This window comes from Rousettus aegyptiacus, unplaced genomic scaffold, assembly GCF_014176215.1.
Source record: "Rousettus aegyptiacus isolate mRouAeg1 unplaced genomic scaffold, mRouAeg1.p scaffold_m13_p_4, whole genome shotgun sequence".
Lineage (NCBI taxonomy): Eukaryota > Metazoa > Chordata > Mammalia > Chiroptera > Pteropodidae > Rousettus > Rousettus aegyptiacus.
Window position 1 is genome coordinate 119,933,906 of NW_023416307.1, and position 252,256 is coordinate 120,186,161.

General features: G+C 41.7%; 13 protein-coding genes and 2 pseudogenes across 35 annotated transcripts; 10 read left to right on the plus strand and 5 right to left on the minus strand.

The window, feature by feature from the left end:
* Positions 1-4,275: 4,275 nt before the first annotated feature.
* On the minus strand, positions 4,276-16,014 carry CIDEC (cell death inducing DFFA like effector c). Of its 4 annotated transcripts, none has more exons than XM_016134456.2 (6): positions 15,968-16,014; positions 14,561-14,638; positions 13,519-13,672; positions 7,558-7,716; positions 7,285-7,472; positions 4,276-4,518 (listed from the first exon to the last, which is right to left on the minus strand). In XM_016134456.2, exons 2-6 carry the CDS (start codon positions 14,611-14,613, stop codon positions 4,356-4,358), a joined length of 717 nt encoding a protein of 238 aa, XP_015989942.2. In that variant the 5' UTR covers positions 14,614-14,638; positions 15,968-16,014; the 3' UTR covers positions 4,276-4,355. The 4 variants fall into 4 exon arrangements, with proteins under 4 accessions (XP_015989942.2, XP_015989944.2, XP_015989943.2 ...); XM_016134458.2 differs by having other exon boundaries at positions 15,918-15,981; XM_016134457.2 differs by lacking the exon at positions 15,968-16,014 and adding an exon at positions 14,890-14,938.
* On the plus strand, positions 5,036-5,154 carry LOC118602222 (annotated as a pseudogene).
* Positions 16,015-20,073: 4,059 nt separating the features above from the next.
* Positions 20,074-23,369, plus strand: JAGN1 (jagunal homolog 1). The gene is made up of 2 exons (XM_016134454.2): positions 20,074-20,269; positions 21,902-23,369. The coding sequence occupies exons 1-2, from the start codon at positions 20,181-20,183 to the stop codon at positions 22,362-22,364; spliced, it is 552 nt and encodes a 183-aa protein (XP_015989940.1). The 5' UTR covers positions 20,074-20,180; the 3' UTR covers positions 22,365-23,369.
* Positions 23,370-24,518: 1,149 nt separating this feature from the next.
* Positions 24,519-39,091, plus strand: IL17RE (interleukin 17 receptor E). 4 transcript variants are annotated; one of them, XM_036219993.1, is made up of 17 exons: positions 24,519-26,138; positions 27,941-28,056; positions 29,238-29,253; positions 29,817-29,939; positions 30,510-30,607; positions 30,864-31,023; positions 31,119-31,258; positions 32,142-32,210; positions 33,150-33,216; positions 34,196-34,371; positions 34,450-34,497; positions 34,580-34,625; positions 34,802-34,950; positions 36,678-36,746; positions 37,188-37,239; positions 37,317-37,415; positions 37,919-39,091. In XM_036219993.1, the coding sequence occupies exons 2-17, from the start codon at positions 27,991-27,993 to the stop codon at positions 38,551-38,553; spliced, it is 2,013 nt and encodes a 670-aa protein (XP_036075886.1). In that variant the 5' UTR covers positions 24,519-26,138; positions 27,941-27,990; the 3' UTR covers positions 38,554-39,091. The 4 variants fall into 4 exon arrangements, with proteins under 4 accessions (XP_036075886.1, XP_036075888.1, XP_015989939.2 ...); XM_016134453.2 differs by lacking the exons at positions 24,519-26,138; positions 27,941-28,056 and adding an exon at positions 28,719-28,976; XM_036219995.1 differs by lacking the exon at positions 30,510-30,607 and having other exon boundaries at positions 24,519-28,056.
* Positions 39,092-39,804: 713 nt separating this feature from the next.
* On the plus strand, positions 39,805-50,698 carry IL17RC (interleukin 17 receptor C). Of its 5 annotated transcripts, none has more exons than XM_016121385.2 (19): positions 39,805-40,151; positions 40,443-40,464; positions 40,643-40,795; positions 40,966-41,040; positions 41,132-41,241; positions 42,083-42,194; positions 42,527-42,571; positions 44,069-44,208; positions 44,434-44,493; positions 46,034-46,088; positions 46,173-46,354; positions 46,453-46,503; positions 47,436-47,481; positions 47,638-47,759; positions 48,045-48,104; positions 48,643-48,691; positions 49,700-49,795; positions 49,910-49,948; positions 50,047-50,698. In XM_016121385.2, exons 1-19 carry the CDS (start codon positions 40,047-40,049, stop codon positions 50,670-50,672), a joined length of 2,148 nt encoding a protein of 715 aa, XP_015976871.1. In that variant the 5' UTR covers positions 39,805-40,046; the 3' UTR covers positions 50,673-50,698. The 5 variants fall into 5 exon arrangements, with proteins under 5 accessions (XP_015976871.1, XP_036075891.1, XP_015976870.1 ...); XM_016121384.2 differs by having other exon boundaries at positions 39,806-40,151; positions 50,044-50,698; XM_016121386.2 differs by lacking the exon at positions 49,910-49,948 and having other exon boundaries at positions 39,806-40,151; positions 50,044-50,698.
* Positions 50,699-50,866: 168 nt separating this feature from the next.
* Positions 50,867-59,011, plus strand: CRELD1 (cysteine rich with EGF like domains 1). Of its 3 annotated transcripts, XM_016121388.2 has the most exons (11): positions 50,868-50,971; positions 51,449-51,641; positions 51,884-51,966; positions 54,442-54,552; positions 54,877-54,968; positions 55,605-55,781; positions 55,866-55,961; positions 56,853-56,936; positions 57,085-57,180; positions 57,402-57,536; positions 58,336-59,011. In XM_016121388.2, the coding sequence occupies exons 2-11, from the start codon at positions 51,468-51,470 to the stop codon at positions 58,548-58,550; spliced, it is 1,263 nt and encodes a 420-aa protein (XP_015976874.1). In that variant the 5' UTR covers positions 50,868-50,971; positions 51,449-51,467; the 3' UTR covers positions 58,551-59,011. The 3 variants fall into 3 exon arrangements, with proteins under 3 accessions (XP_036075893.1, XP_015976874.1, XP_036075892.1); XM_036220000.1 differs by lacking the exon at positions 55,605-55,781 and having other exon boundaries at positions 50,867-50,971; XM_036219999.1 differs by lacking the exon at positions 50,868-50,971 and having other exon boundaries at positions 50,994-51,641.
* An 839-nt stretch (positions 59,012-59,850) lies between these two features.
* On the minus strand, positions 59,851-66,496 carry PRRT3 (proline rich transmembrane protein 3). Of its 3 annotated transcripts, XM_036219996.1 has the most exons (5): positions 66,237-66,496; positions 65,742-65,911; positions 62,636-63,710; positions 62,269-62,424; positions 59,851-61,672 (listed from the first exon to the last, which is right to left on the minus strand). In XM_036219996.1, exons 3-5 carry the CDS (start codon positions 63,651-63,653, stop codon positions 59,922-59,924), a joined length of 2,925 nt encoding a protein of 974 aa, XP_036075889.1. In that variant the 5' UTR covers positions 63,654-63,710; positions 65,742-65,911; positions 66,237-66,496; the 3' UTR covers positions 59,851-59,921. The 3 variants fall into 3 exon arrangements, with proteins under 3 accessions (XP_036075889.1, XP_036075890.1, XP_015976868.2); XM_036219997.1 differs by lacking the exon at positions 65,742-65,911; XM_016121382.2 differs by lacking the exon at positions 66,237-66,496 and having other exon boundaries at positions 65,742-66,126.
* Positions 66,497-77,976: 11,480 nt separating this feature from the next.
* On the minus strand, positions 77,977-93,489 carry EMC3 (ER membrane protein complex subunit 3). Its single transcript, XM_016121377.2, has 8 exons — positions 93,182-93,489; positions 86,412-86,469; positions 85,985-86,078; positions 84,476-84,580; positions 83,468-83,549; positions 82,161-82,240; positions 81,288-81,370; positions 77,977-79,176 (listed from the first exon to the last, which is right to left on the minus strand). The coding sequence occupies exons 1-8, from the start codon at positions 93,334-93,336 to the stop codon at positions 79,048-79,050; spliced, it is 786 nt and encodes a 261-aa protein (XP_015976863.1). The 5' UTR covers positions 93,337-93,489; the 3' UTR covers positions 77,977-79,047.
* A 108-nt stretch (positions 93,490-93,597) lies between these two features.
* FANCD2 (FA complementation group D2) lies at positions 93,598-145,633 on the plus strand. 4 transcript variants are annotated; one of them, XM_016121371.2, is made up of 45 exons: positions 93,598-93,738; positions 94,673-94,894; positions 96,310-96,404; positions 101,372-101,512; positions 102,097-102,164; positions 102,339-102,442; positions 102,850-102,910; positions 103,768-103,820; positions 105,758-105,836; positions 107,252-107,376; positions 108,506-108,593; positions 109,119-109,223; positions 109,710-109,810; positions 110,225-110,333; positions 110,563-110,598; positions 113,328-113,471; positions 114,972-115,106; positions 116,314-116,445; positions 117,588-117,698; positions 120,505-120,614; positions 121,251-121,311; positions 121,964-122,083; positions 122,590-122,663; positions 122,951-123,097; positions 123,621-123,721; positions 124,121-124,236; positions 125,240-125,348; positions 126,324-126,434; positions 126,694-126,806; positions 128,057-128,197; positions 129,651-129,767; positions 130,552-130,680; positions 130,817-130,935; positions 134,253-134,363; positions 135,459-135,589; positions 136,080-136,173; positions 136,666-136,785; positions 137,625-137,718; positions 139,062-139,133; positions 139,865-139,903; positions 140,873-140,947; positions 141,722-141,796; positions 142,776-142,922; positions 143,990-144,085; positions 145,216-145,633. In XM_016121371.2, the coding sequence occupies exons 3-45, from the start codon at positions 96,341-96,343 to the stop codon at positions 145,288-145,290; spliced, it is 4,353 nt and encodes a 1,450-aa protein (XP_015976857.2). In that variant the 5' UTR covers positions 93,598-93,738; positions 94,673-94,894; positions 96,310-96,340; the 3' UTR covers positions 145,291-145,633. The 4 variants fall into 4 exon arrangements, with proteins under 4 accessions (XP_015976857.2, XP_015976860.2, XP_036075894.1 ...); XM_016121374.2 differs by having other exon boundaries at positions 121,254-121,311; XM_036220001.1 differs by having other exon boundaries at positions 93,602-93,721.
* Positions 94,305-94,612, minus strand: LOC107498357 (annotated as a pseudogene).
* A 573-nt stretch (positions 145,634-146,206) lies between the features above and the next one.
* FANCD2OS (FANCD2 opposite strand) lies at positions 146,207-149,696 on the minus strand. Of its 2 annotated transcripts, none has more exons than XM_036220002.1 (2): positions 149,638-149,696; positions 146,207-147,204 (listed from the first exon to the last, which is right to left on the minus strand). In XM_036220002.1, exons 1-2 carry the CDS (start codon positions 149,693-149,695, stop codon positions 146,660-146,662), a joined length of 603 nt encoding a protein of 200 aa, XP_036075895.1. In that variant the 5' UTR covers position 149,696; the 3' UTR covers positions 146,207-146,659. The 2 variants fall into 2 exon arrangements, with proteins under 2 accessions (XP_036075895.1, XP_015976838.1); XM_016121352.2 differs by having other exon boundaries at positions 149,403-149,696.
* Positions 149,697-151,807: 2,111 nt separating this feature from the next.
* On the plus strand, positions 151,808-159,819 carry BRK1 (BRICK1 subunit of SCAR/WAVE actin nucleating complex). The gene is made up of 3 exons (XM_016121389.2): positions 151,808-151,976; positions 158,571-158,653; positions 158,912-159,819. The coding sequence occupies exons 1-3, from the start codon at positions 151,859-151,861 to the stop codon at positions 158,936-158,938; spliced, it is 228 nt and encodes a 75-aa protein (XP_015976875.1). The 5' UTR covers positions 151,808-151,858; the 3' UTR covers positions 158,939-159,819.
* An 8,475-nt stretch (positions 159,820-168,294) lies between these two features.
* On the plus strand, positions 168,295-174,030 carry VHL (von Hippel-Lindau tumor suppressor). 2 transcript variants are annotated; one of them, XM_016121392.2, is made up of 3 exons: positions 168,297-168,719; positions 170,574-170,696; positions 171,967-174,030. In XM_016121392.2, exons 1-3 carry the CDS (start codon positions 168,380-168,382, stop codon positions 172,161-172,163), a joined length of 660 nt encoding a protein of 219 aa, XP_015976878.2. In that variant the 5' UTR covers positions 168,297-168,379; the 3' UTR covers positions 172,164-174,030. The 2 variants fall into 2 exon arrangements, with proteins under 2 accessions (XP_015976879.2, XP_015976878.2); XM_016121393.2 differs by lacking the exon at positions 170,574-170,696 and having other exon boundaries at positions 168,295-168,719.
* Positions 174,031-180,515: 6,485 nt separating this feature from the next.
* On the plus strand, positions 180,516-225,787 carry IRAK2 (interleukin 1 receptor associated kinase 2). 3 transcript variants are annotated; one of them, XM_016121379.2, is made up of 13 exons: positions 180,516-180,693; positions 187,675-187,857; positions 201,416-201,547; positions 207,160-207,251; positions 208,809-209,003; positions 209,087-209,151; positions 211,419-211,533; positions 213,211-213,320; positions 214,821-215,016; positions 218,076-218,138; positions 220,776-220,976; positions 224,308-224,578; positions 225,156-225,567. In XM_016121379.2, exons 1-13 carry the CDS (start codon positions 180,600-180,602, stop codon positions 225,185-225,187), a joined length of 1,749 nt encoding a protein of 582 aa, XP_015976865.2. In that variant the 5' UTR covers positions 180,516-180,599; the 3' UTR covers positions 225,188-225,567. The 3 variants fall into 3 exon arrangements, with proteins under 3 accessions (XP_015976865.2, XP_036074483.1, XP_015976864.2); XM_016121378.2 differs by lacking the exon at positions 225,156-225,567 and adding an exon at positions 225,591-225,787 and having other exon boundaries at positions 180,517-180,693; XM_036218590.1 differs by lacking the exons at positions 201,416-201,547; positions 225,156-225,567 and adding an exon at positions 225,591-225,787.
* Positions 225,788-229,665: 3,878 nt separating this feature from the next.
* On the plus strand, positions 229,666-251,608 carry TATDN2 (TatD DNase domain containing 2). 2 transcript variants are annotated; one of them, XR_001594045.2, is made up of 8 exons: positions 229,666-230,270; positions 230,403-230,810; positions 237,368-237,865; positions 242,452-243,330; positions 247,084-247,211; positions 248,722-248,905; positions 249,107-249,204; positions 249,329-249,456. XR_001594045.2 is itself a non-coding variant. In XM_016121364.2 (8 exons), the coding sequence occupies exons 2-7, from the start codon at positions 230,409-230,411 to the stop codon at positions 249,467-249,469; spliced, it is 2,232 nt and encodes a 743-aa protein (XP_015976850.2). In that variant the 5' UTR covers positions 229,667-230,270; positions 230,403-230,408; the 3' UTR covers positions 249,470-249,504; positions 249,663-251,608. The 2 variants fall into 2 exon arrangements, 1 of the variants encoding a protein (XP_015976850.2); XM_016121364.2 differs by lacking the exon at positions 249,107-249,204 and adding an exon at positions 249,663-251,608 and having other exon boundaries at positions 229,667-230,270; positions 249,329-249,504.
* Positions 251,609-252,256: the final 648 nt, after the last annotated feature.

Here is a 252,256-nt window from a genome sequence, read left to right on the forward strand (position 1 = left end):
GGAAGAGCGAGAAGGTGGGGCTTTAGAGCCGTGAGAAGGCGGAGCTATGACTTTGCCAGGGAGGAAATGTGCGTTTGCGCCTGTCGTTCTGGGGAATTTAAGAGACAGACTAGAGAAGGAATTTCTCAAGATCAGAGGACTAGCCTCAGGACAAAACCGGGACAAAAGATTAAGGTTTTTCTGATTACCATTTCAATTCTTAGGAGCTTTCTAACTTCAAAAGACCATTGTTGGGCACGATATCTTAAGGAAAATCGGGGTGGGGGGGGTGGGGATCCACACCCTTTGGTCCAGTAAACCTGTTTCCATGAACAGCCTGGCACATAATTCAAAGGGAGAAAAAGGCCAGAGGCAGAAATAGGTTCACTACAGCATTATTTATCAAAACAAAAACAAAACAAATCTCAGAACTAGAAACAAATTGTCCTGTGATTAGCTCTATAGGGAAAAAAGATCTAATACATCACCCATTAGACATCTTTTTTTAAAAATCCCTACAGCACTTGTTATTCGAAGGTGGTCTCCCACCCAAGCACTAACCAGTGTCAGACCCTGCTTAGCTTCCGAGATCAGGGATGTTCAGGATGGTGTGGCTGAAGACTCCACCCAACACTTTTTCAGTGCTAACTTCATGCCAAGCCCTGGTATCTGTGAACTGGAAATAGATCAACAAGACCCAGGTACTACCTACAAGAAGTTCAACCAACTGGACAGTAGTTTAGTTCACAGCATCACAACACATATTGGTAAACCCTGTGGAGGGTGGGAGGGAGGGAGGGAGAGGGAGAGAAGGGGAGAGGGAGAGAGGGGTGGGGGGTGGAGAGAGAGAGAGAAAGAGAAAGAGAGAGAGAGAGAGAGAGAGAGAGAGAGAGAGAGAGAGTCCAGATGAAATCAGAAAACGTGTTTCAGCATGGGTTGTGATTGAAAGGTTGTAAAGAACTAGTAGAAATTCGCTAGGAGGTAGAGGGAGGGAACAACAGGAGAAATGAGCTAAGTGGAAAAAAAGCAAAGAACAAAATGAATTCTGTCCTACAGAATTACAACTATAGAGAAGTTACATGCAACCTGGTGTTGTTTTATTTGTTTACAAATAGCACTATAACTTTCGATTCATTGTTTACATTAGCAAAAGACTTCAAATTAACCTAAGTCCATTAACAGAGGAATGGCTAAGTCAATTGCAGCACATCCATACTATGCAGCCATTAAGGAATGTGTAGGTCTATATGTGCTGATATGAATCAATGCCTAGAATATAAGTCGAAAAGGCAAAGTGAAGGACCATGTGACTAGAATATGTATGTACTGTATATATATATAGTCATATATGCATATAGACATTTCAGTCAACTATGGACCACATGTGTGATGGTGGTCCCTTGTGATTATCATAGAGCTGAAAAATTCTTATTACTTAGTGACACCGTTGCATCATAACATCATAGCACAATGCATTACTCACATGTTTGTGGTGATGCTGGTGTAAACAAACCTGTGCTGCCAGTTATATAAAAGCATAGTACATAATATTTGATAATGATAATAAAAGACTGTGTTACTGGTTTATGTATTTACTGTACTATACTTTTTGTCATTACTTTAGAGTGTCTTCTTTCTACTTATAAAAAACATTTGCTGTAAAATAGTATGTCATGTTTTATATTGTCAACAGCCTCATACATCTTGTGCTTACCAACTCTCTTGATTGCATCATTTTCTCTTGTACTTAATCTCATGTTGTTTTGTACATTAACATCCTATCCAGGCTTATAGCCTAAGAGCAATAGGCTATATCATATAGCCTAGGTGTGTAGTTGGTTATACCATCAAGGTTTGTGTAAGTTCACACTAGGATGCTCACACAACAACAAAAATCTCCTGATAATGCATTTCTTAGAACTGCCCTGTCATTAAGGGGTGCATGACTATATATATGTATGTGATTTATATATATTTATTATACTTATACTCCTGTGTTTCTAACAGGACACACAAAAATGAGATGGTGGTTGCTTCTGGAGAAGGAATCAAGTGAGAAGATGAATAACTAATTGTGTTTACCCTTTGGAACTGCTTAAGTTTTTTTATATCATTCATATAGTTACACACACACACACATACACACACACACACTTAGTTTAAAAATCTAAGCCAGATATAAAAGAATGTAAGAGTCATAAAATTTTTAAATAATAAAAATATTTTAAAATAAAATAGGTAGAAGCAAATTTTTAAAAAGCCTTTGTGATTCTATGTATATAACATTTTAGAAAACGCAAACTATATTGGCAGAAAACAGTCAGTGGTTGCCAGGGCCTCGAGGTGGGTGGAGAGATGGGCATTGACTAGAAAGGGGCATAAGGAGTTTTTGGCAGGCTGGAGGTGGTGATTATTTGCCAAAATTTAGTTTAAATATATAACTTTAGAAGGGTAAATTTTATTGTATGTAAGTTATACCTCAAGAAACTTTTTAAAAATTCAAATATTTAAATAATCAACTTTTAAATAGATATGTGCAAATATAGACGGGACTGGTAAGAAATGTGATTTTGTCTTGGTTTGGGCTCAGACATTATTTTGTTTTGTCATAAGGCACCACGGTATTTTACAATCCCTCTTCTGAAAGGTCTTCTGTGCATTCATAAGTAAGTCCCAGCTTGAGCAAGATGGAAAGACTAAGGTTGAGGGCTTGGGACACAGCCTGCCTTAAGTGCAACAGACCTCTCCTCCACTAGTGGTGCTTGGCCCCAGGAGGGGCTATCCCCTCACTTGGACTGGCCTCTGGCTCTGCTGAGGCTAGAGCTTCTTTGCTCTGGGAATTTTCTCTCTACACACCCCAGCCCCATCAAAGGCTGCCCTCTCCTGCTCATTGTCCACAGCTGATATGACTCCATTAGCCCCCAAGTTCCTGGACGAAAAGGAAGAACCTAATTTTTCCTGATCTTGGAAGGCTCAGTGCCAAGAGTTAGTCACTCAAGATTCACTTGTGAAACTCCAAATCTCAGGAGGAGGGGGAGTAGGGATAAATTCCAAGCTTCTGCCACCCCCAGCCCAACTCAATATATGACTAACTTTACAGGAGGAGCAGGAAGGCCACAGCTTCAGCAAGGGATGACCAGGAATAGCTCCGTGCTGATGTAAACATAATGTCAGAAGGACCACCCCATGGAGCCAGGATGGCACTAAGCCAGCTCTCCAGCCATAACTGCATGAACAGGAAAGCTCAGAATGGAAAGTGTTCTTTTGCTACCTCTGGCAGCTCCTCCCACACATGGCTGCAGGGTACAGGTTTCCTGCCAGCAATAACTCTCCAACCCTAGCTTTGGTAATACAGGTCTTTGCCTTTGTTTTTAATAAACCCATAAAGGCTTTATAGTAAGGGTCAGAAATGACACATTTGAATCTGAGAGTTACAGACTAAAGTATAGTCACCTATAAACCTAGCCTTTCATGCTTTTATTTGAGCTGCCCTATATTGTAAAATGCCAGCTTACACTGCTGAGAAATTCATTCTTTGTGGCTACCTAACAGCTCATTTTGAAATCCTGAGGTTGAAAGTTCTGAACTGTCTGGCAAGCTAGGGAAGGCATCAATGGAGAGCTGAATTACAGCTCGGTTAGTACTTTCCCACCTAAACATTTAAAAGGTTGTAATAAAATACAACAATTAGAAATTAGAAATGTGCCTTCTTCTCACTCTACCAATCAAAGCCCTTCTAATAGGCAAATTTATTTGGAAATTTTTATTTATTGCATGGATTATATGGTTTGCTCAAGTCTCTGATTAAGCAGACATTTATTTCTAGAATCAACTGAAAAATAATTTTTTTTGGCAGGAAAAGTGCTGTTTCCTGCAACCCCACATTTTGGAGAATGATTCAACAATAGAGTCCTCTCTTCCCGGCCTTCCAGATAGAACTCCACCTTCATTCCCAAAGAACACAGGCAAAGAAGGTACATCAGCATAAATCATTTATTGCAAACTCTCCGATATCATACACTAGTGAGCCTTATTATTTACTCAGGAGTAGTAGGAATGGGGGTCAGGAGGTAGGGAATGTGATGAAAGTAAAGACATGTAAAGACAGGTGTCTGAGGGGCAGACTTCGTGCCTAGCCTGGCAGTGACTAGTCTTGGTCAGCTAAACTACCTTAGGCAGTAAGGAACTGGACCAAGACAAGGACACTCATTTCTCCTTTGGCCAAGTTTCAAGCCCTTTCCCCTTTAAGGTCCTGTGGAGGTAAGGGAGGTGTGAGGAAGTAAGAAGCTCTCTAACTGCCAGGCTTGTGGGGGCAAACAGCTGAGCATAGATAGGTCTAGTCCTTGGCTGGGGAAGGCCTCTAAGGACTTCAGCCTTCATTGCAGCATCTTCAGACAGGTTGGGATGAGGGATGGAGCCTTGCTCTTGGGGGGCTCCCCTTCCTCTGTGGCATCCAGAAGCTGCTGCATGTAACAGGAGGTGCCAAGCAGAACATGCCCTGTGGCCTGCATGCTGTAGAGGGCCCAGCGAATAGCTTCCCTGGGTAGAATGAGAAGGTAGTAGAGTCAAAACACGAAGAAAAACCCTGCATGTATCCATTTAATACCTCCTTCCCCATGTTCCCTTCATAATTTCATGACTTTTAGAGCGATGTACAAACAGGAACAGATGCTGCCTTTTCTTAGCAAGTGGGAAAGGGTCCACAGGTATTATTTGCAATCGTACTTTAACTGAGATGTCCAAAACCTCTCTATTTTCTCATACAAAATTCAAGCTCATTTAACAAGGCCTTCGAAGATCATAAAATGAAAAGGTCATAACTCTTCCCTTCACAACGTCTGTTCTAGATTCTGATTCCTTTTCAAGTCATTTGACCAAATTTTCAGAGTGTTGGATAAGAAGATACCATTTTGATCCCAAACAGGGTTAGGAGGTTGAAATAACATAAATCACTTAACGCAGTGCCTGCTGTGTAAAAAGTAGAGGAAACATGGGGTAAAGAGTAGTTGTTTGAATGCTTGACTACTTTAAACAAGCTCTTATCCAAATCTGTTTAGTCTACGGCCATGCCACCCTAAACACGCCCGATCTCATCTGATCTCAGAAGCTAAGCAGAGTTGGGCCTGGTTAGTACTTAGATAGGAAACCACCTAGGAATACCAGGTGCTGTAGGCAATAAAAAAAGAAAAGAGAAAAAATAAAGAAAAAAAAGGAGTAAGTAAGAGTCATTAGGGGTAGTTAGTCCTAGTGGTGGTTGGGGAGGGGAAAACAAAAGGAAAGTAAATACTTCCTGGTTGATATTAAAACTTATCTTCTATTAATCTTCATTCAATAAATTATGGTTGAGGTGGAGGGGAGCACCTATACATGAAAATTAGACATCTATACATGAAAATTCTTTAAAAATGTGAAGGTTATACCTGAGAAGTATACCCATTTCTCAAGTTAGAGAACTAAGGATTAAAATCAGTTGTCTTGCCATAAATAGGAATGAAATTCTGACACATGCTACAACATGGATGAACCTTGAAAACATTATGCTAAGTGAAATAAGCCAGACACAGAGGGACAAGTCTTGTATGATTTCACTTCTGTGAGGTCCCTAGAATAGGTAAATTAACAGAGACAAAAAGTAGAACAGAGGTTACTGGGAGCTGAGGGGAGGGGGAGTGGAGAGTTAATGTTTAATGGGTATAGAGTTTCAGTTTGGGATGATAAAAAAATTCTGGAAATAGATAGTGGTGACGGTTACACACACTGTGAATGTCACCGAATTATACACCTAAAAGTGGTTAAAATGGTAAATTTTGTGTGATGCATATTTTAGCACAATTAAAAAAAAAACAAAACTAGCCAAAACCACTAAGTCACTACACAAACTCCAGCTTACAATTTTTTTTGACACCAAAACGTTTTCTATGTTTAGGTTTGAGAGTCCCACTTCCCCTAACTAGACCGAAACTTCTTGCTTTAGGTTTTGAAATGTGCAAACTACTTTCAGCAAGCACAGAACAAGGGGAGGCATGGTATGATATAAAAGAAAAATTGAACTTCTAGCCATAGAACCAGGCTCAAGCCTGCCATTGAGTATCATCTCTGGCAAGCAAAACCATGCATCTTCTGTTTCCTCATCTGCAGATTTGGTATGCAGAGAATAAATTCAGAAAGCCAAGAAGGTTTGATATGTTCTAGCTACACATGTCCTGGCAGAATTCTGGGGACCCTAAGCAAGAGTTCTCAGAAGCACCCTGAGAACAAGGATCATATGTGTCTGCATTCATTCTTTAATTATTTGAATTACTGCTATATGCCAGCATTCATCAAGGTACCGGAGGCAACAGAAATTCTTGCCCTCATGGAGCTTGTATTCACATCTTGTTCTCAGCTTATAGCATAGGGCCAGACACACAGTAAATACTAAATGAAGCAATTGGAAAGTAGTAGAATCTGTCGCAAGAAACTTGTAACAGGCCATATTCTGCTACTCCCTAGCTTTGTGGCTTGGACTAATTGGATGGCCTCTGCCTTAGTGGCTACGTCTATCTAATGGAGCTAAGAATGCTTTAGAACACCTCTGGAGCAGCTGAATTTGGGAAATACTACAATAACAGTACTTGTCTTATGATTTAACATATTCTCATGCTTCCTGTGTACTTGATTAGACTTTCAAAAGTAAAGTAAAAAGTTTTCAAATTCACTAGATAGTACAAATGACTATTGTCCATAGACATGCAAAGTAATTCTGTCCTATAAAGGGATAATAATTTAATTCCTTCTATCCCCATGGAAAAATCCAAATTTGTATTTATACGTTTATTTCAGCATTATTTTCCACTATTTTTTTTTTCTTTTTGCAGTTTATTTCAGCATTTTTGATAGACCAGTATATGGGTGGGATTTTGATTTCTCCTTTGAACTAATTGTAACTTCTTGAAGGTTCTCTCATTAATTAATGAGTTCAATAAAATCCTTGACACATGTTCATTTTTAAAAAGCTGACTAGAAGACTACTTAGGAAAACACTATTTTAAGTGAAAAAAAATGTTATAATGGAAGTTAATTAGAAAAGCTAGCTATATACCAGTTCTGCCTGGAGGAGTATGTGTACCCCTTTGGCATACACTAGTGAAATCTAATGCACTAGTTCAGCCATAAGTTCTAGACAAATGCTAACTATCATGCTTTGTCACCATCAATACCAGTCCCAGTCCCTAGAGGGCTGAAGTCCATGTGCGCAGATAGATAGGGGCTCTCCCATTGCTGCATATGCACCCCCCTGTCCCCAGCTAATCTCAACTCACTTACTTCATGAGACGCTTGGCCCCATAGCAGTCCAGATTGTAGGAAAGGGAATATGCACCGTAGAGAGTTGCCTTTACATTCAGGCAGCCAATGAAGTCCTGTGGGTTCAACTTATACAGGTCAAAGGTTACACGGGCCACATCAATCTTCTTGGCAGGCTTACGGGAGAGGGAGAGTTGGTACCTAGTGCCCTGCATCAAGACAAGCATGTGGTTGACACCCCTCACGGACATCTCCCAGGCTTCCACCCTTCTCCCTCCACAGGTTGTACCTCACCTGTTCTGACAGGGACTGCCATTTCTGCCCCTTCTGGAGGACCATGAACACTGTGTCATCTGCCAGGGTTTGGAAATACTCTTCCGTCTCTACAGTTGTGCCATCTTCCTCCAGCACCAGGAAGAAAGCCTTGTCTGCCAGCATTAGGATGTCCCGGACCTGGTGAATAAAGTTAGTGATGGCTCTGCAATCCCCATGCAATCACAGAGCTGGTATGGGGAAGACCCATATCATATCACCTCAGCTGTCAGGGAAGAACATATATGGGCAGGAGTCTATGAGATGGGCTCTTGCTGTGGTTCACCATCCAAAGACTCTATATTAAGGTACTTCTTGGTACCTAGGATCATGGCTAATATTCTAAAACAAAATAAAATGGAATGGGAGTCACGTATATAATTTTCTATTGAGCTGTAATTCATATGTCATAAAATTCACCCTTCCAGAGGATATACTTCAGTTTTTTTCAGTATATTCCCAAAGTTCTGCAACAACCACCACTATCTAATTTCATCACCACAAAGGAAATCTAATACCCATTAGTAGTCACTCTCCATTCCCCAACCCATGGCAACCTCTACTCAACTGTTTGTCTCTACGGATTTGCCTATTATGGACATTTTATATAAATAGAATCATACATCATATAGTCTTTTAGATGGACTTCTTTTACTTAATATGTTTTCAACTTTCATCTATATTGTAGAATGATTCACTCATTTTCATGGCTTAAAAATATTCTACCATATAGGTATACCACATTTTTAATTGATTCGTCATTTGGTAGACATTTGGTTGTTTTCATTTTTTGAGTATTATGAATAATACTGTTATGAACATTCATGTACAAGTTTTGGGGTCAACATATATTTTCAATTTTCCTAGGTATATACCTAGGAGTGACATTGCTGAATCATACAATTAATCTCATGTTTAACTTTTTGCGAAACTACCAAACCGTTTTTCAAAACAACCATATCATTTTATATTCCCACCAGCTATGTATGAGGATTCCAATTTCTCTGCAATCTCCCCAACACTTATTATTGTCTGTCTTTTATTTTAGCTCGTTTACTTGGTATAAAGTGATTCTGATTTTCATTTCCCTAATGATTAATGATGTTAAATATATGTTCATGTATTCTTATGCATTTGTATATCTTCTTTAGAGAAACGTCCACTCAAATCCTTTGCCTATTTTTAATTGGGTGTCTTTTTATTTTGAGTTATAAGAGTTCTTTATATACTCTTGATACTAGACCCTTATTAGACATGTGATTTGCAAATATTTTCCCCCATTCTGTGAGTTATCTTTTCATTTATTTTGGGAGTGTCCATTGATGCACAAAAGTTTTCAATGTGGATGAGGTCCAGTTTTTTCCTTTGGTTGTTTGTGTTTTGATGCCATAGCTAATAAACCAAGTCATGAAACTTATGCCTGTGGTTTCTTCTAAGAATTTTATGGTTTTAGCTCCACACTTAGCTCTTTAATCTATTTTAATTTAATTCTGTATATACTGTGATGCACGGATCCAATTTCATTCTTTTGCATGTGGCTGTCCCATTGTCCTAGCGCCGTTTGTTGAAAAGGCTATTCTTTCTCCATCAAATAGTCTTGGCACCTTGTCAAAAATCAATTGGCCATAGAAACATGGGTGTATTTCTGGACTTTCGATTCTATTCCATTGATTTGTATGTATTATGGGCTGAATTCTATTCCCCCGAAATTTGTATGTTGAAGTCCTAAGCTCTGGTATGTCAGAATGTGACTGTATTTGGCAGTAATTAAGTTAAAATTAGGTCATTAGGGTCAGCCCTAATCTAGAATAAGGTATTCTTATAAAAAGGGGAGATTTGGACCAAAAAATATACATAGAGAAAAGATCATGTAAACATGAAGACGGCCATCTCCAAGCCAAGGAGAGAAACCTCAGAAGAAAATAACACTGAAAACACCTTGATCTAGCCTCGAGATTCTGTTATATTTTGTTACGGCAGCCCTAGCCAATTAATACAGTGTGTCTATCCTTTCATCAATACCATAAAGTCTTGATTACCAACCATAGATTTGTAGTAAGTTTTGAAATCAGGAAGTGTAAGTGCTCCAGCTTACAAGATTGTTTTGGCTATTCTGGGTCCATTGAATTTCTATATACATTTTAGAATCAGTTTGTTAATACCTACAAAAACAGTAGCTGGGATTTTGATGGGAATTGCACTGAATCTGCTGATCAAATTGGAGAATATTACCATCTTAACAATATCAAGTCTTCCAATCCTGAGTATATTTATCTTTCCATTATTTAGGTCTTCTTTAGGTGTTCAATTTAATTTATTTCAACAATGTTAATTTTCAGTCTGTAAGTCTTATACATTAAATTTATTCTTAAATATTTTATTCTTATTGATGCCATTGTAGATGGAATTGTTTTCCTAATTTCATTTTCAGATTGTTTATTGCCAATGTATGGAAATAAAACTGATTTTTATGTGTTGATCTTACATCTTACAACCTTGCTGAACTCATTTATTAGCTGTGTGTGTGTGTGTGTGTGCGCGCGCGTGTGTGAGTGTGTATTCCTTAGGCTTTTCAATATACGAGATCATGTCATCTGCAAATAGAGATAGTTTCACTTCTTTCATTCTAATCAGGATGCTTTTTATTTTATTTTCTTGCCAAAGTACTCTGGCTAGAACCTCCAGTACAACGTTGAATAGAAGTTTCAAGAGCAGACATCTTATCTTATTCCTGATCTTACAAAGGAAAGCTATCAGAATTCCATTAAATATGTTAGCTGTCAGTTTTTCATAGATGCTCTTTATCACACATATGTAATTTAAAAATTTCTAATAGCCATATTAAAATGAAAACAGGTGAAATTACTTGTAATATATTTAATTCAATCTAAAATATAATTTCGGCATATAATAAAGATAAAAATATATAAGATTTTATATTTTTTATATTAAGTCTTCAAAATCCTATATGTACTTCATACTTAAGCACATCTTAATTTCAACTAGACACATTTCAAGAGTCCAATAACCTTATGTAACTAGCGGCTACCACATTGGATAGTGCAACTCTAGAGATAAACAGACTTAGGTTTGAATTCTAACTTCCCCATTTCATTGTTTGAACTTAATCAAGTTATCTTATATCTCTGAACTAGTTTCATCATCTAAAAAGTTGAGGCAAGTACAGTCTTAGAGTCCGCACAATGACTAAATGCAAAAGTATATGAAATGACAGCCTGGGTTTAAAACCCAGTAAATAAATTGGCCTCTGCCTCATGAAAATAGGAATAGTAGTAACTACTTCAAGGTTATGATTACAAGAAATACTGTAAGTCACCTAGTAGAGTACATGGTCCATAATGTGCATTTATTTACTAAATTTTATACTATACTAATTTAAATAGAAAGAGACCCATAACATGTCATAGAATGAAAAGTCAGGCTCCATAGGACATAATACCATTTAAGTAGGTTATATATGAAGATAGACTATATAGGACATTCACCATACCATTAATTACCTTGGAATAGTAGAATTCTCACTCTACTTTTCTTACTTGGATTCATTAGAAAACACAAAATCCTTTAATAAATGTTTGAGATCAGCAACACACCAATAGCAATGAACACACCTAGCTCCCAGATCTTGGTTTCTGAATACCATTCTCCACTAAAATAAAGCAGATCTCCTTAGGAAAAATAGACTAGGGCAGGGGAAGTACAAGACAAGCCTGCAATATCCTGTTGTGCCAGAAAGTCAGAAAGCACAACACGGAAGTAGGGCTAAAGGGAGTCTCACTGGCCAGTCTGGGACAATTTGAGTATCAATAAATAATCTGTTTACCATGCTTATATGCCATTTAAATAGAAATACTTGAGTCCTTTTTTATATAAGTAAATGAATAAATTGAAAGTTAGATGCAGAATGAAATGTTTACTTAGTACAAAGTACCTCCGTAGAAAATAATTAATATAAAGAGAAAAATAACAGCTTTACATAGAGAAACCTGACTGTACCTTCTTATTAAAATAATCAAAGTTAAACAGTAATGTGACAAATCAATATTGCATGCATTCAGACAATTCTAAACTGAAGAACAGTAAATAACAACAAAAAAACTGGTTTATAATCTTCAAAACAGTCAAGGCCATGAAAATCAGGAAAATTGAGGAACTGTTCCAGATTGAAGAAAATTAAAGAAATGTACGATTAAGAACACTGGATCCTGACCTGGGTCCTTCCACTACAAAGGACATTATTGGGATGATTGGCAACACTTGAATGGAGTTTCAGGATTAAATGGTAGTCACGTGACATTGTATTTTCCCTGATTGTGATGGTTGTATTGTGGTTGTATAGGAGACTATCTTTGGAGAAAACACACACCAAAGGATCCGAGAATGCTAGGCATCAAGTTGGCAATTTACTCTCAAGTGATTCAATGTGAAGTCTTGTATTGTTCTTGGAACTTTTGTTACTTTGAAACCGTTTCAAAATTAGTTTTTGTTTTTGTTTTTGTTTTTTTTTTTAATTTTCCAATGGCTTACTGTTATCTTTTAAAATGAAACCCAACTGTTTTCTGTCATGGCTAATAAGGGACTTCAGACTCTGGTCCCTGCCAAACATATCACCTTGCCCTCTTCTCTCTCATGCTCTCTGCTCCTTTCTTTCTATTGCCAAATTTGGAAAGGCAGTCTAGATAGGCTGACTTCCTCTCTGCTCTACTGGTAAGATTCACATTTGACCTGTGGTCTATCTTAGAAAACTGAACCCTCACTGCTTTTCCTCCCTGCAACCTCTGCACTTAGGACTCTGACTACTGATTCCCAAAGAACCTGCTAAAAATAACAATTCCTGGGCCTCACTTGTGACCCAACTAGTCTCAGTGGTGAAGTCTGGAAAGCCATGTGTTAACAAGGTTATTTTGATGCAGGAGGTGGTCCCAAGACCTGAGGGCGAAAAATAGTACGGAGTATAGACTCGGGTGCAAAAGAACACTTTTGAGTCAAAGCATAAGAAATGTAGCCTGGCAAAGCCAGAAGCCTCACAAGGGAGGGGAAATTGGCTCCCAGGAAAAACAGACTTAATGCAGAGAAATGGGGGAGGGAACCTAGAATATAGGGTTAGAATAGAGAGATGATTCCTGTATGTTAAACAGATTAGTGATTGGAAGCTTAACTCAAACATTTGATCTGTGAGGGAACCTGGCTTGCAGATGAGCAGAGTTCCACCCACTAGAGCTGATAAGTTAGGAGGACAATGAGGCACATGACTAATACCAAACCAGATTAGAAGTGTCTGTAGACCAGACAGTGGGAGTAGTCATTCCCAAGCAAGTGGAGAGGGAGCCTGGAGATGGGGAACGACGTCATTCTCGTCCACTGTGACTACCATCCACAAGAGTTGTGTATCCTTGGTTTCCTCCTCTGGAAGCTTACCTTATCAGTAGTTTGAAGAAAGTTTTCTACAGCTACTAATAATGCCTTACATGCAAGGCCAATGTAGGAGACAGACTGAAGGAGAATTGCCCTGGCTGAAGGGAGGAGATGGGGAAGGGAATGTCTAAAGTCTTTCCCGTTTTCCAAACTTTCAGGCACTTCTGTAAGTTTAAGAACTACTAGAAAAGGCATCCTAAGGGTTTTTCCAGAAAGAAAAATATGCTGTGAAAATACCACTGACCTAATGTTGGTATAGGATGACAATATACTACCCTTCCCTATCACTAGACAGACATAACTAATCAGTTGGACAGCACTCCAGGCCTACTCTACCAACCCATTAGAGCTGGCATCAGAAAGGAAATATTTTCACCATCTAAGCCATGAACTTCATCACTGCTGAACTCCCAGCTCGTGTTGTGGAGGACAGAGACAGTTGTCTGGGCCAACTCTTAGCCAAGGTCCCAGTGGTTGGGCTGTGCTAAGGGCAGGCCCGCCCCAAACCTTGTAGAGGAGGTCCTCGAGGCTGTGCGCCATGATGCCCTTCCGCACACTCCGGTCAGCAGTGCTCACTCTGTAGGGCCGAGCCCGGAAGGTCTCGGGGCTGGGTTCCGACAGCAGCTGCTGTGTCACCACTGAGGTGCTCACTGCCACATACCTGAGGGCAGTTTGGGGCATCAAAATTAGTATTCTGCTGTTTCCCAGCTCTCACCCCGTAGCAGGGTAACTCACTCCCCAACCCCTCTAGGCTGAGCTCATCATATTCCTCCTCCCCTACCACCTACCAAACCTTCTCTAGATAGCCTTACTTCAAAGCCTCCTAGATCAGAGTATCTCAAACTTTAATGGACATATAAGTCCTCTGGAGATCTTAATAAAATGCAGATTCCGATTCAATAGCTCTAGGTGGGGTCTGAAATTCTATATGTTTAACAAGTTTTCATTGATACTGACTGCTGGTTCTCAGTCCATAAGGAGAAACAAAGTGATAAAAGACCCACCCCATATTCCCTCAATTCCACTTTGCTTTCTTGGCTTCACTCTTCTCACCTGTAAAGTGAGGTGAAGTGGCGAAGCTGAGGTAAGTGCAAGGCATTTTGAATTCTGACATACATAATACAGAACCAAAGGAGAAGTGGAGGGAACTTGGGTTTTAGAGTCAGGCAAGCCCAAGTTCTACCTTGTCCAACAACCCATTTGCACCTACCCTGTGGTTCAGTTTCCCCATCTATTAATTTGGTATAATAATCCCCACTTCCCGAAGTCTTCGTGAAGTTTAATGAGATCAAAAATGAAAGCACCAGGAGTAGTGTCTACCTCTTCTTACCCAATGTGTAGTGGTAGTTGTGGGGTGCATACCAGCATTAACACCACCTGAAGGCTTGTTAGAAGTACAAAATCTTGGGTCCCACTCCAGATGTCCTGAATTAGAATCTGCATTTTATCGAGATGCCCCCGGTAACTTATGTGCCCACTGAAATTTGAGAAGCTTTGCCCTATAGTTCACCAGCATCTCCCCTTTCCTTCCACCCTTAGTTCTCCTTACCTGGAGAGGGACTTGGGGGAGAGAAGGCTGAGGGACTTCATGGCATATTCCATCCTTGTCAGCCGATCTGTGTTGGACCTGGAAAGGAAGAAGAAACAGCTCATTACAGTGGGCTGGGAGAGTTCCCTCTCTCTTTATTTGACATAGTACAACCACACACCCATCTGGCAAGCCTCCACTCTGGTCTTCCCTCTCAACTCACACACATCTTCCGCAGCCCTTCTCCTGTCCAACCCCATGCACACCAATTGTGACCAAGCTATAGAGCCCCTAAGTGCTCAGGTTCAGTTGCACTCAGCAGCTGCTCTGCTCTCCATAGTGCTACTCACTCCATGTTTCTCTGACCCTAGCTCAGGTCACACTGATCAGGGATCCTAGGTTGGGGCTAAAGAGGCCCAGCTTGGTTAATTCTTGCCCCTGAGGGCAGAGTCCACTTTCCGCTGGCAGGAAGTGAGTCACATCACCTCACACTCCTGGGGACTTTACTCTCTTACCTGTAGTCCAGAGACCTCACAGGTCAGGCCGTCACAGGCCAAGCAACCCAGTCTAAGCCTGTTCTCTCCCATGGGTCCTTGAGCAACCCTAACCCTTCTGAGGATTCCCACTGACCAAAGGATCTTTGAGATGGTGGAGACATTCTATATCTATTCCCTCCGTGTTCAGAGCTATTAGCCCAATGTAGCTATTGAGCACTTGAAATGTGGCTCAATATTTAATGTTATTTAATGTTAACTAATTAAAATTTAAATAGCCACTGTGACTTATGGTTGGCATCTATACTGGACAGCACAGCTCTACCTCGTAGGCCTGGGATCCCAGGTTGGATCACCGGCCACCACTTTCTCTACTGAACTTCTATGCTCTAGCTCTTGTATGTTCCAAGCCTTTGTGCAGTCAGTTCCCCGCACCTGCAATGCCTTCTTCGGACCCAGGACTGAATGTTTGTACCCTTGAAGCCCCAGTTGTACTGCTTTCCGCTTCCTGGAAAGCTGCCTTATGCAGCTCACAGAATTTCCCCTTCATCCTGCCTTTCCTACTTCCTAGCCATATGTCTCTTTCTGCCTTAGTTCTCTATTCCCTGGATGCCTGGCCCTGAGATCTGCTCCCTAATCCCTGCCCCCAGCACAGAGAGGGCCTGGTACAGAGCAAAGGATTCAAAGAGGGGTCATGGAAGGAAACACCCCTCCCCTCTTAGGCAAAATCACTCTTTCTTTCTAACAACATGGTATGGGGGGCCTCCCCAGGCCAGCCCTGTCTATGAAAGCCCTCTCCCCTAGTTTGCACTACCCAAGTCTGCTTCCTTTGGCCTCATTCCTCACTCCCCACCCATAGCAAAACTCCACGATCCCCACCTCACCTGCTCTCCAGGAGTCAGAAAACAGAACACCCCCAAACAAGAGTCCTTACCTCCCCCTCACAGCCGCCTAACCTCCTTACAATATTGCCTTGCTCAGCCCATCCTTCCCCCCATTTTATTGTCAGCTGCCCAGAGAAAGCCCCTCCCCTGGCCTTCAGCTCCAGCTAGGGAAAAGAGCAGGGAGACTGAGTGTGCAACTCCTACCCTTGGGATTTCAGGCTAGCCTAACTTCCAGAAAAGTACCAAAAGGAGAGGGTGAGGCATGTTTTGAAAGCTTTGGCCAGGGCATGGCCCAGGACATGATATCAGGCACAGAGGGCACAGAAAACAGGCAGATGTTAGTTGTGGCCCCAGCTCTACCCATGTCAGCTGTTTGATAAGCTACCTTACCTCCTGAGCCCCAATTTCTCTCACCGGGATAATAATGCCTGTGTTAAAGGATTGAGGGGAGGATTCATGATAATAAAAGGGCTTTGCGACAGAGACACTTAATTGATAGATAAACATTTGTCTTATTGATAATATAATTATTTAATAATAGCAGAGACTAAAACTAGCTGAAATGTGTAGTGGTTAAGAGGGTAAGATTTACAACCCAGCAATTCTAGTTCTAGGTAGGTAGGTAGGTAAATAGATAGATAGATGATAAATATAGATAGATAGATAGATAGATAGATAGATAGATAGATAGATAGATGCTTCTAGATATTGATACATATAGACATAAAACATATGTCCACACAAAAACTTATACACAAATGTTCATAGCATTAATAGTAATAGCCAAAAGATAGAAACAGCAAATCTTCATCAATTGATGAATGGATAAAAAATGTTCTATATCCATAAATGCAATATTATTTGTATAAAAAGCATACATGCCACTAAATGGATGAACTTTGAAAACATATGCAGAGTGAAAGAAGCCAGTCATAAAAGATCACATATATATATTTTTATAATTCCACGTGTGTGAAATGTCCAGAATAGGTAAAACTATAAAGGCAGAAAATGAATTAGTGGTTGCTTAGGGCTGGGGAGTTGGGGAGAGGGGTAGGGGAGTGAATACTAATGGGTACAGGGTTTCTTTTAGGGGGACCAATCTAATCACATTTATTTTGGCCATAGTTGCACAACCATGTAAATATTCTAAAAACAATTGAATCATACACATAAGTGGGAGAATTGTATAGTATGTGAATTATGTCTCAATAATGTGTCTTTTTTTTTTAAAAAAAAAAAAGGGTCCAAGCTCATTTTTTTTAGCACAAGGTGTTTCACACTAGTGCATCGTAATCACTTAAAGAGCATGTTAAAATTCAGATTGCTGGGCTGCACCTCAAAGTTCCTCACTAAGTATGTCTGGGTGGGGCCTAAGAAAGTGTATTATTAACAGATTCCTAGGTGATGCTGAAGCTGCAGCTCCTTAGGGACTCCATTTTGAAAAACAGCAGTCTAGCACTACCTGTGTGATGTAGCTCCTCTAAGCTTCAGCTATATCTGACAAATGGGGATTAAAAATAGGTCATCATGAAAATTAAATGAGATACTCCTGGAACGTACTTTCTAGAGGGCTTAGTACCTTCTTCAGGCTCAATAAATAGCTATTATTATTATTATTATTACCATTATTATTATTTAGATCTACATCCTTCCCTGGAGCAGCTTCCAAACAACCGTCACTCATTCATTCAGCAAATATGTATTAGTCACTATGTGCCAGTCCTCCTAGGGGTGCAGAATATAGCAGGAAAGAAAGACAAGTTTGCCCCATACATCAAGGAGCTGACATTCCTGGATGAGGGAGGAGTTCTGACCATGAACAAATTGCAAATAAACAAAATAATTTCAGATAATGATGTTCTGGGAAGAAAATAAGTGATGAAATAGAAAATGGCTAGAGAGCTAGATTGGCCTTGGGTTTAGGGGCTATCTGAGGGGAGGTGAACATTCAGCTAAATCCTGACTGGTGAAGCTCTGGAGTGTCTTGTTCAGGCTGCTATAATAGAAAACCAAAAGCTGGTGGTTTATAAACAACAGAAATTTATTTTTCATAGTTCTGGAGCTAACAAGTCCAAAATCAAGGCACCAGTAGATTTAGGGTCTGGTGAGGCCCTGCTTCCTAGTTCATAGACAGGGGTCTTCTTTCTGTGCCCTCCCATGGTGGAGGGGCAAGGGAGTCTCTTTTCTAAGGACACTAATCCCACTTCCCTAAAAGTCTACCTCTAAATACCTTCACATTGGGAATTAAGTTTCAAAACAAGAGATTTTTTGGGGGGTGGGGGGGGGGGGACACAAACATTCAGCCTATAGCATTTTGCCTGAGCCTGAAAGCTGGTCTTTTCAAGGCCTAGAGGGGAACACTCAAGACAAAGTAAACATCAGCGCAAAGGATTTAGAAGAGAATGAGCATAATGAGGAGACAGGAACACAAATCACTAAACTTTAAGGCAGAATAAGAGTCAGAAGAAAAGTATAAACGAATACTTCAAGGAGAAAGTTCTGGGGAAAGAATTGTGGCCCCTCTTGGACGTTCACGCCTCAAACATTTATTGAATGTTCAGCGTTCACTTGGTATTCCATGATAGGCAAATGGATGACTCAGAAGCAGTCTGGCCCCAATGAACACTTAGGAAATCATGAAACTTGGACACAGTAAAGACAAAGATAACCACAAGCCAAAGCCAGAGAATACCTCCCAGAGGCGTATAAGTGAAAAGTGAGGGTGGGGTGGGGGAGGAGGATGAAGGTTGAGGGAAAATGGTTCTACTAATCAGAGGATTCTTCACATTGCTTAGAAGAGAACAGCTTGGTTTAGTTTGAATCTGTTTATTCAACAAGCATTTCTTGAGCTTTTACACTATGCCAGTAGTTATAGTGAGCTGCCAGGGACACACATAATTTGGTTCTTATCCTTGTGTTTGAGGAGATCTCATTCTAGTTGGGAAGGCAGGTGTCTGAGCATGGTTCTCAAACTCTGAAGTGCAGAAAATCATTTGAGATACCTTGGAGTGGAGGACTCTAGCTACTATTCCAAATCATGAAGTCATAAAAGAAATGATTATACATTAAACTACATTAAAAAATTATTCTGTATGTTAAACTTGTAATACCACAAGTCAAAAGACATACAATAGGAAAAATATATCGCAACTAATATTATAGACAAGAAGCCAATCTTCTCTCTCCATCTTCTCCCTCTTCTATCTATATATAAATTTAAAAGACCAATAACATAGTAGAAAAATGGCAAAGAATATAAACACAGTTCAGAGAAATGAAATACAAATGACCCTTAAACATATAAAGATAATTTCTTTCAAATAACAATTTTAAATGTTCATGTATTTTTTTATTGTGGTAAAATGTACATACACAGAAAATTAACCATTTTTAAGTGTACAGTTTAGTAACATTAAGTAAGTACTTTCATTGTTGTGCAACCATCACCACATTCATCTTCAGAACTTTTTTCACCTTCCTTTTCATTTCTGTACCTATTAAACAACTCCACATTCCCTCCTCCCCAGCCCCTGGTAACCACCATTCAACTTGCTGCTTCTACACAATTAATTTTTTTCATGACCTTGACATTTTTGAAAAATAGTCCAGTTATCTTGTAGAATGTCCCACAATTTGAATTTATCTATTAGCTCATGATTAGAACCAGGTTAAGTGTCTTTGGCCGGAATATCACAGAACTGATGTGTCCTCCTCAGTCTATAGGGGACACGAGGTGTCATTAGTAGTCAAGTTAACCTTGATTACTTGATTAAGGGGGTTTTTCTTCTGTAAAGTACCGGGTTCTCTTTGCAACGATTACGTAATCCATGGGGAGATACTTTGAGACTGTGATATGTACTCTTGAGAAAGTTACAGAACCCTTCCAAGCATTAGTTTCCCCATCTGTGACGTGGGGACACGGTCGTCTTAAATTCGTGAAAGCGCTCCGGAGGCTGGAAGCGAAAGCGATATCAAGGCTGAGGTAGCGGGGCGTTAACTTCCTGTGCAGTTCCCTACAGCACAGGCGGTCCGGGCGGTGCCGGGAGAAACTGCGCGCGCGTAAACGTGCCCGTGCGCGGGGCGGGCCGGGGGCGGGGCTGGGAAGGTGATCACAGAGTCGGTCCTCCGGGGACAGAGAGGCCGGAAGTTGTCCTCACGGAACTGTGCGGCTATTGGGGTGGCAGAGCTGGTGCCGCACCCGGCGGGTTTGCGGGCGGCAGAGGGTCGGCGCGGCGGCCTCCGGGGTCCTGGGCAGGGCAAATGGCGTCTCGCGCAGGCCCGCGAGCTGCTGGCACCGACGGCAGCGACTTTCAGCATCGGGAGCGCGTTGCCATGCACTACCAGATGAGGTATGAAGTGAGGCGGGAGCATGGAGGCCTTCTGCAGGGCCTGGGAATCGAGGCCCTCCCACTCCCCAACCTCAGGCTCGTACTCCTCAGCCAATTCCCACTCACCTGCCCAGTCCCCTCCTCCCGTGAAGGCCCTGGGCCTGACCCCAATCCTGGGAAGCCTTGACGCTCTCTCGAGCTCCACCCCATGCTACGCCCTGTGGTTTGAGGGGTTCCAGACGCGTCTGGCCTCTAGTCCTGGCTATGCTGTGCGACCTCGGGAACCTAATTTCTAATTGAGCGTCAGTTTCCTCATCTGCAAATGGAAAAAAGTAATGTAACCACCCCCCTTTAGGTCTGAGTGAAGAATGAGTGAGCTAATAATTCATATAAAGGACTTAGCATAAGATCTAGCACATAATACGAGTCTGCCCAATACACGGTAACCTGTTAATATTTGAGGCCCTCTTGGGAAATGTGGACTGTAAGAGCCAGCTTTTCCCTACCTAAAATGAATTTTGTAAACTCACGTAAAGGGTATTTCTACAGTAGTAGTTTATTCATTCAACAGATATTCTACCTATCATGCAGTTTGTGCTAGGCACTAAATGCCCAGCATATATAGAGGATATAATAGTGACCAAAAGCAGACCTGGTCTTTGAATGCATATTATACCTTCAATAAAAAAGCTTGTTAACAAAACACAAAACTACTCACTGCCTTCATAAATCTTGAAGTCTAGAGGTGACTGATTTCCCCCCCTACCTTTCCACAATTTCCATAATGAATATTTTAAAAATAAAAAAATTTTTTAAAGATTTTCTTTCCTTAAATCTATTGAACTCTTCCAGAATGTTTTTTTTGCATCCTTCTCTCCAGAGTTTTAAAGAATGACAAGCTCTTTGGACCCTCACTTTATCCTTATCATTAAGATCTCTGCCTAAGGACACCTCACAACCTAAGCAAGTTGTTTTCTTGTCTGCCCAGAGCAGAAACTGCCTGCTGGGATCTGAGGAGGATACCCTGAGCGCCTAAGAGAGTTAGAAGAATAAGAAATGTGTACTTCCTTTAGATGAATAGTTTACTCTAGGTGGAGATATGAGCATCTTGAGCTGGTTTACGTGGTGCCAGTATTTCCTTCCTCTAGGCTGTCAGTGCAGTCAGTTAACTTTCTAAGCACAGCTCTGAGTTACTCTTCTTTAAATCGACTCTTCATAGTCTTTGCCACTTCATGTTCTGCCCTCCCCTCCCCCCATGATGTATTCCTGTCATACCCAACCACTGGCTCTCCTGGAACACAAATGCCTATGCCTTTTTGCCTGCATGCAATTAACTCTGCTTGGAATGCCCATCTCCACCCACCCCTCAGAGCCTAGCTCAATTATCACCCTCCTCTAGACAGCCTTCTCAGACATCCTATCCCAAGCAGAATTGATTACTGCTTCCTGTGAAACATGTATTTACTAGAGCTCTTTCAGTTTGTTTTCTAATTATTTTTCTTCTTCTTTTTTTTTTTTTTTATCTCAGCCTCTAGGCAGGAACTATATTTTATTCACATTTGTATCCCATTGTCTAGGAGTATACTTTCCTGACATATAATTGGTCGGAAAATTTTGAATGAAAGGTACTTCTCCCTCTGCTCTACCCCACAGTGTGACCCTCAAGTATGAAATCAAGAAGCTGATCTATGTGCATCTGGTCTTATGGCTGCTGCTGGTTGCCAAGATGACCGTGGGACACCTAAGGCTCTTATCACATGATCAGGTGGCCATGCCCTATCAGTGGGAGTACCCGTATTTGCTGAGCATTGTGCCCTCTCTCTTGGGCCTCCTCTCCTTCCCCCGCAACAACATTAGCTACCTGGTGCTCTCCATGATCAGCATGGGGCTCTTTTCCATTGCTCCCCTCATTTATGGAAGTATGGAGATGTTCCCTGCTGCCCAGCAGCTCTACCGCCATGGCAAGACCTACCGCTTCCTTTTTGGTTTTTCTGCTGTCTCTGTCATGTACCTGGTGTTGGTGCTGGCGGTCCAGGTGCATGCCTGGCAATTATACTACAGCAAGAAGCTCCTGGACTCCTGGTTTACCAGCACACAGGAGAAGAAGCGTAAATGAAGACTGCCTGAGGGACTGATTTCTGGAGTGAAGCCTGGGCCTCCCATTGAGTGGAGTGAGAGGGTAGAGGAGCTGTTCTAAAATCTCCTTTGGTGATTTTGGCAGCTGTGATGTTGGCAAGTAGTGCAAAGTAGTCCCAAATTCTGGAAAGTTCCTCCTGTTGTCATCAGCTGAGGTGGGAGAACTATATTTAATTTATTCCTGGTTGGCTGGAACTAGGTGTTGAATAGTTGTAAGACAAACTTCAGCTAGTTGCGGTTAAGGCCCTTCAGGTTTTTCTTTTAAGAGACTCCTCGCCTCTTCTTGGTCATTCTCTCACCTTCCATCCATTACCCTTTAGACACTGAGACTAAAGGAGATACGGAATGAACCATATTCTACTTCGATCTATGGGTTATTGGGCAGGAAACACTTCAGAGGCTGCTTACCCTGTAGGCTGTGGTCTCTACTGTGAAGCATTTTAATTAAAAAGAACCTCAATAAAGTTATAACTGCCCTGTCCACCTTGTGCCTTGTGTTTTGGGCTTTGACAGAGTGTGAATGGTGCATTTCTTGAGTGGCCTTAGACACTAGAAGATAGGTCCAAGCTCCCAGAGAAACCTGGAAATGGCCATAAGGAAATGAACTGGATGTAAGCAACTTAGGTCTTAGTTGCCATTCTGTAGCTAATTGGCAGGGACTATTAGCCATACATTTAATCTCTCCACTTGTAAAATGGTCCATTCTCATTTATCTAGCTTGGGTTATGGAGTCTTCTTTCAATTGGATATTCATGTTTATCATTCAAGTGTTAACAGAGTGTCAGTTATGTGTCTGATATAGTTGTACCCTTTATCTGTGGGGGATATGTTCCAAGACCTCCAGTGGAGGCCTGAAACTGGATACTGCCAAACCCTATATATACTATGTTTTTTCCTATACATACCCATGATAAAGTTTAGTTAATAAATTATGCACAGCAAGAGATTAACAACAACAATAATAAAATGGAATAATTTATGACAATATGCTGTAATAAAAGTTTCGTGAATGTGGTCTCTGTGAGATTTCATCACACTACTCAGAATGACATGCAATTTCTACTTATGAATTGTTTACTTCTGGAATTTTTCATTTAATATTTTTGTGCCATAGTTGTCTGTGGGTAACTAAAACCACAGAAAATGAAACTGCAGATATAGTATTATGGTATCCAAAAGAATTTAAAAGTATCCCTGCATGCAAGGAATGTGCAATCTAGGTGAAACATGATATAAATGTGAAACAAATGAACACAGTATTTAATGGTGTGGAGCAGATAAGTTAGAAATAGACATGAGAAAGAGATCTGTGAACTAAAGACCCTTTCACATCCAGAAATCTGACATGCAAATTGTATAAAAGATGTATGTACCTTTGCTTTTATCCACTTGATTTTATTGTCTCTGGATGATGCCCAGATGTCTAACTGCAGATCTCTGCCTTCCAGAGTTATAGTCATTCTTCTGTTCTATAAACATTAGGTATGTATGCAGTCACTATTAGGCACTGGCAGTACTTCTAACTGCAAAACTTCTTCCTCTAGATGTCCTGATTATCTCAAACTTAGTGTGTCCCAAACTTAACTCTGGCTTCTACCTTATATTTATTGCTCTTTTTGTATTCCTGTGTGCAAGTGAGTATACCAAGAGCCTAGCTCTGGATCATCATTAAGTCCCTACTATGTGCCATTATTTTTTGAACAACCAAAAAGTCTAATCTCATTCAGAGATTCCCAAAGTGTGGTCTCAATGCAGTAGTCCTGTATTATCTCCCAATACTCTCTCCTCAGAGCTCTAATAAATCCCCATGTTGATTCCATGTTTTCCCAGTTTCCTTTGCTTAAAAATTTCCCCTTTTGAAGTAATAGTTCATATATACAATGGAGTATTACTCAGCCATATAAAATGAAATCCTACCATTTGCAATGATATGGATGGACCTAGAGGGTATTATACTGAGTGAAATAAGCCAGACAGAGGAAGATAAATACCACATGATTTCACTTATATGCAGAATCTAAGGAACGAAAAGAACCAACTAATGGAAAACAGACACAAATATAGAGGACAATCTGGTGATGGGCAGACGGGAAGGGGGATGGGGGACTGGGAGAAAGGGGAGAAGGGTTAAAGAAGTACAAATTAGTAGTTGATAGATGGTTACAGGGATGGGGAGCATGGCATAGAGAATGCAGTCAGCAGTAATGTAATTGCTATGTGTAGAGGCAAAGGGGTGCTGGAGTAATTGGGTGGTATCTTCATAAACTAAATGTCAAACCAATGTACTGTATACTTGAAACTAAAAATGCTAGAAAAAATTTCCCATTTCTACTTTTCTATTTTATTACTTATCCTTCAGGACCCAGTTTATATGGTAATTCTGAGTACTTCTAGTTCTTTCAATTCAAAGAGTGAGAGTTCTTTTTTGAATTCATATGGCATTTTTATTTACCTCTTTTACTGACAAAATTATTAGTTTACATGTCTTCTCCTGACCCCTTTCCAGTACCTAACACAGTGTGTACTCTGAAATTATTGAATGAAGTAACTTGCTCTACCATAGGCTAAAGTCAGAATGTATCTCACAGAGGGAAGAACTAGACTAAAGCAAGGGTAGAATTGGGAGAACAGAGAGGAGCAGATGGAAATTTGGGTAATAGGGTTATGTGTACCAGGTACAAATTGCTAACTTTGAAATTGGAATGCAAATAATTATTAGTAAAAAAAAGAAAGAAATTTCATTAGTTATTAGAATGGCACTTTACAGTTTTGGAGTTCTTTTGGAGACCTATTATGAAAATTGTCTGCCAATTAAAAAAAAGTCGTTTGCTTTATTTTAGTTTTCTGCTTGTTGGGTTGTTAGGATTCTGCTTTTCTGGGATTTTCCATTCTTCCTGCCTCTGGGTTGTAGTGTTCCCAGAAGCAAATAAGATCCCCTTTGAAAGGAATCATGATTTAGTGGGAAGAGCACTGCATTTAGATGAGAAGACTGGGTTTCAAGGACCAACACACCTAGTAATTATACGGCTAAGATCAACCTGCCTATTTCACAGGATTAATTTGAAGATCAAATAGGTGAAGTACTGTGAAAGTGCTTTGTGAACTGTGTGACACTATAAATGTGAGAATTGGTTATTATTCCCTGATATTTACAGAACTAAAGAGGAGGTGTTGGAGGGACCCTTAGAAAGCATGAAGTTCATGAGAAAGGCAGTTTGGTGTAGTGGAATGAACAGTTTCTGATATTAGACTGACATCAATTGGAATTCTAGCCAGGCATTTTACTACCTTTTGCCTTGAGCAAAATAATTGAGCCTCTGTTTTTGATCTGACATATGAGGATCATAGTAGCTATCTCCCAGGATTGTTGTGCGATACATACATACATACATACATACATACATACATACGTATATGAAATATAATAATAATATATATGAATAGTCTAATATATAGTAGGTGCTTAATAAATATCACAATCTCTTCCCTTGATAAGCAATGTTGGCTTCCCCTTGCCAGAATGGGTGTTCCTACCTCTTCTTTTAACCGTGATTTCTTGCCTCAGAATTCTGGAGGTTGATCTCTTCAGGAAGAGCAGTAGTGAGGAAGGGACTTTTGTCCACTCTTGGTGTACATTGGTCTAATTGGACCTTCCTATCCAGTAGGCACAGTTGCCCCACCAGACGCTAGGAACTGCCATTACAGGAAGTGCCTGAAGATGCTGCTGCATGGTTTGACCGGAGTCCATGCATAGGTAAAGCTCTGTCAAGAAAAATGGCTGCCTAAGGCCCCCTACAGTGTACCCTACACCTAAACATGCACAGGGGCCTGCCAAGACGACCTGAACTTATGGCTTAGTCACCAAGTAAAGGTTATTAAAAGCAGGTTATTAGAATATGAAGCCTAAGTCAGCTCATTCAGACACAAACCTAAGGCGAGACAGGCCTCAGCCACCTTCCATCCAGGACAAGACCTCTGTGTTGCAGGCCTACTACACACTGTTGTTGCTTTTACTCCAGTTGGCTACCTATTCCAGTCACAGAGTTACTCCTCCCTTGTTGACACTAGCCAAACAATTCCTACTTCCCTAGAAGTCTGACCACTGATACCAAACTATTATAAAGATCTACTTTGTTCTTTCCAACTATTCCGATTTCCTCCACATTGCTAACCCAACTACATCACACTGCTAAATCTAATACTTCTGTGGATTACAGGGCCCCCAAACCCTCTCACGTCCCACAGTTCTCCCCAAGATCTGTGTTCTGGCTGAAAGAGCCTGAAAGACATGGTAGTGAGTCCCAGCTCTTCGTTTTGGGTTTGACAAGTTACTTAATTTTCCTAGTGTTGCCTAGTCTATTAAAATGGTTTTAATAAGACTGACCTCAAGGGTAGTAGTACTAATAAAATGAGATAATGTGGGGAAAACACGGGGCCCAGAGCCTGATAGTAGGAGTTTTGCAAATGTCGATCTGATCCCCTCCCCTTCCTCAGGATGTGCTGGAATTCATCCACTGTGCCTTTTACCTTAAATCCTTTTTGAAAAAGGCTTCACAATAAATAAGCAAACCAGCAAGACAATGAATAAAACGCAGACTTCCTTTTCTCTCTTCTTTCCTTTTTCATCTTTATTCCTTTTCTATGTGCTCTTTTTCTATTTTTCTTTTTTTTCTTTGGTGTGTATGTACATGTGTCTCTTTTTTTTTTTTTCTTGCTTCTCTTACCATATCTTAGCCAGGGTCTGGGAGAAATTAATCAAATATTTTTACTATTAGATCAGAAGATATAAGGGATCAAGAAAGAAGTATTCTAGAACAGAATCAAGTTTCTCACTTCATGCTCCCAGCATAGGAAAATGAGTATAGATTTAAACCACTGAAGACTCCCTAACCTATCCTCAGTAGGACCAGACCACCCTTTTCTTCCTTCACATTTACTGATTTGTTTGCAGTGGTGGACTCCAATGCCCAAAGATAGAACTGTGTCAGGCAGACCCTTTGGGGTTCCAGAAGAGGGAGATAAGGCAGTAGAAGTAGAGACCATGAGAGAATTGAAGTGTGACAGGCTTGCAGAAGTAGAGCTCCCTAAGCTGAAGGCTTTAACTTTGACCGAATCATCTTCCTTCTGCTTATTTCTCTTTATGAAATGAAAACGATAATTCCCACCAGTCTTACAAGGTGGTTATGAGGATCAAATATGAAAGTACTTTGTGAAAATATGAAACGGGTAAACTGATACATGGATGAAATGTATCGTAATTGACATTTATACAATTACAGAGCACCTATTTCATGATATACCCTCCTAGGCATGGGAGAAACATAAAAAATAAGAAGGAGTCATTATCTTGTAAGGAACTCAAAAGATAGAGGGTAGTTTTAGGATAATGGGTAGGATGGGATCTTCAGACAGAAGACCTGAAGACTTAGAAACTAGAATTGACAAAAGAAGGCCACGGTCAGGCTACTGAAAGGTGCAGAGGGACAATAACAATTTCAAGATACTTTCACTCAGTAGGCGTGCCCCAAATTTCTTTCCATTGTATGTGTCACCAAGGTGAAGGCTGAAGCAGATCAGATGCTCCATGAGCAGGAGGAAGCTGTGGGATGATGGGGAGGGTCCCCACAAAGACTGGAGCCTCGTCAGCATCATCGGAAACCACAGGAAACCAGGTCAGTGCATGGGGCCCAGTCCCTCAGCTCCAGCGTTCTGCTATGAGCTCTGGGGTTTTCTGAGCAGACAGTACTGATTAATGGATCCTTGAAGCCAATAGGCCCTTTTGGCATGGAATCCTTTGCCCAGAAAAGCTGGAACTGGCCAATGGGTAGAGAGAGAAAGCTGGACTGTAGTCCTGAGAGCTAGCCAGGTTAGCCAGTGGAGAGCCAGGAGGCTTATGGGGGCATGTGAGGCTTATCTACTTCTTATAGTGCTTTCTTGTTGTTCTAGGTGCCTCAGTCACCTCTGTCTCTATCACTTAATACAAGTAGTGCCTAATAGCTCTATGAATTCTCTAAGTGAGTCAACGATGCATGTGTCCACGGGAGATCCAAGTCCAAGATAGCAATGTTAATGGGTGGGCGGGTCAGATCAAGAGGGTGCTGCAGGAGTAGGAGGGGTTAAAAATGGGTGCAGCCGGCCTCCCCCTAACCCTGTCCTGGCTTCTTTCCTGTTATTTCTTTGCCAGAGCAGGAGCCCCTTGTGCTCCAGTTGGGGGCAGTAAGGTTTTCCGGGGGACAACCATCCCTCAGTACCTCTGCTTGGAGGAGAAGGAATGTGGTCTGGCCTGCTGGTTAGGATTAAGGAGGAGCTTTGGGGCTGGGCGGGGCGGGGCAGGGGCAGGGGCAGGCTGAGACGAGGGCTCCTGCTGGCATTGTGCTCCCTGCTGCTGCACAGCAAAACCTTGCCGCCCGCCTTCGGGCCATGCAGCCATGTTCTGGGTGCCCTGACCGCACGGAAACCCATGGGGAGCCTCAGACTGGCAGCCTTGCTCCTGCCTCTCTGCCTGCTGTTCATTGGCCTCTCTGCTTCCTCTGGGATTAGCTGCCCCTGTCTGCCCCGCTGGAACACCCGCTGTCTGCTGGCCTCCCACATGGTAAGGTGGCTGGCACAGGCTGGCAAAGCTCCCCACTCTCCTGCCTGCACTTTTCTATCTCTTCAAGTCCCTCTGCTCTGGTGGCAGCCTGAGTGTGCCCTCTATACAGTCTTGGAGGGGTGGTAGCCAAGGGCCTAGCTTCTGGGCCTCAGAATTAGATGATTTGAGGCAAAGACCCCAGGGAGAGTGTTCCTTATGGGAATCCCTACTAATTATACTTCTCTCCTTTTTTTACCCTATTGGGCCCTGTGCCTTCTTCAGGATGACAGTTTCACTGGTAAGTCTCATTTGCTGCCCTGCTCCTCTTCCCCACATCCCTTTTGTTCTAGATCCCCAGCAAGCCTTCCATTCTAATTTTTGGTTCCCAGCCTGGAAAGTAGCATAGTATCAAGGAAAGAGCACAGGGTTTACAATTAGGGCAAGCATGGATTTGCATTACAATTCTGCCACACATTTCACTTGTGGCTGCAGGCAGTGCACTTAACCCCTGCGGATCTTCAGTTTCTGAGGGGTATATCAGCGTAGTAGAAATGGTTATAAAATGTTGTCCCTGAGCTGTGGGGAGGATTAAATGAGAAACATGTGCAAACCTCCAGGCACTCCCCTTAACTGTCAGTAATACAATGATCTTCATATTTTCCCACACATTATCTTACTTACTTGATCATGATAATAGCTCCACTTTATGAATGAAGAAGTTGAGTCTTAGAGAGGTCCATAACTTACCCAAGGTCACGCGGCCAGGATTAAGTGGCAGAGCTCAGCCTCAAGTCCAACTCCTCTGAGGCAGGAGGGATCTCCTTGGACCCTACCACTTGATTTCCTGTTCATCTTTCACAGGAAGGTCTGCTCATATTCTTTGCCATAGCCGGCTGGCCCTCCCCACCTCCACAAAACCTTGGTGTGCTCCGCTCTGGCACTGCCCCTACTGTTTGTACCTGCACCTGGTGTCAGCTCCTTCAGGTATGAGAAACAGCCCTTGGGCCATTCTAAGTGGGTATGTGAATTAGGGCCATGTTGAGGAGGGGGGAGCAGGTTGAGGCAAATGAGACATACTAGATCACGTTTGTCTTGTTGTCCCCCTCAACAGAGACTAAGGTCATCCTAAAACAGCACACCATGACTGATACTAGTGAGTTTGTTTGTATCATTTTGTGAAGGTGTTTCTCCTTTCAGCTGGTACCAATTCTTGCAATTAAAATGTTGTAGTTCTATTTATTGTTATTACCTTCCATTTCAAAAGTAAGATTGTTCTTATTCAACTCTGTTTTCATTGCCTAGCTCAGCACCTGATACATACTAAATGTCCATACCTTGCTTAAGAATCTGCAGTTTGTAATTTTTCACTGTCATAAATATGCTACCATGAACATTTTAATTCTTTTTTGATTGTATCATAACTTTCATGACCAAAGTTTTGATTTCATTACCTTCCTTGATCTAAAATGACTTAGGATCCAACATTGGGCCACATCTCCAGGGAGAGGAGGGGCACTGAAGGGCTGGATATGAAACATGTCTTTTCCTGCACAGGCCTTCCATGGGGCTGGTACCGCTGCCTGGTGCAGAAATCTAAAAAGTCTTACATGTTCCAGTTCTGTAGGAGACACAAGATGCCAGCATCTGCTCAGGTACTCTCTCTGTCAGTTCCAGCTCTGCCCGAAGCCTCACAGCCCTTTCCTTTCTGGCCTCTCATTTTGTTCTCCAGTCACATGAGAGAGATAGGAGGTATGAAGATAAAGTAGACTATTCTGCCCATTATACAGTTGGGGAAACTGAGGCCTAATGGTTGATCAATTTGCCTGTGTGCCCCAGGTTCCAGAGGAAGAAATAGAAGCCAGGGATCATGATTCTTGACCTCAGTCCTACCTTGCTCTCTACTTACAGAGGAAACTGCTGAGTAGCCGTTGCTTGTCTGAGAAGGACCATCACATCTCCATCCCCTCCCCACACATCTCCCACAAGGGGCTACGCTCCAAAAGAACCCAACCTTTGGATCCAGTGACAGTGAAAGGCCTTCTGAGACAGAGCTCACAAAGGGATAAAGGTAGCCATGGGGTGTGACTAGAGATGGATCCAGTCAAACAGTGGTGTCTTTGCTAAAGCCAAGAGACAAGGCCACCAAGATCCCCTTCTCCCCAGGGCCTGAGTTCTCCTTTGACTTGCTGCCTGAGGCACGGGCTATTCGAGTGAGCATTCCCCCAGGCCCTGAGGTCAGCGTGCGTCTTTGTCACCAGTGGGCATTAGAGTGCGAAGAGCTGAGCAGTCCCTTTGATGCTCAGGTATGGAGTGCCATTTCTCTGTAAAAAGCCAGACCACACAGTGCTGCAACATAACGGCCTACCCATTGTACATACAGGAAGACTGAGGCCCAGAGAGCGAAGATAATTCTCCAAGACCCATAAGTCTGAAGTGCCTAGCATTAAGACTTCTTTGGACTAGACAGAAAATGCAGGGGGCTTGTCACCTGAGAGCTGAGGAAAGGAAAAGGGATGGAGCAACCTTGAATGACTAGCAGAGAAATGAATATGGTATTTACTCCCAATGAGATGACCCTCCATGAGATTCAGGTTACATTAAGAAGTCTTTGCAGTTTCTTCAAGAAGTTGTTTTCCTTAAGAAAATAACAAAGTGGTCACATCTGTCCTAGTACCTTTCCATTTCCCTCCCTTTGTTGCTACCCCTCAGAGAATGAGATGTCCCCTATTCTCCCAGTCCAGGCCTCCTGACACCTCACCTCAACTCCGGTTTTCAAGGAGGCCTTTGTGTACAGCTAGTATCATTTGCAGGGACTGATGTTACACCCCTCAGGCCCTCAGCTCTCTTCATTTATAAAATGGTGATGATGCCTCCCAAGATCTCTGTGATGTTAGCATTTAATTAAGTTACTGTTTTAGCGCCTAGCAACCTTTCTGGCATACAGTGGGGCTCATTAAATGTATATTCTTTTCCCCGTCTCCTCCTTCCTCCCCCAACTCTATGTATTGAGATGCCTAGAGAAAATGGTCAGTGTACAGAACAGAGACCCCTTGGGAGGAAATTTTTTGGTGGAAGAATTAAGTCTCATATAAGAAAAAGGGGATGTTGGCCAAGTTCCCAGCTTTTCCAGGGTGTCTATGCTCTTTCTCAGGCATCTCTTCTCTCTCTTCGTTGCTTTATCAACAGAAAATTGTGTCTTGGGGCCACACTGTAGACCTGCTTTATGAATTCCTTCTGCCCTGTCTGTGCATAGAGGTGAGCAGAGGTAAAGGTGTGGGTTGTCCATGGCCCTGCTCTGAGGCCCCCAGGTAGCGCAGTTGGTCAAACTTATCTTCAGTAACCTATCTACATTTTAAAAGGACTAGGTATTAATAGGTGCTAGGGAAGACTGGTGCCAGCTTGACTGTGAGCTACACACTAGGTCAGAGGTGGCAGTGTCTTGCTGAACATGGGATATTCTTTGAGGGTGATTCCAACCTCAGCCCCACCCAAATCCAGGTTTCCTTGGTCCACACCTAGCCTTGGCCCACAGAGGAGGAATAGACAGCTGCTGTCACTATGTGTTCTTAGCAGGAACAATGGGAGCACATGGCCATTGCAAGGTTCCATATAGCCCCAAAAGTCTTGTCCCCACTTACCCTTCATTGCATTCCTCCTCCTCTTCATAATTCTGAAGTGCCTAGCACTAAGACCCCTTTGGACTAGACAGAAAAGGCAGGGGGCCTTGTCACCCAGGAGGAAACCAAAGGGAGCGTGTAAGCAGAGACTTAGAGCACCAAGCACCTGCCAGGTTGGACAATCTTGTTGAGTAAAGTTTGGGCAGCCCAGAGGGAGGAGCCTACACAAGGCACAAGACACCTTGGGAACCACTGAGAGTAGAATCCAAGGAAGCCAAAAGTTGAGGATTGTGGAGCCCACAATCTGCCTCTTTCTGGCAATAGGTTTTCCTCTCCAGGGAGAAAAGAACTCATCCACTCGCTAACTGTTTTCACTCCCATACTCCGGAGTTCTTCCCCCAGTGTCCAGCACCACCTACCCTTGCTGACATCTTGCACTGCTCCCTGTCCTCAGTGCCCTGCCAGCTCAGGTAGTTTGTACTAGGGCAAGGTCAAGTCAGAATGAATTTTAGGTCTGAGTGCTGCTATAGGAAAAGTCCTTCCTCTGACCTTCCCTGCCTTTCCCCTGTTCCCCCAGGCATCCTACCTGCAAGAGGACACTGTGAGGCGCAAAAAATGTCCCTTCCAGAACTGGCCTGAAGCCTGTGAGTGCTGCTAAATGCACTCTTGTGCATGCACAGTCTCTCTGTCTTCCACACATACACACATACCCCACTCACACATTTCACACTTGTGTTGGAAGAAGCCACCAGAAGGCATGCAGGCACTTTCCCTAGAGTCAGAGCGGGGTAAGGGCTACAATGGCTACAGATCAGCCTGCAATAAATGAGATTACCCAATATTGTACTAGATACTGTGGGTGGTTCAGAAATGTGAGACGCAGGAGGTAGTGTCCTGAGGATGAACCAGAAGAGCTGGGCTCACTCAGATCCCAGCTCTGCCACTTATTCTTCTCTGTGCCTCAGGTTCCTCATCTGCAAAATAATGACACTTGCCCTGCAGTACTTTCCAATTGTTTAAAAGGCTTGAATCCAATATGATAAGCGAAGGTGTTTGGTGACGTGGGAAGTGCTATATGCACATCGTTGTCTCCAAGCTGAAGAGACAGGACACTCAGACAGGACACTCAGACATGACAAATGAATAGCACAAAGCATCCTACATTCCAGGGCAGGGTTGCACGTGAGGACTAGGCTGTGGGGCGTGAACTCAGGAAAGGGAAAAGCCAGTGGCTGTCACTAGCAAGAAAAGGTCTCTTAGAGGAAGTGACCCCTGACCTGACCTACTGAGAAAATGAACAGGATTTAGGAGAGAAGGGAGAGGAAGGCATTCCTAGTTCTGAAAGGAACCTAAGCTAAGATGTAAAGATTTTGAGTTTGGGGAGCAGCAAAGAGCTAGCTAGAATGGAGGTACAGGGAGGAGAGGAGACAGCTAAATAGAAAAGCTAATAAAAGGGGGATGGAGGAGACATGCTCATGTTTTAGGTTCCTAGACAGGACAGGAACTGTGCCGGGCACATTCACAAACTGTCTCCTGATGCCCTGGGGACGGGGTTGGCAAAATGAGGCTAAAGCGGGCTCGGGTCTCCCTAGGCCTCACTCTTTGCCCCTGCTGCTTGCCCAGATGGCTCTGACTTCTGGAGGTCAGTGAACTTTACTGACTACAGCCAGCACAGTCAGATGGTCATGGCCCTGACACTCCGCTGCCCACTGAAGCTGGCGGCCTCCCTCTGCCAGAGGCAGGGCTGGCACACCATCTGTGAAGACTTCCCCAACGCCACGGCTCAAGAATCAGATGGGGTGAGTCGGGCCTCCCTAGGACATGGGTGGGCAGGACTGGGGCCCAGGGCCCTGACTAACTCCCTTCTCCCACCACAGTGGTATGTTTTGGAGAAAGTGGACTTGCACCCCCAGCTTTGCTTCAAGGTATAAGCGTGGGTGAGAGGGGATGGGTAGGGATATGGATGATGCCTAGAGCTTGCTGACCTGCCATTCTTGGATTTCTCAGTTCTCTTTTGGAAACAGCAGCCACGTTGAATGTCCCCACCGGACTGGTGAGCGAATAAGTGACTCTGACTGGGAACCCCTCCCACCATTTCACCCTCACCTAACTGTGACAAAGCCAAACTCTAGTCTTGCCCTGACTTCTCTGTCAACTGCAGCCCAGCTCCTATTGCCTCCTGCAGACTGGGTCTCTCATATCACACCCTTTGTTCCCACTCCCTGGCAGCTCCATCCTGGCACGTGAGCATGGACACTCAGGCCCAACAGCTGATTCTTCACTTCTCCACGAGGATGCATGCCACATTCAGTGCTGCCTGGAGTCACCCAGGCTTGGGCCAAGATGGCCTGGTGCCCCCTGTGTACAGCATTAGCCAGGTATGGCCTAGCCAGGATTTGACCCCCACTAGGTTCATGGCTCAGAGCACAGCAGGTGGAGGAAGTAAGCACATCTCTAACTTGTCATCTGGTTATTTATCTACTTGATCAGCCTTTGTTCATCTGGTCAGTAGGGTCTTCCAAGGAGCAGTGTCTAATCCTTTCAGTTTCTGAACTTACAAAGATAAACAGAGGCAAGACTGGCTTTCCTATATCCAGCTGTTTTCTGGTCCACTCAAACTGCTGCCACATTTTGTACTGATGCTCTGTTGAACCCAGCTGTCTTCTACCACCATGCTCCTGCCTGCCTCCTACAGGCAGCTAGCAGAATTTCTGTCACTATCTCCCAATCTAAAATCTAGGGAAACAGAGCCCCCAGAAGCTGATGTGCTCTTTGCAGAATACTGTAAACTACTGACAGATTTAACTTTACTATGTAAACTAAGAACAGTTTGACTAGCAGACTCTCTTCTATGTATCTGATATAAAAACCGCAATCAAATATATCTGCAAAACCACAGTCCCAAGCTGACTAACCATGACAAGCTCCTCCCAGTTCTTTCTTAAATGCTTACTTGCAGCTTGTTTGTCTGTTTTGTATTCTCTGAGAGCTCCCAAGCAGACAGATGGTAGCAAATGCTCAAGATTTAAGACCAAGCCATGCTAAGGATTTAAGACAGAGTCATTTGGGAAAACCTAAAATTGAGAGTTAAATCCACAGACTTATTTGTTTCTGTGATCTGGGAAAAGACTGCCTTCACTGAATTCAGCCATGATTTGAGAGCTACCACATCAGTACTTGGCTCACAGCTGACTGGAGAATGGGATCTGGATCAGGTGGGGTAGGAGGCAAAGAGTGTTCCCAAAGGGTGGAGATTCTGATCAGCTCCCTACCCAGAACCCAGAGCATAGGGCAGAGCCACATCCTAACTGTAGACAGATGGCAATCAATTATGTCCAATTCAACATTCAGTTATTGAGTGCCTACTCTGTGCCTACCCTGTCTTAGGCCCTGGAAGATACAAGAAAAGTATATAACAGAGTCTCTGCCCCTAGGAGTCTACAACATAATAATAGCCACTACTACTCCACGAATAAACACTGCTCTATATATTATAAAGAGTGCTTACATGAATATTCTCTTGTGATACTCTCAATAACCCAGTAAAACAAGGATTATTACCCTTCACAGACAAATGAAGAAACTGAGGCTCAGGGAGGGAGGTAACCTATCTCCCCACAAAAAAACACATAGCTAGGAACCACAAGGGCAAGAGTTAAGCCTGACTTTAATAATTATGGTCTCCTGAATCCGCAATTTATGTTCCTTCCAATGGTCAGCCTGCTCTTTCAGGTGTGCAGGACGGGGGGCGGGGCAGGCAGCATATTATTAGCCTCCCTGTTTTGTGAGCTGCTAGAAGACAGAGACAACATCTGGGGCCGACTTCTTTCCTCAGGGCTTGGCATGGAGTTGGCACCCAGAGTATGTCTATTGATGAGTGCCCAATGCCTGAATAATGTGTATCTGTGCAGCAGATCTGATCTGGGAATGATTGTGGGATCTGGGAATGAAGCTAGGAAGGCTTCTTTTCAGGGGTGGCTTTGGGGAGGATTTGGGTGAGGCTGGGGGGTAGAAAGGAGGAGCAGCATGGGCAAAGACTCAGAGAGGCTGGACAGAGCCAAATTTGCCTCTATGGGAACAGCCATTTTGATCTTTTTTCCAACAGACTCAGGGCTCAAGCCCGGTGACACTAGACCTCATCATTCCCTTCCTGAGGCCAGGGGGCTGTGTCTTGGTAAGGAATCCTGTCCCTCTCCCCTTTGCATATACTCCCCCAGCATCTACTCCACAGGTGGCACATTGGGCAAATCTAGTCTGCAGAAATGTTTCATTTGGTATTTGAAATTGGAATTTGTTGCCACCATTTAAATATTGGGAGATGTGGTATTTTAAAAAGCTGATTTCTGGCTTATCTTGAAAAAGTCAGAAAACCTGATGCTCTGTGTCTACTTTAAGGCCTGGTGACAACTGGCTGGTGCCTGAATACTTCAGGGCCTGTGCCCTCTAGGGCTTAAGGATACCCTAGCCAACTTTGAGTTCTTTGGGTTTGCAACTCTTTACCTATTCTGTGCAGGAGGAATTCCCTATCTAGGGGGCCTCCCTTTCTCCATCCTCATGCTTCCCCTGGAGAAGGCACTACCTTGGCTCATGGGGTGGGGGAACTCTGTGCCCTCAGGTGTGGAGGTCAGATGTCCAGTTTGCCTGGAAGCACCTCTTGTGTCCAGATGGTGAGTTCTTCTGGGTAGGGGTAGGAGGGAGGTTGGGCACTGAGGAGCTCATCTTGGCCTCATCCTACTTGACTCAGTGTCTCATAGACACCTGGGACTCTTGATCCTGGCACTGCTGGCCCTCACTACCTTGTTGGGCGTTATTCTGGTCCTCACCCGCCGGCGCCTACTGCCAGGTAAACTCATTCAAAAGTAACCTGGGAATTTAGACCTGCCCAGCTCCTAGGCTAGTTGTCCCTACCCTTTCCCTGTCCTGGCTCCCTTCCCCAAGAGCCATGTCCCTGTCAGGGCATCCAGTTCACTGTTACTCTAGGGGATGAGCCTCAGATCCCTAAAGGACAGGAATGGTTAAGGCAGGGCAAAGGTCCCTCTGTGCCAGGTGGTTCACTATACCAAGTTTCTAGGCAAGAGGCAAGTGAAGAGTAAATCCAGCCTGCTCTGCACCTGCTAAACCTGGCGCCCTATGCCTTGCCCCTTCCGGGGCACTTTTATCTAATTAGCCCACAGACACCCCATAGACTAAAGCTGCCTTAGGTACCCACCCCCAGTGCAAATAAGGAACCGGGAGGGGACACCCTATGATGTAGCTCCCCACCCCACCGCCCCGAGGCAGGGGAGGAGAGGGACGAGCTGTCGTCCCTTAACTGGGATCCTGTTAATCTGTTGCTCTCGTCCCCAGGCCCTGGCGGAGCACGACCCGTGCTCCTCCTGCATGCGGCAGACTCCGAGGAGCAGCGGCGCCTGGTGGGGGCACTGGCTGAACTGCTGCGGGCCGCGCTGGGCAGCGGGCGCGACGTGATCGTAGACCTGTGGGAGGGGACGCGCGTGGCGCGTGTGGGCCCGCTGCCCTGGCTGTGGGCGGCGCGAGCGCGTGTGGCTAGGGAGCAGGGCACCGTGTTGCTGCTGTGGAGCAGTGCCGGCCCCAGCCCTGCCCGCGACCGCGACTCCTGCGCGGCGCCCCTGCGTACCCTGCTGCGCGCCGCCCCGCGGCCACTTCTGCTGCTCGCTTACTTCAGTCACCTCTGCGCCAAAGGCGACATTCCTCCGCCGCTGCGCGCCCTGCCGCGCTACCGTCTGCTGCGCGACCTGCCTCGCTTGCTGCGGGCTCTGGACGCGAGGCCTTCCACCAAAGCTACCGGCTGGGGCCGCCTCAGCGGTCGGCGGTGCCTGCGCAGTCGTTTGGAGCTATGCCGCAGGCTGGAACTCCAGGCAGCCAAACTTGCCCATCAAGACCGAGCAGAGCTCCTCCACAATCCAGATGTCTTAGCCGCAGGTGTAGGGGCACTGGCTGGCACGCCAGAAAGAGGCTTCTAGCCTGGAATCCTCGGGGTGCCTCCTGAGGACTACTACCTGAAAAGCCTCAGTCCCTGCCTCCCTGGCAAGGAGCAGAACACTTGACTCACTCCCAGCCCCTCCACATGTGTGTCCATCTGGCTTCTTCCTGATGCTTCTCTGCCTCGCAGCACCCCCACGAAGAGTATCTCTTTACTGAGAGCTCCTCTGCCCCCAGTCCTGATGGGGGGGAGGGGGAGAGGGATCTTCTGACTTCCTCTCACCAAAATTCCAGAGGGTAGTCTGCACAGGCTGGAGAGTTTGGGATAGGGGTAGGGAAGGAAGGAAGGAGCTATGGCAGTTTTGAAGGGGGGTGACTCCAGGGAAGTGGGAGAAAACTCCCTTGGAGGCCAGGGAACCCCCTTTCCCAAACCCAGGCCTTGCCCAGATGGGGAGGGAGGGAGGACACTGGACTCAAAGAAAATGGCTTTGGCCCTGGGTGGCCAGGACAAAGGTGGGACAGTAGAGACCAAGATGGACAAAGATGAATAAAGACAAACATGATGGATAAATTAAAAAACAAGTGTGTCTTTAGTGTGTTCAGGATACTGAGTTGGGGGAAGTGTCTGCGTGACCCTGCCTGGGATTGTTATCCATCAATTTATCACCCAAGTCCTCCATGTCCACACCCACACCCGATCCTTCATCCAAAGGAGGACCTGGAAATCTCGATCCTCACTGCAATTCTTCAGTGAGAAGAGGGGAAGAAACAAGTTAAAATTGTGTCTGTCCTTAAGCACATAGCCAGCCCATGGCAAAAGCACAAATGGGACTCTCGTCTGCCTGGCGCTGGGTCCTGGGTTCCTTCCTCAACTCCCACCACACTTAAGCACATGCCAGGAAGTGGTGAAAAGCCTACTACATGGTACCCTTTATCCCTGCCCTTAGAGCTCCTGACCCACAAAGGGTCACTGAGGTCCAGGGAGTCTATGTGTGAAGGGACATGGGGTGCCCAGTAAGGGGTCCCAGTGGCACTAGGAACTCAGAATCACGCGGGAAGCAAAAATGTCCCAGGATTGCCCAAGCCCTCCTTAGGGACTGCTGGGGTGAGTAAGAGCTTCCTTACTCAGCCATGAGTATGCTGCTGCCCTCTCCAGAGGCCCGCCCAGCCAGGTGTCAGCAGTGGAGGAGGAGGAAAGGAGGGGAAAAAAGGAGGGGAGGCTACCGCCCTAGTCCAAGGCTGCAGGCTCCCAGGCCTGGCGCTGGTGGGAGGGACAGGGTGGGGCGGGAACAGCTGGCTGGCTGCCTAGAGCCAAAACGAAAGCACTCTGGCTAGGACTGAGCCTGGAATCAGAACTTCCAGGGGAGAGAGTACACAAGCTAGCCAGAGCTGGGACCCTGGAGGCTGGAGAGAGATTCTCACCCCTCCTGCCCAAAGGCAAGGGGCTGAGTGAGAGCAGAGGTGAGGTGTCTGCCCCCCCATTTGGGGGGGCAGGACTGGGCCTCGGGCCTGGGTGCTGTCTACCACCTGGAAGATGCCTGTGCCCTGGTTCCTGCTGTCCTTGGCACTTGGTCGAAGCCCCGTAGTCCTCTCTCTGGAGAGACTCGCGGGGCCTCAGGATACTGTTCGCTGCTCTCCGGTGAGTCTGGGGCCCCAGGGAGGTCGAGGAAGGCTCAGGGTTCAGTCTGGGGCCCATTAGGGCCCTAGTCTGGCTCCTGTCACTGCCACTACCACCAGAACTGCCCTGGCTGGTCTTTCTGGTACTGATGGGGTAAGGGAAGAATGGGGAGGGGGTAAGAGCTGGGTCTGTCTCCTTCTGGGAGGGTCTTGAAATAGAGAGCACTGGAAGGAGGTAGACAGGGATTGCAGGCAGGGAAAGATGGTTAGATTTGGGAGCATAAACTCTGACTCTTCTTTACCTCCTTCCCAGGGCCTCTCCTGCCACCTCTGGGGTGAGTAGCCCTACTTCCCAGGTTGGTAGAAGGGAAAGGAGCTGTCCCAGTCCCATGCCTTCACGGTCCACCCTCAGCCCAAGAAGAGCCTAAAGTTCCTTGGCCCTTTGGGAGTGTCAGGTGCAATCAAATTCTGGGTTCAAAACAGCTTCAGCTCCACCCTGCCCTTCATGCACAGATGGTGACGTGCTCTGCCTCCCTGGGAGTATCGTGTCTGCCCCAGAACCTGTGCTGGTGCCCACACACCTACAGACAGAGCTAGTGCTGAGGTGCCATCAGGAGACTGACTGTGAACTCTGTGTGCGTGTGGTCATCCACTTAACTGTGCACGGTGAGCATGTCATCCATGTGTACATGTGAATGTGTCTGGGATGGGCATGATAATTGGGAGTCTCCCCACCACAGGCCCCAGGCCTGGCCGCTGCTTCCCCAAACTGCACTTTCTGGAAGGAAGCCCAGAGCAAGGGGCCTGACATGGTCTTTATTCTTGGGTACTTCCAGGGCACTGGGAAAAGCCTGAAGATGAGGAACAATTTGAAAGAGCAGCTGACCTAGAGTTTGAGGAGCCTAGGAATGGTGAGGAGAACGCAGCTGGCCCAACTGCCCCTCACTAGAGCTTTGCCTGTGGCCCCTGGGTCTGACCAACCCTCTGCCCTGTTGCTTACAGCTTCTCTCCAGGCCCAAGTCATGCTCTCCTTCCAGGCCTACCCTACAGCCCGCTGTGTCTTGCTGGAGGTGCAAGTGCCTGCTGCCCTTGTGCAGCCTGGTCAGTCTGTGGTATGCAAAATAATAATAATAACAATCACCTTCTAAATATGAAATCTATAAAATGCTTTCACATTCATTATTTCTTTAAGTTCTAACTCTGATCGGGGCTGTAGGCAAGTCCTTTTAGTGCTTTATGCCTCAGTTTTCCTATCTGTAAAGTAGGGCTAGAAATAGTCCTAAATTGTATGGATGTTGTGAGAATTAAATGAGGTGATAATGTCACGAACTAGGCATTATTATTATCCTCATTTTCCATATAGAGAAACTGAGACTTGGAGAGGGAGAATCTGTGGGCTGGATCCTCTGGACTTCCTGCCATACCATGACTGCCTGATGTATATGCCGTGGTACAGGGTGCTGGGCTACCTCAGGAGGTCACACGTGGTTGGGAGGTGTATCTTTACTTTGATTTCCCCTCCTTCCCCCAGCCCCCAGCCAATATCCTCTGATCTGAAAAATTGTAGAGTGAGATAACATCTGTTGGCCCACCTCATAGGGCAATCGTGAGGTCCACTGAAGCACTGGTTGTGAAAACCACTTCTGTGGGGAGGGGTGTCTGATCAGCTTAGCTTTGGACGTGTGATCCAGGACAGCCAGAGTTGGGGCAAGGACTCAGGTAGCTTGCGCCCTTATCCCTGTCCTGCTGACACCCTATGGAGGGTGTGTGCTTTAGAATTGGGGGCCCTTGTGGGGAAATTTCAATGGCAGAATTTCAGGCCATATAGAATGAATATAGTCATCAGCTGGGCAAGAGAGGAGGAAGTGAGTAGTCTATGCAGAGAAGCCCACAGCCCTTTGCCTGGATTCTGAGCCCTATACCACCAGCCTTCTGCCACCCCTCTCCTCACAGGGCTCTGTAGTATTTGACTGCTTCGAGGCTGCTCTGGGGGCTGAGGTGCGAATCTGGTCATACACTCAGCCCAGGTACCAGAAGGAACTCAATTTCACACAGCAGCTGCCTGGTAAGTGGCCCCAGAGTCTCAGGGGCCCCAAATCCTGGCCTCTCTAATCTCTCTTCCCTCCAGCCACACCTCTTCTGCTTTCATCCCCTTTCTAGTCCTATCTATTCTCAGGCAGTGGCGTGGGCTCTCATTCTCTCCAGAGTCAGTCTCTTGTGCCTCCTATCCCCAGGTGATGACTTTCCTGCCTCTGGAGAATGTTTTGGGCACTGGATAGATGTGGGTGGTATTTAGAGGACAGAGAGCCCTTTCAAGGGATCCCTGTGAGTTGGGTTGTCCCCTTTCTTTCCTTGGTCCTCAGCTCCATCAGAGGTTTTTCTGTGATCTCTCCCCAGACTGCAGGGGGCTTGAAGTCCGGGACAGCATCCAGAGCTGCCAGGGTAGGGGCTAGGGCCAGTGGTGCTGGGAGGAGGGAGGGCCAGGGTCTGGAATATGAGGAACCTTGAAGTTGGCTCCAGGTCTGGGCTCACAGAAGCTCACAGACTTCATTCATTCATTCATTCATTCATTCATTCATTCATTCATTCATCATATATGATCTGCAATAGCTCCTACTTTGTACCAGGCACCGGAAATGTAAAGATGAATCTCTTACTTCCTATAATAAATACATATAGAGTCCCAAAGCATTGTCAAGATTATGGTTCGCCCTCCATGTATCAAATAAAAGTAATATTAAACCAAAAAATAAGAGCTAAGGAAGTCAAGATTCTGAGGGGTTTTCCCATGCACTATTTAGATTTTTTTTGTTTTGTATTTTCTTTTTTATTGTGGTATAACATACATACAGAAGAGTGTGTAAAGTGCACTAGTTTTGATGTCCAGTCCCATTAATTTCTACATTTGTATACACTTGCATAACTACCATACAGATCAAGATATAAAGACAGTGTTGTGCTTTGAACTCTTAAATTATTTCAACTTCATTTTCTTTTTGGTTTCCTTTATCTTAAACTTGGCCTGCCTGCCTCTGGTAATCCATTGAAGACTACTCAGCACCAGAGCTTTGAGGACACAGATACACGTCATGCATTCCATGTCATTATCCATTCAGTTACACATTGGTTCACTTATTCAACAGATATTTATTGAATAATTACTCTGCCCAAGTCATAGCACTAGGTACTGGAGATACATCAATAAACAAAACTGACAAAAACCTGTGCCCTTAAAGAACTGACATTCTAGCTGAAAGTTAGAGTCAGAGTCAAGGTAAGGGTGAGAGAGGACACAATAAACATATGGGGATGTGAAATATGCAAGAATTAGGTGGTGATTGGTGCTAGGGAGAAAATGCAGGGAAAGGGGACAGGGAGGTTGGGAGCTGCAGCTGTTAGGAATGGCCTCATTCTAAAAGGTTCCATTCACTGAGAACAGCCAGTGCAAAGAGCTGAGGCAGGAGTGGATCTGGTGTGTTTCAGTGTTAGTAATGAAGCTAGTGTGTCTGCAGCAAATTAATTAGTGCTGACAGATAAGATTAGAATAGTCAGGAAGCCAGACTGGGCAGGGCCTTGCAAGCCATTAATTGTATGGACTCCATCTTCTATTCTAGGAGTAATATGGGGCAGCAGGATCAGAGCGCTCTGAGCAGGGGAGAATTATTTATTTTACAGTGGTTACAGTATCCTTCTGGCTGCAGAGAGTGAATTGGGGAGAAGGGTGGTCTCCAGACAACATACTGGGGCCTACGTGGGCTTGGTCCCTAGCTGCTGGAACCCTATGCTCTAGTCTGAGATAGGGATATAGGCTCTGCCCTGGTCCAGGAGCCTCCAGCCTTAGGAGTTTGAAGGGAACTCTAAAGGTCAGTTGGTAGGCATGAACCAGGCTTGGGTGAACTGAAGAGGTAATGGAAGTCTCTCTTTTTGGCTCCCCCACAGCCCTGCCCTGGCCCAATGTGTCTGCAGATGGTGATGATGTGCGCCTGGTGCTGGAAGTCTCTGAAGAGCGGCACTTTGGCCTCTCCTTGTACTGGAACCAGGTCCAGGGCCCTATGAAACCCTGGTGGCACAGAAACTTGGTAAGGCCTCTCCCTCCCCAAATTTATTCCCACTCTAGGCAAATGCCCATGCTAAGGACATGAATGTATTATCAAAGGGGACTCTTGAAGAGGACACAGAGACCCACACCCAAAGCAAGAAACATTGGTGGAGAAACTGCTGCCTGCCTGGTTTCCTCAACTTTGGCTTCCAGCCTTCCCCTCTTCCTTATCTTCTACAACTTCTCCCTTTTGCTTACCCCACAGACAGGGCCGCAGACCATTACCTTGAACCACACAGACCTGGTTCCCTGTCTCTGTATTCAGGTAGGAGCAGAGTCCAGCTGGGTGCCAGGGGAATGGGACTGGGGAATTGGTGAGAGGGGTGGCCCTCACTATCTTGGTCTCACCATCCTTTACTGTCCTCTTTGACTGGCCCTTCCTGACCTTGGCTGTCTTATGCCTTCTGCCTGTTGTGTGCTCCGAATGCTCTTCCTGATCCTCTATACACAGGACTCCTACTTATGCTTCATTGCCATTCAGATGTCAACACCTCCTTGAAGCCTTCCTCTACTTCTTCAATTCCTTCTTTGTGCTCCCCTGGAGGGTAGAGCATGTGCTATGAACTCAGACTGGTTTGAAACCTGAATCTCACTATTTGTGTGATCTTGGGCAAGTCACTTCACCTCTTTGAGCCTCTTTCCTATCCGTAAAATAGGAAGAATAACAGTAGCACCTTCATAGGACTGTTATAAGGATGTGTGCCACATCTAGTCCTAAATATTGGCTCTTTCCTCTCCCTCTGATTACACATTTAATTTGCCATCACATTAATGTCTCTCATTCTTTTTCTCTCTCTCCATAACAGCCTAGTTTGGGCTTCTATCATCTCTTCTAGACTGTTTCAATAAGTTCCCGCCCGACCTCATTTCCCAGAGCTTCCCTGGCATTCTGGGCCCTATATTCTGACCCCTGACTAAACCTTTTCCACTGTGTGTTTCCCATAATTCCCTTTCACGGGGATTTTGTTCAGTCTAGATGGAGCTATTTATCAAGATATGCCCACATCCGTGCTTTTGCTTAGGTAGTTCCCACAACATGAAATGCCCTCATTTCTTTTCCAAAAGCTTTCCCCCAACTTCCTGCCCTCTCTTATTTACATATCTCCTTGCACTTCTTTCCTTCCTTGTCCATTTAGCACCTCCATTTTTAATTTGGGCACCTGTCTCATTTCTTCTTACATAAACAGATGTTCAATAAGTTATCAATTTATTAATTTATATACATGTTTTATCCTTACTGCAACTGTAAATTTGTCATTTCCTTAAAAGCAAGGAAATAATATGTAATTAAAATTTAGCAATCTCCCCAGAGACTTACCTAATGCCTGGAACCTAGTAGCTTCTCTTAATTAAATGTTTGCTAAATAAATTAACATGTTATCTTTAGTACTTAGCACAGGGCTAAGTACATAGTAGGTGTATTTTAAAAGTCTATTGAAAAAATAAATGAATGTGCCCTTAACGCCTAGGACAGTACATGGTATATAGTAGGTTCTCACAAAATGATTGTGGATTTAATTATTGAATATCTCTAGTGCCTTCCCTGGTGCTAAGACACATAGCAGGTACTCGTTAAAAGTTTGTTAAATAAAGATGTTGCCAGATGTTGGCATAGGATTTATTGAAAGAGTAAATGTGTGCATCTCTAGGGCCTTCAAAGGGTGAAAACACCAAGTGAGTAATTGTGAAATATCAGCCTAATGAATGTGTCCCCTAATGAATGAAGCGGTACCTAGTTGAGGGCCTGGCACATGCTCCTGGTTGGGTGGGTTGAACTAACCTGTGGAGCCCTGTTTCCTTTCCAGGTGTGGCCTCTGGAGCTAGACTCTGTCAGGACGAGCATCTGCCCCTTTAGGAAGGGTGAGCAGACACACAGGGACCAGGGTGGGAGCGGTGCAGGTGGTAGTGTTCGGGGTAAGCAGTGACCTCGCCCTCTCCCTACAGACCCCCGCGCACATCGCAACCTCTGGCGTGCCACCCGGCTACAGCTGCTGCATCCGCTGGGCTGGCAGCTGGAAGCGCCGTGCTCGCTGACTGCTGAGGCCACACTGTGTTGGCAGGCACTCGGCGGGGGCCCCTGCCAATCGCTGGTTCCACCGCTGCCCCGAGAGAATGTCACTGTGAACGTAAGTAAGAGAGGTGTTGGGCAGGGCCCAGAGTTGGGAGAGAAAGCGGAGCCCAGGGAGCCACCTTTCGTGACTCACCCACACCCTTCTTTCCACAGAAGGCCCATGACTTCCCTTTGCTAAAAGGCCACCCCAACCTTTGTGTTCAGGTAAGAAGGGGGCGCCGGAGCACTGTGTTGGGGGGCAGGACCCCGCACACCCCACGCCAACCACAGACAAGGCACTGTCTTCTGGACCCACTTTATTCTTGGAACAAAGTGGTTATGGGCTTCCTCTTTAGGAGTTCTAGTATTTATTTTAGTAGTGCATGGGACCCTGGGCAAGTCACTTAACCTCTTTGAAGGTCAGTCTCATTTGTTTAATGGGGATGATAATAGTAACTACTTCATAGAGTGGCTATGAAGTGCTTCAACTTAGGGACTGGCACAGATTAAATGCTCAACAAATGTTAGATGCTTTTATTATATCTATCATTATCCTATTTCCCTACCTGTATAATTGGTTGCTCTACAACTTCAAAAGGTGATTATAAACATATTCATTCAAGATTTATTGAGCATCTGCTATGTACCAGATACTGTTTTAGGCATGTGGGATAGAAATCAGTGAATAAAACAAATAAATGTTCCCACCCTTATAGAGCTTATGTTTGGAGAAAGGCAGATAATAGATATAACAAGAAAATTCTCATACTAAGTTAAAATTATATACAAATATTATGGGGAAAGGTGGGGAAGGGCAAGAGAGGATTGGGGTTGCAATTTTGAGTGGACTGGTCAGGCGAGGGCTCTTTGAGAAGGTGGTTAGATGAGAAGGGAATGTATGTGTTTGGTCAGATGTGAAAAGAGCTAATTTAGAGTCATAAGGCCTGTTAGCACAGATGACCTCACCAGGCTGAGGCTGAGAAAAGTGGAATGACTCCTGATCACCTAGCCTGAAACCCAGATATGCCTAAGGTCAGGTCCAGAGTGCAGACCTCCCCACCCAACAGTCCTCCCTTTACCTATCCTTTCTCTTCTGGTCTTTCTGGCCTTGGCTCTTGCCTTTCTTCATGCCCTTAACCCTGGCCCCTTCCAAGCAGGTGAGCAGCTGGGAGAAGGTTCAGCTGCAAGAATGCTTGTGGTCTGGTGAGTGGGGCCTGGAGGAAGCTGGGACAGGGCTATTGCAATAGGGGCGAACCCTGGAAGTACTAGCTCCTGACAGTGGAGGTCAGGCATGGAGGGGCACATGGCAGCCCCCAGAAAGGTAGGGTCTCATTCAGAGTGGGCTCTCACCCCTTTTAGACTCTCTGGGGCCCCTCAAGGATGATATGCTGCTGATGGAGACACGAGGCCCCCAGGACAACCGATCACTCTGTGCCTTGGAACCCAGTGGCTGCACCCCACTGCTCAGCAGGGCCTCCACGGTGAGGACTGGGTAACCCTACTCCATGTATCTCTCCAGCTTCATTTCAAACTTGTCCTCAAACTTTCTCTCTATTCAATTTTCCCCTCCTGTGTGCCAAGCTTTGTGCTGGTCTCTGGGAACATGGAGGTGATTCAGACCTGGGCACTGTTCTCAGTGGCCTCTTAGAAGAACTCCCAACTCCTGGTGCCTCCCCCTCCCCACCACTATCCTGCCTAGCTGCAGCCTAGTGGTCTCCTAAGTGCTGTGTCCCTAGGTGACAGATCCCTACCTCTTGGCTTGACAGAGGGCAGCTCGTCTTGGAGAGCAGTTACTACAAGACCTGCAGTCAGGCCAGTGTCTGCAGGTGAGTAGGTGGCAGAAGGACCCTGCCCCGATGCCCAAGGGCAACAGCCCCAACACTCTGTCTTCAGCTTCTTCTACCTCTTTCTGTGTCTAGCAGAGGTCATCATGCAAACTCTCATTCTTCCTAGGCAGAGACCTCCTCACTGTCCTCTTAGCACCTACCCACTATCTATTTGTGCTTATTTTGTGTCCAGTCTTGGGAAAGCTAAGACTTAAAGTATAGTTCTTATCCCCAAGTTGCTCGCTGGTGGCTAAAAACCAGTAAACAGATAACAACATTCACATATGCTACGGATTGATTTTCAGGGAGGGCTTCAAGGAAGGGTCTCTTTAGGTGGACTAATTCTGGCAATGGAGGAAGGCACAGGGCAGACAGTAGGCACAGCATAAACAAAGGCAGAGCAGCTTGTGGGATCCTGCTGTGAGTCGGGGGGGAATATGAATACTTGAGACTGAAAATTTGTAGCTCAGGCTGGCTAGAACTTGGTGATTGCTGAACACCAAGCTGACAGCTTTGGATTTGATTTTGTCTCTTACAGCTGTGGAATGATGACCTAGGAGCATTATGGGCCTGCCCCATGGACAAGTGTGAGTATTACAAGAACTGCCCTTCCTCTTCTCAGCTCTCCAGGATCTAGAATCTTGACAGAGACCACTCCTGGAGGCAGCTCATGCAATGTCCTTGTCCTTCTCTGGCTCAGATAAGTCAGATGTTCATTCCTTCATTTATTCAGAAACTATGATGAGAGCTTGCAGGGCATCCTGATGTCACCAATAAGACACAATCTCTGGCTTCTACCCCTGCCACAGGAGGCTAGGAAGACATTAGCCACAGATCACTTACATTTAGTGTGAGTTGCAGAACCACTCTCTATAGTGTCCAAAGCCATGAATGCATATAATGGGGACCTGACTTAGGTGGAGTGAGTTCAGGCAAAAGGTTCCAGCTGAACTCTGAAGGCTGACCTGCCTGAAGGAGGTAGATATGCAGTTTTGTGAAGACGGTGGGATGTTTTTTTGAGGAACTCCAAGGTAGTCAGTGTGGCTGGAATGAGATGAGGATACAAGGGCCATATAGGGCCTTGGAAGCCAAGGAATTTTGAATTTACATCAAGAGCAGCAGAAGCTTCCTGAAAGGCTATAATCACAGTTGTATTTTTAAAAGATCTCTGGGGGCTTCCACCTGGTGAATGAATAGGAGGCAAAAAGACATCAGGGACACCAGTTAGAAGGCTTTTGCGATCATTCAGGAGAGTGAAGTCAAGGACTCAGCCACTCTAGGCTTAGGGGACATTAATATTACTGACATTTGAGCACTTACTGCAGCTTTATGTGTATTAATACATGTAGTTCTCACAACAGTCCTTACCAGTAGGCACTATTGTTTTCCCAGTTTTACAGAGGTGAAAACCGAGGCAGAAAGTTAAGTCACTTATCAGTAGATGGATCTATGTTCATGTATATACTGGCTCTGCTATGTGCTGTGAACTTTAGGCAAATCACTTCATTTCTCTGAGCTTCAGTTTTTCTCCTTCGTGAAGTGGGGCAAAAGTGTATAGTCTTTAACCAGACTATCTCTTCCCCTGGACCTCCCAGATATCCACCGGCGCTGGGCCTTGGTGTGGATGGCTTGCCTACTCTTCGCTGCTGTGCTTTTCCTTCTCCTCCTTCTCAAAAAGGACCATGTGAAAGGTGAGTGATTCCCAGCTCCATTCCCCAGGGTCAGGACTGGAGAGGGTCTGGGAGTTCGCCAAGAGGAGGCGACGGCTGTGCTTACCCGCCGCCTACACCCCTCTTCCCTAACAGTGTGGCTGAGGCTCTTGAAAGAGGATGTCCGCGCGGGGGGTGAGTGTGAGCAAGCGCTGGGCGGGGGGCCGCCCCCCGCGGGCCTGGCCTCTGGCAGTCTCACGTCTTCCCTCTCCCTCCGTTCTCTCCCGCAGCAGCCTCCAGAGGCCGCGCGGCTCTGCTCCTCTACTCCGCCGACGACGCGGACTTTGAGCTCCTGGTGGGTGCCCTGGCGTCAGCGCTGTGCCAGCTGCCTCTACGCGTGGCCGTGGACCTGTGGAGCCGTCGTGAATTGAGTGCGCAGGGGCCCCTGGCCTGGTTCCACGCACAGCGGCGCCAGACCCTGCAGGAGGGCGGAGTGGTGGTCCTGCTCTTCTCGCCAGGGGCTGTGGCGCTGTGCCACGAGTGGCTGCAGGACGGTGCGTCGGCGACCCGGGCGCACGGTCCGCATGACGCCTTCGCCGCCTCACTCAACTGTGTGCTGCCCGACTTCATGCAGGGCCGGGCGCCCGGCCGCTACGTCGGAGCCTACTTCGATAGTCTGCTCCGCCGGGACGCAGTGCCCTCCCTGTTCCTTGCCGTGCCGGTCCTCGCTCTGCCCTCCCAGCTGCCCGACTTCCTGCGGGCTTTGCAAGGACCCGGCGTACCCCACCCAGGTCGTCTCGCGGACAGGGCAGAGCAAGTGTCCCAGGCCCTTCAGCCCGCCCTGGACTGCTGCGTCCGTCCCCTGGGAACCCCAGAGACAGGACGCGAGATGGGACCTGAAGCAGGGGACGGGACTTGAATAAAGGCAAACGCCATTTTTCTATCCACGTCTCTCCAATGTGTCTCTCTGCCGGAATGGCAAGCCTGGCACGCTGCTCGCTGTCTACGTCCCCGCGACCCTTTCACAATCGGACAGGTGCAGCCTGGTGCTGCTTCTGGTTGGCTGTCACGGGATGACGCAATGGCACATGGCTCGCTACCATTGGCTGTAGCAGGGGCCCCGCCTCCAGGCTACGGAGCTGGCGGAGGTTGGACGTCTTACGCAGGCGGCGGCAGAGACGGCGCTGGGAGGTAGAGGCGTCAGCGCCCGCAGGCTGGGTGGGTCATCTCTTCCTCCTCCGCAATCTTTCCGGATCTTGATCCTCCCCTGCCCACTGGTGGGGAGTGGCTTTGCCGTGTGCGGCTCGCGAACGACCCCTTCTCTTCATATCCGGATCCGGGCTCCTCCCCCCAAGACCCCCCATTCGGCCTCTTCTCCCCCAATACTTGGAATCTGACCCATTCTCCCTAGTTCTGCTGATCTGGCCCCTAATAACTCATATTGAGACTCTAAAACAATGGACTGACTCCTCCTGTCCCCTTGCCAAGGATCCAAGCTACCTTCCCAACTGTAACGAGGATAACTTATTCCGTCCTGGAATTGCAGAATAGGCTCATTTCCCCGTCATCTCCCCTGCCATGACCTTACCCCAGTCTAGCCTCCTTTTCTTTTAATAACGCAGATCTGGGCTCCCAGGCCGACCCTTTTCTTCCCTGGTTCTTCTAGCGAACCCTCTTCATACCCTCTATCTACAGGTCCCCAGCCTGGGAAAAGATGGCCCCTCCACCCCCAAGGGGCCTGGTCCCAGCACTGCTCTGGGGCCTGAGCTTCATCGTCAGCCTCCCAGGCCCAGTTAGGCTCCAGCCCTCTCCAATTCCCCAGCCTTCTCCCCCAACTGAGCCCCATCCATGTCATACGTGCCGGGGACTGGTCGACAGCTTCAACAAGGTGGGTGCACCAGCAGCTTGGTGGGAGGGGCCCAACTATTATAGCAACAGTGGTTGAAAGTGGGGAGATTTGGGATACAACAAGTCTGTATGCACTCTGTCTTGGTTACTTAGTAGGTGTATGGCCTTGGGCAGGTTGCCTTTCTGTGCCTCAGTTTCTTGGTCAGTGAAATACTGAAGTGTTAGAATGTGCCAGGCTCTGTACTTCTATACTTAGGCATTACTAATTTTCTCCATTTCTAGGGCCTGGAGAGAACTATCCGGGACAACTTTGGAGGTGGAAACACTGCCTGGGAGGAAGAGAAGTTGTCCAAATACAAAGACAGGTGAGGGTCTGGAGAGGTGGGTTTGTATACCTTACCACCTAATCTCTGCTATACTACTGGAGAGGGCTTAGAGCCTCTTGGGTAGTGCTTATTCATTCAACGTATATCACTGAACATGTATAGTATAGCAGTAAGCAAGGCAAGTAAGATCTCATCTTTAAGGAGCTTACATTCTTGTAGGGGAGACAGATGGTAAATAAGGAAATAAATAATGTCATATTAGATGGAGAACAGTAAACTACAGAATGGTGAGAGGCGTATTCAAGATGTGGCATTTGAACAGAGAGTTGAAGAAGCAAGCTATGTGACAGGGAAAAGATGTGAACAGAGTAGGACTGAGCTTGACGTATTTGATACGTGGCTGAAATGGAGTGAGCCGCAGGGAGAGTGGTAGAGGTTGAAGGCAGAAGCCCAGCCTCAAAGGCCACAGAAAGGAGTTTAGATTTCATTCTGAGTGTAGAGGGAAGCCATTGGAATGTTTAGGGCAGAGAAGTGATGTGGTCTCATTTTAAAAGATCACTCGTACAACTGTGTAGCAAACAGACTATAGGGGGCCAGGTAGTGGAAGCAGGGAGACCAGCTGGGAGGCTAATGCATAGTCTAAGCATGAAGGCAGCATGAACTAGTATGGTGTTTAGTGGTAGACATGTGAGAAGGGGTCAAATTCTGGGTATATTTTGCATATAGACTGATAGGATTCGATGATGGATTCATTATGGGGTATGAGAGAAAAAGGATAAAAGATGCTTACTAGCTTTTGGGCCTGAGCAACTGGGTTAATTGTGGGGCTGTTTTCTGAGATGGGTATAACTGGGGAAGGAGAAGATTTAGGGGCAGGGTGCAATCAGGTATCCTCTTTGAACATGCTGGCCTGAGACGTCCATTAAACAGTCAAGTTGAGTTAGATTTAGGAGTACTGAGTTTGGGAAGAAGTGGGAGTTGGAAACATGAAGTTGTGAATCATCAGCATATAGTAAGTATGTAAAGCCATGGGACAATATGTGATTATGTTAAGAGGAAAGGCTTGAGCCATAGGCCCTCCAGCTTTTCAAAGTCAAATTGAGAAGAAGGAATCAGCAAAGACTGGGAGTTGGACAGACCTGGTTGTCAGTTCTGACCTTTGGTGGTACCCTAAGGGAAGGTCTCTTAACCTCTGAGCCTCAGTTTCCTCATCTGTAAATAGTAATATCTGCTTTGCCTATTTCATAAGTTTGTGGTAAAGATTAAACTGTCGTGCCCACTAGAAATAAAGGTTTTATTGTGTAATATTAGCAACTTTTTTTCCCCTCAATAGGTCTCAGTTTTCTTATTTGAAAATGAGAGGACTGGGCAAGATAACCCTAAGGGCACTTCCAGCTCTATAATGGTTCCTGTTTTTGTGTTGTTTTTTAAATTACCCCCTTTTTATGCCAGGCACTGTGTCAGATCCTTTAAATACATAATATAATACATTATATATGTATGTGTGTGTGTATGTGTGTGAGTGTTTTAATTTTTGTATTGAGGTAGAATGTATGAAACAAAATTTAGCATGATAGACATTTTGTACATTCACAGTGTTGGGCGACCATTACCACTATCTAGTTCCAGAACATTTTCATCATCCCAAAAAGAAACGTTACATCCAGTAAACAGTCACTCCTCATTCTCCGCTTCCCCCAGCCCTTGACAACCACTAATCTAGTTTCTTTCTCTATAGGTTTGCTAATTCTATTGGAATCCTGATAATATGTGGCCTTTTATGTCTGGCTTCTTTTACTTAGCATAATGTTATCAAAGCTCATCCATATCATAGCACATATCTGTACATCATTCCTTTTTACGGCTGAATATTCTGTTGTATGGATATAGCTCATTTTGTTTATCCATTTATCAGTCAATATATATTAGGTTGTTTCTACCTTTTGACTGTTGTGTAGAGTATTGCTGTGAACATTTGTTTACAAGTGTTTGTTTGAATACTTGTTTTCCATTTCTTTGGGTATAAACCCAGGAGTGCAATTACTGAGTTTATGGCGATTCTGCGTTTAACTTATCGAGGAACTACCAGACTGTTTTCCACAGTGGCTGCGCCATTTTTCATTCCCACTTGCAATGTAGAAGGGTTCCAATATCTCCACATCCTCACCAATACTTGTTACATGATATATTTTTAATTACATCTACCCAGCAAGAGTAGATATTCTGTTGTGCAGATGCAGGAACTGCAGAGGAAGTAAATCTGTAGGGGAGGAATTATCCCCATTTTACAGATGAGAAAACAGGTTTGTGAGAGGTTAAATGACTTGCCCAAGGTCGCACAACTAGATTCAAACCCAGGTCTTTCTGATTCCAAAAACAAATACTTCTTCCAATAAGCCTTATGGCCTTTCCTTTGACACTGTCATGGCATGAGGAGTGGTGGGAGAGGAGACCTTAAGGAGGGTGGTGGGTGGAATGGAACTTATTCCACCACCCCCCACCTTGTTTGGCCAGTGAAACCCGCCTGGTAGAGGTGCTTGAGAGCGTGTGCAGCAAGTCAGACTACGAGTGCCACCGCCTGCTGGAGCTGAGTGAGGAGCTGGTGGAGAGTTGGTGGTTTCACAAGTGAGTTGTGTTAGAGCCTTCCCAGGGAGGGGGCCACAGGCAGGGCCTGGTAGTAAAGCATGGGGGTTGCATGCTAGGGGCTAAGTTCTGGTTTGGCTACTTCTTCCAAACCCAGATCTGCTAAGGACCTGTTGGGGTACCCAAATTCTCACTGTGAGCTTTACTTTATCCCTCTGCCAAATGGGGAAAGGGCACTGGCCAGGTCTTATGCCCAAGATGGGTTGTATCGCAGATTCTGTGGGATACAGAATCGGGGGGTGCGGGGGACAGCACCTCTGACACTATCTCAGGCCCCCTTGCTTTCATACCACCTCCCTGCCTCAGGCAGCAGGAAGCCCCAGACCTCTTCCAATGGCTCTGCTCAGATTCCCTGAAGCTCTGCTGCCCCTCAGGCACCTTCGGGCCCTCCTGCCTTCGTGAGTTATTCAAATTCCTCTTGGGAGATGGGAGGGGACTGCTGAGGCCAGAGATCTGGTCCTGGCTCTGCCTCTAGCTGGTTGTGAAAGCTTAGGCTCCTCAGATAACTTCTCTGGACCTCAGTTTTCACCTGCTGCATAGGGCTGGTGAGATGAGGAAATCAATGGGGAATGGCTCTGAAAAAAGCAGCTACGCTAAATCAGATGCATGTATATGAGAAATGCCCCCACCCTACCCCTCATTTCCCATGCCTGGATCAGACCAGGTCTTAGCCCTTGGACTAAAGGGACCTTTCTAGGGATGAGAGGTGATGTCCTGGAGCCTACATTGTCACCACCTTTTTCTACACACAGTCCTGAGTCAGAAGCTGAACTTACTAACAGCCCCTTTTAGAAAAATCTTTCCAGAAGCTGCAGATAAAGAGTTAGTGACAAAGATGATGAATTCAGTCTTAATGAAAGAAAAGATCCGTAAATAACCTAATTGTTTTACAGTGGGGTAGTGGTTAAGTAAATCTCATAGTTTTATGACAAAATATATGTTGCCATTAAAATTGTTTTCTTTTCAAAAATGTTAATATTTTCTGTATACAAAATTGTATTTACAATCTTACCCGGTTTGGTGTCTGCCCACAGCCTGTCCTGGGGGCACAGAGAAGCCCTGCGGTGGCTATGGGCAGTGTGAAGGGGAAGGGACTCGAGGGGGCAGCGGGCACTGTGACTGCCAAGCCGGCTATGGGGGTGAGGCCTGTGGCCAGTGTGGCCTCGGCTACTTTGAGGCGGAACGCAACACCAGTCATCTGGTATGTTCGGGTAGGTAGCCAAAAGGCAGGGCACTGGGCAGGGGCAGATGGGGTGCCTGCCTGCTTATCCTCATACTTCCCTCATTCTACCCAGCTTGTTTTGGCCCCTGTGCCCGCTGTTCGGGACCTGAGGAATCAAACTGTTTACAGTGCAAGAAGGGTTGGGCCCTGCATCACCTCAAGTGTGTAGGTGAGTGAGGCCCTGCCCTAGCTCTGGAGAGGTGGGCAGGGGCCTGGGGTTGGTTCCCCATCTTGGCTAGACCACCACAGTCTATGTCTTCATGGAGATCTCAGCATGGTTGGGAAGGCAGAAAAGTAACCAGGCACTTAACAGTACAGATTGATCTTTGTACAATGAGAGATGTCCCTGGTCCAGCTTGGTGGTGATGGGGAATCAGCAAAGCCTTCTTAGAGGAGATATCAATTAGGCCAAATTTGGAAAATTGAATTGTTAGCTAGAGGAATGAGGATACTGAACTTGGGTCAGGAAACCTGGGTTTGAGATTTGCTTTGGTCTCAAACCTAGCGATTTATATAGATAAGAGTAAAGGCTAAGCTGCTATAATAAAAAGATCTCCAACAATTGTAGCTTAAAAGAATATAGAGGGTTATATTTATCTCATATCATAGTCTCAAAGCAAGTGGTCCAGGCTGGCAGAGAAGCTCTGCTTGTCATAATTATTCAAGGACCCAGATTCATTCTTTCTTCCTGTGCAGTGTCCCGTTGGGTGTTGTCTTTGTGGTTGAGGCCAGGTTACTGGCACCTCTGTTCTATGACCTGGCACTCAGGAAGTAAGAAAGGGAAGGAAGTGTTGGAAGAGTCCAAACCCACTTGACCTTGTTTTAAGGCCAAGCTAAAAGTGGAGCACATCACTTCTGTTTATATCCTGGTGGCCAGAACTCAACTCACAAGGCCATAATACTGAGCTGCAGAGCAGGTTAGAAAACGTAGTTTCTACCTGGGCAGCTGCAGTCTCTGCCACATCATTTGAGCCTGGGAAGTCCATTCCCCTATCCTGGCCTCCGCTCCCCTGTTAGTTAACTAGGGATTGAAATCCCAACCCTGCTGGCCTCTCTGTAGATATTGATGAGTGTGGCACAGAGCAAGCCAGTTGTGGAGCTGACCAATTCTGCGTGAATACAGAGGGCTCCTATGAGTGCCGAGGTGAGTGTCCACTCCTGCAGAGGACGGGATGCGGGAAGGATAGGAGGAGCTACTTCCCCCTAAACTTGTCTTCTCAGGCATTGGAATTCCTGAGCCTAGGATCCTCTTTTCTTTACTCTCACCCTTTTCTTTCCTCTCCCTTCTCTAGACTGTGCCAAGGCCTGCTTGGGCTGCATGGGGGCAGGGCCAGGCCGCTGTAAGAAGTGTAGCTCTGGCTACCAGCAGGTGGGCTCCAAGTGTCTCGGTGAGTCTCCTGCCAATGGTATACAGGCACTTGGAGGGCCTTGCCACCTCAAATTGAGAGGGGTTAGAATATGGACAGAGCAGGGGAAAGAAGGGTGGAATGTTACCTGGGCAAGGGCAGAAGGGAGTTGTCATGATTTGAGCAACACTGAGTCAGGGGTACTGCATGTAGGGTGCTGCCCTGGCAGTCAGGGCTCTGATCCCTCTTTGCCCTCCCTCAAGATGTGGACGAGTGTGAGACAGAGGTGTGTCCAGGAGAGAACGAGCAGTGCAAGAACACCGAGGGCAGTTACCGTTGTGTCTGTGCTGAGGGCTACAAACAGATTGAGGGCATCTGTGTGAAGGAGCAGATCCCAGGTGAGCAAACCTGGGGAGGGGAGGTCTTGCAGGGGGAGGGTCAGCAAATCCTTTCTCTAGGAAATTATAGGTCCTGTCCCACCCACCTCTTAGATGCCAGCCCCCATGAGGCTGCATTGAGACCAGAAGCCTACATCTGATCTCCAGGGTGGCTTTTGGTGGCCTCATACCTCCTCGGTGTAGAAAGAAAGTCAGACTTGGCATTAAATCACTTTGTCTTCGCAAGCCTCTTTCCTCATCGGTCCAATGGGTCCAGTCCTAGCCCTGGCTTGTCAAGAGCTGTTATAGGCCACAGTGTAGTGAGATGGACAATCACAGTGATGACAATAGTGACCACTTCCACACCTCTTACCATTTGTCAGCTTCTGTTCTAAAAATGTTGCATATATTAACTTATTTCACCCCTAAAACAAATCCAGTGCTGTATCTTTCTCATCCCATTTTCATAGTGAAAACTAGGATGTAGAGAGATGAAGCACCTTGCCCAGGGCCACATAGTAAGCAGGTTGCAGAGCCGACAGTCAAAACCAGGTAGTCTGGCTCTGGAGCTGGGCTAGTACATGTAACACATGCTCTGTCACAACTTACTCACCATGTGGCCTTGAGCAAACCTCATCACTTCTCTGAGTCTGGTTGCTACTTAATGAGACAGGGATAATAACAGCCCCTTTCAGAGTTGTTCTCAGCAATAAATGACGTGTGCTGGCATGCCAGAGAGGCAGGTGGCAGCACTTGTCGGGTGTGTGGGAGACTCCAGGAATGGGGTAGGAGTGACAGGTGCTTCTCTGGCTCCTTGAAGAGTCAGCAGGCTTCTTCTCGGAGATGACGGAAGACGAGCTGGTGGTGCTGCAGCAGATGTTCTTTGGTGTCATCATCTGTGCACTGGCCACACTGGCAGCAAAGGGCGACTTGGTCTTCACCGCCATATTCATTGGGGCTGTGGCAGCCATGACTGGCTACTGGTTGTCAGAGCGCAGTGACCGTGTGCTGGAAGGCTTCATCAAAGGCAGATAATCTCTGCCACACCTGTAGGATCTCCTCTCACCCCGGCTGCCCCCAGAGGTCAGGCCTTTCCTGCCTGGACACTCAAGGTAGCTTGCTTTATTTTCGAGAGTGGGGTAAGCACCCCCTACCCACCTGGGAAGCAGCCCAGGCACCTAGGACTGGGCAGGTGAGGCCCCTGGAGTGAGAAAGTAGCCCTAAAGGTGGATACATTGAGATCTTGGCTTTGGGGGTACTGGGCAGTCTTCACAATGTGTGTGGACTTTTAAAGAAAAGGTGTCTCCTTGTAGAGGCTGTTGGTGAGCTTTGACTCCTGCCTAGGATAAGGGGGGATCTTTGCAGGAAGGTCCACCACAGCCTCCGCCTGCCAGCTGCATGCTGCCAGCTCCTGTTTTGTATTCACCCCCCACCCCCACCCCACCCCTCAGCCACTGACTTATTTATTCATCTCAGGAAATAAAGGTCTTGGAAAATGGAAAAGCTTCAGTCTTACTACCTGTCCTCCATGAGTTGGCCTAAGCTACTGAGAGCCCCCCATCCTTGGGAAAGTTTTCTAAAACCCTGAGAAATTGAGAGCTACACTGCTGAAGAAATAGAGAGGGAGGAGAGAGGAAAGGCTTGGCCCTGAAGCAGTGTTAGAAGGGGAATGGAGGAACCAGCCTTAGGACTGGACTTTCTGGATTCAGTACCAGCTATCATTTGGGCCAAAGTCCCTGGGCAAATGATTTTCATCTCTGAACTTCACTCTTCTCGTCTATAAAATAGGCATGATAAAGCTTTCCACTCAGGCTTATTATGAGAATAAGGTGATAAATGAGAAGAGCTGAATACAGTGCACAGCAATAGTATATGTTCAGTAAAATATTATTAGCCATTACTTCTAAGGTTGCTAAGGGTCCAGTGCCCTTTCCTTTGGGAGTCCTCCCATCCCCAACACACAGAGGACTTGGAACGACTGGGAGGGCGGAGCCTCTGAACAGGATCCTGGGGTAGCCAGAGGAAGGCATGAGCCAAGTCCTAAGGGTTTATTTCTTTGGCACAAAGAGGACAGTCAATCTGGATAATCAAGCCTCTTCCCTCCACAGTGGGGAGTCTGGAAGAGTGTTTGGGGAGGCACCTCGACTCCGTTCCCCATACCTAAATCCATGCATATCCACCCTGTATTTTGCATAAGTCACAGCCTCTGTGCAATTTACCCGTTGGGGGAAAAAAACACTAGATATAAAAAAAAAAAAAAAAATGGGAGGGTGGGTTCACTCCCAGCTGTCTCTGGGAGCTGCCATCAGGTTGAGGCCCGGGAATGTTAGTGTTTCAAATACTCGACTGTCCCAGTAGGCCATGACATAAGCGCAGGACCTGGTTCAGTAGCAGTGGAGGACTGGCTCAGAGCTCGATGGTGTCACTGGAGGCGCTGCGGGAGTCCCCGGGCTTGCAGCGAGGCTGGACCTCACTCGGTTGCCCGGGCCCAGCGGGAGCAGGGGCTGGGGCAGGCAGTAGCTGCACGGTGCTAGGCAGCTCATCTAGGGGTAGACTGTCCACTGACGACAGCCCGTGGCGCCACGGGTTCCAGCTGATCTTGAGGGAACCTCGGGAGAAGCTGTCCACGGAGCTGCCAGAAACCGCCGGGTCAGGCTCGTCCACTACATGTGGTGGGACCGACCGACGCACGCGCACGTCGCTAAGCGACCGGCAGCGGCCACGGAGGAGCGAAGAGCCGGTGCCGTCGAGATCCGCGTCGGGGTGGCTGCCCCGGCGAGGCCGCAGCGCGCCCTCAGGCGGTGGGGAGGAGAGGCCGCGCAGGCCGCAGCGCCGAAACACGCTGTCTCGTACCAAGTGCTCCCGGAAGAGCGCGGCATCGATACTGCGACTCAAGTTGATGGGCGACGGCGGCCGCAGGTCTAGCTCGCTCATCGACGGTGCTGGCCCCACGCTGCTGCAGGACAGCCCCGGGCCACCCTGGGGACCATGGCCCAAGGACGTAGCCGAGCCCCAGGCCCCTGAACTGGGCGTGACAGGCGGCCCCACCTCCGCGGGGTTGCAAATAAGGCTCTTGCGGATGTTCAGGCTGCCTGCGCCGATGCCACTGGGCCCTCCAAAACAATTGTTGGCTCGCTCGGGCACCTCGCTTTTGCCGGAGGGCGCGGGGCAGGCCAGGCGCAGCAGCTTACCCCAGCACGCATGCTCCGTGGGTGGCCTGGGCCGTGCTGCGGCCACAGCCGCCAGCGCCAGGGTGAGTGCCCAAGTCAGCTCCAGCAGGCGCAGCCAGAAGTGGACTCCCCACCAGGCCCACGAGAAGCGGCCCACGTGGCCTGGGCCCGGGTACAGCCAGAGCGCGGCCGCCAGCTGTAAGCCACTGGCCAGCAGTCCCAGCGCACCTGCTACTGCCAGCAACCGCGGTCCAGGGCTAACATTCCAGCCCCGCGGCCCGTCCAGTAGGCGGCGACGGCACAGGCAGAGCGTGCCCAGAGCCACGGTCGCGCCCCAAGCACAGGAGAAGCCTTGAACTAGGAGGTTGAGCACTGGCCTCGCCGACAGCAGATCTGTAGCGAGTAACCCCACGCCGTGCCCCAATGCCACTGCTCCTAGTAGAAGTGGGTTCTGCAGCTGCTGTGGCAGCCCTGCACCCAGGCCGAGCAGGGTCAGGGCTGCCAGGGCAGTGAGCAGTAAGGGGAAAGGTAGGTTGTAGAGCACCAGGCCCGCGCGTAAACCCAGCCGCGCCTGAGAGCCATATGGATCAGTGAGCATGTAAGCAGATCGCAGTCCTGATGCTACGAGCACCAGCACCGCTGCCACCAGTGCCAGCCGGGGCCCCGCAGGGGCGGCTGTCAGAGAGGCCAGTGCCAGCAATGCAGGCAGCAGAAAGAGCACACCCACTCCGTAGACGTGCAGCTCCCAGGAAAAGCTCAGCACCCTCCGCAGTGGACCCCAGCGCAGGGGGGGTGCAGTGGTGTTGGCCGGGGGACTGGAGGCTGGTGCTGATGCCATGAGGCTGGCTGAGGGCTCCGGAGGGGGTGGCTGGCCCAGGGCACGCTGCGTGGTGACCCGAATGAGGCCCCGGCGTGATGTGGAGGGGGCCTGGACTGGGGGTGCTGGGGGATGGCTTTGGGGGCGCCCCGGCCACTCCTTGGTTTCATCTGCAATAATAACAATATTAAAATAGCCCTTTGAAAACTGCTTTTGATTTTCCATTATTCCCTAATGTGGTAGGCAAGTTATTTAACTTTTCCAAGCACATCTGTAAAATAGGGATAGTAGCCTCACTGACCTCATTGGGTTGTGTTGAGGACTGAATGCTAAGCATAGTGCCAATAAGTATTAAATGGATGTGAGCTATTGTTTTTATTACTAATATACCAAGATTTCACAACCTGGGCTGCATATTAGAATTACCTGGAGACCAAATGAATCAGAACTCATTAGGATGGGGCCTGGCACTGGAATTTTTAAAAAGCTCCTTGGATGATTTGCTGGAGTTAGAGAATCACTGCACTAAATGTACCCATGTTACTTTTAAGAACATTCTAGCTCCAAAAGGGCAAATGACTTCTCCCAAAGTACCCAGTGGGTATTAGTTTATTATCCCAAGTCGTTTGAAGGAGGTCCTAGACAATTCCTTTAGGGAGGTGATTGTCTCCATTTACTCCCCACCCTGCCCCATATAGACCTCACACAGGTTCTTAGTTATTAGACAGAGTACCCACTCTCCCCAAAACCCAAGCCATGCCCTCACCTGGCTGTAGGGCCCTCACAGGGCTCTCTGTTCTGTTTGTAGCTGGGCCAGTGTCCAAGGGGCCAGGGATGAGGGACTTGGGGGTACCCAGGGCCTCCACTGCTCCTCTCACCCGCTGGGGAGAGATGGGATCTGTTTCATTCATTGCTGCTATCTCTGAAATGACAAAAGCAGTCATCACTTTTCTCGACCCTCCAGTGGTTCCCAAAGTCTAATTCCCCAGGAGAGAGCCACAATCACCCTCATTTGCTAGAATGAGGAAAATGGGACCCATGGGGATCAGAAGGCACACAGAAACTGGGGCAGCCAGCTGCCATTGAACACTGGCCCTCCCTGCCCTGCTCAACACTCTCACTTTGGTACCCACCTGGCTTAGGCTGCTGATCAGGAGTCTCTGAAGCTGGGGGACCTGAGGGCTGGGGTCCTGGTGAGCCCTGAACATTAGGGAGGTCAACCTGCTTGGGTGAGGGACTTGGAAAACTGTCTTCCCAGGTCTCCTCACCTCCAGCCTTCTTGGGGGGCTCAACTGGCAGCTCCTCAGTAGGAGGAAGGCTTCTGGCCAATGCCAGGTCTGGCTGGGCCCCAGGCTCCTGAGTGGATGCCACCTCAACTGGGGATACCAAGCCAGCCTCAGGGGCTACTGGATCCTGCTGTGTGAAAAGGGGGCTTTGAGCTGTCTCCTGGAAGTCCTCCTCACCCCTACCCTGTTCTTCCAGCACTTGCCTCCTGATAGTGCCCAAGTGGGGCGCAAGAGTATGGGGATGACCCTGGTGGGTTAAAGAGGATGTCTCTGAGACCCTGTTCTTGGCTTTGGCCCCCACAGCCTCATCTCTAAGTGGTTGTTGTCCCACTTGGTCCCCAGGCTCCCCTGGGGAGAGAGGAACTGTGGCTACCCTGAGTTGGAGTTTTGGAGTTGTGGTGATGAAAGTGAGATGGGGAGGGCCCACTGGGTGGGGCACTGGTGCTTCTTGCTCCAGAGGCTCCAGAGAGTCGGGAGACCCTGTCCAGCCCTGAGAACTTGGCCCTCGAGCCACCTGGAGGTCATCAGTTACTAGGAGTCCTCTCTGAGCATCCTGAGCTGCTTTAGGTCCAAGCAGGGCTGGGCCAAAGGGAGAGTCTGTGAGCCTCTCAGGCACCTCTTCGGCAGGGACCTGAGGGATATTGGAGTTCCAGGGGCTCTTATCTATGGGTTTTTCCCAGAGGAAGTCAAAGTCTTGGGGCTCTGTGCCAATAGGGCCCTTGGGGTGGGCTCCTGGAATCAGGTGTGGTTCCGAGTCCTCATATGGCCCAAGATGGCCTTGGCCCAGGGCAGGGCCAGCTCCCAGAGATGGCAGCAGCAATAGCAGCAGGAGGCCACACACATGGCCCCATGGACTGGAGGCCATGGTCCACTCTGATGCCTGGGCCCAGAGGCCTCAAATTCCAATCTTCACTGGATAAACCTAAAAAGAGAGAGGGGATGACATGTGAAGGTTGAGGTCTCCCATGGCTGCTTCAAGGGGGCTGATGGGAAAGAGAGAAGAGCAACATGAGGCAGGACCCCTTTTCCCCCAGTCCCTTCTTGGCCAACCTCTTCATGCTGCCCAGAGTGACCTTTTAAAACCGCATCTCTGGTCATGCCATTTGCCCTGCTTCAAAACCTTCAGTGACTCCCCATCGCCCTCAGAAGAGAATTAAGCTCCTCTCCTGGCCTTCCAAGTCCACACCAGGTTGCTCACCTATCCTTCAACGTCCACTGGACTGTCTGACACCCCATGCCTTTGCTTCTGCATTCCCTCTACCTGGAATGCCCTCTCCCTTCTCCTTCACTTGCTGAGATCTTATTCTTGAAGACCTAGTTCAAATATCAGAGAGGTGGAAAGGGAGAACAGGCCCCCACCTTTGAGGAGGGACCTAGGTTTGAATCCCAGCTTTGCCAGTTCCTGGGTGACTTACTTTACCTCTCTGCATCATGGTTTTCCCATCTGTAAAATGGATATAACAAGAATACCTAATTCTAAGGGACTCTTGTAAGACTTATAAGACAAAACACATAATGGGTCAGGCCTACGATAGGAACTTAGAAAGCATTAGAGCCCTTTTACTTTTCCCTTTCTTTCCCACCAGCCCTCTTAACTATTTCAACAAATAATTGGAACATATACTATGTGCCAGGCCCTGGATATAAAATAGTGAACAGGACTGACATTCAGCAGTGGAGCTGGCATTCTAGGTAAGGAACAGACAATGAATGATGTTAAATAAGGTACGCTATGGAGAAAAGAAAACAGTTAAGAGATAGCGGGATGGGAGGCTACTTTACACAGGGGGTGCCAGGAAGGCCTCTCTGAGATGACATTTAAGCTAAATGATGAATGAGAAGAAGGAGACAGCCATTCGAAGATATGGTGGGGAAAGCATTTGGCAGAGGGAACAGAAAGTACAAAGGCCCTGATGCAAGAATGAGCTAGGTGAGTACAAGAAATGAGGCTAGAGGGACTGGAGCTCAGCAGATGAAGGAGAAAGTGGCAGAGGGAGATGAAATCAGGAACGCAAGGCTAGATCACAAGGGGCCTGGGAAGTCACAATAAGGCACCTGGATTTTATTCAAAGTGTCACAGGAAGCCAATGGAGATTTTAAGCATGGGAGTGACACAATCTGAGAGATTGAGAGAGAGACCAGTGCAGAAATCTAGATAAGATGTTGGCTTGTTTCAGCACAGACATTTCTTTCCCTGACACCCCCTCCACTCCTTCCTGTCACCCTGGTCACATAGTGTAATAATCTCCTGTCTCCCCCGCTGGCTTGGGGCTTCTCAAGGGCTGCGTCTGCACCTTCCATTTCTTGTCTCTAGCCCTTCAGCATACGACTGACCCCAGGTGAATATTCCCTAAAGTTTCCTCTTTCTGAGAGTCCCTAGCTGAGCCAGGGAGGCAGGAAGGGCCCCCATGGCCAGGTGAGGGAAGGCAGTGGCTGTGAGAGTCCGGGCCTAGGTGTATTGAGGGACAGAGGATCTGCTCCCTTCCTTTCTGGGAAGCAGCTGTGTCCAAAGCTCCCTGGCTCCTAACCCTTGGTGGCCCACAGACACCCAGTGCTCTCCCTAGGAAAATGCCCAGGCTCACCAAAGACTGCACAATTTCAGGGGGTTCCAAGACCCCTTAAACCCATCCTCTAAACTGGGTTTAGACTCTGCCTTAAAGCCTTACTGGTTCATTTTTCAGACATTCACCAATCCCCATGCTCTGCTCCTGCCCAGGTTAGGTGCTGGGGACCCAAAGAGAAGCCTCAGTTCTAGTGTCAGGAGTGGGGTGATATGAAAGGTCCCTAACACAGGTACAGGTTAATAACAGTATTCCTGTGTTGAGCTCTTACCCAGTTAGGCTCCTATGCTAAGCTTAGTTGCATGTCCTCCATCTCCCTCCCACACAAGCAGGTGTGGGTATACGTGTTACAGAAGAGAAGAAACCGAGGTTCAGAGAAGTTGACAACTCACCCAAGGTCACACAGCCAATGAATAGCCATACTAGGGGCTGTGAAACCCGCAGTGGCACATTTTGCACAGGCGGTCCGAAAAGCTTTGCAGAGGAGGAGACAGTTGAGTTGGGCCTTCAATGACAAGCATATGCCATCTGCTCACCACCCCAATCCAAGAGATGTAGGCATCTGCGGACAAGGAGGGGGCTGCCCAGCACTGGGTTCCAGCTGCTGGAGAAATTTTTGGTGGGGGCGGTATCTCCCAGTCCCGGGGACAGGGGAGAGGCCAGCCGGACTGCAGAGCGCGGGCCGCCGCAGGGCAGCCTTCGGGAGCTGCTCCATCTCGGGTTACCTCTCCTCAGTCTCCTCTCCCCTGGCTCCGCGCCTTCCCGCAGTGTCCTGGGTTGGGGTGGGCGCTGGTGCAGGCCCTCTGGCTCGTTCCCGAGACGGGGGCTGCAGACCATGCTCCCTGCCTGGGGCCCTCCATCGCCCCCTCCCTCGGCCAGCTCCTCACCTGGTCGCAGCACCGGCATTCCCCGCGTTCACCTTGCGCGCGTCCCAGCAGCCGCTCGCCGCGCCGCATCCTCCGAGATGCTCAGACTTGGCTAACAGAGCCCGGCGCTGCCGATCTCGAGCCCGCCCACAGGAGCGCCATCTCCACTTAACCCTTTCTCTTTAGAGGTGGATTCTTCTGCCAGTCCTGACCTCCCCATTCTCTGAGATTCTTAGGACTAAGAGGGGACAGAGGTCACCTCGGAGGGATGTGGAAATCATTTCCACAACATCCCTCAAAACGAGGCAGCCAATCTCTGCATACCTCAGGAGATGGAGAGCTCACTTCCTTTATATCTCTATTCTTACATCCTTTTAGGGTTATATACATACCTATAGGTATATCCTATCTCCAGCTAGATGTGTATCCTTCAGGTTTTTTTTCAATGCAATCACATATACAATTTAAATAGAAATGAGATCATACTGTTCATATCGTTCTGTAACTTGCCTTTTTTTCCCCTTCACTTTACAATATATCCTGACACATTTTCCATGTAAATTTCTACAGCTCCATCACATTTCTTATATCTGCTGTTGAGAACTGCAGCATATTAGTCAGCCTGTAATTTTTATTTATCCAGTCCCTGAGGTTGGACATACAGGTTGTTTCCAGTCTTTTGCTAACAGGAATAACGAGTCAGGGACCAATTCTCAGATAGACATTTTTGTGTATATGCACTAGTGTATCTATCAGATAATTTCCTACCTGAGGCATGGTTAGATCTGTATGGGTCTGCTTCTGACAGACACTATCGAAATGCTCCAGTCCCTCTTCTGACAGCTCCTGACATCCAACATTACATTCACCACGTCAAGAGAAATCCACATAAGGAATACATTAACTATGATGTAGAAGCTTTAATGGCATGGAGAAACATCCAGGATAGAATGCTGATTATTTATTTAATTTCAGTCATTTGAATTATAAAAATAATGTATGCCAATTGTCTCAATTCAAGCAATGCAGAAATGTTCAGAGAACATGTTAACTGTCTCACCCTTAGCCTCTCCAACTCTGCCCCCACTCTGTGTACCTACTGTTAATACCACAGGGTTTCCTTTGTTTATAAAAACACATATGTGCATGCCTCTTTTTACAAAAATGGGATCATGCTATGCTTGCTATTCTATAACTTTGTTTTGCCTTAAGTAATACATGTTGGAAACATTTTGAAGGCAATACATATTAGTTCTACCTTTTTTAAAAAACGAGCTGCACAGTATTTCATTGTGTAGATACACTGTCATTTACTCAGACATTCCCCATATTCCCCTACTGATGGGTAATCAGGAGGTTTTACAGGTTTTTTTTCTACTAGAAACAATACGGCACTAAAGATTCTTACATACCGATACATACATCTTTACATGCTGATACTCTAAATCTCTCAGATAATTATTTGTATGATCTCAATTTTGTTAATATCTGTCTATCAATGTATCTTGTCCCTAAATATTAGAAATTAAATAAGAGTTGATGTGATTTTTATCTAACTTTGCTTTTCCTTGTATCAATATTCTATACAATCATGTATTTCTTTTGTGATCAGAGATAAGAATAAATACCACTTAAAAATAAAAAAGAAACTTCTTACTAAGGTTGAGCTGGAATCTCTCTCCCAGTGTTTTCCTACCTTTGATTCTCACAGAAAAGCAATATTCAGCGTTCAGTTGTGTATGACAGGCATGTTGCAGTTTGAAGAGTATTCAGTCTCTAATAGCTGGTAAATGGTAGACTCTGAATCCAGGTTTTTTACTCTAGGAGAGAGTTCCAGCTTTTCCCACTTAATCATATCATCTGACCAGCTCTACTGTTTTCCTTGTGGAAACTCCTTTGGAATTGTAAAGACATCTCTCAGTTCCCTAAAATCTTCTTCCTGCAGGCCAAACATTACCTGTTCTTTCAGCCTTTCTTCCAACGACAGGATTCTGGGCTCTCACTATTGTGACATCTCTCTTTCTTCTTACCAGATCAACAATGTCTCCTTTAAATTATGACTCTTGTAACTGAACCCAGTTGAGAATAAAGTTGAACTTTCACCTCACCTTTCCTAGATTCTACTCCTTCATTAATATGACCTTATGCTGAATTAATGTTTCTGGCAGCCGATAATTGAACTTCTAGGTCTTCTCCATCTCTTTGTGTGCAGTCGGTTTCTTAACCCTAATGTAAGAGTCTACATTTGTTTGCTGTTGATCTTGTTAGCTCTATCCAGTTGTTTTGAGCTTGTGGGGTTATCTGGCTCCTGGTTCTGTATATCAAATAGATAAGTGGCATTTTAGGCCATTGTTCAAGATCCTTTCTCTTCCTAACAGTATCCTAATTTCCTCTGGGGGAACTACATCTTCCCCCCCCATGGACAGTCTTGATGGGATGGCAGTTCTAGGGGCCCACTACACAAGCTGATGGATACAGATGCCTCCTCTCAGTGCCTTTTGTGAACTCTTTGGTGAGCCTTCTTTGGAGATGTTGAGATTTCCTCAGCAAGTTCAGAGCTGGCCTGGTTGTTTTCCTTCATTTCTCCTGAGGAGGGTGAGATGTGTGTACTAGGACCACCCATTCATGCCCTCGCAAAGATTCATTGGTTTGACAGTGCCCAACCCTACAGTTCAAGCAGCATCATTCAATTGTTCCCTGGCTGCCCTCTTTGGAGCCCAGAACCCAAATCCTATTATGTTCCTAAACTATCAATTGATAGCGGTTTTGAGATTCCAGACAAAGGCAAGAGAGATTATGATCCCTTTGGCCAGAAGCCAAGATGAAAGCTGATCCCATGGAAAGAAGAAACTGGCTGGAGCGAAGGTGAATGTTAGTAAGAAACACAGAGTGCCAGGTATAGGCAGGAAGCATCCCGGCTGCAAAAGGAGCTCCCGGCATTTTCCTGGAGACTCTGAGATGACTGGGAGATGATTTCAAGTATATAGGGAATGGTCAATAGCTCTTTTTACCAATCAGTCTTCCAGGAGCTATGCTACACACCTGACATGCATTATTCTTTTTAAGTCCTTACAACAACCCTATATATTATTATTCTCTCCTTTTTACAAGCCAAAGCTCAGAGAGGGTAAGGAATTTGTTCAAGATCACACAGGAAATAAGAGGCCAAGCTATAAGTCTGACTTCAGAGCCAGTACCCTTAACAACGATGACATCATCCTGCCCCTCTGGAAGAACCTCAGAGAAGGGAGAAGGGAGATGAAAACCTCAGGCTCCAGGTGGCCCCTGCTTTGTTAGAAGTTTGAGTCTATAAAAATAGGCCTCCAACTTGCAACTCTGCTGAAGGGACTTCAACAGTGTTGGGAGTTGTTGGGACCTCCCTCCCAAAAGTACCTTGGAAGCTCCCAAAGAAAGGGAGAGAAAAGAAAAAAGCAAAGGCGATGTGGCTGGCAGTGATAAAGTCTCTGGCTTAGACAATGCCCAGGACAGTTGGCTGACACTTTCATTCTGGCTGGTTGCTCTGGTGTGAACAAAGAAACAAAAGACAGAACAGGTAGGAGATGGTGCAGCCCGGAGAACCTTTTCTGTGTTGTGCCCATTGTCCTGAACTCTGAAGGCATAGAGAGTTACATTTTTTCACCAAACTGGCCAAATTAAGACTCAAGGGTCCCTGGAGTCTTAACTCATTCTTTCACGGATTTTAGCCACCACAGATGCCAGCTAAACAAACCTAATCTTTTAAAAAAGATATTTTTTGTTAATAAATATCATAATCTGGTAATACTTAAAAATCAGCTGTTTCATATTCTTAGAGGAAAAACTTTCAGCTTTTTTTTTTGAGCATATTAGCTGTGGGTTTGTCATATATAGCTTCTATTAGGTTGAGATATGTTCCTTCTATGCCCACTTTGTTGGGAGTTTTTATCATAAAAAGATGATGAATTTTGTCAAATATTTTTTCTACATCTATTGAGATAACCATAGGGTTTTTTATTCCTCATTTTGTTGTCGTGATGTATCATGTTGATTGCTTAATGGATGTATCCTTGCATCCTTGGGGATAAATCTACTTGTCATGGTGTATAATCCTTTTAATGTATTGTTGAATTTGGTTTGCTAATATTTTGTTGAGAATTTTTGCATCAATGTTCAAGGATATTGGCCTATAATTTTCTTTTTTTTGTAATGTCTTCGTCTGGTTTTGGTACCAGGGTAATGCTGGCTTTGTAAAAGGAGTTTGGAAGTATTTCTTCCTCTTCAATTTTTTTGAAGTAGTTAAAGAAGGATAAGTATTAATTCTTATTTGAGTATTTGGTAGAATTCTGTGAAGCCATCTGGTCCTGAGCTTTTATTTGTTGGGAGTTTTTTTTTTATTATTATTACTACTTCAATTTCATTGCTAGTAATTAGCCTGTTTAGATTTTGTATTTCTTTCTGATTCAATCTTGGGAAGTTACAAGCTTATAGAAGTCTAACAATTTCTTCTAGATTGTCAAATTTGTTGGCATATAATTGTTCATAGTATTCTTTAATGATTCTTTGTATTTTTGTGGTATCGGTTGTCGCTTCTCTTTCATTTATGATTTTTTTAATTTGGGATCTCTCTCTTTATCTCGATGAGCTTGGCTGAAGGTTTGTCAATTTTATCTTTCCAAAGAACTAGCTCTTAGTTTTATTGATCTTCTCTATCGTTTTTTTTAAGTTTCTATTTCATTTATTTCCACTCTGATCTTAACTATTTCTCTTTCTGTTTACTTGGGTTTTGTATGTTCGTCTTTTGCTACTTCCTTTAGGTGTAAGGTTAGATTGTTTATTTGAGATTTTTCTTGTATCTTGAGGTAGGCCTGTATACCTATGAACTTCCCTCTTAGAATCGCTTTTGATGCATTCCATAAATTTGAAAAGCTGTGTTTTCATTTCCATTTGTTTCAAGCTAGTTTTTGATTTCCTATTTCACTTCCTCTTTGAGTCATTGGTTGTTTAATAGTATGTCATTTAGTCTCTATTTATTTGTATTTTTATAGCTTTTTTTAGTTAATATAGTTTCATGCCATTGTGATCGGAAAAGATGCTTGATATAATTTCAATCTTCTTGAATTTATTGAGGCTTATTTTGTGACCTAACTAACATGTGATCTATTCTGGAGACTGTTCCATGGTCACTTGAAAAAAGTGTATTCTGAAGTTTCAAGATGAAATTTTCTATAAATGTCTATCAAGTCAGTCTGGTCTAATGTGACGTTTAAGGCCATTATTCCGTTATTAATTTTGTCTTGATGATCTATCCATTGATGTGTTGTATTAAAATCTCCTATTATTGTTTTACTGTGGATTTCTCTGTGTTCATTCATAATTGTTTTATATATTTAGGTGCTCCTATGTTGAGTGCATAGATATTTACCCTTGTTATAACCTCTTCTTGGATTGACCCCCTTTATAACCAACCGTGTAATGTCTTTCTTTGCCTTTATTTATTTATTTATTTATTTATTTATTTATTTATTTATTTTTAAAGTCTATTTTGTCTGAGTATTGCCACCCCAGCTTCCTCTTTCATTTTTATTTGCATGGAATATCTTTTTTCATCCCTTTACTTTCAGTCTGTATGTGTCTTTCAATTTGAAGTGAATCTCTTGTAAGCAGCATATAGATGGGTCATGTTTTTAAATCCGTTCTGCCACCTTATGTCTTTTTATTGGAACATTTAATTCATTTACATTTAAACTGATTATTGATAAGTATGTACTTATTGCCATTTTGCTAATTTTTTTTTGGTTGTTTTCATAGTTCTCCTCTGTTCCCTTCTTCTCTCTTCCCTTTTGGGCAAAGAGACTATCACGTAGAAAAGCACAAGGTTTATTGAAGCAGAAGTACACACTTAAGAGGAAAGTGTGGGTGAATTCGGCAACCCAGCTGCTCTGAGGATGTCTGTATTATGGGCTTTTGTTCTTCTTTGGGGCAGGCCCCAGAGATGTGGTACTGATGTAACCCTGTTGTCTCCTCCCAGTGGGCAGGGAGCTTGATTTCCAGCTTTTTCTTCCTTCTTTGGTGTTTCTGGAACTGTCATGGTATCATGTGCATGATGGGAGCCATGGAAATTGCAATGCAGATGAGATTATAATGATACTCTAATTAGCCAAAGGTCAGGTCTCAGTCAAAGATGGCAGCCAGACTGGCTAGGACCAGTTTTGGTTTGTCTCCCCTTGCAGGAGTAAAAAAGGGAAAGGGCTGAAAAGAGCCCAGAGCCACATCTTGGAGGGGAAGGGTACATCCCTAAGCTACCTGTCTTGCCTCACTTTTGAGATCCCTGTAACGCGAATGTTTGAGCGCTTGATGTTATTCTAGAGGTCCCTTAAACTATCCTTGTTTTTTTTTTTTTTAAATTCTATTTTCTTTTTGCTATTCTAACTGGTTGATTTCCATTAGGCTCCTTCAAGGTCACTGATCTATTCTTCTGTATTAGCTAATTTGCCGTTGATTTCTTCTAATGTATTTTTCATTTCAGTTATTGTATTCTTTGGGTCTGCTTAGTTCTTTACTTTCTCTTTGTTGAAGTTTTCCCTGAGTTCCTCTATTCCACTCTCAAGTTTGGTGAGCATCCCTCATGATTTTTTCTTTGAATTATCGGGCAAATTACTTCTGTTTTCTTAGGATTTTTTGTTTTGTTTTGTTTTCTGGAGATTTTCTTGTTTCTTCATTCATTTGAGAGATGATCTTCTGTCTTTTCATTTTGTTTGACTTTCTAGGTTTGTTTATATTAATTAGACAAAATAGGTATCTCTGCCAGACTTGAAAAAGTGGCCTTATGTAGAAGCAGTCTCTGCATAGGCTGTGTGTGCCTGGCTTGCTGGGTGTTTTTGGCAGGCCAATAGGAGCCAAGGTGGTGTCGAGGGCACTGGGCTCCCGAGCCAGAGGAGCTCCCTGGGTGCAGAGGCCAGGTGCGTGTAGTAATGCCCTGTTGATCTTGCTTGCCCTCTTTGTTTGGGGCCAAAAGGGCTCCATGGATGTGTCTGGGAATGTGCTGCAGTAACCTTGCAGGTAAGCCAGAACCCCTGAATAGAGCTCCTAGCCACCCTATGGAGATGGAGGGGTAAACAAGGGGACCCACCAGAGAGCTTCCGCAGCATCCCAGCTTTCTCTATATAGTCTCTTTCTTGTTTATTGTAGAGAAAGGGTTTTATATACAAGGGACCTCTCTGTAGGCCGTATGTGCCTGGTAGTTTTGGGAAGCTAATTGGAGCCAGGCAGGTGCTCAGGGAGCCTGGGGCACTATCCTTCTGGGCTGAAACAGCTCCTGGCAGGGATGCCAGGGGTGTGTGGTGACACCTTGTTTTTCCTGCTTGCTCCCTTTGTTTGGAGGCAGAAAGCTCCAGGTAGTGTAGCTGGGCACTCACTTCTCTGAGGTGATCTATTTGGGTGATCTGAAGCACCCAAATAGAGCTTCAACCTCCCTATCAAAGTGGAAGGAAATGTAAATACTGACACCAGTTTCTCTTGGCCCAAAGGAGTTCCCACAGCTCCTGGAGGGTTCCCAAGGCTTCCCAGCCTTCTCTTAGCAATCTCTCCCATTTGTTGTCCAAAAACTGTTCATTCAGACCTCAGTTGTCTCGCAGGAGGAATTTTTCTGTGCGGACTTGTATACCTGAGTTTGGTCATAGGAGGTTTTGAGTTCAGTGTCCTCCTATGCCACTGCCATCTTGAACCTCCTACTAGTGTTTATTATTTGCTTCATTTTCTATGCATCTATCATTAATTCATCTTTAATCTTTCTTTGAAGTGAAAAACAATCTGAAGATTTGATTTCCCATTCAGATAAGAATACTTTAACAAAGATTCATAGAAATCTACAGAACAAGCACATTGTTTTCCAACAAATAAATAGCTTGAAAAAAGGGGTGGAGCGGGGAAACTTATAAAAGAGACTTAAGAAACAGCAGTGGGGGCCTTGGTTGAGGTTGTCATTCAAATAAACAGACTGTGAAGCCATTTTTAGATAATGTAGGAAATTTGAACATGGATTGGGCCTTAGAACATACTAAGGAATGTCTAATTAGGTGAGATAATGGCATTGTGGGTTATGTTTCTTAAAATCTTTATCTGTTAGAGGTACTTATGAAAATATTTATATGTGAAATGATATTGTATCTGGAATTTACTTTTAAAACATTCCAGAAAAAAAAGGGATTTGGGAAATACATGAAAGATTGGCAAATATTGATAATTATTAAAGCAGGGTGATGGGTACACCATCATATTATTCTCTCTAGTCTTGTGTATGTTTGAAATTTCCATAATAAAAAATTTAAAAGGAAAAAGAAATTCACAAAAAAAATGGGAGAAAGAAAAATGTTACACGGCGCTGGCTGTGCATTTTGTAAGCTGATTGCAGAAATAAGACATTTTATTTATTGGGTACTAGCCTATCATGGAGGGTCACAGATATATAACCCAGGTTTCTGAACTATGATTTTCCCAGGTTGTCTTCAGTGAGGCAGTCAAAAGATCTGAAAGGAAGGTGGGGAGGTGGGACCAAGGTGAAAACAGGGTTAGCATAAGGGGCGGCAGGGCCTGGGGGTTAAAGCACATAAGAGGCTGGCTGACCCCTAAGGCCCCTCTGCACCCAGCTGTCTCCTTGATGCCCTCCACCTTCAGTCTGGCTAGCCTACAAGAGCCTCTCATACCCATGATCATGAGAGCTTGTTGTCAGCTGCCATGGACTTATGATCCTCCCCAACCTTAATAGCTTTAATGAGATTTAATTCACATACATAAAAGTCACCTCCTTAAGATGTACTATTCAGTGATTTTTAGTATATTCACAAAGTTGTACAACTATCACATTTAATTTTAGAACATTTTCATTGCCCCAAAAAGAAACGTATACCCCATGAGCAATCACTCCTCCCCCTAAGCCCTGGCAACCACTAATCTATTGTTTCTGCCTCTACAGATTTGCCTATTCTGAACATTTCCTAAAAAATAAGATTGTATACTATTTTTGTGATTGGTTTTCATTTAGTGTGTTCCTTAGGTTTACCCATGTTGTAGGTTGTGTCAGCATTTCATTCTTTTTCATTGCTGAATAATATTGCATTATATGGATGTACCATATCTTATTTGACATTTATCAGTTGATGGACATTTGGAGTATTTCTGCTTTGGCTATTATGAATAATGCTCAATGAACATGTGTGTACAAGTTTTTGTGTGGATAGATGTTTTCATTTTTTTTGGTGTATATCTATCTAGGAGTGGAATTACTGGATCATAAGGAAACTTTATGTTTTAACTTTTTGAAGAACTGCTAGACTGTTTTCCAAAGTGGCTGCGTCATATGATCTCCTTTTCACAAATGGGAAGACTGAGTTAGTGCAAGAAAGCAGGAGCTAATCATCTTAATGATCTCAACACAACCCCTACTCTGCTGACCTTAATATCATCTGTCACCCCAACACTCCCATGCCCACTTTATCCCCTCATTCTTTTCCCCACCCAGCAGCAAATCTCTTCACATCAGTACCTCCCAAGGGCTCCTCACTGCCATGTCAGGATCAAGTTCCCCTCTGAGGGATGATCTACAAGGTCTCTGCCCTCTAGCCTTGCTCATGGTATCTTTTCCTTTTTCTTTTTAAGCAGCTTTTCTGAGATATAGTCAACATACCAACTACTCATCCACTTATATTGTACAACTCAATGCTCATCACATCTTTTTTATTCTCTGCACTTCAGGGTCACTCATATCTTATTTCGGTTTCATGAAAACCCCACTGCCTTTGCTTTTGGGGCCTTGCACACACTGTCACCTCTGCTTGGAATACTCTTTCCTTATGTATTTCCTTGGCTCTGTATATATTTCCCTGTGATCCTTCATATCTTGAGATGATACTTCTATTAGGAAGCCTTCTCTGACCACCCAGGCTGGTTGGATGACCTGTAGGGCATTCCCACAGCCTTCCTCAGATCACACCTGTCATGGCATGTGACATAGCAGTCTTAGCCTTTAAAGTCTGGGAGTGTAACTTGTTCATGTACAGTGTCTGGCAGATAGTCAATAAATATTTGTTGAGTGAATAGAAAAATCCGAAGATATCTAGCATGGTACTTGGCATATTGTAGAAATCCAATAAATGTTTGCAGACTCCATTGCCTCCTGGGACAGGGGCAGTACCTCCTTTTGGGAACATTCCAAACAGTTTGGGTGATTAAAGGGTAAAACATTATTGTTTTTTCTTGTCTGCTACCTAAGCCACTTTCTTTTGACAACTGCACCCATTTTCCTTTAGGGAATTACCCCTATCCCACCTTTAGTCCTTGTAGTCTAGGTGGGGCTAAGTAGTTCCTGAATTTGCTCGTAAACCAAATCATATCAATTGTCCTGACTTTTACTGAAAATTTTCAGAAAGGGGTGTTTTCACTGGAATTATTAAGCTGGTATGTCCATGAGAAGACAGACTGCCTGAGAATAAAAAAAGTAGACTTGAGAAAAATGAATCCCAATGACATCTGAGGCCCTGCCTCCAGCTGTACCTGAAGCCAACAGACCATTGGACATTTTAGTTATTGAATCAATTTACATTTCTTTTTAAGGAAATTGCTTAAGCTAGATTGAGTTTAGTTTCTGTCACTTGGAACTGCAATATTCCTCACATAGTTAATAATCTTCCGTGTCTTTCACAAATAAGCATATTCAAAATACTCCTTATAGACCAGAGGAACCACACTGACTTTTACCCCTAAGCAAAAGTTTATCTACTGTCCTCAAATCTGTGGTCATTACTTTTCTGAGTTGTGTTGTACAATCAACTGTCAATATTTAGCCTTCTATGTAAGGTACCTTCCACATTATGATCACTAAGTGTACATTTCAGATTATCTTAAATGGTTTTTGGTGATAAGTCCAGGTTGATGGAAAAAGTAAAATGCTCATTTGGTAGTATGTCCCTAATTGAACTCTAGAAAATACCCACGCTAAGCACTGTTCCCTGAATTTGTGTGGTTCTGGGAAGAACCTGCTGAAAACAAACGGCTTTTCCCTTTGACTTGCTGGTGCCAAGGACATGTGCATTCACCACCAATTGTGATGGGTTAGAAAAATCTCACATTTTACCTACCCAACTTTGCTACAGGGAATGACAAATTGTGTGGGTGAAAGGCAGAATGAAATGCTCTGAGGATGTCTTGTAGGAACTAGGGTGACATCACTCAATCACCAGTTACTTATTGCATTCCAGTTTAACCTGGACCTGTCTATACATATCACACCACTCCCCACATTCCTGCAGTGCAGGATTAGCTTTTGCTAATCCTGTTCCCTCTGTCTGGGATGCCCTTCTGTACTAGAGAACTCTCTCAAGGCCCAGCTCTAAGGTTAGCTCTCCTGTGAACCCTTAGTCCTTTAATATTTTGTTGAAGCAGCTATTTTAAATATTAGTGTTTCTTACCTTGGGTCCGTGGGTCACTATGAATAGGTTTTGGAAGATCTATCAATGCCTCTCAGGTTACCTGACACATCTGTGTGTCTATGGCCATGTATACTACTCTGGAGGAGAGGGTCAGAGCTTCCTCTAGATTCTCAAAGAGATTTTGTGGCCCAAGAAAAGAATAAGAACCATCAGTTTCTTAAATGCCTCTCTTATGAGTACATTGAAGGCAAGGATCACATCATTTTCACCTTAGCTCTCCAGCACTGTTCCATACAGACACTCATAACTGTTGTCAAAGACTGTTAGTGACCTACAGAAGCAACACTTTTACAGGCAAAGAAGAGAAAACAGGATGGTTTAATTTATAGAGTCAAGAGTCGTTTGTTCTTGATTACAGTGTTCAACATGCAAATTACATTCATCTCTTAGTACAGAAATGGCACCATGCCACTTCCCTTGGAGTTAATCCAGACAGAATTATTCCTGGGCAACCCTTAATTATGTGTCTGCCAGCAATTGCCCTCTCTCCCTTATTACAATGATATGTAAACTCTCTCTTATGTAGAATAAGTGTGAAATGAGGTCTTTCGTTCAACTGAGTAGCCATTTACAGTACAGCACCATTGATTTGTCAATGGATTTGATATATCTACACTCCAGATCAAGACCTCACATTATTTAACCTGTCTCTGATGATCCCAAAGGCACTTGAGAATCCGGCAGTGTCTCAAGGTCACGTATTTTTGCTGGACAGTATTATAAGATAGAGAAGATTTGCTAAATCTGTCCTGGCCCTGGGTATTCACTCTGAAAAGAGTTTATTTGAATAGGTTTTGACACTTTTGCTCTTTATGTCATTCTGTAGGTTCCAAATGAACAACACAGGAGCTTTACTTTGCTCACTCTAGTTCCTAAATTTTCAGTAATGAAAATGTATTACCTGTGTAAAGAGAGTTATAAAAATACTAACAAAAATTTAAAGGTAAAATGCAGGGTGTTTGGATACCAAGAAAACAGGAATCTACTGTGGTTAGAAGTCAGGCTGATTACACAAAATAATTAGGTATAACTGACAACGCCTTTTCCAAAGACTGCATTTTTGCTAAGTTTTATATATTATCACTAGCTTGAGTTTTCCCCCTTTCTCTGGCTTTCATTATTATTCACCAGATGGAAAATTTTAAATATTTTAAAAATAGCTGTTTCTGGGTAAGTTACCCAGCAGACATTCCTCGTATTTCCTCTAGTTTCAAACATAAATGGGAACCGGCTCAGACAAGAATGATCCTTGCTGTACACCCGCCAGCTCATGCATCCTCCTTTTTATTCCAAGAGGCTTTTTGCTCAAATGAAAGTTACAAGGTTAAGCACTACTCTGAGTTCCTGACACAGCTATCCCTGCTTGGTCTTCAAAAAATAGAGGTCTGTAATTCCTTTTTGAACATGCCTTCGAAGTGGAGGTCTTTGGCCATGAGTTCCTCTTCAACATCATCTAGTGCCCACTGGTGATCTGTCAGCTCCAATGCTTCCCACTCTGTCTGCAAAGGAAAAGAATACCAGGGCGGGGAGAGAAGGGCTGTTACTAAGAGCAGTGCTGACCTTTCATGAGCACCTACTCTGGGCCAGAAGTTGGGTTAAGCTATTTACATGTATAAACTCATTCAGTCCTATGAGATAGGTACTGCTATTTACCCTGTCCACAAGGAGTTTTACTTTGCTCACTCTAGTTCCTAAATTTTCAGTAATGAAAATGTATTACCTATGTAAAGAGAGTTATAAAAATACTAACAAAAAATTAAAGGTAAAATGCAGACAAGGAGACTAAAGCTAAGAAAAGGTAAAATAGTTGTTCAAGGTCACTGGAGCAAGTAACTAATTACATTTCTCAAACAGTCTATTAATGCTGAGTACCTTGCCTTTAATGAATGGGCTGTGAAATGTGCTTTAAGAAATTTAACATGTAATATTAATGTTAGCTCATGGGTATTTTTTTAAATATAATCAATGGCATAAAATTCACTTTTAATATATGCAATTTAGTGGTTTTTAGTATATTCACAAAGATGTACAACCATTACCACTACCTAATTCTAGAACATTTTGATCACCAGAAAAAGAAACTCCGCATCAAATAGCAGACACTCCCCATTTTCCTCCTCCTCCAGCCCCTGGCAACTACTATTTTACTATCTGTATCTTTGGATTTATCTATTTTGAACATAAATGTGACCTTTTGTTATTGGTTTCTTTCACTAGAACGTATTCAAGGTTCCTCCCTATTGTAGCATGATTCAGTACTCATCACTTTTTATGGCTGAATAATATTCTGTTGTGTATATTTCATTGTCCATACATTATACATATATACCAAAATGTTCCATTTTGTTTATCTGTTTATAAAATGATAAACATTTGGATTGTTTGTACTTTTCTGACTATTACAGTGCTCTGAACATTCTTGTGTAAATTTTTGTGTGGAAATACATTTTTAATTCTCTTGGTTATTTACTTAAAAGTGGAATTGCTGGCCATATGGTAACTATTTTTAATTTTTTGAAGAAAGGCAAAATACTGCTTTCCAAAATGGCTTCACCATTATCAGTGAAGGATTCTAGTTTATGAGGATTCCAATTTCTCTACTTCCTTTCCAACACTTGTTATTGTCTACCTTTTTTATTTTAACTATGAGGAGTGGATGTGAAACAGTATCTCACTGTGGTTCTCATTTGTGTCTCCCTAATGGTGTTGAGCATCTTGCACCTTTTTGTGAGCTTATTGGATATTTATTTGTCTTATTCAGAGAAATGTTTATTCAAAACCTTTGTCCATTTTTTACTTGGGTTGTCTTTTTATTGTTGAGTTCAAAGAGTTCTTTTATCTGAATATTTGATCCTTATCAGATACATGACTGCAAACTTATTTTCTGATTCTGAGGGTGTCTTTTCACTTTCTTGATGGTGTCCTTTAAAGCACAAAAGTTTCTGTTTTGACGAAGTCCCACTTATCTAATTTTCCTTTCATTGCTTGTACTTTTAATGTTATATATAAGAAGTCATTGCCTAACCCAAAGTCACAAACATTTGCACCTAAGTTTCCTTCTAAGAGTTTTATAGTTTAGTTCTTATATTAAGGTCTTTGACCCATTTAAAATTTTATTATTAAAGAAGATTCTTTTTGTCATGGTAAGATATATACATAATTTTATATATCACATAAAATTTGCCACTTTTAACGACTGTATGTATAAAATTTTGTGGCATTAATTACATTCACAATGAGGTGCAACTATCACCACTATCTATGTCTAAATTTTTTTCTCTCTGGAAACTAAAACTCTGTGCCCAATAAGCAGGAAGACTATTCTTTCTCTCACTGAATATTAAAAAATATTCCGTGCCTCTGATCACACTTTTTACAACTTTGTTTACAGTACTTAAATTTGAGTAAGCCTTTAAAAACTAGTAAAAGTACCAAGAATCTCCAATTTACTAACAGAATATTCTCTTAGGAATAAGAGAATATTTTTGCTAAATTTAAATTTAAATGATGGAACCATACATACTACACTCACATTAGGGAGCCCATCTTTAAAGTAACTCTCTAGTATTGCCTTTCTGAGCTTCAGTGAAGCTAGAAGAAGCGAGTGTACCTTGAAAGCTTTGTTGGTGTCTGCGGGCATGGCCATGGCCGCTCCAGTCATCTGCTCCTGCATCATCCGTGACTGGTCGGCGGCTGCAAAGTAAGACGCACCTACGTGAGTGCTAGGGCTCAAAAAGCACCCAGTACCCTTGGGGAAAAATGGTCCTGACACAAAACTTACAGATGCTCAATAGTGAATTAGAGAACCATATGACAGATGCACTGCCTTGCACTGGCTATGCGACCCCAGGAAAGTCACATTACCTTTCCTGAGGAATGGGATGATATTAGCAGGAAAAGAAAGATAACTAAAAGAAGTACTAAACTTTATTTTGAATTTAAACCATAACAATAGCCACCAGTTACTGAGAAACTACTATATGTTAAGTCTTACACTAAGTGCTTTACATATTCTACCTCATCCACTTCTAACAACAAACCCCGAAGTTAATTATTAAAGCCCCTAATTTACAAACAGAGGATTAGAGTGGTTAAGTAACTTGCTTAAGGTCCCAGCCATTAAATAAGATAGGTAGAACTGATACTGCCGATAACTCCACTCAATGAACTAACTGATCAGACCAGGCCTTCTTTTAGCTTCAGGTTTAAAGCATTACATTCCTGATGCTGAATCCCTCACATGAGGGTATAAGACTTTGGGAGGCTACATATTTCCCCCCCGACTGCCAGGGAGAATTCAGATCTCGGTTTAACCCTGAAATTTTTAAGACTGTTCAGAATATCTCAGAAACGTAAGAACAAGTTTAAAAATAAAGTATTGTATTTAACTATACTAACAGTATAGCCTACATGATTTTTCTGACCCTGGCATGGATGATTCATCTATTGAAGTATTGCTTTTTAAACCTGACATGCTCCTTACCATTATCTTGGCCCAGAATCAGAGAGTAAATGCTCCGAAGCCCAAAGACATTGAGGAAGTACCAGGATGCAGAACTCACCCTAGCAAAGCAAAAGTAAAATAACGTAGAAAGTTAAGTCAGAATTAAGGTAGTGCACACTTCTCTACCACCCAAAGTTGTTCAGAATATGTAAAGAATCACCTGCAGTAAGCTATATGTATTCAAAGCACAACCACAGAAGAAATACAAGTTGTGAAGGCAACCTTACAAATAGTTGTAGCTCACTGCAGGCAATCTGCTACTTATAGCTGTGTAATAAATTCTTCTGCCTTCAGTAGCAGAAACTGAACTCACAACTGGTGTACTTCTATTTAAGCTTTGTTTCATTTAATTTTCCTTTCTACGTAACAGGTTTTCAAACTATTTATTACTTTTAGTTATAAAAACAACACACACTTGTTATATATAATAAATGCAAAAAACACAGAAGTACATAAAATAAAAATTAAAAGAGACCTCCTGTCCTGAATTCCATTCTTTATTGGAAACTACGAGTGTAGGTGGGTTTCATACTTACGAGAAAGGATTAGAGTTGGTTTTCAGAAAATACTTGAAATATTGAAGACTATAGCTACTGGGAAAGCCATTCCAAGTTTTGAACTTTATCACAAAAGCTTAGGTTTCCCACCTTGCCCCCATAAAACAAAATAGTCTGGAGAGACCACATGAAGAAGCACTACTAGGTTCTAGATGCTATAAGAACTTTTCAGATTTTGGGTTTTATTACTCTGCTATAAAAAATAGAGTGGTAAATAAGACATGAATGCTAGGTTTGGACAGACTTTGTGGTCAAATCTCAATTCCTATACTTAATTCATAGGGTTGTTACGAAGATAAAATAAAATAATATATGGAAAATACCTATCACAGTGATTGGTACCAATGAAAATGATTAATGTTATTAGCACTAATGTATTTTGGAGAAAAAAAATACAAATATCCATTCCTATAAGTTCCAGGGTATTGCTGAAAGGTTTGCCTGGCCAATGTTCTTAGCTTTATCTTTTAACTTTTTGGGGTGGACACATCTATTATTGTACTCCTAAGTCTGAAGCACCTAGAGAAAAGAGGCTGACACATTCTTTCCTATTGCAAGACTCATGTAAAAGTTGCCATAATCCACCTGTGGCATTCTGAGTGGAGATTCAATGAGAAAAACTCCAAAACCTAATTCCAGTGAAGTATGCAAACTGGAAATCTGGTTCTTTAAGACGTACCGGTTCTAGATTTTGGGTTGCGTTTTTATTAAATAAAAGAAAGTTCTTACCAGGACGCATCTAATGTGAGTAGTTCAATTCCTTGCTGTAGCATAGGCTTAAAACGGAGTGTCAGTGGAAACGGGACCTTGGCTGTAGAGAAGAAAGAAAAAGTTCATAATCACTTCTAGCTTCCTTATATTTAGAATAGTTTAAGTGTGAATGTATATATTCTTTCCCTGAGGTAGGAACTCTTGTTGCCATACAGAGTTTGGCAAAAGATTTCTACGGGGGCATTTGTGTCACTTTCTGAAGAAATAACAGTCAAATGTCACTCTGCTATAATACCTTGAACAACGCCAACTTCTCTATTGCTTAAGAAGCAGGGACTTAAACTGAGCTGTGACCTAAATTCTCAAAGGAAACTTGCACTAATCCATTCAACCTGAAGTGGAATATATACACGGAGAGATCTATATTACTAAGAAACTAAATTAATTTAAATCAAATCAAAACAATTTATAAACAAATAAACACCTAGAAAATGAAGTCAAAATAGAAATGGGCTTCCCTTCATCTGACTCCAGTAGAACACTAAATTAGTTTCAGATATAAACTAGCAAGCCATTTATTTGAATCCCTATTAGTAAAAAAGCATCCACATTAACTTATAATCAGTTTGCAATAAGAGCCATAAAATCATAGCATATTAATTTTTTTGTTCAAAGATTATTATCAATTTCCACTAGAGCAGTAGTCTTCAACCTTTTTGTCACTGGTGCTCCTATGAGAATCTAACACCTGAGGTTCTGAGGTGGAGCTGAGACATAATGCTAGCACTGGGGAGTGGCTGTAATTACAGATGTAATTGTTGACTTGCTCACCACTCACTTCCTGCTGTGAGGCCTGGTTCCTAACAGGCCATAGACCAGTACCAGTCCAAAGCCTGGGGGTTGGGGACCACTGCAGTAGAGAACATAGGACCCACAATGTTAGTGTCTCAGCAGCACTTGAATCTCTCTGAATAGGGACAAGGGAAAGGTGAAGTAAATCTCAAGTCTTCTAGGTCTGTAACTTACTTGTGACAAAGCCTGAAAATGTCATGTTGATCCATCCACCAATAAGAATCATAGGGAGAACATTTGTTACATTGCCTTTCATCATGTCTGTAAGCATAGTGGGATCTAAGACAAAAACACAAGAGACCACTACATTTTACTGCTGTTGGTGAGGATTTCCTCCTGATTTTCTATAAATATTTAATTTATTTGACAATTAGAGTAATACAAGTTCATTGTAAAAATTCAAAGGACATACAAACAGGATGTACAGTTCTGTGAGCCCACTCTCTAAACAATTTTTACTATTTTTTGCATATCCTTCCATCTTTTTATTTATACACCCACACAAAGACACACATTACACACACACAAGTTTCTCTCTAGATATACAATAGAGGGATACTATGTTTACTGTTCTGCTTAATTTAAAATGTTAATATATTGTGAATGATATCTTAACATTGGTATAATATCTCCACTATTTCCAATGTCTGCATAGGAATCCACAATGTGGTCATAGTCAGTCATCACTATTATGTAGAACTATAGATTGTTTACAATTTTTGGGGGGCCCAATAAACAATGCTGCCAATGACTACCCTGTATGTAAATCTTCATGATTATGTGTTTCTGTAAGAGAAACTCTTAAAATTTCTAAGTCAAGGGATTTGAACACTTAAAATAACGGATATTGTTAGATTGTCCTCCAACAACAGTGAGAGGGCCTAACTTCCCATGATCTTGACAGTAGCAGCTTTGGTCAAGCTTTTTAATGGGCTAGAAAAAGATATTTGTTTTAATTTGCATTCCATGTATTTTAGTGAGGTCAAGTATCTTTCCATTTATTTACTGGTGTTTTGTTTCTTGTAGGTCTTCCAAAAAGACTTCTTAAAATCAATCCTAGTGCCTTCTGTCGGGTTTAAAATTGCTGGTTATCTTACCTCGAGAAATGGGTACTAAAATGAGAGAGCACTCAACAAAGAATAATACATATTTTGTTTTACTTTAATGATGCTGTATTTTTCACATGACTGAGATCAGTATAAGTAAGAAATCCGGTAGAACAAAAATTGTAAGGTGGGCCAAGCAATCATATCTGACAAAGAAATGGCTGGTCTGGGGAAGTAGTAAGTCATGCAGCAGAAGCTAGGTGGCCATCTGTCAGCATAAGGAGCCAGGCACTGGGTGGGAGCTGGGACTGGAATGCTTTTCCTACTGTTCCACAGAGCCCTGGGTCCTGAGGAACAGTAAAGAGGAGAGACCCGGGGACAATGACTCTAGCCTCCCCAAACCCTCAGCCAAGAGCTCTTTTTTAAAAATCCACTTTATACACTGTAGTTCCCAGAAGATTTATTTGAAAAAGAAAACTCCACCTCTGTAGATCCCTGTACTAAACGATCTTTAAGGTCCCTTAGATTACTATGTTCTACAATTTAACATTTAAATCAAATGACGTCCTTCCTGCCTCCCTCACTCCCACTCATTTAAAAAATCTTTCTTAAAGATGAGAGAAGGTAATGAACATACCAGTCATAGGAGAAGGAGGCACTACCTTCCTTTTAGTTTTTTTGAAAAATCCATCCTCCGGGTTGTTGAAGTAATATTTTCGTGTCAAGAAAGACTAGTAGAAAAAAGAGCTTTTTAAGTTTTAGAACTGCGACAGCAAATTGTCAAATTAGTCCCCAGAGATTTAGTCAGAAGGCCCCTGGAATATGCTGTTATACTGAGCTGGCAGCCTACTTGGCAGCTGAGCTGACATTTTAGCTGAGTCACATTTAAAAACAATTTCCTAAGAAGGGCGAGGTCACAATGACAGCAAACACCACCAGGCCACAGCTTAATTCCTGACTTGCCAGCCTTCAGTTTTCCCCGAAGAGTCTCCTTATAAAACATTCAGATATCTACTGCCCTCAACAGTGAATCGTGAAGCTTTTAATAAAAGATAAATGAGTACCTGTTTGGGAATGTATTTTCCATTTTCCCTGAGGACTCTGCTTCGAATTAGGACTTGACTGAAAAATACAACCAAGACAAGGAGATTTTAAAAAGTGAAACACTAGAACAAAATGAGAGAATGAAGCAGAAGACCTATTTAAACACAAGAAAGGGCCTATTTGGCAACAGTCCTGTGCAGAAACTTTTCAAACTACAAGTACCCTTAAAACCAATCTAATGTATTTAACCCTAAAATCAGGTCTTTCAAAAGAGTATTTTTCGGAAGCGATGGTGTTTTCTAAACAAAGATTTCTGAAGAAGGCACATTTGAAACACACAGCTTTTCACTTTAGAATGAGCTAAGAAAGAACTTTCTCTGAGTGAACAGAGCAGCAGTTGGATGCTACTCAGAAGATTTAGGTGTAGGAGGAGACAGGAAGGGTGAGGATTGAAGCAGGAACTTTTCAAACCTCACAGAGAAGTAAATACAGGACTTGACAGGGTTATCTGTCAGACAAATAGAAATCCCACCCATGATTCATACTGTTAGTAAGCTCTCAGTAAACATTATTGAATTAATAAATAAAATTATTTGGTGCTATTTGAACATAATTGATCATTACAGATAACAGAGTGCAATACCATAATCGGGTGGTGCTAAGATACCACAACAGTGATCAAAATACTAATTTTTTCTAGGTTTTCAAAAGTTGTTTTAATGATGGGGGAAAAAAGCCTCCTTAGGTTAATGGAAATTCTTCTTAAAAAGTGAAAAAGATTGTAGACAGAAATGAACACGCAAAAAACTGTGCTTGGTTTTCTTTGTACTCCAGTATAAACCACCCACTCTAAGCAGTCTGTCAGTACCCTTAGGGTCTCCTTGTCACCTTATGTATATTCTAGCTTCTCCATATGCTGGGAATTCTCTAGTGTTCCTCTCCTTAACCAATTCTATCCCATCATGACTTAGCCACCTTCTTCAAGCCCCACCTTCTCCATGAAAATCTTCCCGATGCCTGGTGCCTTCATGGAATGCTCTCTGATCTTCCTCCTGGCCTTGTTATACTGTACAATTGACTGCTCCATACACAGACTTATATTCTGTTCTCTAGAAGCTTGTCTAAAGCTATTCAAAATGTGACCTATGTACCAATACTGATCTGTGATGAATTAAGTACAGACATTGACGGTAAGAGTTTAGAAACTTTTATAGTAATTTGACATTGTCACGACATCCAAATACATGATCAAAATACTTTATGAAAGCATCAGCCTGTGATAGACTGGAAATTAAAAAACAAACAAACAAAAAAACTGGTACTTTACCACCAACAGTTTAAGCAGCATTGGGTCTAGAGTAATGGGTAAAAATTTAAGCTCTGTGGTTGGACAAATGGGTTAAAATCTTGGCTGGCTCTGTCACTTATTAGCTATGTGATCTTGGGTGAATCATTTGAATTCCCTATGCCCCCATTCATATTCTGTATAATAACAGATTTATCTTCATTAAATAAATACTTAAGCTTCTAGTGCCAAAAACCAAGTATCTCATGAAGTTTAAAGTCTTGTCGGGAGGGAGAAAGACATTAATTGAATAACTATAGGAATAAATGTGAAATTCACCTGTTATGTACTATGAAGGAGAAATGAATGGTATGATGAGAATGTACAACAGGAGTATTTGACAGAATCTGAGAAGATAAGGTCTTGGAGAAAGCTTTGCTGAGCTTGTATGATTAAGTTGGAATCTTAAGGATGAGTAGAGATTACCTACGCAAAGTGCTAGAGGGAACAGCATGGGCAAAAGTCCTGTGGCAGTAATAAGCACTATATCTCTGAGGACCTGAGAAGAGTCCATATGATTGGAAAAAAGAAAACTATGGAAAATGTGATGAAACAAGGCTCGAGAAGTAGGCAAGAGCTAGGATAAACAAGGCCATATGGTTCCCACTGTATTTTCTTTTTAATTGTGGCAAAAAAAAAAAATAACAAAATTTACCATCTTAATCATGTTAAACTGCACAGTTTAGTATTGCTAAGTATATTCTCATTGTTGTAAAATAGATCTCTGGAACTTTTTCATCTTGTAATCCTGAAACTCTATACCTTGAACAATTACTCCTTTTTTTCTCCCTCTCTTAGCCCCCAGTAACCACTATTCTACTTTCTGTTTCTATGAATTTGACTACTTTAGATAGTTCACATAAGTGAAATCACAGTTATTATCTTTTTGTGCCTGGTTTATTTCACTTAGTATAATGTCCTTAAGGTTCATTGATGTTGTAGCATGTGACAAGATTTCCTTCCTTTTTAAGGGTCCCACTGTATTTTAATCTTTATCTTAAGAGCAAAAGGGGGAGAAATGGGAACCCATTGGTGGGAATGTAAATTGGTACAGCCATTATAGAAGCAGTATGGAGGTTCCTCAAAAAAATAAAAATAGAACTACCATATGACCCATCAATTCCACTTCTGGGTATTTATCTGCAGGAAACAAAATCACTAACTCGAAAAGATGTCTTCACTCTCATGTCCACTGCATCATTATTCACAAATAGCCAAGATGAATGGATAAGGATTATGTGGTGTGTGTATGTATATAATGAAATATTATATATATATAGATAGCTGAAGAGATACAGATATATATAGATATAATGAAATATAATTCAGCCATGTGAAAGAAAGAAATCCTGCCATTTGCAATGACATGGATAAACCTAGAGGACATTATGCTAAATGAAATTAGCCAAAGACAAATTCTGTATAATCTCATTTATATGGAGAATAAAAAAAAAGTTGAACTCATAGAAACAAAGTAGAATGGTGGTTACTGGGGATACAGGAGATGAGGAGATGCTAGTCAAAGGGTAAAAGCCTTCAATTATAAGATGAATAAGCTCTGGGGTTTAACATTCAGCATGGTGACTATAGTTAAAACTGCGTAGTGTACTGGAAATTTGCTTAGAAAGTAGGCCTCAAGTGTTCTCACTACCAAAAAAAAAAAGGTAAATATGTGAGGTGATGTACATATAATTACTTGGATTGTGGTAATCAATTTGCAAAGTACACATGTTAAATTGTCATGTTATATACTTCATTTAGCTGTAAAATGGGCTGAAATTATGACACATGCTACAACATGGATAAACCCTGAAAACGTTATACTAAGTGAAATGTGCAAGACACAAAAGGACAAATATTGTGATTCTACTCAAATGAGATAGCTAGAACAGTTGAATTCATAGAGACAGAGAGTAGAATAGTGGTTACTAGGGGCTGAGGGGAGGAGAGAATGAGGAGTTATTATTAACAGGTTTAGAGTTTCTGTTTGGAATGATGAAAATATTGTGGAATTGGATGGTGGTAACAGTTGCGCAACAATGTGAATGAACTTAATGCCACTGAATTATACATTTAAAAACTTACAATGGTAAATTTTATGTTATGTATATTTTACCAAAATTAAAAAAAATAAAAGAGCAAATGGGAAATAGTGAAGTATTTTAAGCTGAATTCGTCATATATATTATCTCATTTAAACTGATTACCACTGTACTTGGCACAAGATAATGGTATCTATTATTTTCCTTTTGCATGTTTTATCACTTGAACTGAAACTTCCTGAGAGGGTCTTGACCTTGTCTTATTTTGTACCCACTGCACAGTGCAGGGCACATGGTTAAGTCAATAAAAATTTGTTCACCATAGATAATTCAGGACTTCTACTGGCACTGTGATCAATGGAAATTCAGCTAGATCTCCTATATGCTGCTGAGCAATTTTGTAGAACTGGGATTGAGAATCATGAGCTTGAGGCATTTAAGGCAAGCTTAAATTATCCTGTATATTCTGAACTCTGAAGCCTGCAAATTCTGTAAGAAAATTTTAATTTTGCATTTCGTTTCCATTAATATCTAAAAATAAGTCCTTGTACTGGTTCTAAAGATAGAGCTTCTCTTTGCAAGCAGTATTTTGCAACTGGAAGACATTACTTAAAATAAAACTTCAGTTTTCAAAGTCAGTATTTCTCAAACTGGAGTTCTATATACTTAAAAGATGCATTTTTTTTTTTCCTTTCCAGAGTCAGTGTATTCTTCAAGCTTGAGAACCATTTTTTACATACATATTATCCACAAATATGGTCTAATATATTTTATGTATTTTTCAGTTTGGGTTTATTTTAGAAAAATTTTAGTAAGATTTGAGGCAATACAAGCTTAACCAAAATACCCGTTTTGTGATCATTCAAGGTCCTGGAAACTTATACTGTACTTGGAGGGATGTTTCGTGACTAAAAAACATCCTTTGCCTTGACCTTTGGTCAGTTCAGAATCATGTGCTCAGTATTCTACCCAAGCTCAAATGATGTCTGGTGGGATACAGTCATACTATGTCCTAGCTGGTATGATCAAACCACCTCACTTAAGAAATGGAGCAATTATGACCTGAGAGATGTTGCGTTTTCTCTAAAGCAGTGGTTCTTCATGGAAGTTGTACTGCCCTCTAGGGGGCCTTATGGAAATCTGTGGAACTTTTTTGAGTGTCAAAATGATGGGGGTGGAGAAGAAAGAGTACAAAACTGTTATTTGTTAGGGGTAAGGGATGTTAAGTATCCCCCAGTGCCAGGGACAGTTGTGAAATACAAAGAACTATCCCAGTCTCACAGTACTTTTGATCTCTCATGGAATTGTTTTTAATTATCTGAGCTTCATACCTAATTCCATTTTTCTGTAGCAGTTTGGGGATTGGGGAGGTGATTTTTATATATACTGAATTTCTAGATATGCAACCATTGAGTAAATATAGGGACAACTGCACTGTTTTGTTTAGAACTTTAACAAGAGTAGTTCACCATTTAGAAAAATCACATCCAGGACAGCACTGTCTTCAGTGAGGTCTAAGTAGCTAACATATTCTATCAGTCTAAAATTGGATATGTCCCAATTATGGTAATTTTACCGCCATGATTGCATCTGACTTCATTATACCTTCTAGTATTTATTTATGAAATAGAAATTAAATTATTTTCCTTTTATTTCTCATTTCTCCTGATTGTTACATTACAGCATTATGTTACTTTAAAAAAATGTTCTTATATGTAGAGTGCATCGATTATGAATTTACTTTAGGGTTAGAAAAGGGAGCTTTGAGTCTGATATCATTCAGAATCATCACTCTGAAATCACAGTGAAGCAGGAGCAAAAAATTGTGGCAGAGAATCTATGAGAGCAGGAATTGTCAAGAGAATTTAACTTCGGAGTGGGACTGAACTGAGTTCAACTATAGGCACGATATTTACTATTTTGGTTATTCTGGGATGGCTACTCAACTTTTCTAGGCTTTCTTTTCTTCAACTGTAAAAATGGACTCATGATTATCTATTTCAGGGTTATTTTGAGGATAAAATGAGAACAATTTATTGGCATCAATAAATAATTGAACACTGTCTGAACTCTCTCCACTTGGCATCTTTCTATAGCCTTCCTTTCTGTGGTGAACTGACTTCTTAAGATTATCTTCTGGAGGTTGGTTCGGATAAGTTCTAAAACTCATGTCACAGAAAAATAATTGAGTGGCTGACTTGGGAACCAGAAGACCTGGTTTCAAGTCTTGAATGTCACCACGTGTGACCATGGAACCTCTTAAGCTTCAGATTCTATAAAATGAAACAGCTCTGAATTTTAAATAAGTTAATGAATGTAAGTGCTTAGTGTAATGCCTGGCATAGAATAAGTGCTTAATAAGTATATTAATATTCTCAGCATAATTGGGAAGCACAACTGAAAATGACAAAGTGGTGCTTGCCAGCCTTAAGTCATTCTCATTCCATGGTTATGATTTTTATCTTATTCATTTAGCACTTGTACTATTAAAAACTTAATATTATTTTATATATAATATATATAATCAACTTACATATATATATAATCAACTTTTCTACTTATACAGGTTTTAAAAGAAATCTTTACCAGCAAATGGAACATCAGTATTATTTTCCACAGATAGAAAGTAACTATTAAATAAAATAAAACAAAAACATTATTAAATTTTAGCTAGATACTGTTGCTTGTGGCAAGTTCTGAGCCTGGGACTTGCTCTTTGTTAAAATGGGAGATTAATAAGAGATAGGGAAGTGTTAAAGACATAATAACATCTATCTGAGATAGTCTCTGAAAATAATCAGAACGATTAGCTGAAAGTGTTTTTTAATATAGAGGGGGGCACATGTCTAGATACCACCTAAAATTATCTCAAATTATCTCTCTCCACAGATAAATACTGTAATGAAACACATGAGGAAGAGGTTGCCTCCACTCCAGTAGGAGAAATTATAATTACAACCCCTCACATCTCTAAGGCAGTTTAACATTTGTCAAGCACTTGGTTACTTGGTATATCGGCTCCCCACCATAGTAGTTTGGTAAAACCAGTATAATCAATCACACCAACCTTATCTATATAATTCATAGATAAGCCCACCGTGCGTTGTCGACTAGCCTAACAATATTAACAGCAACATTTTAATGAGCCCTTAATTCGTCCCAAGCCTTGTGCTAAAGGCTTTACAGACATTATCTAAAATTTAATCCTCATGCCTGCTCTATGAAGCATGTTCTGTTATCACCCCTATTTTACAGATGACGAAAATGAACACAGAAGTAACTCAGCTCAGGTCACCCAGCCGGTGGGGACGCGATGTGAACCGGGGCAAACTGACAGAACCGCTGCACTTTCTCGTCCAAGGTCACGGGGGAGTGAAGTTGCCGGATCCGGGAGGGCGCTGACCTGTCGGAGACTTGTTCCTGGGTGAGCTTCTTGTCGCTCTGCAGCAGGATGGACACGTAGTGGCGGATCATGCCCACGAAGAAGGTGATGATCACGATGGGCAGGACCACCCAGAGGCGGATGTTGGAATCGAGCAGCAGCTCTGGTCCCGCCATCTTCACAGCGCGCTGGCTCCCGGAGAGGTGTACCTGGGTTTCTCTTACCCGGAGCGCAGGACTTCCGTTTCGAGTTTGCCTCCCGGCTCTCTCAAGCCTTCAGCCTGGCTGGCCGGGACCCTCCGCAGCCTCTGGCCTGGCGATCTGCCCCCAGTAGGGCCGCCCGGCCGCCTACTTCCGGCGCAGAAGTTTGAAGTCCCGGCGCGGCGCGCCTCGGTGACGTCAAGGTAGCGTCAAGCCGCGCGGGAAAGTCGAAAACTAAGGGCGACGACGGCTTGTCCGCGGGTTACTGGATCGCGGTTGTCCTCTCTCTTGGCGCGGTGGACCTCGGCCTTTACCTCCAGAGCTCCGTGCCCTTAACCTCGGCTTCTTCATCTGGCCTACGGTGGGATAGCCCCCCAGGTACCTCCCTGCGTCGTTAAAGTGATGAAATTAGAAGGGTTTTTTATCCCCAATCACTTCTCTAATGGCCTGGCTGAGGCAGCCGGCCCCATCTCCCTGACCTGTAGGCATCTCTGTAAACGGGAAGGTAGAGCACTGTTAAGGGCGTTCCCAGAAGTCAGTGGGCCCTAACTTGCCTTAGTTTTTCCGCCCGCAAAATGGCTATAACTATTAAACGGGGCAACAGGCCAAGAAAACGCTTAGCATGGTGCCTGCTGCATAGTAAAAGTTAATTGTTATTGGAAGCCATTATTATAATTAAGAGTTATAATAATGGTGGTAGTTAAGAGGGAAGATTCTGGAGCAAGGATTCCTGAGTTAGAATCCCAGATCTGCCACTGATTATGAGAATAGTAATGGTACCTACCTCAAAAAGTTTTGTGAGGAATAATTGAAGTATTAAGTATAAAGCACTTAAATATTTCTTATTAGCTGTCAGGATTTACCTGCCTGCCTACCATTCTCATTTAACAAATCTCAGAATTTTTTTTTTTTTTTTTAATATTTCATTACAGATGGCATGGGGCTCAGTCCTTTGGTGCTGCCTTCCTTATGGTTGCAAGGATATTGCTCAACCCTTCTCTCCTTGGTGGAATGTGTGTTCCCACCCTTTTCTTGATGAACTTTAGGGCGTGCTTGTTTTTAGAGCTTGAGAGGCACCATGGCCCACCACTAATAGTGGGGCAAAACTGCACACCTCTTGGATCATGTCTTGCATGAACTTGGTGTGCTTGGTGAGGCACTCGCGGCGGTAGCTATGCCTTGGCTTGCTCACTTTCTCGGTCACTTTGTGGCCCTTGTTGAGGCCCGCTGCCATGAGGTAACACAGAGCCATGGCTGCTGCTCTTCAATGGCTGCTTTCAGAAACTTTTTATTTTTATTTTTTTTATTGCAGGTACTGTGCTGGACACTAGGGATACTGAGATAAATGAGACTGGGTCCCTGCTCTCAAGGAGCCTCCTCCCCTCCACTGTAGTGTGATGTAGTAAGGGGCTCCTAGAAAGACCCAGTGGAGCAGAGAAGCTGGAGTAGTAAAGTCCCTTGGGGATAGGAGGAACATTTTTTTCAAGGAAAAGGACATTTGACTGAGTCTTTAAGGATGAGTAGTAGTTTCCAGGTATGTAACAGTGTTTTGGGTGGAAAGAACACCTTATGCAGAAGCACTGAGATCAGGAATATTCTGGTTTACAAGATAGACAAGAAGGCCCTGTGGTTCAGGCCCTTCCCTAACTCTGCAGTTTTATTTCTAACTCAATAAGCTGCTTTCTGTTTCAGTGTTGAGTTTTTCTCTGCCTGGGCTATTCATAGCTCTTCTACTGACTATAACTCCTATTTTAATCTTCAGGTCCCTGCTTAGAATCACTTTCTTAAAGAGATTATCCGTGAGAAATTGTCCCTGCATTTTTTCATCATGCCCACCCCAACTAGGCTAAATTTCCTTGTAAGCCCTTATAGCACCCTGTGCTTTTATGGCACTCAACTATATAGTAATGTGCCAGTTAACGACAGGAATGCATTCTGAGAAATGCATCCTTACGTAATTTCATCATTGTGTGAACATCATAGAGTGTACTTATACAAACCTAGATGATATAGCCTACTGCACACCTAGGCCATATGGTATAGCCTATTGCTTCTAGGCTATGAGCCTGTACAGCATTTTACTGTGCAAAACAAAATGAGATTAAGTGCAAGAGAAAATGATGAAATCGGGAGTTGCCGTAAACATGAGATGTGTGAGGCTGCTGGTGTACAGGACTTTTACAGCAAACTTTGTAAGTGATATACTCTAAATAATGATAAAAAGTATAATATAGTAAATACATAAACCAGTAACGTAGTCATTTATTGTCATCAGGTATGTAGTGTACATAATTGTATGGGCTATACTTTTATATGACTGGCAGCACAGTAGGTTTATTTATACTAGTATCACCACAAACACAGGAATAATGTGTTGAGCTACAATGTTAGAATGGCTATTATGTCATTAGGTGATAAGAATTTTCCATTATAATCTTATGGGTCCACTGTGGTGGTATATGTGGTCCATCATCTGAAACATCCTTATGTGGGGCATGACTGTGATTAAATAACTACATCAAGACTACTCATTACTATACTGTAAACCCCCTGAGGGCAAGCATCACGTCTGGTTCACAGTTGTAACCCCAGCACCTAGCACAGTCCCTAATATATAGTATTGGATTAATAAAGGAGAGGTATAGTTTGAGACTAGATGATGAAGGATGGATCTTGAATGTCAGATAGAGAACTGTGGGCTTTATCCTTCAGTAAGAGAGAAGTGGTCTGGCTAGAAAGACAAATAGGTAAACAAGTCTTGAAAGCATGGGAGCATTGCCCAGCTATAGGATTTGAAATTTTCTCCACACCTGGATTTAGATAGTAGTAGTGTAAACGCTAGAACCACTGGTTTTGGCTAGAGTAGTTTTCTTTGAGCTATAGCTTTAACTTGTCAGAATTTCAGAATTTAGCTTCTCGAGGGTAACTGGTTCTCTGATTTTGCTGTAGAAAGTAATTTAACTGCAGACAACTCGTCAAAATGGTTTCCAAAAGAAGACTGTCAAAATCCGAGGATAAAGAGAGCCCTACAGAAGATGCCTCTAGTAAGTGTTGCTTTTTTTCCTGTAGCAAATGTGTGAGGCAGTATTTCTTTTCTTATGGCTGAGTAGTATTCCATTATATATATATATATATGTACCACATCTTCTTTATTCAGTCATAATGGAATATTACTCGGCCATAAGAAAGGATGAAATACTACATTTTTGACAACATGAATGGATCTTGAGAGTATCATGCTAAGTGAAATAAGTCAGATGGAAAAGGAAAAGAACCATGTGATTTCACTCATGTGGGATGTGAAACAGAAAGCAAAAATGAACAAACAAAACATACAAATGTAACTCTTAGATGCAGACAACAGTGTGGTAGATACCAGAGGGGAAACAGGTAGGAGGAGGCTGAAGAGGGTAAAGGGGTTCAAATATATGGTGCCAGAGTAGACTTGACTTTGAGTAGTGAGAACACAATGTGATATATAGGTGTTTTATAGAATTGTAGACTTGAAGCTTATGTAATATTAACCAATGTCACCCCAATAAATTTGTTATTTTTAAAAATTAACAATTTTTTTCAGTTAAAATTGGCAATATTAGTTTCAGGTATACAACATAATGATTAGACATTTACATAACTTATGAAGTGATCACCCTGATTAAATCTAGTACCCATCTGACCATACATTGTTATTACAGTATTGACCATATTCCTCATGCTATATTATAACCCCATGACTGTTTCATAACTACTAATTTTTACTTTTTCCTCTTTTTTCACCCACCCTCCCCAACACCCCTCCCATTTGGCAACCATTAAAATGTTCTCTGTATCTATGAGTTTCTGTTTTGTTTATTTATTTTGTTCTTTTATTCCATATGTAAGTGAAATCATATGACATTTGTCTTTCTCTGTCTGACTTACTCTACTCAGCACAATACCATCTAGGTCCATCCATGTTGTTGCAGATGGCAAAGTTACATTTTTTATGGCTGAGTAATATTCCATTGTATATATGTATCGTTTTTTTATTCATTCATCTGTTGATGGATACTTAGATTGCTTTTATATCTTGGCTATTGTAAATAATGCTGCAGGGAACATATGCATTCACATATCCCTTTGAACTAGTGTTTTGGGTTTCTTCAGAATAATATCCAGAGGTGGATTTACTGGGTCCTTATTTGTCTCTTGTTATAGACTTTTAAAGTCTGTTTTGTCTAGTATAGGTATTGCTACCCCAGCTGTTTATTTTAAATTTCCATTTTCATGAAGTATTTTCTTCATCCCTTTACTTTCAATCAGTGTGTGTCTTTAAATCTGAAGTGAGTCTCTTGTAGGCACCATATGTCTTGTTTCCTTATCTATTCAGCCACCTTATGTATTTTGATTGCAGTGTTTAATCCATTTGCATTTAAAGTAATTGTTGCTAGACATGTAGTTATTGCTATTTTATTATTCATGGTTTTGATCCTTTTTTCTTAAGGAAGTCCCTCTAACATTTTTTGTAATACTGGTTTGGTGTTGATGAACTCCTTTAGGTTATTTTCTGAGAAACTCTTTATCTGTCCTTTGATTCTAAATGATAGCTCTACTGGATAGAGTAAGCCTGATTGTAGGCCCTTGCTTTTCATCACTTTGAATATTTTCTGGCCTGCAAAGTTTCTGTTGAGAAATCAGCTGATAGTCTTAAGGGAACTCCCTTGTAGGTAACTAACTTCTTTTCTCTTTCTGCTTTTAAGATTCTATCTTTAATCTTTGCCATTTTAAGTATGATGTGTCTTGGTGTGGGCCTCTTCGGGTTCATCTTGCTGGGGACTCTGCGTTTCCTGGTCTTGTATGTCTATTTCCTTTACCAGGGTAGGGCAGTTTTTAGCCATTATTTCTTCAAATGGGTTTTCAATTCCTTCCTGTCTCTTTCCTTCCGTTACCACTATAATGCGAATATTGGTATGCTTGATGTTGTCCCAGAGGCCCCTTAAACTATCCTTTTTTTATTTTTATTTTTTGTATTCTTTTTTCTTGTTGCTGTTCTGATTGGTGTTTTCTGCTACCTTATCTTCTAAATTGCTGATTTGATCCTCTGCTTCATCTCATCTATTGTTATTTTCCTCTAATGTATTCTTCATTTCAGTCATTGCATTCTTCATATCCGACTGGTTCCTTTTGTTTTGTTTTCTATCTCTACTTTTATGTTTCCTATCTCTTTGTTAAAGTTCTCCCTGAGTTCATCTACTCTTCCCCTAAGTTCACGGAGCATCCTTATAACCAGTGTTTTGAATTCTGCATCTGGTACATTGCTTGTCTCCATTTTGTTTAGTTCTTTTTCTGGAGCTTTGTTCTCTTCTTTCATTTGGGACACGTTTCTTTGTCTCCCCATTATGGGTGCCTCCTTTATTTGTTTTTCTGTAGCAGGTATCCTGTGGAGCCTAGCGGTGCAGTCTCCGTGATTGCCTGAGTTGTTGAGCACCCAGCTCTCCTTTGTATGAGTTGTGTGTGCCCTCTTGTTGTAGTTGAGCCTTGGTTGCTGTTTGCTCATCAGTGGGAGAGAATGACCCATGGGATGATTGGTTGTGAGGACTGGCTGGTGACTATGGGGGGCGGGGGGGTGGTGTTGGGGGGTGGGTGGGGAAGGGAGCTGTTGTGCAGGGGCTGACCCTATGGAGCAGGATTCACTTTAGCAAGGCTCTGATGCCTGCCCAGTTTTCCTTTGGGGTAAGTCGTTTTTGGATGTGGCTGGGGTGGTGCTCCAGCTCATTAGAAGCTGACCCCAGGGTCTCCTGGGAGAGGCCCTGCCACAGCCCAGTTCAACACAGCCTGTGCCCTGCCAGGGACCACCTGGCATGATCCATGAAACAATCCATGGGTGGTCACCACTGCGCTGGGCTTGAAGGTACCTTGAGAGGCCAAGATATGAACTAAGACTGGCCACCGCTAGTGCCAGGCTTGGGGCTGCTCAACAAGAGGTTCTGAGCATACCAAGGCCAGATGCTCCTTGTTTGGGTTTTGTGAACCTTTGAGAAATTTTAGCAAAGTCCATAGTGTGGGCCTAGACAGGTCATTTGTATGGAAAAGCCACTGGAAATGGCTTGGGTGAGCCTACAAGTTGGGTAGGGTGGGGTCCCAGGGAATCACTAGGATAGAGCAACCAATTAGCCAGGTTGGTGAAGACTAAGATATGGGGTGGCGCCTGTGTCTGCATGCCAGGAGTGGGGAGGGCTCAACAAAGAAATAATAGATACTTCCAGCACTTCTGTTTGGGAGAAAGCTGCCCTTCTAACCTTTGCTCTGAGGCCATACAATTTCTTCACCATATTTCCCTGGTGCCTTTCAAGCTCCTACCCCAGATCCAGAGCTCAGAGGAAGTGAGTCCGTCAGTGAGTAAGTTCTTGTGTGGGCTCTTTAAGAGGAATGCCTGGGACTCCAGTTGCCCTCCATCTCACTCAACCACAATCTCTGCTGGTTTTCACAGCCAGAGTTTGTGGAGACTTCTCTTCCGGCACTGGAACCCTGGGCTGGGAAGCCCGGTGTGAGGATGGTGTCTCTCCCTTCTCTGGGGTGGACCTCCACAGCCAAAATACCTCTCCTGATTTTTAACTGACACATGCAGGAGTGGGACCAGCCTATTTGCATCTCTACCCCTCCTACCTGTCTTGATGTGGCTTATTCTGTATGTACTTAATTATAGGACTTCTGTTCAGCTAGACTTCAGGTGATTCTCAATGATGGTTGTTCCATAGTTTAGTTGTAATTTTGATGTCATTGTGAAAGGATGCAAGCACAGCATTTACCTACTCTATCATCTTAACCGTAAATCTCCCAATAAATTTAATAAAACAAAAAATAGGTGAGGCACTTAAAGAGTTATGAAGTTCCTACTTTCAGGTGCTGGTAGTCATCAAGACTAAATGGGTAGAGCACACAGAATCTGTATCAGGATATTTGGGGTTGAGTTTCTGCCTCTGATTCCATGTATTACTTTGGGCATGCCTATAGTTTCTGAGTGTCAGTCTCCACATCCATAAGAGGAGTTAGTTTTAGAGCTTATCTATTGTACATCATCTGGATACTGAAACACAAAGGTACAGCACACTCCCTACTCTTTTAAAAAAAAAACCTTATGGTTCCCTTTCCTTCTTTAAAAAAATTATGGTCTAGATAAATGCTATGATAGTGATGTATAAAGAAAAGTCATCATATCAAAGCAAGCACATCGGAGGCAAAGAAACAGTGCAGAATCTGTCCATATGAGAATATGGTTAACAAAGGCCCTAAGAGTTCCAACAAGAGGTTGATAGTCTTTTTCATTTATTACATTCATCTACTCTGTTAAGGCAATTCTAACTTGTTGCATCATTAAGAGAGAAAAGTTGATAATATTTAACTTCAAGTATCTTGTTTGTTTTTGTTTGTTAATTATGTTTCATTACTTCTCATGGATTGAAAGCCATGGGATGAGACCAATGAGGGCTTTGTACTCAAAGATACGATGCAGGAGAAGCTGCCTTATTCTTTCTTTCCCTGCATCTAGATCATTGATTCTCAAACTTTGGTGTGCATCAGATTATTACCTGGAGAGCTTGTTAAAAATTCAGATTCCCAGGCCATATCCCTGAAATTTTGATTTCATAGCTCTGGGATGTGACCTAAGAGTATGCTTTTAATAAGCTTCCCAGTGATTCTAGTGTAATGGTTTGCACACAGCAGCTTGAGAGACCCTGACTGCTTTATAATTTGGGTGGAAAACATTTCCATGGTTATTCTTATTAGAAGTGGCACATTTTGAATTTTTCAAATGAAAACTCAAGAACTGAAAATAATTCTATTTGTTGATTGTTTTGTTTGGCAGCCACTATTGCTGACCATTGTTAAAGATAAAATTTCATTGTAGCATCAACTCCAGTAATTTTTTAGAAACCTATCAGCTTTCTTCTTAGGGTTATTATTCTAGGTTTTACATTTTTATCTTTGCTTTACTATTTGTCACATTTCTGAAAAATTTCTCTATTTTCAGATGCCAGGAAGCCACCACTTTCCAAAAAGACAAAGAAATCTCATATTCATAATGAAGTTGATGAAAACAACAGTGTATTCATACAGCTTCTTAAGACCTCAGGAATTGTTCTTAAAACAGGAGAGAATCAGAATCAACTAGGTGATAATTTAATCTAAATCTTTTCTCGATGTAGTGAAAGCGTTCAGAACTGAATCATGGAGTTTCTAAATAGAAAGGTAATGAAGATTAGAAATGGGAGCCCCTTTCATCTTGAGACAAGGATGAAAAGAAAATTGGTTTTTAGAGAATATCATTATGGTCTTCAGTCCTATAAATGCATGTTAAGTAAAGTACTTCTAATCCTTTTTTTTTTTTTAATTTTATATACTAGTATTGTTTTTTGTTTTCTTGTGAAAAAATAAATACCCAGAGAGTAGTTAGGTCTGTGTCACAATAATTTAGAAGGAAATTTATAAAGCCATCTAAGACATAAAGAAGGCCCTGCTTTTGGGACATAGATTATTCTGTCCTGCTAAAGTTATGGCATGTCTTTTTTAGAACACTTAGTAGCTATCCTCTGTCAAAACTAAGTCTGTTTTACCATGTGGTTAGAAGATTTAGCTCTGAATTAGATTGAAAATATCCTTATTTGTTCCATCAGATAGGAAACTTACATTTTAAGGAATAAAAACTATGATAGGAGATGTTAAAGACTCTGGTGACCAACTATTCTTTCTTCACAGCTGTGGATCAAATTGTTTTCCAAAAGAAGCTCTTTCAGACTCTGAGGAAACATCCTTCTTATCCCAGAGTATGTAATTTTTCCCTGGTACTTTTACTTTTGCCAGCAGTATTCTGGAATTGGGATTTTAAGATACTGGCATAAAAGTCAAATGAGCTAGAATGATTTTTAGCTACCCCACAGTGTGTTAAAATAAAAATCTTACTCTTACCCTTTTTTTTTTTTTTTTTAAATGCCATTAAGATAATAGAAGAATTTGTTAGTGGCCTGGAGTCGTACATTGAGGACCAAGACAGTTTCAGGAACTGCCTTTTGTCTTGTGAACGTCTGCAGGATGAAGAAGCCAGGTGTGGAGAGGAGGCATGGAGACTTAATGAAATTTTGTCTCTTATACTAACTGTTGGCTGGAGGAGTGGATGGGCAGGGCAGAATGTAATTTTTTTGGAATTTCACTTTTTATTTATAGCCCTCTTTCCTGTAGTTTTATCCTAACCTGTAAATTATTAAGTTTATAGTTATGAGACTAGAAACCAGAGTGTTTTCTAGATTGCGTCTCACCTGTGTTGACAGAATTTCAATTATTTACTTTTCCCTGTCTTACAAGCCATCTTCTCATGTTCTGTATTTCTTATCTACCAGTTAATTTCTTTTTAAAGATTATATATTTAACCAATTTTATAGAATAAGAAAAACATTAAAACAAGGAAAACAAAATAGAAAACAAATCTTTGTTTTTGTTTTTGTTTTTTTACAGCATGGGCACACCTTACTCTAAGAGCCTCATTAAATTGCTTCTGGGGATTGACATATTACAGGTGAGACTGCCACTTTTTCTGTAAACATTTGTTAGATGCGATTCGTGGTGTATGCCCAAGTATAAGTGGCTGGAGTACAGGGTAGAGGAAAGTTTGGGTTTGCAACAGTTTACTGTAGCCCTATTGCAGAAATGTATCTGGTAGGGCAATATCTGGGTTTTTGGATTGAGCTGATTAGCCCACTACATCTTGAAATATCATTTTATTCCCTCAGCCTCTGATTCCTGTTTTGAAAAGCTTTATCCTCTGTGTTCTTAGTACCTTGTGTATCTCCGCCATGTTCACATCTGTGTTATCTCCCGTTTAGCTTTTTATTTACTTATTAACTTGATTTTGCCCTTTTCTTCTCCTTTCTCTTTTAATTTATTGAGTAGACACTACATTGACATGTTTTAAACATCTCAAATTATAAAATCAAATATACAGTGAAAAGTCTCATACCCTGTCCTCTATTTTTTCTCTTTTCTTTTTTCCCACTGTTAATCTTCCCATACTATTTATCACTTTTTTTCCTCTGGAAATCTTGAATATGATTTAGTTAACTTAACTCTAAGAGCCCTCTTGTTCCTCTGAAGAGAAATCTTTTGTTTAATGATGTTTTTGATTATCTGATTATTTTAATATTGCTTTGATAGACATTTTGCAGTTTTTCAGAGACAAATTATTGATAAGTCTTTGTATTCTAACAGCTTATATTCAAAGTATAGGCAGCATATGGACATTCTTATAATAAGAGGATTGCTATTATAGCAAGGTTTTTCGTCCAAGAGTACTTGTTGGAGAGAATTATGGCTAATTATACATTTCTGTTGTATATTTTGAGACCATTTCCTAATTCCTTATATCTGCTTTTTCAGCCTGCTATTATCAAAACCTTATTTGAAAAGTTGCCAGAATTTCTTTTTGAAAGGTATGTGGAGTTACTCTGAAATGCTTAAAGTACCCTGGTGTACTTGTTTCTCTCTGAAAAGATTAAAGAATCATTGATTTCTCCGAAGGTCATATTTATGATGATGCCAGATTCTTAAGTGACTACTAAAATTTTATTGGAGTGTTTTTCTTTGAAATTTCATGTATTTATATGAATACATATTCCCAGAAAGATACACAATAAACTGATAATAGTAGTTGTCGCCAAGGAAGGGAACCAATTGGTTGGAGTCAGATATTCTCTAAATATTGTTGTTTACCTTTTCAATTTTATATTGTACCGTTTTTTAAAAATTTACTTACCACTTTTTTAAAAAAATTACTTTAAAAAATGACAAGAAATGAACAGTTTAATAGAAAAGTAGATAAAGATAATGGACAGACAATTCACAAAGAAGAAATACAAGAGCATCAAACATTTTTTAAAAATGCTCCATTTCATTAATAATCAAAGACAAATTCAAAACAATAAATATATTTTTCCACTCTCAAAGAATGTCCTGTGTTGAGTGTAATGAACAGGCATGTCTACATCTTGCCAATGAACATATAAATTGGATCAGTCATTCTGAAGAGTAGTAAGTTACGTATATCAAAACTTTAGATTTCGCATACCCTTTAATGCTCATCCATGTCTCCTAATTCTGTGCTAAGGTAATAATTGTGAATGAAAATAGTAATGAATAAGATTGCTGTTTAAAATAACAAAAAATTGTTGAGAACTGAGATGTTCAACTATAGGAGATTGGTTAAGTAAATTAAGTACATCTACACTGGAATATCATGTGTTTATTAAAAATTTTAAAGAGAACTATTTAACACCAAGCATTAATTGGAAAAAAAAGTTAGGTTACAAATCACCGTTTACAGTACAGCCTAGTATTTTGTTTTAAAAAAAGATAAATCCATACACACATACACATAGATATATATGTATATTAATAGTGAACATCCTGGATGACAGGATTATAGATTACTTTTATTTTCTCCTTCATATGTCTTTTCAGGGTCTATTATACAATAATAATAAACTTGAAGATTTACCTTTAAAATTTTGTGCTTTGTCTGAATGGCTTACTAGATGCTTTATGTTCTGGCTAAGACTTTTTCAGCAGTTAAATTTGACTGCAGTGGAGGCTAAGCAGGGTCGGGCCTGGTTAGTACTTCAATGGGAGATGACCTTGGAATACCAGGTGCTGTAGACACTTGATAGATAGATAGATAGATAGATAGATAGATAGATAGATAGATAGATAGACAGACAGACAAGATAAGATAAATAGAAAATTTGACTGTAGTAAACAAAGACCGAGAACACTGTCACAAAAAGGAACTGTATGGGGTCCAAAACTTTAGATGTAGTAAGTTGGGAGGAAGACAGAGACTGTCATTTTGGGGAAATAATAATAACTGAACCAACATTTTTTTTATCCATAAATGGTTTTTAATACTTTCACAAACATAATTTAATTTGACCTGCTGTGTTTCCATAGCCGTAGATGCTTACCTTTTTCAGTACTTATCACATTGATGGAATTTGTTTTTTACCCTTTTAAAATATTCATGTTATTCAATTATTTAAAGTTTATTTTTTTTATGTTTTTTAAATTGCTTACATTATTTTAAGAAGTACTCTCCAGACCTTTCTTCCTCTCTGTGTAAACATTCCCCAGATGTGCCATAATTAACAGTTTAGTGTGTCTTCTTCCAGACATCATCTTTCTCAACATATATAAACATAATATCTCATACTTTTTTAAAAAACCACCTATGTATCTCTCACAGTGCACAATGCATAGTAAGTATTCAGTAAATGTTAATTTAATGGCTGAAAAGTTTTGTTCAGTATTAATGCTTTCTGTTTGTTTTATAAGTCAGAAAGGCTAAGTTCCCTGTCTTCTCATCCTAACATTTTAGAGTGAACAGTAATGGAATAAGCATGCCTCGACTCATCATCAGTCAACTGAAATGGCTTGACAGAGTTGTGGATGGCAAGGTAGACTTTGGGACTTTTTCTTTCACTTAGATTTATACTGTGTTTTCCACACTTAACCAAACTTGGAATTTGCAAGGGTTTTGTTTTGTTTTTTCATTTCTAAACAGAAAAATTCACATTTTTAAATTCATTCATTAACTTTTCAGCTTTAAAATTTTGAGATTTAAATTTCTCCAGAAAAAAGAAATTTACCTAATTATGATAACTAGATATTATTTATTAAATAAATTAAATATTTGGAAAGATTTAGTCTTCAAAGTACAGAAATTACTGTTTTATTTCTCAAGCAATGAGATCCTAAGCTACCCTTCTTTACTGCAGATGTTTTAATTTGATTATATACAGTAGTCTCCCATTTTCTTCAGTTTTGCTTTTCATAGTTTCAGTCAGAAGCTATTAAATATTCCCAATCATTAACATTTTCTGCTCCCGACTTCCAACCAGTAACATTGTCATGACTTGATGGTCTAGGATCACCTGAAGCAGATGATCCTCCTTCTGACATATTTTCAGAAGGTCAACAGTAATCTAATATTACATCACAAAGTCTGTGTCATTCACCTCACTACATCTCATCATGTAAGCATTTTATTATCTCACATTATCATAAGAAAAGGTGAGTACAATACAATAAGATATTTTGAAACAGACCATAATCACATAACTTTTATTATAGCATATCATTGTAATTGTTCTATTTTATTATTAATTATTGTTAATCTCTTACTGGGCCTAATTTATAAATTAAACTTTATCATAAGTATGTATATATTGGAAAAATTATAGTATATGTAGGGTTTGATACTATCCATGGTTTCAGGCATTCACTGGCTGTCTGGGAATGTATGCCCCTCAGATGAGTGGGGACTACTATATTGAGGAATATTTCAGGAAGTCTTTATAACTGTGTTACTTGTTATCAAGCACCTTGGTGAAGTAGAATCTGTTTTGAGCCTAGTGCTTAAGGCCTATTTCTTTTCAACGTTCTTAAAATTATTCTACTAATTTTTGTCAGATATTCCAAGGCTAAATAATTACTTAGAAGAACAAGAGTTTTGGAGTCTCATTGGGGCTGGAACTTTGAGTCTGCCATTTATTATTTGTGTGTCCTCAACAGTACATATCCCACATTTTAAAAACAGGAATTGAAACTCCATAGAGTTGTGAAGATTAAATGAAATAAAATATATAACAGACTGATTAGATGATATACCATCCACACTACTTTTTTGCCTATATACCATCTCACATATGAAATTTTTTGGGTCGCTTACCTCTGAATTTAGGTTTTGTATTTGCATATGTATACTTATTATATTGTACACAAAATAATTTTAGCTTTACATTTCATGAGTAGGAGCTCTTTCTCTATTCTGGGTAATGTACTGCAATTCTAATAGTCTCATTCACCACAGGATCTCACCACCAAGATTATGCAGCTGATCAGTATTGCTCCAGTGCACCTTCAGCATGACTTCATTACTAGCCTACCTGAGATCCTAGGGGATTCCCAACATGCTGATGTGGGGCAAGAACTCAGGTAAGTAAGCACCTTGTTTTCATCCTTAAGCAAATCTCCACTGTGGTAGCTTTATCACTGCAGTATGAAAAGAGTAGTAGTAATGGGTTCCTTTTTATGTAAAAGAGGGTAATGCCTCCCTTCCATGAGTAGGGTATTGGATTTGACTTGTTTTTCTAATAATGAGTATATATTTGAGTAGATCAGTCTACCTACTTTTAAAGGTGTATATATTTGTTGTGTATATGAAGTCTGGCTTAGGATTAGGTGTATAAATTTGGCCTTATGAAGACTTAAACACGATCTCTTTGTTTCATTAGCTTTTCTGCTCTCCAAGGGGTCCTCAGTCATGACTGCATATCCAAATCATTTGTGGAGCTTATTAAATATCTACATTCTTTGATCCCTAAATGATTCATTCTGATGCACATTGCTGCATCAGATCTGTTGCTATGAGTTACTGCTTACTGTCATTTACATGAAAAATAGTAATTGGTAGGGTAGTAATTAAGGAGAGGAGAACAGTATCCCTGCATAATAGTGTTTCTGTTTTAATGCAACTTCTTGCTTATCCTAGAAGTTGTAGCTTAACATTTTTTAGTTTGTAGTACTTCCTTTTCTATAGCCGTCTGCACAGCTACTTCCAGAAATGTTCAGTGAGTTCTTGCCTTTGAACTTTTAGGCAGGATGCTCCCTCTGGGTGTAGCTCTGTTCCATCTTTTTTGCCTGCTAAATTCCAGTTTGTCCTTTTGTATAGCCTTCTCTTGGAATCTATCACTGTCCTTCTCTATCCTGTGGTCCTATAGTGTCCTGCACGTACATCTATCATATTTCTCACCATTCATTATAATTTTATGTTTTCTTTTTCCTTTTCTCAGGAAGGATATGTACCAAACAAACTCAGTAGTGTGTTACCTCTGAATAGTGGGATTGATGAGGGAAGGTTTCTTATTTTTACTCTGTTGTTTGAATTTTTTTATAATGAGCATTTTTTAAAATCAAAACAATTTTTGAATGAAACATACTATAAACAGACATTTAATAATAACTAAGTATATCATTTCTTCTCATACTCTGAGTGATTTTTTGAGATCATTATCTACCCAGCTCTGTTAAAAGTTGCACAACTTTTCTCTTCTACCATTCACAGTGACCTTCTAACAGAGAACACACCACTCACTGTTCCGATCCTGGATGTCCTTTCCAGCCTCCGACTTGACCCAGAGCTCCTGTCTAAGGTAGGAAAGACTTTGCTCTCTGTAAGCAGAACTAGCTTTCTCATTTCCTACAACCAGTGCCAGTCATTCATTTTCTTGGAGTAATCGTACGTAATAAAAATTTCCTTCCGAAACAATATTGAATGACACTTGATCTCTTTTTTCTTTTCAGTAAATTTTATATGTCGTACTATGATAAATTCACTGCTCTGTTTTAAGCAGTAAGTTTTAATGGAAATCTTCTATATTGCCTGAATATTTATTAACTGCTCCTTTAAGAGTAACAATTTTTTATGCCTTCCTGGGCTAATAGAAAATTCAGTTTCAAAATGTAAGATAATAACACCCATTTAAACTGTAATAACACTTTAAAAAAAATTAAAGCAAGTATTTTAGAGTAAAATAAAAGAAGGAGTTTTTCTTCTTAAATTACATGTGAGGAAACTGAGTAAGAGAAGTAATTCTTCTAATGTTACCTACCAAGTCAATACTAGGTTGAGGTATTAACATGAAAATATCTAAGTTTTTTGTGTTTTTTATGTTTAGATCCGCCAATTGATGATAAGTAAGTTGTCATCTGTCAGACTGGACGATTTACCTGTGATAATCAAGTTCATTCTTCATTCTGTAACAACCACGGATGCACTTGAGGTACCCTATTATTTCTCCACAAATACCAATAGGATGTTAGATCCACAGAATAAAGCAATGATACCCTTGTGAAACTCAACAATCAAAAAAAGACTAACCTAGATGTAGATAAATTATTTAAATTAATGGGTTCTAATTGCTATTTTCTGTCTCCAAGCTAATTGATAATGCTGATTAATCCAGATGGTATTCAGGGGAGAGAATAGAGCTACTAGCCAGATTTATTGTTCTGTATAAACTGCTACAGGTTATATTTGCTATTTCAGTTAATATCTTAAGGAGTTCTGGAATTTTGAAGGGCATGACATACTAGGCTTGCATTAGCTATTTCACTAGCTCTCTTTTTCAAAATGCCTTATCTAACATTTAATAATTCTATTTCTTCAGGCTTTTAGGAAACTGTTGTGGTTTTCCTAAATTGAGAGAGTGGACTATGCCTATTCAGTTTGCACAAACAGAACATGTAGCTAATATTTATTTCCGCAGGTAATTTCTGAACTTCGGGAGAAGTTGGATCTGCAGCAATGTATTTTGCCTTCACGGTTACATGCTTCCCAAAGCAAGATGAAAAATAAAGGACAAACAAGGTATAAGCTTATCAACAGTTATCACCCTGTTTCTCATGTAGGCAAAGAAAGTTTTCTGACATTTCTCTTGACTCCAGGATAGTAGATCCTAACACAACTATAAATAATGGTAGTAATATTACACTTATGTAATACTGTACACTTTTTCAAATCATATATGGGTACATATGTGTGTGCGTATGTACATACATACATACATACATACATACATACATACATACATACATATATTGTGTCTTTGTTCTCTTGGCTATTCACATCAGTCCCAGATGGACTGCAGTACAACTTAGCCATTTTACACATGAAGTTGTGAACTTGTTCCGAGACACATGACTAGTAAATAGGAACCTAACTCTTACAGCTTTCTCTCTGCTAAGTGGAAGAATGATATTTTTCCTCTTCTGCTACTTGTAGTTCTTCAGGAAATCAAGAAAACAGTGGTCAGGACTGTGTTTTTCTTCTCTTTGATGTGATAAAGTCAGCTGTTAGATATGAGAAAACCATTTCAGAAGCCTGGATTAAGGTGAGTGAGATCTTTGGAACTTTAAACATTAAAGAGGAAATGAGTGGCAATCAGTGACAGATGTATAAGTAGGGTGAAATGAAAGTCTTAAAAGTTATTCAAGTAGAATTGATAGATGGGTTGCCATATGGGCGGATTGGTTCTCAAGTAAGAGAATAGGGTATGCTGAATAGGGCTAGAAGTGTTCTACTAATGTGTTGTAATATATTTGTGACCCTTGATTTCCCAGGCAATTGAACGCACTGCTCCAATGTCTGAACACAAGGTAATGTCCACGTACTGTGAATTTTAAATATTGCAGACTTAAAATTAGTGAAATTGCCTAGTGTTTTTTTCCTGCTTGCTTTCTTTTGCTCCCTCAAGTCATCCTTTCTGTGCCTTCTGTAGTTGCTCTAATAAACATTACCTGTCTGGTAAAGATGATATGAGGGGGTAATTTGCCAGAAGATCTTCCCTACACATTTATTCTGGCGATAAAATAAGTGTTAAATATTCATAAGGGGAAATATTAACATTCCAAGCAAACATAGTGAGTTACAGTCAAAGAAGCCCAGTCTTTGATGAGGAGGTGAAGACTAGAGTCCCCCATGTCATGAGTCAGTTCCTTGTATCTGTCCGATTGCCCTTCCTCCCACCAAATAGAATTGTCAACATAATGATGTTCCACATTTCTTTGCCCATGTAGACCTGATCAGAGTGAATCCATCCACTGTCAGGGTGATGGGACTGAATCTGTCTTAATTCCTGAAATATTTTCTTCTGTCAAGAAGCCAAATTATTAAGTTTCTTATGTACTGATTGATTCCCTTTAAGGGTTTTTTTTTTTTTTTAATTGGAATCTGTTTTGTGGGGTTTTTGTTAGTTGGATTATTTAATTTTTGATGATTATCTTAAAATCTTTTATGATACTGAATAAAACTATGAAAAAGTCAATAATTTTTCTTGGGAGGTGGAATCAAAATACCCTAATACAACCATTTTTATTTTTGCATGACGCCTAGACACCTGCATACCTATTTTTACAGATTTCTAATCACTATAAATATAATTCTGTATTCTGATTTTTTTCTCCTGATATTATGTCATAAATATTTTGCATGCGTCTACATTTGTCTTTATTGTCATTTTTCATTGCTATGTTCTGTTCTGTTATAATAATTCTCAGTTTTGGTGTCTAAATGAATAGGACCTTCAGTGAAAGGATGTCCTAAATAATTTGTTTTTGTTTTTTAAGTTAGAACATCTAAACCTTTATTAAAATATCTTCTTTTAGTTGAGATATAATTGACATATTAGTTTCAGTTGTATGACATAATGGTGTAGTATTTGTATGTACTGCAAAACGATCACCACAATATGTCTAGTTAATATCAATCACCACACAATTGCAAATATATTTTCTTGTGATATACCTTCTTAACTTTCAAATATATAATACAATATTATTAACTATAGTCACCATGTTGCACATTGCATCCCCATGACTTATTTATTTTATTACTAGAAGTTTGAACCTTTTGACCTCCTTTGCCCATTTCACCCATTCCACACCCCCTGCTTCTGGCAAACACCAATTTGTTCTCTGTATCTATCAGCTTGTTATTTTGTTTTTTGAGTTTTTTTTAGGTTCCACATATGAGATCCTGTGGTATTTGTCTTTCTCTATCTGATTTACTTCATTTCGCATAATGCTCTCAAGGTCCATCCATGTTGTTGCAAGTGGTGAAATATATATTATACCACATTTTCTTTATCCATTTATCCATTGGTGGATGTTTAGACTGTTCTCATGTCTTGGCAATTGTAAATAATGCTGCAATGAACATGGGGGTGCACATATCTTTTCGAATTAGTGTTTTTGTTTTCTTCAAATACGCAGAAGTGGCATTGCTGAATCATAAGGTAGTTCTATTTTTAATTTTTTGAGGAACCTCCATGCTGTTTTCATAGTAGCTGCACCAATTTACATTCCCACCAGCAGTGCACAGGGTTCCCTTTTCTCCATTTATTATTTCTTGTCTTTTTGATAATAGCCATTCTAACAGTTGTGAGGTGACATCTCTTTGTGACTTTTATTTACATTTCCCTGATGACTAGTGATGTTGAGCATTTTTCATGTACCTGTTGGCCATATCTTTGTCTTTGGGAAAATGTCTGTTCAGCTTCTCTCCCCATTTTTAATTGGATTGTTTGTTTTTTGCCTTTAAGTTATGTGAGTTACAAGTAATTTCTTTTTTCTTTTTTGTCCTGTTTGACTTTTGAACCTTAAAAAAAAAACCCAAAAACAGTTAATATAAGCTAAGTGGGGAGGGAAAAACCTCACAATGAATCTAAAAATGTTAAAAATAGTTTCCCTTCATTCCCTGTCCCATTTTTCAAGGATAATCATTCCTCCAGATTTTTTTTCTATTCACACACAGGTATATGTGTATGTGAGTGTAAGCATGCCCACTGTTACACATATATGTACTTGTACATTGTTTTTACAAATATTATTATTATCATCTTGCAAGTTTTTTATTTTTACCTCACAATATGTTATGAATGTCTCTGTCAAAAAATATAGTCTCATTCTTTGTAATGGCTATATAATATTCTGAAAGTGACTATCACATGTTTATATTCACAGACGTTTACAATCAACGTTTCACAAAGTAATTTTCCTAATAATGAAAATATACTGAAGTTGGCAAGTGATTTAATCTTTTTTCTCTAACATGAAGATATTAAAGTTATTTCTATAATAATGTGACTTCCACTTTTATTTTAGTGTTTTCTTAAAAGATACCAGTGACTAATAGTTGTGGCACTTTATTTCTCTGAAAAATATTTCTGTTTTGTGATAATTTAGGTACTTCCATGTGGTATGTTGAGCAAATGAGTATCATCCATTTTGTGTTTTAATGGGAACAACTTGAGAGCTGTTATTTCATTATAGTAAATGTACTGATTTATTAAACTATTTTCCTGTTGTTGCATATTTACTGACAATAGATATTTGACCTGACGATGCTTCTCATCATCTATAGCACCAACACTCAGACAAAGAAGTGCATTGAGAGGGTGCTAAGAAATAAGATTCGATCAGGCTGCTTTCAAGAAGAGCTGCTTCAGAGTACATTCTATATTCATTACTTTGTAAGTGTCAGAGAATTGGACAACATTACTGTGAAAGGTACAGAGGTTATTTTAACCTTTCCTACCTGGTGTGGGAATCTTGACACCACCACCTTTGCTGGTTGTTGATCTTTGACAGGGAGTTCAGTGTATTTCAAAACATGGAAGGATTTTTACTTACCTCATTTGAGACATTATGATGTTGATAAAACCAACCTAAGGTTGTTTTTCATCTTTTTAACAAAAGGGTCACAAAATTAGTTTATGTTAAGCTTATTAGACTTAAACTCCCAATTTTTTTATAGGAAGTATTTTAATTTCAGTCTTCTAATTACATACTTATGTAACTTGATTTTTAACCTAAAATGGAAAGTTTAACAGCTCCCATGCAAAATTTCATCCTGTTAATTTCAGTTCATTGAAACCCATTGAGACTCAAATCTTAAGTTTGTATTAATCATTTTAATTGTCTATCTCTTTACGATGTGCAACTTTGACAGACTTGCCTTCTGTGTCTGTTAAGTAGTTTTTAAAAACTCTGAGCACAGCAAGACTAGAGGAATGCTAGTAGAGACATAATTATGCATCTCTGAACCATAACTATTTGGTCATTCAGTACTGACTGAGACCTTAGGTAATCATTCTTGTTGAAATAGAAACCATTCAAATTAGAATTTTGTCAGCGAGGAATGGTGTTTGCAGGTGAATATTTAAGATTTTAACAGTGTATACCTTCTTAGAAAACTGGTAGACCCGTGGTTTGGGGCTTGGCTTAGGAATTAATGAAAATATGTAGTTGGGTCTTATATTTAGCAGTGGATTGAACTGTTATGTCTTACAGTTCTTTCTGTGCTTATTTCTGGCAATGATATGTGTTTTGCGCTGTAATTTTCCAGAGGACAGTAACCATATATAATTTTTTACTTCATTTTTACTAAGTAAAACATTATAACCAATTTAATGCTTAATTTAAGATTTTATTGTGATGATATCAGTAAAGAAGCTGGACTTAATAACTTTTTTTTTTTTACTCTGGCTCCATTAAGATATCTTAACATCTTAAAAACATTATCAGTATCAGTTTTCTTCTTGATCTTCTTTAAATGAAATCAGCTTAATTAGCTTTGAACTTTATAGACTGATTTCACATTGTAACCAACGCAAAGCAGGCCTAGTATATCCTCAAGGGAGCGATATGACTGAATGAGGAGACTGGGATTTAGAAGATCTGGATTCTAGTCCCAAATTGGGCAGATAGGGACAGTACTATTATGCTTGTAATTTAACTTATTTGAGCTTCAGGGTCAATTGTTATTAATATGTTGATTCCTATTAATTCTGAGAGAAGACTCAGAGTGGTGAATGATTATTCTGAGTAAAACAAAGATTTTTGAGGTTCCTTAAGTTAAAATGAGAGCTGGCGAGGAGAAATCTCACGTTCCAAGAAGGTAAGCAACTCTTAGTGCTGCAATAACTAAGTTTCTCCCATAGCTTTTTTCTCTTTTCTTTTCTCTCCTTAAGGTTCTTAAGGATCTTTGTCCATCCATTCTGTCGCTGGCTCAGAATTTGTTGCACTCCCTAGACCAGAGTATAATTTTGTTTGGCAGTCTGCTATACAAATATGCATTTAAGTTTTTTGACGCTTACTGCCAGCAGGTATGTTGAAATATTTATTTTGGAAAGGAGAGAACCGGGAAAAGGGAAGAAATGCAATTCCAAGTTACTTGCCTGTGATCTCATGTTTATTTCCTGTTGGTTGACAATATTGAAGGAGAAGAAACTCTGAACTGGGAATTGCGAAAACTTAGTCCTAGTCTTTGTCTCAATAAAATGAAGAGACTGGACTGGAGAATCTAATTCTGTGTTTTGAACTCTAAAATTCTCTGAGTCTAAAATGAAGATCTGGATTCACTGTACCTCAAATAAACCATGGCTTAAAGGGTTGGGGTTGTCAGGCAATTTTCACAGTATAGGGATTGTAGTTTTAAAATTTAGCTGCAAATAATCAACTGTCATTTGATTCTTGAGTTTTCTAGGAAAAAATGTAGCAGAAAACAAGTGGAGAAAGCCTGAGGGCCTAACCCTCTTCCCATGAATACGAGACACAAAACCTAATAGCACACATGGAGGAAGATGAGGGATAAAAAATGTGCTGTAGTTGTGGAAAATGATTATGAAAACAAAGAACAAAGTGTCTTATTCTACATTTGTTATACCTATTATTAATGATGTTAAAACATTTGAATGCAACTTTTTAAAATGAAGACAAAATATTAAAAATTTAAAGCAGGGCAACAGACTCAGCTGGCATGAAGTAGCTATTGCAAATGAGAAAGCCATATATGACTCACTATGGAGCAGTAGTATAAAGGAGAATGGCATCTAAGCCATTTTTTTGGAACCATCTTAATGTCTTAAAAAAAAAAACTATTATAACGGATGTTTGCTTGAAACATCCAAGTCTTACTGATAAAAACTTTCAAAACCCTTAGCTTCTTAAGTGTCATCTTTTCAATAAATTTCAGTAGATTAAGTACAACCACAACTTAAAAGGTAATATTTAACCTATATAAGAAAGAGAAAGATGATGCCAAGGAGCAAAATCAGGAGGGTTTAGATAGTGCTCACTGATTAATTATGAGAAATAAATTATGGGTGACTGAATGGTAGCATAGTTAGACTGGCATAATCCTAAACCTCCTGAATCCAGTATTAATGAAAACTAGATAATAAAATTAGATGACGGGATAGGGTAGGTTAAGATTTTAACCAAGTTGAGATTGGAATGGCCTCAGGCATGAACTTTAAGAGGACCATACCATATTTTTGCTTCACACTCTTCATTTGACTCTTTTCCGTATAGGAAGTGATTGGTGCCCTAGTGACCCATATCTGCAGTGGGAATGAAGCTGAAGTTGATATTGCATTGGATGTTCTCCTAGAGTTGGCAGTTCTAAACCTATCTGCTATGAGGATGAATGCTGTCTTTGTGAAGGTATCTAGTCCCTCCGTTGACATATGGAATCATTTTTCTTTCTAGCATATATCTGAGGGATAGCTGCTGTCAGCTATCTTGTACTCTAAATATTGAGAACTATTATTGGTAGGAGGGGTAAGAAGGAGGTGAGGTGATGGGCAAGTAATAGAAGAAATAACTCATCTATCTGTGTTAATTCCTTCAGCAAATACTTCTTTATACTTAACTATGTGCCAGCCTCTATTCTGGGTGTTATGGATACAAAAGTCAGTCCTTGCTTTTGATGATAGAAAGTAAGATACATAAGCAAGTCATTTTAAATTCAACATGATGAATTCTCTAATAAAGATAAAGTGCTATAGATGTACCAGAGCAGGAATAATTTGGCCTTGGAAACTGGAGAGGTCTTCAAAGATGAAATATCATCAATGATCCGATGAGAGAAAGTAAGGGAAGTATATCCAGGCAGAGGACAGTTTGAACAGAAGCCCATTGGCACCCAAGTCCATGCTGTGTCCAAGGAATGACAAGTTCACTAGCATGATTGGCAAATAAGATACATGGTGAGAGGTGGTAGGAGGTAAGGCTAAGAAGATACAGCCTTACGAAGGGTTTCAAATACCATGATTATGAAGGGTTTCAAATACCATGCTAAAGAGTTTCAACTTTATTTTATAGACAATAGGGAGCTATTCCATGTTTTTAACAGGGAGTTGACATAATCAAGTCTGGGCTTCGAAACATAACTGTAGGCCATGTTATCCCCATATTAGGGATGAGAAAGCTGAGGCTTTGCCCAAGGTCAAAAAGTAAGTAGTTCCCTTGTGACTCCTTCAGAATGAATAAGTAATTCATGGAGTAGAAACTGAGGGGGAATGATATGATAAGAAATAAGGTCAGAGATAAACCTTTTAGTGGAATATTTTCACCAAGAAAAGGGGAAGGGGGAGAAAAAGAATAGGGAGAACTAGTAGATATGTTAGGAAGACTAAGCAGAATGTCAATCCTCTGTGCTCTGAGCATAGCTTTAGAGAACTTGAGCTTTTGTGGATCAAATGCCTGGCTATCTATGTGTATACCTCTTATAAGGATTTAATTTGTTTAATTTAAAGGGAAAAATATTGGTTGCTCACCATATCTTTGGCATTTTTTTCTCACAGGGCATTTTAGATTATCTGGATAAAATGTCCCCTCGGCAAATACGAAAACTCTTCTATATTCTCAGCACACTGGCGTTTAGCAATCAGCATGAAGGCAGCAGTCATATCCAGGTAAGAAGCAATGCATTGAAAAAGAATCTTACTCCTCTTTAATTGAAATTTACTGCAAAAAGTCACTCCAGCCTGTGTAGTAGTAGAAACAGAGTAACCATAGTCCAAGCATTTGTTTTATTATTTTATTGCCACAAACATTAAGTGCCTACTGCATGGCAAGCCCTGAGGTGTTAGGTATATTAGACCTGCCTTCAAGGAGCTTAGTCTTTGAGAGTAGAAATGGAACTGTAATTAGCTATGAAACTGAGTAAGAAAAGCCTTTCAGGTTCTGTTCTTAATGCCTTGGGAGTACAGAGAATTCCCTTATTCTCTAAGGAACATCTGTATCTAATGTGAACTTCGTCTGGGCTTGAGTTCATTTGTGGACATCATTCATTAAAAAAGTCAGACAGAGGACTATAATAAGAGAAGAAATTAGGTTGGAATCATAACCCAGCTCTTTATATCTTTGTTGCCACCCTATGGCATTAATCCATACTAAACTATGACTTTGAGCAACCAACACCCTTTTTTAATTTAAAAGAAAATTGACTTGGTAATATGCACATGGTACAAAATTAAAAGGTATAGAAAGGATTTTTTGTTTGTTTGTTTGTTTTTGGAGGCATTGCTGGGGTCTGTGAAACTGCCCCAGGAGCTGGGGCTGTAGTATCCCCTCCTTTTCCACTTCTCGTTGTGACCAATAAAGGCTGTTTGTACTGTTAAAAAAAAATTGGTATAGAAAATTGATAAAAAATAAAATAAGTCTCCCTTTTAGTTCTCTAGGCATTTGATTCTCTAAAAGTAATCACTGTTACTAGTTCACAGCTTCCTGAGATGTTCTGAGCATTTATATATTTGTATTTACCTATATTCTACTCTTTACCCTCTTGTTCTACATCTTGAATTTCACTTAGCAGTGTATTTTGAGGATTGCTTCACATCATTAATATAGTGCTGTGCAATTATTTTATTTTTTAATTGTGATAAGTTATATATAACAAAATTTGCTATTTAAAACTTTTTAAATATACAATTCACCGGCATTAAGTACACTCACAATATCGTACAACAGTCATCATTACCTGAATCCAGAATTTTTTCATCATCTCAAACAAAAATTCTGTATCTTTTAAGCAATAGCTCCCCATTTCTCTTCGCCCAGCCCCTGGTAACCTCTAATCTACTTTCTGAATTTGCCTAATCTAGGTACCTCATTTAAATAGAATCATACAATATTTGTTCTTTTGTGTCTGGCTTATTTCACTTACCATAGTGTGTTTAAGGTTCATCCATGTTGAAGGATATATTAGAACTTCATTTCTTTTTATGGCTGAATAATATTCCATTATATGTATATACTTACTTAGTTTATTCATTCATCTATTTATGGATACCGACTTTTTTCCACGTTTTGGCTATTGTAAAGCTGCTATGAACATTAGTGTACAAGTATCTCATTGAGTACCTGTTTTCATTTCTTTTGGGTATATACCTAGGAGTGGAATTGCTGGGTCTTATGGTGATTCTGTGTTTAACATTTTGAGGAACCACCACACTATTTTCCACATCCTCACCAACACTCATTTTTCATTTTTTAATTATAATCATCCTATTGGGTATGAACTGGTATTTCACTGTGGTTTTGATTTGCATTTCCCTAATGACTAATGATGAGTATCTTATCAAGACCTTATTGGTCATTTGTATATCTTTGGAAAAGCATCTGTTCAAGTCCTTTGCTCATTTTTTAAGTGGGTCGTTTTTTATTGTTGATGTGTAAGAATTCTTGACATATTTTGGATATTAATCCCTTATCAGATATATGGTTTACAAATATTTTCTTCCATTCTGTGGATTATCTTTTCACTCTTGATAGTGTCCTTTGATGCAGTTTTGATGAAGTCTAATCTATCTGGTTTTCACTTGTGTTTTTGGTGTCATAATTAAGAAAAACCATTGCCAAATCCAAAGCTATGAAGATTTTCCCCTGTGTTTTCTCTCAGGAGTTTTATATTTTTGGCTCTTAAACTTAGATCTTGGATTCACTTTGAGTTAATTTTTGTATATATATGAGGTAAGGTTCAACTTTATTTTTAGTGTGTGAGTATCTGGTGTTTTCAGCATCTTTTGTTGAAAAGATTGTTCTTCCCCCATTGAATGGTCCCGGCCCTTTGTGGAAGATAAGTTGGCTATCTGTGGATTTACTTCTGGATTCTGCCCATCAATCTTATGTTAGTATCACACTGTTCTGATTATTACAGCTTCATAGTAATGTCAAAATTTAGAAGTGTGAGCCCTCCATATTTGTTCTTTTTCAAGATCATTTTGGCTATTTGGGATTCCTAGAAATTCCATATAAATTTTAGTGGGATTTTTCTATTGCTGAAAAAAATGCTGTTGGGATTTTAGTAAGAATTACATTGAATGTGCATATCACTTTGAGTGGTGTCATTATCTTAAGAATAAATCCTAAGTATTTTTTTCTATTTCATTATTTTAGCTGAGCAGCCAACACATGATAATTCATATATGCTTATTGAGCAGCTATCACAATAGTAACAATAATAACTGTTGTTATTGAATGTCTACCATGTGCCAGGCACTGTTCTGGGATTTTTCATAATTTGTCTCTGATCCTTTCAAAACCTTCCGCATTTTTATAGATGAAAAATAATGAGACTCAGAGAGATGAAATGATTTGCCAAAGGACACAGTTAGTAAATGATAGAAACTTGCTATTCTAGGTTTTGCTACTCCAATATTTATAGGCTCTTTTGTCATTCCAACATCTTCATTTTTCTCTATCTTTGTCTTCTTGCAGGATGACATGCACTTGGTGGTACGGAAGCAGCTCTCCAGCACCATATTCAAGTACAAACTCATTGGTATCATTGGTGCTGTCACCATGGCTGGTATCATGGCAGCAGACAGGTATGCAAGGAAATTCAGACTTCTGTGGCTCCAGGTCAATTAATCAAGTTGCTTTCTTGGTGTTCTTCCTGTCTGCAACATCATGTTTGATACAAATAAAGTCTTCCCATGGATTCTTTGCCCCTTGCACTTTGATGCCATAATGGTAGCATCTCAAGAAACATCAGATTTGGGGCTTAATAACACATCGTATTGCAGAGCGACATTGGAATTCAGTATAAGCACATTGGAAATGATTCGTCAGGAATTCCTGAGGCCCCAGGAGACATCTGTAGAATTAGTATTGTGGTTGCATAGTGTGCAAGTTACTCTGCCTCTCTGTGCCTTTGTATTCTCACATCTGTAAAATGAAAATAATAATAATATTTACTTTATGGGGTTGTTGAGCATTAAATGGTTAGAGCAATGCCCCATGCTTGCTTTTATGATTGTTACTAATTTTAGTTTACCATTCAAAAAAAAATCTAAGAGGGCCATTGTTTGCTTTAATCCACATTTTAATGGCCTAAATAAATACTCTTCTCTGCCTTTATGTACTTTTATCCCTACTCCCATTCCAGGGAAGGCAGGATTCTTTAACTTATTGCCAGTTGTTAAAAATATTACAAAAGTAAAACTAAAATTCCTTGTTTTTAGAAGTAGATCTTCCAGTTTGACCCAGAGGAAAGCAGACCTGAGCAATGAACAGTACACACAGGTGAGTTCTTATAATGTAGTTGGATACATTTAGGAGTAATTGAGGAATTGATTCTGATTACTGTCAGTTTACCAGAAAGTGTGCTTCTTTTTTAAAAATATGTTTTCCTGAATTCATAGCTTTTGTGATTTGTACCACTTTTATGGCAGTTATAATCTACTGGCTTGGGTCGCATTTATTTCTGTATCTGTCTGATCTCCCTAATTATGCTGTAAATTCCTAGAGAGCAAGAAAAGTGAGCCATGTTCGAAGAATAGCAAATTGAGTAGAGCATAGGGACAAGTAAGTGTATAATTGGAGAGTTGGAGATAAAGCTAGTTTGGAGATAGAAAACAGAGGGTCTTGAATGTGAATCGAGACGTTTGATTTAATTTTTTATGCATAGGTAGTCTTTAAAGATTTCTCAGCATATAAATGGCATAATCCAAGCTTTGCTTTAGAAAAATTAATTTGAGTGCCTGTGTTTGGTGGATTGGAAAAGAGATGAGACTAGAAAGAGAGACTGGAGGGTCAGGAAAACCTCAAGTGAGAGGTAGTAAGAGCTTTGCCAGTGAAATTAGAAAGAGAAGAACCCGTTACGCAATGGGGTGAATGGTGTTTAGGAAGCATTGGCAGCCCAAGGGCTGAACTATTTTTCTCTTTGCTGCTCCAGGTGACCTCCTTGCTGCAGTTGGTTCATTCCTGCAGTGAGCAGTCTCCTAGGGCCTCTGCACTTTATTATGATGAATTTGCCAACCTGATCCAAGGAGGAAAGCTGGCTCCAAAAGCCCTGGTAAAGCCAAGTATCTTCCTAAAGCAATGAAGCATGAGAGCTGCTTTACTACACATTCTTCAAGGCCTTATCTTCCTAAAGCAATGAAGCATGAGAGCTGTTTTACTACACATTCTTCAAGGCCTTCTTCTCTCTGTTGCACTACAAAAGGAGATCATCCTATGAGCTCTTCCATATTCTATTTGGGAAGGCTGTTCTGACTTACCCTGCCCTGGCCTCTCCACTGAAGCCTCCTTCACATAATAACAGTAGTAATAATAGTAGTAATGATGAGGTGCTGATAACATTGATGATGCCGTTGAAAGCCAACATCTACTCTGTGCCAGGCACTGTGTTAGCATTTTTCATGCATTATATCTTTTCTTCTTCATAATAAGAGGTATATGTTATTACTTTCCTTTTTAGAAATGAAGAAACTGAGACTTAAGGTTGATAGTTTGTCTAGGGCTCCACAGCAAATACATGTGGTGCTACATAGTCTTTTTTTATTTGTTTGCTTTTTGAAGGAATGGGTTGGGCAGACCATCTTTAATGATTTCCAAGATGCTTTTGTGGTGGACTTGCATGTTGTTCCAGAAGGGTAAGTACTGTTAACCCACTGACTTAATTGTGCTGGTGAAGAAATTGTGTCAATAGCTGGTACAGACATCAGAATGCCCTTTACCTCAGCCAAGTCTAGCCCATTCCCACAGCTTCTTTCCTCAACCTCAGCACCCCCAGCTCCAGAATTGCTAAAAGGTCCCCACTGTTCTTTCTCCTGTTTCTCATTTCTCCTCATAGAAGGGAAGATTGATTCGTTCTAGTGGTTTCCCCCATAGACTTATATACCATTGAGTTGAAGCATCAGATTCTGGTTTCTCTCCACAGTGAATATCCGTTTCCTGTGAAAGCTCTGTATGGACTAGAAGAATACAGTAGTGTTGATGGAATTGCCATCAACCTCCTGCCACTGTTGTTCTATCAGGACTTTGCAACTGATGGGGGTAGAACAACTTCACAGGAATCAGACCACAAGTCAGTATACTTTCTCTTTTCTAAAACATCTGCTGGTGTTTTGAATATTCACAGGGAATTCCATAGTTCTTGCAATCTGTGAGGAATTTGATTGAAAAGCGTTTCTCCCAAGACAGGTTGTATTTGGATAGGTTAGGGAGATTGGGCAGATGCATATTTTCTTGGACCCTGGGGTTGGGATTTGCATCGCTTCATGACAGCCAGCAGGTTTCTGTGAGGCTATTTTTGTTTCTGTTCTTTTTCCCCTCCCATGGACATAATTGTCAATCTTTGCCACTCTTACTCCCTCCTTCCATTTTACCTCCACTTCTCCTACCACATGGGCATTCATTCTGTTCACCTCTGCCTTCCTTCAGTTCAACTCATTATTTATTTGCTGAGCATTCATTAAGTTCCTTGTCATATGTTCCTAAATGTAGACATTTATTTTGTGCAAACTACTTTAATTGTAAGATTAGGCTTTCTATAAATGTGGACTAATATGCCTTTAAAGTGGGTCTAAAGATGGATTTTTCCTTCCCAGATTGGTGTCTCCGTTGTGCCTGCCTCCCTATTTCCGATTGCTGAGATTTTGTGTGGCGGGACAACATAATGGAAACTTGGAGGAGATCGATGGTTTATTAGGTATAAGACAACGTTATCACATCTTATTCTTTTTCTAACCTTTTTTTGTAAACTTAGAGAAGGGGCAGGGATTTTCTAACTTCACAGAGTAGTATAACAGTAATAATGGAGTTCCAAAGACGAAATAATACACGCAGAATCCTATCATGTTAATAAATCAGTTATCATAGTTCCATGTTGCTTTCTGGTCATTGTCCCTGTAATTGTTGCAAAGACTTCTTAATTATATTTGTTGACCCCTGCATAATGTGGAAGTATTTTCGAGCCTTATCAAAACTTGACCATCACGTACAAGTTAAAAGGGAAAGTACATAGTAGGAGAGCTAGCTCTAGGGGTAGCATCCAGGTTCTGTTGACTTGAGCTAAAGGGAGTTAGAAATGTTTGTTCTTCTCTTTCAGATTGTCCTATATTCCTTACTGACCTGGAGCCTGGAGAGAAGCTGGAGTCCATGTCTGTTAAAGAGCGCTCATTCATGTGTTCACTCATATATCTTACTCTCAACTGGTTCCGAGAGGTGAGTAGAGTTACTGGACCATTTCACCTATTTTCTGTAGTTCTTCTCAAAAAGAAACTATTTTTTTGGTTCTCACAGGACTCCCCACCAAGCACTAAGCCCTGTGTGTTTCTCCAACTGTTATGTCCCACCCCTCGCTAATAATATATACCATCCGATATAGCCAAATCAGAATACTAGAATTCACTTCATGTTGTCATACTTTACTACCTCCAAGCCTTCTTACAGTATACTTACTTCTGCCTAGAATAACTTCACCTTCTGCACTGCGAAAATACTGTTCTTCCTTGCATAGTTACACACTTAATGTTTCAATTCAGTGAGATCAATTGAATGATAGTTTTCCCTTTCCTTTAGAACATATTTGTGCACAATAATATGAAATATAAGAAAAATGAAATGAAAGTAACTTTTATAAAGTTACTTTGCTTTTTCATGCATATTATTTCTGAGAATATATTTGCTTAAATTATCTCTTATCCTCACAATTGTGTTATGATGTAGACAAGAATGGATATTATCCTTTTTTTTAGTTCCATGTTGGAATTGCATGTACAGAGAATTCAAAGTCATTAAAATTTATGAATCATTAATACTATGCCAATTGCTGGGCTAATTTCTTTATTTACACTATTTAATTCATATAATAACTGTGTTCCCATTTTATAGTTGAAGAAATAAAAGCTCAGAAAGGTTAAAGGTTTCGGCCAAGGCCACACAACTAGTAAGTAGTAGAATAAGACTCGTTTCACCAAAGTGTGTGCTCTCTAGCCACTATACTATTCCACTCTGTTACTTAACTTGTAATAAATAAAACTAAGATTAAAAGTCAGATCTCCTGTATTGGCCTGGGGCTTTTTCTTCTCCAGCACCTTGCTGAGAACACTCTTACATTACAGACTAAACTGACAGCTCCTGCTGCTTGATGGCATCTTTAGCTCTGGATAAATAATGTTAAATCTGAACTTTTCTAAGTATAAGAATATACTTTGTACTTTTGCAGGTTGTAAATGCCTTCTGCTGGCAAATGTCACCTGAGATTAAGGGGAAGGTGCTCACCCGGTTAAAGCACATCGTAGAACTTCAGAAAATTCTGGAAAAGTATTTGGCAGGTAAGGGAAGTGTCCTGATAGCCCTACTTGGACAGCACTAAGGAGATAAAGAACTTAGCCAGGCTCAGTGATAGCTGTCCCCTACTGATCTGTGACAAGAAAATGAATGCTCAACAAAATTTTTTTAAATGAGTGTATCCATTTCCTCCCCCCCCCCCCTTTTACTCCCAAGAGCTCTTCCTGCTTAAGAAAATATACAACATTGGTTAGGCTTTTATAAAGTTACTTTGCTTCTTTAGAGGTCAAAATTCCAGTGCCCTTTGCCTTCCTGAACATAGTTATGAACCAGTAGTAAAGCTGAAAGCTCTTAATACCTTCTGACCTTTAAGTAAACTTTCCTTTTTTAAAGCGTTAGCTTGGGGGTGACTCCATAGTGTAGTGGTTAGCATGTCTGCTTTACACGCAGTAGGTCCTGGGTTCATGCCCTAGGTGGAGCCACAGACCATACCTCAGGTGCGCCAGGCCCCAGGTGTGCCAGGTGCACGCTGCAAGCATGTGGGAAGAGACGCCCCGACTTCAGAGATCCAGTTCTTAGGGGGTGGAGGGGGGGGACGGAATTAAAGCGAGAAAATAAATAAATAAAGTGCTAGCTTGATTCTCTGGGGAAAAAATGGAACATCCCTGCGGCCCTCATCTAAATAATTGTGTGTAAAACAAACCATTATGTGACCAACTATTGTTAATATCTTTAGATTATAAATGTAATTTAGTTTACTTTTAGTCCTTATCTGCTTGGATATTTTATATCATTATTTAGAATGGATTTATGTTCATCATAATTGATCAATATATTCTCATAAGTTGTCTCTGGCCATTTTCCTATGCCAAAACAATTAATGTCATATGACTTGAATGCCTCTTTCAGGCAGTCAGCCATGCTTGGTAGTTCTTTAGTCAACTGAGTAATTAGCATTCCCAGTCTAATGGTGGTATATGGTCGTTATATGTAGAGCTTCTGCCTGCTATCTGTTTCAGTCACCCCAGACTATGTTCCTCCCCTTGCAACCTTTGACTTGGAAACTGTCGATGTAATACCTCAAACCAGTACTGCTGTTTCAACAAAAATCAGAAAACAAGGAACGATAGGTAAATATGTTTTAATCTTACTCTGTATCTCCATATTGAATTGACCTAAGAGGTTACATAGACTGAGGCATTAGTAATTGGAGAGATTTATGTAATCGAATCCTTTCTTTGGCATAATTATAAATAACTGTAATTTGGGATTATGAAATTACCTCCTCTATCTCTGGGTAGTGTTTAGCAGGTTGTTTCCTAAAGGCAGCGATATTTAGCAAACATGATTATTGATTCCTTGAATACTTTTCTCTTTTCGGAACATAAGGAGGAAGGAAATGTAAAGCAGGTGGCAACAAAACATCTTCCTGTGACACATTTTCAAAGGAGGATGGTTCAGAATGTGACCCTACACCATCTGATAGAGGCCACCTGGAAAAGGTATTGAAATGAAAGTGTGTCAGCCTGGTGAAATTAACAGAGGGCCAGCTTTATTCTCTTGCATTTTACAGAGAGAGAAATTAGGGAAAGGAGAAGCAAATGAATTCTTTTAGTCCTAGCAGTACCTTCTCAGTAGCAGAGTTCAGGTTAGGCTCTATGTCCTTCTCACTACTATATACTTTTTTCTAATTTATCTTGAATATTTTACTCTTTTTTTGTTTGTACCCTAGCAGTGCTTTGAATTCTCTCTTGTTGGAATTATCAAATTCTGTCTTCGTAGTTGACATAGTTGTAGATATACTTCTTTTAGTCTCTTTAACCTTCTGATCCCAGATTATTAATTTCTTGATGAATTGAGATAGCATAAAATGCTTTGTACAGTTTTTGATACTTAATAAACAGTTCTCTTTTACAATAACTGCACCACTCACAGAGTAGGTTTCATATATTCGTGATATTGCCTGAACACATGGATCCCAATTTTTCTGTTTTTTAGCTACGTTCACTGAGTATTTATTATGTATAGCTCTTTTAATCCTCCTAAAAACCCAAGTTTAGTAGTCATCCACATTTAATAGATGAGGAAACTGAGACCCAGAGAGGGTAAGTGACTTGGCCAAGGTCACGTGGTTAATAAGTGCTTTAGCAAGGACTTGGAGCCAAATCTTTCTTGTTTTTTAATTAATTTATTTTCTAATTACAGTTGGCCTATAATTTTATATTAGTGTCAGGTGTTCAAAATAGTAATTAGACATTTATATACCTTATGCAGTGATCACTCCAGTAAATCTAGTATTTATCTGACACCATACATAGTTATTACAACATTACTGACTATATTCCCTATGCTGTACTTTATATCCCTGTGACTATTTTTATAACTGGGAGATTATACTTTTTATTTCCTTTCACCTTTTTTATCTACCCTCCCACAATTCTTCCCTCCCATCTGGTGACCATCAGTTTGAAGAAGCCAAATCTTTCTGGCCCCTAAGCTCATAGTTTTCTGTACCATACCATAATGGCTTGATTTGTCTAATATTTCATCCCTAAGGAGAAAACAACCAAGAACCTTCATGTGTAACCTGTATCCCAATATTAAATTAGATTCTTTGGTAAAAGTTGGTGATGTGATGAAAATATAATTTTTGCAAAAGATGAATGCATAATTGCACTTTGAAATCTTCATTAAAAATTTTACCAAATAGAATTCTTTTTTATTTTGTTGGTTGCTGCCACTATCTCCCCAGGAGTTCAAAAAAAAAGAAGAAAAGACAGTGTCGCTACAGAATTATCATGCTTTTTTCCGAGAGCTGGACATGGAGGTCTTCTCTATTCTGCATTGTGGGCTTGTGACCAAGTTCATCTTAGACTCTGAAATGCACACTAAAGTAAGTGACAGAGATGAGATCCCAGAACATAATCTTTGAGAAAGTGCCTCACCTCTATTTTTATTTCAAAAAGAATACCATGATATTGAGAGAAGTTGGGCTCTGGCTTCAAAAGCTTTCATGTGTGAAAATAATGATGAATAATCATCCTCATCATCTTAATATTTATAAGTCTAAGTTTTTTATATTGTGTTAGACATTATAAAAGATTGTGCTAATGAGATGGTCCTCACCTTCATTACTAACAATAAGTTATTTTTTTCTTTTTTTTCTTTTTTTTAAATTCTTTAATGTCACCACATATTTGCTAACAATAAATTATTTAGATTACTCTTATAGAGCAGCTCTGTTCCAGATTATAGAGGTCAGTGCTATTAATTTTCACTTTTTCGTGGCACGTGTTCAGCGTCTATCAGATGCTTATTGAGACCTTTATTGTGTTTATCACTAATCTAGACATTGACATTTCAGTAGTACATACAGAATGATGCTTGCCTTTAAATAGTTAATAATATATTAAAAGAAGTAGACATAACTATCTGTGCATGCTGTGTTGGTGGGTCTGAACCAAGTACCAGTGAAACTCAGAAGAGAGAATGGTATTTATAAGGAAGTTAGAAATAGAGAACATTTTCACAGAAAAGATAACTTTTGATATGGGATTTTATCAGAGAGTAGAGTTTCTCCTGTTTAAAAAAAAAATTGAGAAATAGCATGAATTTTTACTGTATTTTTTTATAAGAATGTAAGGTCCTTCAGAATAGATGGTATTTTTTTTTTCAGTCTTTTTATATCAGCCTGTACTTGGAGATTCTCCATAAATGTATACTGAAGTGAATAGTTTGAAATAATACTGTTCCATTCTCTTTCTGTTAGTATAATACACTTATAAGGATCCCACCAAGAGTTAACAGTAGCAAAACATTAGGAGAAAGAAAATATGAAAGGATTATTTAATGAACACAGAAAAGTGAAATTCCCTTGAATTAGTCATTTTTTTTTTTTATCCTGGGTATTTAGGAAATGGACCTTGGGTCCACAGCTGGAAAGATACACAGAGACTTTTTAAATTTATTATTTAATTAATTTTTTAGGGTGACATTGGTTAATGAAATCCAATGAGTTTCATTTGTATACTTTAACAGTAGGGCATATATATATAGTTACACTGTGTGTTCATAGAGACATTTATTTCTAGAGAAAAAGTGTGTTTTCTAAAACTATACTGCCTATTAAAATTCTATTTTAATAATTTGAAATTTTGTTTTACTTTAGGAATGCTTAACTTCTTGATTTGTTGACAGAGTATAACAGCTACAAGGTGGGGGAAATTTCCCCCTTTTGGTAATGGTCAGATTCTTCACCCATGGGGAAGATAAAACATGAAATTGTGCTCCCTAAAATAGATGCTAGGACATGCTTGAAATTATTCTTTTCTTCTTCTTTGTAACAGGCTACAGAAATTGTGCAACTTCAGCCCCCCGAGCTGCTTTTCTTACTGGAAGATCTCTCCAACAAGGTGGAGAATATGCTGACACCTTCTATTGCCAGGAGAGTCCCCTTCCTCAAGGTTAATATTGGCAGAAGTACATGCCCTGGCCTTAATGGATTTAGAAAAAGGAGGTCTTATTAGTGAATAAGTTATCACTTCTCCGGCATTGTGTTTAGGCCACTGGGTAACATGGTGGCAGCCTCACTGCAAGACCATATTCATACTGCTTTAGAAAGGAATTCTGAAACAGAAAATGAAAAAGCTACCCCAAGCAGGAAATGTATTTCTAAATGCCCTGAACATTCTTGAGTCCTATTCTGTCTTCAGGTTTTTATTTTAAAAGCTTCCCAAACTAAGCCCGTACCCAAGCTTCAGTGTAGTAGTTGTCTGTCTAGAGAAGGCCAGAACCTTGAATGTGTATATGGCGTACAAATATGCCATAGCATCTGTTGAAGTGGTTGGATGATGCAAACAACAAAATGTGAAAAATTTTAGGTGTAAACATGTAAGCAATATATCCAGTTACTTGATTCTTCTTTGCATTCACTATTTGTTTTACATTCTTATCAACCTAAATGATTTGTATATGAGATTACTAATGAGATAAATTTGTGAGCTTTATCTCATTAGTAATTATGGGTCTATACTTCTCAAACTCTGGTCATAGTCTACAGAAGCCAATCTCTTTGTTATTTGGTGATGGAGCAAGATCTCTCTGTCAGAATAGAGTGTTAAGCAAGCAGTTTATTTGTTTATCCGCCCCTACCTGGTAGCACAGGTTTGACTAAACCCCATAATAAACTCTTAGTTTCAGAGAAGCTATCTAGCAGTTTTTTCCCCAGTAACTCTGAATTTATTATAGAATAAAGGAAACCAGAATATTGGATTCTCACATCTCCATCAGAGATCTGCCCAAGAAATTGCCCGTTGTATTGTTCAACTGATGACCCCAATGTGTAACCATCTGGAGAATATTCACAACTATTTTCAGGTCAGATGCCTATCTTATTATTATAGACACTTAGAAATCACTAAGTGAACAAGATATTTAATTTTGGCTGAGAAATATTGAAAGAAAATGAAGGCAATTGCTGAAGAAACTATCTTTAAGCATTTTTTCCATTTAGTGCTTAGCTGCTGAGAATCATGGTATGGTTGATGGACCGGGAATGCAAGATAGGGAGTACCACCTAATGTCTTCTTGCTATCAGAGGCTACTGCAGATTTTTCATGGGCTTTTTGCTTGGTGAGTATGTGACAAGTTCAGCAGGTAGAGATAATCCAGTATGTACTTGCTTTTACTTGACAATCACCAGGCATTGAGGTATATAGAAAAGGAGGAAAAGCCTCCAAAGCCTTATGTAAATATCATGCTTATTCTTTTTGAAGAGTTTTTGTCTGCATCATTTCATTTGATTTTGCACCCTCTGTGTCTTAAAGAGTCGCTGTTAACTCATTTGAATATTAGATGACCTGCTTTTGGCTAGTGTTTAACAAACCTGGCCATCTGATTCTTAGCGGAGTTTGCCATGGCAAGCTTTCCGTAATAACAGGGGAGAGAAGGTTACTTAAGTTGTTACTAAACAAGTTCTGGATAAATTACAGATTACATGGTAAATAACTCTGGATAAATTACAGAGTTTAGCACAATTGGAGCTGTAGTATCTGGGGACACCTTCAGGGAAGCAATGGAACTTCATCAGGCCCGTGAAGAGTAGATGGCCTTTTGGGAGGTAAAGGAAGCGGCTGGAAGGCATAACAGGAAAGACACAGGATAAAAGTAGAAATGAAGGATGTGTGTCCCTTAAATGCTTTTGTTCCTCAGGGCTGAGCCCTGGCCCCTCTGTTCTCATTATATGAGTTTCCTGGGCAATTGCTCTCAAGCTTAAGTTTGTGCTAAAATTTGTCTTCTGAACTACTGGTATTTATATCTAGCTTCCTACTAAACACCCTCTTAGATGTGTCATTTACACCTCAGACTCATCACATCTAAAATGGAGTGTATCATTCTTACCACCACTTCTTCAGCTTTGCCTGGCTAGGTAAATGGCACCATCAACTCTCTGAGCCAGAAACCAGGAGTTATTCTTTGTTCCTTCCTCTACTTTACTTTTTTTCTCTCCCACATCGGATCTCAAAATCCTGTTGATTTTATCTTCTGGATCAGGGGTCCCCAACCCCCGGACCATGGACTGGTACTGGTCCATGGCCTGTTAGGAACCAGGTTGCACAGCAGAAGGTGAGCAGCGGGCAAGCGAGCAAAGCTTCATCTGTATTTGCAGCTGCTCCCCAGCGTTAGCATCACCACCTCAGCTCCACCTCAGATCATTAGGCATTAGATTCTCATAGGAGCACTGGCCCCTATGAGATCTAACTAGCCACCTGTTCCCCTCCTTCCCTACTGCTTCCAGATTCCTGTCATTTCTCACCTGGCCTAGATTATTTTTACAGTTGTTCTCTCTGCCTCTCAGTTGCCCTCCCTCGGTCCGTCCTTCACACAGCAGTCAGAGTGATCTTCCCAATGCAAACTCCATCTTCTCCTATCCCAGCTTTGGTTTCTGATTGCCCTTGGCTTTTTCTTGAGTTTCAACTCTTTTACTTAGCTGCTAAGACCTTTTATTATCTGACTCCTGCTATCCCACTCATTGTCTTATACTCTGCCCTCCAGCTCTACTGAATTAATTCAGCACCCTATATAGCTTTCACTTGAAACGTATCACACATACTCATCCTACCAGAATCTCCATCCTTCTTTTTCCCCAGTCTTTTCTAACTCAGTCTTGAAGTCTGGATTTAAACTTCACTTCCTCAGAGGTGTCTTCTCTGATCCCTAGGGCAGATTAGCTCCCTTTCTGCCTCTTTGATACTTACTTCTTCCTTAATACTCTGGTATTCTCTTATAATAAGGCTTGTTACATGTTATTATATGTACTTACTTGTTTATCTGTCTTCCCTGCTGGACTGTGGGCTCTATAAGGGCTGATACCAGTCATGGTTGTATTCTCAGTACTTAAGAACAGTGCCTGACAAAAGATTTGGACAGATGCTTCATCAAGGAGATATATGGATGGCAGATAAATACATGCAAAGATGTTCAGTAGTATTAGTTATTTAGGAAATGCAAAATAAAAATAATAGCATGGCTAAATTAAAAAGATTTACTTGGCAAGTGTTGCCAAGGACATAGAGCAACTGGAACTCTCACATGCTGCTGGTGGGTCTATAAAATGGTACACCCACTTATTAAAATATTTTTGCATTTCCATCAAAAGTTAGACATACACTTACCATATGACCCAGCCATTCCACTCCTAGGTACTTACCTAAGAGAAACGAAAACATATGTCTAACACAAAATCTTGTGCATGAATCTTTATAGCATCTTTATTTGTAATAACCTCAGACTGGCAACAACTCCATGTCCATTAGCCAACAAACAGATAAATTGTGGTATGTCCATATGGTGGAATACTACATGCAACAACATGGATGAAAAAAGAATTATATTGAATAAAAAGTGAGATCCCAAGAGTATGTAGTATTTTATTTCATTTATATGAAATTCTAGAAAAAGCGTGTAATCTTGCAGTTACACAAAACAGATCAGTGGTTGCCTAGCGTTCGGCAGGAGGATGTAGGGAGGGAGGGATTACAAAGAAATACAAGGAAACTTGGTGGTAATGGATATGTTCATTATTTCATTATCATGGTGGCTTCATGGGTTTATATGTAAGTCAACTGATCAAATTCAACGTTTTAAATACATGCAGTTTATTGTACATCAGTTTTACCTCAAAGCTGTCCAAAGAAAAGAACCCGATCCACAATAGGTCCTTGAAATACGCTTGTTGAAAGGAAGAAAGACTACTCGTGGTGATGTGGAAATGTTTCTAGAGGAGTAGATCTAGGGGGTCAGATTGTGCTAGGCCTTGAAGGTCAGGCAGAAGAATTTGAATGTTGTCTGGGGAAGCAATTTTGGAATTTTTGATCACAGCCATAATGTAATGAAAGCAGTGTTTTAGGAAAACCCCTTTGGCAGCAGTGTGCAGGAGAAATTAGAAAGGAATGCAAAGACCAGTCAAAAGGTGTTGACATGATCGACACATGTGATGATCAGGGCCTGGCCTAGACTGATGGCCTTGGCTTGAAAAGGAATTGTCAAGACTCGACTTATTAATATAGAAAAGAATAAGTTCTTTATTGAGCACCTACTATGGATTAGACATTGATTTAGCAATTTGACAAAATAATTCCTGTTTTTTTGGAGAAGACTGTGACTTAGCTCTAAAATATAGGGAATGAAAGAGATTTTTTTTCCCTTGAAATGAAATCTAGGCGGTTTGTTAGGTGTTTAAGGAAAGACTGTTTTGGGTATACTTCAGCTTCTAATCCAATACTGAGAACTGTGACCGAACTTGGCACTTGAGTACTTTCAGTATTTCAGTTCTCCTTTTTCCTCTCTTGACTTATTGATGGGACAGATTGGAGGCTAGGACCCTCAAATGCTCTCCAAGCAATCTTCCTGAAACTAAACTAAACCATCTTACCTTGACTTTCTCTTAGGAGTGGATTTTTTCAACCTGAAAATCATAATTTACTATACTTAGCCCTCGAGGTCCTTACTAACCGACTGAAGCAGAGAGAGCTTGACCAGCCCTTGGAGGAACTGCTCAGGTAGGTCTAACTACATATCCTGAGGAACTCCTAGTAATAAGATTGGCAAGATTTCTTAGAAACAACTTGAATGTCTCTTAGTAGTTGTGAGAAAAATGTTTTCAGCTGCTTTTCCTTAGTTATGTGAGCTTTTTCACCTATGAATTGAGATAAATCCTGAAGCATCAGAAACTGTTGAACAAATACTAAGTCTTTATGCATCTTTCATCTTGTAAAGTTTGCCTTTTCAGGTAATGATGATGACAACACTGAACATCTATATTGTCAACTCTGGATTTTCCAAGGACCCACTCTGTCTCCCAGTAGAGTTGGGTAATTAGGTAGCAGCTGGTTATCACTGATTACCTGTATCTTTCTCCTAATCTTGGAAGAAGAGGAGCCTAGGTCAAGGGCTAGGCAGTGGAGGAGGGAGCTGAGGAGATCTACAGGGCTTGGCTCCCAATCTCCTACTCCAGCTTCAACCAGAGTAGTTGGTCTTTCTCTCACCTCCTCTGATGGCCTCAGCTATCACAGGGTGTGCAATCAATGCTTATTATCTCTACCTTTACGGCAGGACCTTATTTCATTTTAAATACAGTACTTTTAAATTGGTTTGACTTTCTTCCCACCAGTCAATCAGGAGTTGACTCTAGTTTTATTTCAACTATGATTTTGGATTAATTTTGACTCCCATCTCCCATTACTTCAGTGTATTAAAAGCTGACGAACTATATGGTACATTTATTAAAAGCTCTGCTTCCTCTGCCTTATAATTTCCTTTCATTTTGTTTCTATGAAGTCAGAATTTAAACATTTTCTCAGTGTGTTGCCTAAGGCCTTGATCTAGGGTTGCACATTTAAGCATGGCCTAGACTAGTAATTGGGGATCTTGGCATACACGACCCCTTCAAGACATGAATTTCACCCACTGGACTCTGTTCTGCTCTAGCTTTCTCCATACAGTTATAGTTCTCTATTAAGGTCTTGAAAGAAGATTGCTACTAAAGCACCTAAAAATAAGGATTCTAATTAGGCCATAAAGTGGACTTGAGCAATTCATGGATTTAGATATATCTGTATTACTTGTGATGCTTCTTTTTTTTTGTCTCCTTACAGCCAGAGCTTCCATTACCTGCAGAATTTTCATTGCAGCGTTCCCAGTTTCCAGTCTGCTCTTTATCTCCTCAGACTTTTGATGGTCATTTTGGAGAAATCTACAGCTCCTGCCCAGAAAAAAGAAAAAATTGGTGATGGGCCCAGAGTCTCTTTTTTTCCCTTCATAAATAGGATTAATAACTCAAGCTTGTAAACTTGGGGCTTTCTAGGACCTTGTATGTTTTACCTGTAAATCTCCCCCATAACTATGGGTGTGCAGATCACTGATTTATACAACCTAATGGCAGCACAGACAGTAGGAAGAAAATACAAAACAAACCTTTCTTGTTCATATGTCTGAATCTGTGGGGTGGCCACTGCTTATTGGCCTGCCCAGGAGGAACAAGATTGGCTTTCCCACTGCCTAGCAGCATTCCTTTCCTCTGTGTGTGTCAAAGTGGAGTGAGAGGGTGGGCCATCTTGGGTCTTGGAGCAGGAACCAATTTGTCTGTTAGACCAGGAACTTTATAGTAAATATAAAAGAATAATTCTTTTGATCAATAATTATCCCCAAAAGCCTGAAAAACAGGAGTGAGTTTTATTTTCCACGCATGAGATGACTTTGTCTTGTTTTTCCAACAGCTTCCCTGGCCAGACAGTTCCTCTGTCGGTTGTGGCCAAATGGGGAGAAAGAGAAGAGCAGCATCCCTAATGACGAGCTGCATGCTTTGCTTGGGTGAGGTGCTCGGTTCCTTTCTATGAGCCAAAGGGCCTTTGCCAGCGTTTGGGTTCTTCATCTGGTCAAAGAGAAATTACTTTGGTTAAGGAGAACTTGGAAGCAATGAAATAGGTTTGAAATTAACAGGATTTTGAATACGTGGATCGTAAGATCCTCTAGTTCTGTTTTCTGTTGTCAGCCTGTTTCTTATCATTATAGAGGAAGTTAAGGAGTCTGCAGTTGTATCCTATCTTTTTATCCCATGAGTCAGATATTTCTTTATTACCTACCATATTCAAGACAAATTCATCACTTCCAAGGTGTCTTAACTATATTTCCAATTGAGACATCATTTTTTTTTTTACCTCCTGCCAAGTATCTGGAATCTTTATTTTTCTTTTAAATATCAGTAGTTATTTTAAAGCTTAGTACCTCGTAATATCTCAAGAAAGAAAGTTTGATTTAAGAATTCTATAACATGTGTTCATACTCCTGTGGCTCTCAATGCAGCATCTACCTGGAGCACACAGACAGTGTTCTGAAGGCCATAGAGGAGATTGCTGGTGTTGGTGTCCCAGAACTGATCAGCTCTTCTAAAGATGCATCTTCCACATTCCCTACTCTGACCAGGTGAGGAAGTTCTCTCCTCTGGTTCTTTCCCTAAGTTAGAATCACACCGTCCAATATGTGTAGTTTCTAAAATAACTACCTCACTCTTCATCTGATTCTGATACAGATGGTAGATATAATCATTTGTTTACCACATAGAATGTCTACTATGCATTTTTTCCAAGGGGCTCTCAGCCAACTCATGTGAAAGGACCTTACTGAAGAATGAATTTTCAGTAGTTAGTCTTCAAAGACAATGATATTTAGTCACCAAACTTCTATTAGTACTTTCATCCTTTAAACGTGAGATTATTTTTTTCAATATTTTAACCACCTTTAGAAGGATAAAGTGATTATTGTATCTAATCACGTTTATCTCACTTAATGGGTTTTGTGTCTCATAATATTAATGGTCATCTTACATTTGTATGGTATTTACAGTTTATAAAACACCTTTACATTCTTTATCTCATTTGATCTTTTTGAGGATTATGTGAAGTAGGTATTAATAACCCTATTTTACTGATGAGGCAAATGAAAGTTAGGGAACTTGCTCAAGCTTTTACAGGCAGTAAAGTAAATGTGGAGCTAGGAACCTAAAGTCAGATCTTACCACCACTTCACTGCTCTTTCCATTCCAGCACACTGTATGCCTTTATAAAGTTAATGCCATTGTTTCACATGCCATCTTGGGCTTATTTCTAAATCCTTCCCACTCTCCCATCCTTTTACAGTGGATCTTAGTGAAAGGACATTCAGAGTGATGGGCAAGAAAATGACTTTTGGTTCCTTGGCTTCTAAGAAGTTCTTTCTAACCAGTGCATCACTGTATGGGTGTACATGCTCTTCCCCTCTTCTAGGCAGACCTTTGTCATTTTTTTCCGTGTGATGATGGGTGAACTAGAGAAGACAGTGAAAACTATTCAGGCTGGCACAGCAGCAGACTCGCAGCAGGTGAGTCAAATACTCCCACCCCAAGAAGTAGACTTTGGATTACAGTAAGTCCTCACTTAATGATGTCCACAGGTTCTTGGAAACAGTGACTTTAAGTGAAACTTTGACTTTAAGTGAAACTTTGTATATAATGAAACCAATTTACCATAGACTAATTGATGTAAACAAGAGTTAAGTTCCTATGGCATAATTCTGGTCATGAAAACATCATTAAACTTATAAATAACAACCCCAAACACTCTTAATATTAAACATTGAAATGTGAGCCATATACATATTTAAGAAAGATTAATGAAAACAAGTAAGATGATTATTTGCTAACCCACTTATATTAGGTCATGGTCACAGTTGGCCAGAGCCTATCCCCGCAGCTCGGGATACAGAACCCACCGTGGGCAGGACGCCATTCCATCTCCTGGTGTGCGCGCGTGCACACACACACACACACACACACTCTCTCTCTCTCTCTCTCTCTCTCTTTCTCTCTCACTCACTCAGACTGCAACATTAGACACTCCAATTAACCTAACATGCACATCTTTGGGATGTGGGGGGAAACCGGAGTACCTGGAAAAAACCTGCTCATACATGGGGAGAACATACAAACTCCACACAGACAGTGGCCCTGGCCGTGAATAGTTTTTATTTTTTATTTTTTTGGCTCATTATAACAAAACAACACTAAATGAAATGTTGTTATTTGAAGACTTGCTGTACTTGGAAGCTTTTGACTCTTCTATTCCTTGGGTCTAGGATTTCTCCTAAGCTATTTCCTTTGATTTACTGAGATCCAGGATTTTTTCAAAGAGCTCTTGGCTTAATTGTCTTTTCTTCTATTGGAGGAAAGATTGGACTCTGTTTTCCCTGGCTATTCCCCAGGGAAAAGCTTGGCCTGCTACACAGCCCTAGCTCTGGAAAAAATGTCCTTGGTTGCAACTTCACATGCCCAGTAGGGTAATGCTTGTGATCTGGCATGAGATGAGCAAGCCTGTTTGAGATGTGGTGGTATTGCTAACCAGAACTCAGCTAGACTGCTAAGAGCATAAGCTAGCATAGAGGATCAAAGAAGCCACACGTGTGTTGCAGAGGCTTTTTCCTACTTGGAAATTACTGAAGAGGAGCCATCTTACTAGAAAGTCTTCATAAGGTACCCTAATGTTTTCATATATATACAGGCCTCAGAACTATCTTGTGGGTACACTAGTTGCCACATCTCTTTAGGAGGATAAGTGGCTTAAATTTCTGAATTGCTGTGTTATTCAAGAACTAGGTATTAGTAGGAGTACTGTGAAAGATGTATTTGTCTGTGATTCGGAAGTGCTTGTGTATTTGTCTGTCCCCAGATTCATGAAGAGAAGCTTCTCTACTGGAATATGGCTGTTCGAGACTTTAGTATCCTCATCAACCTGATAAAGGTGAGTATGGAGGCCCCTTGACCCATCTCACTGGCTAACTGTAGAAACCAACAGGTGTCGCGGTTTCCAAAATGATCTCTCTCAGCTCCTCTCCCCACCCTTTCTTGGGGACCTGCTTTCCTTTTCTTCCCTTGTGCCCTACCCATCTTGGATTACTCCTTCTCTTCCTAAGTAATTTCTTTTTCCTTCTCTCTCTTTCTCCTTTTCATCCATGCCACAGTATTTACTATTTAATGGCTCCTTCCATTTGTCATTCCCCTACCTTCCCTCACCTCACCTTAGGTCCTCTGTGATCTGGGCACATGCCCCACTATCTCCCTCTTCCAACCCTGAATGCCTTCTTTATCCTTCAGGCATACTCTGTGTTCTCACCTACTCCATGATTTTGCTTATGCTATTCCCCAGCTTAGAAGGTCATTCTCTTCTCTTCTTTCCGCCTCTCACCCACTCTTTCTTAAAGCTTTGATCAAGATCTTAGACCTTTACAATGCTATCTTCTTAACATCCCCATTTGGAATCAATTTCTTGTTCCTTACTGCTCCCCTCTTCCTTTTCTTGAACTTTAATTATGATGAATTCTTAATTATGCTTTGTAATTAATTTAACTGTTGACAGGCATTCTTCATTTTAGAATTCTCTACATCGAGAGCTGTGCTTTGTACAATGGGAAAGAGGCTGGGTGCTCAAGGGAGCATACCTCAGCTTTGGTTTTTTGTCTTACATCTCTCCAGGTTTTTGATAGTCGTCCTGTTCTACATATATGTTTGAAGGTGAGAGATCAACTGAGCCTTATTTAGTATTTATTCTTCCCATGGGTCTCTAGAGAGGGCCTCAGCGGGGAGGAATTGTTTAATACCTTGCCCACAAGCCAGAGTCTGGAATCTATGCTAACAAGTGGTAGTTTAGAAAAGACAGTGGATACATTTTTCTATAACAGTTGGATAACTAAAGAAGCCAATTTTCCAAGAATGAAAAACTTTTGGTTTTGGTCTTAGAACTAGGAGGAGTGGCTTCAGGGCAACTGACTTCAGGAGCAGTAGTCACTCCCTGTCATTCCTTCTCAGGTAACAGGGAGAAATGTGGAATGTGTGGTTCTTTTTTAAGGCCCAGGGGTGGCCTCATAAATGTGGGAGCTGATATCCTCATAACTGCTGAACTCTCCTCCCATGGGAATAGCCCTGATTAGCCCTAGATTTGATGGTATACCTAATGGGTTAAAAGCTAGTGAATGTTATGAGGAGAATGCTTCTTCCCCACTTCTTATGGTTCCTTCTGAGTTGATGTCACCTCATTCTTCTGGCCTCTGTCTTCCTTTGTACTCCCTCCACCCTGGTGCCAGTGTGGGAGATGGGTGAGTAGGAGGAGTAATTTATGTGGTTGGTAAATCTGATAATTCGGCATGTGCTTTCTCAGCTCTACCCAATTTTTTCCTCTTGACAGTACGTTGTCCTTAGGAAAATATGGTTCCCATCTGTTCATCTATGCCCTCACTCTTAAGCTGAGCAAGGCTCCTATCTATTGACTGTGTATAGGATAGGTAAATCTGCCTAATTCTAGGTTCAGTTAGTAGGCCCATTTAGTTTTCGCCTTATCCAAATTAACCATTTGGACCCCTCCTAATTTATCTTTTATGTCCAAAAATAAGAAAATATAACCCTGGGCTGAGTGATGCTATGCTGCCTTTTAGGTGAAAAACCTCAGCCAGAGGTCATCACCAGTATATCTCTTCTCTTCTTCAGTATGGGCGTCTCTTTGTGGAAGCATTTCTGAAGCAGTGTATGCCGCTCCTAGACTTCAGTTTTAGAAAACACCGGGTAAGAACTGAGAGCAGAAAGCAAAGACATGCTCTGTATAGTTATTCAGAAGATATGTTTATGGTGACTCCTGGGCTAGGCGTGGGGGCAAGTCCTCTTGCCTCGTCTAGGCCACAGTCCTACTTGGGCATTTTTTGTCCACTTCAGCTATCACTGGAGATACCCATTTGGGACTGAATATTCCAAAGTGAGCTGAACTCAGACCCGCTCTGAATGAAACCCACCTTTCTACTCCTATTTCAGATCTAGGGGGTGGTTTTTCCTTTTAGTTTGATTTTCTTGTGTTGCTACACTCCCAGGACCTCATATGTTAATGTGTTGTTTGCTTATTCTTTTGTGCTTCTCTAGGTCTACTCTCAGGAATAATTAAAAAATAAGAACTGATTTTTGTCTTAAACTCTTTGCTATTATAATGGACTATCTTGAGAGGTGGTGTTTTTTTTTTGGGGGGGGGGGTAGGGGGCAACTGGGTTCCAGGGCTAAAGTAGTTAAATAAGGGTAGAAACAGAGATGATTCCTTACACATATTTAGCAAGTTGAACATTGCTCAACATTCTCACAATATTTGGTTGATCCCTCATAACCCATAAAAAGAAGGGGGTGGACAGCTAGCCATCACTTCTGCTGTTTGAGGGCCAAATTAAGATGATTATTGATGTACAGCCAGAATCTGTAGGTTTTATTCTCTTTGGAGCCCTTGGTTGCAAGGATATCTTGCATCTAAAATGAAATGAGAGTAATTTGTATGGCAATTATGAATTTTATTTGTTATAGGAAGATGTTCTGAGTTTACTGGAAACCTTCCAGTTGGACACAAGGCTGCTTCATCACCTGTGTGGGCATTCCAAGGTAAGAGGGAAAGGAGGTCATCATATCACCATCCCACCTTTTGGCTTAATCAACAGTTGAGATTAGGAGATATACAGGCCTCAGTTCCTTCTCTCTCTTTTTTTTTTTTTTATCCTTCTTGAGCCTTTATTTTTGGGACTGTTCTGTCTAAAGGCAGTTTATTCAAAGTGGTCAGATCCTTAGGTTCTGGTTAAGATCAGGCAGTCATCTAGAGGGAAGTTTCTGCACCTGAAATTTGGCTCAAACTCCATAGCCCCATTTTCTTCTTTGGAGAGAGATATGGAATGTTGGTGCATGTGTTACTGCTACCAAAGTACACTGGGTAGGTGGAATATTATGTAAGTAATGACTCTGTTGGAGACAAGAGGTGGTTCTAAAAGTAGCTTTAACTTTTTAGCTGTACTGCTTACTTGTCAAGGAACACATCTGTCTCTTGTGAGAACATTTTAGCATTAAAGGATTTTTCCACTTGAAGCCTAAAGTTGAGCCATTTTCGCTTTTTGTCTGAAAGAGCACAGAACCATAGAGTTCTGCAGTCACTGGCAAACCAAATGATTCTTAGATCCAGTTCCTATTACTCACTTTCTCTCCTGGTTCTAAATTTAGAATATGCTGAACAGTGAAAATTTAAGAACTCTCAGCTAAACAGGGCTACTCTTTATTGTTTAATATCGGTGTAATATATGTTCAAGAGTATTTTAAGTAAATGGATTGATAATTAGTCAATAAGAGGTTATAAAGAAGAACCTAGAAGTCTTGGTGGTATGTTTTCTAGACAATCTCAGCTTGAAGGACAGCTGCCATTCTCTTCTGAGTTCTCTGCCAAACTACTGCTCTTTGATGGAACATGTCTCTCGCCTATTCTAGAAGGGCTTATGCTTTTATACAGTGTTCAAGATGTCAGGAATGCAAAAGTTTCTGTATAGGAAATGTGGAAGCATGATGGTAAACCCAGTTAGGTGCATTTGTTTCCATTCAGATTCACCAGGATACGAAGCTCACCAAACATGTGCCTTTGCTCAAAAAGATCCTGGAGCTGTTAGTTTGCAGAGTGAAAGCGATGCTCATCCTTAACAATTGCAGGGAGGCTTTCTGGCTGGGAAATCTCAAAAACCGGGACTTACAGGTAAGCCTGGGACCCTGCCAGTGATAATCTCTTACTCTTACTTTTTTAATTTTTTTGAGAGCATTAGGTATGTAAGGGAGGTCACCTGAGCCCTGCCCTCTCAGTAAGGCTTCTTTTCTCTCAAGTTTGGGCCATTCAGCTCTTAAAATTAGGGTAAATTGCCTTCGGGGCCTGGTCACGGGCTGTACCCCTCATCCCAGCCAGCAAAGTTGCCAAAATGTGCCACTGATACAAACAAGGAGATAGGGGAGCCAGATCAATAAAACCTCTCTCCTCAGCCAGAGGAATGCCTTTAAGTCCTACTGAGGGTAGACTCATAACATTTTTGTATATGGACAAACTTTATTTTAATTGTTTTGGGTTTTTTCCTAAACCAGTCTGTCTGATTCCTGAAATTATTCTCTGGCTAATTTTAACAAGTGAGCATTTCAAAGGTCATTCAGTAGTCTGACTAACTGGCTAAAAAATTTTATATTGCTTATAGTATTGCTTTGGAGTTACTGCATTTTTAAACTAGGATCCAAACCCTTCTTATACATACTTATAATACCTGAGTTTTATAATCTGTTATATGAAAAAAATAGTCCTCCGGAAAATTAGCTCCCTTTTGTGACATCAACCGTATAAGGTAGACACTGTTGCTTCTGTGAGAAACTTGAAGTTCAGTCCTGCTCCAAAGCAACTCTTCTTAATTCATTTCAGCTTCTACATGGCCATTCATGTTTTGTGTGTTAATGGTCATATATCTTAAAGTATTTAGGAAATTTTAAAACTGAATTCAACATTAACTGAGTCATCAATACAGTCTGGCCTTGTAAAATCTAGTATATTAGAATACAAAGATGGACTTTAAAAAAAAAAAACTACATATTATACTAGAGCGACATGTATCTCAGAAACCTTGGGTTGATTATCACTTCTCTAGATGCTGGATAACATTTTGGTGCCCATGTTTGAATGGCTAAAATATCTTCCTTTGCATTGCCTGTAAACTAAACCTTTCTCTCCTTGAGACTCTAAATGTGATTATTATAACCCACCATTTGTCTTGGCCCATCCACATCTAGGGTGAAGAGATTATATCCCAGAATTCCCAGGAAAGCACAGCAAATGAGAGTGAGGATGACACATCATCCCAGGTCTCCAAGAGCAAAGCAGTGGAGGTATCTCTGCATAAGGCACCAGAGTGTAGCATTGACGTTGCATTTTCTTAATTATTCTGAGTTGGTAAAAAGTGAAGAATTTTCCCTGTTGATGTTTATAGACAAAGACTTCTATGCCCATCTCCAGTCCTTCCAAAAAAGCTTCTGTGCTTATATGAATTCTCTGGGAGTCCAGGAAAAAAACCCCACAGTCTTATAATCAGTCAGCTATCTCAAGTTGTGGCATACATTATAGAGTTGAAAACTTCAATTATAGCCTCTGATTTTCCCTGAATTCACATTTGAAATCATATTAGAGGGGAGAAAATAGGCCAGAATGTTCTCTGAGTGTTGAGAAGAATGAGTTAAACCATTTAAACATGATGGTTTGACTATGTAAAATAGAAATGTGAACACATTTGGTTAAAACCAAAGCACAGAAGCAAAAGTTGCCACCACTGAGAACTAAAATAAGAGTAGGGATTCTTATTCTTTCCTAGGCTACTACAGATGTTTTTGAAACTTAAAAACAAGTTAAAGAAAAATGTATGTGTTTGTAAAATTTTATTGCAATTCAGGTGGATTATAGAATCCCTCCTATGGAGCCTCTCTATAATGTAATATGAGGCTAATGCAGAAAGATCACTTAGTATGAAAATTATTTTACATCATGGTCTTCCATTTTATTTGTATAGTACACCTGTACCTTGTTCTCATAAAAATTTGAGCCAGACAATATGCTATTAGTTTGATACCTTCTCCTAAACAGACCTCCAAGATTAGAGTTGTAGACAGAGTGAATTTTGCACTGGATTTCTGCTGAGATACACCAGAATTTTTAATTTAACAAACATTTTATTCTGTAGTAAATGTTCACTTTGTTCCTATGTCACATACATACAGTAGAGCAGGAGGGCCATAGCTAATTTAAAAATTATGCAGACTTGGTTAGGTATCAAAATGGCCTCCAACCAAGGTCTTGACTTAGAGGTCAAGATGCAAGAATGACCTTCTGACTCATTTTTCAAAGTGGTTTAAAACCTATCATTTGTTTTAACAGTACAGTACAGTTTCAAATCCTGTGAGAGTAGATTTGTAATTCATGAGATCCTCTAGGTGATTTAAAGTATTAAGTATCCTTTGCCCTGTAGAATGGTGAAGAAGATGAAGCAAGTGATGGAGAAAAGGAGCAAGATAGCGATGAGACCGATGATGACTCTGATTAGACCACAGAAAGACTGATGCTGCCTCCCCATCTCTGCCAGCCTAACCATTTCGTGTTCGGGGTTTGAAATCTGCTGTCTGCCTTTCTCACTGGAAGCATCCTATTTTGTCCTCAAAGTGGGGATTTTACTGAATCAGCCTAATTGTGAATTTCATAGATTGTCTAACATCATGAAGGACCCTAGCTCAGGATTCCAATGTAGCATTACTTATCCATTTGAGCAAACATGACAGTGCTGTGCTGCAGAGTATTCATGATTCAGGACTTCAGATGCTAGTTTTTTAATTTTAGAATTTAGGTTTGTACCAGTTTTACAAATAAACTCTGTTTTAAGTTCTGCCTCAGCTTCTTTCTTTTCTGGATGTCCTTCATTTGTCAAGGATTAGATGGAATTGAATTGGATTTTCAGCAGAGCAATAATGAAGACTAGTGCCAAAAATCAGTTCTACCAACAAAAATCATGTTTCCCATTCTAAGGACCATCTTTCTTTGGGATGAGAAGATCTTTGTGATCTTTTTGTAGTGATGAAATTTCTTTTCAGTGCCCAAAGAAAATCAAGGGAACATTTTGGCTGCTTTTAAAATTTTTTTGGTCATCATGTAGACATAAGACAAAGTGGGAAGAGGCACCATCAAAATCATATTGACTTTGTATATATATTTTATTTCCACTTTTTCTGAGTTATAACTATAACCTAATTACAACAATGCCACAAAATTACTAATAATTTATTAGAAATAGAACATTAGTACACTTCAGCTAAATGCGGAGCTCTCACATCTGCCAGAAAGCCCAGTTTCAGTGCTACTACCAAGTTCTTTCTTGCCAAGTTATATATATAGTTTAAAAGTTGTTAATATTTCTGCCACTTTTGTATTCTCTAGTGTATTAGGGTGTGGCTAGTTAGGTTCTTGTCTTTTTTTTTTTTGGTGGTTGTTTTGGTGGGGGAGGTTGTTTTTTGTTTTTAAAATTAATCCTTGACCCACACATAGATGTTAGATCCCTTCAACCTCTTGTATATAGAAATCCATATTTCCTTTGACATGCCTTTGTTTCCTCAGTTCATTGTGATCTTAGATGTTTGAGTTCACACTGGGCTCATTGATTTATATGGGTTGTTTAATGGTTCTTTATCACATGTACATGTCAATGCTAGTTTGACTCTCTTTCAAGTGGTTGTCCAATTGTACAATGGAAATGTTCTCCCTTGCTCTGTCACTGACCCCTTTTTGGAGGGGAAGGAAGGAAAGGGGCTCCTGAATTGTCTCTGCTTCACAGAAAAGCAAATTTCCTTTACAACAGTTTTCTGTAAGCTTCAGGCACATAGCAAAGGGCATGGTATGAAGAACAGGAAACAGATGGGGACCCTTTACTTGGAGTGTTGCAAGGCAAAGGTACACTTTTTGTATGTTGCATACAGCAAGAGGATAGAGCGCAGCATCTGCTTGCACATGGTCACTGTCATCTGAATCTGAGGTTCCTTAAGTCCAGTGGGCCACTGGTGCTCCCGGCTGATGATTTTGCAAAAGGCTGACTTATCTGAAACTCTGAAGGTCCCAGTCCACTTTGGTGGCTGAGCTGTGATGACCCTGCCAAAGACGGAATCCACTCCACTGAGGCGGACAGGCTGGGGCTTCCTGACCAGCCCTTTCTTGTTGTTCATGGTTCGGAGCTCTGATGTGTGGCAGGGTAACTTGGGACTCATCCCAGTTTCCAAGAATGGGCTGTCTAGAACTAGAGTGACCTCTTGAAAGCACAGCTGCACTTCAAGGTCAGAAGGGGTGTGTGGAAAGCAGGGGGAAGCCCTAAAGGGGTGCTTGGAAGAAGGTGTACGTGTTGTGTGCCGTAGCCATTGGAAGCTCTCATCCAGTGGGGTCCATGGTGACCAGAGCTGGTATCCTGCCATTGACAGTCCTAAAAGAGTGGAATCAGAACATGGAATTTCCTTAGCATGGTTTTGGTGAGGGTATCACCATTCAAATTCACATCTGTCTTATTATTGACTTTAACTTAACTCTATAGCTCCCATGAACAAATTCCAATAGAGGTTATAGAGCACTAGAATTCAGTAAAGAACAGTAGGAGATGGTAACAAATACTGAATATGGCAAGTGCTGTGTGTACTAAAACTTTATTAACCCTCGTCACAAGCCTCTGAACATAGGTTTTAACCTATTTAACAATGAGGAAATAGATTTGTTCTAAATGAAGTATCCCCATTTATCATTAGGACCCAGGGTATGTTGCTAACTGCTAAAGACAATCTACATCTCTGAGATTGTAGAAGCTGCTGGCACTTTGTGATTTGTGGTTAGAAGCTCGGAAAGTCCACATTTTATGAAATATTTGAGACTCCGAATCTCATATACTTTCCACCAGTAGTTCTCAAAGTATGATCCCAGGACTAATACCTTCAGCATCATCTGATAATATGGGAGAAATGCAAATTCCTGGGCCCCATATCAGACCTATAAAATCAGAAATGGGGGTAAGGCCCTACAATCTGTGTTTAAACAAAGCCTCTGGGGATTCTTACAGTTTGAGAATTTTTTATGCTGTTCCTTTTAAGGAACTTCAGCTTTCACAATTCTTAATTATGGAGACGGTCTCGTCTTGGCCCTAAAAACTCTATTTTCTGATGCAAGTTTGTCTCTCTCTCTCAGAGCCCTGAGCTACGTATGTACCACCTCAGAGGAATTTACCAGGCTGGAAGGAAAAACATTTCCAAAGGCCAGTCTAAAAATTTCTAAAGATTTTTCTGGTTCTTCTAGCTCTGTTTTTTGTTTTGTCTTAATCTATGGGAGACACACTGGTTAAGAACTTGATTTTTTTCCCCTTTGAAGATGAAAGAGCTGGGAGGATGTCTGCTAACTCAAAATGTATGCCAGTAGAATTTTTAGATTTTTCACCATTCTGCCTTCAAATTGCCAGTATATAAAGGGTTTTCCTCAATTCAGGCAAAGCTCACATTTTTAACATTTAACATTTTTTTGAGCATGTACCTATTAAGGCAGCAGTTCCCAACCTTTTTGGCACCAGGGACTGGTGCTCCTATGACAATCTCCTGCCTGATGATCTGAGGTGGAGCTGAGGCAGTGATGCTAGTGCTAGGGAGCAGCTGCAAATACAGATGAAGCTTCACTCGCTGACTTGAGAGCTAGCTTGCCGGCCACTCACCTCCTGCTGTGCAGCTCAGTTCCTAACAGGCCATGGACCAGTACTGGTCCATGGTGGGGTGGGGATGGGGTGGGGTGAGGTGGGGAACCCCTGTTTAAGGGACATAGCAGAACCATTTTCTTTCCAACCCAGATATATTTCTCTGCTCCTCTTCTCCCACAAAAGGTAACAGCAGATCCGATGCCATCCCATCCAGTAATTGCCCAATAATGCTGTGAAAAGTTGACACCACCATAATTTATGAGACAGTAAAGTTCACATTTAAAAAGGATTGTTGGTGACATTTCAAACTAGAATACCTGCCCCCTGATAATGATCAGTATAAAGGAGATTTGTTGATTTCCTTCAACTAGTGTGTTTCTCCCGACCTATGCAGGCCCTTTTGCATACTATGTTCAAATATCTGGGCTACCTTAGGATGAGAAAATGACATTCAAGGGATAGTTATCTATTCCAAACAGCCTATGAAAGTCTTCTGATGTTTGACATCATGATCCTAAGAGCATCAATCCAAGGGCAGGGCTGCTCTGGTACATCACAATGGCAAGGTGGGGTGGAAGATGAGAGTATGACAAAAAAAGTATTCCATTCTAGCATCCTTTTCCTAACTCACTTCCTAAGAGCAAATGGGACCAGAGGTAAAAAGACTTTGTCAGATGTCCAGCCTAAGCTCTACAGAACCAATAACATATGAGAAGGGCTTCTGATCCCAGGTCTTTCCACCACTTACACACAGAGATTTACATAAAGATGGTTCACCCCCACTCCCACCACCAGGGAGGTCACCATCATCCACTCCAAGAGGGGCTGAACCTAGAAAAGTCTATTCAAGCTTCTCTAATAGCTCCTAGACAGGGAACGCTTTCTCCTGGTCAAAAAGGCTTCTCTTTCATACCGCTCCATGAAACCGAGTCCCTCCCCCGCCATGTCCCCACCTGGGAAAGGGGAAGGCAGCGTCAAAGTCAGCTGAGGTCCTCGTGAACTGTGAACTGCGATGAGGGACTGGAGCTGCCTGGATTGAGGGGACCTTCCGCTCCCAGCCCCCAGCTGGTAGAAGGCGCTTTCCCCTCAGGGTCCCTAACCAGGAGCTGGGGCTCAGACGGCTCTAGCCCAGGCGGAGGTGGCGGTGGGAGCCCAGGCCCGGACCTACCATCCGGGCTGGGCGCTCACCTGCTGAACTCCGCCGGCCGCACGCTCCAGAGTGGCTGCTGCTGTTCCTGGGCCGCATCTTTTCTCCACCGGCGCCTGGCAACCGCCTTTGTGACCCAGGACCGGGAAGGAGACAGTGGGGGGGCGGGGTAGACCGAGCCCAGGCGGGAGGTGGGAGGCTCGAGGCGCCCCGCCAGGGAGCTTCAGGTCTGGTCTTCCTCCCCACCCCACCCCCCCACACACACCCCAACCACCACCACCCCTTCAGCACCCCGGAACGCCAGGTCCAGAACTCAGTGTTCAGGAGTGCGGGTTCAAATTCGTCCTCTCCCTTCCTCGCTGCCTCCTACTCATCTTGCCACGTCTGTGTACCAGAGAACTCGCATAAAAGTTCCGGGACCTATAGTTAGTGTTAAAAGTCCTCATTAAACCCTGCTCAGTGGATATTCGGGCTTAGTAACCCAGAGTTCTGAAGGCTTTTGTTGCTTCATTGGAATGATCTCAGTGCAAGGAGATAGAATTTATAAATGCACACCTATTGAGCAAGAAAAAAGATACATGTCTTCCCTTGACTTTCTAACTGACATGTGTATTTAATTTTCTGCTTTCTGCATAAAAAGAAATGTAAACTGATCATGGGTGCGTGCTTTGCGAAGAGGCAGGCACTGCTTAGTGTTTTATTTATCTTTTCTCACATAATTCTCTCTCCCAACAATCCTAACTCATCCATGGTGTAATTCCTGTATTACTCATGCAGAAACCAATGTTCAAGGGTGAAGTGTCTCCTCTGGTAGATTTATGATTTAAAACTGAGATGCCCTGCACATCTGACTTCTCTGTGACATGCACGCAAAATGCTGACTTCAACAGTGAAGACTTCACTTGAGAAGCAGGGTCTCAATGGAAGAGAGAAGCCTTCTGCATGTCTGGAATTCTATACTTAGGGTCTATATTTATTATTTTAGAAACCATTTATATGAATACATAGGAGAGCTCAGATAGACTTTAATCTGTTTTCAGATATCTGGTGTCTGGAATCAGCTGGTGAGGGTTCACCACTTAATTGACCGTGTGACACTGAACTTTAGTTTTTTCATTGGTAAAATTCCTGACTTCCCCCCACAGTGTTTATGAGAGTCCTCTAAAAGCAGTTTTATAGCTTGTAAAATCTTAGTAAAGGATTGTTAGTAATGGTTTTTCCTCAACTACTGCTAGAAATAATGACTGTTCAAGCACATTTTTTAATTTACTGCTGAAGTCAGATTGTAAGTATTTCCTTAAACAAAATAAAATTATAATTCCACTACCTTAAAAACCGTATGTTAACATTTTTGGTATATCCTTCTTGTACTTAAGCTGTCATAATTTTTGCATAATTGTAATTGAATAAAAATTTATATTTCGTTTTTCCCTTCAATTTATCATGTGTGTAATGTTGCCATAGTCTTTATAATTAGTATTTAAATGACTGCATTCCATTGCCAGTAAGTGCCTGTACCACTGTTTACCCATTCCCCAACTGTGGAGATTTAGTTGTTTTTGTTTTTTTAATAGATAATGCTAACAAAGAGCACCTTAGTGCTTAGTGTTTTTTTTTTTTTTTCCTTTCTCTTTTTCAATTATTTTCTTAATGGTCAGGTCAAAAAGTTTGAAAATTTTTACAGCTCTTACTTTGAATTTACAAATTTCTTTCTGAAGGGTTTATGCCGGTTTACAGTGTGACCAGCTATTTGTGAGCCTATTAATTTCCTTTCAGTCTCTCCATCACTGGGCATTACCGTTCAAAAAATAACATTTTGTTTATTTGGTAAATGCAAAGTGGAACATCACGCTGTGTTGTTGAAAGACATTTTTTTAAATGACCAGTATTTAATGTGGTTTAATCTGCTATGCCCAACTTATTGCTGACACAGACAGCAACCTATGTTAGGCGCAGCTAAGAGAAGGGATGATGAGGCCCCAAGCGTTCCCTAACGACCCTAACTGCCAGTGACCCGGTTTGTGATGGGTCGGACTCTTGGTGCGTGCACACTCTATCCTCCCCGCCAGAGTTGAGACAACTGTTTTCAGCGGCGTGGAGGCAGAGTAAAACTCAGGAGCGGGCTTGACACGTCGCGCCGGCGCAACAGTATGCCGGTCGATTCGTGGGTGCCGAAAGATGGGCGTGAACTGGCGGCGCAGGCGCACGGGCGGCCTGGGGAGTCGGGGCGCCTGCGCAGTCGCTTTTCCTTAGGCGGCAGCCATGGCTGGGCAAGAGGACCCGGTGCAGCGGGAGATTCACCAGGACTGGGCGAACCGGGAGTACATTGAGGTCATCACCAGTAGCATCAAGAAGATCGCGGACTTTCTCAACTCGTTCGGTCAGAGGGCGAGCAGGGGGAGGCGGGATGGAGGGAGGATTTTGAGGCAGCTTGGAGGGGGCGCCGAGAGACTTCGGAGGGACTCTCTCTGGGAGCCCTCGTTTCCTGCCGCTTTTCGTTTCCTCTTCAGGCCCCACCTTCTTCCTCCTTCCTTGACCCTCAGGCTGCACTAGGTAGTCCTTGTAAGGTTGTCCTGCTCCCGGCTGAGCTTTACGGCCTCATTGCCATCACCCCGGATCCATTAACAAGTTCTTTTTTCCAGACACGTCAGGCAGCTCCGTCCACCCTCTGTTGTTTTGCATCTCTTCGATGTTCTCCTTGCTTCCTTTGTGCTCAGCTTCCCTTCCAGTTTTCCTGCTTTGCATTCAGAGCTCGCCTTCCAGACGCATCTTTAAACTGGGCGGTGTTGCTGCCCTGTTTAAAGACTCTTGAGTGGACCCTATCTCCATCAGAATCGAGTCGAAACCCAACAGCGCCATGCTTTTTAGTCCCCCCTTCACCGCTTTCCTGCTCATCCCTTCCTGTCTTCCGTTTTGCTATGATGAGAGTAGTAGGCGATAAGGTCAGACAGAGGTAAGATCCAGATCTTGGAAATCTCAGTATTGTTCGTATCCATCAGACCGTAGGTGTTCTGTCTGCTTCTACCAAAATCTTTCCTAGGCATGGCCTGCTCATGACAGTCTTAAATTCTTTCCGCATTGTTCCCAGATATCTTTCTCGATAGCAAGCCTGTAACAGAGGCTCCCACCTCATGTTCTCCAAGTGTTTCTTTAGGAGAACTGAGCACTGGATAGACTTTCTTACGTAATCACAAGGTGTAAGGATAACATCTAGTCATCTTTTTTCAACTCATGTGCCACTGTTCCACTAATTCAGCAACATTAAGCAATTAAGATTAAGTAGGGGAAATGATGTGTAAAAAGGTTTTTTAAATGTATTATTTTCTGACTGGAGGACTGATGAATTCTAAAGATGGAACATGAATTCTGTCAAAAAGCATCAGCAAGAGAAACTAGATCTCAGTGCACAATTCTCTAAGGCACGGTGGGGGACACAATAAGAACCATTTCCTGCACTCGAAGAATTTCTGTCTTGAAGACAAAATAACTTCAGAACAAAGCAAAACATTGTTTTTGTATTAATATACTTACATACAAGATGTATAGGACTATAATCTTGATGTGTCTTAGTATGGTGGATTTCCTTTACTCACCAGGGAATGGAGGGTGGAGGTAGTATTGAGAGAAGAGAACAGTATAAATATATATGTCAATAAAACATTCACACACATAACTTGCTATAACGGTTGTAGTAGAAAATGGTATCAAGAACTCAGATCTCAAGTATCGTGAAATTTTTTGAGGACTGAGTGAAGGATAATGGGTTAGTGAAAAAGATAAGCAAGTTTGGAGACAGTAGACTGAGAATCAAAGAGGCTAGACTAATTGATTTTAATGAACTGAAAACATTTGCAAAATACTGACCTATTCACCCTGCTACTCAGTCTGGATTTCCTCAGAGGCTTTTTAAAAAAAGTTCTACGCAAACTCTTTCAATGTTAGTTCTCACAATTGGTTTCTCCTGCTTTCTTGGCAAGGTGAACTGTTATTGGAGATTCCTCACAACATTCTTTACTCATAACATTCCCTCAGAGGAAGGGCTATATAAGAGGAACCAAAATATTGCACACTAGTGGAAAGATGCTGTGGTAACAAGGTCACAGTTTTGGCTTATTCTGGAGAGGCAGTGGAAAATCGTTGGAAAAAAATCACTGACATGGAGAGTTTTAACTTGATAAAGCAGAATTAATAGACTTTATCTGGTAGAAGTTAATATCTGATATGTACACACAGAATAGCCAAGCAAAGTATTAAGAATGTCGGTTCAATCAATAAAGTATCTAAAATAACAAGTCAAACTGGGGCTATTTTTTATTATTAAAAGTAATCTAGTATCTCGGCCCCCTAAGTTTGGATTTGGTAATGTAATATCTTCATTTCTGAACACTAAATTGATGGGAGTTTACTTCGAGAAGGCATCTGGAGCTCTCTGAAAATGGCAGTTATGCTAGAATTCTCACCCTGACCCCAGAGACTCTGTAGGCCATATGCTTTGGAGAGGGAACTGTTTTTCCAAGATATCTAATGACTTTCTGATCAGCTTTTTCCTTTGATTCCAGCTGGTGAGAGTAGAGTTTTGATCTCTTTGTGGTTTTCTCTTTAAACGTTGGAAGACCACCTGAGCCTGAAGACCCACAGATCATAATGCAGTAATAAATCCTAATACTAGGCCTATTCTGTACTTTGTGTAGTACAGAATAGTATTGATAAAGTTAATAAAAAGCTTGTCACAGATGATAGCTTTTCTATTTTTATACCATTTTTCTGATCCTACAGCTAATATGTGCAGAGAAGTATAATGAAAAATAGAGAACGTGACGATTTTTAAATCTCCATTTTTATACTTAGCCAACAAATACAGAATGCCTGTTGTGATTCGCTGTGTATCAGATGCTATGAGAAAGGAATAAATAAAAATAAATGGACATAGTAGCCACTCGTAAGACATTTAGAATTTTGTTGGAGAAATAAGACTTTCCTGCAAAAACAATTCAAGAGAAAGATAGTTTTGATTTTTGTAGGCTAAGACTATACGCAGTTCAGAGTTCAGAGAAGGATGTCTGGTAACTGGCCTTTGTCAGCAGTGATAATGTATACATTTGTCCCTCCTTGTCTGCTAGTTTGCTTTCTACAGTTTCAGTTACTCATGGTCAACTGTGGTTTGAAAATATTAAATGGAATATTCTAGAAATAAACAGTTTATATGTTTTAAATTATGTGTCATTCTGAGCAGTGTGGTGAAATCTCTTGCCATCCTACTCCATCTCGCCCAGAACATGAATCATTCCTTTTCCAGCATATCCACACTTTATAAAATACGTGCTGTTAGTCACTTAGTAACCAGATCCACTGCTGCAGTGTTGCATTGCTTGTGTTCAAATAATCCTTATTTTACTTAATAATGGCCCCAAAGCACAAGAGTAGTGATGCTGGCAATTCCAATATGCCAAAGAGAAGCCTTAAAGTGCTTGTAACATATTGTCAGAAGGTCACTAGTAGCCTAATGCTACATCACAGTGCCTATGTCATTCACCTCACTTCATCTCATCACATGGGTGTTTTATCATCTCACATTATCACAAGAAGGGTGAGTATAGTACAGTGTATATTGAGAGAGACCACATTCACATACCTTTCATTACAGTATATTATAATTATTTTATTGTTGATCTCTTACTATGCCTAATTTATAAATTCAACTTTACCATAGGTATATATGTATAGGAAAAAACATAGTGTATATAAAGTTCGGTACTATCTGTGGTTTCAAGCATTCACAGGGGGCGAGTCTTGGGACTCACCCCCTCCTGATAAGGGGGGGACTACTACTGTACACACTGTCAAGCACCCTGATGAGAACAACTGGCATTTTCAGTTAAAGTCTGGTGATAATGTACACATAAATGCACTCTGGTTTTAGATTTGTCCAGCTGCTGAATGTTTTCCCAGTGTTTTGTTTGAACCATTATAACCAAAGTGTCTGATGTTCAACATTTCATATTTCTCAACAGTGCTTTATCCATGTGAGCCAGTAGCATCATGTTTTTAGATTCTGATTAATGACCAGATTGACGGAGCCAGAACAGGACAGCCATCCATGAAGGAGCCCCTTTTAGCACCCCGCCCTTCTGGATAATTTTGTCTTTTTATGGGAAATGACAGGTTGTCAGTGGTAACATTCATGTTGCTACTGAATAGCATACATGATGTGCCTTTGAGCTTCCAAAAACCAGACTGAAAGAGATTTGGTCCTGTTGGACAGTCTTAGCAGTGTATCCAGGAAAAGGAGGATGCTAAGGTGCTTCTACTCAAGCAAGACCTGGGAATTAGAAGAAGCAGTACTACTAGATTAAAAAAAAAAAAACATTAAAAAGAATGAAGAGTGTCCAGAATAGGCAAATCCATAGAGACAGAAAGATTAGTGGTTGCCAGGAGCTGAGGGGAGGCAGAATGGAGAATGGTTACCAATTGGTAGAGGTTTCTTTTAGGGATTATGAAAATGTTCTAAAATTAGATTACGGTGATGGCTGCACAGCTCTAAATATTCTATAAACCATTGAATTATATATTTCAAGCAGGTGAACTTGATGGTATATAATTATATATCAATAAAGCTATTTTAAAAAAGAATATTGACGAATAGCAGTGAAGATAGATGAGTGAGAAAGGATCTAATATGGAAACAACAACAACAAAAAGGACTAGAAAGTGGAAGAATAGAATTGTAAGCAAATTTTAAGAGATGTGGGGAATAGATTACAGCCCCAGAGACTCAGAAGGATGGTAGCAGTGTGCAGTGAGACAGTGTGGTGGGAAGGAGTATCATACTGGGTAATGACAGAACTAGGCTTTGAACTCAACTCTGCTGCTATTTTGTTTTATCAGTGACCCATGATGGGCCCTCAACTTATCTAAGCTTACATTTCCCCACTTGTAAAATTAGTAGAGTCATACTAGAGTCAATCTTTTGTTCCACTAATAGACCAGAATCCATCAGGTTTTCAATAAACACCTATGCGCCAAGGCAAGATGCTAAGGTTATAAAGATTAATAAGAGACAGTATCTACCTTGGATTAACTCATTCTACTGGGGAAACAGACATATAGATAAATAACTTATAAATTACAATACATAAATATGATTGAGTTTTGTCCCATGAACATTTTTTCATGTCATAATATTCGAACTTCTGTTTTTTTAGTAGCTGTTTTAATAGTCTCTCAAAGATATGCAATACTTTATCAAAGCATTTCCAAGTAATAGTGGTGAACACTCTTGTTTGTTAAATCTTTTCTTTATCCAAAGAGGGAAATGATAACCCAAGGCCAAGTACATAAGTAATTTACAGATTAGAAAGTCAATCATAAATGTTTAGGTAAATACAGCACAGGGAAAATTGTATCTATCTGGCAAAGATCTCTCAGAGGTCCAATGTGAACTGAACCTTGAAGGAGAATGTTTAAACAGGCAAGATGAGTAAGATTTGGATATGACAAAAATTGAGGCAAGATCAAGGTATAGGAAGATTTGTCTCAAAGTGGATGTTGAAGCACTTTTGCATAACAGCCAGGGAAGAGATGAAAAAGAAGGTTTTGAGCTAAGTGTTAAATCATTGAGGAGGACAGTGTCTTGGAGAGTGGATATTTTAAACTTAAAATGTGAAGATTATTGAGAGATGACTGAACAACAGTGTTGGAAGAAGTAGGAAAAAGTTAGCATGCCTAGAAACCATTTTCTCCTATATATTAATAGTTTGAGAAAGAATAGTCAAGTGGTTTCTGTTAAAGAAGTTTGCAGAGTGAAAGGTATTTTAGGGGAAATCTAGATTTCATTTTGAGTGAGGTGGCAAAAGATTGGAAAAAATAGAGGAAGAAAATGAATTTTGTAGATGGAATATAAGCTCTACAAGGTATTTGATGTTCAAGTTTTCTTTTTCTGAAAGGCTTGTGCAGGTATTGATGAAACATTAAATGCCCTCCTAGACTAACAGTAGTGATATGGCTTCTATGAGCTCAGGAACACTGACACCTCCCCACTTCCCCATGGTCTCTGCTGCTTTCTTTTGGCCTCTGCTTTTCCTCCCTATGAGATTATTTTCTTCCTTTTTTCATTTTCCTTGTCTTGAAACTCTTAAGTTTGGTTATTAGCAAATGGGCATCACTACAGCTCTGGTGTATTTTTTGTTGCTGCCATAACAAATTACCACAAATGTAGTGGCTTAAACCCCATAATTTACTATTGTATAGATCAGAAATCCACCACTAATTCACTGGCCTGAACTCAAGATGTTAGCAGGGTGCCTTCCTTTCTAGAGGCTCTTGGGGAGGATCTGTTTCTTGCTCATTGGGTTGTTCACAGACTTTAGTTTCTTGTAGCTGAAGAACTAGGATCTCTGTTTCCTTGTAGGCTGTTGGCTGAGAGCCGTTCCCAGCTTCTAAAGATCACTTGCATCCTTTGGCTCATGGCCCTCTTCCTCCATCTTCAAAACCAACAGTAGCAAGTTGAGTCCCTCTCATACTTCAGATCTCTATTTCTGCCTTTCCTCTTCCTTTCTCATCTACATTTATGAACTTTTGATTAGGTTGGGCCCATCTAGATAATCCAGGATCTTAAGATTCTTAAACTTAATCACATCTACAAAGTGCCTTTTGTTATGTAGGATACATATTCCCAGGTTCCAAGGATTAGGATGTGGACATCTTTGGGGGCTGCTATTCTCTGCCTACCACATTTGGTAAGAAGTTCAACAGATCTACTCTAAGCAGCTATGCTAAGATACTTCTCACCTTGCCCTCTTCACTCCCCTGCTTCGCCCACTCGCTTCTATTTGTCTTATGCATGATACATCATTACTCTTCTTCAGCTCAGGGTGCATGTGTGTGTGTGTGTGTGTGTGTGTGTGTGTGTGTGTGTATGTGTGTGTGTTTGTTTCTGGAATGGCATTAATCCTGAACATCAGTCTCCTTTTACCAGATATGTCTTGTCGTTCAAGACTCGCAACACTAAATGAGAAATTGACAGCCCTTGAACGGAGAATAGAGTACATTGAAGCACGGGTGAGTATAGTGGACAAGATGCTTCCTTATGAGGCTAAACAGTGGCTGAGCAAGAGAGAATGCACATTTCCACTAAAACAAACCTGGAAGCAGAAACAGGCTTAGAGAAGTTTAATACCTTTCCTGGATTTGAACCAGGTATCTGAGACTTCAAAGCTGTCTTTTCTACCACTCCCTACTACCTAAGATCTAGAATAACATTTTTTTAGACCCTCTAATCCTTTTGAATTTATCTAATTGTCAATTTTCCTTCAACAGGTGACAAAGGGTGAGACCCTCACCTAGAACTGTGCCAGGCTGCTGCTGGAAGTTGCTTTACAGAGGTTTACGTGGGAAAGGCCTCAGCAGCCTTCAGCTCCTTCTCTCTTTAAAGAGCAGTGTGGCTTATTCTTGTTTTTCTTTCTTCAAAAATGTGGCCTTTGGGCTCTGCCATGTACATCTGGCAGTGTGATGTGGCATGTGGGGAAAAGTCCAGGGGAAATTTTGAAATCATTAGGCATTTCATCTTTTCAATAACATTTTGTAGAACTACTTGTCAATGTATTTGAGGCTCTCAGAGCCAAAAGCCTGGGACTCTTTGTAAAGGTCCTCCCCAACCCTCTCTTTCTCTCTTAGACTTTCCTTACAGCTCTCATTGCCTCTGCATTCATTCTGTAAACAGTCTTTGTCTCCTCTCCACCTTTGTTGGGAGTAGGAGAGACAGTTCCGGCTGAGACACTCATGCCCTGGCAAGATGGCTGCCAGAGAATGTTGCTAATTCACCAGTTTACTGTTCTTTTGGGGAGGTCAAGGCCAGGCCCCCACTTGGCTTGAAGGGACATTTTCAGAATTTTTTTTCTGTCACTTGGGGCATCTTTGCCTTTCATATTTCCTTAATAAACTCCTCAACTTTATCTGACTGCTGTGATTGTGCTGGGGAGAGGAGCTAGAGATGGGGCTCACCTATTCTACAGAAATCTGATGTGTGGGATTATTACTCTAACATAAAACTTTCAGGTGTAGCTGTTTGATCAAAGCCTAGGTGGGTTTCCAGCTGGAGCCCCCGTATTTGGACTTTGAGGTGACTAATTCATCCTGGAAGTCATTTGGTCATTCAGCAGACATTTACCAAGTGCTTACTATGTAGATACATTGTGCTTCAATAAAAAATACAGCATTGAATCAGGCATGATGCTTACAGTTTATTGAAATACCAGCATTCACACTGTTTAACTGCAATCCAGGGTTTTATATCTATGTCTTGTAAGGTACAAGCTAAATGTCTACTACTTTTGTAAAGCAAATGGTTTGAACGGATTAGTCTAACGCTCTTCATTCTAGCATCCAAAGCTTGTTATAAACTTGTGCCAACCTACTTCTAAAGACCTATACGGTCACACAGAAGTCACTGTGTTCTGTACACACTAACTTCCCCCTATTCTATTCAAATTGTATTTGCCAAAGTGTAGCTCATGCCAAACCTCCAGAAAGTTCCACTGGACTTTTTCAAACAGTACTGCCCTCTCCCTTTTCTTAGTCCCTCCTATCTTACCATGCTAACATTACACTTCACTTCTGGGTTTATGAGTTCTCCTATTTAGTATCTACATCCTGAAATATGTATGAGTGCCTTTTCTTGTGCAGCTGGGTGCCTTGCAGAAGGCAGATAGTCAATAAATACCAATTGAACTAACTTGTAAAGCTCAAGCTGCTTTATACTTTGAGAACTTCTGCATAGACCATTTGAAGACCATTTAAAATAGTACCATCACTTAAAAAATGGGATTTTACAATGGAGACAAAACTGGCATTCTTTACTTTGGTAAGTGCTGTTTTTTGAACTTTATTGAGCTCATTGTAGAGTTTTTATTAAGAGTCATTTGAGTTCATTATTTATAATATCTCCCTTATCCAGGATAAAGAAGTATTTCTGAAGTTCAAATTTTAGGTTATTTGGTGCTCTACAAATACTGAGTTCCTACTCTGCAAGGACTGTAATAGGGAAAAAGTGATAGTAATCTATATAATCAGGAAAAGCCTGCTCTTCAGTAAGATTATATGTGAAAATGCTTGATAAATTTTTAATGGTCTTGTAGATATTAATCTGTTAATATCAAAGTAATTTCTAAATAAGTTGGTGATTGTAAAGAGAGCAACTGGTAACATTTGATACTGGAGACAAGTGAACTCATCCTCCTTCTTACCTGGCACTTTAAGGTGTCAGAGTGCTTTCCTGTGTTATCACCCCTTTATAAAATGAGGCCTTGTCTCACTCAAAGACATATAGCTAGTATTGTCTAATTTATTGTGCTATGTGTGTTAAGTAGTTAATGTACTTTATTTCAATTAATCCTCAATCCCTAAGAAGTAGGCATTCTTATTTCCATGTAATAGGTTTAGAGTAAGTTGAGAGGCTTAAATTAAAGTCAGATGATATAAGTGAAGGTGATAGGATTTGAGTCTGTCTATAACCGATTCAGACTGCTGTAACCATTCTCTTTCTAAATGTTATATAACCAGTTCTAAAACTTTTCTCATCCCTAGTCCAGTGCTGTTTAATTATACTCACATTAGATATTTTTAAAGCTACTTTAATGTCTGGCAAATGCTGCACTGATGTCTACATTGTCTAGTTTCACTTCTTCCAGCTTCCTTTCTCTGAAGGTTTATTACTAGTATGCTGTATTTTCTGGAGGTCTTGCCTAAGAAATTTAACTCCAGCACTTCCTGTAGTTACCTCTGGGTTAGAGGTACTTCTATACCCCACTTCTGAAAGAACTTATTTCGTCAGGCTCCAGAAATGGATTTTACTCTCAGGTCATACAAATCTCTGCTCACAGGTTATTGCAGTCCATAAATAGTATTATGCTAAATCACTATTTATTTTGTTCTCAATGTGTCACTTGTTCAATTTACACAATTACAGTTGTGGTTACAGGTATGCCTCGTTTTGTTGTGCATCAACAGATGGCATTTTTTTTACAAATTGAAGACCAGACCCCCCAGCAAAAAGATTACAACTTGCTTTATTGTGATACTTGCTTTATTGTGATGGTCTGGAACTGAACCAGCAATATCTCTGAGTTATGCCTGAATTAACGTTTCATCTCAGTGAAGATGATAGTTATATTTTACATTTTAACCTATGTTTACTAAATCATTGTGTTTTCATTTTTTAAACAATGTTTTATCATAACAAAACTAAGATTTTGAACAGTTGTTTTGATTTTAACTATAAGGAGACTGGGTTTCAGAGAGGTTAAATATACCAGATTTTCTGAATCTAAATTGTTTTCAGTTGCCTCAGCATAATGAAAAATTTGACTGAATGCTTTTTCTTCCCATGTTAGACATTTAGGGAAATTATCTACATTATGCTTTTCTTTCTTTCCTCATGAAATCTTAATGATTTCTGAAGAATAATAACTATGAAGGAGTTTCCTATTTTATAACGGGTGGAAAATAAAATAGTGAGAAATCTCTCTGCTATCCATAAGTGCCTTCAAGGGATCCTCTTTATTTCATTACACTTGGAATTGTTTTCTACCCTATAATGTGATTTAATTCACAAATTTATTAGAAAACTAAAGAAGGGTTTGAACCAGCTAGGTATTAGGCATACGTAGATAAATAGATTGCAAATCTCTTGATAATAAAGCATCTCTTTAAAAACAGCTTAAACTGGATTTCAGAAGCAGGAAAAAATAAAAGGGACTGATTTACTTTGACGTTAAAGATATACCAAATTCTGTCATCTTGCTCTTGTTTAAGATACACTTAGTTCACTTAAAAGTTCAAAGTCACTCAGTACTTTCAGTTTTCCACCTTTATTTCATGAAGCTAAACCTATGTTCGTAAACATAACCGTTACTATAGGCCACACGAAGTGCATAGAAAGCCTACTCATCTTCTGGGCTCCTTCCCAGCCTTTGTACTGGGTTTCATATTGTTGCCTGTAAAAAGTTTGCTGCCACTTACCTCTGGAGAATGAGTTAGGGAACTTACTCTTGCGGTTTGCAGACAGTTGGTGCCATTAGTAACTACAAAAGTACATATGATTTCCGAAGACTGTGTGGCTGTCATATAGGTTGTAAATAAGAAAATCAGGTTAGGTTAGGGCTCTTAGATTTATATTCTAAAGAAAAGCAAGCCTGTACGCTAAGTTGTCCAAAGGTTAGGAGTAGTTGAAACTAAAACTCACAGAACTTTAAGGTGAGATAGAATTTTTAGAGAATATAGTCCACTCCTGCCTTTGAAAAATGAAACAAGCCCAGAAAGGTGGTGTGACATGCCCATTCGGTTACTTGGTGGCAAAGCCAACACTAAAATCTAGGTCTCCTTATTCCTGGGGCAGAGCCAGAGCCATTCAGCATCTCCCAAGTCAGTTTGTGTTTTCTGTGCCATGCTGGTTCTTTATGAGCCCCTCCCTGGATCTCACTGACAACTTGAGAAAGCAAAAGGGCAATTGTCTGTTACTCTGAGCTAAGTTCTGTCTATTGACATCAACAATTGGATTTGAAAAAATCAAGTGTAGGGTTTCTTTTGGCACCTTTCGGCTTGTTGAGACTACCAAGTGTGAGGTTGGTATTGTGCCTTAATCTGCATTTTGGTATGATCCATATTCCCCAACCATAACATTTAAAAAAATTTTTTTTTTTTTGTAAAATGGATTTTAGACTTGTAGAAAAGTTGCAAGAATAGTACAAAGAATTTCTATATGTTCATCATAAAACATTTTTTGAATTGAGATTTATCCTCAATTTGAACTCATTCAATGTGACAATCTTGGTGCAACTTTAAGAGTAAAGATGGAAAACAAGTGCATTATAAGGTGAAACAAATTTTATTAATATAATTTTTTAAGAGTAAGATGTTCCAATTTAATGAAAAGTAATTAAGTTTGGCTTTGACAAACTTTTGTCCAAGAAGTTGTTTGTTAGCATTAAATACATTGTATGTTTACTGTGTGTGAGGCCCTGAGATAAAATGCTGAGAAACAGACACATAGCTTCTACTCTTGTAGCTTACAGTGTAGTCATTATTTAATGTATTTTCACAAGCAACCCAAAGGACACCAAAATGACATTTGCAGAAAATCTAAAGAAAAGGGAACATACAGGACCAATACAGTATCAACTTTACTAAATAGGAAAGATATAGGCCAAAATTGTATGTGGCTAACAAGTGTTTTGTTTTGATGTATGGTTTATTTTATTGTAAAATACATCACTACATATAGATTATGGGTATATATGTCTAGTGTTGGAAAAGCATTAAAAAATGGCCTGGATAATATATAAATAACTATAAAAATTCAGCCATAAGAAAACAACCTAATAAATAGACAAAATATCTGAACTGACACTTTAAGAAGATAGAAGAATGGCAAACAGAAAGTAAAAAGATGTTCCACATTATTAGTCACTGAGAAATACAAATTAAAATGAGATACCACTATACGGTCTATTAGAATGGATACATTTTTTTTTTGAAGAACAAAAGAAAAAAAATCTGGTATTACTAAGGACAAGCAAGAATGTGGAGTAGCTGGACCACTCATACATTACTGGTGGGAATGCAACACACTACAGCCACTCTACAGTTTAGCAGTTTCTCATGGTTATGTATACTTAAAACATATGACTCAGCAATCTCACTCCTCGATGATTTTCACCTAAGAGAAATGAAAATATATTTACAAAAAAAACTATGGCAATGCTTAAAGCAGCTTTATTCATAATTGCTAAAAACTGGAAAAAATTCTGTGTCCTTCAGTTGGTCAGTTGATAATGGGATACCACTCAGCAAGGAAAAGGAATAAGCTGTTGATACTGCAACACAGATGAATTTTGAATGCATTATGCTAAGTGAAAAACCAGGCCCAAAATGTTACATACTATGTGATTCCATTATATGACATTCTGGACAATGCAAAACTATAGGGACAAAGGACAGATCCATGGTTGCCAAGGTATAATAAGGCTGGGGGTAGAGTGACCACAAAAGAGATTTTTGGGGGTGATAGAATATTCAGTATTTGGATTGTGATTAGATTACAGGACTAGTGAATTCAGCTATATGGAAATGTAAAATAAATTCAGAAAAAAATGGCCTGGATAGATAACACATCAAACTCATGATAGTTGTTGCCTTTGGGGAAGAAGGAGGGAAATGGGGCAGGGGTGGAAGTTAAAGGGAATTTTTGCCTTATCATTTTTTAAAAAGAAATAAATATAACGTTAATTTTATATGGTAAAATCATTGATGTTTGCTTGACTATTATACTTCATAGTTTTGACTCGTCAAAATATAAACAAGGCAAAATATATTGTTCTAAAAGAATATTTAGAAAAGATAAAAAAGTAAAGGAAAAAAATCAGTTGTCTTGAAACAGGGTGCATTTTCTTCTTTTCCTCTCCGTTTTTGCACAGTGGAAAGTGTACTGTAAGACAATATAGTCTGTAGTTTTACTTAGTATATCCTAAACATGTTTTCCTTGCTTTAAAATGATCTTTACACATATTATTTGCAATGATGCAATATCAATTTTATGGTGTTTAAACAACTCTCATTTTAGGGATGTAGGCAATTTGGTAATATTAAACTGGTATGATTCATCTCACTAACTTGGGAGTACAAACGAAGGTATGTTTACATGAATTCTGTGAATTATGATGCCTATGAGTCATTATTATTTGAATAACAGGAATTCCTATCTTTCCTTACGGTTTTCCTCCACAAATATTTTCATGTTGTTGATGTTCAACATAGCTGGAGGTCCAGCATTACTCCTGCCCATGTAATACTGCTGGAGGCCATAAAGATATGCCATCTCTATATAATACACTGCCAAGGAGAGCCCAGGGCAAAATAGGCTCAGAGTGTTGGTTCCTTTGTAGATTCCTCCAATTCCTTGGATTCACTTATACCATTTTCCTGCAAGGTACCAGATGATGAACCTCTCTGATCCAGCACTCTTCTGACCACCCTTTTCATACCCTATATACCCTTCTATTCTCTTCGCTGTAAATGGAGTTAATGATATAGATTTAATGCGCATGGACTGCTTAGTACAGTGTCCCGCACTAGTTTTTTTCACCTTAAAGTTCATCTTTGACTTAAAATGCAACCCTCTGAACCCTGCTATTTCTGTGCTCATTGTTCACTTAGAGTCTGTTCCACATCACTGAACATTTAATTACACAGAATTGTGTCCTATCTTCTTTGATTATCAAATCGCCAAGCTTCCTTAGCATCATGTTTCTCCTCTGTGGCACTAGTCAAAATTGCAAGTTTGTTTTTATTTCTGTGATTGCTTATTGTGTGACCCTACTATTGAAGTGCTATGAAGACAGGGATCATAACTGTACTCTGTAATATTCTTACCACTTAGCACAGTACCTGGCACATAGTAGCTCCTCAATAAATATTGTAGAATCAATGAAGAAATGAGTAGTTATACTTTGTAGTTTTACTCTCCCAGAAATAAATGTCTCATTTTCCAAATTTTCACCATAATGCCCTGCACATAGTGTGGTTTGATTATTTTGCCCTCCTTACTAGTCTTCTGCAGCAGTAGTCTCCAATATTTTTGGCACCAGGGACTGGCGCTTCTATGAGAACCTAATGCCTAATAATCTGAGGTAGAGTTGAGGCGGTGATTCTAGTACTGGGGAGCGGCAGCAGATGAAACTTTGCTTGCTCGCCTGCCACTCACCTCCTGCTGTAAGGCCCAGTTCCTAACAGGCTAAAGACCGGTACCTGTCCATGGCCCGGGGGTTGGGGACCCCTAAATATGGCTTTCAAGAATTGATATAGGTCAATTATATCTCAGAAGTGGGGGGAGAGGAGCATTGATTTAGTTGTTTTTAATTACAAAGGAAATAAAACTACATTCCAAAAATGATGGTGGCAGAGAGGGGAATAACTGCAAATATTTTAGATAAATGTCATCACACTACACATAGAATTTGATTGCTCTTTCTCCCTTTTATTTCATTTCCATATCCTAAATAAGTTTTCCCTCTTTTTAATGAGGTTGCTATTTTCCAATATGATTTGTGAAGAGTTTGCACCAATCTTTCTTGTGAGGTAATTGAAGAAACCAAAGAGTTTACTCATATGGGTGAAAATCATCAATTTAAATCTCTTCATTTGCAGATTCGATTGAGAACCAGGAGTGTAGTCAAAAACGAACAAAAAGCTTATTCCCTTCTCCCTGCCATTTCTTTTAAATGTTAGGGCTGTAGTGCTAGTCTGTGGGCATAAACATTTGTCCTTTAGCCTCCGCCACCAGGTGGGTTTCCAGTAAGTGGCAGGCCTGCAGGAGTTCTGGGTTTGGAGGCAGTGGGTATAAAACCAATGAGAAGCACACTAGATTGAGGAATCAGTGTCTGCCGTGGGGTCTGCCCTGTCTCCTGAGGGGCATGAGCCCTGATTTTGACATCCAGGCTGGATATTTGTAAGATGGGAGATAGGAAGGAGAAACTCTTAGTCTTTATTCAAAGTCCATCTCAGATATAACCCCTCCTGGTAAGACTTAACTGACTCTTTTCCAGTCTAGCCAGTTACCTCCCACTAGCTTATTTACAATCAATATCACACTACTATTATATGTCTTGTATGCTTGCCCATAAGCATTTTGAGGGCAGAGACTATTTAATTCATCTTTATAATAACTGCTATCTACTTACTATGTGCTAGGGACTGAACACTCTTTCACTTAATCTACACTCATAGGTATGTCTTAAAAATACCAGTTTCAAAGATGAGAAATTAAAAGCTCAGAGAATTTAGTTTTGCCCAACACATATCTGAAGCTAAATCTGGAATGAAAGTCACACCCATGTAGGAGTGAATTTCAGAGGGCACACAGACTGCAGTGTGAAAAGTTAGTCCCTTTTCAGTTTCCTTTAATCTTTCTGATTATATCCAAGAGAGTTCACAACTAATAGGCATCTGACATCTAACCCTTGGCTAACCCTTTTGAACCAAGAGCAAACTCAGAACCTTTAACGGACAATAGATAAAATTTAATAACTTGTTTTGTTTTCTTTGAATTTAGTTCCACTGTACTTGTCTATGGCAAAGGATAATGAATTTTCATTAAGATTGTGATATCGAATTTCTTTTCGAATTTGTTCTCTTGCATATACATACAAAATCTTTGAAAGGAAGTACAAAAAACCGGTAATATTTGCCTTCAGAGACTCTGGGTGGCTAGGGGAACTGAGATGAGAATGAAATTTTTAGTTTATTACACTCTTCTGTAGAAAATTAGAATTTTATGACCCCCAAATAAATCAAAACAAACTTGATTAATGAGAAAACTATTTAAATAAACAACAGAGCAGATGGTAGGAAAAATAGGGCAAAAACCAGGAAGGTCTTAAGAGAATGAATGAAGCCGCGGAAATGCTACGTCGAAAACAGTCGGGGAAAACCCCAAATTCTGGGGCAAACCCGGGTACAAAGGGCGCCACCCACCGCCTCAATGAGGTTCGGCTCCTGTAGCTAGAGGATGCATCTGCGCAGGAGCAGAGTCTCAAGCCGGCTACTTCCGCAAGCGTGTACGCCATACCTGACCGAGAACGCACGAAGACGGCGCATGCGCCTGCTCGGGACACGCGCGCGCGCACGCACGGACGGACGCACGGACGCACAGACGCACGCCCCGCCTTGCCCCGCCGCGCGCGGCCCTCGAATCTCGCGTTGTCGAGGCCCTGGCGGTCTAGGCTTCTTGAGGTAATGCCCCGGAGAGCGGGGAACGTGGAGGAGGCCGAGGTGGGAGCAGAGGAAGCGGGTGCTGAGGAGTACGGCCCCGAGGAGTACGGTCGCGACGAGGCGGCCGCGGAGGAGTCCGGCCCGGAAGAGTCTGACCCGGAGGAACCGGGCGCAGAGGAGGAGATGGAGGCCGGACGGCCGCGGCCTGTGCTGCGCTCGGTGAACTCGCGGGAGCCGTCCCAGGTCATCTTCTGCAACCGCAGCCCGCGCGTCGTGCTGCCCGTGTGGCTCAACTTCGACGGCGAGCCGCAGCCCTACCCTACGCTGCCGCCCGGCACGGGCCGCCGTATCCACAGCTACCGAGGTAGGCGGGCCGCACCGGCAGCTTTATTCTGGCGCGCTTGAGCGCCTGCCATCGGTGCTGAGCTGAGCCCAGTACGCTGCCCAGTGCTCTAGGCCTAATAGCAGCAGAAACTGTGACACGAACTCACCGAATCTCTTCCACCATCCCGGCAGGCAGGTGCTGTTGTCATAATCCCCATTTACGCTTGAGGAACTGAGGGGAGGCCCCAGAGAGGTAGTGACAAATCCAAGTTGACGCTGCTAGTAAGTGGCAGAACATTCTTTATAAGACTGAATAGATTGCAATTGATGGTGGCTTCCCCCCAACCCCTACCCATGTATATCACCCCTAAAAGAAGTGCTCCATCCTTATTGCCCATTTGTGCAGTCAGTGAATGAGAGTATCTCTCATTCTGCGATGTCCCTAGTGGGTCAGGTCCGTGTAGGCAGAACATAGTCCCGTAGAGAGACGAATGCATAAATAGATGAGAACAAGTCAATGTCAAAATTACTGCAATAGGACGGAACCCACTGGGAGCTTGGAGACGGCACCTGCTCAGGGAAAAGGTTGTGTGTGTGTACACACGTGTATACACATGGAACGTTGGAGGAAAGAGGGGAGGATATGAAATGGTGGTAGAAGAAGCCCTAAAGGTGATTTTAGCCCTAGGAAATGGGGACCATTGAAAGTTTTTTAGCCGGAAATGACATTGCCAGGTTTCCATTCTGAAAAGCTTACTCAGGTTGCAAAGTGGTTTGGAGAGGGAGAAGAATACCGTTGAGGAACCAGTTAGGGAACTATTTTAATAACCCGGGAGGGGATAACTAGATCTTAACTGCCTAAGGAGGCAGTAATCTTCCCATGGCTTTCAAGAAGAGAAGTAGTCCTAGTCTTGCTTAATTTTCACAATTATCCTGGGAGGAGCCTGAGGAATTTTTTTCCCTTAAGGGTGATATACTCACTCAGTAATGCCTCTCAAACTTTTACACCAAACTTCCCCAGGGATCAACATTTCTTCAGTCTACTACTTTATATAGAAAATTGTGTCAATTTTGTATTCTCCAAAATTTATCTGTGCCTTATTTAATATAAAAAAATTCCTTAGCATGTGAATGTACTTAATGTCACTAACTGTACACTTGGTTTAACAAAATGGTTTAAATGGTCTGTTTTGGGTATATTTTACCACAATAAAAAAATTATTAGTTTACATTCTTAAATTTTCCACCAAATCTTCAAGTAAGTTTGTGCCTCAGGAACACACGCTGTATTTATTCTGAGACACCTACTCCCTCCTTCAGCATTTTATGCCCGGAGGGTTTGCCTCACATATAATGTTTTGTTTCTTAAATTCAGGTTTAATTTATATACAGTATTGCCATCACCCCAGAAAGTTCCCTCCTGCCCCTTTCCACTCAATCTCCTCCTCAGAGGCAACCTCTTCTGATTTTTCACACCATAGATTAGTTGTGTGTATTCCTGCAGAATGTACCTGTTCTGTCTGGCATGCTCTTGTACTTTCTTATTTTTGAGAAGCATCTATTGGGGAAGTTGGTGACCTCTCTTTCGGTTTGCAGCATTTGGTGTAATTTGCAATTTATGTACTTTGCTTTTCCTCTATGGTAATAGAAAGGGGTGAGATTTGAAATACATGCTCTTCTGCTTACTGGCCCTGTTGCCTTGAGCAAGTGACTTGGCTTTTTCAGACCTATTTTCTCATCCGTAAATGGATCTGTTGTGAGTATTGAATAAGATGATATTATTGGATGGGCTTTGTAAGATCTTTAAGCAGAATGGCAAGTATTTCAGTGTTAGTCCAGGAAGATGAAGGAAATAGATATGTGGCTACTCAACAGCCTCTGCTTGTCTTAACAGGTCACCTTTGGCTCTTCCGAGATGCAGGGACATACGATGGGCTTCTGGTTAACCAAACTGAACTATTTGTGCCATCTCTTAATGTTGATGGACAGCCTATTTTTGCCAACATCACACTGCCAGGTACTGATGTTCCATCTTTTTAAAAAGAGAAGGCTGCTATACTGTGTAGAGTATAGACCACATGCAAGAGCCAAGCCCTTACTGATTTTTGTTTGATGCTCAGCAAGGTATTTAACCTTTCTGTGACCTATTCTCCACTATAAATAAGTAATGTACTTGTAGGCTCTGTATTGAGCAAAGATGTCATGGTCTTCCAAAGGCCCTTTGGGCTTGTCAGAAGTGGACTAAATTAAAACTCTGTAGAATGATGAATGTTTTTTGTTTCCTGGGCCTTAGAACAGAATTATTCCCTGGAGTCTCAGGGAAAGAACAAGTTGTAGAGAATGATATATTATGGCTTATTTATATGACTTCTAGTATTATATCTTTTAATGTTATTTAACCTAGTAAAGCTCACAGTACCAATCGGGGCTTAAAAAAAATCACCCAATTGAACATTAACAAATGTTCAATTGTTAAACAAATAGTTTACCATTTGTGATATTATTAGGTTGAATTCTAAGAAACTGATATTCTTGTGGATTAAAAAAGAAACAATGTGTAACTTTATAAGGGTCAAACTAATATGTATATATAGATCCTGTTTTAAGGAAATGGATATACAAAGATGACCATTGCTAAGTTAAATGGAGTATATTTTGCCTCATGGGATACCTTTAAAGAGTAAGTTTCCCAGTGAGTATAAAATTAGATTTAAGTTCCCCCAAAATCTAAGTATGCTCTCTTTAGTTATCTATTGCTGTGTGACAACTGCCCCCAAACTAAAAACCATTTGATTTGTTCATGATTCTGCAGTCTGAGTTGAGCTCAGCTGGGTTGTTATTCTGCTCATTGGTGGTCGTTGGTGTGGCTCCCCTTTTTCTGGCAGATTGGCTGGGGGCTGGGCTGCTCTCCTATGTAGGCTCAGTGCTTGTCCCTATTTGTGTGGTCTTTCCTGCAGGGTAGCTCAGGGCTTTTGAGAGGGTAAAAGTGGAAGTTGCCAGGCTTTTTTAAGGTTTAGGCCCAGAATTCCTACATTCAGTTACTAAAGCACATCATAGGCCCAGCCTACTTGCAAGGGGAAGTTATTACATAAGGGCGTGAATACCATGAAATGTCCTTGGGGTCTTTATGTTACACTCTGCCGTGACACATGTACTCGCCATTTTGCCCAAAGTGAGGTCCATCAGAAGTAAGTGTAATTGCCATGGCTGGAAAAGCCTCTTGCTCATTACTTGTCCCAAGGTTTGCCTGAGTCTGCTGCTGAAGATTCGGTTTTCTGCCCTTACAGTGTATACCCTGAAAGAACGATGCCTTCAGGTTGTCCGAAGCCTAGTTAAGCCTGAAAATTACAGGAGATTGGACATCGTAAGATCACTCTACGAAGATTTGGAAGACCACCCAAATGTGAGGAAAGACCTGGAGCGACTGACACAGGAGCATATTGAAAATCAACGAATGGAAGAGGAGACTGAAGATTTTAATTGAAATTTGCTCTCCTGAGACTCAGCTTTAGATGGAACTGACTAGTCTTGATCTAGATACAGGACTGATCACTTATTCGCAGTTTCAAAGTGTCTCATTCTTGGAGTAAAAAATGCTGCATTGCTTAAAAGGAAGTTAACTGACTTCACTAGGTATTGTGATTTTTAGGGGTAAAGATCACAAAATGTAATTTAATGACTGCCCTTTTTAGAAGTATTTATCAAGGGTAAGTAGTTTCATTTTCGCCTCTTAGTAAGTCAGGAAAGTTTCTGTGTAAGGACTTTGGTGTAAGTAATTCAGTGAGAATTGCAACGTATTGTTTGATTGTAAGAAAGCAGTGATATCTGCTTTAAATTGATGTATTGTGGTTGGTGATGTGTCTGCCTCCCACTTTGAGAAGACTAAGATATCCTTGAAGCAGGGACAAATCTGTCTCCTCTTTGAGACCCCAGTGCCTCACACATTTTGAGCCTTTATCAGTGTTTGTTGAATGAACAAACCAGTGGATACTTTGGTAGAAAGTGTTTGGAGGATTTGTTCTTTTTTGGGGGTGGAGAATAGGAGGGGAACCTTAAAGTGTGTACAGATATTAAATGTTTTAAAGGGAATCATTTTTATAGAAGGCACTTTTTATAATTTTCTAAATTTTGTGCTTTTCTCTGTTTATTATTGTTATACTGCTGTTTTATTTTTGTTTCTAATCGAGGATTAGCTTTCTAAAGTTGTGATGATAGCTTTTGTGAAACTTGGCATCTGCACAGAAGGTAGGAGAAAATAGTCCTCTTATTTAATTCTAGTATTAAGGAGCTACTACCGTACTGTAAAAAGGTTTTTGCCAAGTATGGGTATTTCTGTTTTATTTGGTAAATCCATGACATTCCTGTTTGGTTCAGCATTTTTCATCAGGCAGGATCTGTTGACACTTTGCACCTGGCTCGGGGAGAGGCCAAAGCCCTCTAACCTCTGGAAAGTTACTCTTCACATACAGTGGAGTAGTTTAAAAAAATCCAGCAAAGAAAATTTTGGAAAGACAGAAAAGTAAAAGGAAGGAAAAGGTCTCTGTAGATACACTACTTAAATACAACCACTAACTTAACATGTTGAAGTTTCAACCCTTTTTAAGGCAACTTTCGGTTGGTTTGTTTTTACATAGTTAAATCATATTATACATACAGTTTTGTATTCTTTCTCATTTAACTTTGTAATTTAAATATTTTTCCATGGTATTATAAGCTCTTAATAGACATTAGTATGGTCTTCCTTTTGTAAATAATGTTAGAATATTTCTTGGTATCTTCGGTTACCTTATGCTAACCTTTGTGCACAATTCTTGTGCTCTGAAAAGAGTGAAGTGAAACAAATGTCCCAGTTTTCCCACTGTACTCGAATTTTCACCCAATCTTATTCCCCTCCTCTTCTAACATTCTATAAATAAGTTGACTTTTTTTTTTTTTAGCATGTTGTACTCACTCAGTGACACACTTATAAATATTTAAATTTTTCGTGTTGAATTATTGGATAGAGAAGAAGTGCTGGTACAGAAGGCAGCTGAAGGAGTTCAGGAGTGGGATAGGATGGGGATTTAAGGAAGTCTGCTGATGTTGGATTAGTTGGGTTTCTTTTTAACTTTTGTGTCAATGAAATTTTATGTTCCTCTTAATAAAACATGTAGTTTGAGTACTGTATTTTTTTGTTGTCCAAGGAAGATTGAAAACCTGTAGCATGAGTAATATGTTTTTCATTTGAAGTCTTATGAATGTATTAAATGTATTGCTCTTAAACGACTGTGATGTTTCCTATTTTGAGTTAAAAACAAACAAACAAACAAACCCTGTTCTTTAATACATTAAATGGTGCTGAGTAAAGGAAATAGGGTGTGTCATGGTGTTATTTTAACCATGTTCTTCTCTCTTGGAGAGTTGTGAAAGCTGTTTGTTTAAAGGCTTAAGGTGGGGAGCCAGGTGGCAGATATAAGCAACTAGCTTCATCCTCAGTCTCTTTCTAACCCTGGATTAAAAAAAAAAAGTGTTTCTTTTAGCTTTACTTTTCTCCTAAATGAAATATCACTGTAAAAAAAATTTTAAGCACTACAGAAGAGTATTAAGAAGAAAGTATTCACACTGGGAACTAAGTTTTTTTTTCCTTTCGTGAAAACAGAACCAACCTTAACACATCTCACTGAAAAAGGTACAGAGAAGGCTACTAAGCTTATGAAAAGATGCTTCACATCACATGTAAGAGAAATGAAAATTAAAAGAACTCTGAGATACCACATGGAACCTATTAAGAAAGCCAAAATCTGTAACATTGACAAGTGCCGGTGAGGATGTGGAGCAGCAGGAACTCATTTCACTGCTGGTGGGAATGCAAAATGGTACAACCACTTTGAAAGGCAGTTTGGTGGTTGTTCACAAAACTAAAGATTCTTACCATGAAATCCACCAGTTGTACTCCTTGGTATTAAAGGAGTTGAAAATTTATGTCTAAAACCTTTCATATGGATATTTATAGGAGCTTTATCCATAATTGCCAAAATGCCCTTCAGTAGGTAGATAGATAGATAAACTGGTACATCCAGACAATGGAATATTATTTAGCACTAAAGAAAAATGAGCTGTAACCATGAAAAGACATGGAGGAAATGTAAATACATATTAAGTGAAAAAAGCCAATCTAAAAGATCACATACTGTGTAATTTCAACTATACAATATTCTAGAAAAGGCAAAATTATGGAGTAAAGTGATCAGTGGTTACCACGATTTGGGGGGAGAGAGGGACGAAAGGCGGATCATGGGAGTTTTTTAGGGTAGTGAAACTCTTCTGTATGATACTATATGGGATGTACTATATTATACAATTTATGATAATATACATTTATCCAAACCCATAGAATGTACACACTAAGAGTGAACCCTGAGGTAAACTATGGACTTTGGGTGATGTGTCAGTGTAGGTTTCCAAATATTGGTATACAATTTTCATTAATAGATGTTAGGACTGTTCTGCCCTTCTTATAGATGAGAAAGCAGATCCCTCTGGAACAGACCCAATACTGGAAATGTACATTGATGGGAGACTGGCCAAATAAAATACGGTGTTTCTAAATAAGCCATTGAGAAGAAAGGTAGATGTTTATTGACATTAAGAGCTATTTAGTATTGATTGAAGAAAGTTTACAAAAAATTTAATGTGTTTTTAAAAAAGTTTAAAAAATTTTATCGAGGTCTAAACATGTGGAATTATGTACTCCAAATTATTAATAATGGTCCCCCAAGGATGAGATTATGGTAAGCTGTTGTTCTTCCTTCCCCCTCCCTTTTCCTCTCTGAGATAATAGAAAAAATTCATGGTTCTGATCTCTTTCCCTGATTCCTGGCCCAAGGCTCCTAAATTCCTAAGTGATAAGAGCACTAGGAGCATCTTTTGTTCTAGTGAGGTGACACTCTGGGTGAGCTTCTGGTTGGAGCTGGTCATCAGAAAGACCAAGCCATGATTAGAAGCTTGGAATTTTCAGCTTTGCCCCACACCCTACTTCTCCAGAGAGGGGAGAGGGCCTGATATGGATTAATAATTGATGATGCTTGTTTTAGGAGAGTTATCAGTAATAATTCAATGTTGGAAATAGTAAATCTCACTAAATAGATGGTTTTCTTTATTAAATAATTGATAATGCCTACATAAGGAAAACTTCATAAAATTTCCAGTAGTGCAGGATTCAGAGAGCTTCCAAGTTGGTGAACACATCCACACCAGGAGGGTAACACACCCCAACTCCCATCCACACTGGGAGGGTATCATACCCCGACTCCATAGTTCTGGAAGATCCTGTGCTGGGTACCCTCCCAAACCTCGCTCTCTATAGTTCTTCATCCAACTGTTCATTTCCATCCTTAGAGGTCCCTGACATTTTTGGTACCAGGGACCAGTGCTCTTATGAGAATCTAATGCCTGATGATCTGAAGTGGAGCTGAAGTGGTAATGCTAGTGATGGGGGAGTGGCTGCAAATACAGATGAAGCTTCGCTGGCTTGCCTGCTGCTCACTTCATGCTCTGTGGCTCAGCTCCTAGCAGGTCACAGCCCAGTAAAGGTCTGCGGCCCCAGGGTCAAAGACCCTTGCTTTATCATATTCTTTTACAAACTGGTAAACATGTTCCTCTGAGTTCTGTGAGACACGCTAGCAAGTTAGCAAACTGAGGAGGGAGTCACGGGAACTTCCAATTTGTAGCAAAGTGGGACAGAGTTGTGGTAAGCTGGGGACCTGCTACTTGTGATTGGCATCTGAATTGGGGTGGGAACAGTCTCTTGGGGATCTCCTAATCTGTGGGATCTGATCTTATCTCCAGGTGGACAATGTCAGAACTGAGTTAAATTATAGGACATGCGGCAGTTGTCACAGAAAATGACTTGTTTTTTGGGAAAAAACCCCCACATGTTTGGTGACCAAAAGTGTTGGAAGTGTTCTGTATAAAAGTAAAGTAATGTCGGGGCCCAAGACAGGCTATCCCAAAATATCTCACAATGGCATATTGATTACTTTGAATTAAAGTTACTTGATCAGCAGCCAAAAGGGCACTTTGACCCTCCCTTATCTCCTTGAATGCAGGAAATAAATCTCTGGGAAAGGTGTCCTCACTGTACCTGGAAGATACCTCTTATCACTAGAATTAAGTCAAAACCAAAAAGTGTGTAGTCAAATCTATTGCCTTTTTTCCCACTTCCTACCTTGTTTAAATTCCTCATTAAGGAATACCCAAACCTTGCTTAGATTTCTAATTAGCATTTTTTGTTTTCTTTTTAAAAATAATATAAAAGGTACCCAGTTCAATCATTTCTTTGAATCTTATTTTATGAACTGAGAATCATATTGTGATTTTCCTGTGTATATGTATTAAATCGTTTTTTTCTCCTGTTAATCTAGTTTTATGTCAAATTAATTATTTTATTACTTGTTTAGCCATAAGAAGTAAAGAAGGGTAGAGGGGTGGGAATCCCCCCTACCCTGTCGCAGATGGGAGAAATACACAGAAGGCAGAACTGAGTTTTTCCCTACAAAGGAGGAGGAAAGTCTAGTGTGGGTTTTTTCCAATAAAGATATTTTTATTAAAAAATAAATACATGTGCAAGGTCCATAGAGAAGTTTTATTATCGTCATTCGCTCTTTATTACTTTCTTTATGCCCCAATTTCTTGATATAATGGTGGTTCTCAACTCTGCCTGCACATAATTAGAATTACTTGTAAGCTTTTAAAAAATGCCAGCCCCAATATAGGGGGAAAGGGGGATGGTGAAGTGGGAAAGGGGATCAAATATATGGTAGCTGAAGGAAACTGGTCTTTAGGTGGTAAACACACAATAGAATATACAAATGTCAAGTTACAATGTACATCTGAAAATTATATCATTGTATTAACCAATGTTACCCCAATAAACTTAATTAAAAAAAATGCCAGCCCCATCCCAGAACAATTAAGTCTGGGTCTGTGGAGGCTGAGCTGGACATGTATAGTTTTTAAAATCTCCCTAGATAATTCTGATGTGCAGCAAGGATTGCAAACTACCGATTGTCATTTCAAGGGAATTTAATGTGAACAGGTCATATGACATAACTATGTAATTACATTCAGTCTCAGTTGTTTCTAACTGATCCTAATAGGGAGGGTGTTGGCCATGGAGATGGATAATTAGGGGAAGAAGTGAACTGTGCAGGATCATAGGAAAATTTTTGTGGTAGCATAATAGAACAGAAAGAGCTCTTCCTTTGGAGCCAGACTTGAGTTGAATACTGTCATTTTGGCCAATTTTGTTTGACCAAGTTATAATTGCCTTGAGCCTCACTTTCCTCATTTGTAGAACAGGAAGGATAAACTTACCTTATAGGGTAGTTGTGATGATCCCAGATGATATATGCTAAATGCCTGGTGTTTGGTAGTGAGTGACAACTCTATTCATCAGTAATAGCAAAAACTTTACTTTGAAGAACTTATCCTAAAGGACGAGGCCCAAGATGTGCTCCTGAACTACTCAGGCAAGCTTCTCTGGAGGAGAAAACCTTAGGACTCAGATCCCCAATCCTGAGGATGGGGCGAGAAGGAAACCTGCTAAGAGCCCAAGGAGATAGCAGAGAGAGGAACTGCTTGTGCTCGGCTGTCCCTGACTGGCCAAGGCTGAATGCAAACCTGTGGTCTTAAAGCCTCATCAAACACAAGAGGCCCCATGGCACTAAGGGATGAGTGCTACAAAGCCACATGCTCTGTGCTTGCAGAAGAGAGGGAGAAGCAAGTGGAGGGTTTTGCAAATAGAGAAAAGGGGAACAAGAAGAGGGCCCTTATTCTCCTTTGCCCTGGGATGTAGGTGCTTTCCCACTCAGCCTTGGTCAGACCATCACTGGAGCTTCTCCACCAAAAATTCCAATCACTGCTGCAACATGGAACTTCCTCTGAAAAGCAGTCTCAGAACACTGAAACATGCCCCATGTCCATCATCAAGGAGGTAGACTCACATAAAAGCAATCCTTTACTGGGCTCAGTACTTTGTAGTTTATCCCAAGCATTTTGGGGTCCATTTAACCTTCATAGCAATCCTGAAAAATGGTTGGGGCAGAATACCCAATTTACAAAAAAATTAATACAAATTTTATCTTGTTCAAGAATAAAGAGCCAGACAGATAAAAGAGCTGAACTTGGACTCTAGCTGATAGGAGTCCATGGCCAGTGGGTACTCTTTCTTTTTAAAATGAGTTTGATGTCCTTTACTCAAGGGAAAACCCTCTATGTATTGGGGGAGTACAGTGCCTCAGAAGTAGTGGAGCATTCTTCCCTGTGCACTTTGCAATTATATAAATGCTACCATTGTTTAAACACATTCTCTGCAAGGAAGACCCTGGAATAGGTGTCCTATGTGGGCTGTATAAATTGCTTTAATCCACATCTCTCCTACACAACTGTAAGCAGCAGAAATGTGTAAAACAAGGCTTGAGAAGTGAAATGGGTTGTCCACGGTTACAAAAACTTGTTTTTGGCAGAGCTAAGACTTGGCCCCAGGACTTCTCACTTTCATTTCAGGTTCCTTTTTCAGCAGGCATACTCAACAGCTGATGTTTACAAGCTGCAAAGTGGCATGCTAGGTTTTTTTTTGTTTTTTTGTTTTAATCTGTCTTTGATGAGCCTCACTTTCCTCATTTGTAGAACAAATGAGGCTAACTTCTTGGAACCTATTTAGTTCTGTGTAAAAATGGGATATTATCTACAGCATAGGCTTATGGAAGTTACATATAATGATTTATGCCCCTGTAGGTGTAGATAAATGGTAGCTATTGTAATAAAGAGGTAATTGGTAGCCAGTGGTCAGACTGCTAGGGTTCAAATCTCAGCTCTGCTACTTTGTACCTGTATGAGTTTAAGCAAGTTGTTTAACCTCTCTTTGCCTTAGTTTCCTCATTTGTAGACTGGGAGTAATAACCACACCTACTTTATGGGGTCATTGTGGGGAATAGTGAAATAACCCAGGTGAAGTCTGTTCAATAAATATTAGCCATTATTCATATAAGTTCTCCTACCCTATTTAATAATTCAGTCTCTCTTACCATGTTCTGCTTTCCCCAATAGTATTTATCACCTTCTAAGGTAACAAATATGCAATTATCCACCCCCACTTCCTTTCATCATACTCTTTAATTCTCTCAAACTACCTATCATCTTCTATAATGCTAAGTTGTTTACTTATTTTGCATTTTTATTGCCCCTTGTCTGCCTCCTTCGAGGCCTCGGATTTTGTTCAGAGGTGTCCCCAGTGCCTAGAACGGTGCCTGGCTCATAGTAGCTGCTCAATAAACATTAGCCATTATTATGACAGAGTCTATCTTGACTAGTCTCCCTCCTTTTCACTTTTGGCAAGAGCACTTACTACCTTTTAACATACAATGTAACTTAGGTATTCAGTATTTTTATTAGTTATTGCTAGTTCCCCCTCATCTAGATTGTAAGTCCCGTGAAAGTAAAGACTTGTAAAAGATTTTCTCCATGTACGTAACTCCCAATACCTAGAACAGTGCCTGGCATATTGCAGGTAATTAATAGAATATTTGTTGAATAAATTATAAGTAGCGGAGCTCCAAAAGCACTGGAACTGGGGTCAGAAAGCATCCTGGTACTGCCACAGAATTCCGTGTGGCCTTAAACGTGTTGCCTCTCCATTCTAGGCCTCCGTTTTCCTTCCCAGCTCTGACCCTTTTGGTTTCGCCCCGGCTCAGATCTAGCCCGCTGGTTGCGTCCCGCCCTTCGTGGCCGCTGGGGGGCAGTGGTGCCCCGCGCCGGCCCGCCCACTTTCTGGGTGGCGGGGCGCAGTAGGACCGGCCCGCCCCCGGGGTAGAGAAGACAAGTCCAGCCGTGTCTGGCTCAGTCGCCCGACCGCCTCTCCGCCTGCTCTGGCAGCCCAGCCATGTCCTGCTACATCTACCAGCTACCCTCCTGGGTGCTGGACGACCTGTGCCGCAACATGGACACACTCAGCGAGTGGGACTGGATGCATTTCGGTGAGTGGGCCCTCTAGCGACCCCGCCTGAGGCGGTCCTCCAAGCCCCCTCCTCGCCTCTGAGTGAGGTCGTGATTCAAAGGGCCCTACATGTGGCCATGTGGACCCAGGCCTCGCTGTGTGACCGTGGATAGGCCACTGCCCCATCTCTGGACTCCAGTGCTATCTGAGAGGCGTTATGTGATCTTTGAAGATGTCTACTGTCAGTCTGTCGTTAAGTAATGACCATCTCAACTTTGCTGCTTACAGTAAAGGTTAAAATAATAGCTATTAGCAGGTAAAATAAGCTATCAGTGTGCTGTGTGCCGGGCCCTGATGTAAGCACTTGACATGGATTACTCATTTAGTTCCCGTAATCTAAAAAGTAACCCCATTAACCCCATTTTACAGACGAGGAACCGGATTTAGAGAGGTGGAGTCACTTGGCTCAGGCCATGGCCTTGCTAAATGGCAGAGTGAGATTTGAACCCAGTGCCTGGCTTTACCAGAACATTGTAATTCCTGGGTGTGTTTTGTTTGTTTGCACCTGATTGGCTGAGAGCGCATGGCGTCTAGGAGTAGGCTGCCGCTGTGGTCCTCCTGTTCCCAAGCAGAGGTTTGCATTCCAGGTCCACTACCACCCCGATGGTGATTTGGGGTGGGTTACATAACTTTTCTGAGCCTCAACTTCTTAATCTGTAAACTGGAGTTTGTTGGGAGGAATGAAAATTATTCAAAAAGCGCCTGACACCTAAATGTTAGAGATCTTTTAGGTAATAAGGAAGTAATAAGTAACCATGGTCATTTTAGTTTTATGTCTTAAGTCAGTGTAACTCACGCCACTTTATTTTTAAAATATCTTCTTTAAAATTTAGATTATGAGATATCCCACTTATACAAGAGTATATAATATATATATGTAAAGTTCAGAGAGCAATAAAATGAACACGTACCTGTTGTGCATCCAGTTTGAACAAATAATATATATTTTAACTTAGGGGTTCTCAACTAGGTGCGATTTTGCCCCTTAGGGAACATTTGCCAATGTCTGGAGACATTTTTGGTTGTCACAACTTGGGGGAAGCAGTGGGTAGAGGCCAGGGATGTTGCTAAACATCCTACAATGCATAGGACAGCCCCCTCCATAGATTATCTAGCCCATAGTGTCAGTAGTGTTGAGGTTCAGAAACGCTGTTTTAAACCAGTAACACAAATAATAAATGTGTATTTCAAAGTACTGTGGGCCATAAATGAACAAAGCTCAAATTTCACCACTCAGGGATAACCATTTTTAATATTTGGATGCCAATAATAATAAAACAACAATAGTAGCTAACATTGGCTCCTTACTACGAGCTAGCAGAGGGCTATGTGCTTTCTGCCTTCTAGCCTTTTTTTAATAAACATTTTACGTGTATTATGCATATTTTAACGATCATATCATTTTGTACATTCTAATAGCCTGCTTTTTCCACTTGAAATATGTCATAATTATTTGTCCTTGCCAAGCAATATTCTTTAACAACATGGATTGATTTATTTTCAGTGTATTTTTTATTAACTATTTTTAAGGGGAAAAGTAACAAACACACTAGGTTAAATGATGTAAATAATACACCTATGATAGAGGAAGGTAACTATCTTTCCCTGCTCTGGTCCTCAGCCTCCCTGTTCCTCTCCCTAGAGGCAGTCACTGGTAACATGTCAGGGCACCTCTGAGAATACCTATTGATACTTGATTTTCTAGACTGTACTGTGTTTCTTTGCTTTGATGATCTGTGATTTAACTACTTTGAATGTTTCCTGGGCAGTGGACAAACTTTGTGTAAGACTCTCTAGTTTTTTACATGTCGGCCTCAATTATGAATGCCAGAACAACTTCTGTCTCTAGGATATTAATTTAGAAAGTGCACTTACGACTTTTTTTAAAAACAGCTTTATTGAGATATGTTCACATACTATACAATTCACCCACTTAAATTGTACAATTCAGTGGCATTTAGTATATACAGAGTTGTACATCCATCTCCACAATCTTGGGACATTTTAATTACCCCCAAAAGAAATCCTATACCCCTTAACCATCACCCCCACGGTTCCCCACATACCTCCCATTTCCCCCTGCTTTAGGCATTGCCTAATCTGGACATTTAAATGGAATCATACAATATGTGGTCCTTTGTGACTGACTTCTTTCATTTAGCATATTTTTAAGGTTCATCCATGATGTAGCATGATCAGTGCTTAACTTCTTTTTATTACTGAATAATGTTCTACAGTATGGATGTACTGCATTTTATTTATCTAGTCATCAGTTGATGGACATTTGGGTTCTTTCCACTTTTTGGCTATTATAATGCTCCGGTGCACATTTGTGTACAGGTTTTTGTGTGGACATACATTTTCATTTCCCTTGGGACGACACCTAGGAGGGGAATTACTGAGTCATAGGTTACTCATTTTGCGGAACTGCCAGACTGTTTTTCAGAGTGGCTGAACGAACCATTTTACATTCCCATCAGCAGTGTATGAGGGTTCCAGTTTTTCCACAGCCTCATCAACACTTGTTATTGTCTATCTTTTTGATTCTAGCCATTGGAGCATGTATGACCTGGTATCTCATTGTGGAATTGATTTGCATTCCTCTAATGACTAATGATGTTGAGTATCTTGGCCTTTGTCCATCCTGTTTGGGGGAATACCTCTGTCTTTTAGGCCCAAAGTCCTCAGAGGCTTCCCATTGTGATTTAGAATATAATCCAGACTCTTCATCAAGCCTGCCTGCTCTGACACAATCTGACCCCATTGATTTTGACTTCCTCTACCCCCACATCCTTTTGCTTATTCTGCTCCAGCCACATTGGCCTCTTTAGTCCAGACTCGGGGCCTGTGCCTGAGACATTTTTCCCATGATCCCCATGGTTGGCTTTTTAGTTTGTATTTGTTTCTTCTTCCTACTGTAACAAATTACTATAAATTTAATGACTTAAAAACAGCAGATTTATTATGTTATAATTCTGGAGGTCAGAAGTCCTAAAATCAAGGTGTCAGCAGGGCTGCATTCCTTCTGGAGGGCCTAGGGGAGAATCCATTTTCTTGCCTTTGCTAGCTTCTAGAGGTTGCCTGTATCCCATGACTGGTGGTCCATTCTCTTCCTTCAAGGCCAACAGCAGAGCATCTTCAGAGCTCTCTTTGTGACTTCTGCTTCTGTCCTTATATCTTTTCTGAATCTGACACTCCTGCCTCCCTCTTATAAGGACCCTTGTGATTACATTGGGCGTACTCAGATAATCCAGGATAATCTCATCTCAAAACCCTTAACTTAATCCTGTCTGCAAAGAGGTCACATATTCATAGGTTTTGGGGTTTAGGACACTGACATCTTTGGAGGGACCATAGTTCTTCAGGGCTCAGTTTATATGTCACCTTGTTTGAGAGGCCTATCCTGTCCTCGTTATTCTCTATCCCATCACTGTTTTCTTTCTTTCATTCCACTTAAAAGCTTTGACATTACCTTGTACCTTATTTGTTTACGGCTGTCTCTCCTTACAGAATGTAAGCACTATGAAGGCAGGGAATTCACCCATCTAGTTCACTTCTGTATTCCCAGAGCCTAGGAGTGCACCTGGCCATGGGCAGATATCAGGGAGCATGTGAATGAATGATGAGCTGAAGGATGTAGGAATAGTGAGGACATGGGGCGTGTCTACTTCTCACCCTACAGAAATAGCTTTGAGCTCATGGTCAGCCAGCTCTCTATGTTGAGTTGGGGGCCACTGGACTGGGAGCCAGCTGTGCCCCCAGTTAGCTTGCCATGTCACAGCACTCTCTTGGTTTCCTCTTCAGCAGAACCAGTAATTGCAATTGACCTTCCTCTGTGTGTCATTTTAGAAAAGAAAGTCCATTACAGCTGACTGTGATCCAAGGGAATGGGGATAGGAAGATCCTTAAAGTGACTTAGAAAATCACACAGCCACAAATATACATGCTCTTTGGATCTGACAATTCTTGGAAGATAGTGTGGCTGCCTCCTGTTTATTTCCCAGTTATTGCAGCTGCATCCATTTTTGCCCCTGGAGAAAAATAGGCTTCTTGCAGCTTCACCCATCTCATGTATTTTGAGGGGCCCAGGGGCAGAGGTTCCTTTTTTTGTTGGACCACTCCCCATCTTGCTCACTCATGCATATGTCAGCTTTCAAAACGCAGTCCTGTTTTGTCCCCGCCCTAGCTATGTGACCAGGCAAGTGACTGCTTCTCTGAGTCTTTAGTTTCCTCATCTGTAAAATAGGGACGACTGCTGAGAGGCTTAGGGGACGTGATGGTGGGGAAGGTTTTAGCACTTTTTGCTTCTCTCAACCAGGGAGGAGTCTGGTTAGTTCAGACAAGGGGCATTTGACCCTTGGGTAGGTCACTGCAGAAGGCTGTGCCAGGTCTGCTCCAGAGGGCTTTGAAGACGGGCAAGCTTTTCTGCTGCATCAGGTGAATTCCTGCAGGATTCAGGAACTCAGTCCTGGAGGGATGGTTTCCACGTAGTATTAACCAGTGGGGATAGTGACAGGGTTTCTTAGAGTGTAAATGGATTAATAGCTAACATTCATATCACATTTACTATGTGCCACGCAGTATTCCAAGTGCTAATATACCTATAACTAATCTGATCCTCACAACAACCTCTGAGGCAGGTGCTGTTGTGAATTTTGTTTGTAAATGAGAAAACTGAGGCACAGGGAGATGCGAAGGGCAAGTAAGTAGTAGAGATAGGATTTGAACCAAGGCCTTTGAATCCAAAGTCTGGGCCTGGACCATCATTGTACTATCTTGTTGACATAAGAATATACTTTTATATCTATAGAAAAGTGTAGAAGATTAGAAACAAAAGTATAACCAGTGCTTTTCTTGGGGTCTTCGGAGTGTAATGTCATGGGGACTTTGATTAGTTCCTGTTTTCCAAATGTTCTGTAATGACCAGGTATTACCTATGTGTGTAGAGAAAAGAGCTGCGGATATAGCAGGGCTCTATATTTTGTTTTGGCCTTGTTTTAAAGGTCTGGTAATATGCTGCTATATCAATACCTTAAGATACATCACTTACATGGAGCTAAGATGTCCATACTACAAGGTGACTTAGAGTTTAATTCCTATTTCTCCTGTACTATCTGTGGGGAAGTGTAACCCACAGAGGCTAAGGGCTACGGCCGAGTTCCTGTGGCCATGGAACGCCAAGGGCAGCCCTGTGCTTCTGGTTTTCCCACGACATCATGCTACCTCCAAGACTGAGAGGCATGAATGACACTTCCCTCCGTTCTTTTCTGTCTTTTCTGTCTGCTGCTAGAAGCAGCCCCTGACCCTGATGACATCATTTCCTACTGACCTGGAATCTGGCCTGGGGTTTCCAGTGACTGAAGTTGCAACTCAAAGAACTTTCCATCCTCGCAGGGCACTTCTGGAGGCTTTCTGTAGGAAGCTGTCACAACCTTCCCCACTCCTTTTGAGGAGAAGGGATTGTGCAACCTGATCACGTCCTTCCTGGCTCGAGGTCTAACATGGTATCTGTGACTCTTAGAATCGAGCCCAAACTCCTAGACCAGTAGCATTTGAGGCCCCTTGTTATGTTGTCCTGGGCTTCATCTTTTGCCTACCCTTCCTCACTCAATTCATTATGTTTGTATTTTTCAAACAGAAAAGTTCCATGGGCTTCTAGTTTACTCACCACAGGGTCTCTAGAACTTGTCACAGACCTGGAGCACAGGAGTGCTCAATCATATTTTGTCAAATGAATGAATGAATGAATGAATGAATGACTTGATGTTCGCATCGATTCCTGCTCTGTGATTTCTGAAATCATGGAACTGGAGTGTGATTATTTTATTCCTAGTTTTAAAAAATATTTTTCTCATTTCAGTAATCTCAGTGGAATATTATATGACCATTCAAAAAGCCATTTATGAATAGCTTATAACATCTCAGAAAGTGCTTATGGTATAATGTTAGTAGATAAGAGCAGGATGTAAAGTCTTACAATCTGGCAACAACTGCATTTAGAACCACACCTATGTGTGTGTGTGTGGGTGGAGGAGGAGGTTGGAAAGGGAGAGTACCTAGTGGCATGCTGTGTAACTTGTTTTATTTGTTTTTTCCCGTGCATTTTCCAAGTTTTCTTTAGTGAACAACCATTAACTTTATAATAAAAAATGGAAAGGAGTGCATTATTTTTAGTATTGCCAATGGTTTTCCCCTAAAGATTTTGTACAGCGCTACAGAGTTGGCAAAGTGCTTTTAGATCCACAGGCTCTCTTGATCTTTATAACAGTTCTGTGAGGATGGTGGGTGAGTTCGTTCATTCATTCATTCATTCATTCAAGTTCAGCCTGTCAGGACTGGGACTTAGGGGCGAAAAGAATGAGATGTTTGGGTCAAAATATAAGTAGGCACCTACTCTGCAAATGCTACAAGAACAAAATCAGCCCTAAGCGTGAGTGCCTACTTAAATTTTGCACCCCTGGTGCCTCCCTGGCCTCACCTGGGTCCTGGCCCTTCCCTAGCTCTATGTCAGGCACTGTTCTCTGTTTTGGATATCTAACAGTGAACAGAACACATAAAATTACCTGCCTACACAAGACCTCTAGAAGGGGAGGCAGGCAAAGTTGCTACTCTATTGTTAATTGAGAAAACAGGCTCCACTGGGGAAGTGAGTTGCTCAGAGCATATAAGCAGCTAAAGCTCAAGGCCCCCTACGATCTCATCCACTCGTTTTTCTCCAAAGTCTTCTGTGGCAGCAAAGTTGATATTTACTTTCAAGTGTTACTGTGCTGGGCCCATGGATATTAAAGGGAATCGGCATTTTAACTTGGGCTGCCTGTGGACTCCAGCTGATGGTGGAATTTCACGTATGGTAGGGGGCAGATGGGGAAAATGTTATGGACAAAGCCTGGCTAGCACAGTGACCCTCTCGTGGAGGGACTACCTTTCCAATCCTAAGCAGAGCCTCTTACTCGCCTTTCAGCCTCCTTTGTGATCACAGACCTGACACAGCTGCGGAAGATCAAGTCGATGGAGCGGGTGCAGGGCGTGAGCATCACCCGGGAGCTGCTGTGGTGGTGGGGGATGCGGCAGGCCACTGTCCAGCAGCTGCTGGACCTCCTGCGCCACCTGGAGCTATACCGCGCAGCCCAGATCATCCTGAATTGTGAGTAACCAAGGTGGCACCTAGTGGCCAGCCCCTGACCATGTTGTGTTTCAGCAGGAGCTGCACTGTGCCCTTAACACCTTTTTTAATCTTAAAAAATATATTCGAATGAGAGTTTACTCTCGATCTAAGAAATTAGTAATGGAGGCACCTCTGGTCACTGGCGGAGATGAAGAGCACACCCAGGCCATCTGGATCCACAGCCTTCCTCCTTAGCATTCTCACGAGAAAGTGTCCCAAAACTACGAAGCCTTTGGGCTTCCAGGAAACTGACACTTTTGCCTGTCAGTCTCTCTTCTGCTTAGAACTTTACTCAGATCCCTGGTTTCCCGTTTCAACAGTTTCAACTGCCTCTAACCTTTTTTGCCTGTGAGAGGCTACCTTTGTTCCCTAAACCTCTTTTTTCTCTTCCCCTTAGCGTGGCTGATTAAAATTGCTGGGAGGAGGAAAGATTAAAGCCTTTCCACATCCACAAATCCCCTGGCTATTTTGAGAGCCTGATTGTGTTTTTACTATTGCTTTGAGTCCTCAGGCAAGACACTTCCCCTTTCTGTATCTTTTTTTTTTTTTTTTTAAATTAAGGAAACAAATATGCTATAAATCTCTGTTGCTTTTTTGAGGTGAACATAGAGGGCATATGTGAAGCATTTTAAGTTTCTGTATTCCAACTGGTCAAAGCTAATTTCCCTTCCCTAATTGTAACAGTAGTTAAACCTTTTTTTGTATGTACTTGTTGAAGATTGTTTATGACCTTGCTCAGCTGCTTCTCACAGTTTTTGAGAACCCGAAGTCTGCCCACCACTTAATGGACTTTAAGAATAGATTTGAATAGAACAGGGCTTGTCAACCATGCACGCTGAAAGTCCCAGTTGTAAAGTGGCTTCCTCAGAGACTTATGTCTCTGGGTAATATTTGTATTTAACAGAGGCCTCCTGAAAGTTGGGCCTGAACTGAAAGATGATGTGTGGGAGCCATTGGGGGACCACGTGTGCATCCAGTCTCTTGAAATCATGTACTACGGGTGGCTGCTGGTCTGATTGTGTGAAGAGCTGGGTCTGTGAATCTCTGTTCCTTGATATTTTCTTGGCCTTAATTGCCAAGACCATTGTTACTCAGTTTCTCAAATATTAATGTTATGCGAATTAGAATAAATTAGTACAGATGGCTTACTACCCAGCTACCCATTCCTTCATCCAGCAAATCTGCTAGCCAGTGTCAACCCCGTTTTACTCTCTTAGACATTCCTTGGAGATCTCCTGTATTAGCTAGCATTCCAGGTTCACCGCTGTTACAAAGAGCAGACTGCAGTGTATTTCTCTCTCCTGTGACAGTCAATCCCCAGGGTGTTGAGGACCAGGTGCTTTCTTTTTCATTGCTCTGCCATCTTGGACACCTGGCTGCTGACTCATTCCTGAGATGGCTACCCTGTGCCTCCACATGCACATTTCAGCCAGCAAGAAGGGCGTGCCCAAGCCATTGGCCAGGACCTAGTCACAAGATCACACCTAGTTGCAAGGGAAGCTGGAAAATGTAATCTTTAGATGGGATGTTATGTACACATGTAAAGTTTCTATTACTCTAGAAGAGGAGGGAATAAATATTGGAGGGACAGCAGTCTGCCTACAGTCCTCTCCTCAAATATCCATATACACCTTTCTTCCCACACATAAAACATGCTTATCCTTCTTCTGAGGGAGATAGGCCTGGAGTCCTCATCAGTTCCTTCCTTTAGCTTAAGGCCCAGGATCTGTGAATGATGCTTCCTGTTCAATATGAGCCTCTGATCCAGTACCTCTCAACCAAAGAGAGGTTACCTCCTCCCCTTCTCCCAACACACCTACACCCCAAAAGGCAATAGTGGAATCCAAATAGGAAGCCACAGTCGAAACTCCCATTTGAAACCAGTAACATGCTGTAGTTACTTGTCTATAGCAGTTGGCAAATGTGGCTGACAGGAATTGTAAAATGTCCCTTGGCTAGGGGAATAAGCCCTTTGTTTGGTTCTTTGACATCCCTTTGTTCTCAGTAAACCAGTGAATCTCAAAGTGTGTTTTCAAATTTCTAGGTTTACCTGGGAACTTGTTAGAAATACAATTCTTGGGCCTTACCTTATCTGCAATTCAGAAATTCCAGGGGTGGGGCCCAATTCCAAAGGATTCTGATGCAGATGAAAGTTTAAGAACCACGGCTCTAACACCTGGTTCTCTAACATCCAGCTCTGTCTTGAGGGGGTTGGTTTGGCGTGGGCATTGCAAGGAGCTCCCCTATTCTTCATTCTTTGTGGTCTCATCCGAAATGGGAACTGGAGAGAGTCTGCCCTTGTGGAGGGCTACAGGGCTTTCACAGCCCACTTCCTGCTGGTGTGTGTTTGGGGGCCTGAAGGGAGCTATAGGGATCAAATAATTATAATCTTTTCTCACACCTGGCCTGTGGTTTTGATGCAGGACAGGGCACATTCCCCTGAGTGGACGGAGACCAAGCCCTACACTGAGAAGAGGGTCCTTTGGCAAAGAGTTAAGAAAGAATTCAGCACACACTAAAGTCAGAGTCAAAAGGCAAGTTTATTAGAAAAGGAATAACCCTCCACAAATAGAGTGTGGTCTCCACTCAGAGGCAAAGAGTGAGAGGGTCAGTGGGAAGGACAGCAAGAGGGACCCTGAGTGTTCGGGGAATTTATTCTTTAGTTCCCATTGGGGAATTTATTCTTTAGTTCCCATTTCCTTTGATATGGATGTACAGTGAGGAAGGGGAAGGAGAAGAGTATGTAGCCCGAAAGTCCTGCTGGCTACTGTTCCCAGCCTTTAAGCCATAGATAGGTTCTTCATAGTTTTTGCCATAGGGAATGAATAATTTTATTGGTGTAGGGCACCACTTAAAGATTGTTGTTCCTGTTTCCCGTTAAGCAGGTGTGGGGAATAGGTTATTAGCTTTCCCAACAGAAATCTACCTTTGTTCTGCAGGTTGTTCTCTTGGCCTGGCTGCTGGGCTCATCAGCATATTGCAGTCCCTGAATGTAGCAGCTTAATTAACGTTTTAATTCTCTTGCCTCTCCCTACCTTAGTTTTTTGGCAATACAATTCTGTCAAAAAACTAGAAGTTTCTGGTCTCTTGACTCTTAATCAGTTCTGATCCAGCCTAAAGATATCTTAGCTCTTAACTCTGGAATGTCGTTCCTTTTTTAACTCTGGAATGTTTGCTTTTCCATTTAGTGGCCTGCATCCTTGCGCTCAGACCTGCTTTGCCTCTCCTAATTTAATATACTTACCTGGAGCCTCCCTTGAGGCCACCTGAAATGATTCCCTTGATGGGCAGGACGCACTCTTAATTTGACTTTTGCCTCTGGGCTCTCTGTGTCCATCTAGAATTCCTTCTGAGTTTCAGTGGTGGAACTGAGAAAAGTGAATGGTAAGTAGGAAAGTTAGGGCCACAGTGTTATCTCCTGCTGAGGCCGTTTCCTCAGAACCCCTCGGTCAACTGGGACTAGCAACTACAGATTGAGAGTTTTCCTGTTCAACTCTGCTTGTGCACAGTCTCACTCCACTGGAGCTCATCTCTCTTTTGTTGGAGATTCCTGAAAAAGAAGCCACAGGCACCAACGTTTAGAACATAGTTGGCTTCTCCCCTTAGTTATCAGCGCTTTCAGCACATGGTCTGCCTTCCAAGTGTCACAGGTGATGTTTTACCAACTTTTTTGCTTTGGTATATGAAGAGTAATCCGCTTTCTGGCCTGTGATCTCTGGATCCTTGCTTCCTGGAGCTCTACTCTTGGGTACCAATTCTGTATTGGTTATTATCTTTAATAATATAATTGGTTATTATATTTGGCTGCTACAAGAAAGGCCAATAACAACAGCTTAATCTAAAAGAAGGTTTCTTTCAATTAGTAGTGTGCATGTTGACAGTCCAAGGCTGATATGGTGGATTCACAGTGTCAGGGATTTAGGCTTTTTCTATTACTCTGCTGTTCTTAACATGTACGAGGCTTCCTCTTGTGGTCTGAGATACTTGCTCCTGTTTCTACGGCCATTTCCACATTCCAGCCAGCAGGAAGGGGAGACCACTTTCCTTTCGTTTTAAGGGTACAATCTGGAAGATGCACTTATCACTTCACTAAATTCTGTTTGCTAGAATTTAGTCACATGGACATACTTAGCTGCAAAGGAGTCCAGGAAGTGTAGTTTTTAGTCAGGCAGCCATATGTCTAGCTGAAACTTCCAGAATTTAGGAAGACAGGGAATATATATTCTCTATCTACTACATTAGAACTTTCTCTAAATACTGTGCATATATTGTTATGTTTACACATTAATTTAAATATTATCCACCAACTTTGTAGAAGTTTGGCTTATATACACTTCCCCTTCCACATCCTTCCATACATTCATATCACAATTTTCAGTTCTTCTATAGATTGCTTTTACAACTTTTAACAAATATCCTTAGATTTCTAGTTCTTTTTCCATCAGCTCTAGGCAGTGCTTCTTGATGCTCCACTCAGATGAAGGTGTTCGTTCCCTGTGAGGGAACGAACTCTCCCTCTTTTTCCATATATGGAGTTAGATACACAGAGCTGGACAAGAGACTCAATAAAGACCTAAGGAAATACTTATCAAATACCTGCTATGTGTTAGGCACTGGGGGCATAGCAATGAAAATACAAAGTCCCAGACCTCAAGGAGCTTGAAGTCTAGTGTGGGAGACAAATATTAACAGGATGATGACACACAGAGATGCGTAATCAACTGCAGCATGAGTGCTCAAAGGAGAAGTGTAGTTAGGTTGGGCAGATAGGTAGGAGAGGGTAAGAGAGGAAGATTTGAGCTCATCAAAGGAAGCTGCTCCAAGGAAGTGAAACTGGAACCTCCATTAGAAGGATGAGTGGGCCAACTGAAGTAAGGGACCACATAAGCATTTCTAGACAGAGGGGACACCATGTGTAAAGGCCTGGTGGTGGGAAGGAGCAATGTTTGAGGACCCAAAGAGAGGCCATGGAGGCCTTAGCTAGAAGACAGTGGGAGTGTGAGGGGCTGAGACTGGGAAGAGGGCAGGGCCAGGCCACCCAAGGCTGCACAGGATGTGGTCAAGAGTTTACTTTCACTGGGAGTGGAGGGAAGATTTTGGAGGGTTTGTACCTGGGAAGTAGACTACTCTTTTGTCTGCTGTGTGGAATGGGAGAGCCTCGGTATTTCCAGGTATCAGCCGATTAGGAGAGCAAGAAGCTTCTGAAATTTGATGAGATTTGGGAGGTGACTAAAATTTATATTCCCATTTGCCACTACCATCCTTCTGGGAGTCTTGACTTTCTCAATTTTGTGTAGTCTCTTCTTGGTTATGCAATCTTGATAATTTCTAACTTTTGGTTTGGCATCTCATACAAAGTCATTTCCTTCCTGGAACTGGGCTTTTATTGAGTGGGGAATTTTTGGCTGCTGCCTTAAGTGAAACAGAAGAGAATGAAGTCTTTCTCCCCTGAAAAGGCCGAACTGTTGTAAGGGCCACGCAGGGCTCATGTGTTTGCACTCTTGGAAAGTTTCCCAGCATCCTCCCCTTTCCAACCACCAAGGAACAACAAAACATGGGTAGAAATCAGACTGTAGGGTCACTGGGGACTTGCCACTGGAGGTGGCACTGTGTTGGGGCAAGATTTGCTAGGTTAAGAATCAGTGTATTTGGGTTCTACTTGGAACCTGTATTTAGCACCTAAATATGTGCCAGACAAGCATCTTATCTCATAAATCTTGTATCACCGTTTTATAGATGAGGAGACTGAGGCTCAGAGATTAAGCAATGTACTTAAAGGCCAAAGCTACATACTAGTAAGTAATGGGCCAGGATGGGATCTCAGATCCGCTTAACCTACTAGGGTAGGTCGCTAGATGGCATCAAGTCTCACTTCTGCCCTCTGAAAAATAGGTATAATTTCCCTGTCTACTTTATTTGTAAGCTGGAAAGCTTCAAAATATAAGAGATGGTGAGGTTTTTTTTTTTTTTTTTTTTTAAGTTATTTCTTGGGAGTAGTGTGAGAATGAACGGAGGGGTATGTGCAGTGCATCTAAACCAGTTCTCAGTTTTTTAGAGGGATAGTAAAAGCTGGAGGGAAAGGAGCTGTTATTTATTGAACTCCTGCACTGTGCTAAGCTGTTGTAACTAGGCTTCTCTGGGTTCCAAGTTTTAGATGCATGTTGAGATTATCCATTAATCAGGATAGGCTAGAAATCTCACTGTTCAATGCAACAAAGATTGATTTCTCAAAGTCCAGCCTGCCTCCTGCATTTTTGTTGCTGGCTGTGTCATCTAGAACACGTAGTTTCCAAGGTCACTATGGGAGGGGAAGAGAAAGATGGAAGAGGCTCACTAACTCTTAATTGCTTTGTCCAGAAGTGGTGATAGCATTTACACTTAAAGTCCATTGTCCGGAACCAGTCACACGGCTTCAGCCTAAGTGCAAGGGAGGCTGGGGTACAAGAGGGAGCTAAGCGCTGTTTTGTCTATACATTACTAAAATCCAAGTGAGTTTGTGATAAGGTTCTACCTAACCCTGGTCTATGAGGTCTAACCCCTGCCTAGCTCTTTCACCTTATTTCTGCCACTTTCCCCCTCATTCATTCAACTTAGCCACCAGGGTCATCTTTCATTTGAAGAGATACACCAAACTGTTTTCTGCCTCAGGACCTTTGCATATGCTGTTTCCTCGCCTTAGAATGCTGGTCGTTCTCCTTCTCCCTGGCATTCTTCCCATACTAATCCTTTTCATCTTTTGGGTTTTTGCTTAAGTGGTACCTACTCTCAGAAGCCTTCTCTTCAAGTTTGTTTTCTGTATAGAACTCATCCAAGTTTGTAATTAGGTATCTCTTATTTAGCTAGCTTAATGTCAGGATCATGTTAGTTTTGATAATAGATGGGATCCTTGGTCTCTAATACAATGGATGAATGAATGAGGAAGGATGAGTCATTTTAGCAGCTGTTGGAGTACAAGTCCAATGGAGAACCAGAGAGAGAGTGATTAGGAAAACAGGTCATGTCCTCAGATTTATCTAATTTTATGTCTAGTTTGAATTGGGAATTTTGAGTGGGGTGTGCCTGTGTGTGTGTGGGCGGGGGAGGATGAGGGGTGGACTTCAGATGCCCAAGAGAACTGAGCCCAAGGTTTAGGAGTGAAAGGAAAAGAGAGGGCCCAGAAAGTTAGGTATAGCCATTGAGCACCAGGGTTCTTTTAGTTATGCCTGAATCACTTTCATTTGTTCTGGAAGGGATCCATTTCAGCCACCCGAGTCAGCCGCAGAATAAAAGCAAATAAATAAATATTACATCACTGTTTAACTTGAGGGCTGTGAAGGGTGGGTATGTGGGGATTCCCAGAGTGTGCTCATGGAAGAAAGACTTTTTAGCAGCTAGAGTTCCCTCTGCTCAAGTGTGTGGCTTCTGGATTTGCCACTGTGTTAAATTAAATGTTCCCGGGCAGCCAGGGAGGAGATCCTAGGCCCCTCTGCCAAGGGCCCAGCATGCATAAGCCTTTCAATTGAAGGAAGTGGGGCATAAATAAAATATAAATCACCCTTCTAGGTACTACTTTATTGAGGTATAAAGCAGAGATAGCAATTGGACCTTTTCTCTTGGGCTGTTATCTGAATGAAAGAGGCCACACATAAGGGAAGGTATTGAGGACAAAGCCTGACCTAGAGTTAGGGATGATGATAATAACAATAGTAAATAATACTAATAGTTATAACTATTGAGCTCTTCCTTACTTCATCCTCATGATAACTCTCTGGGCTGGGAGTATAGTCCCTCGTCTCATTTGCCAGGTGAGACTTAGAAAGGTTACCTTGCCAGTGAACCTGACTATGGCATGTGTAACTGGTTGGAAGCATGCTGGAATGCTGTTGAATTCATTTGGCTGCATGGCATAAGTGACTCATGCTCCTTAGAGAGGTGGGACATCCTGAAAATACAAAGCAGAGAGGAAAAGAAGTCAGGCCTTTTACCCGCAGTGAACTGCGGACGGGGTACAGAGAAATGCTTCTACTCCCCCATCTCTGTCCCTTGGTGCCTGAAACTCAACCCTCTTCACTCTGGGTTAAGCCAGTAGTTCTTGTTCTTACCTAAGGAACTTTCAAAAACATCTAGACTCTGATTTCATTGGTCTGAGAACCTATATGTCCACCTGTCAGCACCCACAGCCACCAAAGCTGTTAACTTTGATCACCGGCACCCCTCCCCCTCCCTGGGGTGTCCCAGCAGGGAGAAGGACCCTGGGCTGCCTGTCTTCCTGTGTGTGTGACAAGGCTGGCTACTTTGGCACAGGCAGCCAGAAGCAAGTCCCACCTCTACTCAAGCCAGTCTCCTGTATTATGCTGCCCTATGGCCACTGTATCTTTTCAGAGCACGTCCCTGCCCACCAAAAGTCAGTTTCTATTAGAGGGTCTAAAGTGTTGAAAATAGTCATCCACCCCAAATGCTTCCTTCAGAGACCCCAAGTTGGGATCAAAGGTTCTTATTCTGTGCCTTTTGGGTAGGGAGAGAGGGCTGAAGACAGAGAATGACTATTAGTACTATTTGTGCCCTGGCCTTCAGCCAGCTACTTTACATATTTTGTCCCAATGACCCCTGTAATAGTCCTATATTTTATAATTATTCTGACTCCACAGAAGATACAAATAATGCACAGAGGGAAAGGAAATTTGCCCTTGGACACAGCTAGGAATTTTAGAGGCTGAATATGGAAACGGAATTTATTCTCGGTTCTATTCTTTGATCACAATTTATATTTTTGGATTTCATGATACTACAGAATACTTTTAAGTGCAGAATTTTTTGAGACTATAATCCCAGGGGAAAAAGGGTGTTATAGTTCTGGAGACTGCTTCTATGCTTCAGTCATAATAATGATATTTCCTGCCCTACCTTGATTGACAGGAAATTCAAATGAGGTTTGAAGCTTGTCACCACCTTTTCTCATGGACACTTTGGCCTCCTTTGTCCTGTCCTGCCCTCAATGTTCTATTTTTATTTCCATGCCACTCTGATGTATCAGCCTGATAGAGTGGCTGTTATATCTGTTCAGCTATCAGAAACCAAGTTTCTAGGCAGGAAGTGCTGAGAAGCCACAGTTTCTCCTCTTCTGGTTTTGGTGGTAGGAAAAGAGGCAAGGAAAGGCCTGCTCTGTGCCTTCCAACGCAGATCTGGCATCAGCAACTCAAGAGTAGAAACAAACATGTTTAGACATCTTCTTTATTGTCTGCATCTAAAAGACGTCTGAAAACCCACAGCATGCTAAGATGGGGGTTTCACAGGAAACCGAAACTTCTCATCGGATTGTCACTGTGGGCCTGACATGGGGCTCCATCAGCTGAGCTCTGTGGCTGGGTGTGGCCCTTGAAGTGTGAGTAGGTAGGAGGGTGGATGTCAACTCGAAAGGTGCTGACAGACTCAAACATAGGCTATACCCCTGCCAGTGACAGTTTTCCCCACCCACTCCCACATGCTTGCACATGACCTACGGCACCAGCTGTAGGCCACTGCATGTCACTAAGAAAGAAGAAAAATAAAGAATTGGACTTTCCTTAGATGAAGCCTTTTATAGTCCCCATAGAGGTCAGCCACAAATGGGCTGGCAGCTTCAATGTTCCGGCCAAATATATCTCCACTGTAAATAAATAAATTAAATTAAAAAAATATATATATCTCCACAGAGAAACAAAGATCTGTGTAGAAAGGGGAAAAAAAAAATGTCACCAGAAATAGGACACTGAAGTTAGGTCAGGTCAGGATAATCACCCACCACTGTTCGACTAATGAGGAAACTGAGGTTCAGCTGAGCCTCAGACAGGGGTAAACTTCTTCTTCTTCTGGGGCTTCAGGCAGTGTGGGGTGCAGGTAGAATCTGTAGGAAGCCAATGCATCTGGGAACAGCTCATACTTTTGTGGCCTGACTTTGCAGGAAATGGCAGTTTGGGGTCCCCTCACTGGCAGACCTGGCGGGCCCAGTGCAAGGTGAGCTGGGGCCGCAGCTGTGCTGGCTTCACACAGAGGAGCCATCTTTGCCCTTTTGCCTCGTACACAGACGTCAAGATGATGCCACCGATGTAGCCCTTTGAGGAACGTGGGATCTCACCCTAGCAGTTTGTGGAGGAAGGGTGCCAGGAAAGAGGCCATCTCCTGGGTCAGAGGGAGGAGGACAGGGAAGATGGGGATGCTGAGTGGCATGGGGTGGCCCCTGCCTCTGGGGGGCAGGGGCACAGTGTTCATGTCTGTATACAACCTGGGAGCAGGCAGCTTTGTTCTGGATCTGCTCATGGATCAGCATTCATTGCCAGTGATGGTTCTCAATTGTCATTTTGTACAAGGGACTGCGTCCTCTCTCCCTGCCTATGGAAGGTAGTGGTGTTACATAAGTCAGAGATGTGTGATTCCATGAGTCCTGCCTGTAGGGCTGCTGTTGGGGAAGAACTGACATTTAGGCTCCCAGTTTTGGCCAGAAGGGCCTCGGCCTGGTGGGGAGTTGGGGCGGGCTGGTGTGGTCCATGGGCTGGCCTTCTGAGGTGCCTGAGGACCCCAGGTGGGGAGAAATGAAGTGTGTATTCTGCTACGACCATGCTGTAGGGCATGCATTCTTGCCACAATCCTGTCTCCCCACCTTCCTGCCTCAATGCCCGTTTCTTCCGCTTTCTCCCTTGGATAGGTCTCCTCACCTCCCTGAGTCTCAGTTTCCTTCCTTGCTGAATATCAACTACACATCTTAGTTGGTGGTTAACACCAGAAGTAAGCTGGATCTGAATCTAGTGATCACTTGCTTATAAATCTAGGCTAGATGCATTTCCCAGGGCAAATGGCTCCTTACTTTAGTTGAGAAGACTCAGTTCTGGTCAGTAGTTTAGTTAGCTTGCTTACTGATTTTTTTCTTAAGAAACATATTTTACTATGCAATGAATGCATGATCACTGTTGAAAAATTCTACAATGTGAATAAACTGAAAAACAACCTCCCCCAAACCCACAATATAAAAACATGATAATCACACCACCCAGAAATAATCACCATTAACAAATCCTTCAGGCTCTTTTTCTCTTCATATATAGATGTGTTCTATACTTTGATACATATTTTATAAAAAACTGGTAACATATAAATCCTTTTTTGTCACTCAACTATATATTAACACTTTTTCTTGTAAATGGATATACACATAACATTTTTTTAGTTATTATTAAAGTGTAAAAAAAAAGCACACAAGTTAAAAAATTTAAATGAGTAGTCAAATTCAGAGACAGAAGGTAGGATGGTGATTGCCAGGGGCCAGGGAGAGGGCAAATGGCTAGTTCTTGTTTAATGGGGACAGAGTTTCAATTTGGGACCATGAAAAAAACCTCTGGACGTGGGTGGTGGTGATGGTTGTACAACGATGTGAATGTATTTACTACTACTGAACTGTGCACTTAAAAATGGTTAAGATGGTAAATTTTATGTTGTGTATTTTACTATAATTAAAAAATATATATAATAATACTAAAAAAGAAAGTGTAAACAATTCAGTCATGTTAAATGAAAATGAAGACTCCCACCATATTCTTTTTATACTCAATATGTGGGCTCTGAAGACATAACCAACATTTTAAAAACTGAGCAACAATAATGAAGTTCCTGTGTTTGAGCTAAGCAGTTTATTTGTGCTGTTTCCCTCAGTTCTCATGAAAGTAGTCCAGAGTAAACACAGCTGGGAAGTGATCGTGCTGGTTTCTACTCCAGAGCCTGAACTCTAAACAGCTAAGCTCTGCTACCTCTTTTATGAGATAGTTTTACTTAAAAGAATAATTTATCAGTGACAGTAAAGGAAAGTCACCTGTTATCTCCCATTCAGGCTTCTTGTTAGTTTTGTCCACTCCTTCTAGCCTTTCTTCACATGTTGTCTCCCTGTTTTCCTGCTTTTCTGCAGGCAGGGCCCAGAGGCAGTGCCATTGGAAGAGGGAAGTGAGGTTTGTGGTGGTGGTGGTGGGGGGGGGGCGGGGGGAGTGGTGATTATGGTGGTGTTTGAGTAGTCCTGCCAGATGGGAGGGGGCAGTGAAAACAACCCCTGGTTTCAGGGACAAATCATTTTGCCCCTGGGAGCCTCAATGTGCTCAAAAATAAAGTGCAGATAATTGTTAACTGCTAGAGATTGTTGAGAAAATCAAATAAATCTATGTGGTGCTGTAGAAGTGTGGCGCCATGCATTTAGGCATTATTAATATCGTTCTAGATCCAAAGCTTGGGTTTGAAGAGGTTGGCCTCAAAGTAATGATCAGTTTTGTTTAGAAAGAGATGTAGTTTACCTGTTGGAATGAATGCTACTGGGGACTCAAAGGCTGGACATGGTTTGCCCCAGCCCCCACCTGATGCATATGTGAGACTTAGCAAGTCGGAGGCTTTCCCTGGGATTTCAGTGGCCCCATTTTTTCAGTTCTCAATATAAGTCCACCCCAAACCACCAGAGGGTGAAAGGCCTTGAATATAGGGCTGTAGAATTTGGATTTGATCTGGGAGGCCATGTGGAGCTATAAGGAGTCCTGTGAAGAATGTGCTATGTATCCAGACAATGGGAAGTCATAAAGGCTTTAAGCAGGGAAACATGAGGCCTGGTCTGTATTTTAGTTAAGATGTGGCCTGGGGAGGGACCTGGAGGCCCTTTGAGCTGGAGGCAGCAGCCAGCCGGGAGAGATGAGACCAGGGCCTTGGTGGAGGAAGCTCCTTCACAAAGAGCAGGCTCTGAGAAGCTGGGTGGAAACCAAGGTAGACACACCCTTGCAGCATCTTTGGGCATTCCCAAATTTATGGAAAGGGGAAGCAATTACTCATGAAGGCAGGTAACCTCCACCCAGGCTCCTTTGGCCAGTCCTGCCTGCTCAGGCCTGTGATCTTGGGCAAGCCACTTAACCTGCTCACACCTCAGTTTTCTTATCAGGGATGAAATGCAAAGTTCTTGTGAGGATTTGATGCAAAGCTTGGCCTGGGCCTGGCACAGTTGGCACTCATTTGACATAGCTGCTATTTTCAGAGTTCCTATCTATAAAACAGGGATTCTGTTTCCAGTGCTTGTAGATGGGGAAGCTGCAGGACTGCCAGAACTTTTATATTTAGGGGCTCAGCTGGGGACTTAACAGGATGGATATTTTTAATTTCTTCACGTGTTCAGGGAAATGTATAGTTTATAGAGCTCTTTCATGTCTATATTCTCATATACCCCCTCCCAACAGCCTATTAGGTAGGCAAGCAGATATTATCATTATCATCAGCTCTATTTTATAGGTGCAGAAATAGGCGCCAAGAAGCAAAGTGACTTGTCCAAGGTCACATGGCTAGTAGGCGAAGAAGCCAGGTGTATCTGCCTCAGAATGTCAGAGCTGGACCGATCACAGGAGATTATTATGCCCAACCACTACATCTTTCAAATGGGAAGCCCGAAGCCCAAAGCGGGGCACACTGCAAATTCAAAGCAGAGTCTGGACTAGAACCCAGGTCTCCGACTTCTAGCCCCAGCTTCTGGATAGTTACCCCACTTCATCTTTCTTTCTACCTGTTTCAGGGAAACCAATTCCTGAAATAAAGTCTTCCAGCACTGACTTCCCAGATGCCTTGCAGCCAGCTTCTGTAAGAAACACCAACGACGAGCAGAGAATGGGGCAGCCCGTGAGGCCAGCTGCCTTTCTGGGCCCAGGTATTTTAAATTAAATTTCATTTTTTTTTGTTTAAAGGAAATTATTTAAGGAAATGATTTAACTTTAAGGATATTCAGCTCAGCATGTAATAGTAAAAAATTAAAAAACAATTATAGCGATGATAAAATTGATGCCAGTAGGTCATAACAATAATACTGATAACGTAATAATACTTTTAACATCCATCTTATTAACACAAGAATACTGTTAACAATAATAGAAACATACTTACAATATATTGAGTTAAAAAGTAAAAAAAGTCAGATAACAAAATAATATATACTATTTGTTGCTATTTTATAGATTTATTTATTTCATTTTTTAGCATCATTTTTATTATAAATCTTGGAGTTAAGCATGTTTGTTTACATTTTAAGTCATCTCAATTTTATATGTACTATTTTAACATATATTTGTTTTATTTTTTACCATTTTAGTAGAAAGAAATAACTGAGTGAATGAAGGCTTTCTATGTGCCAGACACTGTTCTAAGCACTTCAGAGATATTGACTTATTTAATACTCAGTTAGCTGTTTGAGTTAGGTATTGTGATTATCCCCATTCCACAGATGAGGAAACTAAAGCAAAGGGTCATATGCACTGGGCCCAGGTGTTTTGCCTGTGGTTTCTCAAGCCCCCATTACTGGCTGGCAACACATGCCTTCTGTGGGCTGGGAGCCTGATGACCTTTCTGTCAGCTCTCCACAGGCTGGTGACCTGTCTAGGGCCTCACCCTCAGCCATGCAGTGGAGTACTGAGGGGTGCTGCTTGCCCCCCATCTTCTTCCTCTTTTCCAGTCACAGACTTGCTGTTTTGTTCTATGGCATCCGAAGCACCAAATGGGAATGTGTTTTGCTCAAGATCACATGAGTAGGAAGTAGCATCTGAGCAGTGTAATTTGGACAGTTATGTCTTTATCCCTTGCACTCACCGCTATTCCAAAGCCTTAAAGATCACTTTAGATTTGTCCCAATCCCCTTTTGCCCAGGACAGAGCTTGGGGACAGTTTGCCAAATTATGGAAGGACTCAGCCAGTGGATGACTTCCCTGAGGGGAATTGCCACTTGTTCACATCTCCGTTCTCACCACCTTTCTTTCCCCTGGAGCCTAGCCTTCCTTTCACTCGCCTGCGGCCTCCTGAGCAGTGAGCCAAAGATCCCAAATCCATGCAACCTCAGTTCATTAGTGTGGATCCTGAAGCTAAGGTCAGCATGGGCTGAGAGGAGCATGTACTGACTTTTGCCTTAGACAGACCTTTATTTGAATCCCAACTCTGCCACTTTCTAAAAGAATTACTTATTGTTTCTGTGCCTCAGTTTCCGCATCTATAAAATGGGCATAATAACAAAACTTATGTCATCATGTTGTGGTAAGGAATCATACACCTCACCATGTAAGTGCTCATTAAATGTTAGTTGATGTGAGTAATACTCCAGACACCCCAGATAGGTTGAGTCTGGAAAATTAATTCTAGCCAAGGAATCTGAATTATTTCCTGCAACTAAAGAAAAAAAAAGTGGAGGACTTTGATCAGCAATTAAAGATAAGGGGAAACAGTCCTAGAGCAAATATGATACTAGTTGATGGTCAACGGGAAACAGAGTAATAAAATAGGGAAATTCTGGTCAGGATGGAGAAGGTTACAGGTGTAGCAACTTCTTCTGATGTTCCTTATTTAGGAGACTGCAAAAACAAGCATCATGTGTCTCTGCTAGCCTTTGTACTGTTTACTTTCTTGAATGGCCCTTGAAAGCACATATGCCTGGTGGGTTGAGATAATAAATACAATCTGTAGATAGATACAGGAAGTTGGTTGTCTTTGCCCAAACTGAAAATAAGAAAGTAATCATTAATTTCATCAAATGACCCAAAGTCTTTCTTCTCTTAGGAAAACCTCAAGCTTCCATTGCGCCCCAAAGTTCAAGCTGATTATCTTGTAGGAGTGGAGAATGCAGAGGCAGTGGTGGCTGGGGAGGGCACAGACAGGAGACACTGAGCCAGGAGTTTGTGGCCAGTACCTCACAAATCACCCTGACAACTGGGGAGGTAGGCGTTCTTCTTGTCCCCTTTGATAGCTGGGGAAAGATGCATGACCTGCCAGAGCTTCCTTGTAGAATGAGTGGTCAGGCCAGGATTCCACTCAGGTGGGTTGCCCAGAGCCCACACAGTAACCTGTGTATATACTGACCCCCTCACAGTAGGTGGGGAGGAAGTAGGGGAGAGATGGAGAGGAAGGAATTACGTCAGTAAGTGAGCCATGGATAAGTTCTGAGCACCTCTTTAAAAAGATTCTCAAAGCTAGAATTCAGAAAAAAGGGTTCTGAGCAGCAAAAATAACTATCTATCACAAAGCCTTAGCTATAGGAGAAGCCATTATGTGGTCAGTAAGAATCTATTTCCTCTTATTACACATGGAATTTACCAGCCTTGGTATTCCATATGTACCAGAGAGGGGCGCATCTTTGTGCTTTATAACTGTCATCTCTTTTATCTGGACAAGAACTCTATAAGGAATGGACTATTGTTCTTTTTTGCATTTGAGAATGCTAAAGAATGAAGCACAACTCACCCAAGGTCAAATCTTTAGTAATAATGGAGCCAGGACTTGAGCCCAGTTACGTCTGATAAACAGAAAGGAGACTGGGAGGCTGCAGAGGCAGACCCACTGCCAGCCACCAGGCAGTGTACAGAAAACCCCAAATGAGATATAGCACCCACCATTGTGTGTTCTGTACTCAGGCCCACAATGCAACACAGCAGGATGAGATTTTGTTTGGGAATGCAGACATTATAGAAAGATTTCTAAAGGAGATGTTCTTTTTTTTTTTTTTTTTCAGAAAAAGTTTGGCACATGAAGGGTTAACACTTAGTGTTTTGGAAATGACATTGATATAACCAAGTGTTTCCCTGACCCAGTCCTTCCATGAGCACACAAAACAAGGGCTAGTTCTTATCTGATGTGTCAGCCTTTTGATAGTGGCCCAAACTTCATTTCTTTCTATTTTATCTAATTTTTTTTTACAAAACCACAGGGATAGACTCAGCCACTCCTTTAACTAGTAGACCTCACTGATCCTCCCAACCCAAGGGACTTGGTATAGCCCCCAGAGTGAACCCCAGGCATCAAGCCAGATCAGAAAATCCTGGCTCTGCGAGACCATTAGTGACCCTGGAGTCACTGGGCAAAGGGAGGGAACAAGGGACCTTGTGCATAGCCCTGCTCTGAAGTCAGGGATAGGGCAGCACTCGACGAAGAAGCAGGAGGAAGATGGAGTTAGTCTGGAGCAGTTCTCAGAGTGTGGTACATGAGAACATGGGTATTAGAAAAATATATATCACATGCACAAAAAACTAGGGATTTCAAGGCTAGATGCAGACTACGTGAATTAAAGTGGATCGAAAGGAAAACATCAAGTAACTCATAGTGAGGCAGCACAGAGACATGGCCAGCATCTTGGAGATGGATGAATGTGTGACTGCGGTTTGGGGGACACAGGTCGAGGGTACGGGGATGAGGCCAAGAGAAGGCTTCATCGCAGGAGCAGCAGTGTCAGGGAGCCTTTCTTCAGAGCAGGGTGTCTGCATTCACTGGCCAGTGGGGTCCTGTACTCCAGGTCACCTGAGAAGTAAAAGCCAAGGTTAACATGCAAGAATTTTCACAGGACAAGTGCCTGAGAGAGAGTGTGGAGGGAGCTTGGCAAGGCTGGGGGAGCTTTTGGACCTGGAAGGAAGGAGAGGGTATGGGAAGGTTGGGTGGAAGTGTCCTGCTTGCCTGTCTGCCTTCCTGCTGTTGAAGGCAGGCTCAGGGGTGGTGTCCTTGGAGAGACCAGAGTCACCATCAGAGGCCTGGGTCTCCCCTTAGCCTCTCCTGTGCACTCAGTCACTCGGGGGGAGCAGCCTGTGGGAGGTGTGGCCCAGGTGCAGATGTGGGGATGATCTGAGTGAGCAGTAGGGCTCTCTCTGTCAGGTATGTTGCCAGCAGCTGGTTTACAGCGCATTGCTGGTTTTATTTTATTTTTCATTCTGGATTTTTTAAATAATTTATTTGTTTGCCAAAGGTTTACTTTCAGTGTCTGGGCTATAGCTTTTACCCCAAAACTCGATTTACAGTTATACTGTACTGATGGACTGAGCGGGTGTGTGTGCACCTGTGTGTGTGTGTGTGTGTGTGTGTATTTTTAGTGCTCCATTCTGGTGTTCACTGATGCAGTGTGGGTTTGCAAACACAGTACCTTCTCAAGTGTAGTTCTTTCAGATATAGCCATTGCTGGAAAATGTGAAAAATCAAAAACTTCAGAAGCTGTGACAGACACAGGGAGAGAGGGAGGCTTAGGGTGGCCCTCCTGCTGGGCTCCGTGGGAGATGGAAGAGCCTCAGGCTTTGTATCAGGTGAGTTTTGTTTCATCAGCTGCCTAGGTTAATAGTTTAGCAAGGCTTATTCTAGTTTCACCCTGGTACTTTTTTCCTTCTTCTGAATTATTGTTTTGATGGCCAAAGTTCCAGGTTAATCACTCCTTTCCTGAAGTCATAAACCAGGTGAATTTGACCAGCAACCCTGGGGTTAAGGCCAGGTTCCCTTGGAAAGGCCAGTCCTCAGTTACTCAGAGGCCTCAATTTTACCATCTATAACAATTAGATGATAATGGTACTATCTTCTAGGATTATTGTGAGGGTTAAATCACTTAACACAGTGAAGTGTTTAGAACTGTCCCTGGCATGATGTCAATGTTTGCTCGTTACATGTGCTTGGAATATTTAATGCACATCTGGGTTTTCCCACTGTCATACCTCTGCTTGGGCCCATTCTACCGTCTGGCATCCTCCTACCTCATATCCACTTATTAGAAACATTTCCCCATCTTTCAAGGCCAGGTCAAATGCTCTTTCCTCTGTGAAACCCTCCATGATCTCTCAACCTACTATGGCTGGCCTCTCCTGCTTCTGACCTCCAAGGATGGTTACTGCCATTCCTACCATGGTGGAGGTTTCTGGAAGGCAGGGGTCCAGAGCTATTTTCCTTTGAGTTCTTTTCTGCTCCTCGTGAGGGAGGTGGGGCAGTATAGGGGTTAGATGCTACACAGATGACATTCCCTTTGGAAGCTGGCTCTGCCACTTACTGTGTGGCCCTGGGCAAGTGGCCACCTCCAGTGCCTCCGTTTCTCCACTGGCTGAATGGGGATCATTTGTAGCAGGGGTCCCCAACCCCTGGTCTGTGGCTTGTTGGGAACTGGGCCACACAGCAGGAGGTAAGCAGCCAGCGAGTGAAGCTTCACCTGTATTTGCAGCTGCTCCCCAGCGCCAGCGTCACCGCATCAGCTCTACCTCAGATCATTAGGCATTAGATTCTCATAGGAGCACTGGTCCCTGGTGCCAAAGAGGTTGGAAGTCACTCATTTATAGGACCAACCAGTGAGGCTGTCATAAGGATTCATTTAGGTAAAGGCATGAGAGTGTGTAGGCTGGTGCCTGGGGGTGTCAGGAAATGGCAGCTGTCATTACAGACAAGTGTTTGTATAGTGAATTGGAGACTGGCTTGGTCTGGGGACCAACAGAGACTCCTCCTGTCTTCCTCCAGTGGGCCACTTACTGACCCACCATCTCTTCTTTCCAGGGCCAGTTCCAGCCAGAACCAACCTCCTGCCTCCTCCTGAAAATGCCCCTCCTTCTTTAAAAACCAGCCTTCCTGTTTCATCTGATTCAAAGGTAAATCCTCCACTCACAAGTGATATCCCCAGCTCAATATCCCCAACTCATGGCACTCTCTCAAAACTGCAACACAATTTTATTCCTGAGACCAGTTTGGGAGTTAGGGCTGGGATGAGGGGAAGAAAGGAGACCCATTGAATTACTCAGAGCCACTAAGACTGTTAAGTACTGGCCATCAGTACAGCTGGGGCTGGGTGTTGGTGGGACGGGGTGGGGGTGGGGGTTGCAGGGTTTGGTGCACTTTAGTGAATACATGTTTTTAATGAGCTTTTCCACTGTTTGTGTTTAAATGAGAGCTGATAATTGGCATCTTCCTCCTCCCAAAGTAAATTGATTACAGTTGTTATTTGCTTATAAATCGCCTCTCCTCCAACCTTTTCAATCCCAAATATGTCTGAGTTATTCTGAATTTTCAATGAGTTGAGTACAGGGCCACATATGACTTTTGCAAATCTTAGCTATTTGAGCCCTCATGGGTCCTTTCTTTCGTTAAAAAAATTAAAATTGATATTTGATAATTGCTTTGATATAAAGATGAATATAATTCAAGATAGATTAAAAATTAAAATGTTTTCTTTGACTCTAAAAATTCATTTTTGTTCTTCTGATTTTAAAAGAAATTAAAAGGATTTTGTAGGTCCCTAAGAGTGTTGTGGCAGGGTGCCTGGTGAAGAAGCCAGCTCTGCATAGGTCTGATTAATAAAGCTCTTCCATGAAGAAGACTGTTAATCATTCTCAAAGATGATTTAATAATTTGGGAGAATGATCATGGTGTAAGTTAAGTGAAAATACCAGATATCAAAACTATGTGTTTGTCATGGTTTTAGTTTGTTAAATAAATATTTACATATCTAGTTGACATGAAACACACTAAACTTTAATAGCTATTAAGTGGATAAATAGATTAAGGGTCCCCACCAATTATCTAAAACTGTTTATAAAAGCATACATAACTTTTTAAAAAAATTTAAAGAAGAAAAGTTATTGAAGCAAAGCTGATTTTCATAGGCTTACACATGCAAGCGGCCTCCAAAGCTCTGATTACAGAATTGCATTTGGTTATATGACCCTATAACTTGCTTCCCAGCTTGTGCACCATGCGTGGGACCAGGGGCACCAACTTGGCCATTGAGCAGCTAGCTGTGTGATCTCACCTCAGCTCTTTGACCCCCTTGGCACTCACCTTCGTAAACTAAAAAAAAAAAAAAAAAAAAAAAAAAAAAAAAAAGCAAACACCAGCCATCTGCTGGGAATAGTCACATTTTAGTTAATCTTCAAAATTACCCTCCAGGTTGGAATTGTTATCTTCATTTTTGCTGATGAGGAAATTAAGGTTCAGAGAGGTTAAGTAACTTGCCCAGGGTCATAGAGCAAGTTGGGGAGGAGCTGGGGGTTAAGCTGCCCTTATTCCTGTCTTTTTTACCATTCTTCCTCACTGGAAAAGATGATCCCCTCTACCCCTTAAGCTCTGGTGTTCTAAGATTTCCTGAGGAAAAATAACATTTTCCATATTAATTCAATATTAATGTCTGTCTCTTCTCTCTGAACCCCCAGGATTTCAGCACCTCCATTCCTAAGCAGGAAACACCACTGAGCCTGGCTGGAGATAGCCTTTTCTGGAGTGAGGCAGATGTGATTCAGGCAACTGACAACTTCAACCAAACCTACAAAATCAGTGAGGGGACTTTTGCTGACATCTACAGAGGGCAAGGGCAGGGCACACCAATCATCATCAAAAAGCTCAGAGAGGTGAGCACTTCTTGGTTTCTGGTAGGGGATGGAGGCTGCACAGGTGAGGCTGGATTTTTATGTTTCGCTGTCTTTTCCCACAGATGGCCTGTTCAGGTCCAAAATCAATCGAAAAATTCTTCCAGGCAGAGATACAAATTTGTCATAGGTAAGCCTCCCCTTTGGAGAATACTTTGTTTAATAATGATGACAACTAACCCTTATTTAGAGCTTCCTGTATGGCAGGCATGTTTTAAGAACTCTGTATGTATAAACTCATTTAATCCTCACAAGAACCTTATCATGTAGTTACTATTACCACATTTTTTAATGGACATATTGAGGCACAGAGAGGTTAAGTGTCTCATCCAAAATCACAAGGCTAGTAAGTAATGGAGCCAGAATTTGAACCTAGATTGGTCTGGCTCCACAGCCTATTCTTTTTCTATGTAGCAACTATATACATAGATTAGAATTATAAAAGAACATTGGTTCACTTGGCCCAACTCCTTCCTCCTGGGGGAAAAGAAATCTTTCTATCCCATTTCTTTTTTTCTATCCTGTTTTTTGAGATAGGCAGAGACATACAGATTCCAACTCTAAGGGCAAATCCATCTTAAAATCCTAGTGCTCTAGATCAGTATCTGGCAAATGATGATCCATGGGTTAAATTTGGCCCTGACTGTGTTTGTATGACCTGAGAGCTAAGAATGGTTTGAAAAAACTATAAAGAATATTTCATGACATATGACATAAGAAATTCAAATTTTAGTGTCCATAATAAAGTTTTATTGGAACATAGCCATACTCATTTATTTCTGTATTATCAGTGGCTGCTTTTGTGTGCTAGTGTGCAGTTGAGTAATTATAACAGAGACCATCTGGCCTACAGAGTCTAAAATATTTACTATCTGGCTTTTTAGAGAGAAATTTTGCTGACCTCTGGTCTTGAGCAATAAAGGCCTTCAAAAGTCATCCTCAAACCTTATTTTACTGATAGGGTAACTGAGGCTGAAGAAGTGAAGTTAGCCTCCCTGTCACAGAACTAGGTGGGGACTGGGAAAGAAAAAAGAGGAAGGACTATTTGGTCCTGGCTCTGCCATCATTGACTGATGAATTTAACAAATGCATATTGGGCACCTGTTATGTGCTTGACACCAGCTGTCATTCAGCCTTGGCAAGTTACTGAGTTTCCTTGGTCAATGTGCCTCCTTGGGCAAGTAATACTTGATAGTTGTGGAGTATTGTAAGAAATAAAGAAAATTATAAATAAAAGAATAGAAGTCACCTATTTTCCATAGTACCTACAAACTACTACTGTATTACCATTTTGATATACTTTCTTTCATCCTTTCTTTATTCATACATGTATATGAATGTACACATTTACACACCCATACTTATATACACACGAACACACACACATTTAATGGAAACTGGAAGTCTGTTCCACTTTGGTTTAGTGCTTTCCTGGGGTCAGCAGTCACTCCTTCATTCATGGATTTGGCAAATGTGAGTTGTCAAGGCATTACCTGACTCTAGGGAGTACAAAATGTGAAGAAGTCACAGCTCTGACTTGGGGAAGTTTATAGTCCAGTGGGGAGAGTGAAGTGTAAATAACTCTAATGAATGTACAGAGTGTGAAGTAAGATGGCCTGGGGTGAGTAGAGGAGGGCAGAAGCTTCAGGCAGGCAGCTTTACAGTAGTCCTGGGGAAAGTCCATCAGGGTCTGACCCAAGGCAGCCCGTGGGGGGATAAAAGGAACCTTTTGAAAGCTATTTATGACAGTGAATGGTGACTAATTAGATGGGAGATGTAAGGAAGTTGCTAAGAAATTTGGTGAACAGTGGTATCCTTTGCTGAGATAATAACTTATGGGTGCAGAAGCTGGTTTGGGACTTGTTGAGTCTAGGCTGTTTAGAGCATTGGGGCTGGAGATGAGAGATTTGGGAAATACCTGGAAGAGCAGCTAATAAGACAAGATGATGAGCCTAGCCTGGGAGACTCAGGTTTCAGAGGGAGGCAAAGGAGGAGAGTCTTGGTAAAAAAGGCCAAGAAAGAGTGGTCAGAAAGGTAGGAGGAGAGTCAGGAGGGACCAGTGACTTAGAACCCAGTGGAAGAGGATTTTGGAGAAGAACTTCAGTCCTGGGAGTCAAAAGACCTGCAATCTGATCCTGGCTTGCTAGTTATAACCTTAAGTAAGTTCCTTAATCTCTATGCTTCTGTTTCCAGAAGATGGGGTGGTTAAGGTGTTGTATCTGCAGAGCAGTGAGGTAGGATAAGTTCAAGCAACTTGACTTTCAGGCAGTTTTCATTTTGCTACCATTGTGCTGGGCCCTTAGGGTGGTAGAGAAGGGTGGGAGGTGAGGAAGTGGAGCAGCCTTTGATTACACTATCTGTCTGACTCCTCACCCCTGCACTGATGCTTATTTTCAGATGCTGCCACCCCAACGTCTTACCTCTGCTGGGCTTCTGCTCTGGAAAACAGTTCTACAGCTTGATCCATCCTTTTATGGCAAATGGTTCTTTACAGGACAGACTCTGGGATCAGGTAAGGGGCTGCGCCATGGTCAGAGAACATGACCAGGCAGTACCTAATTAGAGAATCAAGGGTTAGGGACTTATATTAGTCCAGAGGGGAGAGGGGCTATCCAGAGAGACTCTTCCAGAAGAGAGGCTGGGAAGATGGCAAAGTAGGCAAATGCTGTGCTTACCTCCTATGACCACATTAAAATTTCAACTAAATTATAAAATGATCAACCTGGGGAACTGTGTGAAGACTAGATGAACAGAAGGCTTACAACTAAGGATATAAAGAAGAAGCCATGTTGAGACTGGTGGCTCAAAAAGAAAAAGAGAAATTGGGCCAAGATAGATAAGATCTGGCTAAACATCTTCAGGTGAAAACCTACAAAAATTTTGTTTGACAAGAGGCATATCATTTAAGTCAAGAGCAAGCCAAAGGTATCCCAGGGCACTGATTTACTGAACATTATTCTAGAGGTGCTGGCCAATGCAATATGACAAGAAAAAGAATTAAGAGATACAAAGTATGAAAAAGTAGAGGCAAAATTTTATTTTAAAATGCTATTCTTACATATACATATTCGTTTGGGTATTTATGGAATATATATTATGGAAAGAGATAAGAAACTGCTGCCTTGGGTGCTTCTGGGGAGGAAAACTAAATAGCCGTGGCATAGGATGGGAGGGAAACTGACTACATATCCTTTTGTACCTTTTATATATTATACCGTGTGAGTATAACATTAAAATTATAATTTTATAACAAACCTCCTTCCCATAAGATCCTCAAACAGAGGGAAGAAAGTTATTCCACAGCAATTATTGCTTCCTTTGGCAGGGATTAGACAAAGCAGTTGTTCATTTAGCTTTGCTGAGCTCTCATTATGTGCAAGACACTATGATAAGGGCTTTACACATGTCTCCTCCAGGCCTTGCCACAACCCAAGAGGTTTTCTCCATTTTTCAAAAGAGGAGTCTCTGACACAGAGAGGCAAAGTGACTTGCCATGAGGAACACACCAGACAAGTGGTTTAAACTGGGTTAATGTGGCTCTAGATTCCAGAGTTTTTGAGAAGAAATCTATTAGCAGGGTCAGTTTTTAGAGGATGCGGGACCTAAGACATGACTTAAAAAATAAATGGTGATTTAGCCTGGAGATTCAGTCCTAGAGCAACAGTAGCAGGCACCTGGGGTGAGGTGGGTGAGTTTAGCCCACCCTACAATCCCCATCAGCTCTTGTGAAGTCTCCCCAAGTATGTAAGGCCCACGTGCCTGGTGTGCCACTACACGCTCCCTAGCTTCTCTCCCAACCAGCCCCTCCTAGAGAAAAATTCTAGAGCCACCGCTGTAATAATCATGATAAAAATAGCTGCTATTTATTGAGTACCTGCTGTATGGCAGGTACTATGCTAGGGGCATACCACATGCTCCTTTGAATCCTTACAACCCTAAAGCATAGAGATTAACATTTCCATTTTACATCTGAAGAAACCAAGGCTCAGAGATTTTGAGCACTTTTTCCAAAGTCATGCAGCTTGTGCTGTGTGATGACTGTATATGTTTATCAGTATCATGCTCCTAAATCTCCTGCCAGTAAACCATGCTGGGCAAGCCCTGTTGCAGAGGATATGAAGAGCTGGAGGAGAGACAGGAGCCAGCACCCTGCCATTGGGATTTTAAAAAGTCCTCTTCTCTCTCTTAGGGTGGCTCAGACTCACTCCCCTGGCTCCAGCGCATCAGCATCTTCTCAGGACTGCTTCGTGCCGTGGAGCACCTTCACGGCCTGGGGATCATCCACAGCAACATTAAGAGGTGTGAGAGATGGGCTGGACCCTGACGAAGGCTCAGGCTGCAGGGATGGGACAGTAGACATTCCTGGGTCCCCTTCCTCTCCCTCTGTCTCTCTTTGCCTTTCTCTCCCCACCTCGCCTCCCTTGGGTCTCTCTTTCTTTTGTACACCCTCAAAATCAGTGTTTCTGGGTTGTGTCTCTGACTGCTGTCTCAGCATGAACTGCCTACCTGTCATCACGTTTGTCTTTCTCAGTTGGTATTTTCCCAACAAGCACCCAGCCAGCTTGTCTGCACCTGGTCATTGAATTTGGACCATGTCTGACCAAGACCCCTAGGATTTTGAGCTCCGTGCTCAGGGTTTTCTTGGAGACCTGCCTCACACCCCTCCCCCATGCTTTCGTACCTGTTGGCGAAAGCAACTTGAGTCAGGAAGGTTTCCTGCTAGTTAGCGTGTACCCCATTATCTCAGTATCATGCTCCTAAATATCCAAGTACAAGAGATGCCCATCTGGGGACTGGCAGCATGGGGAGAGATTCCAGAAGATACCAGAGAATTTGGCAAAACTAAGCTTGAAAACATAGAACTCACACTTCCCTAAAGTCCTCTCTCTATTTGGCAAGGGGAAGCTCTTTCCTCTTTTCTTTCTACTGATTCTTATTTGGTTGCACAAACAACTGTAATAACAAGAAAGGAAATGAAAGAATGAGAGGTCATCTTGGCTCACGGCCCTGACTCATAAGCTGCCCTCTGTTTTTCTCTTTCTTTTTTCAGCCCCCACACAGAAGTCTTAGCTCTAAGGTAGCACGGTTACCTGATTATAAATTCATATTCTTTTTTCCCCCTTCATTTAAACACAGTAAATACTTCCCCACATTGCATGCCATTATTTTTGGTGACTTCTTAGTAGTCTTCCATTTCGGGGATTGCCCATAATTTACTTACCCACTCCTAATAGTAGACATTAGAATTGGTGTCTACTTTAAAAGATACTATTAGGAGTTAGTTCTTCATTGAATATTTTTATACATGTAACTTGGTTTTTTGTCCCTCCCCCCCATTTGGGGTACTTCTGAGAGTTCACTCCCATGGTTTGGTTGACTGAGTCCAAGAATATTTTTATTGTTTATTCCCCCACAACCTGGCAGGTTCAGTCACAAAGGGTGTTGGCATTTAGACTTGAGTCAGTTGAGCCAGAGCTTGGGGTTGGAACAGCTTGGGAGGGGGTTGGCCAGCTGAGATTGGACAGGGTGGACATCTGTGGGGATCAGGGTGGCTGCAACTCTTTGGCCACGCCAAATGCCATTTCTGAAGCAGCAGGATTAATCCTAGCTCCATCAATGTTTGTTGATTGGAGTGGGCACCCCTTTCAGGACTGGCTCAGAGACTCCATGTTGAGGGTCTTCAGTGACTAACTTGCTGGGGCCAACACTGCTCACTGCTAAGTTGTTTTTCAGAAAGGGTCTCCATGGCAACCTCTTCTTGTCCAGCCCAAAATGAGAGCTCTGCTTTCTTTTCCACAGCTCCAATGTTTTGCTAGACCAAAACTTCACCCCCATGCTGGCCCATCCAATGGCTCACCTGTGTCCTATCAACAGAAGGTCAAAATACACCATGATGAAGACCCACCTTTTCCAGGCCTCAGCTGCATATCTGCCAGAAGATTTCATCAGGGTGGGGCAGCTGACAAAGCGAGTGGACATCTTCAGCTGTGGAATAGTAAGAGCTTCCTTCTCTGCTTGGACTTTGGCCTCCACTCATTTGTCCTTCCTATGGGTTATTTGTAATCACAGGCTATATATAATAGAGGCTCACAAATATATGTTCCGTCAAAATACAGAGGGATTATCAAACTATGGCCCACAGGACAAAACTGGCCCATGGACTAGAATTAAGAATAGTTTTTACATGTATATAAAAGATTAAATAATAATAATTGAAAAGCAAAAAAGAATATGTTGCAGAGACTTGTTTTGTGGCCAAAAAGCCTAAACCTAAAATATTTACTTTGTAGCCTGTTACAGAAAAAGTTTTCTAACCCTCTACGTAAAGCCACTTATGAGTGTCTAGATTCTAGTAGGCTACAGATACCGTCTCTTGATTTACCTGATTCCTTCCCATCCAGCCATCCATCTAATTGTCTATCTAATTATGTTTGTTCTTATTTGTTCATTTACTTATTTTGTCCATCTGTTATTTTGTCCATCCATCTTTGCAATTATCAGTCTAACCATTCAACATCCATCCATCCATCCATCCATCCATCCATCCATCCATCCATCCAATAGCTATCCATCCATTCAGTATCCATCTACTCATCCAACTCCCTCCTTGCCTCCACCCTATCTGTCATTACTATATGTGGACTGCAGTTGTAACTAAAACACAATCTTTCCCCCGGGAGCTCATGGTCTGAGGGTAGTAGTCTCCAGTATGTATTTCTACAGAACACCAATTCCTTGAGATCTCTATAGGTTTGGTCTGTTTAAAGGTTTTCTAGCCAAATGGGTTTGAGAAATCTGGGTTTAGTGAAGTGAAGCAGATTTCTTTACCACAAAATTAATTAGAGCCTTTAATATAATAATGAGCCTTTAGTCTGATAATTGTGAATTTAGCACAGATGGGCAAACAATATGCAGTGTTTTCTAAATTAATTTGACCGTGGAACCTTGTTTTCTCAGTATCTCTTAGCATCAGTGTCCTAAGGAACCCAGTCTAGGAAAGGCTGGCTGAGGAAAGTGACATTTCTCGTTGACCTCTGCCAAGAGCCAACAGCTATATCTTGGACCTTGTCCTCTCCCTCTCCGGCATCAAAACTCTGTTCCAGTCTCTGACCAGCCTCCTCTCTGTCCACCTCTCCCAATAGTGCCCTCTCCCTGAGCCACCTTCTGCCCTTAGCCGGACCTCCACATGTCAGATTCCGCTTTCCTCTTTCTCCCAGTCCATCAACTCTTCTGGTTTCCTTCCCCCCGTCAGCCCCACTGAGTGGCTCAGTGAAGCTCAGCAGGGATTGCCCAGGCTCTTGCTCCTTTAAGACCTAGTGAGATTGAACCCCAAGACTGCCAGACACTATAGTGCAGAGATTAAGATTATGAGTTTGAGTCCCAGCTCAGTTACTTTTAGGCATGTCGCCTAAGGTATATCACCTATAACTCTGGGCCTCAGTTTTGTCCTCTGTAAAATGGGGGTAATGATATATATATATATATGGAGATTAGTAAGTTAATATACATAAACTAGTTAGCATAGTACCTTGCACATATCAAGATTATTATTATTATAGTAGTTATTTTTATTATTTCTACTTTCATACCCTCACTCCTGATTTCTATTTACTTTTGACTTCTTAACTCAGCTCTTGATGTAACAATCGATTCCTCATTCATTCATTCATTCATTCTTCCATCCATCCATTCATTCATTGAATGCCCACTGGCTCCCTGCAGTCTTTCTCAGCCCTGCCACTGACTGACAATATGATTTTGAACTTCGGTTCCTCCTATTGGGAACATAGCATTTCTCAATGTTTTTTTTTGGTGAGCACTAAATGATCTCTGTAAAAGGCCCAGTGCAGAGTCTGCCTTGTGAAAGAGGCAGAGGAAATGTTTGTTTATTAATTTTCCCTTATTCTTCACTTCCTTTCTGGCAGGAACTGGTGGGAAGTCCCTTTTCAATTGGCTCCTGTCCACTTGCTGCAGCTGTGCCCTCTGCTGCCTCTCCTGGCCACTGCCAATTTGTTATTAACTGTGTGAGCCCTTCCTTTGGAGGAAAGGATTGATTTCTTGGCAGTAGATATGAACCTACTATGAGTTTCTTCTAGAGAGGTTGTGGGAGAGAGATTTCACATTAAAGGCAGGGTACTTAATCCCTTATATTCACAACCAATAGATCCCCATTTACCAGATGAGGACACAGGCTTACATTTTAGTTACTTTTCCAAAGATCACCTGCACATATAAGGAGCAGAGTCAGAAATTGAATTCAAGCCTGTCTGACTGTAGAGCTCTTAACTACCATGCTGTTATCTCTACTGAGAATTCCTATTCAAAGCAGGTTTCCTGTTTATTAAGACACGTATCACAATTTGTCAATTCTCTAGTGGCTTACAATGGCTCAAGTCTGTGCTCCTTTTGTAAGTGGATTAAGTAATGAACAAATGATGTTAATAAAGACCTATGAATGAAACATGCTATAGATGTTGCTGAGATTTTCTGTATAGAATAGATACCTGCAGATGGAATTCTTCTTTCCCAAGATTGACATAGAATTGCTTGCTTATGATTTCTGATGGGTTTTGAAATGAAATTACCTTTAAAATATAGTGTGTGTATGTAGATATATATCTAGAGATATATGTATGTGCATACATATATAATGTATATATACACATTATATAATATACGTATATACATATGCATGTATATGTATATGCATATATATGTATATACTATATGTATATATAAATGTATATGTGTATTATATATATATGTAATATATATATGTAAAACTGATGGTAATACAGGTACATTTGGTTTCCATCCTCCCTGCCTTACTATCAGTTAATTCAAACCTTCTACTAGCAGCTGGGTGGCATATTTAGTTGGAGGAAGTGCAGTGATAGTCTCCTGTTACAGATTTTGGGCAAGTGTCTGTGCTGGAAAATGGTAGAGCTAGGTCTGGAGCTCAGGCTTTGTTAAGAATATTCCATCTTGGCCAGAATCTCCTGCCTGACTTTGTGCATGAGTATCTGAACTGTGCTAACTCCTTGTTCTCTCCAGGTGTTAGCTGAGATCCTCACTGGCATCCCTGCAATGGATAATGACCGAAGCCCAGTTTACCTGGTAAGGGAACCAGTCACTTCTGGCAGGGTGGTGCGTTTGGGCCAACAGCTATGAGATGTCAGGAGGGCAGAGATCTCCACTGTACCCATTTTACAGATGCTAATGAGGCCTCAGTCCAGGGTTTGATGTGCATCTGTGCAAAGTAGTTTTAATCTCCTACACCCACCTAAATTCTAAACATTCTAAATAAAATTTAGAATGTTTAGGGAAAACTCATTTCTTCTCTAAGGCAATCAAATAGGGTTCATTCTAAAATTGGTAAAAGTTAATTTCAACTCTTTTAAGTAGCTTTCTATAATAAGTTCAATAACTTCCATTTTTTGTAGATTCAAAGAACAATCATATATGTAATGCCATTTAAAAAATAACAACACAGCTAGACTCTGTGTTTGTCACTTTCCATAAATTTCTTTCTAAGTTATATCGAAATCTCCATGAGACTGATAGAGGCATTATATTTCCTCAAAGCAGGCTCTGAGATTTGCCTGAGATCTCAGCTGTGCTGTCAGAGCTGGAATTCTGAGTCAGGGTTTCCAGACTGCAGATCCTGAGTTCTCAACCTCGACAATCTCCTGACTGTTTAATTCTCATGGAAGTCCAACCATATGAATTTAGTGTTATCACCATCCCCATTTTACAGATGAGAAAACTAAGGCCAAAGTGAAGAGGTTTGTCTCATTCCTTCAGTGAGATCAGTGCTCAAATTGAGATTTGAACTGATGTGTCCTGAAGGATTCCAAATTCTGTGCAAGCTCTGGTCCAAGTCATCTGACTTGATGTTGAAGGCATTGAAACAGCTGGCTTTTTTTGTGACTGGGCCCCAAAAGCATAACCTGAGCTTTGGGGTGGAGAGCTGAAGGCCTCTGCTACACACAGAAGGTCGCAACTTGTCCCTCTACTGAACTCCTTGAGCTCCGCCCACTTTGGGCATTGAGCTCCAGATACTGCAAAGAGGTTGGTTTGGGCAGCTCGGATGTGGTTTGGGTGGTTTGGGGCATTTTCTCATCTTCTGACAGTTTTCTTGAGATGTATTCCCCAACAACTCTCTGGGGCTGCCTGAGGAGAAGGAAGCTTTCAAGACACTTATGTGAAATTTGCTAGAAGGTTCTTTTTGCTAATAGTTTCTAAAAATGCGAAAGATATAATTTTTTAAAAATCTAGTTTCTCTTCTTCTAGACCCAAATATGGTGGTCTCTCACGGTCTTCTGTTGTGGTACATGCACTTCTGTTGTACATATATAATCAAGATTCGAGTCAGAGATGTGGTCCAGGGTGGGAGGAAGCAAACCTCTCTTGTACACTCTGAGGAATGTTTATGGCCAAGGTGTTTTTGGAGAGAAGTGGGTAGTTTCCATCAAAATTTAAAATGTGTATACCCTCCGATATAGCAGTTTTACTTGTAAACTAGAGAAATACACAAACAAGTGAGGAAAAACATAGACAAGGATGTTTGTTGTAGGATTAATTGATAATGAAGCACTACAAACAAGTGAAATATTTATCAGTTGGGAGGTGATTAAGAATTTATAATATAATTGTATACACTATGGAACACCATGAAGTTATTTATAAACAACTTTATAAATATGAATTTATATTTATAAATAATGAGGATAAAGCATGTAATATGATAAATTTTGACATATGTATATATCTGTGACATTTTCACCCAATCAAGATGGTGAACATGCCCACAACATCAGAAGTTACCTCTCTCCTTTGAATCCTCCCCTCGCACCCCTCCCTGCCCTGCCATCCCCTGGAGCCATTGATCTGCTTTCTGTTACTGTACAAAAGTTTTCATTTTCTGGAGTTTCATATAAATGAAGCCATACAGTGTGTGCTCTTTTGTTGTCTGGCTTTTTCCACTTAGCGTAATTATTCTGAGATACAGCCATGCTCTTCATGTATGTCAGTGGCTCATTTCCTTTGTTTAGTGGTGTTCTATTGCATGGATATGCCACTGTTTGTCCATTCACCTGTTGATGAACATTTGGGGTGTTTTCAGTTTTTGACCATTATAAGTAAAGCTGCTGGGTACCTTTATGTGTGGGTACCAGTCTGGACATATGCATTCATATCTATTGAGGTATAATTCATACTTTTGAGGTGTACAGAATAATATGAGTTTTGAAAAATATAGACAGTTATGTAAATACCACCACAATCAAGATATGGAATATTTCCATCACTCCAGAAAATTCCCTTGGGCTCCTTTATATCAGTCCCCTTTCCCTACTTCTAGCCCCTGGCAACTCCTGATCTAATTTCTCCTGTTAAATATATATGGGTCAGAAGCCTACATCCTAAAGTGTTTATTTATATTGTAAAACATTGTCCCTGTAATTGTTAATAATATTGAATTATTAATGTAAGTTAAGTGTTCACTCATCATATAGTAAGTACTATATAAATGATAGCTATTATTACTATTAATTATTATCACTAATAGACTATTGAATGTTTAGTCTGTGTCAAGTATCACACTTTATGCTTTGTATGTATTGTCATTTAATCTTTTTGGTAGTTCTATTATCCTCATTTTCCCGATGAAGTAAGCAAGGCCTACAAGGTGGGTGGGTTGGATCCCACACCCCTGCAGCTCACTCTGGAGCGTTTCTATTCTTCTTCCCACAGAAGGATTTACTCCTCAGTGAAATTCCAAGCAGTACCACCTCACTCTGCTCTGGGAAGATGGAGGTGGAGAAAGTGATGGCCAAGGAGATCTGCCAGAAATATCTGGAGAAGAGAGCTGGGAGGCTGCCGGAGGACTGCGCCGAAGCCTTGGCCATGGCCTCCTGCCTCTGCCTGCGGAGGCGAAACGCCAGCTTGGTGGAGGTGAGCCTGTCAGCTTTTCCCCTGCAATGAGCCCTTTCCCGGGTCAGCTGGGGCTCAATTCCAAGGGCTGCATGGGTCTGCTTTACCAGGGACCGGTTTAAGACTTGGGATCAATCCTGTCACTGAGATGTGATCTCAAACAAACCAAGGATGTATTTGTTTTCACGTAGCAGAATGTGTTGGAGCCTATATCAGCAAAACAGCAAAATATGGATAAGGGTATCTCAGGAGCTTGAAGACAGTGTGCTGCTAGCCTCAGGGGTCTAGGAGCAAACCCTCAGATGTTAACAGAACTCTGCTTTCTCCAAATCTGCCTTATTCCTCCTTCTCTCTGTAGGTCCCCTTTTTCTTTTCTTTCATATTCTTGGTTAGGGGATGTGGCCATATTTATTTATATGCTGTAGTTCTACCCCCACCGAGAGATCAAGTCTCCAGGTCCCAGTTCCAACATCTCAATGAGAGAACCTGACTGGCCTAGCTAGGGTCAGATGTCCACCCGTTGGCCAATCAGGTAAGATGGGGGTGAGGTGGGGTCCAGTGTATAAACCTGACAGGGTTCAACTCCCAAAGGTAGAAGGTCCAGGTCCTAGAGAAAAGGAGCATCCTTAGCCCAAGGGCTAGGAAGACACACCAGAAATAAGCCACGACAGGGAATAAAACATTTTCCTATGGACAGATATGTAGAGGTGGTTTTCATGGTAACAGGTAGACGTTTGGGGACCACTGCTAGGTCTTTCTAAGAACAAAATTACTTCTGAGAGGACTCAGACTCTTAGAGATCATGTAGCTAAGTGATTTTCAAGTAGTATCTGGCAGAGAGGGGCTCCTTAAAAGTAACTCAGGAGTTGCTTTTGGTAGCAAGAGGGCTGTGGGGAGCAATAGGCCCCACTTATGACTTCCACTTTAACGTCTCATAATTAAATTGGGTTCTCATTATTTTATTTGAGGAAAGGGTTTGGTAGCTGAAAAAAAAAAATCTTCAAATACCACTGCTGTAGCTCAAGCCTCTTTTTTATAGATGGGGACGTAAAGGTCCAGAGAGGAGAAGATGAAGCCACAGAATGAGTTTTGTCAGAGCTCTCTGAACTCTTAGTTCAGCTCTATGCCTACCATCTTGCATCATGACCAGGCAGGAGCTAGAGACTTGAGTCACTTTTCTAGGGCTAGACTATTCTCTTATGTCCAAGTGCTACAGGGTTCAGTCATTCATTCAGCATTCGTGTGCTGGGCCCAGGAGAAAAATCTGTGAACAAGGCAGGCCACTTCCACTTTCCTGGAGCTCACAAACATTGCGCAGTAATTGTGTGGTGAGCACTGAGATAGTGTATGACAAGGGCCCTCCTCAGGAGGACTTTCCTAAGGAAGTGATGTGTAAGCTAATAAAGAGCTGTCCAAGCAGAAAGAACAGCTTATGCAAATGGCATGAGTTGAGAGAGCATGGCATGGTCAAGGGCCTGGAAAAAGGTCAGAGTGTCTGGAACACAACGTACATGGGGCAAAGTGGCTTATGATGAGGCTGTGAGGAAGGAGGAGCCCAATAATAGAAACCATGTGGGACAGTCAGGATTTTGAGGAAGTCTCTAGGGGTTTTAAGCAGGGGCAGGACATAATCAGATTTATGTTCTGAAAAGACTTTCTCCCTCAACCATTTGTTCAGGCATGCATCCCTTCAATCATTTCATTCTTTCATTCAGTGTATCAGTTAAATTACTCGCAAAGAAGCTGCTATAATGAAGAGACTCCAAAAGACTGTGATTTAAACAAAATAGAATATAATTTTCTTTAGCTTCACAGTTTGAATATAGGCAGTCCAGAGCCTATGTGGCAGTGCCACAGTATTGGAGAACCAGGCTCTTGTACCATGTGGCTTCTATTTCAGAGTCCAAGATGGCTGTTCTAGCTCAGGTCATTACCTCTGCATGCCAGCTACTGAAAGGAGGTTAAAAGGAAGAGGAGAACACACCCCTTCCTTTAAAGATGTGACCTGGAAATGCACACATCAATTTTTCTCACACCCTGTAGACCAGAACCTAGTTACATGGCCACATAGCTATAAGGGAATATTGTTTTTAGTTTGGCAAATGTTTATCAGCCATATACTGTGAAGATTTATCTCAAGAGGTGACGTTTGAACTGGGCCTTGAAGGTTGAGGAGGCATTTGCTAGGTAGAGAAAGGGGATAGAACATTTAAGGTATATAGAGAGGAATGAGGAATGGTCCTTACCTTTAGTATTTCACAACCAAGCTAGGTATGTGAGGTCAACTGAGTCATGGACTTTAAGACAAGCAGGACTGAGTTCAGTGCTCCGCTCTGCCATTCACTAGCTGGGTGGCCTTAGGCAGGGAACTTAACCTCTTCAATCTTTTAATTTTTTTATCTATAAGAACTCATTGTGGATCATGTGTCAATGTGCTTTGTAAATTGCAAGGCACCAAGCAAATGAGATTTGTTGTTATTATTAATAGTATGTATGCATTACACCCATTGTACCATTTTGTGTGTGTGTGTGTGTGCACACGTGGGCATGTATGTAAAGAAGAAACATTCCTTCTCTGCCTTCCTCTAATTTCTCTAACCTCCCTAACCAGAATAAAAAGCCCTCAATGGCAATATCCATATTACTTAGGGCATTTCTAGTTGAAAGTGATAGAAATTCAACTCAGACTCATATACAGAGAGAGAGTGCAAGAGCGAACGCAAGAGCAAGCGAGAGTGAGAGCGAGAGAACGAGAGAGAGAGAGATAGGGATGGGGGAGAATATCAGTGAGTGGATGAATGAATGAATGAATGAATGAATGACTTTATTGGCTCATTTAACCAAACAGTAGAGAGGACAGGCATTGCTAGAGCAGCTCGACCCAAGTTCTCAACCAGCAAAGGTGCCTCTAGCCCTCTGTCCATCTCTTGCCTCTGCTTTACTCTGTGTTGGAGCTTCATTTTTACCAGCTGTAAATTGGTTTTCTGTGTGTGGTGGGGATTCTGGCTCTGCCAATAGAAAGGAAAGGAAAATATTTCTTCAATAAACTTTAGAAAAATCCCAGAGAAGGATTTCTATTGGCCTGCTTGGGTCACGTGCCCAAACCTGAACCAAACATTAAGATCAGAGGTATGTGATAGTATGATTGGTTCATTTGGTCATGTGCTGTCATTTGTGGCTAAGGTGGATGGGGAAGTTTAGTTCTTTTCAAAGGAAGGATGCTGTTCTTCCAGACAAAGCAACAAGCATTTGATTCTTCTGTGTCTGTCTCTCTGGAGGCTTGAGAGACCTGTTAGATTTTTGATTACAGAAAGAATTCTTGGTAAGTGCTCTTGTTTCTCTCATCCACAAGGTATGTGGCTCTGTGGCCATTGTGGAAGAGCGGCTCAGAGGTCAGGAGATGGCGCTCCCTTGCAGTGGGCTTTCAGAGGGCACAGGCTCTTCCTCCAACACCCCAGAAGAAACGGATGATGTGGACAATTCCAGCCTCTATGCTCCCTCCTCCATGAGGGCAACACGCTGGTGTGGGGCTGCTGCTTCGCCTGCTCCCACAGAGGATAAAGGCAGGATGCAGGCCGATTCCTCCTCTGAGGCCTGTGCCAGTCCAGAGTCTGCCCAGGATGGTAAGTGTGTAGAGGTCTGAATGCATATACAGACTTGTTTTTGTGTTCCTAACTCAGCCCATCATTTATTCCTTCCATCTCCCTCATTCATTTGGTTATTCAGCCATTCACCTACCAGCCAACTACACAAAGAAAAGCCTGGGGAAGTCATCCTTGACAGCTCCCTCCCTCTGCCCCGCCCCACCCCGTGTCCAGTCCATCACTCAGCCCTATTTATTGACCTAAATATCTTTCAGCTCTATCTGCTTCTCTCCATCGCCCTCACCGCCCCACTTCATCTAAGCTACTGTCCTTTTGCTGGATGACTGCATAGCCTCCCTTTGTCCTCCCTGATCCACTCTGGCCTCTCATTAGTCCTTTCTCCAGGGGCTAACCAGAGTGGTTTTTAAAAACAACTCATGTCACCCCTCACTTAAAGCTTATGCATGGCTCCCCATCACACTTACGGACCAAGTCAAAATTCTTCCTCTGGACCAGCAAGGCCCTGTGTGGTTTGTCTCTGCTTGCCTCTCCATCCTCACTTCACAACACAAACGCCATCCTGCTTCTAAAGATACCTTCTATCTCTGCCTCTCAGGTTCAAATATACCAGGTTTCCTTCCGGAATAAAAATTTGGAAGGCCTTTTCAATCCAGCGTCCTTGTCCCTTAGCAAATGTGATTCAATGACTGTCTCAGGCTCTGACCACTCATATAGTTCCTCTTCCCATGGAAGAGAGAAGAAGAAGAGCAAGAGGGTGTTAAGTGTTCACTCTATTCCCTGCATCCGTGGGGAGGAGCATGGAAGCCCCCTCCTCTTTGAAAGGTGGGGGCAGATGGCAGGGCTTCCCTGCAAAGGCAGAAGGTGATGAAAATGCTCATTATACTCAGCACCTGATTCAGAAACCTGATATAAGTGAGAAACTCTAACCAAATCTGACTTTCTAAGAATTATAATAGTACCTATTTCCAAATGCTTTTTGTTCAAATGGCTTTTTTAAAAAAAATTATTTTACATTGAATGTCAACTACAGAGACTTCATGGAAAATTGAAATTAATGAGGCCAAAAGGAGACTGATGGAGAACATCCTGCTCTACAAAGAAGAGAAACTAGACAGCGTTGAACTTTTTGGCCCCTGATGACCAAAAACACAGCTGAGGACCCTTGTCCTCAATTGGAAAGCCAACTGTCAAATCAAAAAAAAAAAAAAAAAAAAAAAAAGCCTGAGGTAGAATCCAAGATCTCCCAGGAAACTCAGGCCAATCATCAGCTTTCCTGAGGGGGTGAGAAGAGAAACTTATATATTCCAGAGTAAGTCAAGGGAGAAGAGACCTCAGCTTTTAGAGACACCAAAATCCATGAAGTTCTCTCCCTTTCTGGGATTTGTTAGTCATAGCTGGGCGGCATCACAATACTGAAGCAGAAACCCTGGTACACAGGCCCAGGATGTGGGCAATTTCGTGGTTCCGGGATGAGTGACGTTAACCACCCCAACAGATGCCATTACCCTGTTCTCACCCCTCTACAAGTGACAGCATTCTGAACGTCAAAGTTAAGATCTCTGGGTCATATTCACCAACTGCCTGCAAGCTTCCATGACCTGAAAGATTTTCAACTTGTGTCCCAATGCAGTTCTTGACTCATTTCTCAACGTCTCAAGTTTTACAAATGCCAGACACTGGCAAAAAGACTGTAGGTTTTCTGTTTTCTCTATCGGAAATCTTGCAACCCACAGATATTTATTTATACCTTTATCCTCCCATCCCACTAATGCTATTATTTTTAATGGAGCTTTTATTTTGAAAATATGTATTATTTATGGCTGGATGAAGAATCAGGAGAACTGGTTTCATGTCTGATTCTGCTGCTAAGTAAGTCAGTCATTTAATTTCTGGAGCCTCAGTTTCCTTGTAAGTAACACCTGTTCATTCTCCCTCTCTGGGCTGTTGGGAAGAACAGGTGAGACATGGTTACAGAAGTACTGTATTTTGAAAGTGCACTTGTCCTGTTATAATAAATAAATTAATAAATTAAATGGACGTTGAACATATACTTCTGCTATGTACCTAATGTTTATGCAGTGGGTATATCTCTGAAAAATCATATTGCAGATCTTTTTGTGAAACATGCTATTTTAAATTTTGTGCCCTATTTTAAATAATTGTACTATAGTGATTTTTCCTTTTTTGTAAAATAAAATACATTGATAAAGTCAATAGATGTCTTTTAATTAGTTTTGTGTCCAGATGAATTTGTTTGGAGAAGTTGCTCTGCATCCATGAGTGGGGTATTATGGGGTGGCTAAGAAGTCGGGCGCTGGCTGTAAATGTTGGCAGTTTATAGCTGCGTGATCTTGGGCCAAGTTAGGGAGTTACTCTGAGCCTCTGTTTCTTTATCTATATAATGGGGAGAACAAAAAGTACGTGTTTCATAGGTTTGTTGTCATGGCAAGAGGCAGATCCTGCCTGTTGTAAGCATTCAACAGCCACCCCCAGCAAAGTCAGCTTTGTACTGATATGTAATAAAGCCAGGTGGGCTCCAGCCCAGGTGGACAGTATACTGACACCTGTGTCTTCAACTCTGGTGGCTTCGAGGGTTCAACTAAAGTGTATCATGTGTCCCAAGTGGAACCTGGCAATGTGGTAAGCACCTTACAATTATGAGTAGTGTGTTTCCAGGGCTGTTTGAGCAATAGAGGGCAGATGCTAATACAGTATTGGCATATTTGCGTTTCCAGACTAGGGTTTCTTATGTTTCTGGAGAGATTAATTGGGAATCTGATGGAAGCTATGCACCTCCCCTCAGAAAGCTGTAAATACATATATATACAACTTCGTATATGAATTCCAGGGGTTCATGGACACCACAGTGCCTTTCCATGAATCCCCAGAGGGACAGATGGCCTGACTTTTTTTAAGTTAATAGATGCACGTGACTGAAAAATCCAACAGTACAAATGATTACATAGTGGAAAAGAAGCCTATTACCACTTGGAACTTAGTCTCTCATTTCTTCTCCCCAAAGGCAACTGCTGTTACAAATTTGGGGTATTCTTCCAGAGATGATAAAAAGTTTTGTTGCTCAATTTTGTCATTGTGTAAGTAACATGCTGAGTCAGCTCTTACTCCTGGCGACTATGAATGAGTGAGTTCCACAATGTCCCGTCCTCAACATCCCTGCTCAGCTCTTGTAGACTCATGCCTGTGACTTCTTTTATGGAGTCAATCCATCTCATATTTGGTTTTCCTCTTTTCCTGTTGCCCTCTATTTTCCCAAGCATTATTGTGTTATCCAAAGAACCCTGCCTTTTCATGTAAAACAGCTTCAGTTTTGTCGTCTTTGTTATGAATGTTATTTCAGTCTCGATTTGCTTTGGGACCCACATGTTTGTCTTTCTGGTGGTCCAGATATCTGTAGTGCACTCCTCCAACACCATATTTCAAATGAATCATTTTTTTTCCTGTTAGCCTTCTTTACCATCCAACTTACTATACATAGTAATTGGGAACCTGAGGGTATAGATGATCTTAGCTTTGGTCTCTAATGATACAGTTTTGCACCACTGTTCATAGTAGAAATATTCAGAATAGCCAAAAAGTAGAAAAACCCAAATGTCTATCAGCAGATGAATGAATAAACAGAATGTGGTATATCCTTACATTGGAATATTATTCATATATTTTTATTCAATTAAAAATTATCCATAAAAAGGAATGAAGTACTGATATATGCTACAATATGGATGAACCATGAAAAATTTTGCAAAGTAAAAGAAGCCAATTACATATATTTTGATTACGTCACAAAATGTTCAGAACAGGCAAATCTACAGAGGCAGAAATTAGGAGTGTGTGTATGTGAGTGTGGAGGTGTGTTGAAGGAGAGTGGTAATGGTCACAAGATTTGGGGATGACGAAAATGTTCTAATATTAGATTATGTTTGTCGTAATGGTTACACAACCCTAAATATACTAAAAACAGTTATACACTAAAAACCACTTGTATACTAAAAAAAAATTGAACTATACAGGAGTGAACTTTATGGTATGTAAATTATCTCACTAAAACTCTCAGAAACAAATACACAATGGTTATTCTTGGACATTTAAAAATACTTTTAGGCTCCACTTATTATTTTTGCTACATACATTTAATTCACACTGTTCTAGATCCTATGCTTTTTCATGCCTTACTTGGCCATTCTTTCTCAACAGTACTTTTGGATTACTTCATTCTTTTTGCCTGATATCCCATTGTATGGATGTACATTCTGTAGTTTATATAACTAGCTTAAAAAAATGTCCATCAGTGACATATAGGAATGCATTTACCCACATCTTCAGCTGCAAAGAATATTATGCTTTTTCAATCCTTCACTCTAATGGGTGAAAACAATTTTATTTGTGTTTTTTAAATAACAGGTGGAGCCATTTTCTAATATGTTAAAGAGCTTTTGTACTTTGTTTCTGTTCATTGGTTCATTTCCTTTGTCCATTTTAATTATTGGGAGAGTTTTTACATAGTAAGGTCATCAGCCCTTTGTCATGTGTTGCAAATATTTTTCTAAGTTTGTACCTTATCTTTTGATTTTCACCTTTTGCCCGGAGGATATTTTACATTTTTTGTAGTCTTTTTTGTCTGGCTTCTAATTCCTAATTCCAATTCTACTACTACTTTCTGGGTGTGGCACCTCGTTTTCTGTTCTGTATATGGGGTGACGATGTTGGTGTGGGTTCGATGAATGAATCTGGATCTGAAATGTCCAACTAAGGATGGCGACGCTGAGCAGCAGGGAGCGGTTCTCCAGCACCCTGGTCCACGGACGCCCCCTACCCGCAAAAAATGGCCTGCCTGAAGAACTGTGGCCTTGCCTCAACTTCGCGCTCTTGGGACCCATGTGAGTGGCTCCGCTCCGTATCGCTCCTGACCAATTGACGAGATTCATAAGGCGTAAGGTCCCGCCTCCCAGCCTCCTGACCAACGGGTGAGCTCCGTCTTGCTCGGAGTCTCGCCCCTCACCGATTGGAGCAATGGGTATCCTCCGTTCGGCGCAGAGCCCGCCCCCGCCGCACGTCGGGCTGCGGGCCGCAGGGCTCGTTCCGGGAGGCGGGCGCTGCGGAGGCCAGTGTGGTCGGCTCTCGGGCGGAATCCGGGCAGGGGCCACAAGATTGGGGCGGGTGGCGAGCGGTCGGCCGGGGCGGGACGTCCAGGCCTTGGGGGCAGCGGGACTGACTTCTGGGCCGCGGCGCAGGGACGGCAGGGCGTCCGGGGGGTGTTCTCAGGTGGCTGACCCGGGCGCCGCCGGCTCCTGAGGGGCGGCTCGGGCCCTTTCCGGCCCGGGCTGGTCGGCGGGGCCGCGGGAGCAGGGCGGGCTGCGCGCTGGTGCGGCCCTGCGGCCCGCCCCAGGACTGTGGGTACGGCGGCCATGTGTGGACCTTAAAACGCCTTGTAGCCTTTTGAAGCGCTTTGACATCTCTGAAGGGCTTTGTATTGCAAACTAAATCGAAGCGCTTTGTAGTCCCGGAAGCGCTTTGACATCTCCGAAGTAGCGCTGTGCAAACCGAAGCGATTGGTAATCGCGGAAGCACGTTGTGGGCTTGGAAACCGAACCGAAGCCTTTAGTAAATTTTACAGCGTTTTGACTTTTCCGAAGCGCTTTGGCATCTCTGAAACCTAGAGAACTGTGATGGGCAGTGGAAAGAAAGGGGAAAGGTCAGTAAGGCCAGCCCCTGGCTCTGACCTTCTGGTTTGCCCTCGTCCAGGGGTTCCTGGGATGGCGGGATTCTGAGGAGGGGAATATAGGAGTGATGGTGTTGGAATCAGGCCCTCTTCTTTACCTTGCAGGTGCCCATGGCGTCGGAGCGGCGCAAGGTCAAGCACCATTGGAGCAGCACTTCGGAAGGGTGTTCCCGCAAGCGCAGCTGCCTCCGGGAGCCCAGTGATGTGGCCCCCTCCAGACGGTCAGCTCATAGCTCTTCGTCGCGTTCTGGAGGGGCCAGCAGCCCCAAGCGTCTGAAAGTCCAGAAGGAGGACGATGTGGCCTGTTCACCGAGGTTGTCTTGGGACTCATCCCGCCGCAGAAATTCCTCCTCTTCCTCCCATTCCTCAGGCCCAGGTGTGGACAGTGCTGCCTCCAAAGGCTGCCTGATTCGGAGCACTGGGCAGTTCCTTTCGTCAGGGGGATCCCCTCTGCGCCCTGCCAACTCGTCTCTAGAAGAAATGGCTTCTCGAGAGGAAGCCTGCAGCCTTAAGGTAGGCGGCTGGAACGCCTTGCAAGCGGTGAAGCCCAATACACGTGACTTGAGGTGTTGAGGATGGGAAATTTTGGTGAAAGGAGACTTAAAAAAAGATCACGTCCTGTAAGGTCTCTGGGATCTGCTTTGTGTAAACATGGAAGATCAAGTAGTTGGTGGAGGGATGGCCGAAAGTACCCTAGAGGTAGTTTGCAAGCCTGGCAGCACTTTGCAACTATTTGGAAAGCTTTAAAATACTGTGCCTGCCTCTCACCCTGATTTAACTGAGCCAGAGTGTGGTCCGGGCTTCAACATTTTAAAATGCTCCTCAGGTAACTGTAATGTGCACCCAGATTGGAGAATCGCTGCAGTAGAAGGTAGAGTGCATGCTCAAGACAGATGTATGTATTTTAGTTATAAATTTAAGGGATTTATGTTGTATTTTGAACCACTCTGAATCACAGAACCAGAGAATAAGAATTTAGTTCTGGGTGTGACTTCACCAAAGTTAGGGTTTCCAGCACGTTGGAGTTCTGGTTGCTGGGGCAGTATTGTTTCACAGGTTAAACATTTAATTCCCCCAGTGGGACACACAGGAGGTTTCTCAGTATTTGCAAGTGAACTGAGGAGTGCTTCACAGATGGGGTACATTTTATTCACTCATTCATCTTAATTAACCTTTTTTTAAAAAAGGAGTAATACAGCTTTGTGTGTATGAAAATTGAGCATCCGTCTGTGGAAATAGAAGCAAATACAGTCAGTCTCTTGTAGTTTGCTGATTTTCCATTAGAGAGAGTAGAGCAAGCACTAGCTAATGTCACTGGCCATACTGTGTAAGCTTCATCCACTCATTCAATCAGATTTTGAACAAATATTTATTGAGGGCTTAGTTTGTGCCAGGCAGTGTTCTAGTTGCTTGGGATTCTTCAATAACAACAAAGATCACTACCCTCTTAAGAGTTTGCATTGTAGGTTTTGGAGCTCTTGGTCTTAAAAGGTGAGTTCTGCATGTCTAGGAGTGGAAGAAAAGTATATTTGGAGGAGATGGGCTGTCCCTAGAAAAAAAGCTATTTTATAAAAATAAAAACAAGGCCCCAGGGAAAGTAGGTTTGTCCTTAAGTCTTTGCTCAGTTGTTTCTTATGTAGAACTGAGAAATGAGGCTGTTTTTGCGGGTTTATTTTTGAGAACTCTTGGGCGAATGCCCCAGGTGATTTCACTGTAGACCTCGAAGGACCCTTGTATGGGCATTTGGATTTTTATTTTTTTACTATAATGGTAAATTGAAAAGCTTTTTCTTTAGTATAAAAATACTAAATATGACTCAGGTGTAAATCAGGTAAACATGGGGCTTTGCTCATGCAATTTAATCTTGTCATTAATCCTTGATATAAGTTCAGTGGATTTGGGTGCAGTGTAAAATAATGTCAATTCATTAACTTTATCTGTAATTGCCATTGAAGTTAGAGTGAAGCTTGGTAAAGGAAGGGCTTAGTCTTTCTGGTGTGGTGCTTCCCAGGCTCAGGTTGTCCTGCAGACCTGGAACTCAAGATTTAGGGTGTGGCCCCTAAGTCATGTGGGTCTAATCCTAGTATGGACTCACGTTTCCTCATTTAGCTCTAAGGGGCCTTGTTTTGCCAAAATCAATTTAAGGGTTAACCATAGAGCAATGAGTATTCCAGGCCTGTATCAGAAGTCTTTGGGTTCACCATTGCATTGTTTTCTTTCAGTCAATGAACACTTGAGGGTTATTGTGTGCCAAGCATTCTGTTGAGTTTTGGAGTTAGGAGATGGCTTCTGAGGAGCACAATCTGGTGAAAGGGTTGGAGAAATCATGATACTGTCTCATAATGTGGTATGGTAGAGCAAAGAGCCCAGAATGGAGGCTAGAGGACTAGATAGGGAGGAGATTGCTGCAGGGTTTTATTTGCCAAAGAAATTTAGATTTTATTCTAAGCCATTAGAGAATTTTTACAGGACTCTTCACAGAGGAGAGGCAGGTTTGCATTTTTGAAAAGATAACTCATGTTGAATGAAGTTAGAATATGAGAATGTTGATATTACCAATCCTAATGTCCATCTTTAGCACCGCTAAGAGGTTTCCCTAGAGTGTATTAGTTTGAAAATAAGGTATACAGTACTTAACTCATTTTGATGAATTATAAAATGCCTCTTACCTTCTCCTCAGTCTGTATGTACCTCTTCCTTGCTTTCTCTGCAGTCATGTGTGAACTTGTTTATCTCGTAAGTCCTAAGTCCTGTCAGCAAGCATAGCTGAGGGGCACTCACAAAAATGACACGTTCTCCTGTAGGTCCTTCCAAAGTCCCCTCACCACTGTCCTACCTACCCACCTGCTCTTCTGCATTTGTTCTGTGACCTTTGAGGGATACACAGCTGGCTTTGTATGTGGTCACCCCTCCCACCTCAGCACAGAGATTTCTGTGCCAGGTCAGAATATTCAGGTGGAAGAGATTTGTCTTCATTTTGACTGCTGTAATAACTACCACAGTCTGAGTAGCTTATAAACAACAGAAATTTATTTCTCACAGTTCTGGAGGCTGGAAGTCTGAGATCTTGGTGCCAGCATGGTCAGGTGAGGGCTTTTCACTGTGTTCTTACATGGCAGAGGAGTCAAAGGAGCTCTCTTGACTCATCCCATTTATAATGGCTCCACTTTTATGAGCTGATCACTTCCCAAAGATTCCACCTACTACCATCACCATGAGGGTCGGATTTCAACATGAATTTTTGGGGGGCACATTCAGACCGTAGCTAGACCGGGCATTTCAGAATTTCCTCTGGTTTTCCTGTCTCTCACCAACTAAAATATGAATTCCAGGAGGCATGGCATTTTTGTATGTTTTATTGAATGCTAAACTCCAAAATCTAGAACAGTGCCTGCTGGCATACAATAAGATGGGCTCAACAAATACTTGCTGACTGGATGAAAAATGCATTAAATTTGAGAGTTCTTGTTTTACTTGAAAACCCAGAATTTATAACTCTGGGTCTCTACTCTCAAGTGGCTGCACGTGGCTTGAGGTGAGGAGCTGTGGCCAGTCAGAAGGTACAGGAGCTCCTCAGTTTGCTGTAGACCATACTTTCTTATGTTGTTTTATACCTAACTTGGGGGAGCAAGAGATGGACATGTTTTCCTACAGGGAGAGGGTGGGAACTCAAAGAAGGGATGTAGGGCTTTAAAGCATAAAATGAGAGTGAAGCAGGGGAAATAAGATATGCCAATTACAGTGTACAATTGCAGTGTATAAGAGGGTGTGATGGGCCGAGGATGACAGGTGGTTAATAACAGTCACAGAAGTGGGTAGTGGAGAAGTGTGGCTGTGTCCTGTCAGGTTGGCCTAGGGAGTCTTCAGGTTTACTTTTAATATTTATTAGATTTTCTTAAATATAGAAAGGTATAAAAACAAAAATGGTCCATGATCATTCCCGGATAATTTCTGTAAACATTTTTAAAATATATTTTTCAGTTACAGTTGACATGTATTAGTTTCAGATGTACAATATAGTGATTAGCCATTTATGTAACTTATAAAGCGATCACTCCAATAAATCTAGTACCCATATGACATCATAGTTATTGACTATGTTACCTAGGCTGTACTTTACATCCCTATGACTTTTGTAGCTCGCTATTTGTACTGATTCCCTTTTTTCACCCATCCCTCCACCCGCTCCCATCTGGCTACCATCAAAATGTTCTTTGTATCTATGAGTTTGTTTGCGTTTTGCTTGTTCATTTATTTTGTTTTTTAGTTTACATAGCTGTGTTTGTTTCTATGTATTACGCAAGGCAGCTGTGTCTCCTAGTCTTAGTAGAGTGGCATTATGTAATAGGTGTCTTGTGGAGCCTAGGGATACAGACTCGCTGGTCACCTGAGCCAGGTGCTCCAGGCATATCCCTTCTGTGGGTTGTGCCTCCTGTTGTAGTTGAGCCTTTATTGCTGTTGCTATGTCAACGGGAAGGCTTTATTGTCAAGCTGATTGTGAGGACTGGCCATGACCACAGTGGAGGAGGTGTTGTGTAGGGGCTGACCCTACAGAACAAGATTCACTTTAGCAGGAGCTCTGGCGCAGGCCAAGGTCAGCTGCTGCTTGTGCCCTGCCTGGGGCCACTTGGTATGAGCTGCAAAATGATTGCAGATGGTTGCCACTTGTGCTAGGCTTGGAGGCGCCTGGGAGAAGCTAAGCTATGAACTGAGGCCAGCTGCTGCTAGGGCCTGGTTCAGCAAGAGGTATGGGGCACACTGAGGCCAGATGCTGCTTGTTTGGGGTTTGTGAACCTTTGAGAGATTTTATGAAAGTCCTCAGCATGAGTCAACCAAGACAGGCCATTTGTATGCAAAAACCACTGAAAGTGACTTGGGTGGGCCTAAAAGTTGGTTGGGGCAGGATCTCAGGGAATCACCAGGGCAGGGCGACAGGTGTTAGCTAGGTTAATGGTGACTCAGCTATGCCGCTCACCTTCCTGTGCAGGCCGATTACCAGAAGGGCTCAACAGAGTAACAATGGCTTCTGTCAGCATTTCTGTCTGGGAGAAAGGTATACCTCCAGCCCTTGCCCTGAAGCTGGACAATTCAGTTCCTCTCTGTAGGTCCTTGGCACCTTTCAAGCTGCTTCCCTAGTGCTGCTAAAGCTCTGAGTTAGTGAGTTCATCAGCAAGCAAGTCCCTGTGTGGGCCCTTTAAAAGGAATGCCTGGGACTTCAGCTGCTCTCCATCTCAGCCACAATCCCCACTGGATTTTACAGCCAAAAGTTACGGGGACTTCTTTCCCCAGCATAGAACCCTAGGCTGGAGAGATAGGTGTGGGACAGGGAGCCTGGTGTGGGGCTAGAACTCCTCGCTTCTCTGGGGGACCTCCACAGCTAAGATATCCCTCCCAATTTTTAACTACCACACATGGTGTGGGACCAGCCTGTTTCCCATCTCCACCCCTCCTACCAGTCCTGATGTGGCTTCCTCTGTGTATCCTTAGTTATAGGATTTCTAGACTTCAGGTGATTCTTAATGATAGTTGTTTTGTAGTTATAATTTTTATGTGGTCGTGAGAGGAAGCGAGCACAGCACTTGCCTACTCTACCATCTTGACCAGAAGCCAACTTTTTTAAAAAAAGTCTAACATGTGAGAAAATTCAGAAATTCAAAGTAAAAGTCACCTTTCCTGTCCATGTCTCCAGTGTTAATAGTTGATAACTAATTTGAGTACTAGGAAGAAAAAATTATACCTATTCTACTATCTAGATTTATATTTTTTGAAAAGCTTAATGATTTTTTTTTAACATACAGAGATATTATGTGCATCTTTGGAAAAAAATTCAAATAATACAAGAAATGTATAAAATAAGAACCTAAGCCCCTTTTCCCCCTGATCCCCAAAGATATCCATTAGAAATAGTTTGTTTTTCAGACTTCGTTTGAAAATATATACATGTAAGGCATTTTTGGCATTTCAAACATGAAAATTACAATGTACTCTTTAGCTACTTACTTTTTACTCTTACTGTGTTGCATTGACATCAGACCTCCCTCATTCTTTTTAAAAGTTATATCATATTTGTTTAACCAGTCCTTTATTGATGGACATCTCTTAGAATAGATTGTGTTTTTCTTCAGTAGAGGAAAGGATTAGCAAGCTTAGTTCCCTTCTGTAATTGTATGTACATTTGAGAGGAAGTTAATAAAGATGTATTGAGGTACAAGTTGTAGGGGCTGTAAAATCCCTTAGAGTGATGGTAAATCCAGCTGGGGTATTTAGAGTTCACTGCTTTTGGGATGGATCTGGGGGAAGATTTATGGAGCATTCTTATACCAGGCTGGGATTAGACTGGATCTGAATTTCACAGCAAATTACTATTGTAAGCAAATAGTCTAGCTTATTCCCTGTGGACTCCTGGAATGAGTGGGTACAGAGGGGAAAAGAAAAAAGGGGTTGAAACTTCACCCAAAATTCTGAGGAGATTCGGGATCCAGGGATCTCTTAATTGACCCTGGTGCAGTCTCTGGGAGACAAATATCTTAAAACACTAAGATTTTGATTTGGGGAAAGGAGATAGCAGAAAACTTCAAGGAGGCTCGAAGTATAGTAGGAAGCACACTGCCCTCAAGAGTCAGGAGATTGGCGTCTCCTCACAAGGCCCTTGGGTTTCCCTGACTCTAAGCTATGGGATAGGGTTAGCTGGTTTCTAGGGACCCTCCCAGTACTAAAATTGTTGAGCTTCTATTTTGCCTGTGTGTGTTCTGAAGTACATGGTAGTCCTTGCCCTCAAGGAGCTTTAGACTTATATTAGCAGACTGTTGATCTGTCAGCTCATTCCTTCCCACTGCAGTATGAGGATATTATCTCATGAGCATGAGAAGGTGAATATTAAGAAATGGCAGCAGTTCAGTCCCTCCTACAGTGGCACCTCTCAGTGAGTGGGATGTAAACTATCACCCAGAGAATCTTTGTCTTAGCCAGTACCACACTGCCTTTTATTGGTGGAGCCCCTACTGATTTCTGATTTGCCAAGTGCTTCATGTGTGAAGTTGCCCCTTTGTGATCTCTGGTTTTTCTTCCAGGTTGATTCCAAAGATAGTTCTCATAATTCCACGAACTCTGAGTTTGCAGCTGAAGCTGATGGTCAAAATGATACAATCGAAGAACCAAACAAGGTTCAGAAAAGGAAGAGAGATAGACTTCGAGATCAAGGCTCTACAATGATCTACTTGAAGGCTATCCAGGGTATCTTGGGAAAGTCAATGCCAAAAAGGAAGGGAGAAGCTGCTGTCACTAGGGCAAAACCAAACATAGGAGAGCGTCCTAGCCATGGAGAAGGCCCAGCCAGGAGCATAACTGTGTCTGCTCCTCCAAAAGAGAAAGAGTCGGCCCCAGAGGTCATAGCAAAGGAGGAAAAGGCTGTGGTGGAGAAGAGTAACTTCTGCAACAGGAGAGTGGTGATAGACCCTCAGGAGGAACCCAGCGAGGAGCCACTTGGTGACCGAAGGACAGTCATTGACAAGTGCTCTCCACCCCTAGAATTTTTGGATGACTCCGACTCTCCTTTAGAAAGCCAAAAGGTGAGTTGAGCTCATGCAAACCATGGGGTTTTTAGTTCTCTTGATTAAATGTAGTATTTGGCCTTTCTAGTTTGATCCTAAGTGTTCCTCATTAAAAACAGTACTTTACTTAACTAGGACTCGAGGAAAAAATTGATGGTTCTCTTCTAACATACTTTTCAGAGTTATCAAGAAACCTCCAATCAGTGCTATCTTTTTTCTAAGATCTATATGTTTGTTAAGATATGAGTTTGCTTGCCATACAAAGGGCAAAGTAACAGTGACTTACAGAAAATAAAAGTTTGGTTTAGGAAGATGGCTTTCCAGTGTCAGGGATCCTGGTGCCTTCTCTCTTGGTGCTCTGCTGCCCCTCAACAGTTTCCATCTTTTGGTGTGAGATGGTTACTCTGGTAGGAGTCACTACACTGCACTAATAGTCTAGCCAGTAGGAAGAGGAGAAGAGAAGGGGAAAGTACACTTCCTCTCTTTTAAAAGCTCGGTTTAGAAGTTGTCCACATGGTATCTGCTCATATCTATTAACAAGAATCTAGAACCCTGGGGCAACACCTAGCTGTGAGAGAGTCTGGAAAATTAACTTTCATCTGGGCAGACTTAGATACCCAGGTAAACTTCTATTGCTTGCTATAGAAGGAGAAAATGATATTGGAGGGAAAGTAGTAATTTTTAACAAAGCTTATAATTGGTGAGTGGGAGGGGGGGAACTATTCCTCTGTTCTACTCATCCCTGTTCATCCTTTACTATGTCTCCTTAGAGGCAGCCCTTTCATCTTGTTTAGCTCTTCTAGTACTTATGTCCATATTTCTAAGTAAACATGGACTACTAAAGAAGATGAAAATTTGTTTTCCTGCACTTAAGCAGCACTATGAACATATTCCTTCCGTCCTGCAGCTCCCTGAGTTATTGTAGTGCAATTTTTGGCTAAATCTAAGATTTATTATCATCATGTTCATAACTGAGTCACATAATGTACTCTGGTTACGTTTCCTTATAAAAATTTGTTTTCCTTGGAGTTCATCAGTACCTTGTTTTTTCTTTTAGTTTTCTCTGTACCTATCACTAATTCATCTGCAAACTGCTGGTGCCATAAAATTCTTTTCAGTATTCAAAATAAGTAATTCGTCCTATTTTTTTCCTTGGAGGTGTGCCTCCCTTAATTGTTTCCTTAGGATTCCTTTTTCTTGATGTTTTTTTCATCTCTGCTTTCTTTATGATTATATAGGGTGAGTGTATTAATAATACATACTTTTTTTTTTATTTTTGACATACTTAATTTCTAAGAACACTGGTTTAGTTTTTTGAGTATTCCTTTCTTAGAACATCTTGCCCTTGTTTTGAGGTTAAAATACCTTCTCTTATCTGTCTGAGAATATTAATTATAGATTTGTTTTGAAGTTTTCTTCTTTGTACACTACTTTTTCTGAGTTTCCTTCTGGCTCTTTTTATTTTTTTCTCTAAATATTTTGGTTTCTTTTGTGGTAGGGCTTTCCTCAGATTTCTTGGCTCCCTGTTCCTATTTGAAGATGAAGCATTAAAAAGCCAATTGAAAGTTCAGAGTACATGGATAAGCTCATCAACTGCTGACTTCAACATAGGGTGATGACTTTGGATAACGTTTTGGGCTCTCAATTGGATCTGTAGCATGATCCTCAGAGGCTGCCTCAGTGTACCCTGAGAGAAGTCCTCCACTCTTCCCCCTAGGAGGCACATAGCTGGCTGCTGGTGTCTGGGAGTCAGGTTGAAGGTGGTGCCTAAGCTCTCAATGTCCCAACATTCGATCGCCTCTCCACTTGACTGTGTGTCCATTGTCTCTGATTGTTCCACAGGCTTCTTGGTTTAACTTTTCCAAGCATGAACCTTAAGTCTTTTGCTGAGTGGGGAAAGGGCTCCCACAGGATGGGAGCAGGAACTTGGGGATCTAAACTCACAGTCTTTCAACTCATTTTATTATTGTTATCTCCACCTTCATCTTCATTTTGAGAGAGCTAGTACCTCCAATTCCTGAGTCTTTCTGGGGTCCTGTAGTGTGATTCAGCCTGTTTCTGGGTTTTTCTCACTGTAGTCTTAGGTTTTTAGCCATCCGTGATCTGCTTATCTAATAACTGTTTATCTGCTTTCTAGCATCTAATTTTTATTTAATTTGCTCTGCTGTTTATTCCATATGCTTTCTCTTTGTAGATTCATGCCTTTTCAGGTCCATTTCCAAAGAGTTTTTTTGGCAGGAAAGACAAACCACATATGCTTTATTTAATTGTAAATCCCAAGAACAGCAGAATTTGTGAACTACCCTTTAGTAAATTTATAATGTCTATGTTTCTGTTTAATGTAGGTCATCATCTTGTTTGGTTACCTCGAATTCCATTGTAATGGATGACCTTTCCGCACTTATATACCAAAACTTCAATTTGACAGACTAGACACTTTGTCTCTGTTAAGCATATATTTGGAGGCAGCCTGATATGGTAGGGCTAAGAGTTGGGATCAAACAGATAGGGTTCAAATCCTGGTTCTGCCACCTCAGCTATGATCATGAGAAAGTCATTTAACCTCTTTGAGCCCCAGTTTATTCCTCTGTGTAAAAAGGCAGGGTTCAGAAAACTTTATTTAAATGAATTGCTCAACTGTTCAGATAAAACTTTATTTATACCAACAGTCAGTGCATTGGATTTGGCTTGTGAGCCACAGTTTACTGAACCCTGAATTAACACATGAAAACACTTGGCTCAGTGCCTAGTGTATAGGGACCTCAATAACTGTAACTTTAAATTTTATTATATAGGCTTGAACCTAAGGCAGCATATAGGTAATCTCCATTTTCCCAGAAAGAAAATCCAGAAACCTTTTCTTGGCCAACTTGACTACATAAAGCCTTTCAAGGATTTAGATGACATAATCATAAGTCTGTTTATGCTGTATGTATTTATACTTAAATGTGCGTAGTTTTTTTTTAACGCCGAAAGCACCTGGTATTTCTATGTGGTCTCCCATATAAGTACTAACCAGGCCCTACCGTGCTTAGCTTCCAAGAATAGACAGATCCAGTATGTTCAGGGTGGCATGGCGGTAGACCTACACATGCATTTTTAAAATCACTTTTTCCCTCACTGCCATTTTCCCCACTCTCACATTTCATTAGCTAATTTGATTAAACCTTTCACATGTGTCTTGGACATGGTCAAAATTACAGGGTCAAAAATACAGATTCTTTGGCCTTGCTCTGGACTTACTGAATCACAATATCTCAGGGTTCAGTGGACCTTAAAAAAAGCTGTGTTTTTAAAAAGTTCTGTACTGGTTCTGATGTGAAGCTGAGTTCAGGAACCATTGCGCTATTTATTCTACAAATTAATTCAAGTGTTTATGAGCATTCACTATGTGCCAGACACTGTTCTAGGTGTTTGGGAGACATTAGTGAAGAAAATAAAAATTTCTGACCTTGTGGAATTTATGTTATAGCAGTGCTAACTTGATTTAATGCAACGTATAGTTGTTCCAGTTACTATGGGCACCTAGTAGTGTAAAATCACCATTTTATTTTGGTCTCAGTTTTGTGAGTCAGGAATTCAGAAATGTCTAAACTGGGCAGGTCTTGCTTTGGGGGACTCTCATGTAATTCTATTCAGATATCAGGGGGGCTGCATTCTGAAAGCTCAGCAAGGATGGATGTTTAAGATGTTTGTTCACTCATACCCCAGGCAGTTGATGCTGGTACCTACATGTGACCTCTCTAGCATGTGGTCTTGGGTGACTTCTTATATGTGGTTGGTTGGCTTCCTTCAGAGGAGCAAGCTCAGAGAACCAGGGGAAGCTACAAGGCTGTTCTGATCTAGCCTTGGATGTTGTATAGTATCACTACTGTATTCTCTTGGTTATAGGTAAGTTACTAGGTGGGCTCAGGTTCAAGGGGAGGGGTCACAAACCCTACCTTTCAATGGGGAGCAGTGTCAGAGAATTTGCAGACTTATCTTAAGACTACCACAACTGTGTGGTTTTGCATTTCAAATGTTTTAGAGACAAGATGCCTGGCACTACTCTTCTCTAAAATCCCCAATACACAGTGTGTTCTAAGGTAGTGGTCCTCAACATTTTTGGCACTATGGACCAGTGCTCCTATGAGAATCTAATACCTGATGATCTGAGGTGGAGCTGAGGCAGTGATGCTAGTGCTAGGGAGCAGCCGCAAATACAGATGAAGCTTTACTTATTTGCCTGCCACTTACCTCCTGTTTTGCGGCCCAGTTCCTAACAGGTCATGGACTCATACTCTTCTGCCCCTTTCTGTGGCCCAGGGGTTGTTCTAGAGAGCAGTTTCTCAAGAGGGATCATTCAGAAAAGGAGTGCAGGTATAGCATCCTCTTTAGGGATGGCGTGAGTTTATTGCCTGAACCTGATTTGACTGTTCATAGTTGTAACCTGGCTCACTTTTTGGAAATTATAAAGAAAGCAGGTTACAAAGAGAGCCAGTGAGCCAGTACAAAACCTTCACCATAGCCACAACACAAGCTAGAGCTTAAGTTCTGCAGATGACTGAGTATGGGAAGCTGTCCTTATACAGGAAGGCTAACCCTTCTTTTTTTTTCTTCTGCAGCCTAAAGAAAGGGAGGTGGTGATAGAGCACACCTCTTCGGGAAGTGACTGGTCCGATGTGGATGATGTCTCCACAGTCAGATTCTCTCAGGAGGAGCCTGTTTCGCTGAAACTCTCAGCAGTTCCAGAGCCTTCTGCCTTCCCCACTGACTATGTCATGTACCCAGCTCATTTGTACAGTAGCCCTTGGCGTGACTATGCTAGCTATTGGACCAGCAATGCCAAGCCTTCAGGCTACCCCTCCATGGGCAGCAGCAGTAATGACACGTTGCAGGCTAGTAGGAGCAGCCGGGGCCTCCAGAGTAATTATTCTTCCAGTTCAAGAGTGAGCTCCCAAGACATCTCCAGAGACCTGGAGGCAGCAGAGGAAGGAACATCCCCAAATTCTCGTTCATTTCGTTTCTCCAGAAGCTTGGAAGAAGTCAAGGAGAAAAGAACATTCCAGGAGGAGACGCCACCTCGTTCTTGTGAAGGACATGCATCTAGCTCCCTGCCAAGGAACCATCGGGAGCCAAGCCTAGAGGAGGGTTTCATTGATACCCATTGTCACTTGGATATGCTCTATTCCAAGTTGTCTTTTAAAGGGACCTTTAGCAAATTCAGAAAAATTTATAGCAGCTCCTTCCCTAAGGAATTTCAGGGCTGCATCTCTGACTTCTGTGATCCCAGGACACTGACAGATTGTCTATGGGAGGAGCTATTGAAAGAAGATCTGGTATGGGGGGCCTTTGGCTGTCATCCTCATTTTGCACGTTATTACAGTGAGAGTCAAGAAAGAAATCTTTTACAAGCCTTAAGACACCCCAAGGCTGTGGCATTTGGGGAAATGGGCCTGGATTACTCTTATAAGTGCACCACACCAGTCCCAGAACAGCACAAGGTAATGAGGTTCTCTTTAGCTTGCTTAGTTTTAATTCCTCTTGTTGAAATCTAACAATGAGGGTTTCTCTACTTTTGAAACTAAAGAATTTAGAATCCCTAAAAATTTAATTGCTCTTATCCAGACTGTCTAGATGTCATTTTTTCAAATTCTTCGCAAACTGTTTCAGCTTTATTATGTAAGAGATGAGGGATAAGCACTTTGTGACTTCTTATGGCTAATGATGTCTCAAAACATTTCCTTCTTTCTTTGGAAGCAAAAAACTTTGTGTTAGTTTAATAATGTATATTTATTCTGATTTTAAAGTCAAATATGCCCATTGCAGAATATTTGGAAGATACAGAAAGGTATAAAGCAGATAATTCCTCATTTCATCACAGAGAACAACTATTACCATCTTAATATTTTTCCTCCCAATATCTTTTGGGTATGGAGATTTGGAAGAGTAGGAGTAGTTGTAGCATTTTAATGGAAGTTTCTGATTCAGGGAGGAATAGGACAAAGAGAAAGACCCTCCTACTCCATCACTATTCACATTGCCAGGTTGAATTTGTTGTATGCTGTGTTCCTTTTGATACCTGTTAGGTCTGGGTCTGAATGCTCAGTATGCTTCAGACTTTGGTGAGCATGTCTGTGGATTTCAGCGGGGCACAATTTGGCATGCCAGCATTTCCATAAGAAACAACGTCAGATGTTCAGATGTTTCCAAAGAATCTTCTTTTAGATGTTTGCTAGGACCTGTTAATGTTACTAAATTAAGAACAGGATGATTTTGACTTGAAGATCTACATCAGATGGGTGAGATTTTATTCGTATGAATGTTTTCAGTTTTTGACTTTAATGAGTTTCTAGTATAAATAGTATTTCTATTCAGAATTAGGTGTGTCTTGTACATTCAGACAACCTCTTGCCTATCCAGAGTTCCTTTTCATTACCAACATTAGGAAGCTTACAATTTCTGATGAGGTGGTAATTTATTAGCCAGATTTAAATAGAAAAATAGCTAAATCTGAAGAAAGAAAAACAATGATTTTTCGAAAGACAAATATTTAATATTCTGCTTTCCCAACTGGTTTCTATGGCTCAGGGAAAGGGTGGTATGGGAAGAGGAACAGTTCAGAAATGTGTACACTAAGGTGGTTAGAAGGTAGGAGTAGGAGAGGAGTATTACATTTAATTGTATTGCTCATGTTTAGTGAATGCCTACTGTGTGCCAGGAAATGTTAAGTATTTCACAGTAACTTTTCCTTTTATTAAATCATCATGGTATCATATCTGCATATAAAGGTACCTAGGACATTCCACATAACCGATTGAGCTTGAAGTTATAGCATAGGGTGATAAACAGAATCTCGTGGGTATCATTTAGCTCAGTGGAGTGGGATTCAAGAGTAGAACATGGTGATTCAGAGGAAATAAACTGCTGGCAGGGGGGGCAGAGCTGCATGTAGAGAAGAGGAAATATTTCTGTAGAACACTGGAGACTTCTAGGCTGGACAGAGGAAGTAGATGCCATGGTGTTGATGTAAATCTAAACTTGGGCATCAAAATGAGAAGTGATGACTAGCAACTGCCCTTGCTGAATGTCTGCATTGAGTTGTATTTGCCTAAAAGCAGAGTAGTTAGCAGGTTCTTTAGGTGCCCTGCTGAATATTTTATCTGTGAGGGGAAGAAGAAAAGCATTTGGAAGGACCATATCTGGCCAAGTGAGAGGGTGTCAGCCCTAGCTTGTTATAAGAGGGAGCTTGGTCTTTGTTACCTAATATTTTCTGGAAGGATTGAAAAATAGAGAAAAGCAAAGAAATGGGCGGGGGAAGGAATCAATCCTGCTACTCAGAGCACACCACTGTTAACTTTTCCTTATCTGTGTGTTCTGAGATTTAACTATTTACCTTCCTATTTAATTCCTAAGAGGGACAGTTTGTGTTTCATACTTCCGGTATGATTATCAGAATCTCTTGGTTTCTGGAGTTCCAAAGCCAGGATGAATAGTCTATCCTTCCTCACCTGGGCTGGTTGAACCAGGCTGCTTCTGTCTATTTGTATTTCACTGGAATTAATTATTGAGGTAATAAGTATGCAAGAGTTGCCTGGGGCCATCCCTAGGAGACTGATTAACTCTGGCATCCCTGAAAATAATGGATCAGTGGGGAACCCGAGCTTATGCTGGCAGAAGAGAGCAATTACACTGGGTAAATAATTTATCTGCACTTCATTCACTCCTGTTCTTTTTCCTGGTGAGTACAAATGCTCTAGATAGTCCAATCCGCCACAAGTTTCTGCCTGCTAACAGTTCTAACATCTTAACATTTTTGAGATCCAGATGTGTTTTACAAGACATATTTTTAGTGTTATTGTCCCCTTGGAGAATTGCAAGGGACAATTGGTGGCAAGTCTTGCCAGCACCTGTCAGAGAATCAAGGAAATGTGTTTTGTATCTACATGCTTTTTATAAAAGAAATTAGGAAATTAAAAAAATAATTTTGATTCATTTTTCCACTTGTGGAAATGTTCCTGTTTCAGTTAAATGTATTTTGAAAAAATACGTTTTTTAACAGCTGTGTAATATTCCACCCCAAGGCTGTAGTAGTTTAACTATCTTGAGGAATAATTTTTTGGAAGCAGGGATTAAAGGGAATTAGAATCTCTTACAACTTTCTATCTCCGTAGGGGTCCAAGAAGGGCAGATGTATTGGGGAGGGTATTGAGCCAGCTGTGGATATCAGAATTAGCCTGTCTGTAAAGCCCCTGCCATGCATTCTGTGATTTTGGTTCTTAAGGTAATTTTCCTTAGTTGAAAACACAGGTTAAATAAGAGTTATATCAGAATTGGTACTGGCTCAGTGCTACTATTTTGAGAAGAGGTAGCACAAGTGTTATAGACTTGAAAACGTCTTTCTCGGGTGAATATCACCTGACTCAAATTACTAAAAGCATCTTACATGTTGTGAAAATAAAAAAAAAATGAATTATATTCCACAATTGAAACTACTTACTACTCATGGAAACATTAAGTATAAGATGAAGTAATGTGTTTATAATGAATTAATGTTTTTGTTCTGTGTTCTGTACCTGAACTTGTTAGAGGAAAAAATAAATTCTAGCTGTTTTTTAATTTAAATAATTAGAAATATGTGTATTTTACTAATGAAGATTTAAAAATGGCTAGTGGTTAAAAAATGTAGTATATCTTTAGGTATTCACCTAGACGAATATCTCATTTTGGTTGAGTAAAGAAAATATGTCTAGTGTTTTTGCATAGGAAAAGATATGGAAGGTAGTTACCTCTTGGGAGTAGAGGTGGGAACGATGAGGAGAGGAACGTTTAACTCGTACTTTATGTTCCTGAGCCCTGCTCTGCCCCGTTCCTGCAACCCCAAACAAGCATGGCGTAGTGGTTACTTTGTGGACTACCTGGGTTCAGATGTGAATGGTGACACTAAAGCCTCCCAGCTGCAAGTTACTTACCTCGGTTGGAGGCTCAGTTTCTTCAGCTGCATAGTGAGCTAAGATCAGTATCTATCTCAGGTACTTGTGAGGATTACAAGTTATAATTCACCTAAAGTACTTTGAACATTACCTGGCTTTGTAGTAAGACGCAGTAAGCCTTAGCTATTATTGTACCATTACACAGTATAGTTTAAAAATACAAAATGGGAGGCAGTGGGGTTACCCATTATATTGGCTGTTTTGGGGGAACAGACTTCTGAAGTGGCCCTAACCTGCAGGTGTTGTTACTTTGTTTTCTCCCAGGTATTTGAGAGACAGCTGAAGCTGGCCGTGTCTCTAAAGAAGCCCTTGGTGATTCACTGCCGAGAAGCTGATGAAGATCTGCTAAGCATCATGAAAAAATTTGTGCCCTCAGACTACAAGATCCATAGGTTAGGAGACTGGAGCTTCGGCGGCGAAATGAAATGAATGCTTCCCTCTGTCTAAGATGTTATTTGGAAAAACAAAACTTAGTAGTAGAGCATGGATAATATTACGTATTTATGTAGTATTTTTCTAAAGATTAGTAGGTTGAACCATATGAAATTTCTGATATTTGACCATTTTTTACTTATAAAATGGCAACTTCATATGGTTTGAGTTAATACTTTAAATCACCAATGAGCAAGAAGTAGGATTTCAAGTCCCCTGTCCTGGGTGGCAGGGTAAAATAGAATCTCTATTCTCAGAAATGAGGACTGTTGATCTTAGGAGAGAGAGGCTGCTCTGGGGTCCAATGACTTAGCACTTAGAGAACATCCCAGGGCACCCGAAAAGAAATTTTTTGAATTTGAAAGCTCATTAAAGTCCAGGGTGTGTTTTATTGAAAGGTATCTAGGAGTTCAGTTCAGTTTGGTAAACTCTCTGATTTCTTGCCATTTGCCTGTCCTGGGCTTAGCTCGAGGGCAACCTGGAGGAGCTGTGGGAGACAAATGAGTCATCTGGTGACTTCCATTGAGAGAATGGGGGCCGAGGTGGGCATAAGGTGCTGTGAGAGCCAGAGGAGGGGTTATTAGCTAAGCCTGACTAGAAAGGGGTCAGGAGGTGATCCCTGGGCTGGCTCTTTCAAGATGGGTAAGATGTGTTAACTGAGAAAATGGAATCTGGAACCCCAAACAGGTCTTGACAGGTGGCAGAAGGGGGATGGGGCTGTCAGTCCTCTAGGCCACTGTCTTTTGGGTACCCAAGTAGAGTGAAGCCTGTGACTGTTAATAGCATACACCACAGATGAAGCACAGTCACTTGGCCCTTTTGGGTGGGTGGGTGAGTTAGTTGGTTGGTTTTTCATTGCTTTATTTTGGGCAGCCTTCAAAAGAATTCTAATGGGTGGTACATAGATGGGGGCTAAGATGGTGCAGGGAGGGCTTGTGGCTGGAGGAAGCCCTGGATTTTCAAATTGGTTAACAATATATATATATATTGCTCTAAGAGCATGAACAGCCATTGAATTCGAATAAAATTCGCCCGTAGTCCCACTTCCCGATATTTTTATTTTTTCCTTTGAGTTCATTTGACTACATGGATGTAATTTTTATCTACTGTAGTTTTAATCTTAGAAGGACCACAGCTTTTAAGTCTTCTCTTTCCATATTATAAGCATATCCTGTCCCTGTACCGTTACTGTATTTTTTGTGGTGATTACTTCAAGTGGCTCTATAGTATTATGCAGTGTATTGGGTTGATTGGTGAGCATCACTAACCAAGAGACATCTTGGGTCTCACTGTGTTGGAGCCAGCTCTTATCTGTGTTTACTGTGGAGTCCTTCCCTTGGATGCAGTCTTTCCATTTCTGGAAATTTATCCACAGAAAATAATTTGAAAGGGGTAATATATCTAGTGGGAATTGGGGGGCTGCTGCAGAGGGAATTTTGAGAGAGTGCTGATCTGGAATTCTCTTTCCAGGCATTGCTTCACCGGCAGCTACCCAGTCATCGAGCCCCTGCTGAAGCACTTTCCTAACATGTCTGTGGGCTTCACTGCTGTCCTGACTTATTCCTCTGCCTGGGAGGCCCGGGAAGCTCTGAAACAGATCCCGCTGGAGAGAATCATCGTAGAAACTGATGCCCCCTACTTCCTGCCTCGACAGGTAGGAGTGTCTTCAGGCCGAGCTGAGGCACTGAGGAGAGAGGGTGGGTAGGTGGGTGGTCACCCTTACAAGGTTGGCAGGGTCAGAGCCCCAGTGACTTTCAGGTCCCACCCTTGGCTATGTAGATGTCTCCTTGTTGTTGATCTGCAGAACCAAAAGTCTAGGGGGCTGAGAAGCTGAAGGGTAACCACTCTCTTCCAGGCAGTGCAAAGCCCTACCCTGTAGAGGGTAGTCCAAGGAAGCGTGGGACCCTGCTCACCCAGAGCCCCCCATGACTAGGACTCTCCCTGCACCTGCAGGTAAAGGGGTCTCTACAGGGTAGCCCCAAAGAGGTCCTTACTGGGGAAGGGCCGGGGAGGGAGTTCTGTTTAATGACTGTACACAGAAGGCACAGCGATGTTCTGAATGCTTGATGTCTTCCAGGTTCCCAAAAGCCTTTGCCAGTATGCCCACCCAGGCCTGGCCTTGCATACAGTTCGAGAGATTGCCAGGGTCAAAGATCAGCCGCTCTCCCGCACCTTGGCTACTCTGCGTGAGAACACCAGTCGCCTCTACAATCTTTAAGTAGAGAGGGTGCAGTCAGGAGTCTCCCACAGAAGGTTGTAAAACTCATGTTTTTGCTTTTTAAAAATCAGGACAAAAATGTCTTTTGCTGTATTTTCTTAATATAGAGAGTATAAACATAGGGTGACCATTAAGTCTGTTTTGTCTTAAGTGAACTTGGTTTGGAACCTTTTTCCTTTTCTCTACCCTCCAGGATGACCAGTGGCCTGACAGAACATAGACTGGGTTTCGCCTCTGGCTGAGTCCCAGGACAAGGGTGTGTTTGGAGAGCCCATTGGAGTGGAGAAAACCAGGACCAGAGATAGGATGTTTTCCTTGAAACCTCGTCATAAGGCTTCTTTCTGCTTCTGGCTGGTGGGTGGGTGGGTGGATGGGGTGCAGTAGAGCAAGGTGAAGGGTGGTGGTTTGCCTCCCAGCCACAACGCTCCAGGGCAGTCAGGGAAGAAGAAAGAGGCTGGTAGAAGGGTGCAACAAGTTTGCCAATCCAAATTCCTCTTCTCTGCAGCCTGTGTTTTTGAGCAGTCTGTGAATAAAGTTACCCTCCTACTTGTCTAAGCACATATCAATGTGTAATTTGGTTCCTGGTTCTTAGTTCTGAAAATGAACTCCCAAGGGGAATCTCTTGTGGAGGACCTTTGCTGGAGACCTGTCTTAGAGGTTTATTTTCCTGCTACCAGTGATGTCATCCCCGTCCTTCTCCAGATAACTCTTCATTTTGGCTCTTACTGTGGCAACTCTGCATTGGCACAGGTGGAAGGACCTCAGCTGCTGGTCTCGCTGGTTCCACTGTCATCATTTCAGGGGGCCCTCATTGTCCAGGGAAAATCCTGGCTGATGGAAACCCTGACAGATTGGGGGACTCAAGGAAGAGGACTCCTTGAGGAAGAGGACCCCGAAGAAGATATTACCAATTATTGATGCCCCCAGGGCTGCAGAGTGTTATACTGATAAGGGTCTGGTTTGCAGCAGAAGTTACCTGCTTGTCTTCTGTCGGGGTTCCAGCTGCCCTTTGTTTTATATTTGCCCCCATTTCCTGGAACACTGGACCAGAAATACTCTATTTCATCACATGTGATAGCCCCTCTTGTGCCCCACCCAGGTTGGGAGGTAAACCAGTTTAATTCTCCAAAGCTCTGATGGGGCCAGTCAGCTATGTTCTATTTCCAATTCAGAACAAGCAGGCCCGGTGTCTGTAAGTCTCTCAGTCCCAATCCTGGGGGCATCTCCTTTGGCTTTGCCTCCTCTGTGTTCTTTCTCCATGTTCGAATTTAGAGGCTCTTTGACTTTGAGCAGCTGGGTCATCTCAAGTTTTGAGCTGTGTGTTCTGCTCCATGCTGGTGCCTTGTAAAGGTATATTCATTACAAGCCCTGGAAGGTTATAATGGTCAAGGATTAAGTGTGAAGACACTCTACACTTTGTCCAAAAGGATCCTTTACTCCAGTCTCTTGCAGTGAGACACGCCACCCTGAGTCCCTTGTGTGTTTCTTGGAGGCCAGTAGCTTAAATTGTAAAATTCATCACTGAGCGGAGTTTCTTAAGGTCGTTTTGGAAGGCACATTTGAGCCTTGTAAGTTAAAAGGGAATGGACTTAACATTTTTTGTACATGATATTTCTGTCTTGCCTTTGTACACGTTCTGGGCTGGGATGTAGGTCTTAATTCACTGTTGACGTTCTGTGGATTAGCTGTGCGTTGTCTGTGCCTCAAATTTGGCAGTGTAAGGAATTGGGCTTGTTCTCCTGCTTGGAAGATTTGGGGGACTGCTAAGTATTTCAGAGTACCTAATTGTCACCCAAATGTACTGCAGCATATCCATCTCTTTCACAACAAGCCCTAAAAGTCAATACTGCCTACATGGGAAACCAACTAGTCCTGCATTAAGGGATTAAAAGTGGTGGCTAAATGGATGTCTCCAAGCCTATGCAGCCTTTCTGCCAAGGTAAAGCACAAGGTGCTATATACTTTTATTTCTAGGATTTAGGATTATCATTTCTGCATTGGGGGCATGAAAGCTGGTTGGCAATGTTTTTGATTTTGGATTGCTGACTTGGTTGTTTATGCTGTGCTGCTGGAATGCTTCTGTACTACCCCCACCTCTGGCCATCAGCTTCTGAAAATAAAGGATGGACTCTCAGCCAACTACGTGCTCTCCACGTTTGTTTAGAATTCTCAGAGTGAAAACAGTGGTTCAGTTGTTGGCCGGCTTTGTAACCTGGGAATCCCAAAGGTCTCGAGACATTCTCACTAGTAGTCATTTGTCTCTTTGCAAAATTATGCTGAAAGAAGATGTGGTACATTTTTAGAAGTTCTGCTACCTTTGAGCATTAACTTTCATTTTACTGCCTGAGAACTCAGATGTACTGCTATGGCTTCCTTTGAAAAGTACACAGATAACCCTTTTTTCCACCCCTACCCCCCGTCCCCCGCCCCAGAGCAGTGCAGTAGGAGGAAGAAAAATCAAGTACACGGGTGTGGTGTTGATGCATCTATTCTACTGTGGGCATTGGACTGTGTGAACTGATTCCTCTGGGTTAACTTTGGAGAAAATTGTTTCATTACTTGCAGCTAGTCCTTTAATTTTGTACTAATGTATTCTTGAACATATGTGCACAAGTCAAAAGTAACCTGTCAAAATGAAGGCTAAACAAATTTGAAATCTCTTGCTGCCTAATATTTGAGATACAGCCACTGACTTTGCATTTTTAGCATATTCCTTCACTTTGGCTCTGTTCCTTCCTAGTTGAACTCACAGTTGGCTGTGTCTGTGGCTGAAATTCTGCTCTTGGC

Coding starts and splice junctions, on each gene's coding strand:
- EMC3 (XM_016121377.2), bottom strand. CDS start 93,336: ATGGCGGGACCAGAGCTGCTGCTCGATTCCAACATCCGCCTCTGGGTG. Junction 84,581..85,984: donor GCCTCCTTCTCCTATGACTG/GTATGTTCATTA, acceptor TTTTTGTCTTAG/ATCCCACTATGCTTACAGAC. Junction 83,550..84,475: donor ATTTTCAGGCTTTGTCACAA/GTAAGTTACAGA, acceptor TCTTCTCTACAG/CCAAGGTCCCGTTTCCACTG.
- CRELD1 (XM_016121388.2), top strand. CDS start 51,468: ATGGCCCCTCCACCCCCAAGGGGCCTGGTCCCAGCACTGCTCTGGGGC. Junction 51,967..54,441: donor TTGTCCAAATACAAAGACAG/GTGAGGGTCTGG, acceptor TTGTTTGGCCAG/TGAAACCCGCCTGGTAGAGG. Junction 57,181..57,401: donor GGTGGGCTCCAAGTGTCTCG/GTGAGTCTCCTG, acceptor CCCTCCCTCAAG/ATGTGGACGAGTGTGAGACA.
- CIDEC (XM_016134457.2), bottom strand. Junction 7,473..7,557: donor GGCAGTCCCTGTCAGAACAG/GTGAGGTACAAC, acceptor GTCTTGATGCAG/GGCACTAGGTACCAACTCTC. Junction 4,519..7,284: donor GGGGCCAAGCGTCTCATGAA/GTAAGTGAGTTG, acceptor CATTCTACCCAG/GGAAGCTATTCGCTGGGCCC.
- PRRT3 (XM_036219997.1), bottom strand. CDS start 63,653: ATGGCCTCCAGTCCATGGGGCCATGTGTGTGGCCTCCTGCTGCTATTG. Junction 62,425..62,635: donor TGATCAGCAGCCTAAGCCAG/GTGGGTACCAAA, acceptor TTGTCATTTCAG/AGATAGCAGCAATGAATGAA. Junction 61,673..62,268: donor TGTGAGGGCCCTACAGCCAG/GTGAGGGCATGG, acceptor TTATTATTGCAG/ATGAAACCAAGGAGTGGCCG.
- FANCD2OS (XM_036220002.1), bottom strand. CDS start 149,695: ATGCGGCCCAGGAACAGCAGCAGCCACTCTGGAGCGTGCGGCCGGCGG. Junction 147,205..149,637: donor CGGCCGGCGGAGTTCAGCAG/GTGAGCGCCCAG, acceptor CCACTCTTTTAG/GACTGTCAATGGCAGGATAC.
- IL17RE (XM_016134453.2), top strand. CDS start 28,845: ATGGGGAGCCTCAGACTGGCAGCCTTGCTCCTGCCTCTCTGCCTGCTG. Junction 33,217..34,195: donor CCAGAACTGGCCTGAAGCCT/GTGAGTGCTGCT, acceptor CTGCTTGCCCAG/ATGGCTCTGACTTCTGGAGG. Junction 34,498..34,579: donor ACCCCCAGCTTTGCTTCAAG/GTATAAGCGTGG, acceptor TGGATTTCTCAG/TTCTCTTTTGGAAACAGCAG.
- IL17RC (XM_016121384.2), top strand. CDS start 40,047: ATGCCTGTGCCCTGGTTCCTGCTGTCCTTGGCACTTGGTCGAAGCCCC. Junction 40,796..40,965: donor CATCCACTTAACTGTGCACG/GTGAGCATGTCA, acceptor GGGTACTTCCAG/GGCACTGGGAAAAGCCTGAA. Junction 42,195..42,526: donor TTTCACACAGCAGCTGCCTG/GTAAGTGGCCCC, acceptor ATCTCTCCCCAG/ACTGCAGGGGGCTTGAAGTC.
- VHL (XM_016121392.2), top strand. CDS start 168,380: ATGCCCCGGAGAGCGGGGAACGTGGAGGAGGCCGAGGTGGGAGCAGAG. Junction 168,720..170,573: donor CCGTATCCACAGCTACCGAG/GTAGGCGGGCCG, acceptor TTGTCTTAACAG/GTCACCTTTGGCTCTTCCGA. Junction 170,697..171,966: donor TGCCAACATCACACTGCCAG/GTACTGATGTTC, acceptor CTGCCCTTACAG/TGTATACCCTGAAAGAACGA.
- FANCD2 (XM_016121371.2), top strand. CDS start 96,341: ATGGTTTCCAAAAGAAGACTGTCAAAATCCGAGGATAAAGAGAGCCCT. Junction 136,174..136,665: donor GAGCTGCATGCTTTGCTTGG/GTGAGGTGCTCG, acceptor CTCTCAATGCAG/CATCTACCTGGAGCACACAG. Junction 144,086..145,215: donor CCAAGAGCAAAGCAGTGGAG/GTATCTCTGCAT, acceptor TTTGCCCTGTAG/AATGGTGAAGAAGATGAAGC.
- IRAK2 (XM_016121378.2), top strand. CDS start 180,600: ATGTCCTGCTACATCTACCAGCTACCCTCCTGGGTGCTGGACGACCTG. Junction 180,694..187,674: donor GTGGGACTGGATGCATTTCG/GTGAGTGGGCCC, acceptor CTCGCCTTTCAG/CCTCCTTTGTGATCACAGAC. Junction 209,152..211,418: donor GAGATACAAATTTGTCATAG/GTAAGCCTCCCC, acceptor GCTTATTTTCAG/ATGCTGCCACCCCAACGTCT.
- TATDN2 (XM_016121364.2), top strand. CDS start 230,409: ATGGCGTCGGAGCGGCGCAAGGTCAAGCACCATTGGAGCAGCACTTCG. Junction 230,811..237,367: donor AGGAAGCCTGCAGCCTTAAG/GTAGGCGGCTGG, acceptor TTTTTCTTCCAG/GTTGATTCCAAAGATAGTTC. Junction 247,212..248,721: donor TCAGACTACAAGATCCATAG/GTTAGGAGACTG, acceptor TTCTCTTTCCAG/GCATTGCTTCACCGGCAGCT.
- JAGN1 (XM_016134454.2), top strand. CDS start 20,181: ATGGCGTCTCGCGCAGGCCCGCGAGCTGCTGGCACCGACGGCAGCGAC. Junction 20,270..21,901: donor GCCATGCACTACCAGATGAG/GTATGAAGTGAG, acceptor TCTACCCCACAG/TGTGACCCTCAAGTATGAAA.
- BRK1 (XM_016121389.2), top strand. CDS start 151,859: ATGGCTGGGCAAGAGGACCCGGTGCAGCGGGAGATTCACCAGGACTGG. Junction 151,977..158,570: donor GGACTTTCTCAACTCGTTCG/GTCAGAGGGCGA, acceptor TCCTTTTACCAG/ATATGTCTTGTCGTTCAAGA. Junction 158,654..158,911: donor TAGAGTACATTGAAGCACGG/GTGAGTATAGTG, acceptor TTCCTTCAACAG/GTGACAAAGGGTGAGACCCT.